Source organism: Psittacula echo, assembly GCF_963264785.1.
Source record: "Psittacula echo genome assembly, chromosome: 15".
Lineage (NCBI taxonomy): Eukaryota > Metazoa > Chordata > Aves > Psittaciformes > Psittacidae > Psittacula > Psittacula echo.
In genome coordinates this window covers 6,866,160-7,076,523 of record NC_137751.1, presented here as the reverse complement: position 1 = coordinate 7,076,523, position 210,364 = coordinate 6,866,160, and the positions used below count along the sequence as shown (strand labels likewise).

Below are 210,364 nucleotides of genomic sequence, written 5' to 3'. Positions count from 1 at the left end.
GGAAAAAAGGATTCGGCTCCATTAACAATTTAGTTTCTAATCCAAACGAAGATGGAATTTTATGCACCACTTATTGCCAGCGCTGCAACTGGAAAAACCAACTGCACTTCCCACCAGCTGAAACCAGCACGGCCTCTCCATTTCCACCAGTTTTTGGAGTTTCTCTCTCTAGCTCGAAGCATTCAAAGCTTTCCCTTGAGAAGGCACATGGTCATCCCTGAATAGGCACATTAAGGATACGGAAAACTCTCTGCTTTAAAGCAGCACTGCAGGCACAGCACAACAGCTGAGAGCTACCCCCCTCCATCCCAGCCTCATGCAGATGGACAGGAATGATGCTGCCAGGCAGATTTTGTTGTTTGAGAATCCCAGACTGGTTTGGGTTGAAGGGACCTTAAAGCTCATCCAGTTCCAACCCCTGCCATGGGCAGGGACACCTTCCACTGGAGCAGCTTGCTCCAAGCCCCCGTGTCCAACCTGGCCTTGAACACTGCCAGGGATGGGGCAGCCACAGCTTCTCTGGGCACCCTGGGCCAGCGCCTCAGCACCCTCACAGGGAAGAGCTTCTGCCTAAGAGCTCATCTCAGTCTCCCCTCTGGCAGGTTCAAGCCATTCCCCTTGGCCTGTCCCTACAGGCTCTTGTCCAAAGCCCCTCTCCAGCTTCCTTCCCTTTAGGCACTGGGAGCTGCCCTAAGGTTTCCCTGGAGCCTTCTCTTCTCCAGGCTGAACCAACCCAGCTCTCTCAGCCTGGCTCCATAGGAAGTAAATAAGAGTGAGCACCAACAGCAACCCCACCAGATACAGACAGGTCCTTCAGGCATGATGCTGCCTGGTCTGAACGCCCAGGGATGGACGGGGTTCAGACTGCAGAGGTGCTACAAAACTACAGGACACAACAGAACACCATGGAGAGAGTTTCTACAATTGCTCATACCATGCTCAAAGTACCTACTTACTTTCGGTGTTCGTGTTGTGATTGGAGGAGCAGGGGAAAAATAAGCTATTAAACTACCAAATATCTTCAAATCAACATCAGTCAACGCATCAGTTTTGGGGTGCTGTTGGGAATGGAATGTTTTCTGCTAAGGATACATAGAAAATTTGGTAGAGCTTACCTCTACAGAACACCATCCTCATTCCATCTGAAAGTCTTGACTGCATTCAGGCCTTGCCAATGCAGATGCTTGAAACGGAAGCAGAGGAGTCTAGGTCTGCACACACAGGCAGGAGGAAACACATCCCATCACACCAAGGATTTGGGGCCAGAAAATGCTCCATCACAGCTGATATTTGGTGCCCAAACAGAGAAACACACTATCTCATATGTCCAGTGACAATCCTAAGCTGGAGAGATGAATATTGTCCGCATCTTCCCTGAGGTTTAGGTAAGCAAAGATTGTCAGGGGGAAAGAACCAAACACCTTGCTTAGAATTCTAATTTATTATTAAATTACATATCAAAGCTTTTTATTCAATACATACAGAGAATGCACAATAGGTGAGAACAAAAATAATTACAGTTACAATAAAATAAGTTTCAAGAAGCTGTATGAAAAGCAAAATATCAGAAAGTGCAATCAGAAACTCAGTTACAGGGAGCTGGGCTGGGCTACTTTATGAGAAAGGGTTTTGGTTTGTCTTGGGTGTTGACTCAAACTGCTGCCTTCACTCAGTAGGAGACAGACCAACAGCCACTTCGGTATTCCCAACTGAGAGCATCACCACTGGTTTCACATATCCAGCTGACAGGAGAGACACAGGGCACCAAGAGGACTTGTCACCTAGGATATGGCTCAGAATGTCTTTCACTGGAGCCTCCTGTGCTGCACCATGCTCCATAGGCCCACTACTCTGAAGGATTTCATAATCCAGCACTGCTCTAAGGGGGTTTGGAATTACTTTCTTCTTTGGAGCAATACAGCTTTTACCTCTCCTCCTGTATCAAATGAAAGCTTTTTTGGGGGAAAAATGTGAAAGTAGGAAAAGGTTCTGCATTAAGTGATCTTGGGACACAAGCTGCTATGTTTAGGCAGCTAAAAGAGTTGTGACTACACACATTACACAATCAGAAGTGGTGGACCAGGCTTCAGACCCTGTGAAGCAGCTTTGAGGGGAGCTTCAGGAATGCAGCTCCGCAGGGGACAAGCTCTTGACAAGCTATCTGAAACTTTCACATCACCCAAAACTACTTCTGCTCTTTTGCTTTCAACATCCAGGGAGGAACTGACTCTTTGATCTCACAAGAACCTTCAGACCACTGAAAGGAAGGACTTCCAAAACTACAAATGAGAAATTCTAGTTGATTATTCCATGTAATGAATCCAGCAGGAATTTATACCACACTTCGCTACACAAAAGCTCCTGGAATCAATGCTGTGCCTTCCCAGGAAGGACATGCTCTTGTATTACCAGAAGCCCCCACTGCTTGGTCCCAAAGCCTCCCCCCTTGCTCAGGCTTGCTCCCAAGCAGGGCTGGGGGTAAGTTATGGCTGAGATTCAAAAAGTGTGTGTGGGAAATGTGCCCTGTAGAAATACTCTGGATTTCCTCACTTCATTTCAATGCCTTTAGTAATAATTTTCTTAGCACAATTCTATCTGGTTGAGTTACAGAACTGCAACTTTGCCAGGAATTGCAGAAACGAGACTTGAACCACGTTTTCTCCCCTTAGAGCAAGAGGAACCACACAGAAGGAAAGCTTAGAGAACATATTTAGCAACAGGAGACATACAAACCTATATTTTGAGATTTGAGATGAAAAACGACAATCCACTGTTTTCATTTTACAGCCCACTGCTCCAACTACAGCTTCATGTATTAGAGATGTCCAGGAGAATTAGTGAGTCTTTCCCCTCTGCTATATGTGAGCACACCAGAGAGCAAACCTGCCTGCTCGCATTGGTAGGGCACTACCAGGAGAAGATAAAGCGGGAACCACAGCGTTAATTAAATGTATTATTCAACACAAACCTTGTCTCAAAACCAACACAAATAAAAACCATGGAGGGGCTGCCAACACTGAAACCATTTCCAGCAAAGCTTTATCAGAGAGAATTCAGTATATTTTGGTTATTTTATACTAAAATATATCAGTTCCTCCATAACATTTTCATAACATGAAAAATCAGTTGCTTACATATTTATTATAATCTACATTTTTTCCATAGCAGCTTTTTCACACAGTAAGATTAAATATATGCACCAAATCATCAATGAAGTCCAGCAAAAAGACTTGTTATAAGATTAAATAAATGAATTTATTTACGGTACTGCAGATCTTATATTGCCAACTATAGAGCAACCACGTCCTACAAATCCTAAACAGAAGCACGCCTGCTGATCAGGGTCCCTCAGGGTGGTGAAGGAATCAAAGAGAAAGCACTGGGAGAAGAGGTTTGATCTCCCAATGCAGAGATTCATTAATAAACCTCCTTTATCCATCCAGGTTTTTCATAAACCCCTTTCATGAACACTTCAGTTCAAACCAGAAGCATTCCCAAATCAACCAGATAATCACCCTTTATTTAAAATGCAGCCCCACAGGTTTAAATGTATCAGTCCAAATGCTTTCCAGTCTCAAGGAGGACCGATTAGAAAGTCTTTGTGGACTTTTTAGCACAAAGTATTAGTCTGCAAATAAACCTCCCAATGCACACAAACAGTTCAGGTGCAACAGTGTGGATTTTTCACACTACACAGGCAGGAGCCTTTACTCCCTCCAAAAGAAACTGCACAGACACTATAAAAAGCAGTAGAAAATTGAGTATGTCCCACCAGAGACTGTTCCAGAAGAGAACTCGGAGACTATTTGACATTTCTGGGTAATGTTATACATGAAATCTGTTAGGAGCACTGTAAATTGATTGTGAAAAGAGTTAAAAGTTCTTGGAAAGCTATTTCAGTGCCTCGGTTTGAATTTATTGAGTTATGATATGACAGATGGAAAAGAGCTGTTGAAAGAACAGGAAAATCTGTAATTCGTGAATGTGCAATATCAAAGCCATTCCTGACGTCAGCTTTGTTCAGAGATGGAAACACAACAGGATTCATGGTGCACGTCTGGACGAAAAAAGACTGTTTTTCTCCCCAGATACTGGTAAATAATACTTGTTTTACTGTTCATACATTCAAATTTTTACTACGAGGTGTTATGTCCCTAAGTTTCACACGCAGATCCATCTGCCTCAGGTACAACCATTGTAATTCTCATTTCCAATTGGCATTTAGGTTATATCCTACTTACAGTGTAAAAATAATAATGCTATTAGAATAACTTTATCTAAATTACAATATAGACTTTCCAAACTGCTTATCATGTCTTTATAAAGACCTTTATGATGCCAGCCAAAATCAAAGTATTTACACCCAAAAGACTACTTTTAGGTGGAACTCATGTTTGGTCACTTCTCAGATGACTGAACACTACAGTAAACAGCTGCTAGGACACTGTGCTCCCTTTTTACAAAGGGGGACTTGTTAATCCCTTTAAAGCCACAAGAAACCTTACAACTCTTCCTCAGAGGGTAATTTATTCATATCTTGTGCAAAAAGTGAACTAAAGAACCCTTTCTGCTTGTTTTTTGACTTTGAGGAATTTGTGTGCAGCACAGTTTTCACAGCACAAATGATGCAGAAATAACTATCTCGACCATGAGTTAAAAAAAGGATTACAGAACATGTATTTAGTAGTAAAGCAACCTGATGGCTTAAAGCTGCAATATTCTTCTCACAGGGCAAAAGTGTTCAGTATTGTGCTTGGCCTATGGGGGAAAACAGGTTTCCTGCTGAGTTTCCACCCAAGGTGAGCATAATGATGATCTTCTACTTACAAGCCAACAACAGACCTCCCCAGCACTGCTGAGCACAGAAGTTTTTCTACCTGTTCTGGTAAGCGTCCCATATTTACTTACCTTGCAGTGAAAACGGGAGTTAAAGACAAACAAATGCCACCAAATTTAAACCAAAGGAAGATGTATGGCAGCGAAGGAGGAACACTGCAGCTTCAACCCAAACCCAGTGTCGCAGTCTACCATCATAAGCTCTAGACATCATGCTGATGCTCCCAGCCGTGATGAGCAGGCTGTTGGAAGTCTGTCGCTTCCCCCACTCACTTTTTGTTGACTGAGGAGGGGAAAGGGTTGGTGGTGATGAGTTTAGCAAAGTCCATCGAGGAACATCCATCAATGGAAAGCATACAGCAGCAGTAGGATGGTACAGATGCCAATAATGCCACCCAAGATGAGGGAATCCCGTCGTTTCCGAAGGTTGATCCTTTGAATCAGGCTGTTCACTGCTGGAAACCGATCTTTAAGGAGTGTGAGTCAAGGTCATATCAGCAAACACTTGACTTCTTAACTAACAAGCCCCAAAGTCTGTATGTAGAAACATCAACACTACAGTACACAGAAATGCAGAACTACTTCCAAGCTGGAAAAGGCAGACGCAGTAATAAGTCTTCACTAATAATCAAAGAAATGGGAGAACAGAACAGCTTAGAGCTCACGTGTACACAGAATTCATCACCTAAATTACCAGCATTTGATGTAATTTAATCTCCAGTAGGTGAGGCTTAGTTACTTTCAATAACTGTGTTTAAATAAGGATGAAAAAAATATGGGGCAGTTACATAAAACATCTGTGAAATGTATTTAATGGAATTCTGTTACTGGCGAAGGGAACAACCAAAGGCATTTGACTGAGAAAATCATGCACATTGCATGACTATGCACTGCTCAAGTATAGCACATAAGGAAGAACTCCTACTGTAAAATCATAAAGATGTAAATCTGTCTTTTAATGTACAAAATACAACTGCCAACAAGATAATAAATTTCAGAGCTTCATGTCTTCGGAATCAAGAATCTTTAAGGCCAAAGATTATTGAATCTTTTTTGTTCTTGCCAGTTGCTAAGAACTGTAATGAAATTTATGGGTTACCAAGATCCATCTCTTCAGGATGTAATCTGTCTAATCAAATGATGTTAATGTTGTTCTTTGGGCCCTTATGACAGGAAGGAGTAAGTGGGAAAAGGACAAACATGTATGACTTGACAATCTGGCACATTCTTTAGCCATGAGCACAGAATATGAAGAGAAACCAAGGAGCCAAAATCTTAACATCTCTAAGACTGTGACAAGGCAAGAGGTCACCAATACTCAGCTGTAAACCATAACAAGCAGCAATGTATGCCAAGCTTCAGCTCTGGACAGTCTTAAAAGCAAAAAGCAAGAAGTGAAATTACACTTTTACAAAACCATACAGCAGGGAAGGCCATGAAATGCTGCTGCAAATCTCCACCTGAAAATTAAGCTACATTGATTTATATTCAGTATTCAAATTTGAGTAAAACCAACTTACCACATCCCTCTTTAAGATACTTCAGTCATCATCCAGCCACTGACATTGCAAAGCATTTTGATTCCCAAATGACAAGAGTGAAAAATTGTACTATACCTCTTCTTCGGCACTGGCAGCACAATATTTTACAGAAGGATACTAGCCAAGGTATTCATCTTGCTTTGTATTGACTTCAACATCCCTCTCTGTGAAGTCATATTTTCTTTAGTTGCCATGGCAATGCTGGAGAAAGAAGAAGAGTGGATCAAGTTGTTGGTGCTAAGAATAATCTAGAGCTAAAACAAGAGGAAAGCAGGAAGGCAAGGCTTCTTTAGAGAACAATGAATGAGGTGAAGCCATATGAATGAAACCACTTCTTTTCCCATTAATCTCTATCTTTTACACTTACACGATTTCTCTTTTTATATAACCTATTAACAACTGAACACTGAGATCTCTTGAAACAGGCTGGGGTTTGACATACTCTGCCAGCTCAAAAAACAGCACTACATTACAACCAAACCTAAAGGTACTCTTCTGGCATAGGCTTTATATTTAGAAGTTTGTTTCATCACAATAGCCCCATACTTACTCTTCCACATGAAAGTTCTTGTCTGCCATCAGAGTATGATGGCTACAGAAGTATTAAGCAAATAAGAGCTGACTCACAGTTACAAATCCATCTGCAAAGTGAACGTGCTGGTTGAGAGGAGACATTAAGTGCAGTTTTGCACTTAATGACACAGCTCATATACCTTCAACACAGAAGGTTTCTGGACAACCAAGCTGAGATAGTCACCAGGTCTTTGGAGGCATTTAGGCATACAGAATGTTGGGACCTACTTGCTTTGACTCAAGATTAATACTGTCCCCTGACTCCAGGGAAGTCGCGAAGCTTCGATACTCCTGCGTTAACATCTCTTCACAGCAAGCCCAACCTGTTTTCCATAAGCTGGAGCTGAGGGAGCTGGTGTATAATGAAATCATATCAAACGATGCTTCCAGCAAAGCATAGATGAGAGAAATTTCTCATCCTAATTAAGAATATTATCCATGCATATGTAAGTTTTAGACTCTATTTCTTTACTAATACATGGGCTAGCTGCATGAACTGGTAGGAAAAGTCACACAGACAAACTGTACTTGTACACGCAGTAAGCACAGAACGGGTGTTCCCAATGCTTTTATAGCAAAGACTGGTTGATAAAATTTACTTCAAGTTTCTCTGGGAACAAAACACTTGCAATGAGCAGCTCTGGATCTGGTGTTCCATTGGCTTCTCTACTAGGACACTGCAGCCAGTTTCACGGGAACAGCTGGCAAAATCCAGCAGAGCCAAGCCTAACAACTGCCCTTCAAGTCTTACAGCAAAAGGTCACGATCACAGTTCACAAACATCTTAAACAGCCCAGATCAATGATCCCTGAAGTATTTCTGGAGCAGTGAGTTCCTTTGGGCTCCCTTCCATTATATCTGCCTACTCCATCTTAAGTAGCCCTTGATAAAGGATCTTTAGCCTTCCCATGACGTGCCAGGCAAACTTTCAGGAGGAAAAGAAGAAAGACAAGGAAAAGAAAACGGTCATCACCTCTTCAGGTGGAAGCTGCCCTTTCCAACTGGTTTTGTCCATAAAAACTAAGAGATCACCAAGCCAAAGACTGAGTGTTATAATAGGTATGATTTTGGTTTCAGCAGTAGAAGAATACCTTGGCAAGCAAGACAAGTTCATCACACAAACCTATGTGAGACAGAGGAGCCAGCGGGGCCAGCTGATGTCTCTGGTAGCTTTCAGGTCACAGAAAATACTCTTCCAAGAGCTCTATATAGGGAATTCTTTTAAATAGAACAACATGCATTGACAGGGCAGATCAATGTATTATTTTAAGCTTATTTTAGCATTCTGGTAAATTTGGACATACATTTAGGAAACTGAAGATTCATCAGTCACAAAGAGACTATGAACAGTTTGCTAGCATGCAGGCAAACCCCTGGCATTTTCTATAAGATTTAACATTTTAATACAATTTTGATGTAATAGCTTTAAAAAAATAAATATAAAAAGGGAAGTTTTAGGGCAGAACTAGGAAAAACCTTCAGGCTTTTTTTATTTACAGCTGGCTATTTAGCATTTTTTTCTTCTATGTTTTTGAAGTGCCACATAAGCACAAAGTGAAAACGAAACTGATGGTTAACTGGAAGTGACAGGACTTGCAGTCACCTCCTTGATGTTTATAAAGGGGTTGCCAGTATCTGCAAAACCAGAAGAAAGACTACAAAGCTTCTTCTCTTAGACTGTGTGTGCTTGTTCCTGTGGATACAGTAACTTATCTACTGTAACTGACTTTCATTACATTTCATTACATAGCCTTTTCAGGACTAAAATTAGTAGAAATGAAAGTGAAAATTAGATTAGAGGAGAAAAGAAGGATCAAAACATTGCCTACCTATGAGCATACAAAGAAAAGCAGCTAAGAGAAGGTGTTAACAGATACCATGAGCAGAGAATAAACAGCTGAATATCAGTATAGAAAAAGCAGTTACCATCAAAGGCTGAAAAAGGCTACAAGATTAGAACAGCAAGTACATCAAATCATATCACCTGTGAGAAGATACATCATTCGACAGATTATATACACTTACAATTCAGCATACAGGTATTTTAGTCCTCTAAAAAGCATCAAACTCACAAAAACATTACATTTGCTATTGACAAGAGCACTCGGGATACTTTACTAGGAACCAAGCTGGAAAACACTTTCCTAGCTGCACACAGGAAACCTTGCTCAGTAACCCAGAGCTTACCTTGTACCACCACACTGGCTTGATACTTGTCCAGATGAAGTTTTAATACAGCACTGCCCCCAAAGCGCTCCTGAATTAAGCCACATGTTTTCCTAAGATGCATCCAATGACTCATTAAGGTATTCATTAATTTACAGAAGTGAAAATACAAGATGAGTGCCAGGATATAAAGTGTTCCTGAGACACCTCCAAAATGCCTTTAGAAATTGTTATTACAGATTATCACAGAACACAAGGTTCCTGCTTTAACATCGGAGAAGTGAGGCTGCCCACTTCATATAAAGAGGCAGTAACTGTTTAAGTTTGCATATTACAAGATTGGAACCTTCTTCACTTCTCTTATCCACCACTTAGAAAAATGGGCTAAGTTTTACTGAGGGGCTCAGAGGAAAAAAGCCTGCAGTGATTGTAATTTTTAATATAATACGGTCTAGTAACGAAATGTAATTGTGATCTCCATGAACAAGAGCTTAACTGGATTCTAGCTACCATGAACAAGTCAAAATTGAAGCAAAAAGCACTGTTCTTCACGTATAATTTGATGATTAAAAAGACGAGCTGGTTTGCCTAAACCTTTATATCTGTAAATGAAACTATTAAACTCAATAGCTATCAGAAAACACACAGCTTCTGGGGAGTAGTCCTCTGACTGGTCTTGTACAGCCTTAAGTACTGCAGCTTCCTCATATCCCTCATTAGCCAGTTTTGGGTTCATTCCCATCCCTAACATATGCTCATTGACTTACTGTTGCCATTTGTTCACTGACAAATGCATTTTAAAGAAAATTAATCATATTCTTCCCATTCACAATATTGGCCCCTTTTACTTACTCAACACCATGATCTCCCCACATTAAGAATATGTTTTTCTCACTCTATGAAACTTCTGCACAGTGTTTAGGATAAAAGATTAAATGATTTTTACTGGAATCAAGATGACCCCGATTTAACGTTTCAGTTGGAAACCAGCAGGAACTGTTCTCAGAGCTGCACTGGCCTCAACTACTAGAGTTGGGTGTAAACCAAGTTTCTAAAACCAGATGGTATCCTGCTCTCTATATTTAACACTAAAACACAACTGAAGTACAATATTAAAGATTGCTGCATTACTGGAGAGATCTCTTCTAGGTAAGCCCCAGGTCACAGTCACAAAGAGCCCACTCATCTCTACCACACATCAGCAGGAACATCTCAAATTCCTGTGCTTGCAGCTATATTTCCTCAGAATTTCACTTATATTTCAAGTTTAGCCTTGAATGTTCAGTAGTGCTGGGGGTATGTGAGCCACTTCAAAAGTAAAACAACTGCTATCTGCGTATACTTTGCAGTTTTCACTGGCATGGAAAAGTACAGAGTGCTAAATACTTCCAGCCATTACCACAGTCAAACTAGTCTAACATGCAGAGATACACCTTTAATGCTGCTTGACTTGGAAGCAAAGTGGTTTTACCTAGACAAATGTCTGAGCTGTTAGGTATTTACACCCCATGCAGCAGCCACACACATACAGGACATTACACCAAGTGAAACGTACCTAAAAGTCAACTCTTTGCTGCTTCCATTGAGTCAGCTCAGCCAAATCCACACTGATGAGGAACTAGAACAAAGCTCTAAAGGAACAAGGCCTGTTTTTCAAAATCAAATAATTTATGTATTACTGGAACTTGGGCTTCATTTTGTGCTCCATGAATCATACTTGCTCATTTAAATTCATGACAACATTTATGATTAAGGGAATGGACTCTGCGACTCTGCATAGAAATGGAAGCTCTGGTTTTAAATTGCTACAAATTCTGATTATATCACTTCTTCGGGTATACATACTTGTGTCTATAAATACCAGTGTATACAGGCATACATACACACACAATCTTTCAAATCACTTTAAAGACTGTTGTGTCTTCTGATGAAGCTCAAGATGAAAACAAAGGGAACATTTCCGCAGACGCTGTGGCAAGGCTCTTCTGAAAAGAGCTCGCACTCAAAATCTAACTCTTGCCTTTCCATTCTGTAAAGTCAAGGTTCAGTGCAAGTGATTTTTCTCCTTTTATTAAATCCTACTTATAACCTAAAGAAATACCCCAAATACATAAGGAGGCTTTTTAATTAAGTCTATGGGATTAGTCTGGGAGCCATGCAATCTGTTAATATACAAACACTGACACATCAGCCTGAATTAGGCCTCAGAAACAGCATTACAGTAAAACCTTCAGAACTTGTCACACTGTGCATGCAAAACAATACCAAAAACTCACATGGGCCAGCCTAAAAATGTAAATTGTTGGAAAAGAAGAAATAAATTGTTTGCTATTTTGGAAAAGTGATAATGTTTGAAAATGAAACCCTGAAAACACAAAACATACCAAGCAAAATCTATGCTTCTATCTATATCTGGCCAAGAGAAGTGAGCACTGTTCCAGAAGAACTGCAGTACAAAGTATCACATCCCACTCGTTTCTGGAAAGAAATCTGCTGCAGTAAGAACCCAAATCACATAATCCATTTAAAAATGGATTAAAAGTTCAGCACTATCAAAACATCTGGAAGGACAGCCCTACTCATCGCTTGAGTTACTGAATCATCTCAGCTTAGGTGCCCACATATTATCTCGCATGTATGTTTGCTCCTGTGGTGGAACCACACAGAGGAAGAGTCAATTTTGGCATCATTTCAGTCCTCTACAGAGAGTTAGAGGAAGGGTTTCACTATCAGTGCTAACTGCAGTGGCTGGCAGTGGGGTCACTTGTATGCAGCTTGGCAAAAGAAGCCTCTGCCCACAGGAAAACGCTTTCCAGTGTCTGGAATTGCTGCTTAATAACAACCCCTAAAAAAATACAAAGTGATTTCTTGACTTCCTGAATTGCACCCAAATAATGAGTAATGAAGCAGATGTAAGCCTTGAAGACAGAGCAGTATTAGTAGCCAGAACAAGCTAATTACATCTCACTTCACCCGAGGAATCTGCATTCAAACAGCCTTCCCCACACAATTCCCTCTTTTATTTGGTTTACAACTGATAAAGCAATTGATGGTCCCAAGTTGGGTAAATTTCTATCTGAAAATTCACTTCAAATGCAGCAGGGTTTACCACCAGTTAATATCATCCCTGAATACTTGCAATCATTGGGGATGACAAGAAAAAGAGTAAAATAAAAGAATTCACCTGGTTTCAATAGTTGGAATTGAATTAAGATGTTATAAATGAAATTACTTCTCTGCTCAATATAGTCACTAAATGACATCTTTGCCTACAAAAAGAAATGTAGAATTTTTGGCAACTACAACAAGAATTCAATTTACTCTAGATAATAAATAGGGCAACAAGGAGGGCTGAAATCCAGCCTCTTAAACATTAGGGTTCCTTTATTAACAGAAGGAATGCTTTCAGTAAACAGCACCAAGGAGCTCTGACCCAAGCAATGTGGGTTGGGATTACTACTTGAGAAGCAGCCACTTGAAGTCGACTGCAACTCATACAAATGAAACTCAAAGCAGTCTGAGGTATCCAGGCTGGTTTGATGACACCACAGAGCTTATGAGTAGACTCAAAACTGATGGAGGAACCAAGGTGAGCATTCGGGCAAGTGCCCTGCTTCGAGCTCCAGTCTGCCACAGCTACATTCCCTTGCACAGGTCAATCAACACAGAGCTTCACTCATCACACATAGTTTCAGCTTCTCCAATGACATTTAATCAACAAGCTAAGTGCTCAAATTATAAAATACAAGTAATTTTGCAGGATATTAAGCTTAATAAAATCACCATATGCTGTTTAATGCTCTAGTTAGTAGAGTGGTAGCACGTAAGAGATTCAACAAATGTTGAGCATTTTTACAAGAGGGAGATGTAGGGCTACAAGTATGACAAAAAGAGAGAGGAATTTTGATCAGAAAAGGCCTAGAACCCAAAGTAAAACAAATAGTGACAATAACTGTGCTAAGTTTGGCAAATACCTTTATGAGGCTGTGGTAAGATTATACCCACATTTCAGACACTATTGTACTCACCACTTCTGGCTCATCACTGCATATTAACGTAGCTTAACACATTCTTCCACCATGTTAATTAGACTGAGCCTACTGTGTGTACTTAAGCTAGCCAGCCCTTAATGGACACAGAGCCTTGCTGCACCTCTCATTACTCTCCTTGATCACTTATGCCAGTACATGCATTATCTGAAAGCTTCTCTTGTTTTCTTTCTTCCTCTTTTTTAAAAGCAATAATCTAAAATTTAAAACCATTAACTTGGGCACTCTGAAATATTGGTTTGCAAAATCCCAGAGTTCAGCAGAAGCTTGGGAAGGGCACAGATGAGACAACTCATTCGTGATACTACGGTTCTAAAATTCCCACATCAGTTAGAGAAGGTACCACTTAAATATTCATGCCTTAAGCATTCAAACCATGTAAAAAACCCTCAAAGATAAATAACTATACAACAGCAAAAACCTCTTAAGCCCTTGTAGTAAGAGCCCTTATCTATATCAGCTGCACAGCAGCATGCTGAATACATTGAAGAATTACAGAAAATCACATTGTTGAAGACTGTTGATGAGAAGAAACTACAGGAACAGCCCTGAACAGCTCAACCTGACATTCATTCTGCTCAGTCAGTCTCTTTGTTTTTGTAGGGGCTATTCACCCTTGAATAGAAATGTAGATTTTCTAAACTAAGATGAATAAAATATTTGAGCAACATCATTATTTCAACATTGAATAATAATAAAAACCCCAAACAAAAATAATCCCACCACATCACTGTAATATTACCCAGGAGCTGCGAACAATACAGTTATTGTATAAATGAAATGACTGATAGCTGTAGACACAATTCAGTTCAAATGCCAATTGTGCATAAAATAATGAAAATTACTACGTTCATTCCTACCTTATTGTTTCTTCTATCAGTCGATCTGAGCTGAAAGCCAAAAGAAAAAGAAATAAGGTTAAAAAAAGGCACAAGCATTAAGTATTATTTTAGATTATTAAATCAATGGTCACCATAACACAAACCTTAACAGATTCACCCTTAGAATGGCTTATTTCACTTTTTGCTACTACATAGATTTGGTATAGCTAATAGGTGTGTTTGGGGAAGACAGGCAGGGCTTCTCAGGAGCAGCATTTCCTACCTGTATGCAAGAGCAGATGCTCAGTGATTCACAGCTAATGAACATTAACTTAGCCTGATGTGTACCGGGTGCCCAGGAGAGTATGGAAATGAGTACTGGGGAAGAAAGAATCTAATTTTATTGCTTTTTAATCCTGGCCATTCCTGCTTACCCCTTCAAAAACCCTAATTACCAACAAAAACTTGGTTCCAGGTAATAGCATCTCAGAACACTGCTGCAGAGCTGGTTTATCAAACACTGCTTTATGGTGGTTAGAGGCAAGTTCTCTCTATAGTAATAGCAGTTGGATGAGAATAAAGCGATGCTCATGGGAAACAGAACACACACCATCTGTAAGAAAAGGACCCTGATAACACGCATCCCCCTTCCCTCTCACTGCCTCACATCAATTGAGTTCTACGAGCATTGCTGGGAAAAGGACAGCCTAAAATACAGCACCAGAGAGAACATGTCACTTAAACACGGATGTGCAAGATCAGAATGGCAAACTCACTTAAACACGGATGTGCGAGATCAGAATGGCAAACAAGATCCTCAGAAGACTGGAGCGATTCCTCTTTTTCTCTACTCAAGTTCTTATAGACAGGTTTTTAATCACAGTTTAAAATATATCTTGTTACAGCAATCAATATCGCAAATGTAACACTGACACAGAATAGGTGACTGCATCCCTGATTCCCATACTGTGGAAACAACGATACATCCCTACAGTTGCTCTGTTTACCACAGATTTAGGTAAACCTGTGTAGAATAACTGAAAAAAAAAAATACGAGTTTGCAGTTTAGGAAGCAAATCCATTTGACAAAAAGGAGTTTTATGTTGCACTGCATCTTGCTTCCAGCATGAAAGCAGAATTTACTGCTGCCAAACTAAAAGGATTAAAAGACACTGAAAGAGTATGACAGTCTTCATCGTCCATCCTCCCTGTTCCAAGTGTTCTGCCACCTCAGGAAGGGAAGGGAAGGTACCACCAGCCTGTGACTCAGCTGGAGCTGCCTGATTTGGAACTTTTCTTCTATCCACAGAAATTCTGGAGATCCCCCCACACCTCCAGCTGGAGGCACAGCGAAGGAGCACGTTGTGCGGTGTGTGCATGCGTGTGTAAGCTGCATGGAGGGGGGGAAATGCTAACAGCATGTCCTTATTTGTCTGTGAAAAGCAGTGAAAACAAAGGTTGCTATTTCAGTCTAGTCCAGGGCTTGAAATATGGAGACAGCACACAGAGCACTAAAAATATTTTGCCTTATTTTAAGTTGAGAGGAACTCAACCGGGGCAGCAAATGCTGAAAACACTGGAACTGGAACACTCTGGGCTCCCAAAACAAAGCCATGCTCCAAAGATTCACATCAGTCGCAAGTACATCAGTTGAATCAAATAAAAGCATTTTCATTCACTGTGTGGTATTTACCACTGGCAGAGAGAAGTAAAACACCATGGTTCTGTACACAAAGTAGTAGAAGGAGATTCAAGTCTCACAGCATCTCATGATGTCCCAAGGCAGCAGCAAAGTGATGCATTAAAATTTCTGTAATCGCTGATTCTCAAAGATACAAAATTCAACTGAGCATGTGCCTTTCAAACATTGGCAGCTTCTAACAGACAAGTGTATTATGTGGGAAGTGCATAAAAATAAACTGCAAAAGCATCAGAAAACAGCCTGAAAAGCAAGAACAGTGCACAAGAAGGCACCCTTTTTTTACAATTAATAACAAAAAGGTATCAAGAGCCTTGCTGGAAACAAGTTACTAAAATTCTGGGGAACAGAACATTGCTAGAAGAGTTCTATTAAAAAAACAACCTGCCATCAGCAGCATCACCAGCTCCTTGTCCATTTAAGTGATGAAATCGTAGCATGTTCATGTTGATGAGCTGAAGATGACAGGGATGTTGAACACATTCGGAGACCTCAAGTGAACTAGGATGTTCTCCAAGGTTTTCAAAGCACAAAAATTAGGCTTACCAGTTTGCAGCAGACACTCACTGCTTTTTATGTTAGAGAAAGCTGTAGTTAGGCAGTTTTATTAGAGACATAACCACAAAAAGTAGTTAAAAGCTTCAGATTCAACTATATTATACCACATTATTTTTTATATAGGTATGTATGGATGCACATATATAAATATAAACCTTGGAAATGTGGCTACCTGTAAAATGATGACAGGTAGAATAAAAACGTATAAACGCAGTAATAAACAGTTCTCAATAGCAACAAATGCAGACAGATGCAAATGCCAACACAAGGCATTTAACGGGAACCTGAAGTCACAAGATCAATGCTTCCCGAGTGACGTGGCAGTCACGCCAACTGTTTCAAAGGATGAGATGCATATGAATTCTCCTCAGAATGACTGATGTGCAGTAAGGGCAGACTGAACTAAGTTCTGAAGTTGGATACTTTCTGTCCAAGTTCAGTTTAAGCAGATGCTAGAGGCTTTTCTAAAGGCAATAACATGCACTCACGCAGCATCTCAAAGTCCTTCCAACTTGGCAAATACAGACTGTAGCTTTCACTCAGAGCAACACCCAGACAGAAGCAGTTTGTTTCATCATTGTGTATTTCATAACCATAGAAATTAACAGTCAGATTGAAGGGAGATAAGGAACACAAAGTATAACAGAGAGCCAAGGGAAGTTTGCAGATCGCTGACTAATAATAACCTATTTTACACAAATAGAAGATGCTCTCACAGCTATGAATAATGAACATTTCAAACTGTTTGACAGAATAAAAAATACCATAGCAAGAGGTAATTTTGCTTAACTCACATTCAAAACACTACAAAAAGAGGCTCTTTAAAACGAAAACCAAACAAAACCTCTTGACTTTGTTGTTCTGCTTTCCAAGCAAAGACAACCAATCCAGTGGACATCATCTTATACACATCCAAGTAAGCAAGCGATGGTTCTGGCCAGTATTAATCTGATTTGCCATCTGTTTCAATACGTTATGCACTTTCACCTGTCGAGACAGATGGCACTTTGACAAAGCCATTGCAAAATACTATCTGAAAAGAATGCTGAAGGATGCTGAGGCAATCACCTCCTGTAATAAATGACACAAGTCCACAGTCGCAGTCATGCGTGTTATCATCAGGCCTCTGTGCAACTGCTCTTTTCAGAAGATTGTATAGTTTGTCACTGAAATATGCAGACAGGTTAATTAATCCAAAGGAGAAATGAAGTGAAATAGGCCTCTAGGATAGAAAATGAGCCTGTCCATCACATCAAGCTTTTACAACTAAAGGAGGCATTTTCTGATTTGTTTTTCTTAAGCAATTTTCTATGCCAGTAATTAGAATTCAGTCATACATATGATTACTCAGGTAAGGACTGTGCTTCTCCCACATCCATAGATTTTGCTGCTGACTTAACTAGTTAGATACCCAGTACAAGCACCTGTCAGAGAAATAAAGTAGAGCAGTAATACTCATCTGCACACAACTAATTTCTCAATGCACTTTAAACCCTTCAGATGAAATTAAGGGCAACATTATCACAAAGAATAATTTTAAAGGATTAGGGAAATCCCCTGTAAAATAAACTCATCTTAGCACTTGATAACTCTTTTCTTACTTTCATTAGGAATAATTACAGAAATAATAATTTTACTTTGTTCTAACCGCAAAATCAATCACTAGCACCAGGGAACATGGAGCTTCCAGCAGTGCAAATACTGCAAAACATACTTGATACTCTAATGCAAATAAAGAGATTATGATGAAGCAAATCAGACTTCTACAGTCAGTTATTTCCACCATAGTAGTAATTCCTAACCCACAAGTAAAAGAAACACTGTGCAGACACACAAAAAACCCACACACCAACTCATTTTTTCTGCTTGCCATTGATGTATCTCATCATCTAAAAAACCTGAAGATCATTAAGCTCTTTAAAAACTGAAGCAGAAGAATGTAAAGCATTCTGTGATAACAAACAAGATATTCCAGATTTTGTAAGACTTGTCTTAAGCTTGGTTCAATTTAGTGTTGAAGAGTGAATTCCACTGGAGCTGCTTAGCTACTCTGAACAGTCTTCCACAGCCGCTAACAAGGACAAGAGTTGTTGTAGAAGCCTACTACTGACTGAGACCAGACACAACAGCGTGGTGAGCCAAACATGCCAATGGGAATACAACACCCAAAACCAAAGACATGAGGCAAGATGGGTATTTTCAGGGATGAACAGTTTGCCTACAGAAACCATTCCGAAAGGTTCAAATACTGACACAAACTGGTATCTTCTGTGGGTTCCCTTTGTATGTTAATTAAAGCATAAACCGAAATGCTAAGGAGGTGTAATGTTGGTTGCAGTAGATAAGGTGAAGTAAGAGCCTACAACAATCAAACATACCAATCCAGCACAAACATAAGCCTTAAGTCAGTGTATAGATTTGCTCCAAAGGAACAATACATTATTAACAACATCACACCTACAAACTCTCAACACATTAATAAACTTATTTCTGCACATCCCTGTACTGGGGAGTCTGACACTCAGGAATCACTTTCAGTAAGAATGAGGAATAGCTGCAAAATTGGAAAACAAACAAAAAAGCACAATGGCACAACATCCCATGGCTTTTAATCAATGCAAGTAATTTGTTACATCTAGAATGAAAGGCACTGGAACACAACCCACTGCTCTAGGCAGGAGTTAACTAACATTATTTGGTGTTGAATTTCCTTCCAGATGGTTCATGTGTACCTTGTATATGAGGAAAGAGCACATTCAAGAGGCATGCTTTTCACTGAAAGGAAGAATCTGCCAAAAGATTTCCAGGCAAATGAACTGGTGAAACCTACTCCCTCCAACCTAGAATCCTATGACACAAAATTCGCTAAGAATTGGACTCTTAGCTCCAGCACTAAGTAAATACCTTATCAATTCCAACAATCTGGGTTTAAGATAAACTAACATAAGTACTTTCTTTACAGCTGTCTAATCTCTGTAAACATGTCTACAGATGCATCATAACCACTGAAAAGATGAGCTGTTCTAACTCAGTTTAAAGACCAACTTAATGGATGCGAGCAAATACCAAGCGATGCTCTCCCTTTGCAGGGGGATCCCTAAACACAGGGATCCACCCTCACAGCTCCAGGAACACCAACATGTTGCTCCTCCTGGATTTCCAAAGGGTACATTCTGCACCTCCACTAAACTCCATTGACTTGTCTGGGAATTACTAACAAGAGTGAAAGAAATGTTTCTGTAAAAACAGGAGGTAGCCAAGAAAGCTCTTTGGCACATTTAAAGACTATTGGGGAGAGTGCCTGATGCCTGAGAGTCCCAAGAGGGTGAGCAACAGCAATACTTCTTCCTTTCAAGCAAATCTATAAGGAAATAAGAGCCTTCTCCATAATCTGCAGCATACAGTTTACCCAAGGAATGCAGTTAAGAACTTAAAATGAAAACAGTTCCTATCATCTAAATGAAGTGCAGAAGCTGGTTGCCTATTAGTAAGCACAAGACCAAGGCCAGGATGGCACCAACTGCCACATAATGAGGTTTCTAGAGGCTCTCTATTCATGGTTGTGAAAGTTCCTGGATAGATTGACCCTCCCATATAATTGCTCCATATTACCCATAGGAACAAAGTTAAATGAACTGAGAAGGGCAGGCCTTACTGTAAGTCATTATCAGTAACCACAACTGTCAGAATAATTCCAGTAACTTACTAATGGACTATATCGGCATTTCCTCAAACTTTACATGCTGCATGAAGAACCAGCCTTCAGGGCGAGTGCTGTTTTCATTATTCCCTCCCGTTTAAAACACAGAATTCAGATTATACCTTTAACTAAAAGGAAAAACCCTCAACACGAAGCAACACAGCATTCGATACCCAACACAGATCTGTTGAAAAATGAGCTCTACCAAGACAATCAGCCATTACTCATTTGTGGAGCACACACAGACAAGTTAGATGCATAACTTGCAAGAAACACAAGCTGTTTATCATCTGTACGGTAACAAAAAGGTTGTGTCACTTTTTCAGTTTATGCTTTTTGATTAAAGCTAGACAAAGCTAAAAAAACTGCCCTACTCCTCACACACTAAGTAACCAAGAAAAGAGAACACGAGGGGGGAATGTCTTCTAGAAGAGCCCCATCATACAAAAAGCTTTGTAATGAATCTCATCTTAATCTCCAGTGAAGCTGACACAGAAATGAGTTATCCCTAGGATGACAACCCTGAAATGCCCACTGATAGAAATGTATTCCACTTCCTGACTGCATCTTCACCTGCTGTGGTTTTGAGGGTTTCTTTGGTACATGTAGGAAGCTATATGGCTTTCATCCAGGACTTGGCTGAAGTATCTCACGTTACAACTATCTACCTGCTCATCTATTGAGTTTCAGAAACTGATGCTTCAAACTGCAAATTTAACTGTACAACATAACAAACACCAGTGGTTCAGAATTTAAAGTGCACACTACTTTTAAACCATCCTCAATCCAAAAGAAGGATGCAATTCATTAACGGGTGAAGATCTCCACATTTTGATTCTGACCCAATTTTGTTCTGAGGCTTGCCTTCTTACCTAAGTCTGACGCTAAGATGCATTCTTCCAAAAGTGTGAATATATGCAATACAGACAAGACTCTCAAGTGAGAGGAAAGCATTCTGCATCTTCCACTTTACAACAAAACTAAGGTCCTTGAAAGGTTTTAAGCAAAATTTTATTACCAGGCTAACCCAGGTGTGCTTTAGTGGGAATTTGGCCCTACTCCTGCTTACCACCATGGATTACATACCCTCAGCAGATGGGAGTCAATGTTTTCTATCAAACCACTGGTAAAGCAGCACACTAAGATATCTGCAGAGCCTACCATTCAGCAGCCAAGGATGATGAAGACCTCAGCCTGATGCATTAGCACAGAGATGCAAAATAAACAGACTCAAGTATGACATTTATACAGCAATGTGGTAACTTTCCAGCTGTACACTCTGTATTTGAGAAAAATGGAAATAATCACTATTTAACATACCCATACACATCAAACAAAATTCAACAGCTTGTTTCCCTTGGCGTTCCAGTAGCAAATAATAAGCAAGCACTTCAGGCCTGAAAGAATAATGAAGTACACAGCCACACTGGCAAAAAAAATGCCATGCTGCATTGGAATCAGAAGTGATCCTCAGATTCCACCAAAGAAATTCTGTAAAACTCCGCAGTCATTGATTCTGTTCAAAAGATACACCTCCTTTTCAGAACCAACCCATGTAAGAAGGACTTCAGTTCTTGTCAAAGTCCTAATTTCAATACAGACCTTGGGAGGGGGAAGCTGTCCTAGTTAAGAAACAGTGTTGAAAGGAAAGCTAAAAACAAATAAAACATGCATCACTGATTTGTTTATTTCTGAATCCAGCAAGAAACTTCAGAAGCAGACACAGAGCTCTGAAGTTTGAAGCGTGGTTTTGTATCTCTCCCTCTCCCCCCATCAAGGGCATAGTGTTGTTTCTAAAGCAAAGTCCAGAACTGAGAACCAGAGCCAAATGTTAATCCCAACCACCCTTCTTTCCATGGTATATTCAGGTAATCCTTTCACACTGTGTTGTGAGGGTTTGTTCTGTAGTTTCTGTGGAGACCAGGCAGAGTTTCTGCAGTGTCTTTCCTGGGGGTACATTTAGACATACTGAGGTATAAAAATACCACAACAGTCATCAATGACAGGGAAATTATTGATTACAGCATTTTTTAAAGCAATCCAACGCTAAAGGAAAGCATGCAAATAAACCTTGTGAGATGAATTTACTCTCTGGTCTAGTGTTTTGGGGTAGGTTTGTTTCTTAAAGCCCTAAACACAGCACAGGAAGATGAAAAGCACTACTTGATTTTACTCTAATGAAGCTTCACCTATTTTTAGAAAGTTGTGAAGTGCTTGGCTGATTTTCATGTTCTTATATTAAGTTATTTATAAATAATAACAACACTCAGGAGAGCATCTTCCTTCATTGCCTTCAGGCTTTGAACCTCCTCAAATTCTCATTAAACTACTTCAATGACTTGCTCACAGTATTCTGATTACAGCCACCTAACAAGCAGTGAAGTTCCTGGGTTTTTCTTCCAGAAGATGGGAACTGTCTCCCTCATTGAGCATTATTTACTATTAGAATAAGAAAACAGACAAGCTGTTCTCAGTCTGGTGTTGTGGTTAAGTATATGACATACCCAAATCTCGTTTTCAGCATGGGATTGTGACAGGGAAGCCAATCCTGCCATTCAGAAAGTGGCTTTGTGTCATTCTGCCATGAATCTTCAAGAGGTTCTGCCAGCAGGTTTGGAGATAAAACCCATTCAATCCCATTCAGAGATAAGGCTAAAGCAAGGAATCACTAATGCACAACCGCAACCCAGAGAACTCTGCAGCAACAGGAGACGGAGCAGAATGAGAAAATAGAATTGTATTTCCAAACAGGATTACAGGACAAGTTGTGCACCTTTAAGTCAGCTTTTCCAATACCAAAAATCCTCCTTGTTCAAATCCCTTCCTTGAAAACCACTTTATTTGTGCTGCTGCCCGGACAGAGTGTACAGCCCTGCCTAAAAAGCCCATGTTACGGATACTGAATGGTCCTGGCTTTCCTGGTGTGCTGAGGGACAGATCAAACATGAGGGGTCAAGAAAATCTGCCCCCTTTTCATGTGATACTCCCCCTGCAATTGGAAGTGAAGATGGGGATGGAAGGGGAGGCAACAGCAGTACTCTGGCTCTAATTCAATACTGAAGGTCCACTGAAATCCACAGGAACCTGAGCAGCAACAGCATGGTAAATGGAAATTAGAGTGTGCAGAACAGGGATAACAGAAGGAAATTAATTGAAGGTAGAAAACTGGTTGCTTTTCTCCAGAACATCAACACACCTCTAATCAAAACCCCTGTAAAGTGTCTCCATATCTCATGAAGCTGACTCCTCTGTGCAAAGCAGTACTGAAGTGAGGATCTGTAAGCAACATCAGTATTTAGAGGAAAAAATGGTCAACAAGTCACTCCCTCTATTCAGATCTGGACTGTATTACAAAGTTGGAAAGCAGTTTCCGGGTGATTATTCTCTACTGATTGTGGCAGTTTCTGCCCAAACAACAGCAGGAAATCTGACACAGCTCTGCTGAAACATGAAATGCAATAATAGTAATAGTAATGATAATATTTAGCACTCCAGAGTACTTCACATATATGAAGTACTGCACAAACATTAGTTTATCCTAACCATCTCCATGAATCAGGTATGTATTATTAATAGCACCATTACACAAGTGCTGCGGATTCCCGTTACTTCTTTTGCTCACTTCCCTTATTCCTCTTTCCCATACAGAACACATCCCTCTGTTTGCTCTCCTCCTTTTCTCCTTCAGTGTTTCTCACCCATCTCTTCTGGTCCCCCTACCCTCTGAACCAGTGCTAAATTTTAAGCCACACAGCGGTGTTTTATGTCCTTAGCTAAGGAACACTTGAGCAGGTTCATCTCATCTACCTGCATCACACCTCATAATTCTAAGCTGAAATCCTTTTTACCAGATAGACTGATAGCCTGCACAGGGACACCCACCAGAAACATGTAGTCATCTGTCAGCAATTAGAACCACAGCTCATGATCCAGGTACCTCTTCACCACCAGTCACTTCTTTTGGAGGAGGACAGATGTCTAGTTTTTGAGCATGGAGTTGAATAATAACGTAATAGTTGCAGAGTGGCCCGACAATGACAGAACAAACCTACTCCAGCAAATGCTGGTGACCACTAAAGTGGTCTCATTTTCATCTAGTTTTACAATGAATTCATCATAGGGAATAAAATCTGTAATTTCTATCTAAACCTGTGAAGCCCTCATCAGTTTTTACACAAATTCATCACTATCGCCTCATAGGTATCATTCACCTACAACAGAAGTACCAACACAAGGGCAATTTTCATTTGCATACACACAATACTGCTAATTTAATCAAACACATCAGTCCTTTTTTTACTGACTGATTGTCACTCATCAACAACTGCAGACTTTCTCAGGGCAAACACTAAGCTGACTCTTTCCTCTGAGGCAGCACTTTTCAGGGCAGTTTTTCAAGCGCTAAGCTAGATCTATTCATCAAAATTGTTTTCTTTAGGTAGAAAACAGTATTACAAGAAAATGGATGACTTGTTTATCTCCCTGGCCAAAAGCATACAAACAGAAAAGATGAGACAAACACCTTTACTGAATGGCACAGACCCAAGAAAACAAGCATTCAAACAGCAACTGCAAACATCACAGTATCACAGTATCACAGTATGTTAGAGATTGGAAGGGACCTCAAGAGATCATCTAGTCCAATCCCCCTGCCAGAGCAGGAACACCTAGATAAGGTTACACAGGAATGTGTCCAGGCGGGTTTTGAATGTCTCCAAAGAAGGAGACTCCACAACCTCCCTGGGCAGCCTGTTCCAGTGTTCTGTCACCCTCACTGAGAAGAAGTTTCTTCTCAAGTTTAAGTGGAACCTCTTGTGTTCCAGTTTATACCCATTACCCCTTGTCTTATCATAGTTTGCCATTGAGAAGAGCCTGGCTCCATCCTCATGACACTCCCCCTTTATATATTTATATACACTAATAAGGTCCCCCCGCAGTCTCCTCTTCTCCAAACTATAGAGACCCAGCTCCCTCAGCCTTTCCTCATAAGGGAGATGCTCCACTCCCTTAATCATCTTTGTCGCCCTGCGCTGGACTCTCTCCAGCAGGTCCCTGTCCTTCTTGAACTGAGGGGCCCAGAACTGGACACAATATTCCAGATGCGGTCTCACCAGGGCCGAGTAGAGGGGAAGGAGGACCTCTCTCGACCTACTGACCACCCCCCTTCTAATACACCCCAGGATGCCATTGGCCTTCCTGGCCACAAGGGCACAGTGTTGGCTCATGGTCATCCTGCTGTCCACTAGGACCCCCAGGTCCCTCTCCCCTACACTACTCTCTAACAGGTCGTTCCCCAACCTATACTGGAACCTGGGGTTGTTCCTGCCCAGATGCAGGACTCTACACTTTCCCTTGTTATATTTCATCAAGTTTCTCCCTGCCCAACTCTCCAGCCTGTCCAGGTCCCGCTGGATGGCAGCACAGCCTTCTGGCGTGTCAGCCACTCCTCCCAGCTTAGTGTCATCAGCAAACTTGCTGACAGTACACTCAATTCCCTCATCTAAATCATTGATGAATATATTAAATAATACTGGTCCCAATACTGACCCTTGAGGCACTCCACTAGATACAGGCCTCCAACTGGACTCCGCCCCATAGACTACAACTCTCTGGCTTCTGTCCTTCAGCCAGTTCGCAGTCCATCTCACTACCTGATCATCCAGGCCACACTTCCTCAATTTAGCTATGAGGATGCTGTGGGAGACTGTGTCAAATGCTTTGCTGAAGTCAAGGTAGACCACATCCACCGCTCTGCCATCATCCATCCACAATGTTATTTCCTCATAAAAGGCTAGGAGGTTGGTCAAGCATGACTTCCCCTTGGTAAAGCCATGTTGACTGCCCCTCATAACCCTCTTATCCTTGACATGCCTTAAGATGGCATCAAGGATAAGGTGCTCCATCACTTTCCCAGGGATGGAGGTGAGGCTGACCGGTCTATAGTTACCCGGGTCCTCCTTCTTGCCTTTTTTGAAGAATGGAGTGACATTTGCTTTCCTCCAGTCCTCAGGCACCTCTCCCGTTTCCCAAAACTTGGTAAAGATGATGGAGAGTGGTCTAGCAATGACTTCCGCCAGTTCCCTCAACACCCGCGGGTGCATCCCATCTGGACCCATGGATTTATGGATGTCCAGATTGCTCAACTGGTCCCTAACCCATTCCTCATGGACTAAGGCAAACCGCTCCAGTGACCTGACTTCATCTGAGGTCTCAGGAGTACAGGGTTCTTCAGGACTGCCTCCGGCAGAGTAGACTGACACAAAGAAGACATTCAATAACTCTGCCATCTCTGTATCTTCTGTCACCAGGGCACCCATCCCATTCACCAGTGGGCCAACCTTGCCTCTGGTATTAGTTTTATCAGCTATGTATTTGAAAAAGCTCTTTCTGTTGTCCTTGACCCCTCTTGCCAGATTTAATTCTACGGAGGCCTTAGCCATCCTAGCTGCCTTCCTACATCTTCTAGCAGCAGCCTTATATTCCTCCCGAGTGGCCAGCCCCTCCTTCCATGACCTATAAACTCTGCTCTTCCACTTGAGCATACCCAGCAGTTCCTTATTCAGCCACGCAGGTCTCCTGGCCCTCTTCCTTGACTTCCTACGTGTCGGGATGCTCAGCTCTTGAGCTTGGAATAAGCAATTCTTGAATGCCAGCCAACTATCTTGGGCCCCTTTACCTTCAAGCAGCCTTGCCCATGGGACTTCCCCTAGCAATTGCTTGAAAAGGCCAAAGTTTGCCCTGCTGAAGTCCAGGGTTGCAATTCTACTTGCTATTGTACTGGTCCTACCACACAAGATCCTGAATTCCACCATCTCGTGGTCGCTGCAACCAAGGCAGCCCTCAACCCTTACTGCTTCGACCAGACTCTCCTTGTTAGTGAGGATGAGATCCAGCAGCGCTCCTCTCCTGGTTGGCTGATCCACCATTTGCATGAGGAAGTTATCATCCATACACTGGAGGAACCTCCTGGACTGTGGCTGGGTTGCTGAGTAGTCCTTCCAGCAAACATCAGGGAAGTTAAAATCCCCCACGACGACCACGTCCTGTGACTGTGAGGCCGCTCTCAGCTGCTTGTAGAAGGCCTCATCAACTTCCTCACCCTGATCTGGTGGCCTGTAACAGACACCCACAACAGTATCGCCCCTGCCAGCCTAACATGACCACACTAGACTTGGTATTTAGTACCTGACACAACAAAAGGTATGAGGTATTAGGTAAAAATATTAACAGGGCATCAATATTTGATGAAATCTGTATTCCAGCCTCATTTCAATTTAGTTTATTACAAAATGTAAGCATTGCTGGTTTTATCTCCAGAGACAGCTAAAACCATTCTTGAACTATCTGTATAGAAGTGGGAAACTGAGCAACTTAGAAACTTTACTCATCCACAGCCAACTAAATTTCTAGATAAATCTCCTTTTCCAACAAAACTCAGATTCAGCTGATTTATCAAATGAACTGAGGCATCAGCAAAGCTTTCCACTGAAGAGAGACCACCACACCATGTTTTCGCTACCGCTCCCAGAACTGGGAGCCCTGCAAGCCCCCAGCCCGAGGGCTACCCCAGCAGCACCATGATCCTAACCTGAAAGTGCACACCAGACTTGTGCCAGCAGCACTGACACAGCAGCCAGCCCCACCCAGGAGAGCGCGTTCAAACGGATGCACAATCCTCACAGCTTAATGGAGAGAGGTTTATGTATTACGGGCATAGCAAGGCTTTGTGAAGTGCTTCAGCTGCTATCATTCTGTTGGTGCTTAATATATGCTGGATCCTTTTATTCATAAAAATTTTGTACTCTCAGATTTATTTCTCCTCCTTTTTCGTTATTACCTACATATGGAAAATTAAAACCAATAGATTCTCCTCCATTGTTCTTCCAGAAGAGGTGACATGCAGAATGGAACAGAAAGACAAGGAGGTGGATTTAGGCAAAAAGCAGAGAGGTTCAGGCCAGGCTGGATGGGGCTTGCAGCAACCTGCTCTAGTAGAACATGTCCCTGCCCATGGCAGGGGGTTGGAAGTGGATGAGCTTTAAGGTCCCTTCAACCCAAACTATTCTATGATTATGCCCTAAGTCCCTTCTGGAGAAGAGTTTTATGGATCTCCGCATCCTATTCCCAAGTGAGATACCACCACAAAGAACACCCCCCTGGGCTGCCAGCAGGCTTTTTAGAGAGCAGTCATGGCAAAGCTGCCAAGAGTAAAGTCAAGTTTCTCATTACCCCGTCTCACATGGTAGTGCATAAAGAACCAGGCTGACAGATGAGTCTGGTTCTCTGCAGTGGGTAATAGCCCATACATCCTCCATTATCAGATCATGGAAAAGTATGTAATAAAGTACTTCATATAATAAATTAAGCAGGGCCAAGACCAAGTGAATGCTCCAATATCTGATAGAAATATATCATTCCTGTGGTGTTATGTCATTCCTTTGCAGCATATAATAATATACTTGCAAAATTCTCATCCCCATTCTTCCAACTCTTTTCACAGGTTTCAAAAGTCTTGACATTTTCAAGTTATCACTTACAAGATGGTTTAACTGTTTCGAAAACTACCTTATTTAATTCTATTTTTCAGGCATTTTTACCCTAAAATCATAGTGGAGAGCTCAGCATGTTTAAAGAGATCAAAGCAATCAATGCTCAGTGAATGCTGGGCTCCAGTTCTGAAGACAGATAACATTTACAAAATGAAGTTTTCCTCTCCATTGTTTCAACCTTTTCACAACAGTGCCTTTAGGGAAATGTCACTTTCTTAGAAGTGCATTTTACGACTCCAGGAATACCTTATTTGTAGCCTTCTTTAACAAAATGCCAAATGTATGAATGCATTTATCATCCCTCCAAAAACAAACAGGGAAAACCAAAACACAACATCTAGAAAGAATCAGGTTTACTCAGATTAACTGGCATTAATTCTTCAAAGTACAACGTTTCAGGTAACACTCACCTCCAAAATATTAAGTGTGGGGTTTTTTTCCTGGCAACTTTACACTTCCTCATCACGCATCTTTAACAACAAATACAACCTAACAAAAGTCATAATTCAAACTTTAAATCAATTAACTTCTAAGTTTTAAAGACACTAAAGAAACTTAAGGATGAAATGGTGCTAAACCACAATCACAGATTTTGGGTTTAATCTCCTGTAAAAGCTTTTTGTGCAGTCCTGGCTGGAAGCTGGAGCTCTCTTTAAGGTGGCACACTGGAGAAAGCCACAGGTCATTTTATAGTTAGTTATTTATTTCAAGCGAAAGGCTGCCCTCTTGTGCAAGCCTGAGGTTTAGCGTAAGGACAGTCAAGAACAGAGGCACGAAGATCAGCACTACTTCTTGACTACCTAGAAAACATGAACCACCCTATGCTGTTCTATCAAAACATGCTGCTTTTCCTGAATGGGGATCACACGAAGCAGCTACTCATAATCTAATGCCCTCCCTGCAACAAGAATGAAAAGAAAATGCTGGTTTGTTTGTTATCTTGGCCAATAAACTAGAGTCAATTTACAAGGATTTAAGTGCATGGGTAACACTGGAATTAGTCTCTTCCATCGGCATTTGTACACATTCAGTAGAGACAAAAGGAAAAAGGTTCTTCTCTGTCTGACTGACAAATGAAGAAGAAAGGGAAAACCAGCTAAATCATTGGGACTTTGCTTTAGCTTTTTAACCTTTATCCCAGTGACTATCCCATAAAGGCAAAGGCCAAGTGCAAGGTCTGACTCGGAAGTGATTTTTGAAAGCTCGCTGAAGACAACATGGTATCACTTAGTGCTGACAAGATCCTAAAAGTCAGAAATCATTGGAAACAGTCATGACCACTACCTACTATACACATTTCAGTCAGCACAAGCAATAAAAGTTTATCCACCTACATAAGTAGCAGCACTGTCACACAATACCAAATGCAAGGACATATATATTGACAAATGGACAAAGCTTTCACACATGCTTGAAAGTAAGAATGTTTCATCCCCCAAAAGAGTAAATCACAAATTACACCTACTTTCGAAGATGCTCGTGTTCCTTAAGGAATAGTTCTGTTCTTCTGTTATTCACGCCAGACCCACTTTTATATGATCTAAAATCCAAGAACAAAACAAAACAATCTTAACATGACCTTAATGACAGCTGTGAATTCAAGTAACTTTTTTTGCTATATTCAGAGTACAGAGGAATAAACTATGCCAAGGATTCTCCTACAAGAGGGTTTCCAGCTTCTCCTCCCTAACGACAGTCCCATACCATTGCTATAGCAAACAACTTACTCGATGTCTTTCCGTACTGATCCCAACAGATTCTCCCTTTCTCGTATTGCCAAGAAGTTTGCTTTGGTTTTGTGGAATTCGTGTGTATAATCCTGTAATAAAACAAAATGAGGAACCCGAGGCCAGTTTAACAACACAATACACTCAATCAAGGTCCAACCATCCTTTAAAATGTGAACTGCTCTCTAACACAAAGCGCAAAACCAACTTACGAAATTAACGTCAAAACCGCTTGGGAACCAACACAAAGTATTTTTGAAACTCACTGCTCTGACAGTAGTTGCTAACTTTTGAGGTCACAGAGTGAAATCCATGGTCATTCCTTCTCCCAGCTTCATTCCACTTCACCTTTCTGATGAATTATCATTTTGTGCTAGAATTCCCCATTACTGGTTGAATTACTAAGCCCTACTTGGGTGTGGTGAAGGTGCTCGTGGGTTTATTTTGTTGTTACATCAGATGAAAAAAAGAGCCTTTTCTGAACAGTGAAGGCAACTCTTTTTTAACATTCAAATTGCACTTCAACATTTGAAACCACTTCAGGCAGCTACTGCTGCTGGAAAACCAATTTAATCGGCAACTGGCATCCTCCAAAACCACTGAAGTATTCAGCACTGCTTTCCATATGAATGTCATGGCTTTTACTAATAAAACGCTTTTTACATTGTGTATTGCAAAAACGAAACAGAAACCAAACTGTACATGACCAGCCAAATAAAACGTGCCTTATTAACACTACTATGCCATGAAAATATCACCAGTTTGAAACATTGTTGATTTCTAATACGAATTAGTAGCTTTAGCCATCACATTCCCTTCACCCTTTTTTAGCAGTTTAGATGGTTCTACCATCATACGTTAAGTCTGAGGTTCACACATTGCTGTGTGACAGGCCACAAAGACAAGATAATCCATTACCTTTCCCCTTTTGCTACATAAAAGACACCTACACAAGATGGCACGTTCTACTGTTCTTAGTTAGATATCACCAAAATGACATAAAAAATGCAATTTTCAACTCGAGTTCACTGATTGGGGTGTCTGGAGAGAACAGTGAGCTGAGACTGCTGCCATTTAAATCTTCTGGTCAGACACCAGCACTGTTAACTATGATTCCAAACAAAGAAACAAAATACAAGCAAGAAGGACACGGGTCTGTTACCTGCAGTATGTCTCTGTGACGCTGTAACGTGTGCATCAAGGCAGCGTTCAGGGAGGGGACTCCTGCACTATTTGTGTATTCTGCCATTTTGTCATTTATTCCAGTAAGCTGGAGAAGGAAAACAAAACCAAACCATGAAATGGCTTGTTCCTGGAAGAAACTTACAGTGCATATGTTGAAGGAGCCAGCTCTAACAACAGACGTGTACCTCCAGAAACACTTGTCTAACACCCACATTAGTATCTCCCAACATGCACCATGGGAACCTGCACTGCAATGTTTCCTAGAAGCTGAAGTAAATCCACAGTTACCTTTCCCAGCAGTTGCTCAATCTCCACAGCCATGGTCTCAAACATTCTGTCCTGGCCGGATCCATTTAAGAGGGGAGTTGTGTCAGAGCTAAGGGAAAAGAGGACCAGTTACTGCAAAGGACATCATATTTTCATGAATCTTGGCAATCTTTTCATGAAGTTCAACAAGGCCAAGTGCAAGGCACCTTAATTAAACACAGTGTAAGGACAACCCACTAACCTATTAAGCAATCAGTGCTCTACAGAGCAACACAAGCCACACAATTTATCGGTTACAGTTTCACACCTTCCCTAGAAGCTTTCTAAGATAAATTAAAACCACAACAGAAAGTCACATCTAAGCAGCAGAACAGAAGCACAACACAGGGTATGCTAGTGTGTAAACATGCCAACTAATATCTTTCAAAGGCTACTCACTGCTTTGGTAATCTACCATAACTATTGTAAGAGAAGTAAGTACAGCAAAAATAACTACAACAATTAGTTTACACAGCAAGTAACAGAGCCAGAAACAAGAGAGACCAGGACTCTGATTCAAGAGTAACATAATCATTGTTGAGGATCTCTCAGGTTTCCAGAATGAGAAGTTCATGGGAAGGTTAAAAACGGATTCAATTATCAACTTAAACAAACAAAAACATCAACGTACATCCATAGAGCTGTCACACAACTGATACACAGCTGAGACCCAAAGTTAGTAAGGAAGGAATGGCAGTTTTTAAAGGTTGCACACAGGGACAAAGAAGTTGACAGTTAACGCTGTGGAAGACCTCAACTCTGGCCCATAAGCAAGAAAGACCTGAAAAGTTTGATCAAAGTAATTCTTCAGTCAAACATAAATCTGTCTAAAGCAAACAGAAACTACTCATATACATACACCCATGCCTATTTATCTGGTTCATATATATATGAACCATATTTATTTTATATATATATATAAGCAAATATATACCTCTCATTATTACTACTCACCTTAGGAGAAAGCCAGAAAGAAGCAGCTACCCTTCCTAAAAGGAGGACTAGTCCCCTGAGCAACCTTGGATTAGCCACAGCTGCTCAGTGCTTCCATTCCCTTATCATTAAAGCAGAGATGACAAATACCACCCCAGCCCACCTGGGAAGTGAGAATTCCCCTCGTACTCACTTCTCTGAAGCCCTCCTGCTACTTTAATACAAGAAAAACTGGAGAATAAGCCAATGTAAGCATTAAAAAGCCCTGTCATCAGTTCAACATGCAAACCCCACCGTTACAGTACAGTTTCCTCAGTGACATTTACACTCTCACAAGGCACCTCTGCAGCACACACGCCTTTCTGACTCACACCCCAGTATCACTCTATATTGCATCAAGCCCAACACCAGCAATGAAAAGTGCTGAAACGAGCTGCTTAAGAAGCTGAGCACAACAGCCACAGGTGGAACTAGCATTAAGCAGAGTATAAAAATGAAGCAAGCGTTTAAAACATAAAGAAACGGGCTAGTACCTATACCTGTCGCGCCTTCCGTCTCGGGAGCTGCTGTAGCTGGTGCAGAGCTTGCTGAAGGAGACCAGCTTCAGGTCCAGCTCGTTCTCCAGCTGCCTCGCCTGCTTCCGGAGATCTGCACAGGGCGGCCGAGAGCGGGGACAAGTCACAAACGTGCCCGGGGACCGCACGCGTTTAGGGGGACGAGGCGGAGCTGACGGAGGGAGGGGAACCCCACGGAGAAAGGGGGACCCTCGCGGGAGGGGCGGAGGCACGGCTGAACACTCCCAGGCCCTGTCCCACAGGACCGCGAGGGTCGAGTTCAGGGTGTTCCCCCTCCCCACGGGCCCTCAGCCGGGCACAGCCGCCTCATGACTGAGGGGACGACGGAGCCACCGGTTCCTCCGGCCGAGCCGGGCCCCCGCCCGGGGGCGGGCAGAGAGGACTCGTCCGTGGTGCCGGCCTGCCCGGGCCGGGCTGTGGCCCGGGAGGGCCCCCGCGGTTCGCCCCTGCCCCGTCCCCGCCGCGCCCAGGCCCCACTCGCCTTCCCAGTAGTTGCTGCTCGCCGCCGCCATCTTTGTTGTCCAACGTCAGCCGCGGCCCGGCGAGACCGCGCCAGAGAGAAGGGCGAGCTAGAGCGTCATCCTGGAGGCGCGGCCCCTGGCCGGATGGGCGGACCTGCCGCTGCAGCGCCGCCCAGCGGCCGGGAGGCGATTTCATAGTTGGAGGGCTGCAAAAGGCCGTTAAGATCAAGTGCCAAGGCCAGCGCTAACCCATGAGGGCCTCGCCTCCACGGGGTGTGAACACTTGCGGGGCCGGTGACCGCGGCCCTGCCCTGGGCAGCCTGTTCCAATGCCTGAGCACCCTTTGGGGAAGGAATTGTTCCTCAGCTCCATCTAAACCTGCCCTGGTGCAGCTTGAGGCCGGTTCCTATTGTCCTGTCACTTGGAACTTGGGAGAAGACGCCAGGCAACCCCTGCACCTCACCCCATGCTCCTGTCAGGCAAGAGCAGTAAGGTCACCCCTGAGCCTCCCCTTCTCCAGACTAAACCCTCCCCTCTGCTATCCCCCATCACTCTTGTGCTCCAGTCCCTTCACCAGCTCCAGCACTTCAATATCTCTCTTTTAGCAAGGGGCACAGAACTGAACTCCTCAAATAGGAGCTGAGGTACAACCGCACCAGCTTTGCCCCAGCATCCTCCCTGCAGCCCCAAGCCCACACTGTAGGAAGAAGGAGACAACCCAAGTGGACATCAAAATAGTTTTATACGGATTATTGGATCTCAGTATCCAGGTAAAAAACAGAGGCTGAGGGCAGAGCCAGGCCTCGCTCCCGTCGCCAGGAAAAGGCGATTCAAGTCCCTTAAAAAAAGGACATTAGAAGGCACAGTGCATGGACACGCTCCAGGGACAAGCGCCCGCGGGGGACCGGCTCGGGCAGAGGGATGGACAGCGAGGGGAGGCTGCTCCTGCCTTCCCCAACTGGTGACAAACAGCCCCAGTGGTTCCTGCTGCACCCCGAGCACAGAGCGAGAGCCAGACCCCTCCGGTCCTGCTGTGTAGAAAAGTCTCACGTGTTGGCAAAACGTCTCAAACCCACTCAAAACCACGCACCTACTGCAAGCTACTGCCAGAAACCACTCCTGGAGGGAAAGGGCCGGTTCTAAGGAGGGTTATTGCTAGTGGGACAAAGCAAGGCCAGCTCAGCCCAGCACCTGCTGCCAGAGCAAATGAAACCCAAACAGAGCCCTAAGGACCATTTGCAAACATAACTTTAACATAAAACCCAGCTGTGTCTCTTGTTAAAGCCCTCAGAAGCAGGGGAGGTTTAGAGGTTAGGCAGGGTTAGCACTATTGAGTGCTGGTGTGCTGCAGCCCATCACCCATGGGAAAGGGTCATGGCCCAAATCACAGCCCTGCTCAGCATGAGCTGGGAGCAGGCACAGAGATGTTCGTGGCTCAGGAGCAGCTTTCACACCACAGCAATGCAGGACAGGAGCACAAGCAATGCTCAGCCTCATCTCCCTGCACCCAAACCTGGTCTTAACACACATTCCTTGCAATAGGGAACAGGGAAAGGTGTACTGGTGGGTAAGGATTAGCTTTGTCCCTCCAGCTGGCTGCACAGAATCAGCTGGGACTATGAGTGTGGCAGCACGAGCATGTGGTTCTGGATGGGCACTACCACATGCTGGGGTGAGTAACTGCTCCTTCCCCAGGTGAAAGGGGCCCAGCAGCCTTCAACAGGGAACCCACTGCACTGTTTCCCCGGAGAGGACCAAGTAAGAACCCTGCAGACCAGACGCTGTCATACACTTGGGTGCAAACACCCCCCGATAGACACCATGTGTAGGATTCACTAGTGAACCTCCCCAGGTTGCTGGAGAACAGATAAGCTCAGGGCAAAGTCGATGCCCAAGACACTGCTGTGCCAAGCTCCCACACCCTGGAGTTCAAGTCAGTAGGGCAAGGATTAAAAAAAAAGAACATGAGCAGCAAGAAAATTAGTGCCTATTCTAAGCCCAACCTTCTGCGCAGAAAGCACAGGAACATCAGAGATGCATCAAGGCTTTGGAAATCAACCGTTTCAGCCATTCTTCCCTTCTGGCCATCACTTCTATTGCCCCCAAATCCCACATGCCTGGGGGATGCACACCGCAGCTCCCCTTTCCTGCCAAGTGCAACAAAACAGGATGTGGCTGCTTTTTCTGCCTCCTTCAGCACAGCCACTCAGCCCTTCCTCACCCCTTGCACCCAGGCCCTGCAGCACCAGACACACAAGCAGGTGGAGCTCTTGCTACATACTTCAGGGCAGAACAGAGCCGAGCAGCCAGGCTAAGCTGATGCCCACCATCACCAGTACCTGATGAGGGTGTTTCCAAGGTGCTCTGATCACTAAATGGTATTAGGTATAGCTTTGCTTCAAAATTTAAGACTGAAGTTGGGCCATGGATACTCCCATGACCTCTCCCTGCTGCTCCAATAGGAGTTCAATACAAAGCAGTGGTTACTTTCACTCTTTCCTCCTGAACAGCAGTACACTTGAGCAAGACTGATCAGGTGGAGTCAGTGACTGATTGCTTTTCTAACAGTATCCAACACCATCAGTTTATCCATTTCCTTAGAACAACGTCCAGTTGCTCTTCCAGACACTGTGCCGTTGCAATGCTAACATGAAACCCCAAAGGCCAAGTCTACTACACAAATGAAAAGCAACCAGGGGTGATGGGTATAAAGCTTCTTTCTTCCCCAGAAGTCAGGCACTGCAGTACCACACAGCTGGCAAGCAACCGAACTTTGTCAGGGTCCACTGAAGCTCTGACATCTGCTCCTTCCTCCAGCTCACATCAAGAGTGGATGTCATCTCCCCCAGCTCTCACTGCTGATCATAGCAGGCCACAGCATCTCCTGGTGGGGAGAAGCTCCAAGGAAGCAGCTGAGAACCAAGAGATGGGTTTTTTTTTTTGGGGGGGGGGTTCTTTTTTCCAAGGGCTGCGCTGCAGAACATGGAATCAAGTGAAGGATGTGGCTTCCCCCCAGGCAGAGAGTGGAAAACATGAAATCAAAACAGGAAGAGAAACTGCTTTGGAGTGTTGGAACTATGATTCCGTGCAGGTCTTGGGGCACTTCCCCACCATCTGCTCGCTGTGTTGAGATGCTAGGGAAGTGCTAGGAACTCTGCTGGCCACCCTGTTAAGTTGCCTTTCAAACAACCTCACATGAACCTCCAGATCTTGATCCAAAACCATAATAAGCAGTGTCCTTAGCCTGAAACCAGCCCCCAACACCCACTAATTTGCATGTACACAGGAACAGAGCAAATAGAGGGGAGCTGGGAGCAGTCACCCGCACCTCTGGAGGACACATCCTGCAAGCTAATGTTTCAAAACTGAACCACAGGGATCGGCCTCCACCACTGGGTCTGGTCCATGGGAACCTCCCTTCCTGCCCGAGAAGTGTCAGTGTTTGCTGGAGTACAGTGTTTCTTCTTCAGTGTCTGTTTCATCCTGGAATTCATGGCTCAGGAGTGATTTCTTTGAGCCTGTGGACATCATGCGGATTTCATCCTCGTAGTCGTCATGGTGCTGCCGAAGGCGGTGGAAGCCATCCTTGTGTCTGTTGGACTTGATGGAGCACACACACCAGATGATACAGGCAGTGAGGACCAGAGCAGACATACTCGCACCTGCCAGAGACAAGACATCAAAGTTTATGGGAGGCTCCTGAGCTTGCCACCATCTCTCTTTGCTTTCTCAATCACAACCATTTTCCTCGTTCACTATGACCCTGCTCCTTCCTCCTAGGCCACAGCAGACATGCCACGCATGACAGCTGCTTCCAGAGCAGGACTGCACTAGCTTTATTCGCTGTGCTCACAATCTGGGACAGCACCACCGAGCTCCTCTGCAGACTCGGTACAAACTCCTGCCTTCCAGCAGCTGCCACCTTGACAGAATAAGTAAGTACTAATGCTTACCTGGTGCCACAGCACCTTGAAGAAGCAGCAAGATCTAGCTCCCAGCTCCCCACACAACCAGGCTTCCCTCATTCCAGGCATGTCAAAGTTAATTCTAAACTCTTCAGACCCCTGCAACATCCTCTACTTCCTCTTCCCTCCCCTATGCTAGTCCAGCATCACCAGATCCAAAGGTTGTTGGACCAGTTTGCAAGGACAAGCACATGTTCAGAAGGGAAGGCAGGAGACGGCTTATGTCTTTAGGCTACTCTTCCAGTTCAGTGAAGGGTCACTGCCAGCAAGAACCAGTACAGAAAGCAAAGCTCAAAGCTTCGATCAGTTGTGTCACTTTACCTGCAACAGTCACAACCAGCTCCCTTGGCAGGCCAAATATCCTGTTTTCTGTGTCAAATACAATGAACACGGAGCTGGGTGCATCGTGACGGACAAAGACCTGCAGAAAGATACAAGAGCTCAGAGTGTCTCTAAGCTTTCACCTCTCTCAGGTGTCAAGATGAAAGAGATACTTGGCATCCACCCAGTCCTGCCCTGGTCAGCAAAGACAAGTGCAATGGAAAGAAAAGCCACTGCCTGAAACAACCCTGCTGTGCTAGGAAATTCTTCTCCATTCATTATATCAAGGCACAAAACAGCCACCCGGGCACATAACCAGCAGCTAAGCACAGCCAAGGCAGAGACCAGACAGGGATGCCTTCATATGACAGGGAGCAGAAGGAAAATCTCCAACACATTCACCTACCTTGACATGTTTCTGTTGGTACCCTTCAGCTACTGCACTGATGGTGTGTAAACCTGGAGCCAACAGCATATGGAAATAGCCACCTTCTTTAGTAAAGACCCTCAAACCTTCATTAAGAACAATGATAGCTTTAGAAATTGCCTTGCCACTCTTGTCTTGGACAAAGCCATGGACTCCCTTTTGGACCTGAAAGAAAGCATTTCAAACACGTCACATTCAGATTCACATGTGTGGCACGTTTGTAACTAAAATATATAACTAATCTTCCCCTCAAAACACAGCCCATTCTCCATCCCTAACCCCCAGAACAAATCAAAGTGCACAGCACTGCAAGGACTAGTCAGCCCACTGTGAGGCAACACAGCACAGACCATTAACTCTCAGGTCAACACATACTATGGTCTGTTCTGTTCAATTCATTCCTCATACAGTCTAAGTTATGACTGTAATTACACAGCACCAACAAAGCCACAAGGACCCTCCACACTCTTCTCTTCCTCTTCTCCCTTCCCATCCAGCCCACTACCTTCCCTCCTTGCCAGAATTTGCTCCCCAGCTATGGCTCACCTCCACCAGCATGCTAAGGAGAGATTTCCTGTGCTCTGCCCACAGGCCGGGAAGCTGTCCTGCACTTGGGAAGTAACAGCAGCTGGTATAAACTGTGATCTCGGGACAGTGACCAAACGTGACACTGAAATCCTGCGGAAGCCAAAACCACAGTTACAAGAGGTGGTATTCAAAAAGCTTTACAGAGTGGGGGAAGTTTTGCTCAGACATCAGAGCAAATACATTTTGAACGCTTGTTTAACAGAGATAGGAAGCCTTGTGCTGTGATGAAGTACCTTCATACTCCCCACGTGACTGTGCCATTCAGAGCCACGGATCACACCACCAGGGATGTTCTCATCTGTGAGAGCAAGAACACAGGTATCAGAGAGAGTCTAGCACATGCTGAGGGGGGTTAAAGGATTCAGCCAAACATACCTGACTTATTGGGACAGCCTGGCTGGCCCAAATGCATCAGTGGATGGTTGTTTGCATACACAGATGCCAAATGCTTCAGTGTTTCTTTGTTCTCCACTACAAAGAGAAAAATCAGACTTTGAGAGTGCAGCTCCTGTTCCCTGGAGGGGCAGATTCCCATTCTAACCCCAAGACCCTGTATTAAAGAGAGACAAGTTGTTTCAAGGCCATTCCAGATTTTGCCTGACACTGAGGGTGGTATCAAAAGCAGACTTCATAGTGGCTTTAGCAGAAGAAAGGTTGAACTACAACAGAAACAGTAAGTGTTCTGCCTCCCTGCTGAATCCTGTGAGGTTTTATAGGTTTACTTAACAAACTGTCAACCCGACATACAAAGGGCTGGACACAGAAGGAGGCTACAGAACACCATCAGCACAAAAAAATTCTTAAACCATGCAGTCACATGGATTTCTGCCCAAGACAGAAGTCCAAGTAGAGAGAGAGCCCAACGGTAACTGCATGCAAGGCCCTGGAGGTGTTCATCATACCTGTCTGTGATGGGTTATCATATGGGTAAGTGACAAGCAGAGATCCTCCATCTAGTGCAACAGAGAGGCTGAAATCCTGCTTCAATATCAAGTTCTCCATGATGGCTTTGGTCTCAGGCTCCAGTGTGTCCAAGTACCGGGAATAATTGCCTACAAACCAGAACAACAAATACAAAAGGGAACTGACATCAGTTTCCTCTGCTGTTTGAGAGGCCAGAAGTATACTCTTGGTCTATGCCTAACATTAAGTTTGTTGCATGTATTGTGGAGCAGATGCACCTGACAGGTTAAGTAAAGCACCTAGACCACTCTACCCATGGGAGGAATTCACCTGCACAGCTAAACAGATGTGACACACGACTATTTCATATGTGTTTGCTTTCAGTACCACCAATGACAAGCAGCTACTGAAACCAGAAAAGCATGGAAAATAAAAGGAGACTTTCTGGGGAGCATGAACAGAAGGCAGTTTTCAGAAATCAAGGGCTGAAAGAAATAAGTTAACAGGAAAACACATGTGTTTATGTGTTGTCCAACCTCTGGACTATTCCTCAAGAGCTCTGCTCTGCCTCTTCCTTGCAAATAAGAAGCTGCAAATTACCATCTGTAAGGGGGATCCAAGCATTGGAAGCTTCCCAGCATCTCTGCTCCCCGGGCTCCAGGGCAAGAGTGCTGCTCTCTGTAGAGACAGACTCTGTAACCAAATCACTATGCCCAAACCTAGAGCAGTCAGAAGGAGCCTTCTACAGCAGCCTGCACTATTACAGGGACACTACACATCACTGTGCTTCAGTTTGCTTTACTTGTGAAGTCGGTGTCCAGATCTTTGCCACGAGCATTAGTCTGGCCTATCTTCGATGTGCAGCCTCTCTCCTGGGCTATCTCATGTCCGTCTGGATTCAGGGAAGGCACAATCACAATCCGTGTTCGGTCAATCAGCTGCACAAAAAGGAGAAACAGTACATAAAGTGCAATTAGGAGGGTTCATTTGCCTGGATCTCATCCTAGGAATTGCAGTTAGAGGTTCCCACTTGCCCTGAGGATCTTGCAACACCTCCCCCACTACACATAGGATCACTGCAAGTCAGTGTTAACAAGGCAAGTCTCTCTCAGTGAGCACTATTTTCTCAGGATATAGCTGGAAGACTCCAAGATGGTCCCTTGCATTGGTTCCTCACCTTTGTAACAGCAGCATTCTTCTTGTAATTCATGCAAAGGAATTCTGCCAGTGACAGGAGCAGCTCGGTACCAACAGGAGCGTTTCCATGAATACCAGCAACAAAGCGGATCTTCGGCTCCTCAGGCTCGGACTGGTTGGGCTTGTTGGAGATTTCAAGGGACCAGATCTGACGGAACTCAATGCTCTGACCCAAACTGCCAAGAGATGTAAAGCAGAGCGTGAGCTCAGGAACAGAGCTGCACCCCTGGTACAGGAGGTAACTGCTGCCAACCTCCGAAAGCCTGCAAAGGCAGACAAAACACAACCACATCCCAAGAGCAGATCTGCAGCAGCACTGAACAGAATTCACTATGAACACCAGTTTGAATACAAGCATCTGTGGAAATATGTACAGGACCAGATGTACAGGGCACCCAATGCTCCGTGTATCTCTATATAGATTATGACGCTAAATGTGGAACTGCTAAATGCCTCTGCTTCCATTACTGGCTTTGTTCGTGGCTTTTTTCTTCCTTCAAAGCAAGATACATCTGGACATTAAACTAATTTATGCAGCAGAGGACAAAAGCAGCCCTACTTCCAGTAATGCAGAACTTGTTGCCACAGTCATGCCATTAAGTTAGCAAATGGAATGCAAGCAAAGCAGAGAACGCAATTGGGGCTGATGCAACTGGAAGGACAATAGAGGCTACAGATGAGACAAGCAGCTTTGGCACCAGTGGGGACAGCACATGAGCACATTGTGCCTGGTAACAACAAGCAAATGAGGTCCTGGGACAAAGAGATTTGTGCTTTGTAAAGCTGACAGAGGGCAAGCGCTACAGGTCACAAAGAATAGCAGAGGACTGCAGCAGCTGGTCTTCTGCAGGAGGGCAGAGACCTTGGCTCAGGGCAAGCTAACCCGAACACATCTCACACTGCTGAATCAAAAACTGAAGGCAGACAACGAAAAAGACATCTGAGATTTGTAAGCCAAACCGATCACTTATTCTGGGGACTCTTTAGCAGAGTGGATGTTAGAAGGGATTTGGAAAACAGAATAAAGAGCCCGGAACAGAGATATTTTGCAGACACTTGGGATATCAGTGCTGGAATATCACCAGTCCCAGGCACCCCTGGGGAACTGACAGCACCCCAGCTTTAAATCAGTAAAATACATCTCTGGAAAAAGCACACAGATGCATCTGTAAGGCCCTGCAGCCAGTGCTCCGCCACCAAGCCCCTGCATATGGGGCTCCCTCAAACTCAGGGACCACAGGGAAAGGGAGGGATGAGCTCCTCATCTCTGCACTGTGCTCATGGCTCATCATTTCACTACTTCCCTACCACAGGCTGCTGCTCAGGGAGGAGCTGAGCAGTGCTGCTGTGTGTTTTCACCTGGTGAGATTTGTAATGTGCGGGTAGTTCAGATAGAGGCCTCGGAGGAACTCGGAAAGGTCCTTGTAAAAGCGGTATCGGTAGGGAGCGACATTCCCTGAGGAGGTGAGCAGGAGGCGCTCCAGGCCATTCTCAGCAGAGAGATCTTTGATCAGGGTCTCAAACTCCTTCTCGTTGGGGTCACTGGTGTCTGGGGTGTTCAAGACTGGCACCTTCCCCTCCTCCACTTTGGTGTCTGTCCGTGAAAGGGTGAAGTTGACCTGCACCCCACCTCTGCTGCCGACTTCCACCGTCTTAGTGACTGGATCGTACCTGCCCAGGGAAGAGAAGGCGCAAGGAAGCATCAAGCATTTGAGACCTTGCACAACAAACCATCCTGCTTCCTGACTAGACACTCACATGGGATTGCTACTGCTCCCAGCCAAAAGGGAGACATGTAAGAATGAAGAGCGAGAACAGTTCTGAAGGACATGGGAATGGCAGGAGGAGAGGGCGCAGCTCAGGGCTCAACATGGCGCTGGGCTGCTTTTGGCTCAGGTGTTGCAGGGTTACGTGGCAGACTGGCCGCACAAGAAGTCAGGCTGCTTCAGAACAGAGGTTTTGGCAGCAGTTGAAGTGATGAAGTCATTTCTGTGGGCAGCTGCCAGCAAGAGAATTTCCCCTAAAGACATTAAGTTATCAGCTCCTTCCCCACATCACCTCCTAACAAGGGAAGGTTTGGACTGCACACGGGTGCCAGGTGAGCAGTCTTTGACATCAGGGTAGCATTACACTGCTAAGTCTGCACAGGCCAGAGGGCAGGAAAAACACCCATGTCTACATCTGTTGTAGGGCAGAGGTGATGGAACTACTGACTGGGAAGTTGGTTGTGCTGCTGTTTGCTCACCCTCGGGCAGATGCTGTGATTTTGTATATCCCCTGGACCAAGAGGCGCCAGTAGTCTCCATCCTTATAGGTAGTCACTGGGTGGTTGATGTCGGCAACGCTGATGGTGGCATTCAGGATGCCCCTTCCATCCATAGCATCCAGCACAAACCCCCAGACACCGCGGTGAACCTGCACACAGACCCAAAGCCCTGCTGAGTGCCAGCTCCTGCTCTGCCTCTCACTCCACACATCCCTGTGAGAGCACTGATACCCAGATCCCACCACCTCCCAGCCCAGGAGGTTCAGCATTCCCAGAGACACATTCTGAAAGGGCTTAGGTTCAACTCGCCAGCAGCTGGCAGGGACAACTATCACCTAATGAGTACAATGAGCAACTGTTTGGCTCAGGGTGCCACCAGAGCACTCTCTGCTCCACACCTCTGTTTGCATACCCTGGGTGTGCAGCACTACCACCAGTCCCAGCTCAGATGGGAACAGCATGTAAGGGCTACTCCAGCCAAGGGAAAACCAAGGTAGTGCTAAATAAAAAGCCCATACTGGCATCACCTAGTTGCTATTTCCATACAGATTTTTTGCATGTTGAGAAAAGGGAAAAGGAGGGGTAGAGACATGTTTGATGGAGATGATTTCTGTGGAGCAGGTAGGCAGTGTGGCCACGAAGCAGCACTCACTTCAGCCCACAGAGCAGTGCATTCATCCTGGCATGTCTAATACAAAGCCCAGAGGCAGCTCCTACAAGTGCCTGAGGTCAAAGCGTGTCTCACCTGCTTCATGAACTGGAGGAGGGATCGGCGGTTCTGCTCCCAGTACTTGGGCAGCTCCTCAGCTTTTGGGTATTTCACACAGCCCAACTCAATGGTCACTTCAAAGCAGTTTGTATGCAAGTAATTCCAGTCCTGCATCCCCCCTACAAAAGGAATGTGAAAAAGGTTTTGACAAGGTCTTCTGAAGGCAACTGTACCACAGCTCTAGAAAAAACGTGTATCAGATAGTAGAGAAAGATGACGTACAAACTACAGCACACATTTCACAGTTGAAGAGAGAAGGCTTTTACACAGGGCAAGATTTAAGCTTCAAAGGGAAGCCAGACTAGCAGACAAATAACAATCTGTCTTGTAAATACCTTTCATGCTAATATAGGGCTGTAAAATTTTATGAAACCATTTTGCTAATAACCAGAAAAACTACACTATAAATTCCTTCCCCCAGGAATAACTTTATCTGGGTACGTTATTTAAGAGGTTATAAAAGAAACCTGAGTCCCAGTAATCTGGGCTGACCAATGCAGAGTTTGTGACTGATAGTAGACTAAAATAATAGTAGACTAAATTCTTTAAGTTGCACATGCATGAACCTGGGGACAAACAGTGCAAGAGACTGAAGGTCTACTTTACCTGGAACATTGTACCATTGAGCCCCATTAGTGATGCCGTGTGGGAAGTACTCAGTGGGGTACATATCCTTACAAGGGCTTCCCTGGTACATCTTTGTATTTTCCTATAAAACAAGATACAACATGTGAAGCTAAGTCTGCACTCCATAGGCACTGGCACTTTTGTCCTAACATGAGTCACACACTCAGGGTTACCAAGCACAGAGGTTCCTGTAGATGTGTGTTTGCATGGCTGCAGCACAAATAGACTGCACTCACACCCAATCCCAACCCCTCCTTGCTCTCCTTCCAGCCCACACAGAGCATTTTCTACCACTCTTCAGTGCATCAGCTCCTGTGCTCCAGGATTTATCCCAGCAGGATGTGCCTGTCTTCCCATTACAGCTTTACCTTAGAATACGAAAGTGCCAACTGCTGAAACACAGCATCATCTGGGGATTTACTGTATATGGCTACTCCTTGCTCATCATCATCAAAGGGGTAATTAACCACCAGAGAACCTGCAAGGGAAACAAGCTTTGACTCATACTTGCACACTTTCCAAGTGATCCCTCAGCCTAATAGGGGAAATTTTTCCTTTCCTCCAACCAGTACCAATGTTCTGCTTCTCAAGACTTGGCATTAAACAAAGCATTAAGCCCCGAGGGTAGAAGAGATAACAAAAGCACAGGAAGAGAGAAGATCACACCCAGGTGGGAAGGTGAACCTGCGCCACAACACATCAAAGGTTTGGCTCTTATATACAGGAGTGGTGGGCATAACCTTATAATAATCACTCTCAGAGGAGAGAAAGCAAGGGGAGGGATTTCCTAGAACATGCACCATGCTCTTGGCCCAACTGCTGGAGTTTTTCAGCCTTCTGGAGCTAATTGCAAGCACTGACAGATTATAACCCCTTTGGCTTTCTGAAGCTTTCCCCAAGCAAGCAGCACTAATAGCACTGTGGAAGCCCAGACACCACCACTGCTGGAGAACTGCCAGCTCTCTCGTACCCACACATGGTGCTGCAGCACTACAGAATTCAACATGCTAGCACAAAGCAGCCACCTGCACGTTACCACAGCTACAAGCCAGCCGACAAACTGTCTAGGGAATAAGCTGTAATACAGAGATTTAATTTACATCACTCCAAAAAGATAATTAAATTACAGCAAATGTCATAGTTCTGCCATGCGACTCAAGGCAGGGAACCCTCAGGATTACATCTCGTTCCCTTCACTCCATAACTGTTGTGAAGCCTTTAACAGCTGCAGCACTGTATCACATTCCCAGATCCAGCTGCTGAGCAACCGTGGAGGAGAGCATCCATCCCTGTCTCCCAGTGGGCAGCGTGCTTGCTACTCCCCAAAGTATGTGCTGCCTCCAGAGAAGTGGTTGGAATCCTCCCAGCAGCATCTCCAACTCCCTACAAATGTGCTGGGAAACATGGTTTTCACCCTCCATTTCCAGCTTCTGAGCCACTTTCCAGCAGCACAAAAGGGTTCATTTACCCTTTGTGTAAGCCCTTTGCAAATGGCCTTACTCCAGTTGCAGGAACCTGATTGCCTGCACTAGAACCCTGTGGAGATACCCCTGCAAACTCCCATCCCATGCACCTCAGCAGAGGAAGGAGCTGGGTTTGGCTGCTGTTACCTCCGTGCAGGTTTGCTGAGAGCACAAATGGGTGAGTCTTTAACCAGGTCATGACAGCAAGAGTTTCTGGCTGCAGAGGGTCTGTCACATGGACGAACTGATCTGGGAAGTTCCGGTTCAGGTCATAGTTGTTGCTGTTGTTTCTGCCAACGGTGCCTCCTCTGTCTCCTGCAAATGAAACATAAGTTCAAGCTTGTGCCCTGTGCGAGTTCTCTCTTCAGTGCAGAGGCTTCATCCTCTTACTACAGAGCTTACAACAATCAATGAGTGGATGACAGCAGAGAGCACAACAGTGCTGGCTTCTTGCACCCCAGACTGAGGGGACACCCATGTTCTCCTTCAGCAAGAGGCCTGCTCTGCACACAGGGGTGTCTGGGGGCCCTCTCTGCAGGTGCTTGCACAGGCTCTCAGTGCCACTCAGTTTACCATGAACAATGCCAGAGCCGGATGTCGTGACCACAGAAACCTCAGAGCTCACCTCCTCAAACCAGCTGGACAAGTTCTTTGCTAAATCCAAGCAGAACTCTGCTTCCAGAAAATCACTCTGGACACACAGGCTTTGTTCTGCCAGTCTGCAAGAGCCACAAAGTTTTAAGGACTTCCCTACAGGATGTTTTTGCCAATTTCAACATCACGATAGAAGTCTGTATTATCCTTGGATGAGTGTGCTGCAGACAGCCTGGCTCCCACATCACATGTTACTAAAAGCATGGACCAAAACACAGCAAGCAAGAGCTGTGTCAAAGGAATGTCTTTTTATATTAAACAAGGCTTGGGATAGCCACAAACCCTAAGGGGACCCAAAGGGGGGCAGCATACAGCAGTGCTGAAGCTTATGAGCTTATGAGCTCTTATGAGCTCTCTCCAACAGCCGCAAGCATCAGTCAACTGCCCATATCCTGCAATGTGGGATTCACCCGCTCATCCCACACACGCACCATGGCCTCCCTGTGCAGAGACCGCTTCTCCTCCAACAAGACTTCCAGGTTTCTCAGAGGTACCAAGAGCCCAAAAGCTTGTTTTCAGAGTTAGAAACCCCAGAGAAGTTTCAGCACAGGCAGCAATACCTTCCTGCGACTTCTCATAGCCATCAGGGTTCATAGATGGCATGATGTGGATCCGTGTGTTCTGGACCAAATCCGTCACTTCAGGATCTGTGCCGAAGTTCTTGCAGAGGTACTCGATGAGGTTCAGGAGAAGCTCTCGCCCCACAACTTCATTCCCATGCATGTTCCCAATGTACTTGAACTCTGGTTCACCTGCAGACACACGGCCACACCAAAGAGACAATTATAACCACTTCATTAAAGCTTGGAGACCTCTCACCACCCTTTGTGCAGGTCATTTACTTATTTACCCTTCGCTCCCACAACACCAGAAAGGTCTGTCACCTGCAGTTGTGACTCATTAAAAAGGATTTTCCATGTTTTACCTGCTTCATGGACACCAGGATTGTCAGAGATCTCCATTACATAGAGCTCCCGCAGCTCCACCGACTTGCCCACGGAGTAGAGGTGGGTTATTTTGGGGTACTCGTTGGCGTAGCGCCGCAGGAAGATCTCCATGTCTGAGAAGTGATGGTGGCGGAAGTCCATGGGTTGGATGGGTTGATGGAGAGGGGTTGTGCTCACAGCCTCTGCCTGCACAGGGGTGGGGGTGATGGTAGAGGCAGGAGGAGACGTTGCTGTGAACTGCGTGACATTAAATGATGCCAGTATTACAGTTGGCTGCAAGGAGAAATCCACTTCTGTTGCTGCTCCCTCCTTCACCTCGATGTTCTCTCTGGTCACTGGTGTGTAGCTGTGAAATAGACAGCTGGCTTCAGCAAGGAGGCTCTCCAGAACCTCCTTCCTCAAAGCCAAAGCCCCCTGCAGCCTCTCCACCACTCCAACCTACTCTTCCCACCTGAACCCACTGGGATGGACTATGCAAGAGATTCACCAGAGAACAAGACTACAGAACACATCCCACTGCTACCAGACCCAGCTACGCTGCTGTCCTTGCTGTGTCACAGAGGCAGAAGTTCCTGTTTACAAACTCACCAGGAAAGAAGCCACAGGCTACCACAGAGGTAGCCTAGGGACAAGCTACACCTTCACATCCAGACTTGGGACAACACAAACTCTTACTGGGGTGACCCTACTCCACTTTCTCCTTTTGCCCAAGAATTTAGATGCAGATCAATACAAGCAATGAAATGAAGGTGACAAATACTGGGCATCCAACAGCACTCTGCTGCAGGGGGGCATGGGGTGAACAAACACAGCTGCAGCTCTAAGCTGGAGTCCTTCATTGGTCCTTCCAGCCAAGCCCCTTAAATACACAAGATGCTTTGTGACAAGAAATCAAGTGAAGGAACACAAGTAGCTGGCAGTGTGGCTGCAGGCCACCACAGAGACATTACCCCATTACAACTGCGGTCACGTTGTAGGTCCCAGGCACAAGCAGTCGATGGTAATCACCAAATCTGCCTGCAGTGATGTTGTGAGCGATACCAGCAACAACGATGGTGGCGTTCTCCAGGCCAGCTCCAGTGACGGCATCCCTGACAAAGCCTTTCACGCCAATGTGGACCTGAGAAAAACAATGCAAGAGCCTGGCTGAAGACAGGCAACAACAGAGGAAACACATCCCCAGCCAGCAATACGCTCCTGCCCTTCCCCAAGCACAGCAGAGGACACCAAAGGGAAGGCAGCAAGATCTCAGAACTGATCCTCCCTGACAAATCCTCTAATTCATCAACACAGCAACGTGAACATAGCAGGGCTACACGCTGTATCAAGGGACAAAATGCAGCTCCTTTCTCAGCCTAAACTGTCACCTACCCAACTCATCCATGGGCATCTGGAGACAGATGCAAGCCAAGGTCTCAGCAGCATTGGTGCTTTTGAACATCACTGGAGATTCACAGCAATGACGCCATACAGGTACTCAGTGAGTACCTTACTCAGCAATAACTGCACTGACTTAACACTGCAGCCCACAAGGCCCCTCTCAGGGGAGCTCTGCTGTCGTGGAGGATGTGGAAACTGTGGCAGAACCACAGAGACATACAGCAGCTTTCTAGCCACCAATCTCTGCACAGCACCTGCAGCTGTGTTACCACACACAGCAAACCAAGCCACAAGAACAAGTGAACACGGTGCTCTCAGCCTACCATGGACACCCGGCTTTCCCAGCTGCTGCCGACACTACCTGCTCAATGAAGGCAAGGAGAGAGTCCCGGTTGTTCTCCCACTCCTGCTGGAGCTCAGAGGTCGGAGGATATTTGCAGCAGGACAGCTCCAACGTGATCTCAAAGCAGTTGGCCCACACATAGTTGTAATCCTGCATCCCACCTGAGAAAATGAGGAAGAGATGTCCCAAAAGCAATGCACAGACATCCCACCACAGGATGCATGTTCTTCCTTGTCCTTCAGCCCCCCACAGCATCTCACCATGATGCTGCCCTCGCTTCACAGTGAACAACCCTCATCAGGTCATCACGACAACCTGTGCTGGGGAAGGTTGAGCTCAGTTTCACCCAGTAACTGGCAGTTAGGCACAGTCAGTCAGGCACAGACAGGTCAAAGATGACAGCCCCTTTAGTCTCACTGCTCTGTCAGCTGAACGCAGCAGCAGAGCACTTGGGGATTCGTATGCGTTCATGTTACTGTGCAGACATTTTCCAGACACTACCAATCCAGGGTGCCAGGTCGGGCACACCGGAGTTTGAACATTACTGCCACTGAGTCCTTCCCTATGCCTTCTAAGCCACCTTTAGACTTCTGGGGTCTTCCTGCAAGAGAAGTTAACTCTACCCAAAATGAGCTTCAGGCCTCTGATACAGAAGAACCCACCAGGCTATCAACCTGGGAGGTGGCAGCTCCAATCTGCAGGCCAAAATCAGCTTCAAGGACCATACAGCTGTTCTCCCAAAAAACCTCTTAGCAAAACTCTAGACAAGAGGAAGCAATGGCTTCCCTTCTGTACTTCCTCTGCTGCTCTTTTCCTCCAGCTCCAAGTAAATGCTCTCCATTTACCTGGTATTTAGAGCTGCTCTAGCAGAAAGCCTGACAAGGTCTGACATGGTGTCAGTGTGAACTGCAGCAAGTCACCCTCAGGAACCTCTCCTCTTGATTTGACAGGGTAGTGATGACCCCTCACTCCTGAGGACTCCTGCAACCCCCCAGCAGCCAGAACAGGACCCAGACTTGTCTTCCTGAGAAACTCCAACTGGGAAATGTGCTCTTTTCCCTGAGACCCGCAGCCAAGTGACCAGCCTCCTTCCACATTTCCTCTCTAAGGCAGCAGTCTCAATCAGTTTAAGGATGTTGCAGCACCAGGGGACAGTTTGCTAACTCAGTATTACACCAGCCAAACCTCCATGAGCACCAGAAACCAAGAGTGTACAGAGCTGCTTCCCCAGTATTACGCTCATCTTGGTATTCTTGCCCTTCAGAGAAACCACAGGCACTGCTATGAATCAAAAAGGTCACCTTGTTCCAGAAGCGTCCTGACCCTATTTAAAGTTTACATTCAGCCCTCAGCAAGCAAACCTGTTTCTCAAGCAAGGATGAATTGTGCATCAGCAGGACACGAGGTCTGCAGGTATCACCACTCATGATCTGGAGCTCAGACTTCAGCGTGCTGCTGGAGACTGCCGACATTCAGCCCTTTGAACATTCGTGGGAGCTTCCAATAGTGAAAAGGACGTTCTAAACCCACCACAAGTCTGTGAAACCGGTTTCAGAGGCACTCTGACAAATCCCACTGCATGACTGTAGCCAGATGTCATGGCCACATGAGAAGATCATTCCCACCACCAAATCAGGCAGTCGTGTCAGCATGGAAAACACACCACACTAAGTTTTACCCATGCTGATGCTCTCTTCTGGGTTACACAACCTTGTTCAGTTACAATCCAGGCAGACTGGCGTGCCATGGCCTTGGCCACCACTTCCTGGATGGCTCCATCCCAACCTGCACAGCAGGGCCTGTGACTGCTCAGCCCAGAGACCTCCATGCACCAACTCAACAACTCCCACCACTGTCAGATGGACACAGGGACCAAGGCAATGGATCCCTTCTGGCTGAGTCGAGGATGTCAAACTGGCTCTCAGAAGCCCATCTCTCATACAATAGCTATACATTTGCTCTACAGAGGCAACACAGACTTCAGGAGGACAGAAAGCAGCAGCCAACCTGCAGCTCATGTCATGGCACCAGCCTGCAAGACCCCAGCAGGCAAGTGATAAATGAGTACTTTGTGCTCCCATCCTTTGCTGTGCCCAAAGTGCTACATTAGTGCTATGGTAATAAACCTCACTCGCTTTGTCTGAGCAGTTTCCTCATCATTCACAAGTGAGGGACCCTCAGTGGTGTGGCCAATTAATTGGCCAGAACAGATCAATACCAGGATGCAAATGCACTACCTGGCATCCGCAGAGCCTGTGTTAATGCACGGCCAGGAAAAGCCATCAGCAGCACCTTACCAGGCAGAGGAGGCTTTTAATAAATGTGGTGGCTATGGGCATTCACTCTCCCAAAAGGTCAGGGACCACTGTTCCGGATTCAATAGCCCCACTGCACTTGGGTGAAGCAGAAGTGGACTGACAGCATGAACTAGGATTTAGAACAGACCCCTGGAAGATGTGTGGGATGGTACCACAACAAGGATGCCCCAGTTCCTCTCAGTTCTTCTGGGAGCCTGCTGCTAAGTGAACAGGAAGCTTTTATTGTAACAAACCCATCACCACGTGCAGCCAAGAGAGCATTGTACAGGCCAAGATCAAATCAGGAGAGAGACTTTTCTGTCCAGCACAAGGGGCCCAAAAGTGTTTGAGGACTTTAAAACTCTCAGACTCAGTTCAAGGGCTTAGAGGAACAGGACCTGCAAATCTGATGCTTGGCTCAGCTCCTGTTACCAGGTTCAGGGAAGTAACCCAGTGTGGGCTGCCCTCACCAGTGAACGCCATGCAGAGTGAACAATTTGCCAGCCCATAACCATCTGTTCCTGGCAGGATGCTAATGCATTTGAAAACATCCATACGTGAACCAGAGCCATTATGAAGCATATTTAGAGCTTCATCTGCCATTCAAGCAAATTTAGGACAGATGCTCACCCATAATAGAGCAGCAACGGACTGAATTAGAGCTTGTTCCATCAATCTTGTTCAAAAGTAGTCCATTGCATGCTTGAAACTTTGGATTGTATCCACTGCACATATTTGGCCTTCAAATGGCCCCATTGCAGAGCAGGACAGTTATTTTTACAGTATATGGAATGACGTGGTTTTCCATATACCATCTGTCCTGGATATATAGAAGATGTGGAGGTGTGAAGAGATCTGTACACAGCCTACCATTAGCAGAGCACTGCACTTAAGAGGCAGCACAGAAAAAGTACACCCAAGGCAGGGGACTGTCAGACAACAGTGCTTCCACTTTACCTACCTGTTTGGGTAATACCTGGGGTAATCCCAGAGTGTCTTTCAGCCCACACTGCCTAAAGCTTCAGCCTCCCATTGAAGCATCATACCTATTCTGCAAGGAAAGCAAAGCAAAGCAGAAGTGAGCAGCTTCCAGTCACAGCAAGTCGGTCCTGGCTGGCAGGAGGTCACAGAAATGCTCAGAACAAACCTCTCTCCTGCTCTGATCCGCTCCTTGAGCATCAGGACTGCACTTTGGGCAAGGATCCCAGACCTCCTGCAGCACAAGTGCTGCGGAGCTCACACTGACAAGCATGCCTCTGCTCCCTGCCAAGCTCAAGCAGGCAGGGGAGCAGGAGAATGCAGCTCTCTAGAGTCAAGCCTGGGGAGCCAGATACCATAAATACACCACGTGCCAGGAGAAGCCTTCCAGGGCAGGAAGGGCTCTATTTTCAAACTGCACTTTGCAGAAACCTCTCCAATTCCAGCTCTGCTGGAGCAGACATTAGGAGGTAAGAGACCTGCAGCTAAGTTAAAGCAGAGAAATTGTCCTGTCTGCTCTGCAGAGAGAGCAGGTGGCACAAAGGAAGCCAGAGATGTGATTAAATATATGGCACAAGTTGCTTGGTCTGTGGACAGAAGTGATTGTTTCACAGCATGAGACCGGGAGGGCAGCAGTGGCAGCACCACACAAGCAGAGGAATGTGCTGGTCCATTAGTGTGCAACCATTAAAGCTCAGAGGAGGTGAGGATGAGCCTCCAGCTCCAGCAGCTGCATCACACAGCCCCGAGCAGCACTGCCCTGCAGCCTTCCTGGGGCTCTCCAAAGGGAGGGCAGAGTCTTCCCAAGAGCTGCAGTTCATGTTAGATGTGAAAAGAGACCTTCAAAGCATCAAGCCAATACTTTTCTCAAGAATAAAGAAAAAGCTGCAGTGAGAGTTTTATGGAAACACTTACAAACACATAGGGCAGCCAATTGTGCACATCCCAGACAGACATGGCTGAAAACCTCTACCAGAGCTCACATGGTTCAACTGCCTTCTGCCATGCTCAGGAAACAGCCGCCACAGTGATACCATGAGCACTCACTACTCTCAGCACCTATTTTAGTTACTCTGATGCCACTAAAAGCTGTGTGGAAGCTCACTGTGGTTTGTCACCACAGCTGTAAGCACGCATGTAACCTAAATCCACTTTCAACTTCAGAAGCACCTTCCGGTAAGGACCAAAAACACCTCAAACACTTGGCCATCAGAGTCAAACTAGCAAGGAAAAGAACTTTTAGGAAGGGACTGCAAATGACACTAAGCCCTTCCAAGGCTGCCCACAAAACAGCCTATTGAATGTTAAGCTGAATTCAGTTGCTGAACTGGGCTCTTTACAAAGTAAAGACAGGCACATCCTTCCACAATAAGACTTCAGCAGCTTCTTAACAGCTTTCCAAGCATCATCTGGACCAACACTTACATGCATTTTCTTGATTCAAATCAGGCATTTAGTAGTTAAAACCCCCAGAGGTTAAAAAGGAAGGAAGAGTAAGAGCATGTACAGCAGAGATAGCCTCTAAAACCCATCTCGGTGGCAGACGTGCTTATCTATAGCAGCTGGAATGCAGAAGGCAAATTCAGCTGTCTGGCAGAGAGCCACCTTTTCTGTGCACACTTGACCTTACCAATTACTCCTATGGTTTGTACTTGCCACCTCGGCTTGACACGCACAAGAGGTTGTTTGCAAGCTCAAATGAAAGTTAATGGGGTCTGGCACCAGCATAAACGTGCACCAGTTAACTCCAGCACAATGAATCCCCTGGCAGTTTGCTTTCCAGCTTGTTTGATTCCACATGATAAAATGTGGCAGGAAAATTTCCACCTGTGGAAACATTATGTTCTCATTTCTTTGTTTTTCCTGGCTTTACTTGGAGCCTGCATTCTCTCCTGGCACAACCTGATCTGGAGGCCCCAAGCGTGTGCCCTGCGCTGCTCACAGAACCCTGTGTTCCGGTTATCTCCTGCAGGATACTGGGATTTCCCCCGCCTCATTCCACCACACATTTAAATTCTGCAATCGCTGGGAAAAGCCTCCTGGTCCCCGTGTGAGCCTCAGCAGCCTTTGGCACAGAGCTGAGCGAGTCAGATGACTCGGTGCAGCCACCGTGGTGGTTTTGCTGCTTCTGTCACGCTGCATACACCTGACTCCCCTTCGCCTCCTCTTCATCCAGTACTAAAATAAACGTTAAGCCCCAAAGGGACACAATAAATTCATACAACATCAAATTACACATGTACCAGCCTCTGGTATTGGTTGGTTCACCTGTGGGTTAACCCCTCGGCCTGGGAGGTGCTCCAAGTGCTGCCACCACCCTCCACAGCTGCATTTTCAACAGCAATAAGAGGTTAATTTGAACCATAGAACCAATTAGGTTGGAAAAGACATTTAAGTTCAGCAAGTCCAACCTTACTGCTTCAGGAAGAGAGACAGGCTCCTGTCTGCCACTCCAGCAATGCTCTATTCTGAGAGTTGGTGTCATTGCATCCTCTATAATCTCTGCCTGTGAACCACCTGCAGCCATCAGCGCTGAGCCCAAGACCATGGCTTGTCACAGCAAAAGGGTTTATTTCTGCAGAGGCTGGATGCTGGAGGCTTTTGGACAGAATATAAACCACAGCAATGGCAGCACAGAGCAAACTGCTTTTCAGGTCACACTTTGCCATTTCCTGTGAAAGGAAAGTAGGTGAAACCTCTGCCCTGCTGGCTGGCAAGGGAGAGGCAGCCTGAAAGGCTCACACGTCAGTGCCACAGCCATTAGCCAGGCACCTCACATCCTAGCAGGAGGATGAAGGAGTTAACCCTGCAGCAAAAAGTGCTGCTCACGAGGGGTCCGGAAACACTGGCCCAAAGCTCTGGAACCACCCGCCTCACTTCACTACAAGGACAGAAAACCTTAGAGCTGCAGCTAACAAAGCTCCTGACTGAGGTGCTGGCTGCTAACAACTGCCACCAGGACAAGGCAGCACAGATCATCCAGGATATCCTGTTCCTTCATAAACAAATTCACCAGATTACACAAACCTTCCTCCTGCTGGACTTTTCACAGCAGCAGGGTGAACCTTGAGCCAGCAAACACCATGGCCAGTGTACGTGAGAGGGTGGAAGGAAGGAGACAGCTGCTAAAGAAAGAGATAAAACCGCATCTTATTTGACCACTGAAATCCTGGGGAATGATTCAGCCACCACTGAAATCAAGACTTCCTCTTCCAGCACGGAGGTGATGTGTTTAGGCCAAATAACAGATCCCTCTCCCTCCTTCCCACGCAAGGTGGAAGCAGGGTTACACAGGACTCAGATCTGAAGCCTTGTTTTGGGCAGGCACCGTCTTACTAGTTTGTTAAGCTGTAAGCTCTGAAGGACAAACAAAATCCCATGTCACTGCTTGCTCAGTGCTGCTGCCATCACCCCTCAGCCCCAGCAGGAGGGAAAGCAAAGCAGATGGGCACAGCAAAGCAACACAGCTTCCTCCGATCATTTCTGCAAGGTTTTTGTGGTGGCCTCACCGCAGGAGTTTCTGCAGCGTCTGGCGAGGCCGTGGTTGTACAACATCCGCTGAGGAGCACAGCAAAGGTGTCACTTCTAATGACACAGCCAAGATTTCTCTCCCCACCAGCCCACAAAGCCTTTTCCACCAGAGCCTCTCATCACAGAAATTATCATTTAAATCCCATTTCCAGCAAAACCAGCACACACGGAGCAGCTGCTGCACGGCTAAGCCAGGCCAGTCACCTCCACACACACAGGGTGGTGGCACCTGGGGGTAAATTGGCTGATATCAAGAGCTCTCCTATAAGCCCCAGAGACAGAAATTCAGATCCCTTCTAGATCCCACCTCTCCTCACGTCTAACACAGGTCAAACAGCAGAGCAGCCCATAGGAGAGCTGTTCTCCCTACTTTCAGAACAGCAAGGTGAGCTCAGATCACACATTCACATTTTATATAGCTTTACAACAGGCTAGTCTATAATAATTTACAAAATTACAAGTTTGAAGGCTAAAAAAAAAAACCCTTGAGGAACACTGGCATTGGTTTAATGCCTTTAACAATAGCCTTCTCTTTCCTGTATCAAAATTCAGTAACCGTCTAGAGAGCTATTGACAGTTCACTTGACAAATGAAGCCTCCTGCACGCAGAATGACTCTCCAGCATCCAACAAGGTCAGGAAGAATCCTTCAGTTTGCTGTGATCTCTTCCCTACGAACATCTCCCAAGCAGTGATTCATCAAGCCCTTACTGGTGTGCCTGTGATGCTACCTCCCTTCATTTCAAGCTGCTAGAACACATTCAAGGCTAAAAATATCGCTTCCCCCACCATCCTTTCCTCTGTGATCATCACCACTGGTTTGGATGGCAGATCTCAGCGGGAGCAAGGAGCTATTTCTATGAGACACTCTGGTAGGCGACTTAGAGCCAGAGTGACTTGTCAGCACATCTTACCTTCTACATCATACCACTGAGCACCATTTGTGATACCATCTTGGAAGGTCTCTCTCTCCTCACCAGGGCAATTGGGTCTGCCAGTTCTCATTATGGGGTGATGCGATGCATAAGCTTTTGCCAAGTATCTGAAGACTTCATCATCAGCTGATTTACTGTAGACTCCTGTGGCCTTGTGTGTGGGAGAGTCATCATAGGGGTAGCTTGCGACCACTGAGCCACCATGAAGATTGCCAGAGAGCAGAAACCTGGGGTTGGGAAGGATAAAAGGAAAAAGAGAGTCATACTGGAACAACTTCAACAGCATGCTGGCTATAGCTGCCCAACCAGTTATTCTGCTGCCTTCCCACCCAAACCCCGCTCTTGGAAGCTTCCAAACTCTATTTGGGATCAATGAAGCAGAACGTGCCCACTGGATGAGCTGCCCAGTGGCAGTGACACTTTGGAAGAGATCAGACCCTGCTCCAGCAGCCCTGAGCAAGGAGAACCCCCATGGGGCTGCAGCTACACCAAGGTTATGTTAACAGATACACACACGCTCTTCATTTTATCACCACATAGAGCACTGAGGGAAAAGAGCTCTCCTCTTCATTTGGTCAAATGGGATTTAGTTTCTGAGCAGAGGTAACGTGACCAATACCTTTACTTGCTTAAAATAGCTCACACGAATTGCATTACACCCACAATCTCTTTTTTAATCAAACACTTGTGTTTACCCACTCCTTTTTCTAGCGCTGGTTGTGTTAGTCTGATACAATCATACCAGCATTAGCCTGGTGCTGCCAGGTAGAGGCAAACAAAAAGCCCCACGTTCTTCCTGCTTCACCCTGGCTTGGAGGCCAATCCCACCTCCAACACAACACCTAAAAACCTGAGGCATTTTCAAACTGATATTAAGAACATGCATGAGTTTCCCTAGTAACTAATTCTGAGTTGAACCAAGTCTGGAGGGATTTCGGTGCAGACTGCTGCGTCTGAGTGGTCCTAAAGGATCCCTGGGACAACCAAATTTTGTTCCTAAAACTGAGCCAACACTATCGAACACCAAATGTCATGTGCTTTGGTTTGATCCAACCAACAAGGTAGATCAGAGGTGGCAGGCATCCCTCCCCACTTTTCCCTCTACCTCAACTTTAGGAAGAGAGCCACAGTTTGTTTCAGTGTGCTGCATTCTGGTTTCCTCCGCACAGCTTCACACACTTGGTCACACTGACCTCAGTGGTTTGGACCTTCCATAGTTCTCTAAAAAATCCTCGAATGGTTTGGGTCAGAAGGGACCTTAAAGCTCATCCAGTTCCAGTCCCCTGCCATGTGCAGGAACCCCTTCCACTAGACCAGGTTGCTGGGCTTCAAAGGCACCATCTCTCCTGACCTGGTCTGGGCACAGCAGCTTCCCACCATTCATTCCCTTGGAGGGTGAGAACCTGAGGGTCAGTGCAGGGCTCAAGGCTCAGTCCTGCATCCACAGGAGGAGAGATGGCAAAGAGAGCTGCAGGAGTAGCACCTGTATGAGGAAACGCCGCTGCACAGTGTTATTGCTAAATCCAGGGAATTTTCCATGAAGCACAAAGCTGAGGGAAAGCCCTGTTCAGCACAGCTTTCTCAACATGCTTCTACACAGACCAGCTGTATACTTAACCCCCCCAATACTTTAAGCACCCTACAGCTCACGGTGAAAACACTGCTGACGCCAAGAGCAAGACACACACACAGCCTGATGATGAAGCAGGTAAGAAGTTTCCAGCTGTGGGCTCCTGGAAAAGGGGGACACACAGCTGGCCACAGAGGCCGGGAATGCCTGTGCCCAGTCGGTGTAGTGTAGCTCCTCGCAGGTGCACAGCAAACCCCAGCCCTGCACAGGCTGGCACAGGAGGGTTATCCCTGGTGCCAAGTGCAGAGCTGACCTGGGCTGCGACGAAGACTGGGGAGAAATTCCACCCCCCAGGGCCTGCTCAGAAGCGCAGGGAAAGGCTGAACACAGCCCGAAGCCCCCGGGGAGCGGAGCCAAGGCTCTCTCTCGGGGTGGAAGAGAGGAATCGGGCAGGGGCCCCGGCCAGGCCGGGTCACACTCACTTGTTGCGGCTCATCCAGTTGATGAGGGCTCGCACCTCGGGCACGGGCTCCAGGTCGGGCTCGGCTGCCCCGAACTGGTCGGGGAAGCTGCGGTTGAGGTCGCGGCCGCGGCTGTTCTCCCGGCCGCTCTCCGCGCCGCCGCGGCAGTCGCCCTCCCGGGCGCGCTCGAAGCCGTCGGGGTTGAGGCTGGGCAGCAGGTACACGTCGGTGCTGTTGAGCAGGCGGCCGATGCGCGCGTCGCCGCCGGCCCAGCCCCGCACCAGCTCCTGGGCCAGGCGCAGCAGCAGCGGCCGCGCCAGAGGCTCGTCCCCGTGCATGTTCCCCACCAGCTTCACCTGCAGCCGGCCGGGCAGGGCCGCCCCGCCGGGCTCCTCGCCGTCCCGCTCCGGCGGCAGCCCCGCCGTCAGGCGCAGCACCCACAGCGGCCGCCCCTCCACCGAGTCGCCGATGCTGAAGAGCCGCGCCAGGCCTGGGGGGGCCGCGGCCGCCAGCGCCCGCAGAGCCTCGCCCAGCTCGGCCGAGTGCGGGTACCGCAGCACCTCACCGGGCGCTGCCGCCTCCGCCTTCTTAATGTGGACAGCGCGGGCCGGGCCCAGCAGCACCGAGCAGAGCAGCAGCACCGGCAGCGCCCGACCGAACCCCCAAACCGCGCTCCCCATGACCCCGCCGCTCGCCCGGCCTCGCCGCTCCGGGAGCCGCCGGGCAACGGGAGGAGGCGGTGGCGCGGCTGGCCCCGCCCACGGGCGGGCACTCTTTCCGCCGCCCGCCAATGAGCGGCGGCCGCGGAGGAGGAGCCGCTCGAGCGGGGTGCCGAGGAACCAATGAGAGGCGGCAGTGAGCGTCGCATCACGATGGGGTGGGGCGTCGAGGAGCACTGTGGCGCCCCCTGCGGGCCGCGCCGCTACTGTGGCCCGCGCTGCCCCCGGTCACGGTCCTGGTCCCGTTCCCGGCCGCAGAGGGGAGGAACGCGCACGGCGCTGGGGCCGAGCGGAGGCGAACGGAAGCGGCTTGATCTCCCGGAGAGGGGAATTTCCTCCTCTCCACGGAAAAGAGTTCAGCATTTCCCCTTCCGAAAGCCTCCCAGGGCCGGGGCTCACGGAGCCTGTGCACTGGTACAGCAGATACCAATAACAATTCAAGACCAAGTTACTGTGTACAGTGGAACAAGTTCAGCACCCCTGGTGCCTGCCCTCCTGTGCCACCAGCTCAGACGGGACCTCCAGGGGATTAGAGACATTTTCACCCCATTTGATGTTCTGGGCTGCATGTTGCTGTACTGCAAGCTACTGCAGAACTGTGCATCTGAGGAGATGTAGAAATAGTACTTGGGGTTTCCTCCATTCAGATCTTTGCCAATTCCTATTTTGAGACAGGCGGGATGATAAGGAATAAGCAGCAGAACAGCTTACTCTGCAGAAACTGTGTTGCAGTCCATAAAATGCGTCCATCTCCAAGCGCAAATTCCCATCGACTCTGTTTAACTTCTCGGTGGTGTCTCATGCTCACATCTGCTTCCCAGCTCCGGCATTTCCTGTGAAGACACAAGGTCTGAGTCTAGCACATAAAACTGATTTTGAGGGGAACCCTCAGTGGTATGAGCCTTTCACCTCCTTGCATTCCAGGATCCTTTGCGTGAGACATCAGATGATGCAAACCCCAAGCCAAGCATGGTAGAGCTCAAAAGGGCGCTGAAGGAGAGTAAATTGGCTTCTCTTTCTTGGGGCTCATCTGTGCTGCAGAGTCATTAAGAGAGGGACAAGCAAGGAATGGGGATTACCCAACTAGTTAAACTGGAAAAGCCAAAAGACCTCGGCCATCAGGATGTTCTTAATCCAAAAGGGAAGAAGAAATGACAAGAGGGAATTTGGCTGTCACAAAAGTGATCACCATTACATAGCTTTAAGTCCTCAGTCTACAAATAAATTGCTCTGGATTTACACAGAGTAACTGAGCTCATTTCCCTTTTTAGCTGATAAAAGCCCAATTGTCTGGAAATTCAACAAACCAATTGTAAAAGCAGCGTGGGGCTGAAAGCTGGTGAGTCATCCACTCATTTTCTCAGCAGCCAGTAACAACAAAACCTTCCCATTCCCTTGGGCCAGCCTAAGACAGCTCTGCCTTCCAGGTCCCTGGGTAAGCAGCTCTACAGCATAGGGACCCACCTGCAAGAAATTGCCTCCTTCTTTTTCTCCTTCTCTTCCTCAGCTCAGTCCTGTGCTCATGCTCACCAAGATCTGCAACCCTGGCACCCGAGAACGTGGTTATTCAGGGGCTACGGCTTTTGACTTAAGACACTCTGAAGTTGTTCCAGTCATGGAGGAAGAGTGTGGTTTCCTCCTAAAGATTGGCAGCAAATGGTTCCCCATGAACTGGAAAGATGGAGCAGCTCTGTCTCCACAGATTCCTTGCAGAGGGAATGAGGGATGACGCCACAGCAGGGAAGTTAAAGCTGCTAATATTGTTTGGCAGCACTTCACAAGATCAAATCAGCACTTGGTTTTCCAGCAGAGCATTTCCAAGAAATCCCACTGGTGATGAAAGTTCCTAGGTAGACAAAAATATCTGAGGTCGAGGCCACAGCAGAACAGAGTCTTGAAAAAGAAGCACATCTTGGAATGCTGCTGGGGAATGTCCTGTGCTGGCCATCAGAGAGCATCTAAACTGGGCAAGAAACAGGCACTCAGTTTAGCATCATCCTCACCCATTTTTGTTTCCCAGAGGAAACAAAACCCCCTTGAAATCCAACCCATCAGCAGTAGAGACACGTTTTCTGTCCAGGAAAAGAACCAAGTCATGGGAACCTGACACATTATCATTGCTATAATGCAGTTTAACCTCACAGCTCAGGCAGGACACAAGTTGGTTCAATCAGGTAGAAAATGGAGTTTCAGCAGTGGATAGTGCAAAGACTGATGGTATTCATTTCCCTGAGCACTGCTAGGTGTGAAAGCTGGAAGCTACTAACCAGGCCTCCTGAGATGGTAAACTACAAGTGCCAACATTTAAGTGGAGTTTAATACAAATGAGTCACTTTTATCTCCTGCAGGAGACCTCTGTTGCTAATTTAATGCCAGGTTCCTTTCACATTTCCTTTATTTGGCACCATATTTCTCAGAATAGGACAGCAACAGCCACATTAGGGTATGACCTTCAGTCTTCTAAGTCAAGATTGGTGATTGTAGTGCTGCAGGCAACCCAGAGCAGCCAGGAAGAGGGGGATCAGAGCTGACTGCTGGCACCAGTCAGCTGTGCCTTCTGCACTGCAGCAGTTTACTGGGGCTTTCATGCACTGCCCTGAGCCTTGCTACAGCCCCTTGGCTGCTTTCTTCACAGCACAGGGAACCTCATTAAAGGTTAGACTTGCCCTCCTGGAACATGGTTCCAGTTCTTGCACTCACTTCCAAAAGGGGGGGTTTAAAAGATCCAGGAGCAATTGTTGAAAGTGATAACTCAAGTTCTTTAAACGCAATCTACTCACACTTCTGGAAAAGAAATATGAGCAGAGCAGTAGCAGTAAAAGCCCAAGATAGGGTTTCTTCTTGCATCACCAGGAGCACGGACTCTGCAGGGGACTTCCCACAGCACCGGGAAAGGTCACACAAAGGGGATTCCCACCTCAGAAACATCCTTCTCTGAACACACAGGTCTGGGCAAAGCTGTCCATGAATGTGACATTGCTCCAGGCTTCTGCAGGGTTTGCTGCCTCTGAGCTTCCGCCGTGCTGGTCAGAGGGATCTCACCCAGGAGGTGATTTTCCTCCCTCCCAGACACTGGTCTCTGGGTACCAGCTCTTGGTACTCATCTCCAGTAGATGGCATTAGTGCCCAGCACTTCACCTCCCTGAAGGCTTCTCTTCCTCTTGATTGATCTCAGGAGCCGTTTCTTCATCAATGCCCACTTTTCATTTGAATCTTTAATGCCCTCGAAGCAATTTCAAAATATTCACTGCTTTGGTGCTGCTTTTGTTAATCTTACACAGAATAAATAGACTAAAGATCACTTATCATTCCTCCACATTCAGCGACAGAGTGGGACCTTTTACATAAGGACAATCAGAAAATAGAATTATTAACACAATCTGTCCACCTCAACAGTGGGAAATATGCAGGGTATAGGCTGAGGAATCAGAGAAATCAGGAAACATCACATCTCCATTATCCTGACTCTTGGGAAAAATAGGTTTTGTGGGAGGGAACAGGAGTGCTGAGTAAGATGCCGGAGCATTCCCTGACAGCCTGGCTTCCCAACCCAGCTATTTGGCAAGCAGAGGCAGTGGGTTTGGGTATTACAGTCATTCCCCAACAATGGAAGTGTTGCAAAATATGTGGCACCACATATTAAAAAGGGATTAGGAGCAGGGAACCGCACTGAGTAGGAAGATAGGAGCAGTCTTTAAGCAGAGCCTCAGGCACTGCTGAAGAAACGTGTTTTCTGGAGGGGGGTTACAGCCATGGTACAGGCATTGTTCACTTGACAAATTAACCCCAGCTTCCACACATCTGCACAGATCCTGCTATGCCCCAGACTCCAGGAGCAACCTTCAGCCCTCACAACTCTGCTGGGTATAAATCAAGCACTCATCTGCCAGTGGAAATGCAGAGGATTATGAGCTGTTACCCCCATTCTGCAGGCACTGAGGACAACCAAGTGGAACCCAAACCACTGTGAAGTTTGGAGTTGGAGGTTAAGAGACCCAGTGGAAAAAAACTTCTGCCCAATCTCTATCATGTTCTAAATCTTCTCTTCTCAGGTTTCTAAGGCTTGGATTACAGCCACAAATAGACTGGTGTTTATTAATTAATTCCCTTTGGGCCTGCTTACAGTCATATTTAACAGTATTATTCCGGGTTTGTTGGGCTGGTTGCCATAAGGATGATGAGCAGTGGATTACTCTGGCTCTAGTCTGTCTAATCCTGCCTTGACAGTGCCTGATCCAAACACCTCAAATGAGAGGGCTGGATCCTTTGCATGGAGAGCTAAGGAGGATGTGCCTCACTGAAGAGGTTCCTCCCACTCTGAGTCACTAATGGCTGCTTCACATTCTGGAGCATGAGGTTTACATCCCTCCTAAATGTAATGGAAAGGTGGATAATGCACCCCACAGAACTCCAGACCTCAGTAATTAACACCCACAAGGTAATTACACCCCATATAGAAAGAAAAGTGTAAAAAGCCATTGTGAAAGCAATTGTTACCAGTTAAAAATGCTGCCTTTGAGTGCCTCTGGCCAAGTAACACATTGCTTTTCTAGTCCCTCTTCCTTCAGCACATCTCAGAGCCCACTGCAAAACAGAACACTGCAATGCCTTCATTTAGGGAACGTAAACCTGATGAACCTGAGCTCACCCACCACAGACCTGCTGCAAGCCTGGGCACAGAGCTTTCCCCAGGTCCCGCTTGATGCTGTGCCATCCATCACGACAAACCCACCACAGAACAGCTCTTGTCCAACAACCTTTTCCTTCACTCTCACTTCTAGACTAGAAAAGTACTCCAAACTCTGCTCTTTCATCCTTTACATTCTCACTTTAAACACCACTTCTTCTCCTGGTCCTGCTGTGACCACTTTGGCATCCCTTTCTATTTCAACTCAGTTTAACACCAAACCACAAACGCCACTTTACTCCTAGGAAGAGCATTTTGATTGAAGTTTGTCCTGAACCATAAGCCAACACTCAGTCCAATGCTATAAGGAGAGGACATACAACTTCCAAAAAGTGGTGAATTAAGCTAAAAGTGTCTTAATTTGAGTTTGAAGGTAAAGAGCAAGTTAAAGGCTGGACACTGAGCTCTGAAACAGCAGTTTTCAGGCTGAACACTGCCTCTTTAAGAGACTTTTGGACACATATATTTTTAACCTGAAAATGATTCCCTGTTAAAGAATAAACCAATGAACACAGAAAAAAGTTGTATAAAGAAACACTCAAAGGTGCCCTATGTTTGCAGCAGCCCCACAACTAAATAGTGATGTGTGCTCCTGTGCTCTGTGTACAATAGCCACGGAGCTGCGCCACTTAGCCTGCACACAAAGGAAATGCTGAGGCCGTGTCCCAGGCTCCTGCTGCTTGTGAAATGCTCTTCAAGGCTCTGCTGAGCCAGCTCCTGAGGAGTGACATGCCCTGTGCCTGTGGGGACACTGCCAATGGTGAGAACATGTTCTGGAGGCTGCAAGAACCCCATCCTTTGCAACCACATCGCTGTCATCCTGCTGAAGGCACTGATGTGAGCAGGCACACACCAGTGAGCAGGACAGTGGCTCTGCTCGCTCCTCTGCCAACATGCTACAAAGCAGCAGCTTCAGTTCAAAGTCTGAATCAGTGCATTTTCTCATTTTCAGGTAAAGCAGGACACGGCAACAAAGCTTCAGGGCAAATCAGGAGGAGCAAATCAGAGTCTGCTCCTGCTCTAGGGGAATCCAGGATAAACTTCCTATGTCTTGAAACATGCCATGAAAACCCAGACAGCTGAGAGGGAAAAGGTATTCTTTTTGGCTGAAGGTCTTTACACCAATGCAGAAACTCTCATTAGTTACTCATTGCCTTGGCAAGTCTCATAAAACACCCAGCAGAGCCCAGCAAATACTTTTCTTCATTGTTCTGAGCTCAGAAACCCACGGATTGAACGAGGCCTTGAACCCATTTTATGGACTCACTTCTTACTAAGCTACCATAAAATACTAAAATTGAAACCTTATAAATAAGGAGGGAAAGGAGTTGTGCATTTCTTGGCAGCAGCAGCTTCTCCAGAGACTCTTCCCTAGGTAAGTCCAGTGCTGCACAACTGGAGATGGGTTCCTCTTGGTAGACAGGTGATGGGAGGCAATGAACTCACACAATAGAGATTAGAGATAGAAAACCTCCTTGATTCTGCTCTGAGCTGGAGAAATCCCTGCAATAAATCAACCTAGTTTATTCCCTTGTGATCCTGTACCCACCTGGGAGGGCTCTCCCCAGGGTGGCCGACAGCAGCAAGGAATTAACCTCTCTCCAACAGACACCCCTCCGAGATGGCACAGAGGAGCAGCCTCGCAGTCTCCTATGAGGTTCCTCTCCTTGCTGTTTGCCTTTTGCTGTGTGTAGCCACAGGTAAGCAATGGAAAAAATCCCTCCTGGCTTTGTCCAAGCCCCATCATGGGAAGGTGCCCAGGGTGGTGTGCCACACCAGCAGCCCAGGCTGCAGATGTTCTGGAGGTCATCCCCAGAGGACTGCCTGGAAACTGGTCTCTGATCTTGAGAGTAGCAGAGAAGGGAATGGGGAAGTTTCAGTGTTTTCCACTGCAGCAGCTGCACAGGGATGAGCAGGACATCGTGCCCAAACCTGCTCTAAGCAGTGAGAAGTGTGGTAGCTCTGGCCAGCTGGCAAGACCAGGAAGGGACAGGGAGCTCCAGACTGTTCTACATTCACAGGACTATAGTGCCTTTATATTCTGAGCTGTATTTTTAGTTCCTTCATCTATGACCCAGGCTACAGCAGCAAGTTTCAGCCCATTAGAAACATTTCTTCCCCATACTGGTTCTTTATTTAGCATGCCCTGAGGTTTGTTCTTTAGATAAACTGTAACTCTTCAATTTCCAGACTCAGACTGGCCAGGATATGGCCAAGGGGCTGATTAACTCATTTATACTCTCCAGCCCATTCAGCTCCAAACAAAAACCAGCACATCAAACCATGAGCACAAAACCTGAGGACACAGGTATGCTGCAATGGTGATTTGCAGCAAGAGGTTGAGCACAACTGGTGGAATGATCTTTTGCTGTGTGTTACATGGTCACTGCTGGGTTTGAGATGTTTTGTTACTACAGGTCAGGCTTTGGTGTTCTCAGAGTTAGTTGCAAAAGCCCAACTTCAAGTGTGAAGGGGGATTTGAGATGAGACTTGTCTTCAAAATGGAAGTCCCATCTGAAAAGAGCTGTTAGATTGAGGCTGAAACTCTCAGTCCCTCCTCAAGGTCAAGGCCTGAAGAAGGTAGCTGGGCAGCTTCTGTGGGAAGGGAACAACTTAGGATACTCAGTGCCCTCATTCTCCTTCTTTAGCAGGTCTGGAGCTGTCAGTAAATAACCACAATGCTAACTTCTCCCTGCTTACATCACCTGGCCCTGCCGTTTCCCTCTCCTGCCTGGTACAGAACAGCAGTGAGGCTGAGGAGCTGCTCTGGTACCGAGGAGATGGGCAAGTGGATCTCAAAGATGAGAATAAAGTGAACATCAGCAACATCTGCATATCCCCAGTCACTGAGTCTGACAACGGTGTCACCTTCACGTGCAAGCTGGCACGGGACACATCTGTGCAGGTGTCTGTGATCCTGGATGTCCAGTGTGAGTCGTAGTGGTGGATATGTGTGCAGAATGGCACGGGTGGGATGAAATCAAGGGCCAAGCACCTCGGTGTCTGGGCACTAGGTGAAGGTGGGTGTTTTGCACCCTTGTATGCTGTCTTCACCAAGAAAAAATGCATCTAGGAGGAGACAGCTCATGTGATAAGACACTCCCTTTCCACCCTGATGTTCATGACCTGATCTAATGCCTCTTTTACAGGGAGTGGGTGGGCCCTTAAGTAAGATGTCCTGGATTTGTCCCTGCCTCCACCTATGTCCCTGTCTCCACCTATGTCCCTACCTCCACCTATATCCCTGCCTCCACCTAGATTATTTCCCAAGGATACAAGTCAGGGCAGAGGAGTTATGGGAGTGACCTGCTGATTCCAGGGAATCAGGAAAGGCTGCTCAACTGTGCTATGTTATACCACCGAGCAAGGTGTACAAAGGATGTGTGAAGGGCACTTCTGTTGTGTTACACAATGAGCAGCTTTATTAATGACCTGTTGCACTGCATTACTGTGAGCAGTTCCTCCCCACCTGTCTGGAGAAGAGTCCCTCCACGTTGAAGAAGACAAAGACGTTACTCTGTCCTGCAACTCCAAATCCAACCCTCAGGTCCATGCAGCTTGGTACAAGAACAACACCACCCTGACCCTGCAGGAGGACCGTTACAAGCTCTACCAGACCAGTGAGGTCTTTCAGCTCTCCATCAAAAAAGTGCAGATGTCTGACAATGGGACCTACACCTGCGTGATGAGTTACCTTTTCAGAGAGTGGAGAAAGGATTTCCACCTGATAGTTGAAGGTAACACAGCTGCTGCCAAACAATAAGCTTTACAAGTAACTCTCCGTTCTATTTTACAATGATATCAATACATTTCTATTATGAAATTTAAGTGACATGTAGTAAGCAGTAGACTTCTGAGGGCACAGCAACAGCAAGGAGCTCTCCTTACACCTGCGCCTGGGACCACAGCACCAGGAAGGGCCTTTCCTGCCCTACCTGTTATTCCAAGGCGTGTGGCAAGCATGACCTGAGGCAGGGTCATCCCACTCTCACTTCCCACACTGACAGGGCACATCCAACTGTGGCTTAAAGCACCTTAGGTCTTACCTGAAGCATCTTACCCTGACCATTGTGTTCTGTCACGCCAAAAGAGCTGCTTAGGGTGAGAGAAGCTGTCCTCCATAAGCAACTGTAGCTCTGTGAACAACTGGGTGGTGGAAGCTTTGCTGGGGCTGGATGCCCCAGTCTCAGGCATCCATTGTCCACCAACTGTCCAAGCCCCTCTCACTTCTGCACTCTCGGATCAGGCAGGAAACGTCAGTTGTGTCAGGGACACTTCTGGACACTCTTATTGCCATGTGTAAGAGTGCTTTAGGAACCTCCTTCTTCTTCAGGGACCAACATTTCCATTCTTCCTTCAGTTACTAAAACAGACTTGGCTCCCTTCTTTCCAGGGGATTAATGCACACATTCAGACTGCAGACAGCAGAGAGCAACACTTCAAATCAGCAGTGACAGCCACAGGAGGAGAAATATATCTGCCTGCAGCTCTGTGAAATGTTCTGGTTTATGTAACTGTACCGATCGATCACATATTGAACCTCCTCTCTCCTGACAGAAAAACAGCCCATTTTCCCCACGGAGGCCATTATTGCTGCTGCTGTGGTGGTTTCACTCACGATACTTTTTGGAATTGTGGCTCAAAAAGATAGAATCTTTAAGGTATGGAAAGCTCTAATTTATTAGGAAAAAATCCAGTATTGTTTTGTGGCAATGCCCTGTCTTCTTCTGCCTTTTCCATTTTACTTTGTTGTGCTGCTTTCCACGGTTAAAGAACTCTGCATACGACCTCCTGCTTTAGAACTAGCAGTAGATCAGCAGATACTTTAAGGTGGAGGGCATTACACATTTGTAATATATGAATCTAAATATCCCTATGGTCAGGAAATACAAAAGATAATGAGTCTGCTTCTTTATTTGCAGTGCTTCAAGACATCAAGTGAAACAGCTCTGTAAGTATTTGCTTATTCACGCAGCTTCCAAATGAACCCTCTTCTTTAAGCCTTGTCTTAAGGCTTAAACCAGAAAAGCACTCAGTGTGCTTCCTGGAGCCAAATGCAGCCCAGGTAAATTCAACTCATGTGGGTTTTTTTTCCCCTGTAGGTGATTTTTCCTTTATTCTTTCCATTTTGCTGCAGGTGAAGACCACAAGGATCCTGTGCACACCCAGAAATCATAATTTCTACTGCTGGAATTAAGCCCTTGAGTGAGACGTTGATATAAAGCACTGAAACAAGCTTTTTGGGGTCAAGTTTATAGGATCTTTTCAACATGTAATTGGTTCTTTGCATCTGTTCAGTCTAACCTACTGCTTACAGCACTGCCATGGGGGCTGGACTGCTAGAGCTGCTGCCATGTCTTGCCTTCCATACTTATTCCTACAAAATACACACGTGCAGTCAGGCATGTGGGCTGTGCATTGGTCTACTGAGGAATCCATAGTGTGCTGCCACAGCCAATGATGCTGATGCACAAAGTGCGGTGTTGACCTGGCAGCTGCTTTCTTGTCCCTGTCCTACGGCACCATAGTGTATTAGAGGTGGCAGCCACTCAACTTGCTGCCCCTTCCTGGGAATCCTGTGGGCATCTCAGCTCCTGGCCAAGGGGAGAGCCGCCTGGTACTTAGCACTGCTGTCACACCTTGTGTCTCCCTGGGTGCTGAGTGAGCTCAAGGGTTGGGCACTCAGCCCCAAACACTCAGCGCAGTGGGAATTCCAGTGTGAATGCTCTCCATCCCTCTCCTCTGCAGTAATGCCACTCCAGCGCTTTCCTCAAGGTCCTGGCAAGCTTTCCAGGCCTCACCACACCTCGGAATGGTGCATTACTGTAAATAAACTCCGTGTGCTGTAAATTAACTCCAGCCTGTGACATGCAAACACTTCTCGGAGGAGCAGGGCTGTTACTCAACACGAAGCATCCGCAGCGTGACCTGGAGCGCGTCCTTGACTAACGTTCACAGGCACCGTGCAACACCAACGCTCCAGGCGCCTGGCCTCGGCTCGGCCGGCTGCGGAGCCGCGTTCAGCCCGGATCAGGCGGCGAAACCGCGCGGCAGCGGGGTGGGGTGCTCCGGCTGAGCCTCCCACACCCGGGGCCCTGTGGAGCCGCAGGACCAGACCTGGCCCACACGCACCCCTTACGGCAGACACCCCGCAGCCAGCGAGCTCGCCCCTCGTTCCCTCAAGCGGCGCCGCGGAAGGCTCTAGCGCCGAGGGCGGAGCGAGGGGCGTGTAGAGCCCCCACCGCCGCGACGCGCGCAACCGCCTCAAGCTTGTCCCTTGCTGCGCGCCGTCCGCCCCCACGCCGAGCTCTCCCCTCCCACCCGCGGCCGGTGCTGTGCGGGCCCCTCTTCCGGCTTCCGGTGCCGGGCCTATAAGGGCCGCTTCTGCCTCGGCGCGCTCGACGTGCGGTGGGCCCGGACGTGGAGCGGCCGTTTCTGTGCGGGAGCTCGCGCCGCCTGTGCCATGAACGCCCGCGGTGAGGAGGGGGCTGTGCGTTGGGGGGGATGTGTGTCCTGTTACCATGGCAACAGCCGGGGGGGCTACCCGTGAGGGGGTCCTGTTACCATGGCAGCGGGGGGGGAATGTACCCCCGTTACCTGAGCAGTGGGGTGGCTGTGTGTGTGTGTGTGTGTGTGTGTGCGCGCGCGTGTGTGTGTGTGTGTGTTACCGGTGGTGATGATTGTCCCCCCTCGTCCCGCAGGGCTGAGCACGGAGAAGGCCGCCGCCTTCACCCGGCGGCTGCGGGCCGAGCCGCAGTTCCTGCTGGCCCAGAACGTGGCGACATGCAGCGACCCGCTGGAGGTGTGCCTGCAGCGGCAGGTGGTGCAGGACACGGTGCAGGTCTTCCAGCACGCCGTGCCCGCCGAGGGCAAGCCCGTCACCAACCAGAAGAACTCCGGTAAGGGGCTCCGGGACGAGGTTTGGTGTCCTCGGGGAGCGGGGTGCGCACTCTCAGCGGCTGTCGTGTTCGGGGGGTGAGTGGTGGCTTCCTCTGACATCACTTCATTGGCTTTGAAGCAAAGCTGTATCCCTGCAGCATCCTCTTGGGTTAATAACAGGCTTCAGACTCAGGGTTTGTCTCTGTTCCCTTCTGCATGGTGCAAGATAAAATCAGTTGATTTTTGCTGCATTTGCAGTAAAAGGTCTCCGAACTTCTTACAAGCTGTTTGGTGTTTTGTCCTCCTGGCCAAAGCCTTGCAGCAAAGCTGTGTCATGAATCTTGTGTTTAAAACAAAAACGTTACAGAGTGCTGGAGTGCAGACATTCCAGTTTAATCCTTGTTCCTTTGATCTCTCAGGAAGATGTTGGATTTTCTCGTGTCTCAATGCCATGCGCCTTCCTTTCATGAAGAAATACAACATTGAAGAGTTTGAATTCAGCCAGTCCTATCTCTTTTTCTGGGATAAGGTATGGGAGCACAGGTTGCAGGTTATGCTAGGACAGCTTGTGCAATTGGGTGTTAGTACTGGGACAGGATTTCTTTTAGGCTCGACTATTTTAACATTACAGGTAGAAATCATGAGAAGTGTCAAAAGTTACTTAAATCAGTATTTTAAGCACTAGTCACGCAAAGTGGGATTTCCAGCCTGAGAAGAAAGTTATCAAGATGTTAATCATAGAATCCCAGACGGGTTTGGGTTGGAAGGGACCTTAAAGCTCATCCAGCTCCAACCCCTGCCATGGGCAGGGACACCTTCCACTAGAGCAGCTTGCTCCAAGCCCCTGTGTCCAGCCTGGCCTTGAACACTGCCAGGGATGGGGCAGCCACAGCTTCTTTGGGTAACCTGTGCCCTGCTCTGAGCTGTGTCTGCTTGCTTCCCCTAAAGGAAATAGAGAAATTCTAGGACTAGTTTGGGCCATGCTTCATGGCATAACTCATGTTTTGCATTTTCTGTTCCCCTACCCTCAAGCTCTGTGCTAACTCCTTGGTCTGTAACAGAAAGAAGTTTATAGTATAAGCCCTGGAATGTTAGATGGAAAATAAGGTGGTTGATCTAGTTAGGACTGCTGAAGAACTGAATACTCAGGAATGAATGCATAATGTGTCAGACTTAAGAGTATTTTTTTCCATCCATTTCAGGTGGAACGTTGTTACTACTTTTTAAATGCCTTTGTGGAAACTGCTCAGCAGAACGAGCCTGTGGGAGGCAGACTGGTGCAGTTCCTGCTCACCAACCCCACGAATGATGGCGGACAGTGGAATATGTTGGTTAATATTATTGGTAAGAGCATTGGTCCCTTCTTGAAACGGCATGCTGGTTTGAGAAATGAGGAGTGAAATAGAAGAAATAATTCAGTTTGAGACCTAGGGGTTTGCTAAGGAGCATGATATCATTAACCACTACCTTTTTTTAATCAAAGACCTTTTTCATGCTAGTTCATAAATATTAGGCTTAAATCTTGTGTGGGATCTTAACTCTTGCATATTGCTGTGGATAACAGAAGCTCAGAAGATCAACAGAAGTAATGAGATATCCTGGACTTTGTGTTCAGTAAGAAGGTTCAATCCCCTTTACTTCAGTCATCAACTCAGCATTGGTTATTTATATCCATGTATTCAATTCTTAGGGCATATGGTAAGGGAAAAACCCATTGCTAGACTAGGGTGTGTCTACAGGGCAGAAGCAAAACCTACTTAGGGTTGAAGCCTGAAGATAGGTGGTGTAAAGATCAGTGAGGGAAATGATGTGGAATGTGGCAGTGCTGGTCTTACAAAGATCCAGCCGAAGTGAGATCTTTCATACAAGATTAAGGAGATACTTCTGTGTCTAAATTACACTTGGGTTTGCTTTTGTGTTATGAAACAATGTGACACTTTGTAAATCAGCAAGCCAATAATGTAAGTTTAGAATCACAAAAGGAATTTGTTTTTTCGAAGCCTGGAGGTTACTTTTTTTCCCCATCCAGTTGTTACAAATATTTAATCAGGGCAGAGGAGGGTTTGGATGCTGCTGTTACACCCAGAGCCTTATTAGCCAGTGCAATATTCGACTGGTGCCATAATATGAGAAGTGGTTGAGCTGCTACTGGTGTCTTATAAATGTTGAGGAGAAGAAGAGTCTGGGAAATCAGTCACTTAACCTTAAATAAAATACATGGAATAATTTGTATGAGACCCAGTTCTCAAAGGTAATTCAGGGGCTTAATTTTCAATTAATTTCTTTTTCTGGTGAGAAGAGGTTCTTAAAGAGCACAATTTAATTCAACACCTAAAAGTTATAAATTACATGATACTGAACAGTTCAGGGATTCCACTTCTGGGGACCCTGTGGAATACAGACCAGAGGTCAACATTCAGTCACAAATTAAGATGTAAACTTTGAATCCTCATAACCTTTAAATAAGAGCCTTTCCCTTGTAATCTCTGCACAAAACCCAAATATATGTAGCTTTTACATGGGTATAGGCAGAAGCATTAACACCTACTGTGTAGATCATTATGAAAAGATAATATTATAATATTATGTAGATAAGAATTAGATGATGGTTAATCTGTAGTATTATTCCTTTCCTTTAGAAAAGTACGGTGTTGTCCCCAAGAAAAACTTCCCGGAGTCTCATACTACAGAGGCTACTAGAAGGATGAATGAGATCTTGAATCATAAGGTAAATTGATGTAATTAAGGGGAAAGGATTAGGCTGAGCCTGTTTCAAGTGTTCTAGCCACCTTCATTTCTCTTTATTGACTGAAGTATTAAGTGCATGTCAGCGATTTCACTTGCTTTTATTCAAGAAACAGCCTAAAGTCTCAGCAGTTTGTTAATCTTGGAACATGGAGCAGGAAGGAAGATGTCTGCTGCAGGGCTTCAGTAACTTGAATGTACCTTGCATGGGTTTAGTAGCAATTGCTCCTAATCCTGGAATTTCTAAGAAGTTAATTCCTGATGTGTGGCTGATTAAGTCTGTTAATGTAAAACTAGCACTTGGCATCTAAGTGACTTCTTTTACTGACAAACTTGATGGAAAAAAATTACAAGTATTTTCAAAACACTGAATCTTAAAAATCAGCTTTCAATACAGAAAGAGCAGCTTTGTCTGAAGGAAGATATAAGCTCGCTCCTTGAACAGCAGAATGAATCAATCTGCAAAGATGCTAAAGTAGGTACCTAGATAAAAAGGCAATTAAAGCTTTTTTCCAGTGAGCTGTGGTTAATTTTTCTCCAGTTCATTTGCTACATGCTCAGGGAAAAGTGCCTGCAGAAATCCACATAAAAAATGTAAAATATGTGCTGAAAAGCTGAGACATAATGAATGGTGTTAATGTTATTCTAGTCTTGAACATGGCGAGCCAGCTGGTCTTGAGGGAGCCCTGCTCACTGTTCCTGGCCTTATGGATTGTGACAGTAATGGGAAGTGTGTGCTGCTCTTGCTGCAGTTCTGCAGGCAATGGGGAAATGCTCCACTCCTTTATCAACCAAGAGATCAATTATGCATTAGAATTACAACATAAATTTTACAGTATAAAGACAGTCCGTTCTGAGTCAGAGGTGTGATATGAGTGGATGTTGCAACATCAGTTACGGAACTGAGAAATCCAGCCTTAAGAAGAGCTAATGGCTGCAAGCTTCAAATTAATGGTTGGAAAATAGTAATTGAGTTGCAACTATTTGTTCATTTCAGATTATTTTTTGTGATATCTTACTTCTAAATCATTCAAATATCTTTTGAAAAGAATCAGTATCAAACAAAGCTTCTGCAAGGGTTTTTCTTTCGCTTTCAAAAACATGGAGAGTAAAACAGTGCTTGAAACAACCAGATAGGAAGTCCCAAAACCATAATAGGTGACCCTTTCATGTCCTTATAATAAAGTGACTCTCTTTAAACAGATGAGAGAATATTGCTTGCGGCTAAGAAATATGGTGGAAAGTGGAACAATGAGAGGAGAACTTTGTGCTGCGATGGACACGATGATAGAAGAGGTGAATACACTTGTATGACATGAATCTTGTTGAAAGCAAGGCTAGGATGGATGAGATTTCTTACTCTTGTTCTACAGCTAATGGATCGTCCAAACCAATTGCCTTTTGTTCGCCTAAGTAGCAGTGTTTTGTATGGCAGAGTGCTTGGAGGTATTCATTGTGGGTTTTTGCAGTGGCTTGTTTATCTCATTCTGAGTTTTTCTAATACTGCCAAACAAATACCTTGAATTTATAGAATCCCAAACTATGACATTTTAGACACATCTGCCGTTTCTTGCGGGAGAGCATTATTTCGTGTCTTTAGAGAGCAAAATAGTGGGCTGTCAAGCTTTTGTAAGTGGTAGGAAAGAGGTTGAAAATTGCTTTCTGCTGGCTTTGAATGTAGTCTTACTGCTCAAGTGTTGTTGCATAAATCCCCCACAAGAGAGCAGAAGAGAACAACAAAAGGGAGTTCTCTGTGAGCTGAACACAAGGCTTGAATCCAGCTGTGGTCTGATACTGAGGGGCAGCAAAGGAAGGAATTGCAGCATCTGCTCCTGGCTCTGTGAGTTAACTCAAAATCAAATCAATTGGCAAGTCTGCAGTACACAGTATGTGGGTAGTGGCTGCCCTCCATCTGGTCACACTGAATGAGTGACACGCATCATAGTCCTCATACTTGATTCTTAAGTAGCCAAAAGTAATGTTAAAAGCTCAGACTGTTTTAGGTTGACCATGCACGTTTTAAAAGGAAGGATCTATTTCACTTGTTCAATGCAAAGTGGTTTTAAGATCTGTCATTAGAGGACTCAAGAAATCAAATGGTTTGGGTTATGTATGTTAGTTTTTCTGCACCCCAGTAAACATCAGTGTTAGGCAGGGTTATATTATTGACACAAAAACTTTTATGATACAACTTCAGATGAACTCAGTGGTTTGAGCCTACCCGAGTCTGTTGCCAACCAGTACTTAGTTCACAAGTGAATTAACATGATTTACATCCAATGTGTGTCCAGAAACCCTTGGAGGATTTTACAGCAGACATCAAAAGCTTCCTACAGATGTTAATTTTCAGGGCAATGACATGCAGTTCACTGCGCAATGGCTCTTCACTTGTTTAGAGCATCTTGCCCTCCTATGAGGGATCCTGGACCTGGCATTAAAGGCTTATTAAGTGATTGCAGTTTGTTCTGTAGAAAGGCTGTGTTTAGTTTGCTGATGTTAACACAGTGTTTTCTCCTGCAAGTGGTTTGCAACTTTTGTTGACAGAAAGTAAATCCACTTTGTAGTTGAAATATGCGATTGCACCTCTCTTGTATACTTTAAAAACACTTAGTTTGAGAGGTTTGTGATCACTCTTGTTTCATGTGTTTATATGTATACAAGTGGTATTGCATCTATTTTTGTATGTGGCAAAACAGAGTTTGGGTTTGTTCTGTGCAGTTTTATTTGCATAGCAAATCTTGGTTTGCTCCTGCAGGGACGCAGTGCTCTGGCTAAAATGGGGCAGTCATTGGCACACAAGATTAAATATTCACTCCAGAACTGTATAAACATTCTTCTTATCAAGCCAGTGCACAGCAGGTCAGCAGCTGAAATCAGTGCACTGCATGTGATTGACTTTTTCTTCCTTCACTGTTTTCCTCTGTAGACTCTTCCTTATCAGGAGTATCCTTCTCTTCCCCTCCTTTTTCATTTGGGATTTTAGCACAAGCCACTATATCTTTGCCTTATCTTGGTTCTAGTTGTCACTGGAGTGATATAAGTCACCTTTTAGTTTAAATGTCTGCTTATTTATTGATAGAGGAAGCTTGTGAGATCCTGAGATGGGCTGTGCTGGGTGTGGTGGCAAAACAACTGAGGGAGGGCATTCCCAGGCTCCACTGCCCCTGAGACTTCTGTCTCCATCACTTTCCTTCCTCTGGCTGGAGCCTGCTTGTGTGTTGCTCTCCTTTCAGGCATATATTTTTCTTGCTTATTTTGTTTTCATAACCTCATCCCTCACCACTTGGGGTTATCTGAGGTAACGTGGGTGTATCCACAGCAAATGCTGCTTTTTGTGCAGTCTATGCAAAGTTAAATATTTATAGTAGTTTAGGGATTTACATTTGCTCTTTAACATATTTATTGAGGGATAAATGTGTGAGTTCCTCCAGTGAAAACACTAAGCCCGCACCCTTGATTCAACCCATAATTAATCTCTTGGCTTGTTTCCTTAAACTGCTTGGAGCAAGAACACCTTTACCTGTATTTTGTGCACAGCCAAATAGTGTTATTTAGCATGGGAACTGTGCTCCTTTTGCCATCAGCACAAAGCTAATTCTTAGGGAGCCTTAGGATCCCTATAAAACAGCTCAACTAGCTCCAGAAAGGGTATGTCAGCTCTGAGAAAGGTATTCTGTCTCCTCCCCTGTGAAAAGTCAGTGAGAGGAAGGTGTGAAGACTGACAGCCTCAGAAAGCTGCCACAAGCCAGTGACTGGATCCTAGTGCAGAAGGTGCAGTTGGTGCAGAAGGTGCTGTTGAGATTTGACTCCCCCTTTCTCCTGGTTTAAATAAGCTGTTTTCTTGCAAGGAAAGGACTCAGGACGTGGACAGAGCTGAAGCAGACCAGTGTCAGCTGAAGTAAAACAGATTCAAACCTGTTTTAATATGATTGAATTGTTTTGTCCTCAGAGTACCTGTGGTGGCTCCTGCTAAATATCCTTAGAGACAGTCATCTGGTTACACTGCCTACGAGTTAGCACATTTTATGATAAGCCCTGTGAGAAAGTACAGTAGTGGTTAAGTGCAGCTTCATATTCTGATTTATAAGGATGCTGATGACTTGAAATCCGGTCAACTTTTTGTGCTAAGAAGCAACAGAAAGCTGCCATCTGTGAAGGATGTCACAGTCAGCAGGCAGGGATCTTGGATGAAATTAAATAACCTGCCAGCTCAACCCTGAACAGACATTGTCAAACATATTAAAAGGGATGGGAAGATTATCCTAGGCTTTTGAAAAGAAGCAAAAGTCCATGTTTGAAATCTAAATGAACATTACATGAAAAAAAGAGATCAATACAGGGGAAACACTGGGATAGAATGGTTTGTTATATGCATGGCAGAAAGACTGCTTTGTGTTTGCATGGGGCAAACCACCCGTGGAGTATATGATCCTGAATGCTTAAGCCTTTCTAGAATCAGTTTGATAAAGTTTCTCTTGCACTGGGAAAGCATCTTGTTGGAGGAACTTCAGAATTACATATGAAATGTTGGCATGAGCCCGAGCAGTGTATTCGCCTTTGCTCTGGCCACTGCATTCCTAGGGAAGCTGGAATTTGGGTGCAACCATGGGCTTCTGCTTTGCCTGATGATAACATGGAGTGTGAGAATGGGCAGAGATTCTGCATATTTCCTGTGGCCTTTCAGTTTTCCTTTTGGACTGCTGAAACACGTGGAATTCCAGAGCTGAATGCAAGTGATTCGTGTGTGTGTTTACTCATGTTCTTCAGAGGTGGTGTTAAGATCCCTTTTCTCCAGTTGGTTCTCACATGGAGAAATCCATTCCTCAGTGGCATTGCTGTGGTAGGAGAGGCACTGCTGCATGTTTCAGCAAGTTCACAGCTGTTTGCTTCTCTGGGCAGGTATTCAGAATAGTGAGCACTTGCCTGGGCAACCCTCCGGAGACTTTCTGCTGGGAGTTCCGGGATAAGGAGAAGAACTACCACAAGTATGGCCCCATGACACCGGTGCAGTTCTACAATGAGCATGTGAAGCCTTACTTCAACATGGAGGACAAGGTGGGGATGCTAAAAGGCTTTCCAAGCTTCCCAAGACCTTTCTTTGCTGCCAAGCCACTTATTTCCACTGTTGCAAGTGTCCTGTCCACCCTATAACCCATATGTTATGCGTACTACACCCACAAGTCAAAGATGTTTATTCTTCCCATTCTCCTGTTTGTGTTCTACCCTACAATTAGCTGTGATCCCATATTGCACTTCCATCCTGATTTTGTAATGATGAGATATGTAGTGATCTAACCAGCCATAAACTGCCACGAGACAGCTATTAGAGTGCAGGAATAACATGCAAAGATGCTATGCCAGTTAGGAGGTGAACTAATAAAACAAAACTAAACAAAACCTTAAACCCCCTGGTATTTCAGCCAAGTGGTTTGTTTGCTGATGGGACAGGCAGCTGGGACCAAAGCAGTCCTCTGAAATCCAGCTAGATTCACTTCTCAAAGGTTTCAGGTAAATTGCACTGTAATTTGTGACATCTTGGGTTTTGGCAGATTTGTCTAGTGAACGATCCTCGGCCTCAGAATCCATACAACAGGCTGTACACAGTGGAGTACCTGGGCAACATGGCAGGAGGGAGGAAAACACTCTACAACAACCAGCCTGTGGATGTCCTGAAAAAGCTAGCTGCAGCATCCATTAAGGATGGCGAGGTTGGTTTGGTTTCTCTTTGTGGATGGCACAGGGCAGCCCTTGTAATGTAAAACTGGCTGGGATATGGCCCAGATGTGACTCTGCTTTCTGTTTGTAGGCTGTGTGGTTTGGCTGTGATGTTGCAAAGCACTTTTATAGCAAGCTGGGAATCAATGACTTGAATATGTAAGTAGACAATGGAAATGGGGTAGCATTTGGGATACTTGGCTAGGACATAAACAGTCCTTAAGCTGCTTAAGAAACTAATTTGTACATACTTTGGATTATATAACCCCCCAAGAGTATATTTAAGTAATTCAGGAGCAACATAATGTTTTTTCACTTGTTAGCTAAACTCTGAATGCTTTAAAGATGCACAAGTGGTTGTTAAATATTCTTACTCATTTGAATTGTTTAGTACTTGGTGAGAGAAACTCCTAAAGAGATCAGCTTTTACGTTTATTCTGATACTAAGAAGAGTTGAACCTTTATGCCTGTGCACTGGCTTCTGATTTAGTTTACTGGTTCCCTGATTTGCTACTAGTGAAAATTTCTCCCTGCATCCTTTTTGATATTGCTTATGTGCCTTCCCAATAGATACAATCATGAGCTGGTGTTTGGTGTCTCTGTCAAGAACTTGAACAAAGCAGAACGGTTAATGTTTGGAGAATCCATGATGACCCATGCCATGGTGCTGACAGCTGTCACTGAGAAGGTGAGTCTGCCTCCTCAAGTTCTGATGCTTGCATGGATGTATCTGACTGTTCTGGCAGGTTGTTTGTGTTCTGGGCTCATTCACAGTGTTCATGTGTGCCACAACACCCTGGGCTGTCTGTTCTCCCTGTGGTGTTTGTCTGAGTGTTCAGTACTATAAATATTTAACAAGGAGGGAAGAACTTGAGACAAGTCCAGGATTTCTTTCCTTCTGCCCACAAACTTTTTACTGAAGAAAGGGAAAAGGAAGTAAGCTTCTATTTAAACAAAACAGAAAACCTATGTTAACTGATTTTCAGATACAGATTCCTGATGTATCTTGCTGAGCAAGCAATCAAGTATCACATCAAATGTTTCCTACCATGTCCCACTGCATGGGTTAGTCTGTTTTACAACATGAAGCTCATACTCTTAAAATGCCAGTAGGAGGCACTTTGTAATGGTCTAAACATCGTGCAGCTCTGGCATGTGACCTTCCTGACCTACTCATAATTAGGGAAGGAAGATGGTGTCCAAAATAGGTCTGTGGCAAGCCAGTAGGCTGAGATGAGTCCACAACTACATCAGCTCCTGGCAGTATAACAAAGCACATGTGGAGTAAAAAGAACCATGTAAAAACTTACAACTCTGGGTTATCTGCAGTGTTGTTTTCCGTGTATTTCCAGAAGCTGTCATTATTAAAGTTTCTTTGAAGTGATCTCTTCCTGTCCAACATGACCTTGGCTTGAGAAACAGCAGCGTGCACAGAACTGAAAGTTTGAGCTTTAGGGTTGGAGGACTCGAGATGGAAATGCCAAGTCAGAACTGTTGAGTTACTTTTTACAACTCAGTGTATTATTTCTCCTGTTCTGTGTTCTGAGCTCTTAACACTTCCAGTTTGTGTAGAAATGTGTTGCATGAACACATCTCTAAAGCCATTGGTTTTCAGCTAGACATTTACTTTTCTAGTATTTAATACCTATTACCTACTCATGACTGAAGCCTGTCTGTTTGTACTTACTGTAGCCGGTTTGTGGCTGCATTTCATTGCAGCTATAGTCTATGGTCTGTGTTTTTAAATTCATTCTTTTACATGCCTCAATGTATCGTTGCATAAAATGTGACCTGATCGCTGATTTTCAAGAAAAGGATGTGTATAAGATCAGTAAGGATGGTAGCTCTAAACCCAAAGATAGTTTAAAAGAAACAATCCTAAAACAAGCTCAGCATTTAGAGGCTTGTCCACATTCAAAATGGACTAAGTTGGTTTTACTTTTTATTTGAGCATGTTGTCTTGTATTAAACCTTAACTTAATCTGAAGGAACTTTGATAAACTGAGTTATAAAATGTAATACCTTGGGTTTACCTACTTTATAAAAAAAGCTTTGAGGATTTAAAAAATCCTATTACAATTTTACAACATAAAATTGAGGTGGATTAAATGCACCTTTTGGTTCAACTTAATGTACATAAACATGCTTATCCCAGTGTGTCTGATGGCATCAAGAGCTGACTTATCCCTAGTCTGATAACTCTCGAGTGTCCTCTATTTTCTAAAGTGAGAATAGAAGCAATACAGCAATATTCCACTGAATAATAAAAATGGATTTATGGGGTGCTTTGCAGGTTAGTTTTTTTGTATTAGAAAAGTACTTTAGGAGCAAATGAGTGTACCTAATGCAGGCTGGAATACTGCACCCTCCTGAACATGAACTCATGTACCCCATGCTCATTAGAAGCCTCGTCTTTTCTTTCAGAGCAGCAGACTTGGAGCTGTGTCCTTCAGCCAGATCCTGAAGTGTTTGTATTTGCTCTTACTGTTATAAATTCTTAAGAGTTGCTTCATTGTCCTTGCTCCTTTCCTCTGATTCCTACTTCAAGCAAGTTGTGTTCTGTGTTTCAGAAGACCCTGTGACAGGTCATAGGGAAGGCTGCTTAAATTATCTGGTGAAAATAAATACTTCTTGCAGGGTCTCTTCTTGACCACACTTCCTCTTGTAAGCATGTAGACAAGTATTTTAGGAGATTACATTTCTCCAACTGTTCTGAGTGTTGTCTGAAAGGTGCTGATGCCTTTTAGTAGTGGAGCTGTGTGGGTTGCCAGTGCTGGATTTAGACTAGGAAGGGTTGGCTGCTACAAACTTGTGTGGTCCTTCACTACTGAATAGCCATCACCTTGTTTTGTCACAGGATGGGCAAGAAGATGCATTTGAAAAATGGAGAGTGGAAAACTCCTGGGGTGAAGACCGTGGTAATAAAGGTAATCTATAGTCATGGGAATGGAGAGCTGAACTTAGTGTTTGGAAATACGGAGGTGGAAGGGGAAAAGGGGATGTGCTGTGTGTCCTTCACCAGGACGTGCATGAAACAAGCCTGCACATTCACGCAGATCACTTGAGTTATGGCACTATATTCCTGGAAGAGAAACATTCCTCACTTAGATGTGATTTATAGCTAAGTAAATTGAATGGAAACATTGGCGAAGCAGGAAATGGTCACTGGATAAAGCTGACACTGTGGCTGCAAGTTCAACTATGGAGGTGACTGTGGTTGTGTGAGGTGGCCCTAAGTGATTGATGCTAACACTTCTTGACAGGTAGGGCATTTGGTCCCAAAGGCAGGAGGACACAGTTAACAGAGGCTCCCATGCTGGGGGCTAGAACTGGATCTCTGAGTGTAGATAGCTTAATGATACAGGGCATGTATTGTCTTTACAGTGTTTGACAATCCAGTAACCAAACTTTTCGTGTATGGGAAGATACTGGTAGACTTTAAAGTTCATATCAGAGTTTAAATACTTCATTATAACTGCGGTCAGGCCTTGGCAGAGCATTTGGTGAAGTGGAGTGGAGGGAAACTCCATGATTTTAGTCATCCCCTATCTGAGGCAGGCCGGATGTGGGCTCAGGCCTGGCACAGGCTCACTGATGAGCATGCTGTGACAGACTCCAGTGTGTGCCAGGGCACTCCACAATAGTCGTTGCTGACCACATTTTTCTGCTGCACATTAATCCCAAATGTTGTGCTCACAAGATCTGGTATGGCTGAAATTTCTCAGGATGTCTGGGTTTTCTTCTGGGAATAGGCTATTTTAGGAAACATCTGGTTTAGGATGTGGTCTTGTTCATAAGCTTTTGGTATCTTACAAACAGCTAGCTGCAGTATAGGGTGTTCTTGTAACAGTGTCTTAATTGATGTTCTGGTCCCTTGGTGCTGCAGTCGTGTCTGTTCTGAGTTAGCTGTGTACATTCACGGCAAAGTATTCCAATAACAACCTTTAGTCTTGACCAAACAATGAAGCTGTGTTGATGTTCAGCCTTCAAGGCTCATCAGTGTGACAGTAGTAAAATGTACTTTGGAATGCTGGATTAAGTGAAGAAGCCAAATAGTAAGAAGTGACATCAAAACTTCTCTTGTCTCCAAAGCTAATTAAGGACCTTTATGTATAATAGAGACTATAAAACATAAAAATGGCTGGTTAGTTGTACTCTTATTATCAAACACTTTGTTTTGAGACACTCCAGATACTCAGTTTGTGATGTTTGATGCTACTAGTGTTAGTGGAATGCTTCCAGGAAGGAATTGCCTTACTCAGCTTGCTTTACAACCACTCTGTGGACTTAAGTTTGTACTGCAAATGTTCTGGAGTTCACAGGTGTGTGTCAGAGCTTTGGCTGTGCTCCTTGGCCAACGTTGAGTTGTTCTTTACTAGACCTGGGGAAAAATTGGCTCGATTTCGGGATACTGGCTAATATTCCCAAACAGTGCAGTGGACTGAAGCCCAGCAGCACTGCTTGCGGGAGTTGTACCTGTGGAGCTGTGACTGAACAGCAGCAGTTTTGTGCTGGTGTTACTGAGCTGGAGCACCAAGGAATGCTGTGATGGAGCTGCAGAGGCTGTGACTGATGTATGGAGAGCCACGTTTGTGTTTTTGGCTTTCTTCACTTCCAACATATAATCCAAAAGCAAAAAAGAAAAGCTACAGCAACAGGAAATGAATAGTGCAGTGCCTCAGGCTTCAAGTTAGAAATAACTCTAAGCTAACCCAGTTCCCTAGTCGTCTTGAAGGTTACTTTGAACTTGTTTGCCAGCTTTGTAAGCTTAACTTGCTGCTTGGTTTGCACTAACAGTTTATCCTCCTTAGACATTCTCTTTTCCAAATACAGGCTCACTTTTTAAATGGCTCTAAAAGAACTCATTCTTAAGAGGAGCTGGTGGTTCCTTTGAGATCTAATAGGACCCTGCTTGTACCTTGTATGCCCATATTATGTGCCTGGCATCTGCGTGCACTCTGGGTTAGTCACTGTCACTTATCTGTTCTGTGCTGGTAGATACTGGTCTCTGGGAAGTCTTGCTCACTGTGTATGTTTTGCTTTGGTTAGGGAGTTGCCTGGAAAAGTGCCTGGAGAGAAAATCCCATCAGAATTAGGAAGCTTGACTCTATCTCAGAGTTATTTTTGTCAGGGAGGTGATTCCCTGAGTGACTTTCTTGGGCATGACCAAGCAAACCACTATTGAGCTAAAGGCAGTTGCACTGTCCTTCAGAGCTCATTCTTGGATGTTAGAAGAGGTGACTTGGCAGGATTTGCTCCCCTTTCTCTTGCTTTTTGACTCTTCAGTGTCCAGCACTAGCTGGTGTAGGAGGGTGAGGATTTGTGGTCAGCCCTGGCTCTCTTCCTGTGCCATGGAATCTCTCTAGCAGTGGTTTTTTAATCTTATCTGCCTTGTTAAGGAATTGGGCAGCTGTGTTTGGAGAAGTCCAGTGCAAAGAACCAGAATCCACATCAGTAAAGAGGCCAAGAATGATGTTAAACTTGGCACATCCCAGCTGAGGCCCAGTTGGGTGTGGGGGATACGAGTAAGCCCCAACTCCATTATTTCTTGGACAGGATGACAAAGGGCAAAGCCCACAACAAACCACCAGAGACCAGGCTTTGAGTCATTAAAAACCAAGCAAACAAATGAGTTGGTGCTGGTAGGAAATGGAACTGTGTTTTCACATGGGGTTCCTGTTGCTTTGCTCCCAGTACAGCCCGAGGTGCCGGATACCACCTGCTTCCCCAGACTTGTATGGTGCAGGACTGGAAAGCCTGTGATTCCTGGTTTGGGTATTGTGGGATGAAGTTGGTTGCATGCTCACACTGCACTGAGTGCACAGAACTGAGTTCTTGTGGTAGTGCTTGTCCTGGAGACAGGGAAGCCCTGGGAATAGCCAAGCATTGACTGCTCTTCCTAAATAGTCAGTAATTACATTTAGATCTGTTGAAAAAGCGTTGCTTGGAATCCTGTCTGTTTTTCCTCAAGGAACGAACACAGCTGCTGATAAACACTGCTTGTTTTTTGAGGTAAAAAAGTCTCTTCCCAGTCAAATGTTCCCTTTCTGTGTTTCACTGGCACTCTGTCAGCCAAGCAGGCGAATGCAATTATCCTGTGTGCTCTTTTGTCCTGACACAGGACATTATTACCTAGGTTTGAACCCGGCTTATCCCATCGGGTATCTCTTTTTGAAACCAAGCACAAGAGGAAGCCTAAGTCACCTTATCACATCCAGCTGATAGGGGTCCATCTGCTTGTTTTGGCATGAAAAAGACTTTCTTGTGATACATCTCCAGCTAGAAGTCAGCTCCCTTTTGCCTTTTCTAATCTCTTGTACTGGCTGTTGCAGACATACATAACAGATTTACTGTAGACATTTAATGTCTATATTTGTATATGTGTGTGTATATCATCTTGTAAGTATGCTATGACAGAAGGACAGTTTCTCCTCCAACAGAGGAATCGCAGCACAGGCACAAAGTGGCCTGTAGTAGTCCTTTGGGAATTTTGCAGGGCTTTATTTTCAGGTGCCCACAGCCTAGGTTATGGAATAATTTGCAGGCCATTGATCCTCAACTGACCTCTCGTAGCCAGCAGCTGGGCAGTGTAAAATGCTTTTCCTTTGGCGAAGTTAGAGAAGTGTGGAGCAGCCTGGTACACAGAGGAGTATTCTTTGTAGTCAGGTGCTGTGTTGTGTTACAAGGTGATGTTGTTCCAAGTTCTTTTCAGTATTCTGGCCTTCACATAGAACTGGTTTGAGTAGAAGCACTAGATCAGTTTCCTGAGGTGAAACTCCATTGTGTATCCTGCCTAGAAGTGCAGGAAACTTTACTCTTTGTCACTTCTGCCCATCACCTGGCTGCAGTGCAGGGCTCAGGGTTGCCTTAGGTAGGATCTTAGGTGTATATATACTGCTGCGTGTATAGTATGTATCTGCTTTTAATGAAGAAATTGATAAGGGCTTTCATTGTGCCACTGGGCACAGGCCTTCTCAAACAGTGTCCTTACTTATTTGCATGTTCTGAAGTTCTGCTTGACGCTTCCTCCTTGTTCAGACACTGTGATCCTAATCAGCCCTGTCAAGCTTTGAGATACAGGATGTCAGCAGCAGAGTTCATTATCCTCTCAGGGTGCAATTACTTGTTGGCTCTTGGGAGTGCGAGGTTTTTGTGTGTCCCAAGAACTCATATCCTGAAGAGAGAATAATCAGGGCAGCTCCCTTTGGCAGTGTTTCCAAAATGGCTTCTAGCTTGGGTTACAATTGATAGGGTTTTTAATTTATGGGAATTATCTGATCTCTTGCTTTAGAAACAAGATGCTGTAGATAGATGCATTTATTGTCCATATTCTTTAGACATTTTCTTGTTTCATTTGATTGTGGGATGATACTGTATAAGGACATGAGGAACTTTATTACATAAAGCCTGCTCATCTGTCTTCTAAATGCTTGCTTTCTCCCAGCCTCTCTTTATTTTCAGTTCACCTTGAACAGTTTGTTTCCAATGGCAGCTTTCTGTTAAAGCCTCTGATACTCTCCAAGTGACTGTTTTCCCCCCAGTTCAAAGGCTGTTCACTGAAATTCTCTGTAAGAACTATATTAAGGAGGAAAAAATGAAGATTTAGTTCAGCTAAAGTGTGATTTAGATGGTTTATGTTTGAGGAGAGCAGATGGCCTCCTCTCACTGCAAGAACTAAACCAGCAAAGTTTCCTTAAGCCACAGATGGTTGGATTTTCACCCAGAAAATTTCCCTTTTCTTAACCAAACCCTGAAAACATCTAAAGCCAGGGACTTAACTGCCTTAAATGCCTTTTTTAAGGCATTGTAATTCACTTGAATATTCTCAACACCTGTTTTAGCAGAGGGAGCATAAATAATGAATATTCTGGGTCTTGTTTTTCCTTGCAGGCTTCTTGCCTGGTCTTTCAGTGCACATGAAGTACATCTGGTCAGCCTGAAGGTTAATTTCTTTGTGGAGAGATACCATATCTGACTAGTCCTACTTAACACATCATCCACAAGTGAAACTTGATCTGCTTCACTGTATTGGTGGTGGTTCTCTTGTAATGAGCTGTTTTCATCTCCAGGTTACCTGATCATGACCGATGACTGGTTTTCTGAGTACGTGTATGAAGTGGTGGTGGACAAGAAGCATGTACCAGAAGACATCCTGGCAGTGATGGAGCAGGAACCAATTGTTTTGCCAGCGTGGGACCCTATGGGGGCTTTAGCCAAGTGATTATTTGCCTCTTAATGGTCAAAACCAGAATTAGATGCAATAGAGAATTCCAGTGGTTGGAAGCCATAGCCAAATGATAATGTGACCAAGCCCTCAGCATGGTCCGTACTCTTGAAATGTAAGTTAAGGATCATTGGGAAATAGCGCTTTACTGACTCACCTGAATGAAGCTCTCAGACAGTCTCCTCCAAAAGCTAAAAAGGGGAAAGGTAAAACCTCATCATGGAAAAGTATTACAAGTGCTGTCAATGGCACTTTGATTTCACCTGAAATTTTGAGTAAAAGTCACCATAGTAACTTAGTAGAATTACTTTGACCAGTGTTTTCCCTAGAGAGGATGGCCATAAAAGGCCCTTTAGGATTACCAGCTGATTGTTAGAACAAATACATTGAGATCCTTATAAATTAACTATCCATGGTTTGACTTGTACCGTAAAAGAATGCCCAAAAGATTTTATATATTTACACTTCTGCATTTGCTGAAGTTTCAGAGTGGACAAAAGAATTGAAACTGCTAAAATTACCTTTTAAAAAATACCATTTTCCAGCAGAAATTGGGTGTGTGTGGAATCAGTTTCCTTGGGGTCTCCTTTTTCACTTGGTTTTATTCTTCCATTATTGAGCTAGGACTGGATAACCCACGTCAAGGCCCAGTGCCATGTCTGTGTGCACAGGAGCGCTATTTTCCAGTTCCATTAGCAAGAACAACCATAAGTATGTTCCCAGGTGGAGTTAGTGTCATGCTCAACAGAAAAAACCCAATGTTTTAATTGCTGCATTTTATTTGGATGTTTTAAAAACCAAGATGGTGCTATGAAGCTTTTGAATAAACACTTTCTAAAGTGACTGCTACAGTTCTGTTTTCTTCTTTCTTCAAATGAACCTCATGGAACTAATGCAATGGGAAGATGTTAGTGACCTACTAACAAATCTAAGTGAGGCAGATGTGAATGTGTGAGGAGAGCATGCTGCTTGTTCTCTGTAAAGATGCTTCTTTCACTGAACAAAGATAAAGACAAGCATAGTATCTCCTGTGCTACAGGCACTCAAGTAGCTTGAGCACAGAACTAATCCTTAGATTTAAATAGTGCCAGAATGGTGGGCTGGTTTTGTGTCCACCCTGACAGTTTTCCTGTTCTGTACTAGGTTGAGTCACAGGCAAGTAAGAGGGTTAAGTGAGGATAAAGAACCACACTGCAACACAAGTGCCTGCTACTGTGGGTAGCAGATAGATGGTGCTTAAGTGCAGGCAAAAAAAGGATGTTTATTGCTGTGGTACTCCACAGTTTGGTTTGACTTTTGTTCCATTTGGACAGCAGAGGTTAAAGTTCCTAAATGATTATGCAAGTGTATCCTATGGTAGTTACACAAATACATGTGCATATGTGTACATACACTAAAACTGCCAAGCTGAATCATGTCTGTGTTGCCTGCTGAACTAAATCCAGATTTGGGTTTGTCTAGGAGAGCCATCCAAGATGATTCAACCTGCTGTGATTAACATTTCCTCAAATGGGCAGGAGTGCTGGTTAGGTAAGACAATTTGGTGTGAAACAGCATTAGGAGGATGTTGCTGTCCTGGAATAGTGTAAGAGACTGTGCCCTTTGCAGTATATTCTGCAGAGGTGCTCTGGAGGTGTACATTGAATGTACAGAATGTACTCTGAATGTGTCTTGGCAGTACAGAGATCCTGTAATTTGATTCCTCTCTAGCAAAGTTCAGCTCACGTTATCCTGGGCTTATGTCAAGGTTTTCTGTCACCTACAGTGTTGACTGGCAGAAGCAGGCATCACATGCAGTTATCTATGCAAGTTTGGGCATACCTTTCAGTTACCTGGTTACTGTTGAATAGCTGATCTGTACAATATATTTAATTATCCGGTTATTGTCAGAGTATTTTCCTACTTTCTGATATATACTCTGCTTGTCAATGTGATCTGTTGAACTATGCAAATGTGTATTATGTAAGAAACAGTGCCCAGCCAGGAGTAACTGGGTACACAGAGTATGCAGAGCAAGTGTGGACTGAGTTTGGAGTGGAAAGATATGTAAACGTGTGATGGTTGATTGCATTTGTCTATAGAATAAAGTAGTACTGGGGTGTATAAACAGAAATAGCTGCAAGATATGTAAAGTTACCCACCTCTGCCTAAAGTTGCTGGGGAGTGAGCTGTAGTGGAGTTATGTACTTTAGGATACTGCACCTCAGGGAAGGTGCAGATCAAAATGAGTGTAAAGAAGAGCGGTAAGAATGATCAGAGATTTGAAACTGCCCAGTAAAAGGGTAAAAATACAGTGTTTAGAGGAAAGGGGAGATGTCATAATCTTTTAATTGATAAATAGATGCTTTAAAGAAGGGAATTTTGATTCAACTGCTTATGATAAATTGATCAAGAAGTTGAGGGGTTTAACTGCAGCAAAACTTGATGAGATTGGAAAGAGCTTTCTGGTGATGCAAACAGTTGAAGAGCTGGAATTGATTGCCTGAGGATGTGTGATGCCTCCCTTGTTCAAGCTCCTTAAGGCCAGGTAAAGGAAGAATGTGTCAGAACTGGCAGAGTTGATCCTTCTTTTGGCAGAGGGATGGACCTCAGCTCCTGAGGTCCCTTCTCGCTTCATGTATCTGTGATGCAGAGCCTCTACTCCATGCTGTTACTTGCATCAAGGCAAGTAAACAGCCTTGTACTTGATGCTGAACCCTGGTGGCTTTGAATCAAAGCCAGGTCCCTTGGGAAGCACTATTATGCACAATATTTTCATTGTGAGTAATGCATGTGTTGTTCTGGGGGTGCTTTTCCCTTCCAAAAGGTCAATATTCTAGTCTTTCAAAACCTTTCTGCTTATGACATTACACCAGTTCTTTTCTTTATGCTATCTCTGAGAGGGGCAGAGCAGCCAAAGAGAGTCACTTTTTCTCTGGAGTTTAACATTTGTGTTGCCCATGGCAGCAGTGATGAGGATGGAGTTTGACGAACTAAAAACAGTTTCCAAGCCAGTTTTTGTTAATTTAAGTATTTAAAGTATTGTCCAGTGTGTGCTTATCTCCACAGCTCTTGCCCAGCTATTTCCCTGTACACCTTATACAATAGTATGGGTTGTTTTTCCTTTCCTTCAAATAAGCACAGAAAATCCACATAGCTGAAACACGTTATAGGAAATGAAGCTAATCTGGCAGAAGGAGTTTTGCCTTTATGCTCAGCAGTTTTCTAAGTTCTTTGTAAGAAGGAGTAGGGAAGAGGAAGGGAAATAGTTCTGTTTCTTCCACTTTGAGGATTCTAAAGGCCGTTGAACAAACTTTTTCTCAGCAGTAACAGCCCATGAAAACCTGTACCTTGGTAAGAATCAATAGCTGTGTGCTCTTGCTAAGTGGCTTTGTTATCCACCAGTTGTATCTCACAGGCAGTGGGTTTGTTTTTAAGCAGTAGTTTAAAACGTGAATCAAATCAGTATGTGATTTCCCACTAAGAGCTCCTGTGGCTATGATGTTAACCGGGTCACTCTGCTCTTGTGTCCTAAAGGAAATATCACTAATGTGATCAGCAGCCCTCAACTGGGGGAGTAAGAATTGAGACAGTTGAGCAGATGATTGAGAAGCCACATGCTCCATACAGAGGCTGAGGAAGTTTGTCCTGTGTAGCACAAGGGATGGCTGGATCCAGAAGAACCTCAGGCTCTTCTCAGGTGCATGGAAGTAAGAGGACACCACAGAGGTGATGGAATGAAGTGGCCCAGCACCGCTCCAGCAGTGTAGTATAGGAGCACATAATTGAGGAACAGACCACTTAACTCCTGTCAGTTTGCAGGAAATGGTTCAAAGAGGATCAAAACCTAAACTCTTTCCAACTGATGGAGTGGAAACAATGTGGGAACAAACCTAACTTGCTACAGTCCAGCAAAGGAAGCTCTATGCCTTATCAACTATAAACTGAGATCACAACAAAACCAGCATCCAACTGATAAAAAGATGCCTAGGTTAGACTGAAAAAGCAAAACCAGTTCATGCCCACTGTTTCAGTGCTGCCGCTTTCTTTAGTTTATATCCTTTGCAAATCCTTATAAAGACCTTTGGATTGCTGAGGAACCAACCAACAGTTTCCTTTTCCTGTTTGTCAGCGGTGTAGTTCTCATGTGATAATTCAAGGAGTTCCTCTGACAGGTGGGAAATATTGACGGATGATGTTGTAAAAGTCAGATAGCTCAGATTCCATCGAAAGTCAGAAAATAGTAATTCCTCCTAACTAAGAAAAGGAAGAGGCAGGAACAGCTTACGTGCAGTGGCAGCTTGTAGGTTCTCAGAATCAGATTTCTCCACCCAAATGCTCTCTCAAAACAGTTGAAAGCACAAAACCTCTCCAAACCCCATCTAATTCCCAGATGTATTTCCCAGCTCAGTCAGCTTAGAAAATAACAGGGAAGGACAATCAGAATTTCTTTTATCCCAAAGCCAATCCTAATAGCTTCTAAACACAGTCTGATTCCTAACTAAGCAAAAAAGGGGAACAAATAAATACTTTAGGATTTGTTTTGTGTTATTTGGAAGATTGTTCCTATCCTCTTACTGGCAGTGAATGAGATACACTTGCAGAATTACTATTAAGCTCTTAGTACAGCTGGTACTACTGTTATTAGGGAATTTGATGCTTCCCATCCTTGTGCTGCATTGGAACTGGACCTACAGTTGCTTTACCTGTAAAGAACTGCAGAAGTGTTTGAGGTTACATCTTGTGTAAAGTCAGTTTTCTTCCTCTTTTTTCATACTTTCCCAAAATCATTAGTATTTTACCTGCTAATGCATGGAATACTTCATGGAATTCTGGAACTGACTCAGTACAGCACTTGGAAGTCTTTCACATACAAGATAAAGTGGAGGGCTCTGCCTGAAATCCCAAGCCTGCTGTTTATATTATGCCCCAAAGGCTCCAGACTAGCAAGAAATTGCAAGCAAACCCCCATGCTGCTGAAAAAGCCATTAATGAAAAAAACTCATCAACTGACCCAGCAGTCCAGGATAAGTCATGAAAGGTGGTTTTGTGTTCTCAATGTGCCTCTTGTCATCTTACAGCTTTGTGTGCCCTACAGAAATAACCAGATGGTGATGCTGGGTGCCACTGACATGAGCGTATGAAAGCAATTTAATGGCAAGTGTTGGCCAAGATGAATGGTGTGCAGCAGTGTTTGAGGTCGTGCTAAAAGTGCCTGCTCTAAGCAGAGACCAAGATGGAGAAAAAGCCTCAAAGGTCATGATGTCCTAAAACTTTTAAGCCCCCCACACAATTATGTAAAGAGGGGCCCAAAGGAAAGAGAATTTTTCTTGTGAGAGGGTAGAAAAAGTGAGTTTGGGAAATCCATTCCCATCTCCCAGCAGTAGTGAGCTGGAAATCTGCATGAAAGGCAAGGCACGGATTCCTCCCATATCCCAAGAAAGCAAAAAACCTGCTATGCAAAGCACAGGGGCTAACCCATAGATGGGAACTTGTGCATTCAGACGCTGTACTTCGACATTCATAAAGGCTGAGTGAGGCATTAAATCTTTGTCCTTGCAAACCCTTCAGAACAGGACAGCCAGGGGGACACTGTGACTGATTACAGGCTGCAAGGACACTGACTTTGGGGCAGCTAAGCGGAGATTAACACAACCACAACGGCTTATTTTGGAAAGAAGAGCACAGGAGGGAAGTTCAGCACAGCAGAGAGAGGATGATTTAGTGCTATTTCCACTTAAAGATCAATGGATCGCTGATACAACTGAAGGCCACAAACTTAATTTGCCAAAGTGTTTTTAACATCTTGCCAACAAGAATTAACAGGAAAGCCAAAACTTTTAATCCATGCGTGGCTCGTGTTTATGATTGCAATACCTGAGCTATCCTTGAGATGGTGCAAACGGCACGCTGCTGCCTGGCTGCTGCTATCATTAAGGGACCAGAAGACAGAAAAGTGCTAATTATATCGCAGTGCTTTCCAGTGCTCAGAGTTTGTTTTCTTTTCAATCGTCTGGAGCAAGTCTCTGAAAACTGGCAACAACTTCCAGCAAAAGTGCTGCTGCTCCAACAATTCGCTAGTCTCAGTTGTCCCCAGTCTGCTTTTCCCCTTGTTTTCTCCCAGATCTGTCACCTAACCCACGGCACTGTTTCACTGACCTGTGATTTATGACTCTTTATAAACACACGGTAAAGTCTAGGAATGAAGAAATCCTGGATGAAAAAGCTGGAGACACAGCATGTGTCAAAGGCTGAGAGATTTGGAGGAGCAGTGGGAAGAAAGGAAATTACTTGTTGAGCTTACCTAGGCAGCAAAACACTTCTAAGAATGAGTGCTTTAAACCGCAACTAAACCTTATTTCTTTGTTAAAATAATGTAAATATTCAGCAATAGAATTTATTCTTTCCAAGCCTTTTTATTGTGATCAGATCCCAGTCTTTTCCTATCTCAATTCACAGACCCACCTGCAAACTTGCCATTTACTGATTCCGTTTGCTGTCTCCATCATCATCATTATCCCCATCCTGTTATTTATAGCTGGAATAAGAGCCAGCAAAACTGTCCCTTACCAGGAAAGCTTCCCTCCTTCTCCCTCTGCCTTCATTGGATCCTGCTCTTTTGAACTGATCAGAGCAGACAAATGTAGCCACCCACCTCTAGGAGGAAAACTGAGCTGCAGCCCTGGTGAAACATAAAGTTTATTTGACTAAAGTGACGCAAAAATTCTCCAAGAGCTCTTTGGCAGCAGATTATCTGGAAATCAGACCATGTGAGGGGGACTGGTGTACAAAAACCTCCCCAAGATGCTGAGTTGCCCACAGGCTGAGTTCCCGAGACTGAAGTAAATGTGGGTGAAGGTTACTCGAGCTTGGATAACTCCAAGGAAAGTGCTTCAAGCCGACCCCAAAGACAGGTACTTTATGGTTTTGTTTTTAACACACTGATTTCTGAGTACTTTATGAATTTAGACAGACTTCGAGACGCTATCTTCAGAGCCTACCTTCTGAAGCAAGCAGATATCAGAGCTTAACTTCCACTCCTTATTGCTTCTTTCAGCTCTAGTTATAAAGTCTGAACTACTAACAGTCTAGAATGCGTACTCTACATTTTGCTTCTTTTTAAGTCAACTTTTAAGGTCCTAGAGTATTTCTATAGCTTTGGGAAAATGTACATCTAACAAAGGTTTTGGGGGTAAAACTGCAATGATTTTTGGTGAAAGTTTGTTTTGATTTTGTCTTAAAACTTTAATGCTTTTTCTTGCTTTTCTGCTGTTCTGATGCTCTACTCCCTCTTGCTCAGGCACTTGTCCAGCAGTTATGAATGTTGGGAGTCAAATGCCTGTAGCAGAACATGTTATGACAATCTGAAATTACAGTCTTGGCAGTCCCCATAATTGCATTATGGGCATGAAGTTTATTTAACGTTTACGAAAAGGCATTAAACTATAAGGAAAAATAAGCAGAGTCTGAAGGGAAGAAATCAATACAAACTATTATTTATTTTATATAAAGTAAGTTTTAATAACCATATAAAGTTCTATTTTAAAAGGTAAACTGTTCCAGCACAGTAAATTATCTAACTCAATGGGACAGATTTATTATAAGTAATAAATCTGAAGAGTATGTCATATATAGATTTATAGTCAATCATGTTCACTGCTGAAACAACTTGCTTGCTGGTTAGTCTGCCAAGTAATATGGAAGTTTAAGTGAGGAATGCGATGTAACTGGATATATAAATAGTCACGGAAAACATGTTTTGGTGTGGTAAGAAAGCCTGGGGGGACAGGATCGTGCATTTAGTGGATCTGGATTCTTGGAAGCGTTGTGGGATTCTTTTCCTGTGGGTTTTTAGCTGCTAGGCATTCACCAGGGAAGGTCCAGACACTTGGACCTCATCTTCTGGTGCTATTGATGGGTGAATTGATGGTAATTTTCTCGGAGAGCACTTTGTAAACATGGCATAAAGCAAGTGTCTGTTGTGGTCCATTTTCTAATTGGACAGGGTGTGCTGAATTGCACATGGTTATATAGATTAAGAAAAACTGCCCTGAAACTGGACTTTAATAACCCCCCTAAATTATTCCCACACAAGGAAATGTACGGTGTGTATTTAAGCTCTTTCCTGCTTTCCCCCATGGAAATAAAACCCACCCAGTTTTCATTAGGAATTAAGAGCATAAAGAAATGTTCATTCTGTATCCCGCTGTCCTTTCTGATGCTGGTGTTTTAACTCTGTTCCGAAACTGTGTATTTGCAGCTCTGTTGATCTAGCAATGTATCATAGATTTACACAACATAACAAAGCCCGTCTGTGGTAAAGTGTTTCATAAAGAACTTGGAGCCTGTATAAAGGGGCTGTAATTTAGAGATAGCTGTTAACAAATCTCCTTCAAAGAAACATCATCTGGAAACAATGGTGACTGTTTCTTTACTTCCTTGGGTCAAAACATTACAAACAAGTACATGCATGCAGCCAGGCTTTGACTTGAGTCTGCAAACAGGTCTCTCACTTCGAACACCATGCCTGTTAATTTGCCAGTGCAGAGTTCCATTAAGGAACCCTGCTCTATTGGGTGATATTTGCCGTGTTATGACTTTTCCTTCAAGTTTATATAAATAATTTGAGGAAGAATACAAAGGGAGTATCGTTCCCTCTGAGCTTATCTGTTTCCTTGCACTACATGCGGACACTCTCGAGCCATAAAACGCATTTTCTCCCCCTCCTCCCTGTTTGTTAAATGTCATCCATTTGGCAGCATTCCCACTACAACACAGCATCTGTCTTCTCAACACATTTTTAAAGGTAAAATCTCTCTTTCTTGCCGACTTTTTAATTACAGACTGAAAGATGGACAAGATAGGGACATAAAAACTCACAGCACAGGTTTATATTCCCCCAATACTATTCCTTTCAGAGGCATTATTTTCACATCTTACCTGTATTTAGCCTTATCTGGGATTACACAAGTTAATGGGAGACTGCTCACTACTTACGCCATTCTTACCTTGGTAAACAGCCTTTTACTCTCCCACTATCTCAGTGGGACTACTTGTTGAGTACAGTTCTATTCTGTTTTAGTAAGAAGCAAGCCCAGTATTTGCAAGAACTGCAAATATACAGATATAGGATCTATTTTGTCATGTACAAATTGCAGATTTCTTATAAAATACACATTAGTGATGTGCAGAAGTACCCAATCCAGTTACATTTAAAATGACTGGCACTAGGAGCAGATCTGCTCACCAGACCCACTAATTTCAGTGGGTTTTGATCACTCTTTATCAAAAGTCATTTTTGATTCTATTCAACTAGACTGCAGAAGCATAGCTAAAACCCAAAACCCTGAAGAAATGAATTTTGTGTTGTTGAGGGTAGTTTAGACATCAGCTTGTATCTGCTTTGCATCTAATACTGCTGGTTACAGGCAGCCCTCCCAAAGCTGGGACTCTGTATCTTCTACTATGTATTTATGAATATCAGGTTTTGAAACCTGAAATCCAATGTGTCACACTTGCTATCAGCTCACAATGGAAACAAGCTGATAGAAAAGGATATTCTAGGTGCTCATTTTTTAATGACATCAGTATACACAAACACAGTCAAAAAGCAAAGGGCATTTATTTTTTGCATGATGAACTCTAAGCATGGCTCGTGTATGACACACAGCAGGTAAAATGAACCTTAATCTAGTCTCAAGATTTAATTGGCTAAAACTTATTTTCTAACAACTCCTCACAGCATGGGCACATCAGAGCTATCCCATAATAACTTTGATTAAAGAGTTAGCCCTGGCCTTCAAAACCATGAAGGCTCTATGCTCCTTCACACCACACCTGCAGTAAACCAGGGATGCACCAGCCCACAAAAGCCTGTTAAAAGGACCAATCTTTACACAGTTCTCACTGTCACCCAAGTCACTTCCCTCCTGTGCAAAGACAGAGTAGGGCTGTGTGAGGAGACCGGGTGAGGACCAGAAGTGTTCACTGCTGCATTTACCAGGGTCCCGTACCTGGAAACACCCCAGTCTGTGGTTGTCCAGGGGTCATGGCTGATACTGTGGCTCAGAGGTGGAAACAGCACCCACAGATAAACAATTCAGCCTCTTCCTGTGTGGGATATGGGATTTCTGTCTTGTCATACAAACCCCTTGCTTGATTCTCTAGATAAAAGCAGTTTCCTTGGACTCTTTGTATCTACATACAGCTGCCTGTGTGAACAGCATCTTTATTCCAACGTGTCATATTCAGTCAAGCAGCTACATAATTTTAACCATCTTAAATACTTTGTGATAAAACCAAGATTTAGGTCAAGGTAACAGGTATGTGTTATAATGTTTGGTTCTGTTTGCCAGCAGGGTGAGCTAACTTTTTGTCTCAAAGTACTTGAATTCTTTGCAAGTGCTAGCATGTGAATGGGCAGAAGTGGGGCAGATGGAGGAGCTGTGTGAGCAATAGACATGGGTTTTGCTGCAGGAACGCAGCTGTAACCCAGCGAGTAGCTAGCACTCTAGCAAACGTTGGCTTATAGAAGTAGCAGGTGAAAACAGAATGTAATTTGTATGATGCAAAATGCATGCAAATATCCACATTTTACAAGTTAGAATGTATTGGATGGTTTTCAGACAAGCAATGAGTCTGCAGTCACACAGAGTGAGGCTGAACAAACCCTTGTGCTGAGGAATTCAGGAAGTCAGTGCTGCCACACCTCAAATAAAGTATCCTCCAGGTGACTCGAGGCATTGAGATTTGCTTTCCTTGAAGCATCTGGTATTTGCTCTACCTTAGCCTAATTGCTTTAATCTCCTGGACACATCAATCTGCTCCTTTAAAAAACACAGGGAACAGGAAAATCGTTCTGTTTTGAAGCACTAGAAGGATTTTGGTTTACTACATGGCAGAACATTAAAAGAGAGGGATTCCCACACTGCCACGAGAGGTCACTGCGGGCCTCAAGAAATAAACAGCGATGATACATCAGTTGTGCCGCTCGGGAAGGAGCCAGGCCCCAGGACAGGGATGTTCCTTGAGGATCGCTTTGATAGAGACAAAGGAGTTGGGTTTGTGCACCAAGGGGCATAGAGGGCTTTGACATCCACAGTGCTGGTTCGAGTTTAGCTCTGTGTGGGAGTAACCAAAAATGATAATTTAATTAATATTTGGCTGATGTGAACTGCGTTGGTGGCTCCAGCCAAGCTTGTAGGAACATATGGCTTCAATTAGCCAGCCCAGTGTTTCCAGCAAGCAGGCAAAGCAGGGAATAGCTGTGGAGGATGTGCTGTGTGTTAGAGGATGCTTCCCTGGAGCAGGGCTGAGGGTTGCTCCTCTTCCGTCACTCTGACTAGGGAGGAGTGCAGTTCACAGGGCTGGCACCTCTCCTGTGCTCCTGGACAGCACAGCATTAGGAAAAGAAAACTGGCCTTTAGAATAATCATAGAACCCCAGACTGGTTTGGGTTGAAAGGACCTTAAAGCTCATCCACTTCCACAACCTGCCACGGGCAGGGACACCTTCCACTGGAGCAGCTTGCTCCGAGCCCCTGTGTCCAACCTGGCCTTGAACACTGCCAGGGATGGGGCAGCCACAGCTTCTCTGGGCACCCTGGGCCAGCGCCTCAGCACCCTCACAGGGAAGAGCTTCTGCCTAAGAGCTCATCTCAGTCTCCCCTCTGGCAGGTTCAAGCCATTCCCCTTGTCCTGTCCCTACAGGCCCTTGTCCAAAGCCCCTCTCCAGGTTTCCTGCAGCCCCTTTAGGCACTGGAGCTGCTCTAAGGTCTCCCCTTAAGGAGCCTTCTCTTGTCCAGGCTGACCCAGCCCAGCTCTCTCAGCCTGGCTCCAGAGCAGAGCTGCTCCAGCCCTTACAGCATCTCCACGGCCTCTTCTGGGCTCACTCCAGAGTCTTTTCAGAGCTACTGGAGGGACAAAAGCTGCAGACACTTAGGGCTGCTCAGAGGAGCAGTCACATCACATCACAACCAAATGAAGGCACAGCGAGCTTGCTTTTTCTTCTTCTTCTGTAGCAGATTATGCTGGTGATAAGAAGCCAATGTGAATTTATGTAAGAGCAACCTTTGCAACAGCTCAGATGGAAAATAAGTAATAAACTGCCCTTTCTTATATCATTAACTATCATCATTCTAGCACCTGTAACTACTGAAAGATCGGTGCATAGAGATGAAGTGGAGGGCAAAATCCTTCCCTATTAGTGTAATTTTCCCCTGGGTATCTTCCCTAGTGATCCTACCACACTTCTCAGCCCCAAGAGCTTTAATTCTGCAGCTGTTTGTGCTGTTTGTAGCAGTTACAGATATTTTTTGGTTTGAATTGTAACAAGAAGGAGAAAAAGCCCATTCTCCCACAGTTTTCACAGTGTAATGAAATCTGACTCTGTAAATGCTGTGTTTCCATGTGCCAACTATGCCCCTGAGAACACCGCTGTCGAGTCTGTCACTCCAGAGATTTCCCAGGGCAGAAAGGAATAGTTCAAATTCCAGCTGAAGCCCCCAAAAGTTCACACATAATTTTGCATATTTTAGGCTGAAACTACTGAAAATTCTACATCAATATTTCAAATAATGGGATATTTCTTCCCTGTGGTCTGCAGAAGACCAGAAGGAGCTTAGATCTGGATAAGACAACGGTCTTGATTGTCAAAGATCCGGCAAATCAACAATACATTCCATGACCTCTCCTCTGTAAAGAAAGCACCAAGAAGTATTTATGTGCAGAAATCAAGTGTTTCACAAATACAGTAAGTGTTTAAGTCTCAGGTATGGAAAACTCAGCCGCATGAGATAATGCAGCTAAATCAACATCCTTTACAGCTTTCCCATTTATGAGTAAGAGGTGTAAAGTCCATAAGGGCTCAGGTTACTTTTCCATGTTCCTGCCTTATTTAACATGCTCTATATGAGGGCAGGACTGGCTGTGACCCTTCCTAGGATTCTTCTGTTACCTCCAGTGGTGGTAGGACTGTTCTCATCCACATAGGCTTTTCTGGGATGGTTTCAGACTCCAAAGCCGTTCAGGTTTTATAGCCTCACAGGTAAAACAGAAACTCCTGTTCTTTGTAATAGTATTTCTCTCTGGAACTCTGAAGATGTTTCAGTCTTTGTGGATGATTTACTAATGGTAGCAAAGTACTGCTCTAAGAATTCAGCATTAATGATGCACTGCTTGCTATATGATGAAAAGACAGAACGTAAGCCTGAAGAACTAGATATTTCTGAAAGTTATAAACACCTTCAAGTGACTTTCACCTCAAGAACATCCTCCTGTTTACTCTGCAGCTCGATAGCTTTCCTTCTCCTTTTGCTTGCACTGATAAATATTTAGGAAGAGGTTTAACAAACTGTCTTTGCACAAGGATGAAAGCAATGAGCAAATTCTACAAATGAGCAAATAATATCCCCTCTCTGCTTTTGTTTCCCAACAGTTACAAGTGAAATAAAGTAATGCTTATTCTTCTGCTAGCATGTGACAATGCCGTTTACTGTGGTAAAAGGATTTGAAAGGAAAAATTCGATGTAATTATAATAATCTGTATAGCTTGTGTAACGCTTTGCTTGCTATAAAGCAAGGTTACTGCCCCAGGGAATTTGCAGCACAGAGAATCAGCTCCTTTTCAAGAGTAAAGGCAGCTTTTAATGTTGCTTTTAAGGGCATTTGACTTCCCTAACAAATGACCAGAGAACAAAACCTGACCCACTGACTCACAGTTCTTTTTCTGTTCTGAAGGAAAATCTGTGCTGTACATTTTCTCTATTTGGGGATGGTTCATTTCCCTTGTGTTATGCTCCCAGCCCGCATGAAGAAGGCAGGGATAGCCAGGGGTTCTCCCAGTGTCTCTTCTTTGCAGTCGTACCCACCGCCCTTCCCAGGGCTGGAACCACAGTGCTAGCAGATCCAAATGGAAAGATGCCTTTATTTCCCCAAGGATTTAAATAAAACTGGGGACAATTCTCGTCCTTTAGACCCACACGTTAGCTCTTACTCAAAACAATCAAATTGAAGTTTTGTGATCTTTTTTCCTTGCTATTATTAGTGTTGACTGAGCCTCAAAGTCAGTTTGCTGCAAAACAACTGAGATTTAAATACTTACTTCAACTTCCATTTAAACCTTCTAGGTCTGCTGCTAAACAGAGCAGAACCTGTGGAATTTCTGAAGAAAGGTGGTCCTGAAATGTCATTTGTATATCCACTGTTATGGCATATTTGTTTCATTCGTTCTTTTCCCTTCATACTGGGTGAACCTAGAAATTGCTCAGGATGAGTGGGTAAGTCACAGGATGAACTTAGGAAACTGAAACACAAGCCACACTAAACTCTGCCCTCAGTATTGCAGCCTGGGAGTCCCACAGCCTCCCTGCGTGTGAAAGCAGGGTTCAGAGAGGAATGTGGTACCAGAAGGCAGCAGGACTGTAATTGCCAACAATGCACAAAGTCCAACAAACCTGCCCGAGAGGTTATAAACCAGGTACAGCAGCTTCTGCTGCAGGAGAGGATCACTGCTGCCTTCCTTTCTCTGTACTGAATCCTGGATTGTCTGCTAAATGATTCACACTGCATGCTGTGATGGTTCATTACTTCCAAAAGTATTTTAATTACAGAATCTGTCAGTTGTAACTTAAAAGTTACAGCATCAATAAGCCCTGTAATGGATTTTTAACTATTTTCATTTCTTAGATGGTGTTTGTGCCTTCAATGTGATGGATTTAAATATGGAAAAGGAGTTCTGAAAGTGCTGGGAATACACTGGGAATAGAAGTGTGGGAAGACAAGCCACAAGGGGAGTCTGCTGCTGTCTGTGAGCAAGCGATTAGAACAAATCCTGGTGAAAATGGAAAAAAAGGCAACAGGCAAAGAGACTGAGCCCCTGACTTGCAAGAAAGATGCCTCAGACTGTAACAAAGGAGAAGACTGTAAAGAGAATGGACTTCTGGTCAGGAACCCTAAATCTGCCCTGCGGCTGGTGGAGGATGGCAACAAAGTCCATCCCAGCCAGGGGGATAAAGGGCAGGCAGCTCAGATCTCAAATGGTTATTCAGGGGGGCAGAGCTCTGCTCCCTGCAACAGCATGGGAGAGGTGGAGGATGCCCAGTGCACTGCCCCAGCAGCCACCACCACCACTACAACCACCACCTCCACCACCTGTGGAGCAGAAGGCCAGCAGCAGCTGATGGAGTTGGAAGACAGAGAGACCTGGAGTAAAAAAATTGACTTTCTACTCTCTGTCATTGGCTATGCAGTGGATCTGGGGAATGTGTGGAGATTTCCTTATATATGCTATCAGAACGGAGGAGGTCAGTGACTAGTTCTGTGTGCTGTTCCTTAATGCTGAACTTCTTGCTTACAAATGGAAGAATTAGTGGCTTATTTTAGTATCATACATAACAAACAACAAAGGGAGAATTACTTTGCAAGCATATTGGAAAACCTACGTACTGGAATAGAATAGCTAGATACTAACATGGAAGAGAACTAGTTAGCAAGATCTAAAATGTCAGTACAAATGGAAGCCAAGAGCCAGTTAGGTACAGAACCATGTTCCAAGAGAACAGACTCAATCCCTCTCCCAAGGAGTATTTTAGAATCAGATAAACCAACATGTCAAAACCATCTCATGAGGAATGCAAAGCCTTACACTCACTGATATATCAGCCAAATTATAAACCTAACCAAGGAGATCCTGGAAGGGACTTTTGTCTCCCTGATGTAACAAAGGCATTTTACTGAAGAAATTATTTCACCTGTAGCCCATCTCTCTCACAGCTGTAATCCATTGTGGCCAGTGCAGTTTTGGTGAATCCTATGTATACTTGTTACAGAAATGTGAGACATTTGGCCTGAATGTTGCTTGTTACTCACTTTACTAAGTAGTTACTCTTATGAGAAATCCCATGGTAATTCAGTGTGGCACAGCGGCTAGGAAGGGGATATGCATTTTGCCTATGGGATAAAAAGAATTCTTGTGTATGAAGTGCTGGTACTGTTGGAAGAGAAGCCCTGTGAAGAGTTACAATAACCCGCTTTCTTTCTTGCAGGGGCATTCCTCATTCCTTACACAATTATGGCCATCTTTGGAGGGATTCCTCTCTTCTATATGGAACTAGCACTAGGACAGTACCACAGGAATGGGTGTATTTCAATTTGGAGAAAAATATGTCCTATATTCAAAGGTAAAGAAGGGGAATGGGAAAATACTGGGGACTTCCAGAGTAACTGGAAGAGTTTCCTATAAAGGTGCAATTTCTTAAATAAATATTAAGATCTTCTAAAGCAAAGTAAGGCTTGTTCTACACGAGAATTTGGCTTTACAAAGAAAGCTTTCATAAAGCTTTATGTACACTTGCAGACGTGTGTGCTCTCATATATACGTATGACATGCAACTTTCTAACTGATTAGATAACCATTGGGTCCATGTTCTCTGACCCAAGCCTGGAAATATTCAATAATAAACAGAAAATGTAATTCATAAAGTGCAACATTCCTGAATCCAAGGCAAAGTTCAAACCAGGAAAGCATACAGACCTACTATTTCTGTTACAGATAAATGATTCCCTGTCTTCAGCCTGGTCTGTCAATTGCTGTCCTACCATAGAGTCCCTCTGAGTAAATGGACCTCTTCCATATGCTCATTTACTCTTGCTCCCAGGCTTGAAGCTCTGGTCCTGTCTCTTACTCACTGAGAGTGCAAGATGCCTATTTCTAAATTCCAGGAATTTAGGAACAGATGGGAAAAAACCCTATATAAGCATGTTCTGTCTTGATTAAGGATGCTGTTTTGAAATCAGAGCCTGAATGTTCCTGAAGCCACAAGAAATTCCAGTGTTGTAAATACTTGAGAGGGTAGTGTACCTCCTGAGAGCTGCCTCAGACAGTTACTAATTGTAGTTGATGTGATAACAAATTCCTTCCCTTTCTTTTTGGCCTAAAACTTACACTTACTTCATGTAATTATTTCCTGCCTTACTAGGAATTGGCTTTGCCATCTGTATAATAGATCTTTACGTAGCCTCCTATTACAACACCATTATGGCTTGGGCCTTTTACTACCTCATCTCCTCCTTCACGACGGAGCTGCCATGGACTAGCTGCACAAATGCCTGGAACACAGGCAACTGCACAAACTACTTCAGCAAGGACAATGTCAGCTGGTCCCCACACTCCATCTCTCCTGCAGAAGAATTTTATACGTAAGTGCATGTAAGTGAGGATGGTGATATCAGACAGACTGGTGGAATGTGTAGCAAGCTTTGCTTTGGAGGGGGAGAAGGGCTCCTTATTAATGGGACCCTCTTCTGAAGTATTCAGATCACTGAATACTTACTTGTAGGTGTATGTAAGCTTACGGTGTATGGGAGGGTGCTCTGTATTTTAGACAAAGGATTCCAAACCACTGTCATTGCTTATCATTTATCATCACTGTTGCACCATTAAGTAGTTAAAAGATAAAAAGCCATGACTCAAGGCTACTTTTCAAGGCCTCAGGACTACCTGTAAAACTCAGATCACAGTACAGGACTTACTTAACATCAGCTTCTGTTAAAAAGTATCTATACTTGTGTTTTTCTTTCCTCTTTCAGCCGCCAAGTTCTACAGGTGCACAGGTCCAATGGGCTGGATGACCTGGGAGGCATCAGCTGGCAATTAACCCTCTGTTTATTGCTAATCTTCACCATTGTATACTTCAGCATCTGGAAGGGGGTCAAAACATCTGGCAAGGTGAATGTGAAAGCAAGATGAATCAACGTGGTACAGTATGTAGCAGCTGTTCTAAATGAGCCAAGTAACTTGACAGAATGATCTCAGATTGTCTTCATGACAGGGATTATAGGCTTATGGATTTGGAAAGCACTTAGTGTGGAGTGACTGCTACTGTTATTCAAGTAATACGTAAAAACCAGTAAATTACACCACTGTTCTCTGGACCAGAACAACTCTGCTGAGGGAAAGCATGGGAATAAATGTGTAAGCTGCCTGTTCACAGACCCTCTGAGTAGCTCACATGAGGATGTTATAAGTGCTAACAGCTATAATAACTCATTCTTATTATCACTGTTAACTTTCTACCCCTGGCAAACACTGTGTTCCTGTTTCCCCTCACAGGTGGTATGGGTGACTGCCACATTCCCTTACATCATACTCTTTATCCTGCTTGTGAGAGGTGCAACATTGCCCGGGGCTTGGAGAGGTGTTCTCTACTACTTGAAACCTGACTGGCAGAAACTCCTGGCCACTGAGGTAAAAAAACACTACAAAAGGGTAGAGATTTGCTGTTTGCCATCAGCATGCATACAGTTCAATGTCTCTTTTCAGCGCAGAGCGTGATTAAACAGATGTCTTGGTGTGGGCTTACAAGCCTGGCTTCATACTCTTGTTTAAAGTCATGCTATTCTTTCTATAATTATAAAGATGTTTTAAAGATGAGCATCCACCATCAGTTCAGCTTGAACTAAGAGCAGAGCTCCCAGACAGAGGTTGAACACAGTTAGTGGTGTGATTAGATGGAAAACAAGCCACAAAGCAATTTCTCACCAGGAAAATGGTGACACTGAGCAAGAAGCTGTGATTGCTGCTACACTGCAATAAATCCCTCGATCTTTGACAGCCACACTGAGCAAAGTAAGTTTCCTAAGCCCTAACAACAGCTCTAGCTGCAGGATTTTTGGCTGTGATGGGATCATTACACAGTTGGGCAGGCTTTTCCACAGCCCAAGTGTCCACAGTTGCCTGTATTTATACAGTAAACAGTGCTGGTTACCAGAGTGGTAACTTCCAACCTCCAAGACAAGATCTGGCAGATAAGCCCAAGGAGACTCTCTGTGGCCACCAACTAAAATATGACCGTAATGAATTTAAGTGCATGTAGAGGAATAAATCAGTTAGGCCTGCATAGACCACCAAGATTCAAAAAGAAAGGAATGAGGACAAGGCTGTGGTAACCAACAAACCCCAGGCATTCCAATATCTGATTCAGCTTTGAACTCTGTGGGTGACAAGTGGTCCATCAGGCTCTAGGCTACACTTACTTCACTGCCTATGAAAGAGTCTAGTGAGGAGAGTGATGGAAAAAACCCAAAGCAATAAATACTACAAATATAAAGATTAAAAATTCTAATGTTTGCAAGTCTGCTGCTGCCCAGCTGATAGGGAGAGTTGTGAATGAAAAGGAAATGAAAAGACACCAGTCTCTGATAAAGCAGCATCTCCAATAAGGGACCACATCTTCAAAAAAGCAATAAAGGGCATTGATATTGTATTGGCTGTATCTGAAGTGAGGACAGCAGATCACAATCTGTGTGCTGGACGGTGACAGAGCTCTGTCTGTGGGTGATACAGGATGGCCTCATATGATGGAAGAGAATATTAGAAATGAGATGTAATGAACTCCATGGTTCAATCAAAAGAGGATAAATGAATGAGGACTTTCACCTTTGGAAAGAGGACTGATACTGTACTTTAGGAACAGTACTCATTAAGGCTGTGGCCACTTTTCAAGTACAACAGGCATTTCATAACAAGATCATCACACTTGCATCTGTCATGACTACAGCAAAGCTGCACTGAGTCCTGAGGACTAGAACTGCATCCACACTGTCAAACGCATTTCCATATGTCTAGGAAAAGTCTGGGCAGTGATGATCTACTAATTAGCCTGGAGGAGACACAGAGAGCACAGAGAGTTTGGAGGAAGATGGGCCAAGCCTACTGCAAAATCATGGATAGGAAGTTCTCATGTTAAGCTGGTTGCAGGCAAACCAATGTGAACTCATCTCAGATGCTGTCAGGAGTGAAACTGCCAGTGAGTACTCAAGACAGTGTAGAGACACAATAAGCACTGAACAGGCACTAAAACTACAGTGGATATTTACAACTCTCACAGATCTATGATAAATATTTGTATTTCAACATGCTCTCTTAACAAAATGTGCGTTACATCAGCAGTAGGTATATAGGCGGACTAGTGAGACACACTTTTGTAGGGCTAAGGGATATTCTGAATGTGCCAAACTCATTCACTCTGGTTTATGTCATTTTTTTCCTTGATCTTCACTATTTTTCAGGTTTGGGTGGATGCAGCAGCTCAGATTTTTTTCTCCCTTGGTCCAGGTTTTGGGGTCCTATTGGCTTACGCCAGCTACAACAAGTTCCATAACAACTGCTACCAGTGAGTTCTACCTGATTCTATAAGTCAAATTGAATTTAAAACTGTAGCTGTGGCTATTTAAGAAAAAGAAAGGCAGTGCTGGTGAAAGGCACTATTTATAACGCATATAGAATAAAATTGGATAACTTGTATAAAATAAAATTTTCAATTCTTTAATATTCCTATAGTAAATCCTATTTTTCTAAGACACCAGTATACATCCAGCATTCAATCCAGTGTCAGGCTGATGTTATAGCAACCATTTGGAGTTTGGGGTTGGGGTTTATGTTTCTTTCTTTCAAATCTGCTGCTTGATTTTTTCCCTGTATTCCCACAGTTCTTCTAGGACTCCATCCAGAACATTAACTCACCCCATCTGTAGTAAACCACTCTTTCTAGTAGATGCCGATTCCCTGACATGAGTTAGGTCTTCTGTTGCAGAGATGCTCTGGTTACCAGCACCGTGAACTGTGTGACTAGTTTTGTGTCTGGATTTGTCATTTTCACTGTGCTGGGATACATGGCTGAGATGAGGAATGAAGACGTATCAGAGGTTGCCAAAGATACTGGTAGGTTATGTTTATATACACATCTCTCTTCTGAGATAGAATATAATCTTCTAGGTTGAGAATAGCCTCCTCACAGCAGTAGTGTGCTGACAGTTATCCCTGTTCTAATATCAGGACCCAGCCTCCTCTTCATCACGTACGCTGAGGCCATCGCAAACATGCCTGCTTCCACCTTCTTTGCCATCATCTTCTTCCTGATGTTGCTCACTCTGGGATTAGACAGCACGGTGAGTACACAGCAGTGCAAGGCAGTGAACCTCTCGGGTAGCTGGGGTATGGCATCACCCCGCCAGCATCAGAAGAAACAGAATTACATATACTGCACTGCCACTAAAGGGTTTAAAGCAGGACTGGCATCTCCATGTGTCTTCTGTAAGACAGCAGCTATTACCTAAATAGGCTTACATAAAATTAAATGACTTGTCAGTGCCATACTGTGTAACTCCTTCCAGCAAGGCTGAACTCAGCCGATTTCACAATCTTGATTCTCCTGAGCCACCTGTGACTTACTGGCATCCTATTCCTTGTAATACAGTACTCCCGCTGGATGGTAGGCATATCCTACAGATACATGAAGACTAAATCCCCACCTTGAAGAGTTTAAAAGTTCTGAAGCCTGTCTAAACAGCAGTCACACAACTCCACAGGCAGAATAAAGCACCAGTGCTCCAATGCTTTAAAGCCCCTTTAAGCATTGAAACATACTTCAAGGCAGGTAACACTGCCCTCTCTTTTCCAGTGACTTTTCCATGCTTTTCAGTTTGCAGGACTAGAGGGAGTGATTACTGGAGTCCTGGATGAATTCCCGCATGTCTGGAGCAAGCGCAGGGAACTGTTTGTCCTTGGTCTCATCATCATTTGCTTCCTGGGGTCATTAGCAACACTGACATTTGTAAGTATTTCACTCACTCCTCAGTTTTCCTCACTGGCAGGTTCATGCTAATGACATCTTTGAAGAGAGTTTCAAGGAATCAGATTAAATCTCCAGCTTGTCTTCTTTACGCATTAGAAATCTGTGAAATGTGAACAGTAAATCTCACTAGGAAATGTGTTGCAAAGTGATCCTTTTGCAATTCAGCACAACTCTGATGTGCTCCACACCAGAACTGACGCAGCTGCTGCTCCAGCTGCTCCAGGAACAGGCAACCTTCCACATTCTCTATGTGACTTACTTCTTGTTCTCCAAAGCCCCACGTTTAAAAATAATATTGTTATTTTAATTTTTGCAATGTTTAAAACAATTTATTTTTTTTTAATTGAACATACATCTGCTAGAAAATGCTGTGATTGACTGTTGCTGTTCTCCAAAAATTTCTAGCAACGGATTTCCTGCATCTTCCTCATAACAGCAGGCCAGAAATCAGGATCAGTCACACCAAAGAGTCCCTGCGGAGCTATTTGCACAGGAAACACAATTCTGAGTACTGAGTTTAATGATCATAAGGAAGAAGTAAAAATATCTGGCTTTTGTGTCACATTTCACTCCACTTGCTCTTTTATGTGCAACTTCCTTCTCATTTAAGGCATTTGCTGCAAATAAACTTAGCTCCTCTCCAAGACACAATGCTCTTCTCTTTCATGATTCTAGATCCCAAAGAAAGCAAAGTAACACCATATTTATTTCCTGTTTGGTAACTGTGACTCACGTTGCTGAAAGAAGATGCCATCAGAGAAGGCAAGCAAAAAGCCATCCCATCAACCCCCATCAAATCCCAATTGCTCCTTAAAATCCAGCTAGAACTGCCAGCGGGTCCAGCTTTAGCTTGTCTGTGTGGCAGCCCCACTGGTTCATAGGGAGGGAGCAGACCAGCAGCACGCTCAGGGATTTCACTGTCAGGAACAGCCACGCAGTGACAGGACTGAGTGACCCATCTGGGAGTGCTCTGCTCCAGATGAAGGCAATAATAAACAGCAGTATGAGCAGATTCCTGTCACTGGATCTTTGGTTCACTGATGCTGTGGTCTCCTTTCCAGGGAGGTGCATATGTGGTAAAGCTGTTTGAGGAATACGCCACGGGTCCAGCTGTCCTAACCGTTGTGTTTCTGGAAGCGGTTGCTGTGTCCTGGTTCTATGGTACGTCTATTGCCATGCTGACACACAGTGCTAACCCGGCCTGCTGAGCTGCTGCAGCCTGGTATTTCCACTGTTCAGCAGACATGATCATCAGTGTCTCCAGAAAAAGTTTACAAACTCACTGATTACTAGATCCATGAGAATTAACTGTTCTCTGACATGAGTACACAGACATCTAAAAGCAACAAGAGCGGTAATGCAGAATTAAGGATTTAATGTAATTAAGACTTACAGAAACAAAACAGCCTTCCATGATGGATTCTAGATTTAGTCGTGTATACAAAACGCTGTGCATCTACTTGCAAAAGACTTACATCTGGTGTTACCACTCTCCTCCCACTTGTCTCCGCAGGCATCACTCAGTTTTGCAATGATGTGAAGGAAATGCTAGGCTCTGCCCCAGGCTGGTACTGGCGAGTTTGCTGGGTAGCAATTAGTCCCATCTTCCTTCTGGTGAGTTTTCTTTATAGCATTTTCTTTCCAGCACCAGAAAATTACCATTGAGCAATGCTGCTCCTTCGACTTCTAAAAGCTTAACTACAGAATCTTCTGCTGAAGGTCTTTAGTAACACTTTTTGTTAAATCAAAAAGGCTCAAAGAGTGAAAAATCCAATACAAGGTCTTGTTACTAAATCACTGTTTTAAGGATTTTTGTTAGTAAGACTGGGTTCTCCACCCCCCTGCTGAACAAAGTTACTCTGGTTTGTTGCTTTATGTTTACCTCAGCAAAATGAGGCAATAAAAGATGATGATAAAATATACTGCCTGGGGAGGAAAGCCAAGATAAGTAAATATACTGCCTCAGCACCCACTGACTGACAACACTGGAATATTCCACTTAGAATTTACAGCAGTTAATTACAACCTTTATAAATCTGTAATTCAGAGTTGGAAGCACTGTCCCAGTGTTTGACTTGGCAGGATTATTGATAACATTTTAACCTAAAGTGTTCATTTCCTGATCCAAAATTAGTTCATGCTCTCTTTTATTGTCACTAGCCTTAGTGGGAGCAGAGCAGGTCAAGTTGGAGTTTATAAAGCACAAAATGTAGGTGTTAAGACCTACAGAGTGAATTCCAAACGCTTGTAATGATCAATGTATCCTTAACAGGTAATCATTTTACTACCCCTAGAAAAAGAAGGGAAGAAAAGGCTATAAATTGGAGTGACACCACAAAGAATTTTTATCTTACTGTCCTCTTTGTGATCCTAAGGCAGTAAAATAAACAGGGAGGAACTCGGCTCTGGTGATGGGGTTACCAAGCAGAGCCAATTGGATTCTCCGTGGAAACTAAACTAAACTAAACTAAGGGAAGCCCAGAAGGCAGCACACTATTTCTGTAGGGAAATTTTGCTGTTAATCCTTATATTCTGATGATAAAACAGAATGAGACGTCCTTCCAATGCTAGTCACAACTATTATTCCTGTGATATTCAACTAAAAGTATTTGTTGTTTCACTAGACAGTTTTCATTCATGAAGGCTATGCACTGGAAAGTGATCTAACAGCATCAATCGAGCTGATGCCAGAATGCTGTATCCAATCTAGTATTAACATTTGTAAAAGCTACTGAAGAACTGAAATGCTCTGAAAAAAAAATCACAGAAAAGACGAACTGTGTAGAAATAAGTAACAGTGGGAAAAAAAATAGAATCTGTATAGCTTATCACAGAGAAAACTGACAGCCAATGTGATTACCACAGATAAGTACTCTTAACAGTATTTGAAAGAGTATTCAAAGGGGCTACAACCCAATAAAGAACAGCATAAAGCACCACCACAGTGGCTGTGAGTTAAATTCAGACTAAACAGAATTGACACTGATCATAATTAAGTGTAGGACAAGTAGCAATGGAAAACTCTACATATCCCATTTCTGGTGGCTTAAAATTATGATGAGACCTTTCTGGAAGGGATCCTTTGCTGGAATCAAGATAAAGGGCTTGATAGAAGGGTAACTGGATGAAATTCTGCGCACTGGTATCAATCAATCTGATTCTGTCCATCTAACATATTTTTTTTCCTTTAAATGTACAAGTGTGGTCCTGAATTGTGTCTCTAATGCTTCTCAGGCAACAAACACATCCATGTGTATTTACAGAATAAGTAACTCATATGAGCCTTTTTACCTGGCTCTTTCAGTGCCAGGCTGGGCTATACCCTAAAGCACTCGAGCTCTTTCAAACTTCCTGAAGGAAAGTCTGGATATCCAGAAGTGGTTTGGGGGGTTCTTTAGTTTTGGGTTTCTGGTTGTTTGATTGGGTTTTTTTAATTCCATACTAATGTCATTTAGGATTTTTTTCAGTGTCAACCTTTCAATCCTATTCGTGTTTTTTAGTTCAGTGCTATGCTGGAATATGGAATCGCTAAAGTGTCTGCCATCAAAATACTGGATGGAACAATCATACTTTCCCCTTTTTCCTTTCCCAGTTTGTCACTTGCAGCTTCCTGTCCAACCCTCCTGAGCTACGGCTTTTTGATTATAACTATCCCTACTGGACCACAGTAGTGGGTTATTGCATAGGAACCTCTTCTGTCATCTTTATTCCAATCTACATGGTCTATCGGTTGGTCATCACACCAGGAACATTTAAGGAGGTAATGATGATGCTCTGTCGTAAGTCTGACAGCATTTTTGGGACTTACATTTATGTCATTACCAGTTCAGAAGTGGTATGTTCAGTTGGTTCAGGGTATCCAAGTGAACTGCAAAGTCCTAAAGCATTAATACAACATCTGTCAAACACTGGTTCAAATTATATGTTACAAACAATTAAAAATAATACTATGTACTTCTCTAGCACCTTGTATCTTCATGGTGCTGAGATGAAAGAAGCCTGAAACATCCTTGCGTTGTAGTTCATGAGGTGTAACTCAAACTAAATTCATCTTATTATAAATCTCTTTCCAAATGGCTGTCATGTTATGTATTACCTCTAAAATCAGTTGATTTCTAATACTGATTTCTCTCCAACAGCGGATTCTGAAAAGCATTACTCCAGAAACAGCTACAGAAATTCCCTTTGGAGACATCCGTATGAATGCAGTATAAGCTAACGTGGGGGGAGCACAAAATGTGACTTTCCCCATCCTCTTCCCCCTGCCAAAGAATTTAATTTCCAGATAAGACAAGAAATGGAGGAATTTTCCATGGAGATGGCATCACTGACAACGGGCATCTGGAAACACGGTGCCTCCAGCACATATATCCAAGCAATTCAATGAAATCTCCGATGCACTTCTAACCAGCCTGAACTGACAGAGAACCAACTCATACTGGGAACACACGGCTGTCTGTGTGCATGACAATACCACTACTCCATGCTCTGGGGCTGTCAGAAAGTGTGCATGGCTGAGTAAGCCACTAAAGGACAAGTATCAGCGGGTAGGATTAGGTGTAGAATCCCAAGTCTGTGGCAGTGCTCCTGTATCTTCCTCAATGTGATCGTTTGTACTGGGCAATGTCGTATTCGCTTTTAAGGTTCTAACTGCTTAAACTACATTGAAAAATACAAAGATATTTCTGATAGCCATAAATGTATGACTCAAGTAACACAGGGTTTTATAAACTAGGCAAAAAAAGTAGTATACCCATAGGTTTGTAGTGGAGTAGAGGAGAAAGAGGAAACTGAGGATTCTGAGCAGCACCATATACAGCTCTGCATCCATTAGCACACACGGTTGGTGGCATTATCCTCCTTTTCATTACCAGTGTCTGTTCTTCCTTGTGGAGTAAGTACTACAAAAGCATTCTTTGTAATGTGGTAGGCTTCACTTTCCTTTAGACCTAATCAAGCCACAAAAACTCATCATGGGTTACTTCACCCAAACAAACTACAGACCAACAGTGAACATTTTTGAGTTCCGACATCAGAAAGTGTAATCCTAAAGATCTGCCTCCCTGCTTTGCTTCATTTTGTGTTTTATTCTGCATTTTTAGTTTGTTTTTAATTTAATTTCACACCTACAATTTGCTGGAGCCTGTGGCTCTTTCTATTCCTTCCTCATGCAGAACTAAAGTTTAGAATACTCCTGTTGGCTAGCTGACTTATAGTACATTTAACGAACTACACAAACCTACTTCGAAGATTTATTAGCTCATACTCTAATGTCAACACATTTGGGTTTCACCCTCAAGAAGAAAAGGAGGGGAATTTCTTTTTACCAAGAAGCTGGGTAGAGTTCAGCAGGACTGATTCTCATCGGAACTATCTCTATTACATTTTGAGGCAGTAATACACAAATTAACTGCCATGCACATACAAACCTCTCTATGTCAGATGCACACACTCCAGATGTAACTGTCCTTCAGGCTGACTGCAACTGCCAAGTCAGTTGGACAATACTTCTGCTGAAGGTACATGAGAGTTTAGGTAAACCCAAGTAAGCATCAGTTATCTAAAAACTTGCATTCTATTTTCACTCTACCACTGAGATATAACAAGTAAAATAAAAGAGGATAAAGGTCTTTTCTGTATCTCATGGCCTACTTAGGTTATATATACATTCATAGCCGCAGGTATTCAGAAACTTGTTGAAGAGTTACATCGGTACAAAGAACTCACCACGTTAGAAGAAAGGAGTGATGGAGTCTTTGTCTTCTGAAACATTCTCATCTTTTCCACCAAGGTTTGTCTCCTCAGGTGTGCAGACACCTCCCAGAGGAAGCTTTTACACTTCAGCTGCTGACTTAAGTTCACTTAACTTTAGGTCTCAAGCCCAACTTCCAATAAGGGAATAAATAACTTCAAGGGACAAGGACTGTTCTTTTGGAACTATAAACAAAAGGCACCTGAACTATTTTTAAGAAGGGAGCATGTTCTTTCACTGCCAACAGAAAAACAATATATGTGTCTTACTTTACAGTTACAGGAGTTTTGTAGCTTATCCCTCAAGTATATTTGAAAGCCATTTTCAAAACTGACTTCATTTTAAGGACAACAGGAACAGTTTGGGAATTATTTTAATATCAGAATGCCATTTAGTTATTAAGTTACCAATCAGGAAAATTACTTTTTGTTTGCTTGTTTGTTTCTAAATAATTTTTGTTATAATTTAAAAAAAACCCCATGTAACAGACGTAAATGTAAGATGTCTGAGGTACATACTGAGATATGTATCCAGCATCTAAGTTGGGAAGTAAAGGAGAAAACCCTACCCAGCTCCTTCACTCTTCAAATTGGTGGTGAACTACTGATAAGTGAGTTTTCTCCTAAATGGTAAGTATTTAAATAGGTAAATCTTACAGATGGAATATGTTTTGCCAGATTTGATGCTGTTTCATGCTAGGCTCCTTTAACAAAACCCGTCACACACCCTCAAACCAGCTGCAAACTTCAACTTCCAATGTTTGGTCATTTTCGCATACCCACGTGCAAACGTCTCTTCAAACAGACATTTTGCAGCCTTCTATTAGGAAGGGTGAAGGTGGGGACAGAAATGGTTGAGTTCAACAGGAGCATTATCTGTTTCAAAGCCAAAGTTTCTCTTTCAACCCTTGCAAACAAACTGAAATCGGGAACATTATTTCTAGTGGAGTAATTTGCAAAGTAACAATTGCAGAAATCCCTATTTCATGTGCAACGCTAGAGATGTTACTCTTTTATAACAGCATTTGAAATGGCAAAAGATGCATCTTTAATTTGTACTCTAAGACACTAATACACAACAGACATTGTCTCTCTGGGTGGTTTTAGCACCTCCTAAGAAATGCCACTGTTCTCTAGTGGATTAAAAGTCAGCCAAGAAACCCTGACGTTAATACAGCCTTGCAATAGTCAGTGTAAAACAGGGCAAGGCCTCTCAGTTGACAAATTAGACTAAAGCACTCTGAGTACAGATGTACTGAGAGAGGGTGAAAGTTTTAAATCATTTGGAGATAAAAGAGCAATGTAGACATGCAAAGTCACAGGAGAAATATTTTTAGGAACAGGTAGTCCAGAAGATCACTGATGATGTTAGATCTTTGCTCTCTTTTCACTAGAACAATCCATTCTGAGGTGTTTATGGGAATGGAGCAAGGAAGCCCTCCAGAAGTGGATTTACAATGCTTATCTTTTCCTGAATAATACAAAGATAAAATGCATCCATGTTTTCATTCTATAAAAGCTGAACTTGCAAGGCAGGTTATTCCTCTTTATTTTTGTTACATGGCATACTGGTGTGAAGTTTTCTCTGTCTTCTGCTGACAAGTTCATTTGCCAGTATCTGTTTAGCTCAGTGGTTGATATATTGAGAAATAGATTTCATTTATTTTTACAATTGATTTTACCTTCCTTTTACATATCCAGCTGAACACATTTAGAGGAACCAGTATTTATCAGGTAGCTCAGCAGGTAGCCATACGTTAAACATTGGTTTTGTACAAAAACTAGTTGGCAGGTTGATACCAAGTGGGCTGCACTTAGAAGTGTTTTGAGGCAAACCACCCAATTCCTTCTCTTCAGTTCCCCTTCACTTACCTATCACATGAGAACATCCTACCCCTTACTCTGAGCAGTGAGAAGGAAGTTATGAAACCATTAACTTAGGACAATATTTGCCTTTTAAGCAAAGAGTATTAAACTGGAGTTTTAGTTGCACAGAACTGAGTATTCCCTCCAACTTGTACATGATGCACCCGTATTAATTTATGCAGCTGTTTAGTTACAAGTGTTGCAAGCTGATTGTTAAGTCATCAGTATGTGCCTTGTACTGTAAACTGTTATTGTAATAAATTTAATATTCATAATCCATCTGTAGACTTCTCTTGTGCCTCTCTTATGGGAAAAAAGAACAAAGATAAAACTCAATTCCAAGCAGTAGCAGAATATCCAGTCCAGTTTACTACCCCAACAAGGCCTCTTTGTCAAAAAGCAGAGGATTTCCTCCAGTTCTTTCAGTCTATTCCAACAGAAGAAACAAAAGCAAATTACATTTGTTTAGACAGAACAGCAAAACTGAACTGATCCACACTTGGAGTAAGTGCTTAGCTACTTGATGAGCTTATATATGAAACTCATTTCAAGGCTTTGTAAACTGGCAGGCTTGGCATTTAACTTCACTCACATTCTGTCTCACTACTAAGGCTGAACAAGACATTACAGAAACACCAATTTTGAAACCTTTTTTAATATTAGTTCACTTTACTGTAGCATAAAAGCAATAAAGTAAAAGAAACTACTGTCAAAAGTGTTAAAAATGTATTCTAAAACCTACAACCACTGCCAGATATCCTATTTACCAAGCTAGAGATTGGAGATAACTTTATTCTTCATTATGAACCTTTGAACAGGTGGGCAAATGTAAAATATTACTTCCAGCAGAAACAAGCAGATACAACTGTAATACATAAACTCATATACGAGAAAAGACTCATATACCTTATTTCCCACACAAAGACGCAGTAAAATAACCCAAGCATTAAGAAGACCCACGCATTAGATACAGTATGTATCTTACACTTTATTTAAGTGTTTCTGTACATCAGGTCCCCAAGACCAAAGCCCACACATTAATACAAAATCCATATATCAATATGCATCTAGCTTACAAAACACCATACTACATACAGAAATTTCCTAGATTATTATTCAGGCTGGTTTTCTTGCCTTTTTCTTCACTTTTACAGGTCTGTTGCTCACTTTCGAGAGCATCAGATGGCAACAATGCCTCCTGCCAAGGGCTGAGAACACCTTTCTCTCAGCAGAGCTCACTGCTTCAGCTCGGAGCTGCCATGTTTTTTAACACTCCTAAGTCTGTCCCAGAATCTTCAAGTGCCCAGAATCTTATGGGTTGGGTGCTGAAGGCCAGGGTGGATGGAGTCAGCCCAATTTAATATTTCAACTGTATAAAGACACTAAGGCTGTTTTTCAAGTGATCTATGAACCCATTTCAAGAGTTGTTCCTCTATTACAGCACACACAATTTCTTAGATGAAAGCCAGGAATAAGTAACTAGGACACACTTTTACCTCTGTACAGGAGTCCATGCAGCAGTGACTTTTCCTTCTGGTTGACAGACCGAGTGTTTTTGTCCACCACAGGGATGTTAATCTTCTTCCTTCTCAATGTAAGATTTGGCGCTGACACGTGCCATCTGCCTCGCCAAGTACCGGTCCCTCGCTGACATGACCGTCTCCTCATTGCTCCGTTTGGCAAATTTGCTCATGCTCTCAGCTGGTTTCTGTGCTTGTTCTTTCTCCTCTTTATCCCCTTCTTCTCCAGCTTTACGTTTCTGCTCAGATGACATTTCAGAGCCGGATGTTCCCTTCTCATCCACCTCCCTCTCTCTTCCCTTTCTCTCTTTTTCCTGATCAGTCTCTCCATCTTTTTCTAAAGGTGTAGAACTACTTCCCCTCCTCTCTCTGTATTTCTTTTCATCATTACCATATTTCTCTCTCCTGTCCTTCACATGATCTTCTTTTTCTCTATATTTCTCTCCTCTCTCCTTCTCTCTGTCATTATATCTATCTTTACCATTTCTTATTCTTTCTTTTTCTCGTTCCTTTTCTGAGCCCTTCTCATCTCTCTCTTTTGTTATTCTTTCTTTCTCTCGTTCCTTTTCTGAGCCCTTCTCATCTCTCTCCTTTCCTTTCCTCCATTCTCTGCCGTGTCCCTCTCTCTCTCTTCTTTCCTTCCCTCTTTGTTTATCATCCTGCTCTTCCCTCCTCCTGTAGTTATCTTTATTAGCATGATCCCCATATCTATGTCGCTCTTCCTTATCCCTTTGGTAATCCTTTTCATAGGTCCTACTTCTCTCATGATCTTTTTCCCTGTATTGTTCATCATTTCCCCTTCTACTTGGTCTGCTCTCTCCCCTCCTTGTATGATGATTTGTTTGGGCTTTTGAGGGTGGCTCTTCCTCCACACTGGATGCACTCGGTGACCTGGAATGTCTCTGGCTCTTGTGATGTTTAACCTCCTCTTCACTGCTCACAGAGCTCTCCCTCTTTTTCTTCTTTTTCAAATCTACTTTACTATTTTTATGTCTCTTATCATCATCACTACTATCAGTTTCTAAGTCTGTATCAGCATCTGGATTGTTCTCTTTCTTAGCAGAGGGCTTCAGTCTTTGTTTTTCATACGGGCCTTTGTTCCTTTGGTTGGATTCATCATAACAACTGTCAGGTTTTTCTTCCTTTATCCTACATTTTTTATGTTAAAAAAGAAAAAAAACAACATTACACAGCCTGAAATCTCAGCCGCTTCCACAAACTGACTTCTGGTCAGGGCTTAAGCAAAAGATGCTGCTGAAAAGTCTAGGAAAGCAAATCTATCTGTGGCTCAGGTTCCAGGAATCCAGCACAAAGGATTTCTGCTACGCATCTGTATCTGGTTCATTGGTGAATGTGAGCTGATTAATTTATCTACAAGAATGACTATGGTTAAGTATCTGTAACCTCCATCTGAGCAAAAAGACAGATTTGTATTCATATGTGAGCTTTGTGGCAAGCTACACACTTTTTCCTATGTGCTTACTCCTTTTCACTTCAAATAATTATCCAGAGAAGCAGCAGGCTGTGTGTTGTGTTGTATGTTTTGTTGTTGAATGTTCTGTTGACAGAGGTAAGAAGCAGCTTCCATTAGTAGTAGACCTTTTATAATCCAACATTTCTGAAGATCTTGCTCTTGAGGCTAGATAGAAATTACTACCTTTTCAGAGCTCATTGATTCCTAAGGACAGAAAGCTGATCCATGGAGGACCAATCTGGGCAGTAGACAGAAAGGTTGTGCTTTGTCATTCTTTGCTGACTGATAAGGAAATACATGTTCACTCACAAGAGCCATGAGTCTCTTTAATCATACAGCTTCAGTAACAGTCCATGATAAATTCTTATGAATCAGCACACCATCTAGTTAGATTGAGTATCTGATGTGTGCTGCATTTTCTTTGAGATGGCAAGCATTTAACTTGTGACATCCAGGTTTAAGGCCTATCTTAAGAGAGGTTTAACCTGGTTTCAAATGATCAGCTGTTGCACATAAGAAACATATCCCCTTCACCATTCCACAGGGCAGAATTTCACCATCTCAGCTACGTAAGTAATTCAGCCTCATCTCATTACTTTGCATTGGAATGTACATACATTAAGATCTTAAAGCACTCCCACTGGATTTCCTACACATTTGGTTAATTTCCTTTTAACAGCACCAGCACTCGATTAATTTAGTTTTTATGAACCCATAAATGGGGAGTAAGTACAAAGTCAGAGACTCACATTCTTTTCAGGCAATTTATATCACAACATCATTCCCTGTGATTTATCTCTTGTGCTTGTTGGTTTATCTTTTGTCTCCCTCATAATTCAAAATATAGAACCTACTGCATATTGCCAAGTATTATGTAAACCAAAGTAAACAAAGGCTGGAATATATAGGCTGGAATAATACCAAGTGATATTACACATATGACTGTCCTCTTGATACTTTTCAAATGGCATTCCTGTCCTGTTTGGTTCTGTCTTACAGTCTATTACACTTATGATTATCAGACATTTTACACATAACTAAATTAATCAGCTGTGTAAAGGAATCACTTCGCAATGTTTAGTACTCTCTCATTCTTACAGTGGTCCAGTGAGTCTGGAATCACAAACAGCCAGAAGCTGGTTTATATTGGAAAGCCTTTCAGAATGGCATCCTACCTGGCTTCACGGAAGCTGCATTTAGGCATCTCTTCTTCCCCCACTCTCTGGTTTAAAAGATGTCTGTAAAATCCACTGAGATCCTTCTGTTTGGTCACATCCAGGTACGCTGTGAGAAAGAAAGTGAGGTTGGATTTACCATGCCACAAATACTTATCAGACACAACTCATAGTTGGTAGACACCACGAAGTCTGCCGTCTCCAGCCTGGAGGTTTTCAAGTCCAGAGTGGAAAAAGCTCAGAGCAGCCTTACAGCAGACCAACCTTTGAGCAAGAGTCTGTAACAGATGAACTTCTGAGAGCCACTCCAGCCTGATTAATCTTATGACCCTATATCCTATTATTTACACCTATTCATGGGACACTACAAAATGTCTGAAGTAAGGAGTGTAAGCCTCACTGTACCCCAGGCTTAGAGACTTCCTTCAACAAGTGACTCTTCCTCAAAAATAAAAAGCAGCAACACAAATAGCACTGCAACAGAGAGGAGTTTCCTCTGTTCCTTTAGTAACATACAAAGGAAAATAACAAAGAAGGACCTGATTCAGTATGTGCCACCTGGACCTTTTTGATTTTAATTATCTCAAGCCTCACAGAGAGCCCAGATGACAATGTTGTAAATCATGTAAAAGGCCGTGCTTCCATACTTATCTTAAAGGGGAATTATTTCAGTGTGAATCTCACCCTCAAGAGCTGCTTCTCTTCTTTCTCTTTCCTCCTCCTCAGCCCTTTCTTGCAGCTTCTTCTTATAGGCTGAGGTCACAAAAGCCTCTTTGTGATCAAACTCTCCCCCTTCCATTTCACGTTCTTTCTGTATTTTTCTTTCCATTCTTTTTTCTTGCTCCTTCTTTCTAATCTCAGCTGCTTTGAGGATATTTTGGATGTATCTGGGCTAAAATAGAAGAGAAAAAAGGGATCATGCTGAGAGGTAATTAAGGTGGCTGAGAAGATACACATTGGGACTGATGGAGAGAAGCTGAAAGTTGGTAAGAGAATAAAAACTAACAGCAGCAACTCTAACATATTCTCCACTGCTTGACAGCTATCTGAAATAAACTGTCATTCTCTTTCAGATCACTAATACCCATGTTTCCACGCTGTATTCAACCAAAACATTCAGCCCATCTTTGACTAAGATAATTTTTGCTCTTGAGTGTAAGCGGTTTTTGATTTCTTATCCCTGTCTTCTGCCTTAGAATAGTCTTGCCTTTCTAATTGCTGTAAAGGAGTGGGAAGCTTCCTTTTCTACCCACAAAACCTGACAAGAGCTTTCAAATTAAACAGAGTAAGTAACAATGAAAGTATCACTTGTCAGGATAATTCAACAATGCTTTCAAACAAGCCATTGGGCTGTGGAAACTGGCTCATATCTCACCAATGGAAGTTAATTACTTTTGTCTCCTGACAGTCCTCCAGGAAGCCCAGCAGTGTGTGAGGAGGGACAATTTATGTTCATTAGCTTAATAACAAGAGTCTCTATTATCATAAGCAGTATTGTTACAGGGCCCATTGCCTCTAATCCTATTATCCCACTGTAACATTCTCTTCAGAAATACACAGATACACTGTACGTACATCATAAACTGCATGGGAAACTCGCAGTGTGCCACCCTCTGGAATACCACTGGATGAGGACTCCAAAGTACTCAATGAACTAAGAGTTTCATCAAAATTCTTGCAAATTACTACCTTATTTAACGGGATTTGAGCACGAAACTTGCATGCCCCATGGGAAAATGCATTTGGCAAAGCTTAGAAGTTAATCAATTTTAGCCACTCCAAGCACACAGAGCTCAGACATACATCACACACTTTCAGGTATCAACCTTTTTGTCATCTCTTCCAGATAACACTCTGGCATTACTTTCTTTCTTCTGCTGCTGCATTTCATCATAAATACTGTCATATTCATACACTGTAGCATCTTCCTCCAAAGCCTTCTGAATCTCCAATTTAGTCTAAAAGAAAGGAGGGAGGATGAAAAGATACTCAAAATTTAAGCATGACATTTCTACTATTTTGAAAGGTTTTGAGAAATTCTAAAATAACCAATGCACTCTACACCACAAAACAAACTTCAACACCTCGTGTATTTAACTGCTTGCATTGAGTAAACAGAAATTTTATTGTATTTTACATTATGGCCAGCTCTGTAAGCCTTACTCATGCAGCTTTCATCGGGCTCTTCTTCAGCTGCTCTGATCACAGCCAGAAGAGTTTCAAAATGAACAATCTTGCCCAGAAAACTGATACATTTTCATGCTAGAGGAAAGGCCCTGAGAATTTCAGATCAAGTCTTGTGCTGCAAAGAGCGATGCACAAAATCATAAATGTATATGGAATTGTCTTAAAGGGTAACTATAACACTGCAATGACACAAATCTGTTTCTGCAACCATTTAATTAAAGGAAATAGATGCTGTAATTTCTTAATCTGCCACCACATCTTACCTGTTTCATTGCTTGTTTTTTCAGTGCTTCTTTCTGAAGGCTTTCACCCACAGATGGCTATAAGGAAAACATTGCAAAAATAAAATCAACTACATTGACACAGCTCCTAACAAGCAACTGTATAACAATCCCATTCCATAAGTCAGTCTCTCATCTCAGTAGAATTTTTCTGTAGGAAGAAAAGCTAAAAGTTCATTCCCAAGCATACAATGAACCAGCCTTTTCCATGAGCAAAGTACTGCAGTACCTCAGCATATATATGAAAATGATGATGAGTTTAAGAACACTATTTCAATGGTGTGCACCTCAAAACCTGCATAAAATTGCATGTCATTTCACAAAGCAAGCGATCTCTGCTCAAGAACGGCTCAGAGACATAGGAGGTCTGTGAAAACTCCTGCCCTCCTTCAACCATTGCCAAAAGAACAGTGGAGAAGATACACCCCTCCACTATGGTAAGGGTCAGCCGGCTGGGGCAAGAAGCTGGCCCATCAGCAGGTAAAACATGTAGCAAAGGACAGCTAAAGCCAGTACTGAAAGACATTCCTAAGAGAAGGATGCTTATAATACACCTACTCACTCCCAACACAACAATTATTTCAGGTTTTGCCATTCAGAAAAGGAAATGAGAGGAAAACACAGTAAACACCCTCTAAGTCAACAAGAATTGGACTTACACCCTCCTATCAATTTATGTATCAGAAATTTCCATGTTCTTGGGGATTACATGGTTTTGAATAAAGTAGAGATGTTCTCAATGATTTTTGTAATTATCTTTCCAATAGCCTGTGGAATACATAGGTGCTGCTCAGGATATACCATACTCTTCTTCCAGCATGTACAAGTGCTCAGAGATGTAGCGGTCATGAGCGGACATTCATCCAATCACATGGAAAAACTGTGCTCATAGTAAAAAACAACTGAAAGATTTGGCACTTACTACAGGTTTGATCTGTATCATTAATTCTGTATTTTTAGAAATAAGAATACTGCTGCTATGAACAGCATGTACTTCAAATGTTCATGTTTCAAGATGAATATGCTAACAAACAGCAGTACTGATCTTCCCTAAGAAAAACCATGTCCACTACTGAAAATATGTTTTCTAATCATACTGTCTTTTAAAGGCAGCTTTGCATTTTATTTAGTTTTGCCTTTTAGTGTTGAACTAAGCTGTGTATTTATCTTTCCTCAACCAATAGAGGATACTGTTTATTTAACAGGTTCGCTACAACTGACAGGACGTGTAACCTTGTTTATGTAATTAAGTATCTCAATCTTACAAAGCTGCTACATGCAGACTTGGATAAACTCCATCTCCACTTTCCAAATGTTAAACCTTGTGCTTAAGCTACAGTAATAAAGGGAAAGTGTGATGTGCACTTTAGTGGAAGAAAAGCCTTCCATGGTTCAGTTACGCTGCCACCAAAAGCAGCCTCCCTCTCCCATCCAGCTGCAGGTAACCAGGTAAGGGAGCAGACATGCATCAGGCTTTAGAAACCTAGCAATACACTCAAGAGTCTGCTGTGGGATCAGGGAGTACACCCTGTACACTGCAGCTTGCTGCTTATTTGGATTAGAATTGGATATAGTCATTTATTTATGTAGCTGGTTGGTTGGTTGACTAGGGGAAGTAGATAGCAGATTATTTAGATTAAAACAATGTAAAAGGATCCTGGCTTCATTCATCTCCTGTTCACTTCTGGCTTTCAAGACTAAAAAGCTGATGTTGTAGAATATTTAAAATACTGTACTTAATTTTTAGGTCATCTGCTTTCTTTTCAAAATGCTATAAATGAGTCTGTATGAACTTCTTAATATAAACAGCTGCTTTAAACTGGCAGTGGAACATATACCAGCACCACACAGAAGACCTAAACTTCCTCCTGGCCCTTGGGAAAGGCACTGATCCTCTGCTTGACATATTAAGGGTCAGCACTGAAGGTTTCCTTTATCAGATTCTTACACTGGTTTTATAGAAAGGTACCTGAACATTAAGGAATCTTTCCTGCATCAGCCCAGAAAGCAATGGCTCAGTAGAAGATGAAACAGATTCACGAGTTGTATTTACAGAATCAGCTTTATCCCACCAAAATGTTTGAAATACTGCTTAGAATGTTTTCCTCCTCTGCCTACATGAAATGAACTTGTTGATCTGCAAAGATTACATGAACACAAAAGTAATACATAATCCTCTTGATAGTACACATCATTGTAAAGAACTCCACCTGCCATTTGTTTGTCTAGAGTGGCAGTAAGTTTACAGAAAACAAAACCTTCCCTCCTGGTTTATGGTGAACAATTTCCTGCTGTGCCACAAGCTCTGACAGATGAGAACTTCCCGTTCTTTTGTATTGTTTTTACTTATCAACTGCCCATTTATTAAAGGCCCTATAAGCTCAGCAATCTGTCTCATACCCTTTCCTTGCAGTCAAGCTATTCTTCCGAAGCACAAAGCTTAGAGTTTAATATTTTCTGGAAGGAGAAAACGTTTTAACCCCATCCTGTGAAATGACACAGAATCCATGCAAATCAAGAAGCTCTTAGATATGAGATTCTCTGGTCTACCCCTCCTATGAGACCATGGAGTTGAGCTTGTGCACAGCTGAAAAGGTTAAAAAAATTAATAGAAGAAATAAGAAATTACCCCAATCTACTAAATAGCTCATTGTTCTCTCCCATTTCTTTAATAGATGCTCTCAAAGTATATGTGAGATGTCCAACTTGTTCTTCCCCACTGACTCTCACAAGAAGTACAAGACCAACAAATTGTGACACAGTAGCTATTAATAATGGAGCATCTTGTATTAGCTGCACATCCTGCCTCCAAGAAAAACGCATTTATGGCTGTTAACCAAAACCCCAGGCGTGGTACTTACTGATAGACAATAAGACATCATTCCAATCCTTTTCTAAAACCAGAAGATGATTCCGCTCAAATATAACCTGTTATAAAAGACCCATGAGGGGCCTTTGCCCTTTTGAACTCTCTACATGCTGCTTTGCTGTAGACACACAAAATAAATTACCATTGTTTAAACTGAAATACATTTGAAAGGGAAATTACATGCTTCAGTGACGTCAGGCAGATTAGATGTAGTTTGATTTTAATCTCTCACTACAACCATCTAGTTTAAGCTGGACAGAAAAATACTTGACCAAAGAGCAGCAGCAGAATAATTTGGAGCTCTGCTTGATCATCAAGTAAAGGGACAGTCAACCAGCTCACAAACAGCAAAGCACTTTCAGATCAAAATTCATCTAATTCACCTAATTTTAGGTGTCCACTTTAGCATGAAATGCATTGTGCCTCAGCAGTACCTGCATCTCTCAGGAGTACTCAGGAGCTCAAGCACAGATTTCTATGGATCTCGCCCTCAGTTTGTGGCCCTGAGCTGCTGTATATTGGAAAGGCTGAGATCTGACTTGGCTCAATTCATGCTTCTCACACCGGATAAGGAATTTCAGGCTACGATCTTTGGATTCATGACTCTTTGATATCCAAACATCTCAAAATGAGCCACTTACACTCCCATGTATATGTATTTAGCAGTGAATCGTTAAGGTTGCCCTCAGAGACCTGGATTACCCAACTACAGACTGCACAGATGATCCCTGAACGTACACAACACTCAGCTTCAGGTGGAAAAAATACTATCAAGTCAGGCAACAGATCCATCTCAATTCAGACACCATACGAGTCATGGCTATAGCAGAAGATTAAGAGAAAGAACATAAACAACTCACATACAGAATTAGCTTTCCTCGACATTCCCTCCTAGCTTCCAGAAACCAGGAGGTGAGGGACTTCCTGCACTGGAGGATGCACCTGGACCATTGTTTGCCACCAAAAGCACCCCTTACTTTGGCTAATCCATACTTGAATCCATTTATCTTTTTCGCCATGCCACAATATCCTGTGGCAACAAGTTCCACAACTTAATTATACATTGGGTGGAGAAATCCCCAACTTCCTTTTGTTTAGATCAAACCAGTTACTTGGTAATTCCATAATACACTGTGTTGCTCATATTATGGGAAATACTATGTTACTTTCTCTGAATTTTCTTGACTTTACCTACATCTTCAGTTCCTTCACTTCCTTCCTTTCAGTAATCTAAGATCTTGCCCCTTTAGTGCACTTACTTTGCATGAAAGCTGTTGCATAAACTCTGGTCATCATCAATACTCATCACTTTGCCAATTTTACTTTTAGTCATTCTATATCTTTTGCAAAGTGCATGGAAGAGTCTCTAAGTAAAACCAAAAACCTGAGTCTACAACAGGATATAGTCTTCTGCTTGTCCTCAGTTTCTTCCTTTGTGCCTGCTACTCTTTACATTCTGAGCAACAAACCAGTTCTGTAAGGCTGGTGAGGTGCTGGAATGTATATTGGGTGATTCTGATACAACCAAGAAACAGAACCTTTATCTACTGTACCACAGAGATATTTTCAGCTGAATTTCAAAGATAATCCAGAACACGGAACAGTGCACTGGGAATACTCACAAGCCATCTCTGAAAACACAACGCATGAATAAGGGAATAGCATCTTTGGAGAAAATAGATGTATCACAAATAATGCTAAGACAGAAAGGAAACTTATTTCTAATGCATCCTAGACTGCTGCTGTAACATCTGCTCTCTACAAGAGGCTTTCCCAGGGGTAAAAACCTTCCCCCCAGTTTTTAAAGATAGTGAGAACTCATTATGAAGGCAAATAATTCACAACTCCATTGACTAAAAGCACCTATGATCTCCTGGGTTGCTTTTTCCCAGTCAACACTGTATTTGGAGAAAACTTCCATCCCAGCTGTTCTGCTCCTTATGAACTAACCCAAAGATCATCTTCATCAGCAATTAACATTCATTAATGTACTTAGCCACAGAAAAAGAAAACCGTTTCAAATTCCTTCAGCAAGAGTATAAGCAAAATCTTACTGAAATATGCACAGTAACATTTAAAAACAGAGAGCAAAAGTTTGGTATCTCCTGTATGATCACAGACCAAGTGAGGTGTGCAGATTTCCCAGCACAAACTTTATTAGAGTTCAGTTAAAAATACATAATCTCCAGACATTTGAGATGTAGTTCTGGCTGATAAGGCAGCAGACAGGAAATGAAACCCCTCCCAAATGCTGCTCCTTATCTTGAAAAGCTCTGAAATGATTACTGAACTAATAAAGTAATTTAGCTTTAAAAAAAAATATAAATGATCTTATCTGATAAAGGCAGTTATGAGATTATTACTTTTTGCTGGGTATGTACCATAGTGATGAGCATGACAACTTTTAAGAGTCTTCGTAACAGACTCTTAGTGAATCTGTCAGCCTTGCTGAGAGGATACTTGATCTGTTAAGCTAAAAGTAAACAGCATCATACACTATTATTATTAGAATTCTATGCATTATTTTGCTTTAATGTTTAGATATTAAGAGGAAATGGAGAAGTTAAAAAATGCTGCATACTCGAGAAGGTTCCCAGTCCTACTGTGTAATGCTGACAGGAGATTAACTCAAGCTCGTTCTTGGGATATGGAAAATGTGGAGTCAGATCCTTAATGTAGAGAAAGACACCAAATCCCAAACTGACAGAGGCTAAACTGACCAGGAAAGTGCTCCTGCCATGGGGACAGTGGATCCACTGTTCATCTCCATGATTCTGAGTTCCTCTTCTTTACCTGTAAACTACGAAGCTACTGGCTCTAAATCCTTCAGAAAGTCTGCTTTAGGAGTTGGGTTTCTGTAAGGTATCCCAAGCAGCCTATGTACCATGCCAGTTCTTGATACTCCCCATATTCATATCAGATATTCAGGGGTGTAACTTTTATAGTGTATATCAACTGCTACTGGGGCAGGTTGAAAGCTAAGATTTTGAAGGTAATACTTAAAAAATATAAAAACATTGAAGGAGACTACGGCAAAGAACACTATCAACTTCATGTGATACACTTATACACGCCATGAGTCTGAACATCATAAATCAACTATATGAAATCTGTGGGGAATGAGCTTAAGGATAAAATACACTTTACTGCACTTTAAAGTTAATACCAGAGAAAGGAATGTTGATTGCAACTGGTCTTTATTTGCAAGCATGTTTACCAGTGATGGCCAACAAGTTTCTTTACAAGCTACTGTTAACTCTTACAAACAGGCTGCTACATGTGATGAGCTTTTGGAAGAGCTGACAGAAAGTAATCAACCACCAAGTCATGGCTTCATGTAACTCACACTAAAGAATACACAGCTCCTATTTCACGCCCGAATGATGACGCAGATCCGAGTGACACCGGCACAACCTGATGCAGACATGAATGGTTCTAAACAATTAATTTGAACAATATGGGGAAAAATTCATCAGAAAACCATTGAACTCACCTCATCATCGGAGTCATCTGCAAACACTGAGAGTTTCTTTGAAACAAGATTTTTCTGTGGCGTTTTTTTGGGCATAATGAGCCCATATCTAGAGAAAAAGAATAAAAGTTACCTTTTCATGTTACTGGTAAGAAAATACAGCACGCTCCAAACCAAAAATCCACCATTTCCAATTTTAGAAACAAAAGATCAGCATCAGTGTAATGCATGAGGTATGGAGCTGAGCAGCATCAGCAGCAGTGTGCTCAGCCTTGCCATGTGCCTGCAGCTTCTCCCATTGGTATTGCTGACTTTTTCTATGCAAAGATTTGGGATGCGATGGAACTCCTTAAATGAGGCCATAACTCACTCATGTCCAGAGTTTTCCAAGTGATTTTGGAATTAAGAAATTACTGTTTAACCTGCAGAGGTTCAGTCTTAGTCTACATTAGACACCATTCTGTGCACAGTAAGTTCACCTATTTTACATGAGGATGTAAAGCACCAACCCACATATAGCACTATGGCAAAAGACAAGATTTACTGTCAGATGATGTCATGCAGAGATTAACAACACAGACATAACTCTTCTGCTGTCAGAGCCAACTTCTGTGAGGCATTCTGTCAGAGACACTGTGTTTTTGGCAACGAGCAATCTCTAAGGGAGAAATTTCCCCCAACCTGCCTTTCCCCAGTCCATCACTGGGTAACTTGTTCATCACACCGTGTAGCATGGAGCTGGGGAACTGCACGATGCTGTAGATACCACATCATCACTGTGACAAACTATTTACTTCCGTGTGCTCCGAACCCACCCCAGCAGCTCCCTTTGACCCGCTGCAGGGAGCCGAGGAGCAACCGGGGCCGCTGCCCCTCAACCGCCGGTGGTGCTGGGCTGTAGCCGCACAACGGGTCTGGGCGGGGGGGGGGGGGGGGGGGGGGGGTTATCCTGAGAAGATTTTACTTCCCAAGAGTGAAAAATCCCCTCGGAAACACGGCAGCACCTCCGCTGCTTCCCACCGATGTGCGGTTTGTTTGTTTTTAATAAACACAGGTTTAAACTCAGGCCAACGCAGCGACCCCGCTGCTGCGGCCTGGGCTGGGCCTGTTAAGAGCTCTCCCAAGCCCGAGACAGGGCCCTGCTTGCGCCCGCTCTCACGGCGGCGCCGGGGACCTTCCCTCCCATCCGCTGCCCCGCTGAGCAGAGCCCGGTCGGACCCTCCTCCCCGAGGGCCCCAGCGGGCCGTCGCGGCCCCGGCGCCACCGTCACTCACTGCTTGCCTAGCGCCGCCATCTTGTCCCGGCCGTCACCGCGCATGAGCCGCCGGTCGTTCCGCGGCCGCAGATTCCTCGTGACAAACATCCACCCCGGAGGATCCTTCCGCCGCGTGTCGCGGTCCTGGTCCCGCTCCAGCTCCAGAAGAGGAGGGGAGAACGGGCGGAGGGGGCTGGCGGTGGGGGCGAGTTTTTTAACGGCTCGTTGGCTGGTGGCGAAAGTGCCGGTAGGGGAAGGACTGGTGGGGGTGGCTCGCGCCGGCCTGAGGAGAGCCGAGACCGGCCGAAACAAGCCGAGGTCGGCCGAACCCGGCCGAGCCGAGTTCAGCCGAACCCAGCGGGAAGAGGAGCGAGCGTGCCCCCGTCAGGCATCACCTGCCGGGACACGTCTCTTGTTGCCGGCTGAATTAAAAAAGAGCAGTTTAATTTCCCAAATTTGATTAAAAAAGAAGTGATTCGGCCAAAATAAGCGATATTGGAAAGATGAAATCTTGCTGCCGACAGCGCTGTTGGTGTAATGTCCGGCTTTATCCCAATAAGAAAGCTTTTTTTTTTTCTCTATTGAAAGTGTAGCACGTTCAGAATAACTTTACAAAATGCTGATTAACAACGTTTACTTAAAACTGTTCCTAAAAAGCAATTTAAGGAGACTGCATGTTGACTTCTGTTTTGCTATCATCTCTTAGCATTGCAGCTTGGTATTCACAACATCTCTGCCTCTCCCCTTTTCCCATCAGGATTAATTCAACCAAACAAACACAAATTCAACAAAAACTCTTTAATCTAGGTTTTAAAGTAAGTAGCTATACTAACAAAATCGTTTCCTTCAATGTGTTTATAGCTTTTTCTAATCCCTAATAGGCTTCCCACCATCTTAACAACAAAGACTTGGTGGCTATGCATAACAAACAATGTAAGAACCCTAATGTTTAGTTTAATAAAGGATGTCAAATACCAGAATTACTAAGGTGAGGTGAGGAATTAAAGAGGTTTACTTGGTGGTGCACTGGAACTCGATGCCAGAAGGGGCTAAAAATGTTTTCTTTTTGCTGTATAAACTCCTTGTGCTCCCCACCAGCACCAGGCAGGTTTGTACCCAGTGATACAAGTACTCTATGGGAGCTGAGCCGTGCTCCCAGACTGCTGCTCGAGATACACCTGAAACAAAGAAGAGCTGTAAATCCAACAGGAAAAGTCTAAACCATGAGCACTGTCACCACACAACTGAGTAGAGATCATCCCATCAGTGTTGAACTCCCCAAGCCCAGTAAATTCCACTCTGGAATGAATATGAATATGTTTATCTGGAGATTTACAATGAGATCACTTGTTCTGGTAGGTTTCAAAGCTGATCTGTTCCTCTTTCCTTAAGACAGTGAACTTTGATTCTAAATTTAACAGGTTGACTTTTATTGACCAAAAAAGACTGCATATATTTAGGACCCTTTATCTGTTGCTTCATCTATTGTGAAATCAGAGTTAATTTCTGAAGTAAGGACCTTAAAAGCACTCAGCTGAAGGTTGCCATTGACACTGTTTCATTGCTGAGCCAGGTCTGGTAATCTCACAATTAGTTTATGATATTTACCAGCGATGCAGTCCAGCAGCAGCTCCACTTGAACTTGCACAGATGCAGCAGTTGGATCAAAGCAACAAATCTCTTGAATCAAATTGTCATCAAGTTTCTGCAATGCAGAGAACAACAAGAGTCAGATGTCAGTGAAAACTTAAAGAGAGGGCTACAGAACTAAAGATGGCTAAGACAAACAAATAGGAAATCTGTAGGTAATTCCACTGTATCTTCTTGGGGGAAGGAAGAAGAGAAATCAAAGTCTCAACATTTTGAAGTCTCACCAGTTTACACTGACTCCAGTTCTCAGTCTCCTCTGAGCCCTTCCAGTCCGGATGGAAAAGCAAGAGCACAGCCTTAACTATGCTATGGACCAGAGCTGGTGGTTCTACATAGCTCTTTATGTCAGCAAAGCTCTCCGCACTGAGTTTCCAGACACACTTGCGCAGGTCCTGCAGCATGCACCAGTGGAACAGAATCCCTGCATGCCTCAAATTTGCCTCGTGTTCTGGCTCTGGAATCAAAAGCAAACCTTTCAAGAAGTTGCTCAGAAACATCTGCTACTCAAGACTTATGTTATCGATTGAAAGCTCTGCCCTGTTTATGAGTAACTCTCTGTCTCCTTGACTGATTGTTCACAGCCCAAGTATTCTATGAAAATTTTAAAAATGGGTGTGTGCTTGAGAAGGAGACAAAACTTGCCTCAGGGGCAAGTAGAGGTCCTGAGACCACGCAGGGTTCAGGCATGCAGGTAACTCTGTGACATTTAAATTCTTCTGATCTGAGTTGGGGCGGTTCTGAGGAGGACATGCTAGATCCTTGAAGGCAACAAAGCTTCATACCTTGATTTCAGTGGGACTTGGGCACAAAATGCCCTCTGAACCAGAGTCAAAACCTAAACATTCTGTTTAACTGTACTCTGCTAAGCACTTAGGCTTGCTCAGGAGTAGTTAAGTTACCAAAGATTTGTATTTGTCATTCCAAACTTGTAGGAATAATTCTTTAGATATGGCTTTACTGAGATTCCTAATTTCATCCCTAAAAAAACCATCTTGGCTCTGTATGTGCAATACCCAGTGCATAGGTTGGTTCTGTTTCCTCTAAAGCCGTCTTCAGTATCTCAGAGAAGGCAGCTTGGGATATCTTTAGCATTTTCTGCAGGTCTTTATGTTCATGAGGTGGTAATTTCTGGATGTGTCCAGTGTTGATGTCAAACAGGCCAAGAGCTTGCCCCAACAGATCACGGAGAGGTACCGCAATGTGGTATTCTCTGTAGACAGAAGTGTGAATGACTCTTGAACTGTCTATGCACTTATACAGGTAATCTCTGAAATGAGAGGAAAGAGAGGAAAACCATTCCAGTTACTTTTGGTAATATATTTAGCATATTTTAGTAAGATGCGGGTCATCTCTAGTTAAAACAAAGGTATTACATTATTAAATCATTGTTTATTTCCCTGAAATGAAATGCAAAGCTTTAAGTATCATTCAAGCCATGTACAAAAAGGAGAAACTAGCATTGTGGAACACAGTATTGCTCAGCCAAGGCAATTGCTGAAAATCATAAGAATTTAACAAACCTTGCTTTAAAAAGTTTCCTAAGTGCATTGACATTTGTTCTATAGAGTTTTATGAAAAGGAAAACATCTGCTGGAACAGCAATGGCTGTTCACACAACTATGACAACAAGGATGATATGCTTAAAAGACAAGCCTATAAGGATCTTGGCAGTGGAAGAAAACAGCTGAAGGAAATGAGACTAATATGGCGAGAGAAAAAAGACAGATTATTCTAAAGAGTAAAATGGTTCAGTGTAGACTCTAACCCTGCAAACCTTTCATAGCAGATGTAGGGCTTGCTTGGCAATTCAGCTGGAAAGCATTAAGTTGGAAGTTCTGGTTTTGCAGGCCTAAACTCAAAGAGAGAATACTCCTCATCCTTCCTAATTCAGTATCACATGGATCCACACCAGAAGCATTGATAGTGGGACAGCTGCAGCCAGACACTCTTGCAGGGTTGCACTACCATGGGCTTTATGTACTCTGGATCATGCCTGGGGCAGGCTGGAGTCTAGGACCAGAGGTGACAGGTTCTATTGCAGGTGCTGAGCCTACCTTAAGAGGTTTTCTTTTCTGAGGAGAACAGGAGAGCTATGAATTTCCTTTTGTCCTGTGTTATCTATAGAAATCATCTTGCGCAGAGTGTAGTTCTGTGCCTGCCAGAGAGGAAAGGGAGGCTTAGCTGCATCCAAGAAAGGAACAGACAATGTTGAAGCTTGGAGAGGGAGGAAATTGTTTCTTAAGCTCCTATGTACATTAAAGTGCAATGGGATGGTTTAAAGACATCTCCCAACAATGCTTGGTTTTATTCCCAGAGTGTATTGCTCAAGCTGCATGTGACTGTGCCCTGGACCTCCCTTCGCCAGACTATTTAATCCACCCCCAGGCTCCACACTGAGGAACACCCACAGGCCAAGAAGAGGTTTTCCTTCTTTTTCCCATCCTCTTGCAGTCCTCTTTCTCATGTCATGTTTGTGTCAGTGTGCCTTGACACGTGAAAAGCACAGAGGGCAGCAAGTGACCTGGCTATCAGGCAGCTAACAAGGGAACAGTGCAGAGCCTGGGAAGACAACAGAAAGCTGCCAACATAAACCATGCTTATCAGAGGAAGCAGCTGAATTATGGCTACTGCAGATGTCATACAGACTTTGTGATGACACAGGATCAGTCCTAAATATTGCATACACTTTTCATCTCCTTAACTCACTTGTACATGAAATGACAAGCTTCGCAGGGCCCGAGAGCCTGCTCAACAACTGGAAGATGATCTGGAGGGAAGGGGGCTGCCTCTTCAAGCTAGATTATTAGGAAGCAGCCACTTCCTGAGATGTATTTACATCTTGGCTGCTGACATTAGTCATTAGCTCAGAACAAAGAACTAATACATTAGCCAGGACATTTTATTTTCCTATAAAATACCATAATTTTGACGTGCACAGAATCTCCTCTGTGGAGGTCCCAGACAGCAAAGCTACAGATGGATGGATGGATGGATGGATGGATGGATGGATGGATGAATGTGGGGTTTTGTTCTATTCATTCCTATGCAGCTGTGAGCATTGAAGTAGGAGAACACTCTTTTTTTTTCCCCATGGAGAAGGGGTTATAGTAGCAGTGCTCTTGAGTTGTTTTACATGGGAGAATGAAAACAATGAAGAGTGGCCTCCTCTACAGAGGGAAACTTCCCTCTCTACCTTTTAGCCCTTTGTTGCACAGGCAAGCACAAGAATCTCGGGCAGGCTTCAACTTAAAAGCACTGGGAAAATCAAGATAAATTCAAGATAAACCACTGGGAAATCAGCTAGAAATAGCATGTCCTCGCTAAAGCTGCCTTTCAGCCCTTGACTATTACAAGCTTTTCACTGCTGTGATCTGCCTACCTTGTCTTTGCCAGGCTCCACCAGGTACATAGTAACAGTGTGGATGCTGGGTGCCCTGGTATACAACCAGTCCAGAGCAGTACCAGTCATTTGTAGAACATTTTCCAGTGTGCAGATGTGGTGGTAGGCTTTGCTGAATGCATAACAAACTCCCTGTGAAAGCAGAAACTTCCAAATGAGCCTGACAGTTCCATCAGATTTGGGTGAAAAAAATGAAGAAAAGTTCATGCAATAAATGGTTTTAACAAGTTACTTTAATCGGAACTTGTAAAGCTGAAAAGTGACTGTGCAATGTCCCTTATCAAATAATGATCGAAAGATATAGAGTGCCCAGGTCACAGCCATGTCCTAAAGGAGACAAGTCTGTTTCTAGTGGACACAGCCACATCGGCTGGTAACGTTGGCTTGCTGCGCTCCCTGCTGCCCAGATCATGCATCGCAATGAGCCTGATTCTAAAGAGCATCCCAAGGAGATCCATACTGCTGTTGCTGGGAATTATTCCACCATGTAAAAAGTAAGGTTTCATGCCACTTTATGGCAACAAACAGAAAGGGAAGCTCAGAGCTTCAGGAAAGAAAAGCTGCTATCTTTGGGCTTTGCACAAATGTGCAATTATTTACTAGTCAGGAGAAGCTTAAATTAGTTATTAATGAAGTGACACCTCATAATCACAGATAAGATGCTTACGAGTAAAATATTGATAAGGTGTTCTGCTCACACCACTTTCACCGTATACAATAGAAAGGGACCCACAGTTCTTAGTTGTACAAGTTACATTTACTCAGAACAAGCACATCAAATTCCCATGGTCCCTACAGTTTCCTGCAGGCAGGTCTCTAACAAACCCCTTTCTGATGGTGCGCACCTGGTAGAAACTGATCTCATGGGTCAGAAAGATGGTTGTCTCACACTGGTCCCAAAGAGTGTCAAGTCCTAGAATTCCAAAGACTCTCCAGTGAGCGTCGTGCAATGGCAGTACCAGGAATGAACCTTTTCTCTCCTCCACTGGGCGATCGTGATTCCAGAAGTGGATATTTGCATGGAGCTGAACTCTTGGAACATGGATTGGCTTTCCCTCTTCAACAGCTGCAAAGCTGAAAGAGAAACTTTTATGTTTAAAAGTAGCAGAAAACCTTTAGTGAAACAATAGATATTACAGCTTTGATCTCTCCCTGCTTTTTGGCATCAGAGAAGGAAGGTGTTAGCTCCTTACTCTGAGCACACCCAGAAATACCACATTTACCACTTGCATCCCAAAGACAGTGGTAATAAATAAGGCACTTTCATCCTTAGGACATTTAAAAAACAGCAGCTAATGAATGTGATTAAAAGAAATACAGAAGCAAGCAGCAGTTACAGTCAATAGATTAGAAGAACATTTAATAGGTTTAAAGAAGCAGCCAAATATGTCTGGCTTTTGGAAATGAGAAGTGAAGAGGCATGAAAGCTGTTTATGGTGTAAACACTGGGAAGGAAAGGCATTGTTCTCAAAGAATATCCTGTGGATGGAAACTGCTGTAAGGGAATTAATATTTAAAGAAGAAAATGTAGGCCCAATGCAAGAGTCATTTGCTGAAGGATGAGATTATTAGACTGTGAGCTAATCTCCCCAAGGAAAGGAGTGAAATCCCAAACAGAGCACTTCTAAGTAGACCATGCAGAGTATAAGGCGTGTATATGATAATGAATCATTACACAATAGTCCCTGGGGGGATTTCCTCTCTGTTCCCAGTGCACCCCAAATCCTGGCTGGTACACCCCATTACAAGTATTTTTGACAAAAGGAACAGTATTTGCAGCTTTTCTCACCTTACTCCTTTCATGTCTCTGTGAAGTGTCTGGTTTAGAACATATGGAGCATCATCAGCTGTACATGCCACATAGTGTAGGAGAATCTGTTTCTGCTCTGATGTGAGATGGTTCTCTTCCAAAAGGGCAATATATGCACTGATCTTCTTGTTATCCCCATGGGCTTCTGCATCCTAGCAACCAAACGTTTCCCATTACATTATGTACATTAGCCATCGGCCATTACACGTATTTCATGGACTTAGCACTTGTCTGATTTTTTTTGAGGTGCTGCTCTGGGTCACTGATTTTGTATTTCAGGCACCAATTGCATGACATGAATGTGTCTGTGCTATGACCGTGTCTGACCAGGACACACTGTTACAAACAGAACAACTTGGTATTTTCATTGGCAAGGGGAATAGATTTCTTTATTCCTGCTGCTAATGGAGAAAAGTTCATGTAAAAATAATCCCTTTATAATCTGTGCCTAGGACCAAACCATGGACAAGAAGCATTGCAGATCTGACCTGTGATTCTCTGTGCGCAACCATGGGCTCTCCTGAACAGCAGCTCAGTGCAGAAATGCACAAGGAAGCCAAGCCTCATAGCAGCTTCCCACCTTCCACTCAGATGCACCAGGGTTTTAAGCCAGTGTCACAATCCTCACACAAACAACTCCTGTGCTTCCTGGGATGCCTACCTGTGAGAGGGCCTTAAACACTGCTTTGTAGACTGGCTCTATGCTTCCTCCACTGGTCTCCGCTGCCTGCTGGATATTGTGCAGCCACTTCCTCCTGGCTGAGCTTCGCAAGGACTCCGTGTGACTTTGTTCCACACTTGTATTCAGAAATTCCACCAAGTTATCAATAGTTTCATCCTCATTGCCACAGAGCTCAGAAGCAAGTAACTCAAGGAAAGTCTGGAATGCCTTTGGGGATAGCTTCCCCACTCTGCTGAGCTGTGGGTAATGGGAGCAAAGGTGTTTCTTTGCTAGTAGAAGAAACAGAAAATAAGACAAGGACAATCTATCTGAATAATAAGTTTTGCTTTTCCTGTGCAAAATATGAATCAAGCCCTCAACTGGCTTTGGGTGGAGTGCTCCAGTCTGTCATTCTTCTACCTTCCAGCTATCTCCTAAATGGAAGCTGTCATCATGACAGGTAAACTCCAGCTTCCAGACTGGACGCACCTTTTCCTCTAGATCCCTCACCTGCTGTGAAGGAAACCTAAGAAGCATTGCTCTTGTGCTCCTTTTGTACGCCTGCAACATACCTAAACAGTAAAGGTCAATGGAAAATAGGAAAGGTACCATGGAAAGAAAGGTCTGGCTTCCTTTTGCTTGGAGAAGGGGGAATGAGGAATGCCACAAGGATCAAATCATGATTCTCAAGAATCACTTTTCCAAATCTACTCATTCTAGTTCACAAACTTCCAGTTTGTCCAGAGATCCTGAAGATAAACAGGACTCATCTCAGACTTGTAATCCCAGCAAACTGGGCCTGAAAACGTACATTTACCCCGTGGCTTCTCTGCAGATGTTACTTAAATCAGCAGCCACCCTAAGACAGCCGTTGCACCCTGCACCCATCCTTCCGGGCAGGTGCTGCTGCTCCCCACACCCCAGCTCTGGGCTCATGGGGGTGCTCTTGCACAGGCATTGGGAGTTGCAGGCGGCTTCCCGGCTTTGGAAAACCGGGATTCACCGGCGGCTCTGCCCAGGCTGGGCTTGCCTGCTGCTGCTGCTGGCAGTGCCTCTCCTGAGCACCTCAGTGACTAATGCCTTCATCATTTTTTATGCATCCTGATTTCAAATCCTGTTGGACTCGAAGAAGAAAAGGAAAGAGAGTGATTTGTCAAGCTGCTTCCAACTAGTGAACTAGGCAAGCAAAGATATATATGTTGAAGTGTGACTTTGCTGTTAAGCAAGAGAATATTTTGTGATCAATACAGTGGGCTATAAGGAACAGTGTAATAGAAAATGCTTTGATTCATGATGCACAGGAACAGACAGGGAGCTGCCCTGGTTGCCTCCCAGTGCATTAAGACACAGATGTTTATGGGAGCTGAGAGCCTCCTCCTTCCCCCACAGAAGTCAGGAGGTATTTGATCACTGATTTTAGCTGTAGAATTAGCAAGTGCTAACCAGCCCCAGTCATGGTGGAGCTGACTGTTAATGCTGCCTTATCCTGCCCATCAGCTACAGAACATTCAGTGTTTTTCATTTAATTTCTGGCTTTCTGACAGAACTAGGATGGAGAATTGTTTGATGGCATAAACATGGATTTTCACCTACACTTTCTCCTCTCTTTGAAGAAAGAGATGAAGAAAGAAATGCACATGAAGTTGAACGTGGCATGATCAGTTCTTTTATTACTGAGCCGTAGCATAATGAATTATTCTCTGCATCATATCTGCAAGGTTCACTTTTCACTTACAAGGAAAATCAAATAATTCCACCCACTTGTCACTCTGTGTTTTCATCCAGGAGGTGTTCAATGTCTGTGGCCCCTTCCCCCAAACCTGCTTGCTCCACAGTAGCTTTGGAAGATTAGGTTGAAGCTGCTAGGAGTATTTTATGTTGCTTGTAGGTAGTATTGATTTTGCTATGCTATCTTGCTATTTATTTGTCCTTTAGTTTATGAGCCCTTCATGGAAGGGACTATGTCCTTCCATATTTCAGTACGTTCTGGCATGCTTTGAATACAAGAGAGCTGTGATCTGCCAGTTTCTTCTGTGGCTGTGCAGCCTGGAGACTATGAACTGAAGCACATTGGTGTGCTCCCCACCCCACCAGCTGCCTCAAGTGAGCTAAAGGAAAAAGAGGGTTTGGTGGTTGCCAAAATGAGCCATTTTTACCAACATGAAGATGAGCATGGAGATGAATAAACCAGTCCTCTCCAGCCAAGCACACATGCAGACCTGTTCCTAATTGCTAATACAGTATTTCAGAGCATCTAATGCCCACATGTTAATATGTATGAGGCTGCCAGACAGGTCCAGGTGAACCTTCTGTCTGACCCAGCTCTATTCTGTCAACGACCAAATTTGCTAAGTTTAGTCAGAGAAAGGAACCAACAGAGAAGTGAGACTCAAAGCTGCTATCTAATTCATGAGCACTGTGCAAGTGTGGATTACTAAAGGCTATTTGAAACCCATAAGGAAAGCTGTTGTTCTTTCCTATGAGATACATTGCTGCAGATAGCACAGTAAAACCTATCTATAAAAATAGCCGGATAGCTCAGATGAGCTAGATGAGAAGTGCAAACATGTCTCAGGTTTTACCTGTGTTTTTCACTGCCACAACACAAGTGTACATTGCATGTTAAGGCTGAAATGATTTTTCAACACATCATAATGTCAGGGAAGCATTGGGCTGCCTCTCTGACTGGGAATCTGTTGCAGAGGAGTCTTGCCCAGAAGGAGGGGATGGAGCTATGAATTAACAAGTCACTCTGGATAACTGTTCCATTTCATTTTACACATCATACCGTGTATGCTTATGACTGCTTGCAAAAACAAAAAGTGACTGGTGCTTGCCAACAACTTCATTAGCACTGTTGTTGAATTGTTTAAGCCTACTGTGTTGACAGTGCTCTGTCAGAGCAGAGCTGTCTCCTTACCCTTCCTCAAGGTCTCTTTTTCCATCCCTTCCTTGAAGGTGCTCAGAACAGCATCCACCTCCTCCAGGTCCAGAAACCCAGATGCGTTGTTGTCCCACTTTTCAAAAAGTGCCTCCAAAAGCAGTTTCCGCTGGGCCAAGCGAGAGCTGTGGTGAACCTACAAGAGAGGAGCAGCTTGGTCTGTAGTGACTCCTGGACATGGATGCTCAGTGTCTACCCAAGAATGGAAACTGCAGTGGTATGACAATCACATCATTTCTATCTGTACATAGACAGCTCAGACCTGGAGATGAACCTTTAAACCTGAGATATGTTTGGGAACACAAAACACAGCCAACAGTTCAGTTCTACCAGGCAGAATCAGCACTGCAGAGGGTTATTTCACAGTGAACAAATGACGCCTGTGCTGGATCTAAGGTGATATCAACTCAGGTAAGTGCAGGTTTCCCAGAATACAAATGTCTTCCCAGGAAGAACTAACCACAGCCTTGTAACTAACACCTAAAGATGTGACAGTTTGTGTATCTGTACATTGTTATTTTGCTGGTGCTGCTCTGAAGTGTGTGGGCTCCAAGTAAATGAATGTACAATTTGTCCTTTAAACTATCTTTGCACAGCATACAGTGATAAATGGCTGGGATGGAATTCTCTCAAAGGCCAAAATACTGGCAGTGTGTGTTGTGCTCAGCATGAGGACAGTAGAGCCGTCAGATCCAATATCTCATCCAAATTAGGTCAGCAGCACAGAGGGAAACTAGAAAGAGGTCTGAGGTCTGAGCCTCTCTAAGCTAGAAAGACTACTATGGACAGACCCACCATGAAGTGTATCTATCCTCTGAAGTTATATGGGGCACCCTGATGCTGTGCATGAGGATATTGCTGAAAGGGAACATATTTTTCAACACATGGCAAGAGCACCCTGAAACTTAAACACAAAGAAGCATGTGCACATTAACATACAGCCATGCACATCATAAAACCAAACACACTTGTTTTACAATCTTCACCAAAACACCCACAACCTCATATGCACATGCCAGTGCAGCAGGTCAGAGATCAGGTTCTTGGCTATTATGAAAGTGAATAAGCAGAATGGAATGTTTTGAGCTCTTTCACAATTAACTCTCAACCTGCTGTGTCACTGAGGCTCTAGAACAGACAGACAACCTCTTACAGGATGTCTGTCATCACTTCTAGAGCTAAGGGCTAGGGAGGGAGGATCCATATGAAAACCAAGGTGTAAAAGGTCTCTTGAAACAGAGAATGCAAGACTGCAAGTGAATAGCTCTGCCAGCATGAGATTAAAAGTTGACTTTGTAAGTGTCTGTAGGCATTTGCTTGGTTTTGGTTTGGACATGGGCTCAGCAAAACTTATCAATATTTACTTTTTCTAGTTGTTTCCTCTTTTCTTCTTCTGTCTGTTTGTATTCTCTCTTGATGAAGACTATAAGCCTCTTCACAGTAGGCAAAGAAACCTCTTCACCAACAAATGTCTCCATGAGCTGTACAAACTGTGGCAGGTTGAGGCTGCTTTCATCAAAGGCACTCCTAGTACGAGAAGCCCAACGGTTCTGAATCTCTGCCATGATGGGATGTAAGTCTGAAAGGCAGAAAGCACAGTGTGTCACAGGCAGCCAAATGTTACCCTAAAGCTGGCCATGTGACAGATAGCAACTCAGTCCTAAATCCTGCATTTCCTATCCAGTGAAATTATAGCTGAGTACAGACTGACTCCACGCTGACTAAAGGCCTTAATCTGCTTATACTTTCCTAATAGTATCTCTTTAGTCTATGGGTGCTATCATACAACAAGGTCAAATCCTGAATACAGCTGAGCTGAAATTACTGTTACGCAGCAAGTGGCTCTCTGAGACAAAGCCTACACTGCTCTTTATCTTGAAGTCAGCTTCAGTGCTTGTATTCTTGCCAAACTTTGAGCTCACAGCAGTACTGGCATGTCTGCCAACAGTGCCAGCCACTATGTGCCCAAGTGAACACACAGCTTTGTGACCAAATACCTGCAAATCTAGAGTTCTCACACTTCCAGTCCTCTGGAATTCTCCCTCCATAGCTGCTAAACCTGGAACTTAGGTCACGAGTCAGAAAGTCACCTGATGAAAGATAAAATATACACAAGCTTTTAAAAAAGACACAAGATACAGCTTTTCTAAAAGCCTTTACATACATATATCCAAGCTATAGTTTCTAAAGTGGATGAAAAGGGCTGACATGAGCAGTTACCTGACCATGGCACTTCAACCTCCTGGCTCTCTTCAGCTGGAGAATCCTGTCTGTCTGTGGGTGCTGGACCTGCAATTTTAAAGAGAAATCTTCTAGGTTTAACATGATCAGGCTCCTGTCTCACTATACTTGTATTACATACATACTTATATTACAGAGTGAAACAGAACATAAAGTTTCTCCTTATTATAAAAATGCTTCTGCTTCAGAAAGTCCATACTTGAATTACAGTGGCTGCTCAGTGCCTTGAATACAGATCACCAGCAGTGACTCACCTGCCACTAGGATAGTTTTGAAAAGGATTAAAAACACCTATAGTTAAACTAGTCAGTGTGTACATTGAAAAAGATCAAGGTCTGCCAGAATAAAAGAGAATGCTTCACCTTCACCCTGGTCTTGGAAAAGGCTCCCATCCTGCAGCCTTGCCTTTTGGCCAGTCTGGCTGCCATGCTGCTCAGGAATACTCTCTTTTCTTGCAGCGGTTTCTTTCACAACCTCTGCAACTGCAGCATCCTCTTTTGAATCAATGACATCTGTGTCTGCCAGAGTTCTGTCTTCTGAGGTCATGGCTGTAGCTTCAGGTGTTGGTTCTGAAGTTGTGTTGGTTGTCTCTGCAGTCCAGTTCTCCTCCTCCTGACAGACTTCCCCTTCTGAGCCAGGTTCTCTGTCTGAGACAGGATAATCTTCTTTCCCATTTTTTTCTGTATCAGGCTCTCTTCCCAGCCTAAATTCCTCTTCCTCCACCTGATTTTCAGATCCAGGTTCTCCATCTTTACTGAGACTGTATTCAGTCGAGGCTGATTCAGGGAGAACTTCCTCCTGACTGAACGCACTTACAGACTCAGTTTGCTCCTCAGTTTGTATGTCTTCATGGAAACTGGATTTCCCACTAACTATGGTGTCTCCATCCAAGTCTCTAACTTCCAAATCAGTGCTTGCCATCTCTGACACAGCATCCTCACCTTCCTTTCTCACTTCAGCATCATTTGATTCTGCTGCTTGGTTTTCTTCCTTAGGAATTCCTCCAGTCTCAGCTTCACTCATGCCCTTTTGTTCAGAAAGACCTTCTGTGACACTAGTTCTCACTACGTTGCTGCCTTGTCTATCGTCAGCTACAGGTTCAGCTAAAATCTCTCTCTCAGTTTGAGACAAGACTAACTGTTCACTGAGTTCCTCACAAACCTCCTGGTCATCAAAGCCTCCCCATAAATGTGCAGGCTTAATCTCTTGCAGCTCTATTATTGGCCCTAGAATAGAAAACATATTAGTAAGCTGACAGTTTGCATTAGGTTTATGTTCTCTAGTACTGCATAAGGAAAATTGAAGAAAAAGGTATTCTCAAGGGAAAGGAAACTATCAGAAAGTACCTTCTGCATACATGCCTCTCCGAAACACAGAGCTTCAGAATGTCTTTGCCTACAGAGATCTGCACTTGTAACTGTGCATTACACCATATTGCTTTTGAAAGAAATGTTTCCTAGTTCTTCATGCTAAGCTGTAATTTGCCTTGTATTTGATCTTAGCAGTTAATTAATGTCCAATAGCTTAAAACCATTCTATTTTCATGTAAATTATTCTCTCTGGTTTTTCTTTATCTTTCCATGTTCCTGGAGAAATTTTAGAGTAAGCACAAAATTCACTGCCCAGTAAGAAAGAAGAACTGTTTCAGGAAAAGAACTCTTTCTTTACTCCTACTTCTAAAAAGTACTCCAGAATTTGGTAAGAAGGAAAAGTTCTGGATGCTGAAGTATTTCTGAACACGCATTTGCATCACAGTTTGCAAAACATGTTTGTAAATTATGGTGTATAGGTCACAGCATTCATTTGGGTCCTTTTTTAGGTTCTGTTCACTTCTGGTAACACTTAAGAAACATATATTAACTCTGCAATCTCATGTGACCTCCTCATGTTTTAACCAAAGTTGGAAGATCCCATGTACTTACACTGTCTTGGGTTACAGAATCTTCTCTGAGCACTCACTGGGCTTCTTTTGTAGAAGTCTATCAACAGGGCAAGTATTTTTGGTCTGTTCAAGAGACCAACCTAGACAAAAAGATTACAATTATTGGGTTTTTCCTGTGGTTCTTGGGACCTACATCAATATTTGCAGCACTACAAAGGCACCATTAGCCAAGAATTACCTGTGACTGAAAATTATCCATTACCAGAACATCAATACAGATTTCAAAGAAGTCAATTTATTTCATAGAGGCAAAAATTCCTCCTCTGGGCTTAGCTGGAATGCCCCAAACACATCATTTTGCAGGCACATCCTCTTGCATATTCTTCACCAATTACAGTTAGATCATTGTAACCACTTTGCCAAAGGGGTTCTTCATGTAAAGATCAAAGCTTCAATATTTCATGCTTTCTGGACAGATATTGATTTCCTGACAGTACTATAGAAGAATTTTCACGTATTATGAGCTGTGCTGTATTATGTTAGTGAGCGCATGTTGCAGTTTGCTTTTGTGCCACATCATTTCCTTTGAAGTGTTATGTATTGGCAACTGCCTGGGAAAATGATTAGTCCAAAAACCAGAGCAATTATGACAACTCCCCTAATTTCCTTTAAACATTCATACACATTTGACCACTGAGGTGAGAGCAGTATCAGTAATTCCAGTGCAGAGGAACGTGCAGAGTTTATTAAGTCTTTGTTGCTCAGGGTGAGTGTATACAGACAATAACACCAGGAAAAGACAATGAAATGGGTCTTTTCCAATCAGGAAATTGTGAGTTGCAAAAGTAAAGCAAATCTAAATGATTGAAAGTTCTCCATTTTATGAGGAATTCCTGTTGTCATTATTTAAGTCCTTCCACCTTTGTAATCTCCCTGCCATTAGTGAAATATGGTAGTTAATTAGAGAACAGATTTACTTAAGTTCATTATTTATAGCAAGTAGCTTTCCATCTGAATTATTGATTTCCTTTTCACATTTTGCTCTTAGGTTAAAAACTGCAAAACATAAAGTTTACCAAGCTTTCATTTCCTGCTGAACTTTGCCTACCCTGAGGCTGAAGAAATAAAGGAAGAAGTTTGCTGCTCTTTTCTGGAACTGAGCTGAAGATGACCTCCTTATTTATCATTTTAAACCATAATTAATGGCATCAGTGTTTAGGAACAGAGGATTTGAAAACAACTGAGAGAAGTGCCTACTGATGAAGTGCCTCCGAAGGAGGCTGATACTGAAAACATGGAATCCATCACATTTTCTGTTACTGCAACACCTTTCCTCTACTGGGAATTGAGGAAAGGATCAGAACTGAAATGTAAGCATCTGGTGCAGTTTTACTGTTTCAGACTCTGGTAACTTAATTTCTCCTGGTAAAAAAATGCTGAAAATTACAGTTGAATTTCAGCTCTCTGGGGGTTTGGAACAACAAATGTCATCACATAATTCTGTCCCTAAACATACAAGATGTAGGCCCTGATTCCCAGGGTCTTCATCTTCTTGCCATTAATACACAACTACCTTGCACACTTCCATGCAAACAGTTCTTTATGCTGTTTGTTTTTCAGTTGAATACATCAGATTGGGTTCTGCATACATTTAATAGATACACAAACATGTTTTTGAAGATGTTACTGGATCACTGTGTAATCTGGATTCTCCCTTCAGTATTTCCATTACACACACTTAATTTTCCCTTTACATTTCCTCAGCTGTTACTTCTCACAATCAGCTGCTGGTTGCCTTGAAGTTGGCAGCACTAATGCAAAACTTTATTAAAAAGGTAAATCAATTAATGAAGTATTAAAGGATGGTTTGGGATTCTTCTGTCATGTTAAGATAATGCACTTTGAGATTCTAGAATACCCAGATTCTAGAAGAGTTTGGGACTTGGATGAAATAATTTTATGTATTGTTAAAAACAGTAAATTCCTTTTCAGAAATTACCACTTATGAATGAGGAGTACATTTTCCACCTTGTTTTAACCCTTACAATTTATACCGATCTGCCATTTTACTAGAGGTGCCTGTTATTTTAGGATACTTTTCCTTACAACTCACCTTGGGAGGAACTTGTTCTATCTTTCTGAGTTCCTAAATTTACTAACAGAGCTCAGGTGTCTTTGCGCTTTGTGAGTGACTGAGGAGGCTGCTGAAAGATTCCTGCCCTTCAGCCCTTCATATTGAGTCTTTTCAGCAGGACACGTACGGCATCCACTATAAATAACAGCAGACCATCTGTGTTTGTACAGCCACCCAAAACTTGCCTCCACTTTTAACAAGTGCCAGCTTTACTGGCTAGGGTTGAAATGTGTTGACCTAATTTTCTTGACACCTAGATATTGGCAGGTGATGATTCTCATTTGTTTTCAGCAATGTGCTGTGATCTATGAGTAATTCCTTTAAGCAACACACTAAACCAGACTTGCCATTTCAACAGTGATAGGTCAGTGTTTAACTGATTGATTGTTTTCCTGGAAATGGGACGTGTGTATCTTGAGTACCACAAGACACTTGTTAGCGAGCAAGATGGGAAGAACAGACAGAAAAGGTCATAAGAAAGCAGGCTCTGTCATTGCTGTACTGCAAGAAAGGCACTCTGAGTGTCTCAAACTTCATTAGTTTGAAAACTAATCTGACTAAATTCAGTTACATTTAAAGGCCTCGGGCTGAAAATGTCCTTGAAAATCAATGCAGATTCTTTTAATTTAAAAGATGCATTTAAAAAACTATACTTGACACACATGAGCAGAGAGGGACAATAAGCTTACAATTCCCAGAGCTATTGGCTTTTTGTGCATCAGAGCAGTGATTCAACTGTGTTCTGGTATTGTCTTGGAAAGTTTCTGCTTCACTGTATAGTCCAGTCTTCTCTTGCTGAGCTGCCGTCCTTCTGGATGCATGCATTTGAAATCATAATAATGATCATGTGCATACCTTCTAATTTGACTGTAATTTAAACACTGCTTTCTCAGCTCCCTGGCTCTAATTGCAGCTCATTGAGGCAGCCAGCCACAGTCACCATGCAGACTGGAATAACTGCCTGCCACCAAACAAATGGAAATTAGGAACTGAAACAACTGCTTTGCTCTGCTTTGCAGAATGAGTACTACAGGTAATGGATCACATTCAAGTGGAAGAAGTCCTAGGGTTAGTTTGCATCTTTTATCTTCCCTGTGGGTACAGTAGGGCAGGACTTATTAAGAACTATACAAAAGAAACCAGGTCAGGTTTAAAAGAACTGTGTGGTCCACACTACAGTTTGGTGAACTCAATTTGCAGAGCAAGGCTACCTCGGAGGCTGAAAACAGCAAACATGTTTGTGCTCTGTTCATTCTTTTCTGGGCAGCAATGGAGTCTGTGCTGATAGCTGCTCACTCTTATGTTTTCCTAGTGTTTTTGGCTCTTTGCCTCTGAGATTCCACTGGGATTAGTAGCATGGAGATGGTGATTACTGCCATGAAAATAATAAGAAGAAAGTCACATTAAAACATGAAAGGGAAAGAAGGGATCCTTTCAAAATGCATGACAAAGATAGGACTCAGCTTTACATATTACTCTACCTGGGAGGATCCACCATAGGAGCAATAGGAAAATGAAATGTCTCCTAGCTGAGAAATGGACACATTTCTTTCACCCCTAAAATAGGAACTTGCCAGCTATTCTCCAAAACACATCATTGGTGTTGAAATGTTCTCTGTAATTCCATTCTCTTAGAGGTAATGACATTATTAGCATGACATTGTACAGCAGAGTTCATTCTGGGTAGGCATGCTGTAAACATCATTAGAGGAATGCTGCATGGAATACATAATTCCTGTACAAAACTGCAAGATTATGGCAACTGTTTGCTGTGTAGTAGCCAGCAACTGGCTAACTAAGGCTACTTGTAACAAATACCATACTTTTTGGATGAAGCCCAAGATTTTAGCAATAGCTCATGCCATTGATTCTTCAGCTCTATTTATTTGTTTTCTAATACATCTAGCTTACTTGTTTGTTTATTTTAATGGGAATGCAGATGTATTCAGGGGATGATAGAGTTTAGAGCATCTGAAAACCAGATTATGGCTTCTGAGTTCCATTTCCAGCTCTGTAACTGACTTAATCTATTTTAATTTCCTGCCCATAAACTGTGGCAGAAGTTCAGGAGGTTGTAAAGACAGATTATTTTGCATTTTAAATTTAAACTATGAGATTTATTGATAGAAGCCCTCAGGGTGTATAAATTAATGCAGCATAATTGACACAATATATGTTACTATTGTAATAATGTGCACATTTGTTAAGGTCAGTCTCTATCAGGTTATCTTTGCTGCAATAGGGCTGAACGGACAAATTAGCACCCAAACATTCTCTGAAGAAACAAACATTCACAGAACAAACCTGTTCTGTGGGAACAGGTAATGACCAGAAGTAGTAAAGACCATGGTTAATTTCTTCTCCAAAATCATCAAACTTCAGCCTCAAGTCATCAGTTAGGTCCTTCAGTTTCTAATCAGTCATCAGCTTATAGGCTGCTGGCTGTTTCTGTGACTAAGAACCATGAATTTGAAGACAATGCAGCAGCTATTGTCCTCTGAAATAATGCTGAGTAAGCACAAGAAGAGTATCTAGGATCACGAGGAGTAAAGAGAAAGCAGTGACCCAGAGAAATACCAAACTGGAAGCATTACTATATTGAAATTAGGTTGAGAGCTGCTTTGCCTACCTTTGCATAATCACAATCTATGAAGAGAAAAGTAAACATTTGCCTCCACATATCATGTCTTACTGCTTCTCCGAAGTCATCAGCACACCAACAGAGATGCTTCAGCATTTCTTGGAACACATCATCTGGAAAATGTTCAGTGTAGGAATGCACATACTGTGGAGAGAAAGCAGCAGTGTGATGGTTAGCTTTCTTCAAGTATTTTCACCTTTATTTCAGCTCCTTAAAATCGACTGCATGCCATAATATATGTAGGAGTTTGTAGTTTAATCTGCAAACTTGGTACATGGATGGTACACAGCCTGCTTGGTTCTTTCTTTCAGAAACAGCAATATTCTCCAAACCAGCCTGGGACTCTGCTGCCCAGAGGTCACTTATCATGTTCAATGCTTCAGAGATGCTGGATGAGAATCCCCCCTATGAAATGCCATTGATTAAGACAGGTTATCTCAGGGAGGATAGAAGTTCTCCATGGTTTTCAGCAGCATTTAATATTCTTGACTTTACTCCTAAGGAGGCATTTTGAGCCATTAGTTTTTGCAGAACTGACAGTCACTCAGCTCTCTAATGCCACAAAATGACCATTGGCCACAATTTCAATGTTTAAAGAACCAGTCTGGATACAATAAAATAAAGGAAAGAACCTTTTGAAAATGAGCCTGCTGTCACCTAAGTCCTCTCACACTGGGAATACTACTGACTCCAGATTTATTTTAAGTTCTAGCCTTGGAGACACGTTAACACTTTGGATTTATAGCCATGTGGTTTTTATGAGCAAAAGCAATATGGCTCTAAAAATGTGGTGTGCATGACATAAATAATAATGGCCATCAGACCAAACCACAATCCCAAAGCCTGTGCTGAATTATTAGAGCAGGTTTCTGGAGACAGCCACAGTTGGAGGAGCCATACAGGGAGTTAAAACAAGGAATTTCCAAAATACGGAATGTTTCCCATTATCCCATTTTTACAGTATGGATACCTGCCTTAAACACTAGAACATGTTGGACTTGTTGAAATACATTAACCAACTGAAATATTAATATATGTTATTATTATTTATGTCTATATTGCATAATTCCCAAACATATGGGACAAGTGGAGAAGAGAGGAAGAGCAGAAAAGCAGCAGTCAATGGCCTGAGGGGTGGCTGGTGGGAAAGAAGAACTCCTGATGTAATGTGTGGCTTTTCTGCATTTCAGCATAAAAAGAGAGGATGTACGTGGGCTGGAGAGAAGGTGGCAGATCTGGGAATACATGTATCTCCCAGCTTTTCAGAGCTATTACAACCCAGAGCCCTGTGACAGATGAACCCTTAAGGATGACAGCAGTCGGGAGGAGGCAGCTTGGACAAGCAGCTTGTTATTTTGTATGTCATCTTGATGACACATCCCAGGGCTTGTGTATTAATACTTCTGTCTAACAGCTTCCCAGAACAGTTTTTAGAAGCCTATGTTCGGCTCTGTGGGCAGAGGGAACTATCGTAGAGTCTTAAGCTTTTCTTAGCTGATATGTATAAAGCACTCTGCTGTGTAAAATACTGTACACGTTATAAGCATACATTGATTTATTATTAACCAAGAGATTTTGACACCCATCAGAAGAAAGCTGGCACACCTCCTTCTTGCTATCCCGTGTGAGACCTCGCTGAGTTTGTGAACACATTATCATCAAGAATAACTGAGCTTTGCTTTTTGTTCCTCCTGATCTCAACAGAAATGGAGTGAGTCACTTATGATCATGGAAATAATCTCACCTTTAAAGCTTGATTCTGACCCTACAAAGGCAGTGGGAGCATTTCCCTCCGTGTCAACAGCTTTGTGTCAGGCTGCTGGAGGTTCTGCATGTTAGAATACAAAGCCTGTGAAATAAACTGGTAAGGACTGGTCTCTGGGATTTAAATGCTTTTAATATAAAGACTCCATGAGCTTGCCACAAAGGATGTAAAAATACAAAAGCCACTGTTTTGCATGTCCAAAAAAATACCCCCAAAACCCAACAACAATGTGTGAGGTCTCTCTACTGAGTTTCTAACAGCCTTTAAGTAACTCAAAGCTGCACTGAATTCAAGGAAAGGGAAAAAAAGCATCATTTAACTTTAAGGTCCATTACAGAGCAATGCTTTCCACATGTGAAAGGGCCTAGACCAGTGCCGAGAAAGATCATCTCTCTTGCTGGTCTAGGTAGATGATGCAAACTGATGAACAAAGGTAAACTGTAGCTGAGGATTAGAAGCAGCCCTGGCCCAAGAGTAAGGCCTGTGATTATGGAACAGCTCCCCAGGGGAAGTGATGAAAACTTCATCATTTGATTCAATTAAAACTGGACTGCAAAAAGCATCAGAGAATATATTCTGAGAACAAAGTTGCACTGGCTGGTGAATTAGATAGCTTGACAGTCTGTGTCTTTTGTATTCCTGATCTCTGCTGTCATACCTTTAATTGAGTCAAAATAAAGAGTACACAAAATATATTTTAGAACGTTTTTCTAATGCTAATGGAGCATGAATTCATTCAGTGCTTATACATGTGCCATAGGCATTACAGATTGATGCTTCATTTCAGTGACAAAAGCAATTCTCTGGGCTCCCATTAGTCACAATAGTTTTCTTAATTAAACACAGTTATTCTGAGGTTAAATTTAAAAATACCTCATTTCATGCTTAAAAAAGCCTTCAACAAGTTACCATGAAAATGCATCTCTGTGCAAAATAACGAATATGGGAGTCTCCTGAGAGCAAGGAAGGCACAAAAATCACACATGGTTGCTTGAAATTAGTCTCTGCACAGCTGCTTTATACTCTGGTTTTAATTATTGTAACAGCACCCACCAGCACCGCTGCAATTGAGGGTCTGCCATTATTTCTATTCTAAACATCCCTCTTTGCAGGTTTAAGTACCCAGCCATAAAATTCAGCTCTGTTGTAGGTAGAAATGGTTGGCAAAGGATTGGCCTGGAGAGTTTTCCAGAAAGTATAGTTTGAACTAGTTCAGTTGTTTTCAGATTGATGAAGAGTAGAGTGATGGGGTGAACCTTCCAACTACATTTATTGATGTGAGTGGGTTAAAAACACACTCCTGATGTTTCTCAGTGACAGCCTTTGATTTTAAAGCTCTGTATTTTCTAGCCTGGTTATGCTTTGTGAACAGCTATGACTCTTGTTGCAGTTTGGTTATGGTCCAAGTCAGTAACAGTTCTGAGCAAAAATGAGCTTCTCATCACTTGTTAGGCTTTTCTACGGTTAATAGAACTTAATCAGAAATAACAATACTTTGAGGACATTACTTGATTATCTCAGGCTAATGGTTACACTGGGACACAAAACCTGTCTTGAGCAGCCACTGCAACATCTGCGTTCACAAGTGATTCAGGGCTTTGGCATTCTAGGAAGGAACCGAGATGGCTGTCCTAAAAACCACTGCTCGGCACAGGCTCTGAGAAAGCAAAATACACCCTCCTTGCTGGCCAGAATAAAAGCGTTGTGCAGCAAAGGATGGATACAAAGATGGAACACAAAATGTCCTGATATAACCAGTTACCTGGGATGCTGAAGAAGTGAAGCCCTTCACTTATTCATCTTAGCTATTCCCAGAGAAATGCTACTACTTTGTGATAGACACCATATTCTGCATCAGAAGCTCTTATTTCATTTCTCACCTCTGTGAATTCATCTATGTTTACTTTTTTTTCCAAAGTGTCTACGATTTCCAGCTTCCTGTCATAGGCTGCCAGTAAAAAATGAAGGGATATTGGTTTAGAAAGCAAACAGTTGTGGGTTTACATACTGTACACATTTATTTGCTTTCATATTAGATTAACTTTCTTCTCATACTGGATTACATTTATTTCAGGTTATCCTACAGAGTAGCTGAAGCATCTGACTGTCTGGAGTCTATCTAATTCTTTTCCTACACATTTCTCTTGCTGAGAGTCTGCACTTACCTATTCAGAACTGTATGGCTATATTTGTTCTTGACATATGCTGGTGCAAACTGCAATGATTTTAATGGCACTTACAACTACATATGTGAGGGGAGAAATGATTTTTGCTTTAACAAACATAAAACTGCCTTAAAATACTGGGGGCATGGGTTCTGCTTTGCAAAAGTGGAATCTGAAAATCACAGTCATTTTGCCAAGATGCTCTATGGGATTTTTGTTTTTTAACTGATAATGATATTCACAGTTATCTGGCCTGTTATAATGGATCTGAAAAGATAGCTCAAATGCCTACATAGTTTTCTGAATGAGGGCTTTGAGCACAGACATGCTATTTCTGTTGGGATTATTTGTGTGTTCTTTCTTCTACAATATAACAGGAGAAATGAGAAAATTCACCATAGAATGCATTTATCCCTTGTTGGTTAAGACATTCCTGAACTGTACATTATCTTTATTAAACTATAAAACTAAGCTTGATGTTCTGTTAATGCTTATTGGATGCTATTAAATGAACTAAATTAAGAAATGGAGCCACATTATTAGTGAAATAGGACATAAACCACCTTAAGCATCTGGAGAGCAAGTGGCTGGATAGAAAATTCCTTCTCAATCTCTCATCCCAGCATCTGTCCACACAGGATCCACAAATACCACAGTAGGAGCACACAGGCTGGGTTTGGCATTTATACACCATACTACAAATAGGATGATTATTCAGAGACACAATTCTGTAATATAGAAGGGGCTGAGCAAGGTCAAGCTCTAGAGCGGGATGACTCCAGCAGCAAGCAGGAATGCACATCCCATCTTCCAGCAAAGGCAGATTTGTTATTATTGATGATCATTACAGGCTTTTGATATAAAGGGCTGGCAGCAGGCTGTGCACTGCCACTCTGATGTTCCTGGCTCTAGCTATTCAATTATCATTATTCAGGGAGGTCAAGTGTAAGCTATTTGAAGTGGACAGGAATTATGGAAATCTTTCTGTGCTGAGTGCTCTGGTACAGAGGCCCTTGTGCTGGGTGTCACTGGCATGCCTGGGACTGGCAAAAGGAACAGCCAGACAAGAATGGGCTGTTCAGCAGAGCATTAGGCAAGCTTCGGCATCAACCCTGAAACCATGAAAGGCAGTAACACTGTCAGACTGTAATTTTCGTGATTCTACCTTTCCTCCATACCTCCCTATATGCTAAGCTGTCCATGGGATTTCCAAGACTTCCCATGAGACAAACACTGTCTGATAGGGCAGGTGAAGGAGGAGTTTGTTACAGTGGTTCTTAAAAATAGTGATAAGCACATGGCAATGTTTGGCTAATGAAGGATGTAAGTGGATCTTTTTATCTCTCTGAAAGATATTTTTCCAGCTTCTTTCCATGCTTTTCAAGATCCTGTTAATGAACCACATGGTGATTCAGTCTCTTTCCAATCTGTCTGAAAATCTGTGGTTCACATCCTAACTACCCTTAGAGATCCTTTCGCTGTCATCAAATCCGTTGGCTGTTTGCTCACAGTTAGCATCAGAATTCAGACCACAAAAATAGAACTAAAGGAGACACATCAAAAACTTACTTTTTCTCACATCTGTGGCTGTAGAAGCAATGACATCTGCAAAAGTCCTCAGGGCACTCTGAACCTACAAATCAAGGTGATAGTCAAAGGCCTGTTTCATGCAGACAACAATAGGTAATTACTAAAGTAAATCACCCAGAGTAATCAGTGTATGGGCCAGCCATGCTTCTTACCATGTATAGGTGGGTAAATGTTAAATGTAGACCTTGTCTATGTTGTGCTGTGTGTAACCACAGGACCATTTCCTAGAGGGCTTCTGTCACTTGTAAGAAAAAAGCTTGTACCAAGAGATTATTACAATTACTGCACATCTCATCTCTTCTGAGCTGCAGTATCAACTTGTATCAGCCACAGAGATAGGAAGAAAATTTAATGGAGGCCACAGGAGAGCAAGAGTGGCTGCCCTGTACCTTTTTAAGGGGATTCTGAGGGATAACCAGAAGGACATCCAGTGACGAGGTATGCATCCCCAGCCTCAGGACTAAGTACTTTAGGGGCATTTAGCTTCCCAGGAACTGTGTGGAGAACACACTGCAATCCTTCCATGTGCTCCTAGGGAATCAGGGCTTGGTGAGGCTAAGAGGCAGACAACAACCTGCACCCTGACCTTAAGGGATGTCAGAGCCATTGCCTATCCTTATGCTCCATGCTGCCATGCCAGGGCAGATGCCACTATCACAGTCTTGCCTTTCCTCCTGGAACAATCATAGCAGTATGTCAACAAGAATCTTTCCTAGTTACCAGTGCAATTGGTATTCTGCCACTGACATCCACTGTCCACTCTTCGAACTGAATTGCCAGCGCCTCCTTTCTCATCAGTTTCACCTGAGACTTCATATTTTCTAATTCCTCTCTCTCCTTACGTTTGACCTTTGCCTCAGCCTTCATCCTGGCCAGCCTGTAGGACATGGGAATATGGTTTAGAAAGATACCATCATAACTATATTTAAGCTAGATTAAGCCTACCCTGTAGAACAAAAGGAAAGGAAATAACTTCTGACTGAAATACTTGTCCTTCTAATACAAGCAGATTTTTTGTCTAAAGAAATATTGATGTTTGAGGCACAAAATTACTAGTGTAAATATTAGACTAGATATTAGTAACCTGTGTTTTCAGAGGGAATCTCCAAGGAGGTGAGAGTATTTATATTGACATGTATCATCTCCTGAAATCAAGTGTACTATGAATCTGAAGAAATAACCTGCGTCAGATGTGTGCGTCTGGAGAGCTTCTTGTAGAGCATATGGAAGACATTTAAAAGAAAATCATCTGTACAGCAACCCTAGTTTGTGTAGTTTCAACAGTGATAATTTTTACCTTCACACTTATAATGGCATTAATCATTTATTGTGTAGATGTCCTTCACCTTCTAATTTTAGCAGGAAGAGAGGCACCTTATTTTTCTACGCTTGATTTACCAACAGAATTGCATCAGTCCGCATTTGTCTCAAAGTCTAAGTACAATTTCACATAAGCACTTCACTGGCAAAGAACAACATTCAATGAAATTTCTTAAGCAGTCGCACACAATAAAGTCCTTTCTGCCTTAGGACAGGGGTAATACCCCAACCTCTCTGTCATTTTGAACACATGGTTTGCAAGCTTGAACTAAATATGCCCCCCTTTCTTCTTCCTTCTCTTTTCTTTGCTTCTCTAATCACCTAGCCATGTTTTTGCCAATCCTCCATTTTGCACAACAGAAGAACCGAATCAATTGATCCTGTAGAACTGATCTGCTTTGGTTTTGACTGTGTTCATTTATGAAATGAAAAAAAAAAGCCTTCAGGAAATTCAATCTGCTTAAAGCTAAAGGATCAGTTCGTATGGCGAGAAGAGTTCCAGGTCATGGAGACTGCTGGAACCTCTCTGCATTCAGCAGCTGCACGCTCACCTCTGTGGCACTCACACCCTCTGTAATACTCAGAATAAGGGGAATTGCTCCTCTATTGTACCTGAGAACACATGAGCACAGAAACTGTATTTTAACTAATGATTTCTGCTCCCTTCTTCCCCTGTGTTTCACACACTGTGAAGATGGGCTGATCCTGTCTCTGATCTCTTCTGCTGCTACAGGTCATCCTAGAAATGATAAACCACTGCTATATTTAGAAAGGCCTGTGTGCCATTTTGCAGCAACACACTGGGATCACAGTTTTATCACTACGAACTTGTTCTTCATGGCCACTTATCACAGAGATTTCTTAATGAATAACTGGGTTCCTTCACCAATTCTGGACATTGCACAAGTCCTGGCTGAGGCAATGCAGCCTCTAGCACTTTGATAGCAGGGGAAGGGGAAAACAGTTTCCTATCTCCTGACTCCTTCATGGACACAGCAAAGAGGAGGTGTGTAGCAGGTACCACGCTAAATGCACTAACACGTTTTTCTCCAATGTATGCTACAAACAGAAAGAGAAAACCAGACCATTTCCGGACCATTGCAGCTCCTCCTCAGGAGCTAAAGCTGTGCTGGGAGTTGCCAACGTGCTTTGGTGATTAATTTGGCCAGTGCCCAGCACATGTTTCATTGCATGCTGCACCCGCACTGGGCTGCAGTTCTGCCTTTACTTCTAGGGTCCTAAAACGCCAAATTGCTGCCTTCTCTGCCTGGTGTCCCTGGTATGGGACAAGATGTTCCCCCCTAGACAATAACAGCAAATCAATGCTGGGCACTCGTTTCAATGTGAGCTGATTTCAGGATTAGACATTTCCAGAAGGATGAGATGGCAGCGAGGGTGACTTCTCCCTGCAAAATGAAACATGTTTCTTCAGGAAGACAGCCGCCTGACTCCCACACAGTGATGGTGACTCAGACTGAAGGACTACCATCCCTGGACAAATAAAGTCTCTGATTCAGGTACCAGTTCATTTGGATATGGAATTTCTCCCATTTGCTCTCCTGTCTGGTGGCAGTTAAGGAGAGATTGGAGGAAGCCTGAGAGAGCTCACTGAGATTTAGACAGGAACCTGTGGTTCTCAAGATCCTGCCTTTCCTGAAGGTCATGTCAAGGCTCCCAGGAGCTGTGCTGGGACCAGAATTTTACCCTTCATCTTCCTGCTGCTTATGTGAGCAATTCTGAGCACAGACCAGCATCTCCTGTCAGTAAAATCCTCCATGCTGCTGGCATTTAAGAATCTGATGCAAATCCCACAATACAGCTACCACAAATATGTAAATCCTCAGCTGCTGTGAATGCAAATCCCATGATACTACTACCAGCTGATACGCAAAACCTGCTATGGCTACATAACCCCCTGTGGCAGTGCTGTCTATGGAGAGATTTATTTTTACAAGTCCTGATAGTCACTCCCTGTGCATCAGCTTTGATAGCTACAAATTGAGAACCTGTCTCCAAGTGTAAACATGGATTTAACAGCCAAGACCAAGATAACATGTTACCAGTAGCAAACACTTTGTATTCTACAGGAAAACTTGAGCTTTCCAGAAATCAGCTCTGATTCACAATAGACACCAAGAATATTTTAGCAGGAAAAACCCAAACCAAACCACAAAACTAAGAAAAACCCCAAAACCAAACCAAAAAGCAACCCAAAATGTCAGGAAATGTTCTGTATTTTAATTCAATTTCTTTTGCAATATGGAAGTGAGACATAGTTCTAAGGTTCCTGCATCCAAGTATCCCTCTGTGAAGACATATGAATGGTGAAACAGTCCCCCCAGAAAAAGTGTTGGCAAGGCTGGCATCATCAACATCCCTCAGAAGAGTGTGTGTTTGAGTAAAGCTCACTGAAAAAGCAGATATTTCCCCAGATCACTTGTTTCAGTGGACCAGCATTTAAAAATAGAAAATACAACTGAAAATCTTTTCCCAGCTTTGGTTGCTCTCCCCTATGTCTGCTTAAGAAGACAAAACCAAAAAGCTGAGCTCTTACACGCTGACCACAATCAGTCATTCACAATTATTTCTACTCATGGGGGAAAAGGAGGTGACTGCATACAATTCACTCATGACACTGCTTTGGCTGTATCCACACAAGGCATGTTCGTATGAAATGTAACAGTATGTGGACTAGAAATGCAGAGAGACAGAAGATCAGAGCAGTAGAGAGAGATTTAATACGTTCTTTTATTCATTTACTGGAACTTCAGTTATCTTCATTTAGAGTTTATGTATAAGACATGTCAACATTTGACTTCCCTAATTCCTGACACTGAAAACTTGAAACCAATTTTCAAGCTGTATGTACTATTTATGCAAATAGAAGAGACAGCCATTCAAATAGAAGTCATTATTCTACAAACCCAGATACAGAATAAAGTGATCTGGTAGCGCACGAGTAATTTTGCCATCATTCACTATCACCTCTGGATCATCTGCAAACACTAATGTTCAATTCTGCATTTGTCTGAATAAAGCAATGACAATGAAACCATTATTCTTCACCTAATGCACTCCTATTCTAACCATAGCATATCATAAGATGCCATGGAACCCCCTTCCAATATTCATTACATATTAGAGTAAAGCAGCAGAGTAAATGCACTCCAGGAATAAGCAACATAATAAAATACAAAAAAGAATCTGAAAGGAAAGCCTAAGTAAAAATCCCAGGAGAAGGAGCTTCTACAATGTACCAGGACAATATTATTGTTGGTTTGGTCAAGAGAAATCATCCTGAAGGAGGAAAAAAAGGTTCTCTTTGTATTGAGTTTGGAAGAATATAGAAGAACTGATCTGAAGAGTCCATGGACCTTTGATACCAACACCTGCTCTAAAGAATTGCTATCACTAACCTAGACCAGTTTGAAAGCAGTTTGCATTCCACATACATAATTAAGATAGAGTCTAAAGAGGAATTACATAATTGTGAAGAAAATTGCCTTAAACAGGAATAACTGGTGTCTCTTTTTGTGTGAAATGTTCTGGCATTTGTGCTGCTTCTCAGGTTTTTGTGAGAGACAACTGCCATTGCTGGCACTGGATTCCACGAGGTTCATTTTGTTCTACAATACCAGCCAGGCTGCAGTCACACCACTGCAAGACATCAGCTCTGCTCGTGTGACTAGCCACACTTTCAGCTCTCTCACCTCTCTGATGCTGTACTGGCCATCTCAGATTTTAGCTCCTCTGTGACCACCTTCAATCCTCTCAGGTATGGGCTTGGTTTTGTAGGAATGCCATACTGGGGGTTATGTCTCATCAGATATTCTCCAAGGAAGATAAAGGGATTGAATTGGGTTGGCTCTTCTGCTGCAAGCACGTTCTTTCTTTCCACTTCCATTAACAGTTTTTCAATTCCTGGGATTAACGTAGGTAGGAGTTTTTCAAGCAAATAGATACGAGTATCTAGTGACATCTTCTCATTATTGAACCACTCTCTGGACAGCAAGTCACAGGGTTCTCTCTTATTTACCTTTTCTTCTTTTACCTTTTGTTCACGAACCATCTTCACTTTTGTCTCCTGCAGACTCAGACACCTCTGCTGTACCTTTTTATAAAGGCAATCTTTCCACAGATCATAAATACTAAGACATGGCAGCTCATCATTCCCCTGTTTTCTCTTCATTTCTGTGGCAGTCATATTCTCACCTCCAGGCTTGGGATGTTGCAGACCTGCAGTTTGGGCTGCTGCTGGCTGAAGAGCCATCCTTCAACAGCTGTGACACAGAACAGAAGCAGCAGGTTATACAATGCCAAAAGATGCAACAGTGTCCTAAAAGATGACTCTATTGTTAGGAATTGAGGAATATTCTTTTTCTACATTCCTTTTTCATTCTGTTACTGCTGCTTTGTACTCTTAAATAAATACAGCTCCTTCACTTCAAAGATCATTAAATGATTTATAAGGATTAATTATGTATCACAACAGCCCTTGGAGACAGAGCAATCAAATAAGTGTGTTCCTTTCTTACAGGAGAAGAAACTGAGACACAGAAGTGATTAATTCCAGGTCACTTAAAAACTCAGAAACCCAGTGGTAAACAGTGCTCAGAAATCTTGTCCCCCAGTTCTAACTAGTAAATTCCTCTTACCCTTAGTGTCATTATTGCTGTTTAGGTTCCATTCCATGCCTCCAGGAAATCCAATGGATGTGAGACAAAGGAAGCAAGTAATGGAAGATACGAGATGCCTGGGAGCAAGATTTCTCCATGTCTCCTGCTTCATCTTTTCTGTTGCTGTGAAAAAACAGTGAGGAAGCCTGTCCCACAGACTGCTTCATTTCAACTTTGACAACTATTTTTCCCTCTGGACATTTTGTTCAGGTAATGAGGACACAGGTGTATGGGTCAGCAGAGCTCCCACAGAAAAGGAAACTCTATACCATCAACTCTGTAATTAAGCTGTTCACAAGCACTTAATCTTGTAGATTATTCTGTAAGAGACAGACCTACACAAAGTTGCAGATATTTCCCCTTACAGTGTCCCAAACTCCACTGTTTTCTTCTCAAAATGTTCATTCTGCAAAACATCAGGAAGAAACTGGGTTGCTCACAAGGCACAATTTGAAAACTATTGGTGTGTCTCCACACATCACTGTCTGCATCTGTAATGGGATTTATGAATACAGAATGGAGCAGAATGTTCCACAACTACTTGAGCATGCAAAAACACCAGCATGCTGCAAAAAACCCAGGTCGGTGTTAAACAACAGCAAGGGAAGGGCGATATTAACAGAGAGAGCCTAATGCCTTTCCACATTAAAGATGAAACTCCACTCTAAACTTTTCAAGCTCTTATTTAAAAGTGCTTTTCACTAAGGCCTTTCAGTATCCATAGCAATACTGTTGCTTTTGATATGTTTTGCTCTTCATGTTTAAGCATTTGTAGCTGTTCTGAAGAAAGTTCAGCCTTCCAGGAAATGCATAAATGTGATCTACAACCCTCCTGACACAAATGTAATTACTAATATGTTGACCTTCTAGTTCATAACCATTGTTTGAGTCCAAATACTGCTTGAATAGGTAGGTTGCTTCACAGCACTAAATTTCTATGTCTGCTTTGTTGATGCACTTATTGGCATCTGCTGGTAATTTGTTTTCAAAGATGATTACCTGCTGGGGCGGGAGATGGATTTATGAATCAAGCTGCCTGCCTGACCCACACAGAGGGTTTTAACATGGGAGCTAGTTTTGGCATCAGAGGACATGAGCTGTAAAGGAGTCCAGATTTATAACGGTAGAAAAGGAAACCTGTCAACCCGGGCAAATGGTTCCCTGCTTAGGTGAGTTTCTCTCAATAAGTTGTAAACCCAGACTCTTTCTAGTTTAAAGCAGGGTGTTAACCAAATGTCCTGGTCACATTCCAAATCAGCTGGTTTTGTTGTGCCAAAATAAACTTTCTTGCAGTTTCAAATACTTATGTTATTTTTCAACATCCTTTATGAAACTGCTCTGCAGTCTCTGTGCAATGTTAAAGTGACAACTGCACTCTGCTTCATGAGGTGCCCAGTTCCAAAGGATGATGAATAGATTTTCTCCACTGCTCTCAACCATTTGTTAGGATGATTTTGAGGATTAATAAATGTTTATAAAGTATCTCTATGTCTCTGAACAAAAGAAAACAAAAAACAACTCAGGGTGACTGTTCTATCTCAATTCCATGGCATTTGCCTAATGTCAAGAATAGGAGCAGAGCACAGAGAACTATGCCCACTCCTTTCATGCAGGACAGACAATGAAGGTACAGAAGAACATACAAACAGCACATACCTGTTAACAACAAAGGAGTGCTAGGATAAGGCCCTGAAACTTGGAATTTATTGAGGATGACAGAAACACACCTCCAGTTTGTGTAAGACACCATTAGCTCATAAACTTCAGTGCTGATTGACATTAGTTGAGAATTTGGCTTGTAAAACATAAAGCTCTCATAGTCTCTGACATTCCCAAGTGGAGGCCTGATTGTCCAAGTAACAGTAAGGATGGTGCACAGAGGCAAGCTTTAGAAACACCCAGGAAATTTGAAATGCGATATAAAGTTTCCTGTAAGCCTTTGCTCAAGCTGAAGGCAAGATAAGCTTTTCATTATTTAGTAGGATGCCACTTCCCTGGCTCCTTTTCTGTGAGAGAAATATTCTTGCTGGAATCCCTGCAGGTAGAAAAAGATTCTCCCTCCCTTTTCTGTATAAATCCCAAATCTGCTCATAAATAAGGTTTTTACGGTTTCATTGTTATTCTGTTAGGGGATTTTGTTGGGTGGGATAGGGCAAGGAAAGACTAAAGTTTGTCTAGGTAAGTATTTTAGAGATGTTTGAGTTACAAAAGTATTTTCAAAACCAGAGCACAATCTCTTTGATGCTCTATTGCTCAGAAATAGTTTTGCCTTTCCTTTATGTGCTTCAAAGAGCATGTTTATCTCACCAAACACAAAGAGCCCAATACCCTTTTATACATGATCTCCTTTTCAATTCAATTACAATATAAAAAGATATTCTCTTTTGCTTTGTGAAGCTTTGAAGAACTGTTTTTCTTACCTTTGCAGCAGGTATCAAACTAGATCTTATTCTTCCTGCTTCCAAAGTGGCTTTGCAAATGAACTGGAATTTAATATATGCCCATCTGTTCTCAACCTTAAAAATCTTAAAGTGAATTAGGGATTTCTCAGACCTGCTGTGGAGCCGGGCTGTGAGTTTTACTCCTCTGTGTTTGCAGTTGCTAAGCAATAATCCCAAAGGTTGCTATGTGTCTTCCACGACTCAGAATTGCTGTAGGTTGTCTTTGGGCTTTGGCAGCCCAACAGACTCTTCTGTACTGAACTTAGATCATTGCATCACATGACTGAAAATAAAACCAGAAAAGACTATGAATAGCAACAGACAACATTAGGGCACAGATAGAGAATCCACAGGTGCCCAGTGACAGGAGGTTTACCTTCAGCTTCAAGGTTCACAAAGTCCAGAACAAGCAAGTCCATTCCAAGCTGAACTGAGGACTGCATTAACCAGATGTGAAAATCTGAGAGAGAAAAAGAAATTCATTACAAACTCAATTTAATCATTTTCAGGCTCTTTATTGGAAAGAACTGTGTCACTTTGAAGTAGCCCTGAGGAAAGGCATGCACAACACCAATAAGGGTGCCATTTTGTTAGACTGCTTTTAAACCTGAATCTACAGGAATTTGATGAATCATCTTCCATAATTTCTCCTATATTCTTGAAGAATAATATACAATGTGGGGAAAGGAGAAGGGAAAAGACAAAAACATCTACGACAGCCATTCTGCACTCTTTTATGCTACTGTGAATCAGGCACCTGCTTAGTGATTTCCTTTGTGTTATACTCAGAACTTCCAACTGAGAAATTTATGGAACAATCTGCCAGGAAACAAGGTTTATCTAATGCTGTTTCTTTCTTTATATTTTGCACTGGGAGAGGCATAATCTTTGGATTGTCTACCTGCAGGAAAACTGAACCGTGACTTTAGCTACGGCATTTGTCAATGGAACAGCTTCGCCCTCTAGCAGAGTATTATTCTCCATTTTATGGAACAGCTGAACTTGTTAGAAACCATGAAATAGAGGAGGTTTAATAGAAATAACAGAATTTTCCCAAAATCTAATAGAGTTTCTGTCAGTCACATTTGTTCTCTAGCTTAGGAACTCTGGATTTTTAATTGCAGACTGTTTCATTCTCTGCCATCTTCGTCAAGTCACTTGTTATTTATTACAGCACCCACAACACCACAGTAAATAATAAGTAATTTGTAAAACTGGAATTGGAAATAGCTGAATGTAACATGCACCAGAGCTAGATAAACCCAGTTCAATATTTATTCTGCTCTTAAAAAGGTTTAGTTTTGTTCCTAAGCCCTGTCATAGAAGTTAGAAAGTGTCCATGCTGTGTGCAGGGTTATTACAAGGAGGAAAGTTGCTCAGAAATTACAATAACAATTGTACTTTGATAGACAGTCAAAAGCCTCAATTTTTTGTATCATTTTTATACTGTCTTTTCTGGAAAGTAGGACACTCCTGGTGTTCCTACCCAGCAACATTTATTTCCCTCTATGTTCTCCTGTTCATATTTCAGAAACAATTTGTATGGTTGTAGCTTCTACGGATACCTTTGGCCATTTGTGCTACATGTCTCTGAAAACTGTTCCTTTTGGACACTCTCAAATACCACTGGAATGCCAAGCTTACCAGTGCAGTAACATGCCATAGACACTACAATACTGACTTGAGTTTAGAATTCAGTATTTGCTTGCAGAGAGGAAACAGCACAAAAAACCGCCACAAAACACATACAACTTTCATGTGAAAAATATGCTGTAATAAACTATCACTTCTTTGCTATTTACTTGAAACAACATCTAACAGAAGGAAATAAGCTCATTGCAGTGTATTTCCAAGTACTGCATCAATTATGTCAAGAAAATGAAGCAGAAAATTAGTGCACAGGAATAATTCAAATGAGGCTTTAAGCTGGATTGTGCACTTTTTTCCTCAGAGCAGTCTGCACATGATTAACTCCCGTTATCTCTTCTCCCAGGTGGGTTTGCTTTTCCCCTTTGCACTTCAGCATTCTGTTGGTATTATAATTAATTTACCAAACTTTCTCTTTTTTTCAGTCTGAAACATCTATTTAAAATATACTCTCCCTTTTCTTACAGTGACTTTTTACCCTCCAAACAAACAGAACTTGGAAGGAGGAATCACAATGACTATTTTTATTTCCCTGGAAGTGCAATCCCATGGGCTAAGCAAACCTTCAATCACACCCTATTTAACTGGGCTGTTATCCCCTAAATGTTTTTGCTAAGCAAAGTGTATCCTTTTATTATGCCATCAAATTCTTACACTGTTGACAAAATAATGGGCTGAATATGTCATCACAGATGTTTTGCTGCAATTGCCTCTTCTATCGATTTGTTGGAGTTTTGTGTAAGATACATTTTGGGAGCACACTGTTGCTGTTTGCAGCTGATGCCAAGATTATGCAATAAAAGCCCTGACATGTAGTAATCATAAGTTGTTTTAGCCAGAGAAATGTTTGCAGTATATTAAAGAAAATAGTCAGTTTGGGAAACATGTGCAAAACCAGCTCATGTAAAGCTTTAAATGACACATGGGGCTAAAGCTGCAGGTGCTGACCACAGCGTTTTCAGCACAGGAAAGAATAAGGCCACAGGCTTCAAATCTCTTCTTTGTACCAACCATGACGCTGTGACCACAGGCTGCCCTCTAATTGCTCTTTTCAATCAGAATTCGTCTGCCTTTTAGCTTCCAACTCCACATTGAAATTCTGCTGCTAAAAAGCATTGCACATGCAGATTATACCTTTCTAATGGCTCAGAGAACCACTGCAATCTGTGATTATCATAGTTAGCAAGTGAAATGTTGGACCTTTAGTGAGCTGTAGATAGCAACTCCATTATTTACTCGTGGTAAATGTTTTTTATAAGGGTTTGCTGTTCAAATACCTGGAAGAGCTACAGGATATATGAAAATTACACAAAAGTCTACTTCAGAAGCTGGTTTAAATAATAATTTATTGAGAGTAATCCCTGCATGACTGTTACTCAAAACCCAGAGTGAAATATCAGTCCCAAGTGAGGGAACTGCTGGAATTCTGGGGACCTGGGGGCTTCCACCTATCCTCTGTATCACTGCAGATGTATTCAGCAGAAGCCACACACCTTGAAGCAGCCCTGTATTTGCAGGAATCTATTTGCATGAAACAAACTAACAGCCTAGATATTGTACTTTAGAGAAAGATGAATAGCATTGAGAGTCCTGTCATATGCCAGAGAAGAAAAATCTTTCCCATCCTCAAAAGTGACTCCTGCCTTCAGTGAAATTATGACATAAACTTTACAGCAGTACAGCTTCATATCTGGCTACCACCTCAACAGGGTGGCTGGTGACCACAAAGAATCTCTCTTTTACTAAGCTTCACCATGCTTTGCATAACCAATATGTAGCAGACACGAAGTACTTGAGTCCATGCTTCTTACATTCCCAAAACCTTCTCCAAGGGACTACTTAAGTGATGCAGGATCATTTTTAACTGAAAGAAAGAAGTGCTTTGCCAGGACAGACAGCACTTTTTCAGTTTCACAGAAAATAAGTCAGACAGAAAAGAGGAGTTGGGAGAACAAACACCATATTCAAGTAAAATATAGCAAAAAGCAGCTACAGTGAATACAGCAGAAAACCTAAATGATCTTTAAAGTAATTGAAAATAAAAAGGTTCCCATGTGCTTCATTGTATTGCTTATCCACAACATTCTTAGCTAACCTTTTACTTCTGTTCTTTCCTGAACTGGGCAGAAACTAAATAAAAAGGTGACTAATATGGTCTGGAAAATGCACTTTATGCAGTTTAGTTATATCTGGATTAATAGCAAATATTGATAGGAAAGAAGTTCTGTTCTATCTACAGATAGAGCTTTTTTTTTCCATAGCCACACCTAACAGCCTTCTGGTCCTGCTGTGTTATTTGAGAGTGGGAAATATCTGGTATGTACAACTCACGAGCACAGAACAGTCCTTTTGCTCCCCAAACTTGCAGCTTGCTTTATGTAGAATGGCAAAAAGATGTTTTTATTGGGAATGGTCTTTGCCAATCTGTATCTACAGTTCAGATACACCAAACCCACATGTGTACTGCAGATTTGACCACAGAAAGGCTAAAGCATTTAATAAAAAAGAAAAAAAGGGCGGGGGGGGGGGACCGGGCAAGAGGCTGCTCAGAAAAAGATACTGTCTTATTGGGAAGTTGTGGAATATTCAGAACGTGAGGGATACTAATTTAAAAGGGGTCTGGAAGGCATTTTCTCGACTTCTGTGCCATAAATCAGAGTGTGCTGTAGGCATACTTTCCATAAATACTGTGTTTCAAAATATCAACGTGATGGCTGTAAAAGTCAGGACAATGGCTCTCTGTTTACCTACAGGTTTTACTTATTCTTCCCATACTCTTGGATCCCACTGGTGGCTCTTTGGACTCCTTCATGTTCAAGATCCTGGCTTGCTGTGCAGTTCTGTAAGCTCAATTTTAGACTAGTTTAAGGAGCCTGTCCTTCATCCTCTCTTGTCCACCAGGAGGCAAAATGCCTCATTAGCAAGCCTGACTTCTTCCTTGTAGTGCAGCCCAGCTACAGGAGCCTCCCTGCTAATTACTTTGACTGCAGGGCTCTGGGGAATCACCTAGAGAGCTACCATGCAGCTTCTCTGGTACTTAAATTTACAGGGGCAAGAGTCCCCTACAGCCCTGAGGAACAGATGAAAGCTGCTTAAAAGGAATCTGTGGGTTAATACACACTTTTTGCAACGAAGTTTGTCCTGTTTAATATTTAGAGTGGCTTCTGCTTATTATGTGTAGTGTTGTCATCAGATGCCCAAGACAATTCCAATCCCAATTACCCCCTTGCCAACATTCCCATGAATTCAGCAGCACCAGGCTGAAACTGCAAAACAAATGAAGCTTAATAGTGTTTGGCCCTTTGCCTCAGAACCCAAACTGTCAATCAGTATTGCCTTCTGGGGACGGCTGCATGCTTGAAACGTCATTTATACTTATTAGACTTGTTTTTTTCATAGAACCCCAGACTGGTTTGTGTTGGAAGGGACCCTAAAGCTCATCCAGTTCCAACCCCCGCCATGGGCAGGAACCCCTTCCACTAGAGCAGGTTGCTCCAAGCCCCTGTGTCCAACCTGGCCTTGAACACTGCCAGGGATGGGGCAGCCACAGCTTCTCTGGGCACCCTGTGCCAGCGCCTCAGCACCTTCACAGGGAACAGCTTCTGCCCAAGAGCTCATCTCAATCTCCCCTCTGGCAGGTTAAGGCCATTCCCCTTGTCCAAAGCCTCTCTCTAGGTTTCTTGTAGCCCCTGTAGATACTGGAGCTGCTCTAAGGTCTCCCCTTATGGAGCCTTCTCGTCTCCAGGCTGAACAAGCCCAGCTCTCTCTCACTCTTTTGGTGTTGAAGGTTGTCTACTGATGTATAAATAGGTGTTATATGCTGTTTCCATCCCATTACAAGTAACTATTGCTCCCTAACCCAAAGAAAAGCTAGTGTGTGAGCACTGAGGCCAAACTCACCCAGTTCAGTGCCATATACGTTCTGAGTGCTCCCTGCAGGATGGGATTCCGTAATACCCTCAGCCCCACACACTGAAGCATCCTGCCAAGAGGCACGCCAAGCTGGCACACATTCCCAAACCCCCTTTCTCAGGCTGAGAGAGACAGGACATGGAATGAAGCGACCCCAGACCAGTGCCAGCCGGTTTCTCCCCTCAGCGCGCAGACTGCCGGCGCGGCAGGGGTTAACCTGCAGGGGGCGGTACCGCGCTGACAGGTGGCGCATGCGCCCTGGCGCCTCATTGTGCCCGGCCGGCCCAGCCCCGGCGCGCCTCAGTCGGTGAGAGGCCGTTGGCGCGCGCGGAGCTGGTGCCCCTTGCGGCCGGTGCCGCGCCACCTCCGCTAACCCCTTCCCCACCCCTTTCCCCTTTTCTCCCCGCCCTCCCACCATGGAGTAAAGCTTCCCCCGGCGGCCGGACGCGGGGCCCCGCCGCGCCTCGATGGCTCTGGTCACGGTGCAGCGCTCGCCTACCCCCAGCGCCACCTCCAGCCCTTGCGCCTCGGTGAGTCCAGCCGCCCGCCCGGCGCTGAGGGGAGCGCGACGGTTGGTGGCCGTTAGGGTCCGGCGCGCGGCGGTGCGCATGCGCGGGGCAGACCGCTCGCGTTTTCTCCCCTCTCACCTCAGCCTTTTTCCCCCCTCCTCTTCCCGCCGGGTCCTGACAGCTCCGTGTGGGCCACGGCGGCCGGGCCGGGGGCGCTGAGGCGGTGGCCGCTGCCCTCCGCCCCTCGAAACGGAGTCCCCGCGGTGCTGTGGCCTGGTGACAAGCGAGGGGAGAGGCGGAGGGGCTGCGGTGCCCCCTCAGCAGGCCCGGGCTCGCTCAGCGGTGCGGAGGGTGCCCTCAGCCCGGGCCTGCTGTGGGGGCACCGCAGTCAGGGTGGTTCCCTCAGGGTCCTGGTCAGAGCCCTCCTCGCGCCTCTATGTAAAGGTGCTGCTGCCCTATCTGCAGCGCGGAGCTGTCTAAATAAAGCGCCCGGTTTAATTTTGTTGTCGTTGTATGCAGTGGGGGAGAGGCGGGAAGCGTGCGTTGGAAGCAAACTGACATTGTTCAGCTACGGCTGCTTTAAGATGATTTAATCTGACAGCACCCTCTGGGTATCTCCAGTACGCGGCCCTTCCTTTGCAAAGAGCTGAGGTTATTTCTTTCTCTTACCCCCTTTTTCCTTGAATGTTATGTATAATCTTCCAGAGGCTGTGTCAAGCCCAAGACAGCTCGGGAAAGGCCAGACTTCAGATCTCTGGGTGAGATGTGCAGATGTTCCCTGGATCAGGAAGTGAGGCAGGAGACTGGGAAGGCTCCTTGCTTTCCATGCTCTTTAAACTTGGGACGGGTTGTTGTTTCAGTACTTCTGGATTGTAAAATCTTGCGTGTTAACCCCTTAAACTGCAACCTCCTGTTTGTGTGGCTTGTTTCTAATAGAACTAAGGATGAGAATGAATATTGTGAGCATAATTTCATCTCTTGTGCACTTAGATTTTTCCTTAAGAAGCCTCATGCATTGTCACACCGGTGTTATGTCTGGTTTTTTGGGAGTAAAGAGTTGAAATCCCCGTTGCTTGCTGGGGAGAGATGAAGAAGCTAACAATGAAAATATTTCTTGTTGTGTTAGGTAACCTCTTCTGAAACTAGACCAGCTACTTGACAGGTCCTGCCTGCCCCGACAGCATTTTAGCTGTCAGAACACCTTTTTTTTTCTTTCCCATGTCTCTCCTAAGGTATGTTTGTTTAGCAACACAGACTAACTTTACTTACGTTTCTCTGCCATAAATACTAACCTGCTGCATTACTTCAGAGGTTGCTTCCCCCTCTTGCCTTCTTCACCCTTTCCACTATTCCTTTTTCCAAACATCTCTTGCATTTAAGACATCTTGAGAGGATAGGTAGGTCTCTCTTGGCACCTTCCTTCTTTCTCCCACTTGAATGCATAACCCCTTCCCTTTGATGAATATTTGATCTATATGAACAATTAGTTGTGTTCTGCAAGGCTTTCCCATCTGGAACAGCCAGGCTGTTTCCCAAGCAATTACATTACATTGGAACTGTACTCATTTGTGAACACTGCTTAGTTTTTAACTATAAAAACAACTCCCTCCAGAGCCTCATAAATCCCAAGAATGCAGCTTTTGATATATTTATCTATATTCTCTTTCTTCAGTCTCATAGTACGGAGGTGTATTCTGTACCAGCTGTCTTTGTAAATCCTTGGTGCCCTATGTAAAAATAAGCTTGTGACTGTTTTCCTGGCCTGGTTTTAGTTCTCATAATACTTCTACATTCTCTGAGTTTTATTGCAGTCTAAAGTAGAAATGATATTCATCATATTCTGCCCTTAACTGCTATTGTTTGAGTACTTCAGCATTTCCTGTTGTAACTTCCTAACCACACGTTAGGGTTTTAACTGCCCTTTTAGCCTCTTGAAATATTTGGGGTTGGTTGTTTCTCCATCCTCCTGTCAGAATTTTGTTGAGTGTGTTCCTCCTCTGACAAAGTTCTTACTCAAAACTTTTGATATCATTTCAGATGGTGAGCCTTCCTAGTCTGTGAAGGGCTTGTGAGCAGAGCAGTCGCTGGTCTAGGCCTTGCTCCTGTGAGCCTGCCGCACTTGCTGTTCTTTCAGATCAGTGTTGGCTTCATCAGGAGGACTTGATTCTTAAAGTGACATTTTCCACCAGTCTGTTGTAAACTGATGGTAACTTCCTTCTATATGGACTAATAACTGTAACTCCAAGTTATCTCTTTAAAAGAAAGCTCATCTTGCTAAATGTTTTTTATGGTATAAGGGTCTAACTTGCTGTGTGAAACCCTGCTGTTTCTGAGCAAAGATTATCTGGGAACTGCTGGAATTTTGCTCTTCCAGCTTATGGGCAAGGAAGAAGCACGTCGGTGTGCAAGCATATGGCTGTGTCTAATTCTGTTTCCAGGTCACTAAGAATTTTGAGGACAGAGAAGGATTCTCTTTTAAATTGATGCCTTTTCGCTTTAGAGATAAACTTATCAGACAGGGAGAAAGGGTGAAATTGATGTCCTCAAACTGAATTTTTTCATTAAGTATGCCCTATAAACAGTTATAATTGGCTCTTATGGATTCAGGGTAATGGCTGATCTGAATCACTCAGAAATTTGATGGCTTTTATTTATAGGTTTTGATCTTGTTCTTGCCACAGAGCATCTCATGAGCATTTATTTCGGGGCAGTTCGTGCGAAGGGTTGATTATACATTTCCAGCCCTCTGTTCACTTGATGACTTGTTAAATTCCTTTGTCTGTCCGGACTTTTACCTGTTGTGGCCTTTGATTATGGAGTCACTTTTGAGTAGTAAGACTGCGGTCTTCACTTCTGAACAGCAGAACAGTTGTCTTCTGATGTGCCATATTAGCAGGAAATGGTAGAAGGCAGGACTGTGCTACAGTGAAATGGAAAGATGGCATGAGCCAGAGGGGGGGCTGCTCAGTACTGCTCAAAGCGTTTGTTTATCTTCTAACATAAAATAAGATCTTTTTTATTTCCCCTCATGTGTGTGTTTGAGGGAGCTGAGTGGGGCAGGTGTTCTCATTTCTCAAAGAAGGTCATTTTGAGAGGAGGAAGACTTGAGTCAAAGTGAAGGAAGGGCCTTGGAAGTATAAATATGCATTACAGCAGGTGGGCACCATAGTCCCATGTTGAACAAAAGCAGTGAAATACCCACCATGTTCACAAGTGCCACTTGAATTTGCAGAGAGTGCTCAGCTAGGTCAGTTTGAAAAATTGAACTTGTTGCTTTTTCTCTCTATACCTGATTCTTTGACTCTACTCCTCAATATCTGCCATGTTTCCTATGTTGCATGACAGTATCTTGCCAACTGGTCAAGGGATTTCCCATCCTTCCCTTCTATCATCTTTATTTCAGGGGAACAAAAATGAAAGCTTATTTTCTTTGGGTTCTTTCTTGCCAACTGTAATCTCTGTCCCGCAAAGTGAAGAAGCTGGGCAGGCAACCTGGCCCTGAGTGCTGTTGCAGTGCACTTGTCTTCCCTACCTTCTCAGGGACAAAACCCTTTCATTGGAAGGGAGCGACTGACCCAGAAAGAAAGGATATGCTGCAGGTATTGTTCTACAGTGTACAGCTCAAAAAAAGAAAGTTTAAAGCAAATGAAAACCTAAGCCATTTGACTTCCCCCCGTTGATCCCAGAGGACTAGCTTGAGCAGGAAGCTGAGTCCTACAAATGTGTTTAGGAGTCTCTGTCATGTTTTCCTTGAGAGCTCCTTGCTGGTGGAATGTACAGGAAATATTTTCCCACTTATTTATGGGGAAGCTAAATATAACACTTCTCTACCCCTGGCCCTGCAATTGCTGTTAAACAATGTGGCATTTGTGAGTTCACTTAGTCATTGATAAGTCCAGTCTATTTTGAGTAGAACCTGCTTTTATGTTTGTTTCTTTTGGGTTTTCATTAGTTAAGATCTTGATTGCTGCTGCTTGTATAGGGTTGTGGAGAGTTGATTTTTGGAGGGGACTACAGTGTCGCTGGGAGAGCAGAAGCTTCTTATGAGCTACTTAGTAGACATCGAAATGCCTAATATTTAAAGATGCTGTCATCAGGTATTTGTTGGTTTTCCTTAGCTGATGTTTTTCAGGTATAGCCATAGCTCATTCCGAAACCTGAAATTTTCAGAGGCAGTGGACCAGAAGAATGGGCTGATTCCTGCTTTAGGCAAACTTCTCATGGTGCTTTACAGATACCTCCATTTCCTGTGTTGCCAGCTGTCTCTATTAGGGAGATAAACCAAAGTTCTTTTAATGAGGTGGTGTGTAACATCCTCCCTATCTTTTAAACTCCTGTTGAAAGCCCTGAAAGAAAAACAGAAAGCCTCTACCTCTTCCTGGGTGTGATGCTGTATTTTTAAAGGATGAAGCTTTCTGTCCAGCTCTACAGGACCAGGCTGTCGTGCTGCAGATAATTTGTGTATGTGTAAATGCATTCATATGTAGTGAGACTCTCCTACTAAAGCAGCTTGATGGCTAAGCTGAAGCTGCTTGGTGACAAAAGATCAGTCCTTCTCTTGAGGATTTGTTGTCTGTTGTATACATACATACCAGGCTTTTATAGGGATCTGCATGAGATGCAGTGTCCTCTTGTAGGCTGCAAACAGTGTTTGGAGCCAAGAAAGAAGATGATGACAGTTGAATTGGAACCTCACTGAGGATCATACAGAAATATTCTTAAAATATGCAGAGTACAAGAGTCTCTGTTTTCTGAGCATTCATACCTTACAGCCACACTGATGGTGATCAGTTTGGTTTCTGTGGTGGAGTGGTTCAGGTTTTGCTAGCATTTTTGTTTAATCTGATTTGTGAGGAGTGTAAATTTGAACCTGGCTACAACTTACTTTGACTGTCAGGTCTAATACACTGCACTATTTGTTACTGTGCTTATTGACCTAAAGGATGTACTGAATATAAAATACCTCTTTCATATTGTACTTTACATTTAGATCACTCAGTCTAAGGCTTCTTTGCAAAGTTGGCAGCTACTTCTACCATATTCTTCCCTTCTATTTGTTTTGTTTCCTAGGGCATTGCTTTACAGGTTGTCAGGTTTGGAGTATGTGTGTCTTGAGCAGTGAAGCCCAAGGAAGCTATGGTAGGTGGCCTAGAAGCTGCAGACTGCTTTTCTTGGGGAAAGTGAGGCTTCTTGTTGTACTTGGTCAGCGTTGACCTAAAATGGCCATTTTTAGGTTGAGGGAAATTTCATCTCTGTTTTTATTTCACTTATTTTCTTATTTCACTGAATATGATGCTATTTGTGGCATTTTGGATAAAACAACTGTACAGCTCAGTTGCATCTTTCAAAATATAAATCAGAGTGAAATACACACTGAAGTTGTCACTTCTTGAGTTCCAGCAGTACATAAATTCTTGTGTTTTGAAAAGGAGCTTGTAATTTGAAAATGCAAATAGCCTATGATGCTCTAATGAGTCATTATTTGGCCAATATTGATTCTTGCCATTTAAGCAATGAAAGAAGGATGAAAAGGGCAGGGTACTGTAATATCTACAGTTATTCTGAGAGTCAATGACACGTTTACTAAAGTGGAGAATGCTATTTTGAGCAGAGACTGCCATTCAAAAAGCAATCTGCTGGAAGTATTTTAGTGCAAGAGGGCTGCCTTCATGCAGGGGTAGTGCCTGAGGATTTCCAGTTACTGGAAAAGAATCCTGGGAGATCTGTAGCTGCAACTGTTCTGTCTTGGGAAATATAAAAAAAGCCATAATAGCCTTTGGGCAGCTAAGCTCAGCGTAGCTGCTCCCTGAGCACAGCCTGGAGCTGAAGGTTTCATTCTTCACTGACAACAAGCTGCATCCTCGCAGTACCACCGTGCCACTTCACCCTGCTGAACCGAGGAGGCTGTCCTCAGTCTGTCTCTGGGAACATCTGCACACTGGAAGCTCTTGCTGTCCTTGCAAGAATGTGCTGGACAGGACGACTTCAGAAGCGCTTGAAGTTGTTTAGTTCAGCCTGTGAGTTTAAGAGTCTCCTCTCTGTGCCATTGATTTGCCTGAACATCCTTTTAATTTATTAGGTAGTGACAGTGAAGCTCATATCTTTTATGTAAAAGGAAAATCTTAAAGCAAGAGAAGAAAGAGGTGGTACCTCCTAGAAGTAGTCAGTGATTTAACTAAGACACAGTTTCGTACCTTTTGGCTGGAAACCGTTTAAAGGAATTAAAAAATGAAGACTAAAAGCCATTTTTGCATTTTTGAGTTGGGCTGTGTTAATTGTCTCAATCACTCAACCATCTGCAAAATGTTTTATTGCAGTAATAGAATATCACAGTGTGTGTTTGTGTGTTGTAGTTAGCGTTTGGGCTGGCTTCTGGAGATGCAGTTTAGAATATGTGAATAGCTTTTTCTTATCCCCGCATAGAGTTGCTCTGAATATGCATCTTATCAGTGTTGCTCACTGCAGGCTGATCTCCTCTCATAAGGCAGAAAACGCTGCTGTAAGATGAGTCACACAGTTAAACAGCTTGTTGCTTCCATGGTGAGACGCACCCTTGCTGTGTATGCCAGCAATCAGGAAACTCCTGGCAAATACCCTGTGACGTGAACTTCGTATGGCCTTGGCAAGTGAACCACACGTGGCACTCACGAAGTAGGTTGTGTTTGTGGCTGCTTGCTGCTTTTGGGTTTGCTAAGTCCTCCACTGAGGCTTCATGGAAATAATGAAGTTCCTGCATCAGTGTGGGCTGTTTCAAGGTGAAATTAGTGGGGAACTTAAGGCCACAATGTAAAGTTCTTGTATTCAAATGATCAAAGACATTAGAATATTTCAGCTGTTCTATTTTGAAAGAGCTGGTTTAGCACAGATCATGCTGTGCCTGTACTAAGCCCATACCTCAGGAGGTGCTTGGATGCTTGAGTTTTCCACTGTTCTGCAAGAGGAGCAGCATAGGAGATCTCTAGGAAGAGATGTCATCTCGGGAATTGTCAGGGTCTGGGATTTGTGATGCCAGGCTCCTTGTTGCACAGCCTCCCCCCTGCCCACACCCCAGTTTGGTGAGCCACCAACAACTCTGAGGCAAGATAAAGCAGGATCTGAAAGGCAGAAGACCATAATCTGGCTCCTGTGTTCTGTGGGCCCATTGAGTCATATGTTTCATCTATTTAGTGGGCTTTAATGCGCTTGCTGTAGCAACTGGTATGTGATGCTCTCTCCTTAGGAGACAATCTGCAGGTTTCTTCTCTTAGCTTGCTTGTAACTGGCTTTGCTGTTGTACAAGTGGGGATATCTCAAAGGGAATTTGGAGAAGGTTCCAAATGCAAGAGTTTGTTCTCTCTCTTAGGAGACATGAGAAGTGATAGGAAGTAGCTGGGAAAGAATGGCACCATGAGGGGTTTGTTGAGGGATGCTGCATTCACTTGTTAGGTCTTGAGCCCTCCTTATCAAAAAGGCAGAAGCTACTAAACTCAGCACATCATAAAATCCAGAAATGGATTGTAATGTGGAAAGCTGGTCCTGTCACCGGGGACTGTTGTCCTATTATTCTCCCTGGCAGCTACCATGTCCCTTCTGTTTTGATGTACAGAATTATCACATATAAAATTGCACCAAGAACTTTTAAGATTTGTTCGGCTGGCTTGGTTTAGCTTCAACAGCTCATGTCTGAGAAATGTGTGTATTAGGGTTCTTAAGGAAAAGAAACAAAACACTAGGCTTTTCATCTCTGCCTTTTAGTGTGATGATGAGAGGGATAGGGCCTATGCCTTGCAGGAGTAAAATGCTTTGCTTTCCAAAGGAGAGCTTTGTTGGTAAGTAGAGGTAGTCTGAGTCTCCTGCGTAATGCAGGACCAGCCCTTTGGCTTAATCCATCTGAAGTTGGAGTTTCCCACGAATCTCTGAAGCAACTGAACGTTTAACAGTCCTGAGTGCCATGTTCCAGGCATTTAAAACCAAAAGCCCCTGATCTTCACTTGCATGTGGAAAACTGCTGTCCCTCTGTCTGCAGAGCTCAGGCAGGAAGGGGCCAGTCCTTAGCAAGCTGTAATTAAAAAGCACAACTTCTGTTCCCAAACGTCGATGCTCTAAGCAGAGTCAGCAGTTGTCGGTGAGATGGCCTGCTCCTGGTATGGTAGCAGGTTTCCTTTTGAGTCTGCTGTTTCTCTTTTGTAGTCCTGAGTTCTGGAGCATCTTCTGTAGGAAATGAGGTGTCACACTGAAAATTGCGCTCCTAAGTAGCTGTGGGCAAGCAGGAAAGTGACTCAGGAGCTAAACTCTAGTTGCAAGAGGAAATGCCAGGTGACAAGATAAAGGTGTTTGTGGAATCAGGATTGATTCTTCTTTATTATTCTTTGTCTTCCTGGGTTTGTTTTCCTTTCCACTGTCGTCCTCAACAGTTTAAAATAGTTTTAAAGCAAAGAGCTCTGGGCACGTTCTTCAGATGGTGCCGTAAACGCTGTATTCAAATGCAGCGCTTCCAAATGTGGTATGAAACAGTTAACCAGCTGCCATGTTACATTGTCTTCCTGGGTAAAGTGCGAACCTTGAAGTGACAGCCTTCCCCTCTGCCTTTTGAGATTGCAGAAGGGTTGACAAAGACTTAATTCACTTTCTGAACAAGTGGGTTTTCTTATGTAGCATTCAGTGAGTCTTGGTTCTGCAAGTTTCCTCTGGTTTTGTTTTCAGCTGAGCTGTGCTATGTGGGGTAGCAAGCTTGTGACTTCAGAAAGTGAAGTGAAACACGACAGCTTAGGCTTTTTTGTGCTTTGTGGCATTTCCTCCTTCTTGGTAGTACTTTGGTTGTGCAGCAGTTAATAGAATGTCTAAGCCTGAATTTCAACACTTCAAGGAATCTCCAGACAGCAGCTACCCCAATAGTGTGGGTCAAGTCTAATATTGCATAAAGTTGCATGTGGAAATCAAATACTAATATGATATCTCTTGGGTTTTGTGCCAGCCTGCCACTGCGTCCCTCTGCACTTCACTGGGTGGTAGCTGGGGGTGATGTGCTGGGAGTGAATTGTCCTTCTGTGCAGCTTCTGCTTTGTTCCTGAATGGGAAAGAAAAGATATCATCAGGGCAAAACACTATGAACATGGCATATTTTCAGATGCCTTCCCTAAAGGTAGCATGGGTATAAAAACTTTAAGGCAAGGGAGGCATTATCAGTTAAACGTTTATAGTACGACTGAAGAGAGTTTGCATAGGCTCAGTGGGTGAAATGAATATTTTTCACATATATATCACAGATCCCTCTTGTCAACTTGTGCTTCATGCTGCAGAGATAACAACTGTGCCACAAGCTTCTGCAACCCACACTTCTGGGTTTTGAAGTGGAATTTTTCTCTTTTACACATATACCAGAAACTGCTGTTGTCTGGAGGAAGCTCTGTTTAACTTAGATCTGTTCGTGTTGACTGTAGATGCCTGAGACAGTTATTTTGGGGAAGTTTCTATCTAGTTCTCTTCTAAGTGAGGAAGTTCAAACTTGACTTTCCCTTGAGGAGAATGGAAAAGTTTTACATCTTTGTGGTATTTGGGGAGAAGATGGTGCTAGACAGATTTTTAAGCTTTGGTTAATTCCAGACTTGAGATCGGCCTCATTTAAAATAAAATAAGAATTAAAAAACCCCAACCCAACAAACCCCAAACCAAACACACACATATCCCTCCTACAGACACCCCCTGAAACACCCCAAACCAAAACCCAAACCAGAACTACTTAGCTTGTTTAAAGTTTACACTTGCGAGTTTGGTTGTAGGGCAGATAAGCACAGAATGCCTTGAGCCTAAGGGAGTAAGTGCAAAGACAGCTGGAGATGAGAAGCAATCTGTATTTGTCAGAATTTCGTTTGTCTGTTATGAAGTAGGAATTATCCTGGACATAATTCACTGTTTAAACTCAGTTTTGATGGCGAACATTTCTTTGCACATGCTGTAGGAAATACTGAAGAGCCCTGAAGCAGTTGCAAGGTATCGACAGGGTATTAGGGAAGAATCTTTGTAGGGGCAGAGAATGGGAAGAGATTTGCAGCTGATTCCTGACAGCGGTCAGTGTTGGTAACACACAGTGTCACTCTTGGCTGGGTTTCAGTGTCTGTGGGGCAGGAGCTTGCTGTGCAAAACGTGAGAACTTCCTGCTGTGATAAGGAGCCAACAGCTCTTCAGCAGGTGCAGCCTTTAGCTGCAGTCCTTGAAGACGTAACAGCAGTGTTTGCTGGCATGAGCCTTCAATATTGTCCATCTCAGACTGAGGAGCTCACTCATGAAGGAGCACTGGAACAGGCCTGAACCAGTTCAGAAGGCAGAGCTTTGTTTTCTATGTTGCACTGCTGTGATAAGAGAATTAGGAGGGGAAGCTGTGTTCAAGAATCTCTAATCCGTGATGGTGGCTCTGACTGAAATGGAATAATCTTCTTTTAAAGGGTGCTCTAAACCACTCAAGCTTTATAAATATTAATTTTGTTCTTTTGTTTCCTAATAAAAGGCTTTTATTCATGAAATCACTGTTTATTTATTAACCTGACAAACTAATAGCAAGCTCTCTTCTTTCAGTGTATGCATGTGCCATATCACAATTCTGCTTGTCACCGTAATAAGAACTTCATTCATCTGCTTTAAAATGTCATTGATAACAACCTGGCAGTGGCCCAGCTTGGAGCAAGTTAACTACAAAAGGCTGCATTGTAAAACCTTTCTGAGAGTACATGCTACATTAAGTCTAAAATTAAAAAAAAGAGAGAGAAATGTGCAGCCTGGTCCAGGCTGCAGACAACTGCCAAATAGCTTCAGACCTGAAAAATCCAGCTCGGTATAGCGATCTGGCTGAAAATGGGATAGTTTGGAATTAAGGGTGTATTCTGCTCACTTTAAAACCTTTGAGGTACACTGAATTTATAATAATTATCTTAAAATGAGAAGGAATGTCTGATGGCACCACAAGAGACACATAAGGATCTTGTTGTTTCCTTTAGTATCTTCTTTCTTTGACTGGTCAGGATTAAAACTACAGTCTGAAAATAGGTTATGAACCTTTTGGAGTAAACTACTAGTAATTCTGTGAGGTAGTTTGTTAGAAACAACCTTCCCCTATCCCAGCTGCAGGCTGTACATCACATATATTTGTCTACGTGTAGGTTCATGCAGTGCAAGCAGGGTGTCCATCACGTATGCCTGGTCTTTTTGCCAGCTCTTCTGGAGGCACCCAAGCTGCTCATTGCCCTGGCAATCTCTGTTTGGGGCTTCATGTTCATGGCAGTTCAGGGTTTCTTGCCTTTGACTTTCCTGTTCTTAGAACTATCACAAATGAAACTTGTAGCCTGGATGAGAGTGAAAGCGATGCAGAGCTTGTAAACTACTTTGAGAGAAGCTCCCAGGGATTTTTAAAACAGGCCCTGCCCTATGCTCCATGTATGAAAACACACAGCCCCTGGTTGAACAATTGGGTGGAACGTGGAGCTTTAAGGCGTGTTCATCCAAGGTCTTCTGAGAGCGATATAAACATGCAGTAAACTACCACCATTCTCATCCCATACTCCAGAGATGTCAAAGGCTCGGGCAGTGTGGTGAAGGGCTTGCTCAGAGGGATGGGTGTATGGTCTGATTTCTTAACTGGAGTGGGGGCTGCAAGAGTTTAACAAAAGAAAAAAGCTACAATTTCATGCTGCTTCATTTGTGTGGTTTTCTTGTTTTGTCTCTTTCTTAAGTATAGTGTGTGGACAGCACCATGGGTTAGGGAACACTTCATCTTCAGAGACTTTTCGTATGTAGCCTTCTACTGAAGTCAATGGGCGTGGAGGTAAGAAGTGCTGTGTGCTTTCTGACAACATCACTGCCACCCACTCTGCAGCCTGATGCACACAACACTCCTTGTATCTGAGCATTGTTTCTCTCCAAAAAAGTCGCATGCAGTTGCACAATGAAGACACTGCTTATTTGTGTGGTGCAGATCTCTTCCTGCTTGTCGGTACAAAGTGCAAGCAGTGAGCATCAGAGTGTGGGGGACTCCACTGATGCTGCATGAACACTTGCCACTGAACTTCAGTGGCATCCCTGTATTATGTCAAAACAAAAGATGACTTCACCGTTGGTCTGTGAGTGAATGGGATGTGACCATAGGGTTGAATGTTGCTGCCTGAAGCATTTGTGTTACTGATGCTCAGCACCTCTTGCCCTGCTGTTGTTTATGTATTTTTACAACTGCTGAGCCTAGTCTCTCAATGGTTAATCATTTTCTCATGAGCCAGTCAGTATCAGTGAGAGTTTCCTGTTTCCTTGTCTTTCTGTTGATACACAACTTTCTCTGTTGAATGAACTTAGCTGCTGCACCCCTCAGCTTCCAGCCAATGGCTTAAAGCAGAGGGAGGGGGAACTGTCTGAAGTGGCATTCTGATATTCTCACAGAGATATTGACAGCAGGGTCTGGTGACTAAATTGTTCCCATAAAACACAAATTCATTAGTTGATGCTGTTGAAATCCATTGACTTTTCTGTACTCCTGATAGAAGGCTTTAAAATACCCAGCTGCAGACTGATCCTCTCCAAGCATGTGACACTGACATCAGTCCTAGAAGTGAGGCATTGAACTGTCTCCAAAAATGAGCTCATCGGGTGATATTCAATGCACTGATTTAGCAAATATTAGCTAACTTGATTGCATGGTCACCTGTACCTACTCTTTGAAAGATGGGAATTAATTCCAATTTTAGCTGCTGCTATTCCAGGTATCAGTGTTGTAATCCTAAAATCCTTCTGTGCTCCTGCTCTATGCTGAGAGCTGGCCTTGGCAGAGCGTATCTCAAATTGCTGCTAATTTGCTCCAAGACTTTGTTTTTTTTCTCCCTGTACCCCTCCCAGTAAGCTATAGGAAATAAAAGGTTGGGATTTTGTTGTTAAGCCATCCCTCTAAAGCCACACTGAAATAAAACCAGCTCCTGGCAGAAGATCCTGGAGGGCTGGGTGCCTCCAGCTTCCTCCCCTCAGCAGTAACCACATCCTTCCTCTCGTGACCCACACAAAGAGCACAAATTCAGGCAGCATCTCAAAGTGGTGGTAACCCTGAGTAAGCACACTTGCCCATTATCTCTGTAGACTTAAAGAAGTCCTGTATTTATCTGTAATTAGACTCTGTTCTAGATGCTGGTGACTGATCATCTCAACATATACCTGATTATTTATTTGAAATATCGGGGTAAGAGAAGCAATATGTTAAAAGAAGGGTTCATATGAATGTGTGCAAAAACATCTTTGTCTCCCTCCCTACTTCCCAGTAGTTTCTGTCTGTTATTGCACATTACAGGATCATTTGGTTTGAATGTTGTTTCCTGCTGAATAAAGTCCTTATTGAACTGGCCATAACGTTGCACTTTTCTTTCAAGGAATACTGCTGCTAACTTAAGACACAGGAAGATGCTGTATCTTATGGGGCTGTAAAATTGTGACCTGTTGTGCAACTAAAGGGTTACACTGGGGAATAAAAAAGAATGGAAAAACTGTTGCTGATGTATACAGATTGTTAAGGTGATGCGAAGCTCTTAAAAGCCTTATGTGCAGAGCAGGAAAAGAAGCTAGGTTTGAAGAGCAAGCAGGAGAAAATGATATAGGAAGAAGTCTGTTCCTGCAAGAGTAAATGACCCCTTGGAGTAGCCATGGAGGCTGGTTGATATGAACTCTGTGCGGAGTTCAGTGAGGAGTGTGCTCTGATGTCCCGGGTGATCCTGCCTCTTCCTACTTCTTGTTTACAAGAAGCTGGCGTGTTTTCAGAATACATCCGTGGCGGGGATGAGGATTGGGATGACAAAAATGCTTACTTGTGTCTAGAAAGTCAGAGCAGGAACTATTCAAATTGACTGAATGGCTGCTGCCTGGTTTTGGTTAACTTCAGGAATTGTGTGGGTGAGACGGGAGGTCTCGGGGTGGGAGTGTGCAGCCCCTGTCGTGCCTCAGCACATGCATTCTGTGGCGGCAGTTCAGTAGCATACTTGAGATGCTGCCTCTGCAAAACGATGGAATAAACTTCCGCTTTTCCTAGTAAAATGCCTGTGGTGTGTGCATCACTTGGTTGGTTTAGTTCATCTTCATTTAACAACAGAAAGAGTTGTGCAGAGTACACATAGGGCATGGAAATGGAGACCTGAGCTCCATCTCTCTGCTGCTGGAGGGCAGGAGGATGTAGGGAGAGAGGGAAAAGAGGAAAATGGATTTGCCTGTGCCTGGTTTGATACTGAAGAGCTCTTTCCAGTGATTTGAGAAGGGAGTGGGGAGAGAACCAGATGCTCTTAGGAAGTTCATACCATTGTTAATAATGTAATTCACAGATGGTGGTGAAGGCCTTGAAGAGGCTTTCATGCAGTACTTCTGCTCTGTAATAGATAATCACATAAAGGCTCACAAATAGAGATGACTTAATCCCAAGGGTGAATCTACAGTGATCTATTTGATAGAGGCCCTGTTGTGGATCATTGGAACCTTTTTAAACAGTTCACAGCTTTCAGGATCCCTGAATATTGAGCACTGTCCCAGCACTGGACCAATCCCTAATTAAATTGTCAAGGTAAAATGTCAGTATAACTTTGAGACCTTTCCAATGAAAGCAGCTCTTCTAAAATAAAAAGCTATCTCTTTTGTCCAGGTACAGAAATCAATACAGGTAGAAGTGTGAAAATCAGTTTGTACAGTGTTGTCATGTTAAGAGGCAGTTCTGCTTTTATTTCCATTTATCTGGTTGGAGTTGAAAGTAGACCTTGTATATATTCTGAACAGCTGTCAGTACTGCTTGACAGCTGAGGAGAAGGACTGGGTTCCATGTCCTCTTAAAAGTAAGCCTCTCATACCTATAAGCTTTATGGCAAGTGAATGGTCTGTTCATTTTCAAATGTGCAGAATTGAAGAGTTTTAGCTCAAGTCTGCAGCTAAATTCAAACATTTGTATGTTTGTAAGAGGCTTATTGATAAGTCTTCACTGATTGTTGGTCAGCTTCTTTGTTGGCTCTAAACTATGTAACTAAAAGTATGTATTAGGGGCTTCAAAGCAATACTAGCTTATATGTGGAACACTAAAAGCGAAAAGCTCCAGATAACATGAGAACTTTGCTTTGTTTGCCGCTGTCATTCCAAGTGCAGCTCCTCCGTTCCAAAGAGATGTTTCCATAATGGGTTTTATTATTATTATGAACTTCTTCAAGTTTCAATTGTGATTAGTAAATTGGCTTCTTGTGATGTTTGTCATGTGATGGTTCATGAGCCCTAAAGAATGTGTTCCTGTGACTTCAGCCATGTATTTGCCCCTATCAGCACAGGCTGGATCATGTGTTCTTGTTGTCTTGCATTTTGAGCTAAGTACTGAAGGGGGTTGGGGATGGAAAAGAAGGGGGGGACTATTTCAGGGCTGAGCTACCACAAATTCTCAGACTACTTAATTTGTGACCTTGTTCAGTAGCTAAATGCTGTCCAGGATTTTCTACCACTTCCATACTTCCACAGAGATGTTTCTGTATTGGAAAAGACCTAAATATTTTAAGATTTTTTTTTTACTTCGGTGGGGTGTGTGTGCTTGAACGGAATGACAGAATGGTTTGGGTCGGAAAGGACCTTAAAATCATGCAGTTCTAGCCCTCTGCCACGGGCAGGGACACCTTCCACTAGACCAGTTGCTCCAAGCCCTGTCCAGCCTGGCTTTGAAAACTATTCAGGATGGAGCATTCACAGCTTCCTTGGGCAACCTGTTCCAGTGTCTCCCACTAACACAGCAAAGAATTTCTTCCTTATATCCAACCTACATCTCCCATATTTAAGTTTGAATATATACATATATATGTGCTGCTACTGCTGTTCCTTTCTCTGTTTTGCCTCCCTGCATTTGATACAGCAACTGCTGTTGGGTATAAATCAGAGTTCTTAACTCCTGGACATCATTGTCTTATAGGAGAGATGACTGCCAGCTAAAGTTGTTCAGTGCCCTGAAGACTCTGCATGTTGGATGTCGTAACACTAAAGCTGTGCATATTCACTAGCTTTCATTCTCCAGCAGATGGGCTGTGCTCTAGAGTTCACATCCTGTTAGACTTTTTTGTATGTTTTATGTCTGTGTGGGCTAATGCAATTCTTTGGATTTGAATCCAACATCAAAATAACATCAGTTTAATACAATGGTTTTTCTATTGCCTTTTTTTTTCCTCAAAGTTGGTTTTTATTTTTAACTCTGACTCTTGTCTTTGTTGCTTCATAATTTGGGGCTTTTTGCTTGCTCTTCATGTTGTTTAAAACAAAACAACTAACCCAAACCCACACAAAACTCTGTTTTGCTTAGCTCAGACAGTATTTCCACTTGGCTCAGATGATGTGCATTTCTGAGCTGAGGGAATCCTCATTTGGCTGGTCACCCAAACTCTCTTCAAGAGCATTAGAAGGATCTACAGCTTAAGTTCATCAGAGCGCTGACCTGCTCTAGTTGTAATGAGATTTATTATACAGGTACCTTTTGGATTCTATGGCTTTGATCTTCAAAATGATCTGTATAAACTTGTTAGTAAAAGCAGAACTATTGACAGAAACCTGACTCTTTATGCTGAATCTGCCCTGTGTTAAGATCAATGATTTTTGAAATTCCAATAATATCCTTGTGCCATTGGCATGCAACTTATCTGTGTAGTTTGGCTAAGTGCTTGTATTCGTGTTTCTCTTCTTAGCTCTTTCAGTCCTTCCTCTTAGAAAACCACATTGATCAAACCCTGATATCGCAGCTCAGCCTTGGAGAGGGTGGAAGAAACAAATCTGCATGTTAGAGTTGATGGGTGATCGTGTGTGAGTTTTATGGATACAGCTGCAGTCTTAATACATACAGGAGACATTGGGAGAGGGGTGAGTCTTGGCCAAACACAAGGATGTATTTTCCCTAAAATTGCCTTTGGCTTTCATAAAAGCTTGACAGCACTTCATAATTTGAGGTTTGTTCACTTGAAAAACCTGAGAGTTCTTGATTTGCTCCAAAATGAGTTCCTGGGAACTTTCAGCTTGTCAAAGTACTGTGGGACTCCAAGGCCTGGAAAGGGGATCCAGGGGGTGTAGACATGTACGAGTTATCATTGAGTGAAGGCAGTGGTAGAGACCATGGGCAACACAAGCAGGGAAACTGGTGTCTGGACTGAGAGTATCTGAGTCCATCTCCTCCAGAGCAGGATGTGTGAGATACAATAGTCTGCCTTTCGCTTTGGTAACTCCTATGGCTGTGTTAAACCTCCATGGACGATGCAGATTGACAATCCTATAGCAGAGGTGGCCAGTGAATGCAGTGATTTGACCTGTTCCATCAATATTTGGCAAGCCTAATGGCTAGGTGATCCCTGGAGCAGTGAAAAACTGTGTGGCTTGTCAGTACCAGGCTTCATTAGCTTTCCCCTGCTCACCCTGGTGTTTATACATGCAGGACTCGGGTCTGAGGCAAATGCACTGCTGGGTATAACACCTCTTTTTTTATTAGTGTACCTATTAATGGAAGCACAGTGCATAATGTAATCCTAAAATAGCTACTCCATGAATGCAGAAACATTCCACTTCTGACTGATCGGCCATTCAAAATGAGCATTTCAGTATGCACCAGAGACTGAGTGGTGGCTTTCCACATCTGCACGAATGGAGTTAGAAACATCTGTGTAGGCACCTCACTCCTTGTTCTGTCCTCTTACCCCACACCTACTTACCTCAGTGTAACAGTCCTCAAAACCAGATTTCTCTTTCTCTTGGTTGTGAATGACCAGGAACACAAAGAGCTTACGGTCAAGCCCTGGCTCTAGTGCATAACTTGAAGAGCTTGGCAGGCCCCAGGGAGCCCATGTACAGTGTTTTCTGCCTGACAGACAGCTCTACAACAGTGTGTGATGCTCCAGAGCTCTGGCACAGCTTCACAATGAGCAGAAGACCTTCAGATACATGTCAGGGCATGATCTGTGTGGTCTGTCGGATCATAGACCTAAAGCCTGTCCCAGGTTAAGGATGTCTCTTGTAACTGCTCACTGCCTGCTTAGGGGGATGGTGCAGGTTACACAGGGCTCCCTCCCAGGGGACCAGTGCCACTGGAAGTGGGTACAGGCTCAGCCATCAGAAAAGGAGGGAATGGGCAAGACTCTTCTAAGGATTCCTGCTGGGCAAGTACACATCTTCACTGGATTAGACTGTTGATGCCTCGTGTATGTGCCAGACTGTCTATTGCTCTGGCCCCTCCTGGCAGGCACTGAGGACCTGCTGCCTGCTTCTAGTGCTGCCTTCCCTCTCCTGCCCACAGGGCTCAGTGCTAAGGGCACTGGCAGGGCTAGATCATCAGGCAAAGCCTAAAGAAGCGATTTTCTTGTGCTGATCAGTGTTGCTTTTCCAAATACCACACGGTCTCTATGACTATAATCGTGTAGCCATCTCATTTAGAGCTGACCTCAAAGGCAAGTTCTCCACTCCTCCCAAAAAGGGGGATTTTGACATACAGGCTTACACTGGTTTAAGGCTGCTTTATCTTAGTATAGCATAAACCTGTTTCTACTTATCTTAAGGCAGAAAGCAACTGGGGGATTTGGATTGGACTGGATGATTGATTCCTGCTGATTTAAGCAATCCATAAGGAGTGCCTTTTGCCCTTACCTAGCTAATCTTAATTTCCTTTTCTGGCATAGGCAGTATGTATTTACTTTACACTGTCTCTTGCAGCAGGACAAAGGGACAGGCTGAGCACTGGCTCCTACAGCTCTGCTCTTCAGGTGGTTATTTATGCAAGGTGCTAGCGAAAGGGAAGGGAAAGTTTTAACTGGATTAACCTCAAGAGGAGAGTGAGGGGATTTTGGGATTAAGGAGCCAAAGGCAGCCAGCAATCACTAACTTAAAACCTGCTGTAAGAGAGCCAGTCTCTATAGACTGGAAATACAGTCCTTCCTTACCTGCATATGTTGAGGTTGGCAGCGATTTTACCTTTGGGGTATTATAGAAGGTGGTCTTAGGGATGCAGGGTATGTGTAGGGTGTTTCCTCTTAAGGTTTGTCTTTTGATGGAAAATAATTGGCAACTCTTTGAGAAAATACTGCTGGAGCACTGACTGCTCAACGAGATCTTAAACCTGGCACTCTGAAGTTGGTGGCTTGCTCCAGCATAAGGAGAACATCTGGTTTCGATAGACTTGTAGCTCTCATAACTTAATGCACTCCCCTTGTACACCTTCTACCCTTGCCCCAAAGTGTTTGTATTGTCCTGTGTAATTTTTTCCACTGATGCTGTTCTGCATCCCTGCAGGGAAAATCCTGGTAGATTACAGGATTGATAGAAAGATTGGGAGAGATCAACAAAATGATGTCTCCTGTTACTAAGGAGACATGAGTTTTAGCATTGTGTCTCTAATGGCCAGTCTGCTGAAGGGGAAACAGATGGCACAGAGGAGGCTGGGATTATATAGACAAGTACTGCAGGGCCACAAATCTCATCCATCTATTGAACTTCCAGGGGTCAGACAAATCCAGTCTTGTGCCAAGACTAATGGGGTTCCTTTGCCTTTGGCACAGTGTTCCTGTCCTTCTGTCATTAACGGCTGTTCTGGACACAGGGGTTCTGCATCAGCCATTCCTGCTCCTGGGAACAGCCAGGTTTGGCACGGAGCGAGGCTCTATGGAAGCATGTCCCTTTGATAGGTCAAGCTGTACCCACTGCCAGTGGCACTTGCATCTTGAGAGGGGGAAGTAACCAAACCTTACACTGCATTCTGGTTTAGTGCAGCTTTTCTCTTGTTACCAACACACACGGGTAGGAATGTGACTTCCTTTCTGTCAAGCAGAATGGGAGGACGGGTGGTGGCCGCAGTCGTTCCCGGCTTCTGACACAGCCTGGCCTTTATTGCAATATAATGTTTTACAGAGGCTTAGATTTCAGGAATGATGCTCCCAGCTGCCAGGCGCCTGCTTCCCCTGCTGCTGCCTGCTCTCTCCAGAGATACGGAATGATACTGCTGCTCTGCGCTGAGCAGCAGGTAAATAAGCAGAGGCAGAGGAGACACAATGCTGGAGTCACTTTTGCAAGAGGCTAAGGTCTGTTTCTCTTGTATTTAACTTCCAGGCTCTAGAGAGTGTTGCAGTAAACAGGACACTGATTCGTTAAGAGATGGGAAAAGTGCTGGATTCATTAAGTGCTGGATGACTCCAGTACTAGAATTAATAGCTTGACAGCATTTCCTTTTTCCCTTTTCTCCTCCCAAAGCAATTTGGACTGATACCCAAATAAACAATAACAAAGAGAGTTTTGGAGGAGCTGGCTGGGAGAAATAACAAAAGTCAAGGGGCACTCATTATGCAACTTTGTTCTGCTCATATTTGACTCATCCAGAAAACCCTGTTCTACTCCTCAGCTGCGTTTTCCTTTCTCTTTTTTTCTCTTTTCCTCAACTGCTGTTGGAGGAGGTGTTGTTTGAATTGATGCCTTGGTTTTGGTCCCTCAGAAACTGCCTAGGCCCTTGTATCTCCAGTTGGCTGTAGGCATGGAGTGCTGAGAGAGTGTAGGCAGAACACTACTGTGGAGAGACAGTGTACAAGAGCCTATAAACCAGCTTGCATCAGGCAAGAAAGTGGCTCAGCGTGCTGGCTTCAGTTCCAGCAGCAGGAGACTAATACCTGGGTGTATTTTTTAAAGAAGTGAGTGATTCTGAGCTGTTTATAACCATTATGTTCCAATTCTGGTAGCAGTGGTCCCCTGCCAGAAGTGGGGCAACTGGGAGGCTGTGCTGCGCCCTGGGGACCGAGGATGTGAACAAGGAGCACACTCTGTACCTTGTGATTCTCTCTGCGGTGTCTTGCCAGCAAATATCTTCAGGCTTTCCTTTCCCTCTGCTCTCCCAGGACTCTGCTTTGTGTCCTGCATGTCCCAGCAATTCCTTTTGAAGTTTTGCCTGAAACACTTGGGGCTTTTTTTCTGTTCCCTACCCAGATAGAGGCTAGAGGTGAAGAGACTTTGCTGCCAATTCCTCTTCTGATATGGAGTTTCAACTCCTGCTGTTAAACCTCTACCAGCCACTTCTGTTCCAGATCTGTCACTGCAATAGAGCAGAGACTCCCCGGCTGTGCTCCTGCTCGAATCCAGGGTTGTGCAATAGCTGCCTGCCAGTGCCAGCGCAGATGCTGCTGCATCCAGACACGCTGCACCATGTAGTTGCTTAGATACCACCTTTTTTTCACGTTTTTCTCCCAAATGCGAGGTGACAATTTGCAACTTGTAGTTATACCATTCAACACCGCTTCAGGGTTAAGCAATGTTAAGAATTTGAACTATTAATGACTTCCTCTCGATGTTGCTTTTCAGAGGTTGAGTATTGTGGAATTTAAAAGGACTGAGTGTTGCTCTGCTCCCTTTTCAGAGTCTTGATTTCACCTCCACAAGTGATAAATAACTTCTCACTTGGAGCATTTGTTTCATCCAGAAACCCATCTTTTAATTACTGATGCAGGAGGCCAAGGGCCTTGCATGGCCTGGCTGCTGGTGCTTACAGATCAGGTAGGTCAGGAAGATTTCTGTGCTGCTCCTAACTCATCCGCTGTCGTATGTTCATTACGTCAAAGAGAGCTCTGATGGGAGCTGGCAGGGATTGGATCTCAGAGGAGATGAGGGGGTGAGAGTCTCTTCTAATGTTCTGGAAGGGAGAAGGATGCTTGCATGGTACAGCAGCCACTCGCCTGCTGAGCTGGTATGGGGTGAAAATGGAACTCAAATGTGTCTCATGGATGGCTGCTTGTGCCTCCCTCTGTGCAGTTAAAGGCAAGTTGTCAAAATGAAAAGCCCATGCCTGGCTATGCTGCTACTGACCGTGAATTAGACTTCTAACAAGAGAGCTGTGCTGGCACAGCTTGGATGTAAATAGGAATGGTATCCAGATAAGCTCTATTCTTGTCCCTTTATGGGTATAATATATTTCATATATGTGGCAGGTGAATCAGCACTGCTTTAGTGACCCTGCTATACGTTCTGGGAGAAGTCAAAGCTCTGGAGTTGCAATTTGAACTGTGCCTGCACAGAGCCCTGGAATAACCTCCTGGGTTTTAATGGAGATGACTGTAGCAGGGATACAAATGAGGCTGCTGTGAGTGCGCACCAAGGTGAGCAAGAAGCTAACAGGAAGATGGCTGATTGCAAGACAAAGACCCTTCCCTTTGCGGTGTACCTCCCTTCCTTCCACCTTCCTCCTCCTAAAATAGCCCTTCAACATGAGTGAAACCCACTTATTTTCCTCTTTTAAAAGCACATTTAATGTTTGTTTCAATGGGAAACTGACTTACACCAGAAGCTGTGATGTGTATCTGCTATGTCTGGTCTATGTCCTTATTCCTTGTAATGCCTAATAGTATTGATCATGAATGATGGAAGGTTATCAGCTGCAGTTTCACATCTCCAGCTTCCCTGCGTATGGCTCATCAGCCAGTTTGCTTTTCAGGCTCCTTCAGCCTTGTTCAGTTCTGGCTGTCTTTTACTTTTAATGCAGCAGTTTAGGAGACTCTCTCCCAGCTTCCAAGGAGGAGATGTCAGTCCTCTGGGTGAGCAGATGCACATGGCCATGCTGCTTCTGAAAGCTCTGGAGTGCATTGGGAGGTTGAGCAAGGTCTGAGTATGAACAGGTAGTGACTGGAGCAGGTCCAAGGTGTGAATGTCCATCCTTAATTGCACAGGGCCAATTTCATGCATGTAAATGTGTCACTTTGCATGCATGGATAGTGAACGGCTGCTCATTGGGGTAACCTATGGAGCTGGGATTTCATTTTCATCACAGACTGTTCATTGTGTGGAAGCCCTGCCCTGTGCTTCACCAGTGTACACATGCATATCTCTGACTTGGTCTGAGGTAATCTCTACCTTAAATATGTATGAAAACAGTGTCTGGGTTCATACAGCAAGTGAGTTTTCTCACACTTGTCCCATCAACATAAGCATTTGTTGCTGTGGTAGGGGAACAAATGCTTCTGGATTTGAAGATTTCCAGTGGACAACTTCATTAGCTTTGCCTAAAAGGAGATTAAGCCAGTATCTTCAGGGTTCTGGGAGGTGTTAATCTAGCAAAGCATCATCATTATGTTAAATACCTGCCTTTTCTGTCTTACTTGTGCAGTGTTAAAGGCTTTCTGAAAGTTAGAGGAAAGATCTCTTCAGGGAGTCAATAGGTTTTTAGGCTTTTTCTTGGTGTTTGTAAATGTCTAGAGATAATACACTACTACACAGCTTAGAAAGGTCGTGTGTGACACTGCTTTGGTGTAGGGATATTTAATATGAATATGTATCTACAAAGTTTGTATTCTTTTCTGTTCCCTCCCCCTCTGGGTGCGTCTGCCATTAAGGCGAAAGCTGTTGCACTCCACATCAGGCAAGCTTCTTTCACTGCTGAAATTCAATTGACAGTAATCTCCTTTCAAATCTGCTCTGGTGGGGTAGCGTAGCAGGCTGTGTCACACTGCATTTCTCATCCTGGCTCTTCTTGTACCAGTTGGAAGCTTCTAATTTTTTGCCTTCAAAAGTCTGAGCTTTACTTCTGCAGTTTTTAGTGAGGCCTCATCTAAACAGAGTTTGCATAAATCTCTTAGCTCCAGCAGGAAGATGAAAGCTTTGATAAGGAATTTGTTGGAGTTCTTTTCCTCTCTCCAGAGCAGGAGCGCAATGTCTTTGACCTAGATATACCAATTACTGACACAGCAAAGTGATACAGAAAACAATCTGAAGGAATGCCAGCCCCTGAATGAACGCTTGGCTGCAGAAAGCTGTTGCTTATGTGGAACCTCAAACACAGAAGAGATGTGAGGAGGAAACCAGTGTTCATTCAAAACATTTCATGAAATAGTGATAAATGAGAGATGGCTGGAGAAAGCTGCCTGTTCACCCCTGATCCCTGTAGCTTTGGAGAGGTAAAAGCACTATGCAAAACACAGCGTGGCTCTCCCCTTTCCCCTTTGTGGCCTAGTTTGCTCAGCTTAGCTTTTTGAAGAACTTTTATGTCAAACTTAAAGGCTTCCTGGTAGCAGCTTCTATTTATAAGAAGTGTTTAATGGCAGATGTATTTCAGAAAGCAGCAATGAGCTACTTCTCTGGAGCACACCAGGTGACTTTATTAATTAGTTTCATAACTTTCAATAATAGTTAAGGTTCAGCATCTCCAGAGACTGAGGGATTCTGAAGTGAACTGGTTTTCAGTTCAGCTTTGAGACCCATCCTCTCTATGTGAGTACCTGCACATTGCCACCGTGTTGATGGTTTCCATAATACACCGAATAAATCAGTTCACACAAACTGCTGCAGATTTTGTCTTTGTTCTCCTGGTGGCAGCTGTGGAACTGCAAACTTTGGCTGTCAAATCACCAAACTGCTTGGGTTTCTTGCAAATAAAAAGGCAACCTTTCATGAACCCAGGTTTTGGAGTCAGCCCTCGTTTCTTTTTACCAGCCAGTGTTGTTGCTGGCACTTCAGCCTTACTGCAAATACATATGTGTGGGCTTTTTGCTAACACAGTTTATTTAAGAGATTGATACAACTCAGACTGCATGAAAGTCTCTCTGCTCCAGAAATGTGTAATAGATCTTTGGCAATCTGACTCAAATGTTTGTCTTACTTTGTTCAAGCACATAATTTGAGGTAATTGATAGGATCAGCCTTGTGCAGAGCCTGCTCTTGAATCAGCATCTGTCAAATGCTTCATCTTGGAGGGTGCTGATTTTCACTTCTATGTGATGTCCACGCACAGATCCTGGTCCCGTGGACTTAAATGGCCTGTATTCAGTTGCTTCACTGGGCATCTCATGCCAGTCCATGCAGATGTTGAATACCCCAGGGCATCTCTAATGTCACTGTGTATCTGTGTCAAGAGTTGAGTCAAGCCCTAAGGTATCTGAACGTCCATTGCACGCCCTTATCTCTTTGTGACTTGTACTGCATTAGAGGAAAGGCTGTGGCTGCAGTAATGGCACCTTCTCTGCAATACTTGACCAGACTGGGTTATCCATGCATTGGGTAACAGTTGAGGGAGGGTGGTTTTTGTACTGACTTGTTTAAGACTTGCTGACACACAAGGGGAGCTCATGTATGGAGGAGCTCGCAGTGAACTGTAGCCCAAAGATACCCTGGGAGTCTGGGGGATGCTATGAAGAGGAGTGTTTGCATGGATTAACAACTGGATCTGTGCCTGGCTGCACAACCTCTGATTTGACTGAAGCAGCTGCCTTCTTCCCAGCAAAGGTCATGTTCAGCTCAGAGGCACTTAGTGTGTGTTTGAACAACTGGATGGGATCGCGCCAAGGAAAGGGGAGGCAGAGAACTAGAAGATTGCTCATTTAATTACAAGCCTTTTCTTTGTAGTATTTCCTTTGAGACTGGGTCCAGAGTTGTTCACATGATGGTGGCTGACAGTGTTCAGTGGAAAGGTTCTCTGATGGCCTGGCTAGATCTGAATCTTGCTGCAGGTTTGGGGGGATCTATATTGGTTAATTTTCTGTTGTAGAAAGAAGCAGCCAGTTGCACTTCACTAGGAGAGGTAAAATAGCTTCAAGTTCTTTGTCTCACGGTGCTTCTCCCAAAACAGCCTCTGCATTGCTGCTCTTGTACAAGGTCTCTCTGCCCCTGTTAAGGATCTTTACAGAAAAAGAACAATACTGACTTTGAAAATAAACAGCTTCAAGAAATGAAAGTGGTTTTCCCTCTTGGTTCTGCCTTCCTATGAGGAACTCCGGATCGCTCACTGCTGGTGTTTGTTGCTGTGCAGAGGGTTTACGTAAAGGGGAAAGCGTACCACACAATGAAGATACTGGAGCTGCCTATCCAAAAAGCAAATCCTGGCCAAGATTTAGAAAACAGAGAAGGGGAAGAGGAGTTCTGTAACGTCTGAAGTGTGCATGTCACAGCTGTGAGCAAAACAGTGACTTGTGCAGTGAAAACTGCCTAAATTGCCAGTGCTTTGATATTGATGGCTGGGACCAGTCACACTCCTGATAAACACTTCCCAGGCATTGTCTATACAGTCAGGTATGTTGGCATAAAATCACATGGAGCAAGTAGTTATTAAATCAGAATCTCTTTCAAGGTTTGAAAGATGTATTTTTTTAGGGTGTAGTCTGTGTGAAATGTTCCTTGGTTAATAGAAATGGAGTGAATGTTAGACACATTGCTTATGCTAATAATCATATCTCTTACAGTGCAATGTTAACTACAGGCAGACAGCTTCAGCCCCTGTACACAAGAATGCAGATTGACTCTTGTTTATCATTACATCAGCCTGCAAAAGGGAGATTTCTAAGAGCAGAACTGTTTGCGTGACATGGAGCGACTCCCATTGTGTAGAACAGAATAGCACTCAGAAATTTCTCTCCTCTCCCTTGCTCTTTTGATGACAGATAGTTGGCAGAGGATCAAAGCACAAACAGGATTAATGTTTTGCATATTCTGTCCTACATGGCCTGAAAGGAGCAGAGATGGAATTTTTCATCTTTCACTTTAAACTGCATTTAATATCGTGGCCTAGTTTAGAGCGATGCGACTCATTCCTTCCATTTCCCCCGAGGCCTCTGTTTCTGGTCAAGGAAAACAGGGCATGACTCCCTCTAGAGCTCATCAGTGCAGCTCAGCTTCCTCCTTCTTGCAGGCTGGTGGAGGAAGCTGGTTTGAGGCTGGAGCAATCCAGCATCGGGAATCTCCAAGGAGCATTTGTCTCTTGTACAAGCTGCTGTCTCTTGTACCCATTGCAGTGAGTACAGCATGAGTGCTGCAGGGCATGGTGAACCTGGGGCAGGACCAGGGTTCCTGGTGCTGCCTGTGCAAAAGTCACCATCACAGGTCACACCTCCAAATGGCTGGGTTCAGTGTCCAAGGGTAGTGTCCAAGTGTGGTCCTTCTCAAAGTCTAAACTGCCTTCTCAAAGATGACCTCAGAAAGGAATGTTTCGATCCACTCTTTGGCTGATGAACTGTTGTGCAGCCAGCCATACTTCCTCCTCTTTGGAAATACTCTGAAAATGGCAAGCAAATGTGAAGGTGCTTGTTTTGGTGGTCCTGTCAGTACTGGAGTCATTGCCTTCGCTGGAGCTTGCACTTGACCATGCACTGGGCGCATCTCTGTCCTGCCCTCCCCTCTAGTGGGGTGACTTGTCATTGCAGCTTAGTTTTGGCTGATGGTTCCTAAGGTTTTTGTGATGTTGTGCAGCTGCAAAAATACATAGTGACCAGAACACAGCACAGAGAACTGTAGGATGAGTATGGAATACACTGGATATTGTGGATGGACTTGTAGAAGAGGATAAATAGTAGTGGGATATCTGATATATGGGAGCATTGGCTGGACCTTCTCTCATGCTGAATTCCTTCTGTCCATGAGAAGGTGCAGATGCATTTGAAAAGACTATGGTTGATGGGATGAAGATGAGAGAACATCCCAGGTATTGGAAATGGATCTCTTGCTCAAATTGCACTTGTCTGCAGTTCTGTTCCTGTAGACAGCTATATTCTGAATAGATGTGCTCCTCACACAGATCTGCCACATTCATGTCTAATATTAAAGAGATCGTGTAAGAGCTTCAGCAACGACAGATGGTAATTAATTGGGCCATGTCTAGCCTCCTCCACATGGAGCTCTTGCGGGCTGAATTTGGAGTGGAGCTAGGAAAATGATCTGTGTATTTCAGGATCTTCTCCTGTCATTTGTGGGACTTTTGGCTGTGGCATAGCAGGCTTGCCAGTTGCTGTGACAAGGATTTTTTTGGCATGTGGAAAGGGCCATTCATTATAGTACTAAAAATGTTTGCATAGCTTGGGTTCCTGAACAGCACAGGAGCGATCTCAAGTGCTCTTTCAGTTGTTTTACCTAACTGGGTTTAAGGAACTTGTTCTCCAGCCACATACATGCCTTTGATCTGTTTTGGCTTGTTCAAAAACCCCATCATGTCTTTAGCTGTCCTGCATGTAATGAAACCTCTTCCCTTCTCCTCTGACCTCTTGCTTCCCCCAGTCAACTTTTTTGTGAGCCCACAGGGAACTCAGCAGAGCCCCTGCTCTGGCAGGAGCTGGGCAGTTCCAGCAATAACAAACACAACAGCTAATGCCGTCTTCAAGCATCACTTGAGATAAATAATGGATTTGCTCAAAGGAATCTTAACTGCGCAGCTGATGCTGGCTCCCAGTTGTTTGTCTTGCTGATCTTGCCTAGGACATTTAGCCCACCAAGTCCTTAAGGTGATGCAGCATCCCGAATGAAAGGTGTTGTGGTTCTAGTCTTATGCTCGCATCGGTCATCCCCATCTAACCCCACCATCCTAACACTGTGAGGCTGTTACATCAAATTGTGCAACCCAAAGTAGTGCAGTAAGGTTGGGGATTGGGCAAAGCCAGTGGTGATAACTGCAGTGTTAGTGTCTTTCTCAGTTTAGCAGGGCTGACCCGTTAAAAGACCCTTCAAAGATCATAGGCAATGCCTACGTAAATGTACTGCACAGCAGAGAATTAATTGCTGAGATCTCTCTACTGAGATATTGCTTTGGGCTTTATTCGGTAGGCTTGGTAAAATTCCACAGCATGGTAGAGATTGTGCATATTAATTTTGCATTTCAAGCAGCATAGGATGTCAAATTTCTACTTTCTCATCTATCTGCACTCACCCAGTCCTATTTGCCAGTTCATTACTTGCTGGTTTTGTGGATTCTCACACTCGATTGCTGACACTGACTGTGAATTAATATGATCTATGTAAAGGTAATTGAAAAACCCAGAGGTTTTGGTCCAGAAGTCAACTATGTGTTTACTCAGCCTGCCTTGTTTGGCAGGGGTCACTGGAAGTCCACACCAGAGCATGCTAAGTCCTGCAATGGCAAAAATTCTGGGGATGTTGAGTTCTTAAATGAGTTTTGAGAGAACATGAAGTGACAGCTGAGCAGAGAGTGAGCTCCTCTGCTGTGACAGCGACGTGCAGAAGCAGTGAGAGTTTCCTTTGCCTTCTCAATCAGACCAGTGAAACGCAAGTCTTTGGATTCTGCATATATTAAAGTATATTAACTTTTTTCTCCTTTCCTGTATATGCAGGAGGCAGACAGTGGGGAAGAAGAATGCCGGTCCCAGCCCAGAAGGTAAGATTGTCACTTGAGGCTTGCAAGAGTCCTCAAGGATCTCTTTCTGTGTAAAATGTTCCACAAGGGGGTTTGTCGTTGTTCTATTCTGCATCATTTTCTCTCTGTTGTTAATGTTGCACAACTGTCTTATACGTACCTTACTGAAAAATGTATTGAACTGGCCTGAATGATGCTGCCAGTAAAGGGGTTGCTGCAGTAGGAAATGGAAAATGTCAGATAAACACTAAAAAATATCTATGGGCAACAGTTTGCAAAGCTGTCAGCGAGTATATTCGCCAAACGGTTGTTTGCATCCCGGAAGGGGTGTCCTGCCTGAAGACACCGCTTCTCTGTGTATGTGGAGACTTTGCTTGTATCTGAGGAACAAACCCTGGTTGTGTTGTTCCTTAGCTCCCTCCAGTGTCCTGTGTTGTTCCTTGGGATTTGGACCATCCTCAGAATGTTCTGAGAGCAATAACCATACCAACAAACTCTGGTCCTCTGGTTAAAAGTCTCTGTTGCCATCAAGAGGTGAATTGGATTTGTCTGGTTAGCAGCAGTATCACAGGAGGGACTTCAGCAGTGATGATCGTCCTCTAGCAATGTTTCTTCTCCGGATTAGGCCATTGTGTACATGGGATCTGTGAAAAGCTGTACACCTAGAAGCTGAAGAACAGGGTGATCCTATGCCATAGGGGCACCTTCTGCTTAAAATAGCATGTTCAGTGGATGTGTAGCTCCTTGCTACTGATGCAGATCATCAAACATCTACTCCAGAGTTAAGAGAACACTGAGAATTTGGAGGGTTTTCTTTAAATTGGGGCTGTTTTGCCTGGAGATGTTCACCTTCTGTAAATGCAGATTTCAGCTGCTTCAGGAAGAACCTGTTTTGATAAATGCTTCTCCAGTGAAACTCAGATGATCGAATGGTGACAAGTATTAATGGTGATTTCATAATGTAGTCGTAGTCTTAAGGGTGGACTTCTTGAAGCCTTGTACGCTTTGTCTCCTATCCTCTAAGCCATCAAAAGAATTATTTCAGCTGAACTTAATAAAAGCAGGAACTCTGTCTACCAGGTAACTTCTCCAGCAGCAGGAGCACTAAAACTTTCCAGTCAACTTTTAAGAAAGGCATAAGATTCCCTCCAGAGGGAGTAGAGGGGAAGTGAAGGTGAAATAGTTCTCCCTTTATGAGCTCTTTGGCTGTTACAGTCCTTTCCTTAATGTTGTTTGTGTGAGTAGGTAACAACAGAAGCTGTCATTTCTCGTATTCAGAAGGTCTGAACAAGATTTGGCCTTTGGGTTTGGGGCCAACTTGGATGAATCTGCAAAAGAAAAAGCTGTCCTGCTTGCCCATTCCCATGATTCCAGCATAGTCCTGTGATTGCGTGGCCTGGGGAAGGTGACTGGTCTGTTTCCTTCAGTCTTCTATCCTGAAATGATGATTTAAAAATCGCTGTTCCTTCATTTTACAACTTCCATGACAGAGAGGAAAGCTGGAAAGCACAATTCCCAAAGGCTCAAATTGAACTTGGCTAAACTCCGGTTTTTAATTCCACTCTTAGCCTTCCAGCAGTCACAAGATCAACTCATGACTTGATCTCAGTATACATAATGTATTGGAAGGGATGGGAGGTATTTAATTGTCGTGGGCACTTAGCAACAATTGTAGGTTAGGTTTGAAAGGAGCCCTTTTTTAATAGATTTGAAATAACTTCCTGTGGTAGGAAATGACAACCTGCTGTTGATGTGGTGATCTGAACCGCCTGCCTCCTGTGACCGGGTCAGAAAGCTAACTGAAACCAGGAGCCTTCGCAGGGAAAACAAGGGGGTGGGTGTTAAATGGGTTTGATTACAGCTGCATAAAAATAATACAGTCAAAAGGGGTAAGTAGTCAACCTGGAGCCCTGCTGCGGAGGAGCAGCAGATGTATGTAAAGAGCTCTTGAGTATATCTGATCCCCAGATTTCAAGGGAACATAGCAAGTAGGAGCTATTGAAAATCCAGACAGTAAGAAGGCAATGGCCTGAGTTAGGCTTTAAAAGCGAGGTATGTTATCAGCTTCAGTGCCATCGAGGTATCGCTCAGCAGCAGCCTGACATTCCTACCTGCCTGCCTGGGCAAGGCCAGGCTGGTGAAGCTCTCCTGAGGCGGAACTCAGGTGACCTGGTTGTAGCTGCAGCCAGTGTTTGGGGTGGGATTTTTGCCATTTGTAGAATTCCTCTGGTGAGGAGTCCTGTTGTCTCCTGCACTCCTGCAAAATGGGCTCAAACGCTACCTCAGGCTATCATGGTTGGCATTGAGCGAGCCCAGACTCGTCGTGTTGACTGGTCCCGTTAACTGGACGTGGAATGCACGACTCTGGTAGTACTAAAGCATGTTTGGGTTAATAAAATAACTTTTCAGTATTTATTAAGTAGGATGTTAGTGCATAGAGATGTTAATGCTTGCAATGGAATTAGCTTAGGACCTAAGCATAAGCACATAGATTTGTTTAGTGTCGGGAGATGTTTGCTGTGATTGTCTTGAGGATCATTAAGTCCAGCCTTCATTTCCATCCTCCTGAGTCCCCATGTCTCTGCACAATCTAGGGACTGCCGTCTCAAAAGAGACAGATGTTCCATTTGGATCCAGCTCCACAGCATTGCTAGTCCAGTGCCTAGCAATTTCTAGATAGCTTTTTGTGTTAGGTTTCTGCTCTTTATCTTTTCTCACTGATGAGCTATGGGATATAGATTGAGGTGAAGGGGAACGTGCAGAAAAGACCTGCAGCAGGACAGCAGGAATGACTAGTTGAGTGACTGTGCTTGTTGAGCAGAGGCTGTGAAGAACGGCCAGTCTAAAATGTCCTCCAAAGGGGCAGAGGAATTTGTTTCAAACAGGAGCTCAAACTTTTAGGTAGGTACATCAAGATCATGATCCATAAAACAGACAATCTGTCTGGTTGCTGTTCTGTTTGTGCTCTTTAAGATCTAACAGCACAGAGGCCTCATTGCATGGGCTCTTGTCTCATGGGTGAGGGAGAGGAAGTGTGTGAAAACGTTGTTTAAACTTAAACCTGCTCTACAGAGCAAGCAAATGACATGACAAGTCTGCGCTCGCCACAAGACTGCTTCTGCCAGCACCATCGTGGAATGAGGAGCTTTCTGCTTTGTGAATTAGCAGAATCCACTTAAAGCTTTTCTCCAAGAGATGGGAAGAGTTATTGGAGGTGCAGAGAGAGGGTTCATGTCTGCTCTGCAGGAGGGTCTCTCTAACCTGCTGTAGCTGTGACCATTCTTGCCCTTTATGGGTGAAATCCCCAAGCCCCTAACACAGGTCCAGCTTTTGCTTTGGAGTCCCTGATGGAACCAGTCCTTGTCACCTGTCTAACTCTTGGCTAATGGGACTGGGACAGAGTAATACATAAGCAGATGTCCTGGAGAATCTATTTATTATATTTATTACCTTCATAGCTGCCTTCTAGACATTTTTATTAGGCTATCTGGAGGCTGTACAGCCAGCTGGCCTGTGCATCTCTCCTCCTGTCCCCAGACATGCTGCCACGCTGAATACACTCTAAATGGAGCATCTGCATTAACAATCTCATTGCATCATCTTGATGTTGTTAAAACTTAACTAAAACGCATGTGTATTGAGCTCTGAGTTGTATTTACACCAACTGATGTATTGACAGTCATGTTTTGTGCGCTCTGTGCCAAGGTTGCAAGGATTCAGCATCTTTGTTTTGCTGACAAACGACATCTCCAGGGCCCGGGGCAGCAGCGGTGCTGCAGTCTGCGTTGGATTTGCTGTCAGGATCTGCTGGTTGCTTTTTGGGGTTATGTTTTAAAGTGTGCCTCTATTTCCACACTGTGAATTTACCACTTCTGTGTGCTCTGAAACCCCAGTGGTTGCTGAAGTGCAGCATTTGAGGCTGCACAGTAACTGCTGCATCTAAAACCGGGTAGGCTGTATTGCCCCCATGGCTGCTGGGGACTGCAGAGGAATTCTTTGAACTTTTATGGCCTGGCTCTTGCTCAGACTAAAGTCTGTTTGCTCGGGTAAAGCTGAGGAGCCCGTCGCTCCCTTCAGGCGCCATAGGAAGTGATGAGGTCCTGCTCAAAATCTGGCGGTTGTTACCTGGAAATGTTCTCTAAAAGTGCTTTTCCTCCCCTCTTCAGGTGGTGTGGAAAAAACCCGGAAAGAAATAAAACCAAACCGCATTTTGCAGCCCAAGTATGCTTAGCTTCTGGTTTGTTGTTTTTAGTCAAAATAGTTCCTTCCAGGAGTGAACTGGGAAGGAAAGCAAATCAGATTATTGCCATGATAGCAGTTGGATATGCCAAGATGCCTCAAGGTTTCAAGCTGTGAGTAAATACCTTTGTTTTAGGAGTGGAAGACCTCAGTCTGATGCAGGAGCTTATGGTTTGTAACAGTGTAAAAGTTGCTTTTCAAATAGTAAGTGGAATTAGTGCATGTGTTTTCATTGCAAAGGGCAACAGCTCAATAAATCATAAGCCAACTTGTCTGCTTTTTAAACTGAGACCTGTTGTAAGCATCCCCCTACTTCTGGGTTATGGCAGAGGGGTGCTAGTCCCTGGGGGTACCAAATTGACTGCACTTCAGAAGGCTCACGTACATGATGAGATGTGTGAATCTGCAGCACCCTTTGCCTGTTGTGGCTCTTAGAGATGTGTATCATCACCATTTGGTGCTCCTGTGGCAGGCTCCTGACGCTTGCGGTTATCCTTAGAGCCTATCTGCTGTTGCAAGAGACTTCCAGAAACCACCCGCTGTGAGTTCTAGGAACTAAACCTGCCTTGTGCTTCCTTTGCTTGCTGCTGCAGTTGCCAAACACTTACTCTGTTGGTACTTGAACAGTAGCTGGATCTTCTAATGGGTGTACAAGACAGTTTGTAACTCCAGATCTTGAGTGAGAGGGGACTGCGTAGTGTACAAGAAAGCTTGTGTTTATCCATGCCGGAGATTACTAAGCTCTTGCAGTATGAACCTTATCTTTAGAATGTGTTTCCTGAATCCATCTTTCTGTCTTTCCTTTCAATGACAGCTTAGCCTCCCTGTGGCATTTACTACAGCTGCTTGTGGAGAATGGAATACTGAGATAAAGAGCAGGTCTGTTAATCTGCCAGCTCTCCTGACCACCAGAAACAGTTCTGAGGGCCACCGAAGTGGGTCTGTGGTCTCCAGTTTTGATTACCAACTGGTTTATCACCAAACTGTGAGCAAAGATGTAGCACTTGTAGTAAAACTGGGGTTCACTGCAAGTTCTGTGTCTGTGCTTGCAGCATGGCCAGTCTGATTACATACCTGTGGATCACAGTAATGTGTAAGCTGACTTCAGGTGTGATCTGAAGGATCAAGCAGACTAATGTTGTTGCATTACAAGGTAAACACAGGATGCTAGAGCAGGGAGCTCGGTCAGCATATGAGTGCTTATGAAAGAGATTTTTAATGTGTCAGTCTAAGCATGTGAACAGAGGAGAGTGAGGAACAAGGCAAAGACAAACTGGGAAGTAAAAGGAATGAAGGTGGATCAGGTCCTTCAGCTACCAAAAGGGTCTGCTTAGCACAGAGCAAGCCCAGAACTGCCGCCATGCAGTTATGCTCCTTCTTTAGAGGTTAGCAAAGAAGGATCTGAGCAGGAGGTGCTGTAAAGATTCCATACATGCTCATGTTTCCTGCTGAGCATGAATCAGGTGCTCTAAGGTAGGCGAATCTAAGTTAAGGAAAAATTCTTGTAAATAGAAAGGGACACTGCTCAGGTCCCTTCAGTCTTCTTTGCTTCTGCCTCTGTAAAAGGGGTGTAATTGAGCATTGACCTCTTTGTGTCAGACCCTCTAAGATTTAATGATAAGTAAACTATACAATGATTGGGTGTGGGGTTTGTGAGGGAAGGGTTTAATGAAGTGATAATATTGCAAAATAGGTGTTGAATTCTCAGCTGAGAAGCCTAATCATTGATCAGGATTGGCCACTAACCAAAAGGGCTTTAAAAGCAGGGGTTTGTTCTTTCTGTGATGCTTATCGCCCTATCCCTGTGCCTGTCTGGTTTCTTTGCTCAAGAACTAGAAACAGAAATGCTCTTTGACAGCTTAAATAACCAAATTTGGAATGTGGCTTCCTGTTCTGACTGGTTCTTCAGGATTCAAGTATAGTTTTGCATGCTTTCCCTGTTCCTGCCTCCCCCCTCTTTTTGAACTAGATATGGGCTCCTTTCTAATTGCTTTGTTAAATTTCCCTTACTGTGTGTAATAACGCTGGTGTATCTCCGTGCTGCCTTGGTGGGTGGTAAGCCTCTCACTCACTGGGGAAGCTTTGTTTCTTTCCTATGTCTCATTCTGCCCTGCATGCATTGGCTTGCTTATGATCCCTGCTACTGAAGAGGCTTCATGTTTTCCTGATAAATTGGACTACATAATGCAGAAGGCTTTGTCTCCCATGCTAACAATGGCCAAAAGACTCTTGACAGAGCAACTTCTCTCTCTGTGGTGGGGAGGGAGCAGTAGAAGATGAGCATAGGAGGTGGTGCTCTCAATGTTGCTCCCTACCTGTTCACAGTGTAAGGCTCTCCCCAGATGAGTCATCTGTGTGGAGTCTTAATCCACTCACACTCATCTGTAGACTTCATTATGTCCTCACAGCAAGGGGATGAATTAACTGACCTCCCATGAAAACAAAAGCAGGGCCATCAGATCCGTTGACCCTCAACCAGCTCGAGTGTGGCACCATATTCTTCCAAGCTACCTTTTAGGACTGTTTTTCCCCCATAAGACCTGATGCTGAGACAGCTGCCTTTGTGGGGAAGCACTGAGTACAGCTGCTGATGAGAAAAACAAAGCAATTGCCCCCCCTCTGCATATGGAAATGAACTTGCTGCCTCTGCTCTCTCTGGCAATGCCTGTGCAAGACTCCAGTGCTTGGAGCAGCGACATGTTGTTTTCCAGAGTCTGGAATTTGTCATAAATGACACGGGAAACAGCTGCCCAGCAGTGAAGAACAACCTTTCCATGTGCACAGTGAAGGTGGCTGGGCAGGCACTGCTGTAGCTCATCGCTCCGTGGGGAGAGGATGCGATGGTGCTGAGGGGGAGGTTTGTTGTTAGAGCAGCTTCACAAGTTGTTCTCATCATGCCCTGAAAACATAAGTCCAGGTTGTGCATCGCTTTATCTGTTACACTGGTACTAATGGATCGAGGCCAAAATTCCTACGCCTGACAACCTCCCACTGTTCACTTTACCTTGAACATGACTAACGTTACAGCTGTAGTGCCTTCCACAGGTTTAACCCGCTGTGTTGGAGGAAGAGAGGAATATTCCTTGCTTCAGTACCTGGACTTCAGTCCAAAGACACTTAAAATAATACCCAACCCTTCATACCCACTGGAGTAAGTTTCTAGAGGGACTATGGCAATCTATCATCTTCATTAGGGCTCTTCAAAAGGAGAGAACTGAGAGGACCAGAGAAAGTCTTGCTGGCAGATAGGTTCTGAAATGAAAAGAAGTCACCGGGCCCCAGTGTAGGGTAAGAATTGAACATGCCTAATAAGACAATCACTGCTCTGGATTTAATCATCTTGGCACATGAGCACACACTCAGCAAACCCCTGTGGGATAGGAGTGGGTGGAATGAGGTGACACCCACACCTTTCTGTAGTCTGACAAGAAGCAGCAATTCCGCCTTAAGCTGTTGATCTTGGATGGAAGCATCAGTTTGATTAATGTCCTCTTTGCACAAGGGCTATGTGCACTGACAGGACTATGTCCAGCTGAAAGCGTGCTTTCTGCAAGTGTGAAATCTGTGCATGCTAATGCAAAACCTGGCTTCATGTGTTTTTACTGGTGATCTGTGTGCAGAGGCCTCAGCTGTACGAGGAGGATCCCGTTTGCAAGCTGCAAGCCCTCTGTAGGACACAGAATTACTCTATTGCATCATTGCAAGATCAAAACATGTTAAAATGGGTAAGGACATTAAGGCAGCTGAATAAACCATCTATTTTACTTATCACTGTTTCATATTATTCTCTGTGAGGGTGCTGAGGCGCTGGCACAGGGTGCCCAGAGAAGCTGCGGCTGCCCCATATCTGGCAGTGTTCAAGGCCAGGTTGGACACAGGGGCTTGGAGCAAGCTGCTCTAGTGGAAGGTGTCCCTGCCTGTGGCAGGGGTTGGAACTGGATGAGCTTTAAGGTCCCTTCCAGGCCAAACCATTAAGTGATTTTCAGCCTTATTGTTTGCCAGACAGAACACTGCAAGTCAATACAAGACATTTGTACATGCATGTTTCCCCTCTATGCCCTTAGGCTTCTCTCCAGAGGTGGCTCTGGTGCGCATTTTGTCTGTTCCCTGTTCCTGAATACCTGGCTGGATGTCCTGAGCACTCTTTGCCATAGGTCTTTTCCACTTTGCTTCCGTAACTGGTTCTAGCTGCCGGAGTAGCCGGCTTAGTTAGTGTTGCAAAGGTTTGGGGATGGGTATTTTTACAGTCTGCCTTGCACAATGTATGGAACTGCAGTTTATTAGTTTGTATAGTGTTCAAAGGTTAAATGAAATCCTGCTGCCCAACAAGGGTCGCGTTGTGCTGAGCGCAGACGTGGTGTTGTTTACCACTTGCAGCATGGCCCTGCTAATCCTGTGACCTCCTGTGGAGCACAAAATGCCGACTGAAACGCGGACAGGCAGTGCCTGTCCCCTGCAGCAAAGGGTAATTCCGTGCACTGGGCTGGGAAGCACAGGACAGCCCAGACAGGCTGACTTGCGTCTTGTCATAGGGTGATTAACGGCTGCGCTCACATGCTCCATGGCAGCACGGTGATGATTTAGACTGCTACCTGTCATCGCTGCGATTTGGTGCACTTTAAATTCTTCATGTGTTTGTCCCAGCAGTGCACCTGCTTCCAGCAAGTAGCAGCTTCTTGCTGTCTTGTGACCTGCTGCCTTCAACTTCATCTTGTTGGGCATCCCCTCGAAGCCCTTTCTTCCCACTTGCTCCTGCACACTGAGAGATCAGGTTGTGGGGTCAGTACTTGTGCTCAGGTCTAAATGTAGGATGTGGCTTTGGCAAAGAAATGAGGGTGTTTCTTAATCCTGATTTTAAAAAGCAGGATGTGAAAATAACACAGGCTATACCAATGGGAACTGAAACGCTTGTCTGTAATGTGTACCCTATGTACCCTGAAGGCAGTGTCGGTCTTAGGCTGGTATTGCAATCTTTATGGCAAGAAAACCACGTTCAAATACTTCTTATTAGATCAGATTTCCATGTATGAACTTAATCAAGAATTTCCTACTCCTGTTTTCTAAAGGTTCAGAAAGAAAAAAGCTGGAATATTCTATCATTGTTTGGTCTCCTGGCATATGGACATGCAGTGCATGGTTGTATTAATCCAGGACTAATTCATTTACAAATCTATTATCCATATGTTATGAGTAGCTGCTTTGAGAGTATTGCTTGTAGTTAATCACTGCACTTGTTTTGAGCAGTTTTTAAGGGCTTGCCTTTGTAATGTTAGTTGCATGTTAAGAAATCTTGATGTCTCTGTGTTTAGTCTTCTACAGTGCTTGAATAAAGCCCTTAAGTTATTAATTGAATAGAAGTTCTGGGTTTGTTTTTCAGTCTGCGAATGTGTGGTATGTGTTACTACTGAAGATGAGGTTCTTGCCAGTCCCTTGACCTCTGGAGGGTTTGAGTTATCCTCATTTTTCCATTGCTTCTTGCACTGACTTCATTTCTGCCTCAGAAAATGATTTTTTTTGGCACTGCAGCAAGTTGGCACTGCATTTTCTTTACAGCTGTGAGGAACCATTACCAGAGATGTATTCCTGGCTTAGATTCCTTGACATTGCTTAAATTAATGCAACCAAGCCATGTTCTAGCAAAACCTGCAGAATCACAGATCCCACACTGCTTTGTCCTTCTCTCTGTGAGTCCCCGATGGCTGAGACCTTTCAGACAATACTTCTTCCTAGTATCTAATCTCAGTCTCCCCTCTGTCAGATTAAAGCCATTAATTAGTTAGTAATAGTGTTTAAATTTACATCGTCCGCTGCTATCTCGCTGGAGCTGGGCATGTGCCATCCACATCAGGCAATGTAAGAGCAGTGTATTATTCGCATCCCTCCTAGCTGTGATGTCCTATGTTCCTATGGGAAACACTGAGCAAGCTTCTGAGGTTCCTGGGCTGT

At 43.7% G+C, this 210,364-nt stretch overlaps 7 protein-coding genes across 14 annotated transcripts; 3 read left to right on the top strand and 4 right to left on the bottom strand.

Annotated features, from left to right (window-relative positions):
• Positions 1 to 944: 944 nt before the first annotated feature.
• Positions 945 to 34,187, bottom strand: GOSR1 (golgi SNAP receptor complex member 1). Of its 3 annotated transcripts, XR_013958082.1 has the most exons (10): positions 33,700 to 34,187; positions 33,177 to 33,291; positions 31,693 to 31,780; positions 31,382 to 31,489; positions 30,220 to 30,311; positions 29,958 to 30,032; positions 14,026 to 14,055; positions 6,496 to 6,578; positions 4,909 to 5,303; positions 945 to 1,374 (listed from the first exon to the last, which is right to left on the bottom strand). XR_013958082.1 is itself a non-coding variant. In XM_080630195.1 (9 exons), exons 1-9 carry the CDS (start codon positions 33,728 to 33,730, stop codon positions 5,179 to 5,181), a joined length of 747 nt encoding a protein of 248 aa, XP_080486321.1. In that variant the 5' UTR covers positions 33,731 to 34,187; the 3' UTR covers positions 1,430 to 5,178. The 3 variants fall into 3 exon arrangements, 2 of the variants coding, with proteins under 2 accessions (XP_080486321.1, XP_080486322.1); XM_080630195.1 differs by lacking the exon at positions 945 to 1,374 and having other exon boundaries at positions 1,430 to 5,303; XM_080630196.1 differs by lacking the exon at positions 945 to 1,374 and having other exon boundaries at positions 1,430 to 5,303; positions 33,183 to 33,291; positions 33,700 to 34,183.
• Positions 33,230 to 60,008, bottom strand: CPD (carboxypeptidase D). Of its 3 annotated transcripts, none has more exons than XR_013958080.1 (22): positions 59,322 to 60,008; positions 57,249 to 57,496; positions 49,548 to 49,690; positions 48,757 to 48,926; positions 47,785 to 48,152; positions 47,420 to 47,611; positions 46,353 to 46,520; positions 45,111 to 45,220; positions 44,722 to 44,824; positions 44,092 to 44,234; positions 43,326 to 43,495; positions 42,440 to 42,751; positions 41,061 to 41,256; positions 40,686 to 40,821; positions 39,883 to 40,032; positions 39,356 to 39,451; positions 39,214 to 39,278; positions 38,939 to 39,070; positions 38,372 to 38,557; positions 37,966 to 38,065; positions 37,008 to 37,341; positions 33,230 to 33,291 (listed from the first exon to the last, which is right to left on the bottom strand). XR_013958080.1 is itself a non-coding variant. In XM_080630194.1 (21 exons), the coding sequence occupies exons 1-21, from the start codon at positions 59,978 to 59,980 to the stop codon at positions 37,115 to 37,117; spliced, it is 4,074 nt and encodes a 1,357-aa protein (XP_080486320.1). In that variant the 5' UTR covers positions 59,981 to 60,008; the 3' UTR covers positions 34,403 to 37,114. The 3 variants fall into 3 exon arrangements, 1 of the variants encoding a protein (XP_080486320.1); XR_013958081.1 differs by lacking the exon at positions 33,230 to 33,291 and adding an exon at positions 34,403 to 35,682 and having other exon boundaries at positions 35,739 to 37,341; XM_080630194.1 differs by lacking the exon at positions 33,230 to 33,291 and having other exon boundaries at positions 34,403 to 37,341.
• A 6,319-nt stretch (positions 60,009 to 66,327) lies between these two features.
• On the top strand, positions 66,328 to 69,661 carry TMIGD1 (transmembrane and immunoglobulin domain containing 1; the record flags this gene model as incomplete). Its single annotated transcript, XM_080630103.1, has 5 exons — positions 66,328 to 66,406; positions 67,358 to 67,636; positions 68,165 to 68,443; positions 69,264 to 69,367; positions 69,629 to 69,661. 5 exons carry the CDS (start codon positions 66,328 to 66,330, stop codon positions 69,659 to 69,661), a joined length of 774 nt encoding a protein of 257 aa, XP_080486229.1.
• Positions 69,662 to 71,062: 1,401 nt separating this feature from the next.
• On the top strand, positions 71,063 to 89,112 carry BLMH (bleomycin hydrolase). 2 transcript variants are annotated; one of them, XM_080630084.1, is made up of 12 exons: positions 71,063 to 71,182; positions 71,408 to 71,605; positions 72,005 to 72,114; positions 72,788 to 72,929; positions 74,225 to 74,313; positions 75,534 to 75,626; positions 79,230 to 79,385; positions 79,880 to 80,038; positions 80,137 to 80,204; positions 80,616 to 80,733; positions 82,903 to 82,972; positions 88,115 to 89,112. In XM_080630084.1, the coding sequence occupies exons 1-12, from the start codon at positions 71,170 to 71,172 to the stop codon at positions 88,264 to 88,266; spliced, it is 1,368 nt and encodes a 455-aa protein (XP_080486210.1). In that variant the 5' UTR covers positions 71,063 to 71,169; the 3' UTR covers positions 88,267 to 89,112. The 2 variants fall into 2 exon arrangements, with proteins under 2 accessions (XP_080486210.1, XP_080486211.1); XM_080630085.1 differs by lacking the exon at positions 71,063 to 71,182 and having other exon boundaries at positions 71,569 to 71,681.
• A 5,853-nt stretch (positions 89,113 to 94,965) lies between these two features.
• SLC6A4 (solute carrier family 6 member 4) lies at positions 94,966 to 117,769 on the top strand. 3 transcript variants are annotated; one of them, XM_080629743.1, is made up of 15 exons: positions 94,966 to 95,162; positions 102,374 to 102,523; positions 102,933 to 103,549; positions 104,291 to 104,425; positions 105,224 to 105,443; positions 105,834 to 105,972; positions 106,357 to 106,491; positions 108,315 to 108,418; positions 108,839 to 108,966; positions 109,081 to 109,193; positions 109,727 to 109,858; positions 110,941 to 111,040; positions 111,393 to 111,493; positions 113,472 to 113,639; positions 114,019 to 117,769. In XM_080629743.1, exons 3-15 carry the CDS (start codon positions 103,087 to 103,089, stop codon positions 114,091 to 114,093), a joined length of 2,013 nt encoding a protein of 670 aa, XP_080485869.1. In that variant the 5' UTR covers positions 94,966 to 95,162; positions 102,374 to 102,523; positions 102,933 to 103,086; the 3' UTR covers positions 114,094 to 117,769. The 3 variants fall into 3 exon arrangements, with proteins under 3 accessions (XP_080485869.1, XP_080485868.1, XP_080485870.1); XM_080629744.1 differs by lacking the exon at positions 94,966 to 95,162 and adding an exon at positions 100,918 to 100,998; XM_080629742.1 differs by lacking the exon at positions 102,374 to 102,523.
• Positions 117,770 to 118,426: 657 nt separating this feature from the next.
• On the bottom strand, positions 118,427 to 131,929 carry NSRP1 (nuclear speckle splicing regulatory protein 1). The gene is made up of 7 exons (XM_080629964.1): positions 131,749 to 131,929; positions 130,496 to 130,583; positions 124,116 to 124,172; positions 123,492 to 123,623; positions 122,350 to 122,557; positions 121,666 to 121,774; positions 118,427 to 120,165 (listed from the first exon to the last, which is right to left on the bottom strand). Exons 1-7 carry the CDS (start codon positions 131,835 to 131,837, stop codon positions 119,070 to 119,072), a joined length of 1,779 nt encoding a protein of 592 aa, XP_080486090.1. The 5' UTR covers positions 131,838 to 131,929; the 3' UTR covers positions 118,427 to 119,069.
• An 811-nt stretch (positions 131,930 to 132,740) lies between these two features.
• On the bottom strand, positions 132,741 to 162,678 carry EFCAB5 (EF-hand calcium binding domain 5; the record flags this gene model as incomplete). The annotated part of the gene is made up of 21 exons (XM_080629888.1): positions 162,585 to 162,678; positions 161,640 to 162,209; positions 157,330 to 157,486; positions 156,589 to 156,652; positions 154,735 to 154,802; positions 151,078 to 151,233; positions 146,355 to 146,454; positions 144,795 to 145,658; positions 144,412 to 144,480; positions 144,189 to 144,281; positions 143,556 to 143,770; positions 142,171 to 142,327; positions 139,251 to 139,540; positions 138,569 to 138,741; positions 137,625 to 137,853; positions 136,759 to 136,911; positions 135,434 to 135,534; positions 134,393 to 134,646; positions 133,604 to 133,833; positions 133,338 to 133,434; positions 132,741 to 132,907 (listed from the first exon to the last, which is right to left on the bottom strand). The coding sequence occupies exons 2-21, from the start codon at positions 162,197 to 162,199 to the stop codon at positions 132,741 to 132,743; spliced, it is 4,197 nt and encodes a 1,398-aa protein (XP_080486014.1). The 5' UTR covers positions 162,200 to 162,209; positions 162,585 to 162,678.
• Between the last annotated feature and the right edge of the window lie 47,686 nt (positions 162,679 to 210,364).

Excerpts from the sequence above, each read along its gene's own strand:
- GOSR1 (XM_080630195.1), bottom strand. The coding sequence starts at position 33,730 with ATGGCGGCGGCGAGCAGCAACTACTGGGAAG. Across the intron at positions 33,292-33,699 it reads GAGCAGCAACTACTGGGAAG|ATCTCCGGAAGCAGGCGAGG; the intron begins GCGAGTGGGGCC and ends CGCCCTGTGCAG. Across the intron at positions 30,033-30,219 it reads TCAGTACGGAAAGACATCGA|ATCATATAAAAGTGGGTCTG; the intron begins GTAAGTTGTTTG and ends CTTGGATTTTAG.
- CPD (XM_080630194.1), bottom strand. The coding sequence starts at position 59,980 with ATGGGGAGCGCGGTTTGGGGGTTCGGTCGGGCGCTGCCGGTGCTGCTG. Across the intron at positions 41,257-42,439 it reads CACATTACAAATCTCACCAG|TTTGGGTCAGAGCATTGAGT; the intron begins GTGAAAACACAC and ends ATCTCTTGGCAG. Across the intron at positions 40,822-41,060 it reads AGAATGCTGCTGTTACAAAG|CTGATTGACCGAACACGGAT; the intron begins GTGAGGAACCAA and ends CTTTTTGTGCAG.
- BLMH (XM_080630084.1), top strand. Across the intron at positions 79,386-79,879 it reads ACTTCAACATGGAGGACAAG|ATTTGTCTAGTGAACGATCC; the intron begins GTGGGGATGCTA and ends GGGTTTTGGCAG. Across the intron at positions 80,205-80,615 it reads GGAATCAATGACTTGAATAT|ATACAATCATGAGCTGGTGT; the intron begins GTAAGTAGACAA and ends CCTTCCCAATAG.
- SLC6A4 (XM_080629742.1), top strand. The coding sequence starts at position 103,087 with ATGGAAAAAAAGGCAACAGGCAAAGAGACTGAGCCCCTGACTTGCAAG. Across the intron at positions 105,444-105,833 it reads CCTGCAGAAGAATTTTATAC|CCGCCAAGTTCTACAGGTGC; the intron begins GTAAGTGCATGT and ends TTCCTCTTTCAG. Across the intron at positions 109,859-110,940 it reads CATTAGCAACACTGACATTT|GGAGGTGCATATGTGGTAAA; the intron begins GTAAGTATTTCA and ends TCTCCTTTCCAG.
- NSRP1 (XM_080629964.1), bottom strand. The coding sequence starts at position 131,837 with ATGTTTGTCACGAGGAATCTGCGGCCGCGGAACGACCGGCGGCTCATG. Across the intron at positions 124,173-130,495 it reads CAGATGACTCCGATGATGAG|CCATCTGTGGGTGAAAGCCT; the intron begins GTGAGTTCAATG and ends TTTTCCTTATAG. Across the intron at positions 122,558-123,491 it reads CTGGAAGAGATGACAAAAAG|CCCAGATACATCCAAAATAT; the intron begins GTTGATACCTGA and ends CTTCTATTTTAG.